Source organism: Corvus moneduloides, chromosome 11 (assembly GCF_009650955.1).
Source record: "Corvus moneduloides isolate bCorMon1 chromosome 11, bCorMon1.pri, whole genome shotgun sequence".
NCBI lineage: Eukaryota > Metazoa > Chordata > Aves > Passeriformes > Corvidae > Corvus > Corvus moneduloides.
The window spans coordinates 1,531,934-1,820,291 of NC_045486.1; the positions used below are offsets into that span (position 1 = coordinate 1,531,934).

The following is a 288,358-nucleotide window of genomic DNA, read 5'->3' on the forward strand; positions in this document are numbered from 1 at the left end:
AGATCGTGACACTAATTCTCTGTTTAATAATTTGTGCTGGAATTTCTTAAAGCTTTCTCTGGTTTATGTTTTCCTCAGGCTCAGGAGGGGCTGAGCCCTGTGCCAGCCGGGCAGCTCCTGGGCAATGGCTCTGCTCTTGGGTGCAGTTCTTTCATGGCCACTGGAAAAAAAAGGAATTAAATCCTTTAATGAATGTGTAACTTCTACCTAAACACAGACTTCAGAGAGGACAGAACAAATGAAAAAAATATGGGATTTTAGATTCTGCCGTTTCCTGCTGTTGCAGCTGACTGTGTGGGCCAACCTCCACCAAGGCCTGAGCCAGGAACTTGGGCTGTTGGAGCCAAGCACTGTGACAATCCATGCAAATCTAAGCTCTAATCCTTTTATATTGATGGAAATTAAACTTTTATTCTTGCCATGGATATGGGAGTCTGAAATTCACTTTGGGAAAAAATTCAGGGTTTTATTTTTGGCTCCACTTTCACAATTACTCAGCCCAGGGTGTTTTTATGCTGCAGCTCCATTATGTGAAAATCGTGAGTAACATTTTTCTCTCCAGGACTCTACATTTACTCTCCGAATGTTTCACTGAGAATATGACATGATTTAGACTGCAGTGCTTTTAAAAAAACTACCCAATTTCTTGGACCAAATTGTACCTGTGAAAGTGGCTGCAGGGAGTCAGCACTGTCGTGGTGGGATGGAGCCAAGAGATGGCTGGAACTCGTTAAAGCTCTCTGCAAATTATCTCATTAAGTGCTTTCAGATTGGGAAGTGTCTCACCACTGCAGTGGTGAGGAATGGATCTCTTCAAAAAGGGGATTTATAATTATTTGGGGAACAGAATTCCCAATGTAACCACTGGCACCCTGACCTGCAGCAGGTTTAAGGTCTCGGACACCTCAGGGCACCCCAGGATGGAGCAGGTGGCTCCGAGTGCTGGCAGGGGAAGTACCAGGTTCTTGTGCACTAAGCTTTTCAGATTTTAGGGACAGATAACCCAAATCAGGTCTCAAAGCCAATGGTGTTTGTTCTGGAGGGTGTTTGGGATGGTTGCAGTGAATGGCTGGGGCAGGGACAGGATTGAGGCTGAATAAGAAGTAAAATTCATTTATTCTGTGATTTCCCAGTTCTGCTGTGTCCGTGTGCTCGGCTCCCACCCGCTCCTCCTCCACAGCCCTCTTTTCTCTCAGGTAGGTCAGGCCCTCGGCACCACGGCCCTGCTCCTCCCCACACACATTTCTCACCCCACAGTGAGGAAGGACTGTGCTGAATAATTTAGTACATTGGAAATCTTTGTTCTGCGCCTCCAGACTGAAGTAGAAATTTGTCTTGAACTGGCAGCTATCTGAAATCAATAATATCATCAACTTCACCTGCATTTACAAAGATAATATTTCCTTAATATTGCCTGGATTCAAAGGAAGAAGAAAGGCTGTGCAGGAGGAAAAGGCATAAAAAGCATTGCAGTGAAGCAGCACTAAATTTTAGAAAACTTTTCCAAGGTCATTAATTGAACTTCGTTACAAGATTTAAATGAGATATTGAAAATCAAACACGGCGGCCCAGTTTTAATTGCCTGCTCTGCGGTGGAGCCCAATCTTAGAGATGTAACTTCTGTTTTGTATCTATAAAGAAAGATCCAGCAGCCCTGGAGGAGCGGGGTCACTGGAGCTGGACACGGCATTCACAGGTATTTATCTCGTGGACGCTGCTTTCAGCCAATGGCCCGTGTCCAGCACACGTCAAGGAGCAAATTAAATCCTGTTCATGGTGCTGCTAAAGCAAGTCTTAACGTAAATATCATTATGAGAGTCTCAAAACTATTGCACTGCCCGTCCCTGGAGTGTGCAAGGCCAGGCTGGACAGGGCTTGGAGCAGCCTGGTCTCATGGAAGGTGTCCCTGGCTGTTCTGCAGGAATGGAGAGAAGGAGGTGGATCTCTGCTGTTACTCACTGTCTCCAAGGGAATCTTTAGGGCAGGAGGATATGGATGTTCCAAGTGCTTGGGTTGAGCTGGCAGTTCAGCCTGGATTTATGGTGATTTAAGTTCATTTTGATGAGAGCTGGTGGCTGGCAAGAGGTGGGGGAAGCAATCTCAAGTGCCTCTGAGCCAGGCTGTGCGTGCCTGGGCTGCCACATGGCAGTGACAGGAGCTGCTTGTCCCGGCTCCCCAGATGCTGCTGGGCCCACAGGGAGCTGCTCATCCCAGCACTCTGGCTGCTGGGCACAGAGCAGAATTCAGACCTTGCCTTTTAATACTGCATTTAAGAGTATTCCTTCATTTTTCCACTTTAAAGTTTCACAAACTGCAGAATATTTGATGGAAACAAAGCCCATCCTTGCTGTGCTTCCTGCTCATGTCAGCAAACAGCTTTGGGGTCTCGTGGTTTCCTTTCAGGTCAGCATTTAGTGTGTATTTGAAAATAAATCCACTTAATAATATTTTAAGCATTGTGGACGACACACCTGACACTGGGAACATGTAGTTCATGTGGAGAAGTTTTAGTGCTACTTGGTAAAAAGGAAATTTTGGAGCAGCATCAGCCCAATAATGACCATAATGTCTCACCTAATGCATAAATAAGCAGCTCTGGGGAAATTAAAATAATCCAGTCTGTTAATGCTGCAGGTTGGGCAGTAAACGGGACACCTAGTCATGGAAAAGAGGACAATTTAGACCCAAGGGGAGTTAACTCTGTCCTTTCCAGGAGCCGGCAGCACCAGCACAGTGAAGGAGCCCTGGTGCCAGTGTGGGGAGCAGGAGCCATTCCCAGCCAATTGCTGTTCCCAGAGGAAGCAGCAGCTGCTCATCCTTTTTCCCAGAGCCAGTTCCTCCCCATGGCAGCGCTCAAACAGCCCCGTTACTGCAGAGGAAATGCAGCACACCTGGGGAGGCTCAGCTCTGCTTTATAGGGCAAGTGCAGGGGGCTTCCTATTGCCTGCTCCCAGTGTGGTGGCTCTGAGTCCCATCCTCTCACCACTGGGGACTTCTGACCCAAACTCCAACGGGGCTGAGGGGCCCCAAGCAGAAGAGAGCAATGAATTGGATTGCTAAGTGCTGTGTGTGCTGGGAATGGCAGAGGCACAGATGGCAGGAGAGGCAAAACGGGAATAAATCTGACAGGTTGGAGAACTGGGATTTTTACAGCTGGTGAATGCCTGAAGAGGGTGGCTGTGCTGATTCGTTGGTGTTCCCAACTGCTGATCCCTTGGCTTTGCTTCTTGGTTGGTTTGGTTTTGGTTTTTTGGGGATTTTTGTGTGCGGGTTTTTTATATTTGTGTGTTTGGCTGTCTTTGTTTTGGGGTTTTTTTGTTTGGGGTTTTTTTGAGAATGAATTTACATTGAAGATTAAAATGCCCAAGAAGCTGCCTGAGCCATCCAAGTTCCTTGTGGGATCTGCAGTGCTTTGTAGACATAAAGTGATTGAAAACATTTATCTTCCCCCATGATTAATAATAAATCAGGCGTCTTATGATTCCTCCTTTAGGTTTTAATTTTTAGCAAGCTGTTGAAATACAATGTCTAAGCAAAAAAAGGTTCAGAACAGGCTTTGTTTGGATTGAAAACAGAAGTTTTGTACTGTTTTGGACATAAAAATACAACTATATAAAAATTCAGCCTCCTGTGATAACATATGGCTGCAAGCTGGGTTTGCTGAATGAGGACGATTTATGTCTGCAGTCACACCATAAATCTGAACAATTGTGTGAGATGAAAAACGTGCTGATGTAGATGAGGAGTGTCCCAGGCAGTGCTGCATGGATCAGCTCCAGGAATTCCGATGGGAGAGCTTGGCCAAGCGTGTGCTGGGATGAAGAATGTAAATGAATGTGTGTCCACAATGAAACTTTATTGCCACTAACTGAGGGACCCCAGGATGGCTTAAAAAGGTGAAGGAAGTGTCTTGGTGTGGTTTGACTGCCCCAAAAATTCCGGTTCTGAATTTCCTGGAGGAACTCGGGGCTCAGGCTGGGTTCCTCTGGCCCCAGGGCTTCATTCCCAGGGCCTTCTTCAAAGATTTCAGCCTGAGGGGAAATATTCTACTCTTCCTCCCAGGACTAGCTTTGCTGTTGGATGTGATTTCTTTGCTATGAAATGTGAGTAGGATCCTGAGATCAAACAATTTCCAATGGAAATGGAGAGCCCTACGTGGATATATCAGTGTGTGTTTCAGCCATTCATTACTTTTCTCTGAACAGTTCCGTGTTACTCAGCAGTTTATTCATAAAGAGAAAAAAAGGCGCAGCAGCAGAAATAATGGCACTAACAGGGGATGGGAGGAAAATTGAAAACTGTGCCTTTTGCCAAGTGGGTGAGTGAGCAGAACATCAGCTCACCCAAACCAGCCCTGGCAGAGGGGCAGCTTTGGGTGTGAATGGAACAATATTTCACTTCCTGGGGGAAAAAAAAACCCAACAGGCTATTGGTCAAGATGTTTCTATGGTAACTGATATAATTTCATTTTAGTGATGGATTACACAGGAAAACTCCAGGGAGGTTGGAGATGATGGAGTTTCATCTGACAGAGCCTGGCAGACTCTTTCTCTGGAGTTATTAGGCAGTTCTGGTTATGTTCTATATTTTATATAACCATTTATAACCATATATGCTTATTATTTTATATAACCATTTTACATACAGGAGTTGTGTGGGAAGGCTGAGCACAGAGTCTTGGGAAAGCCACTGGTGTGGCTGTTCTGCTCCAGCAAGGAGGGACACTGGGGTTTGTTCAGCCCCAGGGATGGGGAGGGGGCTGTCAGCAGTGGAGTTCCCCCATAAATTGTGTATTTGCCCATTTCTGAACTTGGAGCCAAGCAGCACTGAATCAAGTGACAAAATTTGAGATCTCTGTTTTTAAAAGGTGTTTCTGCTGCAGGTATAAAACACAGGTACAGGTACAGCAGGCAGAAGAAAGCTAATTTTATTTCTTTGGAGGGGATCAATATTCCACAGTAGAGAAAGTTATGTATTCCCAGCTATACTTTTATAAACAGCATTTCATTATGCCCATTATCATAACAGGCCTCTTTATCTCCTCTGTCAATATTTGGCTCTATCAGGCACTGTCTTATCTTTAAAGTGAAAAATCCATCATTGTGACAGAAGGGAAAAAGTACATTAACACCCACCTGCTAATTTATATTTGAGGCTGGAGGCCCAGAAGTGTTTTAAAGAGCTCCTGCAGGTTGGCATTAATTGTGCATTTGAGCTGTTCTGGTGAATTCCCACATGCTTTCCCCACGGGGTTCAGTAGAAGGCTGTGGGGAGGAGGAGCAGCACTCACCACATGCAGGTGACAAAGTGTCCTGGGGACCAGCAGCTCCTGGAGCATCCCTTGGGAAAAGGGAAAGAGGGGGAGCTGGGGCTGCTGGTGGGAGAGGCAGCCTGCCCCTAGCCAGGGGGCTGCCCTTTAATCCCAAAGGCCTCTGGAATTTCAGCTGCTCACTCACAGCAAGGTTGCCAATGCTCTTGCCTTCGTTAGGGTCCAAAATCCCTTTTGTTGCTCTCAGGGATCATTTTGGTCCAGCCAACAGCTGCCCTTGCTCCAGAGGGGAGGTGCTGCCCTTGGCTCCGTTCCTGCCGTGGGGTTGGAGGTCCCGTGGGCCTGTGCAGCACCCAAAATGTGAAAAATGAAATGTATTGAGAGTCTCTTCATGATGAAACCAGTGATGGAATTATAATAACATTTCTGCCTGGAAAGATGCCTGTGGAGCCCCAGGGGCGCCCCGGCAGAGCCCCTTGGCTCCTCCTCATGCAGGTGATGGAGGACAGGTCTGTACACAGCTAACCCCTCCTTCTGAGGCTTTCTCAGCCTGTAAACACCAGTCAGTGCCTTGGTCAGATGCTGCACTGCTGCTGTGAAATCAGAACCTTTATAAAAACATCCTCTATCTGCCTAGTGAGGGGGGAAAGCTTTACTGTTAATTCAACCATTTCTGTTGGGAAAAACAGCCAAGGTATTTCAGGTACACATCTTTTCATCTTGGAAAAAATAGGTGGTGTGCTTTTATTCCATCCTGACATTGTGCAGGGATACGTACTGCAGGCTGCAGTGGGAACCAAGCCTCCAAAATTGCATATAATGGGTGTAATACCTGCTGTTAGAGGAGAAATAATTGCAGTGCTTAAACTCTGTGGCAGGTGGCAGGAATAGAAATGTGACTTCTGCCTCATTTCAGTAGAGAGGGGACAGTCTGCAAGGAGCAGTGGGAGCTCAGCCTGGCCTCCAGATGCCTTTATTTGACAGAAAAGAGTCTCAGCACCAATTCCTGACAGTGCAGGGCTGGGGCACACACCAATTAACGTTCCACCCTTTAATGGAATTATAAAGGGAAGGTAGAATAAGTTCATAGAATACACTGAGTTGGAAGGGACCCATCGTGATGCCAAGGAAGGCAGACTTTGCAGATTTTGCAGACTTCAGACAATAAACTTAAATCCTTCTGGGGCCACCTGTTGGGCTGCTGGGATTTCCTGGCTGCCCTGGCCTCAGATCACCCATGGCCCTGCCCTCAGATTCCTGCCTCCATCACAGCAGTGGGGCTGGAAAGGGATCATGTACACCTGAAGGGAATGAGAAAAGGGGAAGGAAAAAATGGATTGAAATGGAGAAAATTACTTTTGAACAATTCATACATGTTTGTGCATCACCCATCAAAGGCAGCATTTTAAAAAGGTTAACACCTTAACAGAACTAATTGCTGTTCTTCCTCTTAAATTCCAGTGTAATTTCTGATTTCTTCCTCTGTTGTTGATCTTTCAGCTAAGTAGATTTTAAATAAAACAAATATTTATGCCAGTAAAGGTTCAGTGTTTAAGTAAAGCAAAGCAAATGAAACTTCCTCATGTAAATATTGAAGGAAAGCAAAGCAAACAAACCCAGAAACCCACATGGCTGAAGGAAACTGCCTTAAAAACCTGAGGAAGACAACTTCATTCCCAGAAATTGTATGGTAATCACTTAGTCACCAGGTTGAGGGATTTTGTGTTTTAAATGCTTTTCCTCAGCAGTTGGGTTCCCAGTCCTTGCACTTTGCTGTCGCCTGCATCCGTATTTGCACGGACAGAGGATCCTGAAAGGCTTGAGGCTCCCTGGGGAGTGGAACCAGTTCAGGGCTGTGAGAGGCGCTGGGGGTCTGACAGAGCTGCTCCAGGAGCCAGCAGGATGGCAACAGGTGAGTGCTGCTCATTCGCAGCTGCTGGTGCTGTCCTCCTCCAGCAGCTGCAGCAGCACCTGGGCTTGCCAGGCCGGCAATGTCAGGTTAGATCCAGGCTGTGACAGAGCAGGGCTAACCAGGGCCAGCAGGGCAGGTGCTGTGCTGAGCAGGGAAACTGCAGGGCACAAACCAAGCTCAGTGCAGCTGGTGCTCCCGGGGACAGCCCCTAATGCCAAGGGACACCCCAGGGATTTACAGCTTCCAGTGCTCTGGGCTGTGCAGAGGAAGCTGGGAATATGCAGGGATGTGCTCCTTGGCCATGAATACACACCTCCTCCCATACAATTATTTTATTTTTTTACTTATTTTATTTTATTCCATATTCTTTTGCTGGGCAGAACGGAGAAGGCAAGCTCCAGCTCTTTGAAGAATCATACTTGGAGACAAATTATCTGTCTTTTCAAGTTGCCTCCCTTCTCCATGAGCCTTGACAGCCTTTAAAGTGCAGGACTTCAGGTGTTTCCTCGTGGCGCATCTTCCTCCAGGCACATTTTGCCCTGTGAAGGAAAGTTGCAGTTTTTCACTGTAAATAAACACGGCTCTGCAGAGTTGGGAATGCAAGGACTTTGAAGTGGTAATTGTGCTAAGCAGGGAGAGGTGGTGGAGACACTGTCGATTGGGGTGAGGACAAACACCCGAGTGGCTGCTCCTGCAGCTGGAGGGATTCTCAGGAAAACAGCAAAAATCAGTGTGGGAACGGAGAGGAGACTGTGTGGAGCTACTGCTCCGACCAGAGAAGAAACAACGAGAATCTTCTGTACTCAAGAGACAAAATGATGGCACAGGTAGAGATCAAAGCTGAGGATGGGATGGAGGGAGGGTGGCAGGGTGGAGTGGGACTGCAGCCAGGGATGGGGTCCCTGAGTGTCACTGGAGGGGACAGACTGAAGGCTCAGTGCGCAGGGTGTTCCTCCTTGTCCCATTGCTGTGCCAGACCCCAGGAAAGGTCCTTGCCCTCTGGTGTCTGCAGTTTGTGCATCAGCCTGAGGCTGAGCAAACATGTTTGGCGGGTGTGTGCAAGGAAACAACAGTTCTGGTAATTTCATTCTCGGTGTCCTGCTTGTTTCCAGAGGAGAAGATAAGGCCCAGCAATGGTGCAGTGATGGAAAAGAAAAGAACACCTGGCTGTGGGTAATTCTGGCTGCTCACCCTTGTGCTGATGGGAGCCCAAACCAGAGCACGGAAGCACCAACCAGAGGACATGCAGAGCCAGAAATCCTCTTCTCTCCTGTCATGCTCTGCTGCCTGGCCTTGAATGTCCAGCAATCTCTCGAGTCCCTGACCCTCCTTTCTAGGCACTAGGAAATGCACTTGCACTATGATTTGTCTGCTCCAAAGGGACATGTGAGAGAACAGATACAGGATTACACCAACTGAAAAGTTAAGAGCAAGGTTCACTTATCTTATGATTAAATATAGTGGGAGACAGTCATTTTTATAAGTTAAAGAGCACTAGATTGAGATACATTCATCACAGATTAGCTGAGGTTCTGCCTTGAAGGGGCTCATTGAAATGTATGTGATGTTCATGTTGTGTGAGATGCTGTTTAAAACTTTTAACAACAAGATAAAAGCTTGTGACTGGGAGAAAGAACTGCTGTCATTGCTGGATTTAATAAATCTTCTGCAGGGACAATAAGCCCGCGATAAACCCAGACAAAGCCTCTTGCTTGGAAGTTATTTTGGCAGGTGGAAAGGAAGGACATTCTGTCATTGTGGTTTGGGACTGTGCACGTCAGCGGGCTGCTGGAACCTTCCCTGGAGTCAGAGCAGAGGCTTTGTCACTCCCTGGGCACAGCCAGGGACTGGCTGGGGGTCTGCCCAGTGCCACCCTGTGGCACCAGTGTGTGTTCAAAGGCACTTCATGGCTTGATCGTGACTCTTACACATCTGAGAGTCCCAAGCCAAACACAGCCACAATCCCGTGAGTTTAATGGCACAAAGAGCACAGGAATTCTTCCCTTTTTTCCTGCTTTGTCCCTGAGATTAAGGAAGACTTTTGCCAACTTTGGAGGACAACAGGAGCATCAGGGAAGATGAAAGGAAAGCAAACTCTCTGCTTCAAACACCCTTGATGCATCTGTCAGTGGGGATCAGACCTGGAACAGTCAACACCTGCCCAAAATCTACTCAAGATTTGGTCCAAACCAAGAGATATAAAATAAATAACGAACAGAAGCTGACAAGAGCCCACAGAAGTCGTTTAACATGGATCACCTCTTAAACTGGGATTTTTATCTTGGTCCTGATGAACAGAAGAGGAACAAGGCACTGATGTGTGCTGCTCATCAGCTTTCTGCTGAGCATTCTGAGTGAGGGGGTGGGAAGGGAAGGCTGATCCTGTCCCCTGCAGGTCCATTTTCTGCACAGGGTCTGGTTTGGGGTTTGTACATTATACACAGCCAAGTGTACTACAGGCATCAAAAAACTGGAGAAAAAATAAAGTTGAGATCATTCTTAAGGGAAAAAAGAAAAAGGAGTATTCTTCTGGGGTGGTATAAAATAACAGCAGTTGTTAAAATTAAATATACTGAAAAGAAATGCGTGGCACAAGTAGAACTGAATCACAGATTCTTTAAGGTTGGAAAAGACCTCCAAGATCAAGTACAACTGTCAACCACCCTGTCCATCAACCACATTGCAAAATGCCACATCTCATTGTTTGAACACTTCCGGAGATGGGGATGCCAGCACTTCCCTGATCCAGTGCTTGACCAATCTTTCAGAGAAGAAAGCTTCATTAAAGCAAAAGAATTGTTTAGATTAAATATTAATTTAATTTTATCATTTAATTATAAAATTAAATTGTTAACATTAAATCACTTTAAATTATTAATAATAAATAATTGTGGCTGCATCAAGGCCAGCAAACAGGCAAATTCTGGAAAATCAATGCACTCCTGTGTCAGGTTGTTAAGGCAGTGAAGGCCTTAACCCTGTCCCACCCAGGGGGCCTGGATTTCCTGAGCATGACAGGGAGTTGGGGGGTACCAGCTCTCCAGACCCGTGTGAAGGCTGAAGGCCAATGTTCACCAGCACATAGCAAGGAGGGTGGCCCAAGCACCCCTGCCCTGGCTCTGCCACTCCTCTGGGCAGACACTGCCAGGGAGATGCCAGAGAGTCAGCCCTGCTCCCCCTGCACTCCCAGGAGACAGCAATAACCCTGCAGGTGCAGCTGTGCCCCCACCTCCCCCCGTAACCCTCCTTTCTTCTCTCCTCAGTACATATTAAATAAAGCTCTGATGATTGGCAAGCTCACAGTGGAACAGGGAATTGAAGTTGGCAGCCCCAGATGGGGGAGGTGGAAGTTCAAATCCATTTGCTCCCAAGTGTGGGCTGAGGGTGAGTAATGAACAGAAGCCCAGAGGGCACAGCCCAGATCTCCTGGGACTCCAGGTTTGTAACCTGCATTCAGCCACCCTCAACACACTCCAAATTTGCCTTTTTGAAGTGGTTTTGGGAAAGGCCTGGGACGCTGAGGGCTGGTGATGGAATTCTGACTTCATGGGAGCCAGAGGCAAAGCAGCGCCAAGCTGGATGGAAGCAGCATTTCACCCCTCAGCTCTTATTAATCTATTAGAAATAATATTAATTATGCCACTAGCACAAAAAGCAATTATCAAAATATTTTGCTAAACATCTTAAAAAAATGTTATTTACCAAAAACCACTCAACTGTGTCAAAGCCTTGACAAAAAGCTCTCTTAGAAATTAATAAGTATGTTTGATTAGCACTTTCATGGGTGCACAGATTCTGCATATGGGAGCATTATAGTGCATTTAATTATATATAAAGGCAATTAATGTCACAAGACTAAACTCTGACTCAGGCTGAATAATTGTCATTATCTATCATATAACATGCCCAGAAAGCTTAACTCTGCAATGATTTTTATGAACAATAAACTTGGCATTTACATACCAAAACAATTTGGTGTAATTCAGTCTCAATAATAAATGGCAACAAAAAAAATCACTCCCATTCTTCGGGAATTTTTTCCTTTCACGATCACATGGGCGTTATTCACAGCATGTTCATCACGATGAGGAGGGGAACATTTCCTGTCTGCAGCCTGTGCTGTGGGTCCCAGAGCAGAGCCCGAGGGGAGGGGATGCTCCAGCTCATCCCCTGCTCTGCCCGGCTGAGGGCTCCCTGCTGCAGCCTGGGCTTTGCAGCACCTACCAACACACGGCATGGGCTTTTTTGGGAAAATCCTCCAGCTTTCTTTGTCCAAAGTGGAAACAGCCCAGCACTGACGGTGGCCATTTACAGGACATAAAATGTGCAGCCTTAAGGCAAAGGCCCTTTGCACCTGCTCAGGTCCCAGGTGTAAAAACACCCCAGAGAGGGACCAAACCAGTGCAGCGACACCAGAGCGTACTCAGCGGGGAACGAGATGAAGCTGATATGGAAACAATGGTAACACTGCACTGATGTTAAGTGCAGCCAATTGTAAAATAAAAGACTCTAAATGGAGTTAAAGGCTCATGGTTTTGTGTTTGAAAGGAGCTGTGTGGGTGTAATAGTGTGGTGTACTTTGTGAAATAGAAAATAAACATTGATCCACAGTGCAGAGTGCAACATCTTCACCTCGTGTCAGCTCTTAAACCAGAGCCTTGCTGGGCTCAGGGACTTGCTTCAGAGTCTAATGCATAGAAATAGGGGGTGGAAGTGATTTAAAAAATTACTAATGCATTCATATTATTAAATATTTAGAAAATAAATATTTTTTAAATACAACCAGCACGATTATGTGGTGATTATCAGTTCTGTGTATGTTGTAGCAGGATGCTCTGCCTGGAATGGGGTAAAACAACTCCAGAAAGGCCCAGTTTGCAAAGCTGTCAGTGCTGGATGAAGGGGGCTCACGCTGCTTTTGGGGTGAATAATGCTGAAACCAGCCTGACTAATCCATCCCGAAGTTAAATATCCCGAGGCAGAGTGAAGATGTGTCAGAGCTGCGAAGTACCCAATTAAGGCACAAACAAGTGCCACTACTGATCCAAAGCTGCTGAGCTGACGCAGCCTGGACACATCTGACAGTGCAGCCTTAGTCCTGCAACAGCCCAGCCCCACTTCTTAATGGCAGGGACTCCTAAGGTACCCTCTGGAATGTGTGTGGAGATTCCTCCCTGGAGCAGGGATGCTCCTCGAGGTCCCCCCTCGAGGCTGAGCTGGAGATTTGCCCACAATTCCTTCGTCTGGGTGAGTAACATCGACCTCTGCTCAATAATTTGGTTTGTCTTAATATTGCTTAAAAAGAGTGCACTTTGCTGCAGTAGTGCTTTGAGTAGTAAAGAACTCTGATTAAGATCTCTTTGTCTAATTATTATCCTAATAAACAATTTGGTTGTATATAAATATATGTGGTTTGCCACCCTTAATCCTGCAGGAAAGGGTTGTGTTAGAGTCAGTAACACCTGTACAGTCTGTTAGACACAAAGGGCTGGCAAAGTTTGGGGCTGAGGTTGGATCCAGCCGCACCCCGACTCCTCTCTGAGGACTTTAGGAAGCTGGGGGGCCCTTTCTGCCCCTCGTGATTGAACAGGAGGGCTTCCCTAAAACTGGGGACGACTTTTCCTGGGGCTCCCAATCTGCTAGGTGACACAGAGTGGTCATATGCGTGTGTGTGTGTGTACATATATACACACAGATATATTTATGTACATATGTAGGTACAGCTAAAGAGAGCCATTAATGCACCCAGGGTCACAGCAGGGGAACAGCCACCACCTGCCTTTGCCTGTGCCGGCCCCACCAGTGATTGCACTGGGATGGCACCAGTGAGGACACAAATCACAGCCAGCAGATTCCACGTGGCACTTTGATACATGGAAATATTCCCAGGCTTTTCCTGCCACCTCGATTTACTGATGTTTTCAGGCTGTGATCAGACTAGAAAGACATTCAGGATGGATAAATCCTGTAAGGCTGCCTTGGGTCAATCTGGAGCAAACCAGGGGGGAACAGGGATGTTGAGGCTGTGCATGATCAAAGGAAATTTGGCCCTGACTGCAGCCAGAAGGGGAAAACATCAGTGGCCAACCTTTAGCAAACAGTGCAGCTCATGAACCAGAACCCACTTCATGTGGGTGTTGTGGTTCACATGCGACCCCTATAAAAATAAAATAAGCAGGAAAATGAAAGGCTCAGGGTTTCTTCTCTGTGGGCTCTGATGCAACATGAGCTGGGAGAAGAAATTAAAAAACCCTAATTCCCCATCACTCCCTCTCAGCAGCACCATTCACTCTTTGCACCTCAGTCCCCCTTCACCAAAATAAAGTGGAAACCAAACGAACAAACCATTTTTTCCCATTCAGAAAAACAACAACAAAAAAAGAGAGTCTTTGAGCAAGAAACATTTGTTTGATAGCAACATACTTATTTAGCCCAATGCTGCCTCTGTCCCTGTGTTTACGGGAAAAGGAAAATGCTGCAGCACCTCTGCCTTCATTATTAGCTGAGCTGGTGATCAGTTTCTTGCTACCAAAGCCTTGACCTGGGTGGAGTTTAATCTATTGTCTGCTGCAGGTCATTCTTAGGTGCAGGAACGTCCCCCCAGCCACGGCCGTGCAGAGTCAAGCAGGCTGTGTGTGACACGCAGCTCTTCATCTCTATGTGCCGTGGCCCTGCTGCAGCTGTCACAGCTTCTTTTGATGCTGATTAACCTCATCAGTATAATTGATCAAGTTGTCTGGAGAAAATGGGAGGCTAAATACCTTCCCGGGGATCCGTCAGAGCAGCCGAGCCGAGGTTGCTATGCGGAAGGTGCTGTGCTGCAAAGGGAATGAGTTTCCTCTTGCCTAAACTTCTCCCTTTTCCTGCCCCAGCTCACCCAGCCCGTGCCTGGCAGATTGACTCTGATTAATTGCTCGCTTAATTACCTTCTGGTGTGCTGTTGAACGTAATGTCCTTCAAAGGCATCAGAAGTCTCAGCAGTTGACAGCAGCTTTGGAGATATCGAACACAGACAGGAGGTTGGCACTGTGGGACTCCAACTTGGCTTTTGGGGTTGTTACAGATCTTTAAAAGTGCCTTTCAAGCACTTTTTCCCCCTGCAATCAGCTGCCAGCTCCTCCAGGACTTTCTCCAGACCTGCTCCTTGTGCACAAGCCCCTCTGTGCTGGGTTTTTGGATGTCTGACAATGTCATGAAATAAATGTTAAGTCACAAGGGGGAAGGGGGAGGGAACAACTGAAAAAATATATTTATTGGAGTAAATAAAAAAAAGTTAACCAAAATCCTTTATTGATACATTCTTGGATAATACCACAGGATTGAGAGAATGGAAAGGGAGGGAGGAGGTTGCGGCAAAGATTGGTTTCACTAAATTGGCACATAAGCAGCAAGATTAACGAAATTACTTATTACAAACAGTATAAAACATACATGCTTCTGTAAGTCCTTATCACACTGGTCAATCATGGTGGGGCATCAACAAAGAAAAACCTCAAGACATGTAAAAGCCATATTCTTTCCTCCAAATATCATAAGAATCATTGAAATTATTGCAAAATAGTCATATACCTTAAAGAAAAGAACAAAATAGAACACAAATACAAATATCAAACATAAATTATTAACATGTACCATAAAATACATTACTGGCATGCATTCCAAAGATCAAGACCTCTACTAAAACTCAGCAAAAATCCTTCCTGCTTCCTCTGCAGCCCATCGGAGGTGTGAAGGGGGGGGGGACAAACTTCGCCAGCACAGTTTTTGGTCTTTAAACTCTTTTTTTTTGTTTGTTTGTTTGTTTAGTTAAAAAAAATAAGGTGTATGGATTGCAGTGATACAAGAGTAATAATACAAGTCATGTACACAGGTCTCAGATCCTCAGTTGTCAGTTGGTTTGAGAAGTGCCGAGAGCACAGGGCCTCAATGAAACCGTGCATCCAAAAAACAAACAGTGACCTTGGAACAACATGGATGGCAATATGCAAAAATCCTCACAAACTGTACAGAGAGTTCAAAAACTTGCCGTCTGGAAGTACATAGACAGAATTAGCCCCTTAGAGTCCAGAGCAGCCGAGTGCAGCCGGCCCGGGGAGCCGCTCCTGTGGCGCGGCCATGGCGGCCCCAAGGCCGGAGCGGCTCCGAGGCCACGGCCAGGCCAGCACCGTCCGGAGCTGGGAGCGATGGAGGAGATCCCAGGAGCAGCCTGGAGCACGGGGCTCCTCTCGCCTCCCGTGGCCCCGCCGTGCCCCGGTCCCCCCGGGAGGGCCCCCCGTGTGGGGAGCTCAGCGAGGCGGGCGGGCTCCGGGCCTGGCCCGCGCCCCACGGCGGCTGGGCCTAGATCACCAGGTTGTTGTAGCTCACGTACTTCTTTTTTGCAGCAGGGCCTGCAAGAGAAGCGGACAGAGGTCAGAGCCTGCGGGCCGAGCCCTTCCGTGGGGCTGCTCCGGAGGCACCGGGAATGGGGACACGCAGGTGGCTCCCGGCCCCGAGCTCCTGCCCGCAGGACTCCGGGCAGGCGGCTCCCAGGCCAGCCCAAGCTCCAGCTCCGGCTCTGACTATCAACAAAATTAGCACAGATTGATTTTGTCAGGCTCCCGCAGTCTGGGTGACTGCATTGCCGAGGCACCACAACCAGATCCTATTAAGATTTCTTTTTTTATAAAAACAGTGACACTTCCTCCAACTTCTTAAATCTCCCGGGCTAAACTTGGCTTTTCTCATGGATAAAGTGATCCTTATTCAAGTTTTGTGACTTCTGAGAATTTTTCAATATGGGGATGAAGGTACCAGCTTTCCTAATTATGACCTTCAAATCCAATCTGTTTGCAAACAGAAGGAAATCAAACCAGTCAGAACTTTATGAGTGCTGCTACACATGCCCATCAGGAAAAACTGCAAATATTTGCAGCTGAACACAGAGCAAAATGTTCTGCAGTACTTCGGCAACACTGACAGATCCAGGACACAGAATCATGGAATATCCTGAGCTAGAAGGGACCCACAGGGATCATTGATCCAGCTCCTGGCCCTGCACAGACACCCCAACAATCCCACCCTGGGCATCCCTGGGAGTGGTATCCAAACACTCCTGGAGCTCTGGCAGCCTCAGGCCGTGGCCATTCCCCGGGGAGACTGGGCAGTGCTCCACAGAGACCAAAAAAAAGAGCCTGGATTTACAGTTTGCTAAAGCACTGAAATCTAAATCTCACAGTCTCTGAGAGAATTTGGCATAACTTAAGCAGTTTGCTGAATATTTCCAGCCTGCTAAGCTGGGGCAGACACCACTCACACTTTGGATGATGTTTTTAACGTGGTGTGTTTCATTTTGAAACTTTCTCAGGAAGATTTAAGAGACACTACAGAGGGAGAGGCAAGACCAACAATTGGATTTGTTCTGCAAATCTGCTTTTCAAACTTCATTGGGTTTGGGCATCCCAGGGCTCCTCTCAGTCCCTCTGCAGAACCAGACCCAGACAGGACATGGAGCTCTACCCGCCCCCGGAGCATCCCTCCCAGAGCTCTGTGTCCCCCAAGCATCCCCCGGATCTCTGCCAGCCCCTGAACATCCCCCTGGATCTCTGCCAGTCCTGTAATCATCCTCACCTCAGAGACTACACACAGCTCCCTCTGCTCCCCACCCAGGCTGTGGTGTCCCCCTGGGGGTGTCCCCCGGCCAGCACTGTCACCAGCACTGTCACTGAGATCACTGCTGGTTTTTCAGAAACACTTGCTCTGCCCTCCCTCAGCAATTCAGACTATTCAGAGTACAGCCACAGAGTGCAGCCCAGTATCAATATTTCCCATGGTGTTCACTGTGTCACTGACAAAGAAAGGATTTTAGTCCCAGGTATATCCAAGATGGGCATGTAAGGACCCCGTGCATAACTGCAGCCCTTTGCAGTATTATCCTGAAACCCTCATTCAGCTGTTTCCTCATGCCCCAGACAGGAGTCAGTGCTGTCTGTTCAATCAAGGACTGATCCCACAAAGTGCTGATCATCTTCAGTTCCCATTAACTTCTCTTGGACACGAAGGTGTCCAGCATCTGCCAGGATAAAATTCATTATCTTTCAAGGCTACACTACAAATATCCAATAAACTGGGGAATGCTATTAACCGCTGAAGAAGGGTAAAATGAGCCTGGAAAAAAAAATGTCATCATGGAACAGGTTGCAAAGTAATTCCATGTATTATTCTGTGATGTACTTCAGATTTGCCCATTACATGCTCCAATTTCAAAGAGCAGCAGCGTTCCTATGACAGAGATTTAGATGCTCCCACTGTGGGTTCAGATCATGTCATCCCTCCAGTGCCTCCCAGGTACCACTGGGGCTCTCAGCAAAACCAGTCATTTTGCTGATGAGTTTTCTCACCAGTTCAGCCACAGTATTCCTTTCTCATTTCCAACAGGACAAGGACCCACTGGTGACGTATGGATTGAGCCAAGGAATGCTGTGGATAAGGTGTACCTGGATGGGCTCTGAGACAGTGACACAATCCTTGGCAAGGCTCTGCCTCACCAGGATAATGTAGTTGACAAAAGCATCATCCATAATTCAGATAAAATGATCAATAAAACCCTGTGGTTATTTTTGGAGAGGAAAGACAGCCTTCCTTGTTTAAAGGCTGTTAGGCCAGGGGGGATCATGTCCCCTGATGGTTGCTGGCGCTCTTCCCCACTCTGCTCCTGCACTAACTCCAGCATCTGCAGCCCAGCCTCTGTGCAACTTCGAGACACATTCCAGTCTTGGAGAGTTCAGGAGAGACACAGTCTACCTCGATAATGAATCTCTCCTGAGTCACAGCTCATCATTATCATTGGCAATTAGCACCAGGTATGGATTTGATTTTCCTCAAAGAAATTAATTTACATGAAAATGGGGGACGCTAATGAAACATCAGCGTTACCAGGCTTTGCCACGCTTTAATCCATGAGACACGAGCATTCCCTGCTCTTTACACGGGAAGCAGATACAGATCTCACACTCTCTGCTGCTGTTCTGCTAAAGGGTGACGGCTCCCCGACAGTGAACACAGATTGGCCTCTTGCAAACCACATATACATGTTAATTAATATACATCATGTTAATTAATATACATATAATTATGTCAGCCTCAGCTGGCCACTGATTTAGATGTGCTGGCAGCGAGCCAAGAGCAGCATCTGCAGTGCCGGGCCATTGCCTGTGCCCAGGGGGACACGGACCTGCTGCATCTGCGCCCCTTCCTCAGCTCCGGGTGAAGCACCACGCCAAGGGGCCGCGGGAGGAACGGGCTCTCGGTTTTGGGTACCAAATTCGGTGTGGAAAGGAAGCATCCCGGCCCCAGCCTGCCCGTTTGCAAGTAAAGGTGCTCCGGAGGCATTTGCACCGTGTAACTTGCTCAGAAAAAAAGGGGACTTATCAAAAGAGCCTTAAGCACCTTAAAAAGAGGTTCCTATCGCAGTGAGAGACAAGCGTCCTTTTCTGCTAATTTTCCGCTAATTAGTGGTGAAGAGTGACAATGCCAACAGGAGATGAGTACGAGGGACACCTGAGGAATACAGACCGTTGACACAGGCAGGACCTCTGCACGGTCTCCAGTTCAGTCCAGGCACAATAATTCATTCCTTTCCAGCAGCGGGGGGAAGTGAGAGCCTACACCCGTCCCCTTCCAGAAGTGAGTAACAGGATGGGAAACAGCTGCACCTCTGTGCCAACAACACATTAAAAACAAATACACAGAAGCAAAAATCCTCTTTGGATTTATAAGTTTCATCACTTGACTGGTTTTCATTATCTTGAGCACAGGTCACAAAGAAAGGAGCTCCCACAGCACCCCAGAGCAAGGCAGAGCTGTCAATACTGACTCAGAGCGAGATGTAATCACTTGCACTTCAATTTTATGCACATTTGTAACCTCTTCCATGCTTAAAGAGAAAAGATGTACAGTGCAAGAAATGAATTTTATTGCAGCCCCCAGGCATCTCAAGCTATCAAATGTATGAAACATCATCTCAGTATTCCCAGCTCCGAGCAGGGATGGACATGGGCATGGCTCTGATTCCCTCTGCAGTCACTGTGGCAGATAATTCTTAGCTCCTCTCTTTCATTTCTTTAATTCTGGCTTAGCAACCCATATCATTTGTGCCAGGCAGAGCAGAGGCTGATTATTAAATCCTACTTCTAGTCCATCTAAAATCAAAATGGAGCTTTGTGGCTTCTCCTCCATCTCTGCCAGAAAGACAGAGCTATCCTCATGCTCTGCTGCCTTTAAATTGGGGAATTTAGATGAGAGTGAGATGAAAGCAACAGGCCTAAATGATTCTACATGCTTGCCCAAACCCCAACAAATGGAATGAAGCTTGCAGAAAATAATTTTAAATTTGGTATCTAAATGTAAATGGATTGTTCTTTCACATTTTGACATCTCTCTGTTGTGCTACCACAGTGTTCTGGCACCTTATCAGGTCTCTCAGTGCCTGCATTGTACAAAGCCACTTCACTGCCCACGCTGGTGGGTGCCTCCAGCCTGGACCCCGTGGCTTTGATGCAGATGAGCAATGGAATGTCCTCTTTTAATAACAGAATGTGAATATATGAAATAACAAATATAACATTAGGAAAAGTGTGTTCCTCCCTAATTGCTTTGCAGCCTTCTCTCCTCATAAATTATGTCATCTTCAGCTGTCACTCTTGGTGCAGCAGCACAGCCAGTGCCTGGGCACTGGGGACAGCTGGGAATAGCGGTGGCATTCCGGGTGTGGGAGATGCCTCAGCAGATCCCAGAGAGCACCAGGGCGGGGCAAGGTGCTAAAAACATTTCTGCTCTTTCCTGATTTCAGATTTTCTAGGACACAACTGGTCAGGTGGCAGCTGGTGACGAGCTGGACAGGCTCTGGATGTGCCAGCCACAGGACATGCTCAGGTGACACAGTGCTCAGGTGACACCATCATAGAATCACTGAACTTGGAAAAGTCCTCCAACATCATCGAGTCTACCCCTTCCCCCAGCCCTGCCAAGGCCACCACTCCCCCATGTCCCCAAGTGCCACATCCACACGGCTTTTAAATCCTTCCAGGGATGGGGACTCCACCCCTGCCCTGGGCAGCTGTGCCAGGGCTGGACAGCCCTTGCCACGGAGAAATTTTCTCTAAGATCCAACCTAAAGCTTCCCTCGTGCAAGTCAAGGCTGTTTCCTCTTGTCCTGTGACAAACCGTCTCTGGCCATCCCTACATCCCTTCTGATGGACACGGCCCTTTAGGTTCTCCAGCAGGATAACTGGATGGATTGTCCTTAGGAATCACTGAAAATCCCAAAGGTGGCTGACACCTCAGGTGGGGCCATGTGGGCACATTTTGACCTGGCATAGGCACATAATACACACAATGCACATAATGAATACACACAACACAGTGCTTGCTGTTGGAAATCCACTGAGCTGCCACAAAAATGTCAAATGCTGCAAAAGATGAAACCAAAGCAGCCTCCCCCACATGCCCAGACACGGATTTGAGGGGACAAGGCCAGGTTTTCTGTCGACTCAGCTCAGCTGATGTGAGCAGGGTGCCAGGAGGAGATGTCCAGCCAGGCTGTCCAGTCCCACCCCAACACCACTCCGGTGCCTCTGCTCCCCATCTGCAGAGCACTGGTAACATCTGTGAGCTCCTGCTCCAGAGGGGCCCAGGAGGTGACACCAGCACCCAGAGCTCACCAGTGAGTGATGAATGTCAGGAGAGCACCAGAACAGAGAGCTAGAGCATCCTGCTCTGTACACCCTGGATAGCCTGGACAGGCCTGGCTCACCTCAGGAGCTCAGAATGCAATTAAATAATGAAACTGTTACTTCAGCTCATTAGAATAATGATGTTTATGCATATGCATGCAAATACTGTGCTCAGAGCAGGGCTGGGCAGATGCTGCAGGTGTATTTTCATCCAAAGAGCCCTCTCCTCTCTGTCACTTCACACAGCTTCCACTCCTAAATTCCTCATATTCTATCCAGGGCTCCATTTTACCTTCAGAGCTCCCTTATTATTATTATCCCTTTTAGACACGGCTGTTTCCCCTGCCTGTCACACGGCCCCTGAGCACACCCAGCCTGCAGAGCACAGCAAGTGAGTGGCAGCACCCTCGAAGTGAGCCCTGAACTCAGGGTGCTGCCAGAACCCCGCACAGAGCAGCACCGGGCCAAGGAGCAATTACAAATATTCAATACCCTGGGTTCCTTTAATGAGCACTGCTTTGAAGTTCCCAGAAGGATTTAATGGGAAGGAAGAGTCCGACCTCGCCGGTTCCCCAGAGCATGTGGGGGTTTGAAGCCAATTTTTCTTTCAAAAGTCTGTTTTAGCTTTAAAAGCTTTCAAGCAGTAGCAGCTATCGGGGTGTGTGTTTTTAATTCCTCAGGTTTGGTTATGATGCTCTTTCTGTGAGAACTGGGAATGTATCCGAGAGGAAGAGTAATAAAAGCAGTTCTTGGATAAGATAATGGCATAATAATAGCATCAATTCAGGTCAAAGTGGCAATGATCTGACCCTCTTAGAGCTTAAGACAGCGTGGGAGGGTTTGAGTACATAGAGTAAGTGTTTGCTTTGGTGTCCTGCAAATGTGTTGGACTGAGCCCAAGCTGCTGGTGAACTTCTCTCTCCAGAGAAGGAACCCAGAGCTCAGACAACACAGGGACAGCAATTCTATCAGACACACGCCTGCACTGCAGCACAGAGCCAGACAACTCTGACTTTGTTTCCAGTAGATTAATTCCCATTCATTCTGGTGAAGCAGCCTTTCCCCCAGTGAATCCCAGAAAGGATGGAATCATCATCTCCGTCACCCCAGAAGCCACAGAATGATGTCAAGGTTATTCTGTGCAGTCCCTGTGCATGAGGCACCTCTTTGGAAAGAGGAAAGAAGAAGGAATGGACTGTTGGAAAGCTGGGCATGTTTTCCTCTTGTGTACAGATAAATAATGGACTTGGGCTCACACACAGAGCTCTGGCAGGGGGGGACAGAGAGAGCTGCTGTGCTGGAAAGCTTTTCCTCATGGCACAGGGTAACCATTACACTTCCCTAACACTGCTCCGTGGACAGCAAATTTAAGCTGTCTACAAAGACAAGTAAGAAAAAATCCTATGGAACACAGCACAAAACATGCACTTCCTATTTTCAGGAGAGAGCAATGGTGAACTGCCAGTTAACTCCAGCTCTCCAGCCTGGAGAGGGATTGCAACCCACTGAAATGCCACTGAACTCCTGCTCGAGACAAGGGCACCTGGGGATTTCTGCTCTGCCAGCCCTGAAAATTTACAGAAAACCATAAACCAGAAAGTTAATGACTTCTTATGATGCTTCTATAACGATTTCCCTCGTGGATACAGGGAGCACTTTGGGTTTGTCATGGTTTTCCATCACTGGGCAGTAAGCTCAGACCCTGGGGGCAGCTGCCCTTCCCGGGCAAAACACATCCCTGAGGAATGTTAGCAAACTCCAATGGCCTCTAGCAGGAGACATCCCCGTGGCAAGGGCAAAAGGCAGTGCTGGAGGCAATCTGCTCCTTCGAAACATAGACGTGTACCTGCATGAATTGTCACGAGCTGTAACCAGGGATGGGGGACATGCTGGGATATCCCTAAAAGCTGGGCTGTGGGAGTGCTCCCTGGAGAGAGGTGGCACTCAGCACATGTGCTCCACTTACAGAGGCCAGTGACAGCTCTGTGTACACAAACACTGCACATCATTTATCTCCTGCCTCCGAGCTGCTCGCGCCAATACCTCTGTCAGCCTCAATAAGCTCCTCCTGATAAGCTGCAGAGATGATCCAAAGTGCCTGTGGTGACAGACTCTGCTCCCAGCTCCCCAGGGCTGGGCTGAGGGATCAGCTCCACCAGCCACCCCTCGGCTTTGAGGAGTTATTGGAGTGGGACCTCCAAAGACCAATCCAGAGATGAACCTCCCCACTTGAACCACTAAAATAAATGCGACTTTCAGTCATAGAACAGAGCCAGGCTGTTTGCAGCCTGAAAGATCATCAGGGTTTTGCCAGAAAGAGAACTGTGGGATTGAGATTTTGAGTCAGGAAATAAGACTGTAATAGGGAAGGATTAGTTGTACCCTTCCATATAAAAGCTAAAATCAGCAAAGTATGGCACTGCTGAAGAACATCAATCTCAAGCACGTTTGGCTGCATCCTTTTCCTATCTCCATCTCCTCCTTGTCTGCTTTGCAGATAAAAACTTCTGCGTCAGGTGAAGCTTGAGAGTATCTGCCCCACCAGGATCAGAGGATGCACAGCAGGAAAGCTTATCAACACCTCCAGCAGTGAAGGATTGCAGAGGGGCACAGGCAGAGCTGTGTTTGTGCTCTGGCAGTGGGACGTGGTCAGGGAGTGGGGGACAGAAGTCCTGCTCCGAGTGGAGGAGGATGTGAGGATGGAACCAGTTCTCAGGGGACAAGGGAGTCACTGTACAACCCTCACACCCATCCATCCCCAGAGTGTCACCTGCACCAGCTTCACATGGAGCTGGAGAAATGCACAGGATCTTAGGAAATGTGTTTCCAAATGTTTATGAGATTATGGCAGGGAAGAAACAAACCCAACTCATATTCCTTAATTGGAGCTGGCGGTACAGAAAACCTGCTAATTCCAACTCCATTTCTACTACTTCTGTGTGAATGCCATGGGCTGGAAAGATAACAAATGGGGGCAAATTATTTTCACCTGCTTAAAACAAAGTAATTAACAGCACTTTGGTTATCTTACCTGGAAAGCCAGGCTCTGCAGAGAGCTGTTAGAGCCAAGCGTGAAAACAGTTTGCATGAAACATAATTAAAATTATGACCTGAGTGATGGCTTCAACATCCCCAAGGAGGTCTGGAGTCAGAGCTGTTGGAAAACAATTCACCTCTGCCTCCTGACTGTGTTGCTGAACTGGTTCCAGAATGTCCCCAGTGCCTTGTCCCCAGCCCCTGGGCCCGGCGGGGGCTCCGTGGCTGCCCTGCCCTCCCAGCCCTGCTGTGACCTGTTCCAGCACATCTCTCCAGCCTTTATTTCTCCTGCCTTCCTGGGAGGTGTTGCAGGCCTCACAGGGAAGAATTCCTTGTCAATATCCCACCTAACCCTGCCCTCTGGCAGTGGGAAGCTATTCCCCATTCCCCTTGTCCTGTCCCTCCAGCCCCTGGAAATATTCTCTCTCCACCTTTCTTGTCAGCCCCTTCAGGCACCAGGAGGCCACAGTTATGTCTCCCTGAAGCTTCTCTTCAGCACTCCCAATTCTCCAAGCCTTTCCATGGTTATACAGCAATCACACAAGCAATATTTTCTTACTCACACCCAGGAACTCCTCTCCCTTCCTGCCAGCTGGCTTGCTCCAACTCCTTGGCAAAGACTTGCAAGTAACAAACATCTTAACAGGAAAATCAAGCATGTTCATGAGGTGCAAAGAGACTCAATTCACTGGAAAATGTATTCCTGGTGTACAACTCTGTTACACAGTGTCTGACAAAATTACACTCTGAGCTGCACTGTTAAACAGCCCAATTTTGCTGCAATCAACATTTAATTTTTTAGCAGAAAGTCTTGATTTCAAATAGCCTGGAAATGTTTAACAGCTGATATTAATAAGACCCCAGATTTATTGCAGGGCTCTTTATCCCAGGGACATGATAAGCATTGTGACAAGTGGTGTGACTATGGCAACTCTTATCTTTTTTATTTCTTTTTCCCCTGAACAGCAAGAACAGGCACCTCACTGGATGCAGTGCCAGACTGCTCCCAGGTGAGAGCCAGAGCTCTGGGTCACTGAGGGGAAACTCAGCCGAACCTCAGATCCCAGCACCAGGCTGCCTTTCTTGCCTCTTATGTGTCTCCACAGTGTGTTTCGTGGGCATTTACATGTATTTGACCTAATTGCCTTCCTTGTTTTTTCATTTTTCTCTATGGGTAGAAAACAACCCCCTGCCTTTGCTCCCTGCTGTCAGACAGAGTCCAAGCCAAACAATCTCAGCCTGAAGTCGAAACACCTCTTTTCAAGACCAAAAGGATGCTCTCCTCTAATGAATCCCATACCGCACTGGGAGACCCCACATTTCCTTCCCTGAAGGCAGTAAAGAGAAACGAACCCCCTGTGATGTTTTCCAGAGGTCCTGGGTGTGACAGCAGTGCCTGTCAGAGAGGAGCACCCAGAAAGCCCAATTTCTGATGGGCCATTGCTTTGATTTGCTGCTGCTTCCTGGGCCTCAAAAGCCAAACAAACCCAGGTCCCTGCACAAATATATTCTCTGTTTGCTCTCTGTGACAACACAGACCAACATCTCCCTCATTTCCAATGTGATTTTCTGCCAGTGACAGAGTAGAGCTGTGCTCCCACCCTCCCCAGCCCATCAGCACCTCATTTCCCAGAGCTGCTGGGATTTTCTATGGTTTGTTTCCCACAAGGTGACAAAAAACATCAAGGTTTGGACAGCATCACCAAAGACACACAATCAGGCTGGAACGGAGATTTTTTTGCTGTTCTTACAAAATCTGAGCAGTTTTCTCCATCCTTGCAATCATGTCCACCAAAAACTGCCTGGATTCGTGTCTTTGAGAAATTAATTTTGCTGCAATATTGCTTGGGTTTTGTTCTCCTGGCCTTTTCACTCCATCATTACTACAATTTCCTTTTTGAACTCACTTGCCAAATTTTCAACAGATTTGTGAACAAAAAGGGTGCTTCCAGCCCCCGGTTCTGCTGCTGCTGGGAACTCTGCAGCTGTGAGCTGTTCCCTAAAGACTGAATTCCAGCGATTTCAGGGACTTCAGGGGAATGAAGGGGAGGATGTGAAGTTTGATTTCCTACAGCTCCTTCCCTGAGTCATGTCCCCAACGGGGAGAAGGATGTGAGTGAGTGCTGTAAGAGCCCCCAGCAGGGAGCTGAGAACAGCATGGGGTGAGCACTGATATTTGCCCTGCCTGGGAGAAAGGGAGCCATTACAAATATATGGAAGATAAGAGAGCCAAAAGCCGTGTCTTTTCCCTGATACTACAATTTATAACTTTGACAGAATCTCCCGGAAAGGATGTAAGGAGTGATAAATTAGTCAAAGGGAGAACTCAGAGCTACTGAGAGTTTGCTTAGCAAAAAAGTGAGAGGGACTGGTCCATGAGGTGTAACTGTATCTGCTCACTCCTCGTCCAAATTTCCCAGGAAAAAAGATCACATAAGAAGACAGAAAAAATGTAATGAACGATCAATACTTACACACTAATTAATCCTAATTTGTGCTCACAGACACCCATCTACTACCCAGCTTTTAATAGCCAGGGCACTTCTAGCTGTGTGTTTTTATTCACACATCAAACTCGAAGGCGATGGTTTAAGTGCCCTCAGAATTTCAATTTTTAAAAAAGGAAAGAGTCTGACACTTCCCTGCATATTTACAAGTCTTGTATTGTGTAAGTCATGGAAGGTGTGAGACAGTCTGCAAATAATTAATATGGGAGCAGGCAATTATATGAATGTACCATCAAAAGTAATTACTTTTAGATGTAAAAAAGAAAGTAACACAACCCCCAAGTGTTCAGACAGGAGGGAAGGTTCTCTCCGAGGGCTGGAGCCTCTCTGCTCTGGAGCCAGGCTGGGAGAGCTGGGGGTGCTCACCTGGAGAGGAGAAGGCTCCAGGGCCTAAAGGGGCTCCAGGAGAGCTGGAGAGGGACTGGGGACAAAGGCTGGAAGGACAGGACACAAGGAATGGCTTCCCAGTGCCAGAGGGCAGGGCTGGATCGGATATTGGGAAGGAATTTCTGGATGGGAGGGTGGTGAGGCCCTGGCACAGGGTGCCCAGAGAAGCTGTGGCTGCCCCTGGATCCCTGGAAGTGTCCAGGGCCAGGATGCACCACCGTGCAATACTTTTAAAATAAGCACATCACCATTAGAAGGAATTTGGGATGTTTAGTTTTCCAGTCAGCCATTCCAGAATCAAAACAGATGCAGTGAAGCGCTGTCAAAGTCTTTCCATTATCATTCTCATTTCTTAGCAGCCTTCATTGAACAGAAAATCCCTCAAGTGAGGTTAAACACAGAGCATTTTCTCAGGATGAAACTGGCCAGATTTAAAACAAAAATGACACTTCAATCTAGCAAATAATTATTCCTTAGCACACACTGGAGGCGTGATGAGCTACAGAGCATCTCACAACTCAGACCCAGAGCCTTCAAAGAGCTGCCTGTCCCCAGGGCCACCGGGCTGCTCATGGCCTGGGGCACCCTGGGCTCCCAGGGCTGTGAGCAGGAGGAGAACAGGCACGGAAAATCCTTGGTATTAGGGGGTACCTGAACTATTTCCCTCTTCCAACACCAGCCCCAGATCAGTTTGAAACCATGTCATGACTCCTATCACAACAGCTTCATTACGGAGTAATTATGTAATTGCATTTATATTCCAGGGAAGCTGTGCCCAAGGCAGGCAGTGACTCCACACGTGGTACTGCACATGCTGCAGACTGTGCCAGCCCCTGGCAATCACCTGGAGTTCCCCTGCATGCAGATCGAGCCAGGAGTGCCTCATGGAGCCACGCAGCCCCTCTGGGAGCAGCACCCTGTGCCCAGCCAGGGAGGGAGCTCCTGCCTCGGGCTGGCTCCCAATGCCACTGGAATCAGCACTCCCGGGGTGTCCATGTCCAGCCAGCCTCCCCAAACCCTGCAGCCAGCCACTGGCCCATCCAAATCCATCCAGGAAGCACTGGAGATGCACTCTCTGCCCAAAGCAGCGCCCCAGGCCAGCTTCGGGACACCCAACGCAGAGGAATGCAGAGGCCAAGCCAAGGCCAGGACAGGGAGCTGCTCCTCCGTGTGCCCTCAGCCCTGGCAGCCACAGCCCAGCCCAGGTGGGGAGGTGCAAAGTGCTGCAGACCTTCCTGCAGTGCCAGCTGTGACCCTGCAGCTCTGCAGAAGCCTCAGATGTTCCTTTGCCTTGCTCTCTGATGGACAATTTCTTCCACAAAGAGTTTTTCAAGCCTTGTATTTTCATCAGCCTCAGGAGCAGAGAAGCCCTATTTGTCACTCGCAGGAAACAATTTAAAGCATTACAAACACATTTCTCTGTGCATCACAAGCAGAAATTGATACAGTCAAGTCAGGGCTCAGCTCTGTGTTCATTCCTACTACAAACACCTTACCAGCAAAACAAGTGTCAATTTACAGCCGGGCTGATGTTTTCCTGCTATCCCTGCTTTGTTTTAATAAACTGCATTGTTTCATGCTGCTTTTTGTTTTGTATTCCTGGGAGAACAAATCAAAACAGCAACCAGGGCTCCAGGAGCCAGGGCTCCAGCAGCCAGCCCAGATAGAGCAGGAACACTGGGGCAGAGATGGAAAACAACCTGGAGCAGAGGAGCACTGGCAGGACCAGGAAAAGCCCATCCCTGGCTGTAGCATTTTCACAGCTTTTCTGGGCCAAATTTTAAAATCTGCTTAAAGAATCTGAGTGGCCAATTGCTTTTTATAGGACTTAGATGACATTTGTGTGCCTTTGCGGACAGCAATTCCTTGTATTATTTCCATTATTACACAGAAAAAAAATATTCCAGAATCGGTGTGAGCTCCCAATTATTTTAAATTTTTAGTTTTATTAAAAGAAATATTTCTCCTGAGATTTAAGTGTCTTCCATCTCTCTCTTTCTCATTTCCTTCCTTTAAAAATTTCATCTTCACACAACTGCCCTTTCCTGTCTCCTTTTTCATTTGCAGTAATACTTTGAGTGGCCCCTTCTCCTCGCCTGCTTTGTTCTATTTCCCTGCAGCCCAGCCCTTCCCGCCTCCAGCTCTTGGGTGCTCCGGGTCATCCCGGGGTTCATGGAGAGCTTCATGCCTTCAATCGGCCTTTCTGCCTGAGCTGGGAGTTGGCATAATGGCCCTGATTCAAATACAATAAAAACCAATTTGAGCACTCAGCGAGGACTGAACTGATGCTGGAGCTGGGGCAATTTGCACCAGCCAGAGATATCTGTAATTTTTTTCCCTGTGACTCAGAGACTCAATTCAAGCAACATTCCTACCTTTGCTGATAGAAGTTCTTGCCTATTAAGGACCAGCTAAACATTCTGAAGGCTGAATACAGTGATTTTTCCAGCCCCCAGTGCAGAGCACCACAGGAACCAGGTCAGGTACAACCTTTTGTACCTGGGCAAAGTCCCCTGAGCACACACGGAATTGTGAGAAATACTTATTAATGGTTGGTAATCACTTCTCTCCGGTATCAAAGGCTTCCTCCCTCTCATTGCCCTAGGAAAGCAGGAATTCCTGGCTGATGCAGTCACGAATACCAAAGGAGCTCACCCATCACCAGATCACCACGAGGCAGCCACGACACCCAGGAAAAGCCAGCCCACAAAATTGTTCACTCGTGGTTCCACGGAGTCAGTGGGCACTGGGCTGCCCATGGGGAGAAGAAGCTTTTCCAAACTCTTTGGAGCCATTTATAGTTTTGGAGTAGGGAGGGTTGATCACATTTTGGCAAACGTTATCTCTTTGCTGCCAGGCAAACCTCTGGGTAGAGGTGCTGGGGATGACTCAGAAAACACTTTGTTAGTTGTCGGATGTGGTGGCCAGAATTAACTTTTGATCATTTGTTTGTTCTTTTTTAAGCAAATATCTCCATCCTCAAAGGCTTTATCGGGATCCACCTCCAGTGGTGGGAAGCAGGAGAGCCCTCAGAGCTGGTGCTCGGGGATTCCAGCACAGGCACTGGAACCACCCATGTCAGGGGTCTCCCCTTTCCCAGGCAAACCCTCCCATGGCAGCCTTTGGCAATGGGTTTGTGACCGATTTTTAAGTTAGATATTTGTTTTAGCACAGCTGCACTAATGAACATTCCTCATATAGTTATGTATATAATAGTAAATCATAATAATCACCGTCATCATAATCATAATTTGAGAATAAAATAATAAAAGCTCGATTTTCCTTACCTTTTTGGAAAGCAGGCAAAAGCTACACAGTAGGTGGAAGAGTGTACCAAGTAACAGACTTTTGAACACTCTTTCTTACTGGTGGTATGGAGTCTACAGGGAAAGTAAATACATTGTATGTAGGATAGGTCTGGGCACCAGAACACTCACAGCCTGCCCTGCCGTGAGGCCCTGCCGTTCATCTGACTCAGAGTGGGGCACTGCAAAGCTGAGAGGCACCAGCACAGGAAATCAGCTCTGGTCAGCACCAAATGAACCAGGTCACAGAGCTCAGGTACCTCCAACCACGGGAGCAGCAGCTCACAGAAGAGCAGGGCTGGCTGAGCAGACTTTTCCTTCCTCTCGGGGATATTTTGGGGATATTTTGGCTGTAGTTTCAGACCCCCCATCCCTGCTCAGCCACAGAGTCACTCACAGGTTCCTTGGCATCATCAGCAGCCATTTTAGTACTTTGGATGGAGATATTCTTTCCTCAGGAAGGTGGAAGAAGCCCCATGAGCTCAGTGACATTGGGGGAGAAGAGGGAGGATGAGGAGGGATGGACATACAGACACAGCACGGGAGGATGAGGAAGGATGGACACAGCTCGGGAGGATGAGGAGGGATGGACACACAGACACAGCACAGGAGGATGAGGAGGGCTGGACACAGCATGGGAGGATGAGGAGGGATGGACACACAGACACAGCACGGGAGGATGAGGAGGGATGGACACACAGACACAGCACGGGAGCAGTTGCAGTCTGAGGCAGGAGATGTTTGTGATCCACCACCCAGATCCCCGTGGGAACCACGCAGTCAGTGCCCACTCTCGTGGCTGGAAGGAAGTGAGGATGGACATGCAGTGCCCTGGCTGCCGTTGGCATGGAGAAGGGCTGGCAGCACACGGGAAAGCACCACAGGGAGCACAGGGAACATGGACACAGTGCCTGGGGTGTTCCCTAGGAAAACTCAAGCAGCTGCCAGGGAAGTTCCACTTCCTTGCTAAAAGGGGAAGTGTCCAAGGCCGGGTCGGATGGGGCTTGGAGCAACCTGGGCTAGTGGAAGGTCAAAGGTCCCTCCCAGCCCAACCATTCTGTGGCTCCATGAAAGCAAACACTGAGAGCACCCAGCCCTCAGGAGGCATCACCTCCTCATCACCACACAACCACACTGCTGATTGCCTGATTTCCTGTCACTCTGTTGGGGAGAGCCAAGAATTAAAACAAGCTGATGGGGAAAAGGAGTAATTACATGTAAATCTCAATATAAGTTAAGTATGGGTTGGAGGTTCCAACATTCCTCTCCCAGTCTGACACTGCTCTTGCAGCAGAAACTCGAGCAGACAGCCCAGCAGGGCACTCACTGCCTGCTTCACCTCAGGCTCCATGAGAAACATCTTCCCAGCCAGTGTGAAATTCACCCAAAGACACACAAGAGCACAACAAACTGATCCCAGGGATGTGAGCTGCTGTGCACCAAATCCTGCTGATCCCAACCGTGCACTAGCAGGGAAAGCCGTGCAGTGAGTGACAGCAGGCACATGCCAGATGGCAAACAGGAGTGATTAAGAGAGTTTTCCTAAATAGAATGGAAAGCTTGGCCTTAATATATCCCATTCAGCATGAAAGCCCTCCCACGGTGTGGCTGGGGAGCTCAGCTCCTCGTGAAACTTCTGATTTCCCAGAGATCCCAAGGAAATGTGTAACACAGTGAGTCCCTGCTCCCCTGAGGGGTGGGAGATGAGGTCACTGCATTTCAAGTGATTCTCCTCTCATGTTAATCAGTGTCCTCTTTTAGACTCACCCCAAACCGCCAGTGTTTGAGCCCAGCTCTCCCAAGTGCTCTGCACATTTTCTTCTGAGCCTAAATTCCAGCAGATTGCCCCAGAGCTGTGTGCAGTGGCTCCACAGGATGAGGATCACCTGCTCCTGGGAAGCTGCTCACAGAGTTCACAGACTTCCAGCCTGACATGCACATCCTCAGTTCATTACCACAGAAGGGTTTGGGTGGGAAGGAATTCAAGCCCATCCAGTGCCACCCCTGCCAGGGGCAGGGACACCTCCCACTGTCCCAGGCTGCTCCAAGCCCCAGTGTCCAGCCTGGCCTTGGGCACTGCCAGGGATCCAGGGGCAGCCCCAGCTGCTCTGTTCTTTTAAAGCTCTACTAAAGCATGGAGATTCTTTCAAGGCTATTTCTCTGTAAAAGCACCCACATTCTGCTTTTGGTTTGACTGTGGCCTGTGAGTAGGACAGGCCATAAATCTGGGCTCAGTCCCCAAACTTCCAGTGTTTGGAGGTACATGGATCCTGTGCTGGTGCTCCCTGGGTCTCGGGAGATATGAAACACTCATGGCTTTCCAACAGAAATGGCAACTCCAGCATCCAGAAGCTGAGCAAGCAACAGCAGCAGCCCTGTGAGACACAGTAGAAAATCAAACTGGAAACCCCAACTGTACTTGCACACCCTGAGAGCTGAGCCAGCACCTGAATTCGCTCTGTGCTGTGCTGATTTTGATCCTCCCCAGGAATTTCCCCTGCTCCTGCCTCCCTGAGCTCCACAGGAGCCTGGCATGGATCCAACAACCAAACCCTGTGCCCTGGTCAGAGCCCAGGGGGGACCAGGCACCCCCTGCCTCACAGCCAGAGGCCACCAGGGCGCATCAGAGGGGAGCAAAGCCAATTTTGCAAAGAAATACTGAAAACACATTCTTTGGTTTTCTTTTGAAAGAAGATATTTGAAATTTTTAAAAAATTGTTCCAAGATGCGTCCAGGGTGATTTGTAATTCACATTTCCTATTTTCTGATTGGTAAAACTCTGGAAAATTCCCTATTCACAATATAAAATATTTTTAAAGTGAAATTGCTATAAAAACTTCAAACCCATTTTTATATATGGACACCATACTCAAAATTTTACTGAAAACTATGTTTGAGGACTTTTGCTTGGATGTTGAGACTTTTTTTTTAAGCTCACTAGTTCAATTTTCATTTTTTTCCACCTAAAAATGGAACTGTAAAAAACTTCTATTCAACAGAATATTCAAACTTTAAAAAAAGAAACTCAGTTCAGGTGTTCAAGGAATTACTTTTATACACATTCATGAACGATGCCTTATCAAGGGGTTGATCAATAACCTAATCAATGCTACAGGACAGTAACTGCAGCACTTACACTGGGACTAATGTACCCAAAACCTTTTAAGTACAGCAGAAGTTTATTTCATTTGATTTTCTAATAATTTTTATGAACACACAGACCTGGGGAGTGAACGAGCAGTGCTAGGTGCAGCTGAGACTATGAACAGATGGAACTCTATATAAACAGTGCAAATGTTTTTAAAAATCGGTATTTCACAAACCATAAAAGAAAAGGTAAAAGCCCAGTACTTGGTTTATAAACCAGAAACTCAGAGATTGCACATTTCCTAACAAATACATTTATGTGCTCTAAAATCCCACTCAGTGAAGGCTCAAGGCAAAAGTGGCACATCCGGGCAAGCCAGGGGCCTCTGCCCCTTGTGCCTCTTAAAAACATATTCTGGTCTATAGCCCTGGACTAAAAATGGGGTGTTTGACCAGAAACATGGGGGCTAGGTGGGCAGTATTTATTTTTAGCAAAAATATTTCCTTCCCAAAGAAAAATCTGGCTGTTCTTTGGTGGGAGGGGAAAACATTCTCAGAAGCCTGAAACCAGCAATAAGAGGCAGCACAGGAGAATGAGACCAGGAGGGGACCCAGGGGAGGGAAGGCCCCAGGCTGGGCTTCCCACAGGGAACACTGCAGCATCACAGCTTGGGTGGTTTTCCCTTTGTTCAAATCTTGGGATGAGATTTTTAGATTTTGGATTTTGTGGGGGAGAAACTAATTTCGGCTTAGTCTATCCCAACAGTGATTAGTGAAGTCCACCAGCAACACATTCCCCTGCCCTGGCCCAGCTGGCTTTCAAATTCTCTTTTCCTTCCTTCCCTTCCTGAAATTTGCCGTGGCAGAGGGCCCTGAGTGTCAGTGGGCAACACCCCAGTGCAGGAATTCCATTTGTGTCCTCCTGCACTCAGGCTCTGTCCAATACCGCTGGAAGAGGCCTAATACAGTCCTTCATTTGTGAGAACCATTCCCTCCCTGTCTCATGTCAGAATCCCAGTCCAGCTTCCAAAGACAAATTTAGTTTTTCCAGTTGCAATGTATTTTGTACACCTGCATGATCAGACATCAGAGAAAAATCCTGCAGGGGTGAGCAGGGGAGGGAAAGTGCTGTGTCAGGGATTTGCTGCCTGTTCCCACTCTGACAGCAGAGCTGCTGCTCTGAAGCAGAAATTCCAGCAGCAGTGAACAGACAAGAAGTGGCAGGGATTCCAGCAGCAAAGGGGTGAGCGGAGCACGGGCAGGGAAAGGGCATTTCTCCGCATTCAGATCTGGTTTCTCACAAAAACTGCAGACATGCCCAAACCTTTGCAGAGTGCTGCGAGTTGTGCAGCTGTCTCCTTCCTCAGCTCCTTCCAGATTCAAATGCAAATCAAATTTGATGGCCTCAGTCTGTAATTTCGTGCTGTGCTATCCTCTGCTATGCACATTAAGGAAACTAGAAGTGTCTTTGCCATCTATTTTCCTTTTAAATCGGTGGCAAGATTTGCATTAAGACCAGATAAAATCCCTAAATGGGAATCTTCAGGGATTGTGAGATTTTTGCAAATCAACTTTGCAAGAATCAGGATGAAAACTCGGGTTAGCAGAGTTTTTGGTGCTTGTCTGAGAACCTGTCCCTGCCAGGGCCAGCTGGACACGGGCTGCAGGGTTCTGTGCCCAGGGATGTGCTGATCCCTCACCCACAGAGAGAAAGCAGGGGGAGCACGAGTTACTCACAGCTCCCAAACACTTCATGAGGCGCTGCTGCCAAACGGCACAGCTCAAAAATTGGAGATAAAAATAGAGACTTTAAAAACACACGAGAGCTGAAAACCCTGTGATGGAGCAGAGCAAGCAGGGTGGAGGCCCGGGCCGGTGGGTGCTGCAGAGCCCCAGTACTCACTGTTGGGGTCCACGTTCTCGCAGAGCTCGGTCTTGGCCTCGCCGTTGGGGCGGTCGCTGGGCTTGTGGGACAGCCGCGAGGACATCGTGGCCGCCGTCACCACGGCCTTGAAGCTGCGCTTGCGCTTCTGCACGTTGAGCTCGGGGTGGAAGATGATGATGTAAACCTTGGGCATGTAGAGCATCCCCAGCGCCACCGACGCGCTCAGGTTCATGGAGATGGTGAGCGTGGTGGTTTGGATGTAGAGCTACGGGACAACAGAGACAGGTTACACACCAGGGGCCAGGGAGGCTGCAGCGCTTCAAACATAAACACCCACTGTGAAGTGATTTTGAACCACTTTGCATGTGTTGCACACCACAGGCCTGGCTGGGCTGCAGCACTTCACACACAAACACCCATTTTACACTGATTTTTAACCAGTTTGCAGTGAAGATGTGCGAGCTGAGACCTTTGCACTGCAGCCACCGTGATGTTCCACACCAATCCCCTGCCTGATCCACCAACAGCCTCAGTGCTGGAGACTTTCGGTGGCCTTAACACAATTCCCACAGCAAGTTATGGCACAGCTTTTGTTCATTTATTTAAAGAGTGCAGATCAGATCTGGATTGAAATAATTCTGATATAAATTAAGGTTTAGCTGAGCTGTAAGTTATAGAAGAGAAACTATAATAACACAGGTTAGTAGAAATTTCTGACTTAAAAACATTGAGGAAGGTGGGATTTTCTTGTTTTTACTGCACTTTAATTCTCTACAATTCACTGAAATCACTTTGCAGAGGGTACACAATGATTTCTGTGCTCGTGACATTCAGCTGCGCTCAGTATTGCGAAAAAATATTTTCAAGTCAGAGAACAGGTACTGAGATGAGTGTTCAAAGAAACCACAGGGATTAAAAAATGTACTCTGCAAATATACAGGGGTAGAAAAGCCTTTTTTACCCCTTTTTTTTTTAACTGTCTTTTCAGAGGACACATGTAACAGATAAACCAGAACAATTGTCACGACTTAAGAGGATTCAGCACAATTAAAAGGCACAGAGACAGCACAATACATGTGTGAGGGAGCTGAAGAGGCAGCAGCATCTCTGCAGATCCTCTTCAGAAATTAAATATACAGGAAATCCAGAGAGATGGGAAAATCATCACGCACTGAGGCTGGTTGCTTCAGAACACTACTTCCTCTTCTCCTCCCATTCAGCGCTCATCAGTCTGAACTTCTGATGGAAGAACCCTGAGAACAACACAAATGTCTCCAGGCTTGCCCTCATGGCGTCCTAAAGCCACCTCTGGGGGAGCTTTCAGAGCCTCCGCAGCAAACCCCTGCCAACCAAACCCCTGCCATCGTCCCCAGAGCACTCGGAGTGCCCTGCCCCTGTGCTGCTGTCCCTGCAGGTGGCCCAGCGAGGTGGCCCCAGACCTCTGTTACTGCCGCTTATGCATTTAATGAGGGGCGTTCTGCACCAGCGCCAGAGCCTCCCCAGGCACCGCTGCAGCCAGAGGTGCTCCATGGGCTGCCCCAGTGGGAGCTCCTGCCTTGCTGGGAGCTGCCTCACCCTGGGCATCCTTTGATCCAACGCTTTCCCCTTAATCCTGGCCTGCTGCAAAGGCTGCACCCAGCAGCCCAGCGGTGCCTCAGGTATTCATTTTAATTTTTCCTGCTCGGAAGGGGTTGAAGGTGAAATGATTATTTAATCAAAGGGGTCTTTGCAGCACCTCCCCAGCCGAGTTCCCACCTTGCAAACGCTGATGGGAGATAAAAGGCAAGGGAGAAAAGAGCGTTTGTAGAACAAGGAGGGATGAGTGACACACAAAGCTTCTCATGACAAATGGGAGCAGTGTAAAGATAAGGGAAACTAATAGATATGCTTATTATGCAGAGTCTCAGTTTTATGTGTTTTATCTCTGCTTTGTGGTTTTACCAGCCAGACATAAAAATGCAGTTTACGTGAAACTATTTCATTTCTTATTTCACTTCTTCTGATAAATTCTCTGGAAGACTTTAGATGAATGCAAATGGATGACTTAAAGTACAAAGGATCAGATTTAACTGACAATGGGACTCTAATAACTCATGCGTGCCTTTTACAGCTGGCTGCTGAACCTGGCAGCTCCCAAACCTGAGATCAAATTAAGAAATTAAGATGCAGATTTAGTGAGAGATGCTCGAAATTGACATGAATGAGAACTGGGATGGAGCTTGTTCAGCCTGGAGGGGAGAAGGCTCTGGGATGACACAATTGTGGCCTTCCAGTGCCTGAAAGAGCTACAAGAAACACAAAGAGAGAGCGTTTACAAGGGCCTGGAGGGACAGGGGAAGGGGGAATGGCTTCAAACTGCCAGAGGGCAGGGTTAGATGGGATATTGGGAAGGAATTGTTCCCTGGGAGGGTGGGCAGGCCCTGGCACAGGGTGCCCAGAGCAACTGGGGCTGCCCCTGGATCCCTGGCAGTGCCCAAGGCCGGGCTGGACATTGGGGCTTGGAGCAGCCTGGGACAGTGGGAGGTGTCCCTGCCCATGGCAGGGGTGGCACTGGATGGGCTTTGAGGTCCTTCCAACCCAACCCATTCCATGATTGGAACTGTTGCCAGTGGAAATCAAGGCTTTCTAAAACCAAGTGGTGTTGGTCTCCCAGGGCCACTCCCCTGGAGGGCTTGAAGCCACATCTGCTATGACAGAAGGACAAAGTCACTCTGAAGGGTCACCCTCACTCCAATCTCCTTCTCTCTCAAGCAGACTGAATTTTGACAAATTTTAACTTCACACACTGCTTTGCAAATGCACCGACTTTGAAGCAGGCACTGGAGAAAACCCAACCCGGAGGACATCATTCACATGCAAAAGCACCTAGATTTTATCACTTCTTTTACATAAGTGATTTCCATTTGAATTTTAGATTTTAATGTTTTCCAGATTCTTGCTTTATTCATGCAAATTGCAAAAATTACCTTCAAAACCTTGAGAGAAAATTGGACTGGTCTGGAATACACACATCTAATAACTGGCAATTTTTATAGAACAAAATACATCAATGGCTGATTCTGCATGAACAGTGATTTCTCTGGGAAGGAGAGCACTGCAGGATCAGGCCTCTGTCTCTGCCAACCCAGGAGAGATTTCCAGCTGCTGGGCCAGAAGAACTGAACTTACAGTTTATATAACAACTTCACTCAGAGCTGCAGGGCTTTGAAAAGTCCCTTTAGGAGTCAGAAATCCTTTTTGTAGGCTAAAGCTTTGTCTTCAGTTTAATCAGGAGCAACTGCTCCTCTTTTCTAATTCAGCTTTCTAATTGTGCACTGAATTGTGTTACGTTGCAATATGGAAATAAAGTGGTAACTTGAGATATTTTTGGACTTGTGCTATTACAAGCCAATTTATCTCAATTTTATATGGGAATTAAAACAAATGTCCTTACAGATGAAGCAGACAGTTTATAAATCTCCCAGAAGGCTTTTCCAGGTCATCTGAAGATTCTATCTCATTCTCTACATTATGTTGTGCAAATACAAGAATGAAAAACACTTTTAAATAAAAATTAAAATTAGCTTCCCCTGCGTTATGTGTTTGTAACAACATGGGAAGTGAAAGGACCTGAATGCAAACATGTCCTCAGACATTTTGGTGTCCAGTGGGTGGGGGAGGGCACTCCACCCTTCCTTCAGGAGCACTGTACCCTCACTGAAAACCCCAAACCCATCTGTACGTGCAAACACTGGTCCCGTTCCCTCAGCCAAGGTGATTTATGGAGGCTCAGGCAGGGCAGCTTTGCCCAGACAGCCGTGTCCTTCCAGAGGACTGCACAGGGAAATAGGAACAGCAGTGGGGAGGAGCCCTGCCAGCTCCCGGCCCAGCCCGGCTCGGCAGCCAGGGCTCGGAACAAGGGGATCCTTGAGGCCCTTCCCAAGCCAACCTGTTCCCTGATGTGGATGCCTTTTCCTGGTCTTAAAATCAAGAGTCAAACACGGTTAGAAGGGGAAAAGGGATTTTACCTTGGTATTTATTGTAAGGATCCCTAGGTGCACACGTCCAGGTCAAATGCACCGAAATGCAGCCCGCCAAAAGCCCACCCCAAAAGATCGGGTATGTCATTATAGGTGTTACTAATTAGCAGATCTATCAAAGATTCCCCAATGAGAGGCTCAAGTGAGCCCCCCTCCCCAAGGAGCCTTCTCCTGGATGGTTCTATCTTAGTTTCCAGGATGTGTTCTGGAGAGGACCTTGGGGTCTGGGGCACACTGATCCCTAACTACAAAGCTTCTAAAATGTTTAATCTCTTAGCTTGACAGACAAGTGCAAGAATGCAGGCAAAAAGCACTGAGAATACAGAAGTTGCAAAAAAGGTATAACAGGGGTATGAAAGAAAAGGCAAAAAATTGTCATGGCATCAGTGATGATGACGATGATGATGATTTTAACATCAAGATATTCACGATCTTTGCCCTCCTGTGCCCCTCAGTGTGGACTTTTCCCATGGAACACAACCACATCCCTGTGCTGAGGTGCTGGCAATCCCTCAGAAACCAACCCAGAGCCAGCTGGGAGAGCAGCCCTGAGGAAGGGGGATGCTCAGGACGTTTGATAAGTGACAAGGGAAGCTGCCCAAGGGACGCTGGATAAACAAATCACAGCAGTTGTGCTGGTCACAGTTATTACAGCAGGAATAGCAGGGCAGGCAAAGAGCCCTTGTGGGATGGCTGTGGGATGCCAGGAAATCAGTCACACCATTTAATTACAAATCCTGTGCTTGGCAATCATATGAAAGGTGACACTGAAGGAAAGGATGGGATTTTAGCATCAGAAGATGTCCCTTCAGTGTCTGGTTGTTGGGCAGCCTGGCAGTGCTTGGGTGCCCAAAGAACCCCACTGCTCCTGGCCAGGCTCAGGGAATGGGCTGCACATCACAGAATCCCAGCCTGGTTTGGGATGGGAGGGACCTTAAAGCCCATCCAGTGCCACCCCTGCCATGGACAGGGACACCTTCCACTGTCCCAGGCTGCTCCAAGCCCCAATGTCCAGCCTGGCCTTGGGCACTGCCAGGGATCCAGGGGCAGCCCCAGCTGCTCTGGGCACCCTGTGCCAGGGCCTGCCCACCCTCCCAGGGAACAATTCCTTCCCAATATCCAGTTTATACCAACAAAATGAGAATTCCTCAAATAGAAGCATCTAAAAGACCGACTTGCTGAGGGCAAGATCATGTCCCAGCCCCGTGGCAGCATTGCACATCCCGGGATGCAGGAGTGCTGTCATGGATCCTGTCCCAGCATGTTCCTTGGAGCAGAAGGCTCAGCCATCAAAAGGAAAATTCAGACATATTCCCAGAGATTCCCACCTGCAGAGGCCACGTGCAAGGCAGCCAGCATGGAGTAAACAGGACTAAAAGGACAAACTCCCAATTCCCTGTGCCTGCACGGTGGAACTGTTCCTCCTGATGTCACCTTGTCAGAGCCACTGTTCATTTTCACGTCCCAAGAGCACCCAGCACATCGAGTTTTTCAGCCTGTGGTTCAGGCAAACGTGTGGAGGAGAGTTGAAGTGAATGTCTGTATTTTAAATATCTTGGTTATTCCAGCTAAATATCTTACACAGCTTGTTCTCTTATATTAGGAACTTCCTTATGCAAGAAATTTGCATGCACCAAAAATAAACGTTTATGGGTTATATCTATAACTTGTGTGATAATTCAAAATAGCAAACGCTGAAGCACTTGCTCTGAGAGTTCTGATGCAGATGCAGAAGAGAAGGAATTTTGTCCCTCCAGCCTGTGAGAGAAACTCTAACAGCTTATCTGGAAGGAAATTAAATTAGGCAGATAATTGGACAAAGCAGTGATGGAATAGCAAGTGCTGCTTTCAAACAGCGTCTGATGGCTGACAGAGAAACTGAAGCAGCATCAGAGGCAATCCCACCAGTCAGACAGTTTGTACAGACAATATTCAGCTGATTCCTCACCTGCTGCAAGAAGAGCTGCCTTGGCTTTCTGGAGCAGGTACAGAGACAGCAAAGGTGCCCAAAAACTGCTTGGAATCGCTCGGGAGTTGCTCAGCCAAGAAAAGGACAGCACTGGCCCTGGCTCAAGCCAACAAAGGATTAAAGATGTTTGGAGTTGGTGCCTCCCTGGAACTGGCTGCTGGATTTCCCTGTCCTTGAATGGAAACTGGACACAGTTAAGGGTGTGCCAGGAAGAAGCCATCCTGCAAGGACAGGAGGCTTTGGAGTGAGGTGTGTGCATCCCCACCATGAACAGGATAAGTTCTCTCTCCCTTTGGGTTCATCTGCTCTTTTCTGTGCCCCTGCACACTGAGCACAGCTCGGCACTCTGCTGCCCCTGGATGGGGATCCTGCGTCCCACTGCGGATCCAGGGGTGGGCAGCCAGAGGCAGGGGCTGGGCTGTGATCCCTGTCTGCTCAGGGAGAGAATGAGCCCTCCCTGCCCTGTGCCTGCTAACACAGGTGGTGACAACAGAGGGACACAAAACAGCTGCACATCCCTCTCCTGATTTTTCTTCCCTGCTAATTCCATGTCCACAGGTGATGGACAGAATGTGAAATGGATGAAGTTTCCTCACAGGATCCCAGCCATGGGCTGGTACCCAGAGCAGGTCTGCCCACACCAGGAGCGTCCTGAGACCTCCACCTCCCTGCTGCCGGCTCACCAAAGGTGATCAGAAATTTCAGCCACAGCAGGGCTTGGTGGTATTTCAGGCACAGCCAGAGGGAAGAGCTCCAGAAATCCCATTATCAATCCTCAGAACCATCTAACATCTCTTGCTTGGCATTGCTGTTTGTGATCATAGCTCTAAAATAAGTTACACATCACTAAAAGAGACAAACACAAAGTGCAGCAGAAGTGATGTACATCCTCAACTTCTACTATTAAAATAATGGCTTTTCCCTCTCTCACAGGCTGAGCACTTGGCTTTTTTGAGCTAGAAATAATTCTTCATCTGTCACTTCTTCCAAAAAACAAAAAAAAAAAAAAAAAGGAAAGGAAAAAAGAGAAAGCCTTCATTTCATCGCTCCCCCTTGCCACTGCACTGCTAAATTGACTGACACACAATCTTGGCATTTTCAGGTATTCAGAGCCAGACTCTGGCTGCTGTTGTAAATCATATTTCTCCACACTTATTGCATTTTATTCATTTTATACATGACCAGAGATTAGAGTTCAAATGAAACAGATTTTGCTATCCTTCTTATATTCGAAACGTCACCAGTCTAGAAATCTTTAATTTTACTCACTTCAACTATTGAATAATTCAATGTAAAAGGAGAAAAAACCCAACCTTGCAACCCTCAGTTTGAGATTTTGAGGAAAATAAAGTGAGAGTCCAGGGCTGTGTCTCTGCAGGATGGGGGGCACTACACAATGCTGGGACTGTGGCACTGGGACAGCTCCTGGGGCACCAGAGCAGGGTCCTCCAAGCCCTGCAATCACCAACATCTGCAAATACCAAAATCCCCATCCTCAGTTTTAAGAGAGAAGCTGTGGAAGCTTCTAGAGCATTCCATCAGACCAACCATGGCCATCCAGCACAGCAGAAACTCCTGACTGGGCCCTGAACTTCCCAGAAACACTCCCAGGATCAAATATTGCTCGTAAGGACGGAGCCCAGGCAGCCTCCCCACACACATCCCCCTTCCTGACCCAAGCAGCTGCTCACTGAACACCAGGCAAAGCTCTCCTGCCATTTTTCTTAAATTATTAAAGCATCCCAGGACAGAAAATAAACTCAGGTCAAATGGTTTTAAGACAATTCCATTTACCTGAGATGGAGGAATGAGCACGAGGAATATCAGTGGAAGGTATTGATTATAAAGAGACAAAGTGCAAGTGGATGTGTAAGTAAACACACAGATGGGCAAGGAAATGGGCAAATAAAGATGTGATGGCCTTCAGAAATGGTTGTGCATAATGAATCAGTTCTGAAGAATCTGGCACGCTAAGGAACACCCGGTGTTCTAGAATTCCACTTTGCAGCCATCCAGGACACATGGAGCTAAGAAATAGTCAGAAAATCCCAAAGAATAGAAAGGTATTGTTTAAAAAGTAACTTTAGATGCTTAACCTCATGCTGATCATGTGTTCAGGTAAATCTCTCTGGTCACCAGGTTAAGGAATTAAATGTTCTTCCCAGAAGTCTCCATCAGAACAAAAGAGGTGCTGGCATTTAGTACTCAAGACAGGAGAACCTGGAGTGATGTTTAGGTTTCCTTGGAGAACCTGGAGTGGTGTTTAGGTTTCCTCAGAAAACCTGCAGTAACACTTCGGCTTCTCTGTCTTCCCACACTGGAGGTGCCTTTCCCTGGAGTGAAAACCCCCAAAGTTTGGGGAAGAACTTGTAGTGCCAGGACAAGGGGGAATGGCTTCCCACTGCAGAGGGCAGGGTTAGGGGGCACATGGGAAGGAATTGACTCTGATATTCCAAACTCATCACCATAACTTACAGGGACACACGTCAGGAGGATCAAACATTCCTCTGCCATCCTCTGCATGGAGCCTTTTGGAAGCTGCACAAGAAAGGCAAGGCAGGAAGCATCTCAAAACTAAGGAACCATCCTCTAAGGAACAGCAAGATGGAAACCCAGCAGCAGCAGCTCTGAAAGCCCCTTTGGCTCTCAGGTTGGCTCTGCACCCCCAGGACACTCCATCAGTGGGGGCAGGTGAGGTGACAGGGTGGGTGTGGCACAAGGGGCTCCTGGGCCACGGTCCAGGTCACATCCAGGCCGGGCTCAGAGCCAGAGCAGCTCCTGGAGCAGCTCCTGGATGTGCCCGAGGTTGTCATGGCAATGGGAACTCTGCGAGTGCAGCCCCTGGGAGCTGCAGCTTTGCCTTGACAGCGCTGAAAAATGCTGCCAAAATTATTCATAGCCTGGAAAGGAGAGGCACAAATGCCCTGATGGTTCTCTCTCCTCTCGGGCTCTTTAACCAGTCTGGGGGTTGCAGTTTTGTTTTACTGCCCAGTAAATCACTCAGCCACACGTTATGACGGCAAGCAGCCCTCTCACTTAGGATATTCAGGTCCTGCAAAATTAAATCCACAATGCAGAATAAATACAAGCATTGTTAGAGTTCCCCAATCACACACAGTACGCTAGCACTGAGAAAACACAGCAAAAGGAACAAGTCAAGCCTTAAGCCAGCCTTACAAGAGGGGTTGATCCAGGCCAGCAGTGCAGGACAGCCCCAGGCCAGGGTTTCTCCTGCTCGACTGGGGTTCAAATCGAGCTGTAATCGAGTGCCCATCACACTCAGGCTCTCCTGAGCTGTCCATTTGCAGTCCTGCCAGGATGAAACCCCAGGCCATGCCCCCAACAAAGAGCAGAGATCCCCACAGAAGGCTGATCTTACAGAGCAAGCTTCAACACCTTTTTTCCATCCTTTCACTCCAATTCTGCTTCCCCTGAGCCAGCCACATGAATGTTTGATTTATACCCAGCCAGCCTGGCCCACTCAGAAGGCTTTGCCTGAGATCAAACTGCTCTTTTTCTGAGACACTCCAGTTAATAAATTGCCTCCATGTGCTTCAGCAACTGAACATCCTCCATATCCCAACACGCTGGGCTTACAAAAACTCACCCCAAACCTTCCCCCATCCAAAATGAAATCCTCTGGCCTTCCCAGAAGAACAGAACTTATTCCCCTGCACAGCTGGATGCAGTATCTTCAATGACCACACCATTCTGACCACGCACCTTGGCTGCACTCTGGGTTTGTGCAGCTGATCCCTATGGGGCTGCACCCTGACACTGCAGTGAGGAGCTGCCCAGCCACAGAGCTCGGCAGTCACCAGCTGGGGACGTTGTCTGGAGGATCCATGCAATTTCCTCCTGGTTTGGCCACTCCAGGGTGTTAATTTCTGGGAGCATGTACTTCATTGACACACTCCTGCCCCTCCTTTAGGGTTCCCTCTGAGCAGACTCCACCAGGCTGACGGGGAAGGAGTCTCCACCCAGCCCTTCCCTGGGGGCCCTTCAGTCACAGAATCACTGAGGTTGGAAAAGACCTCCAAGAGCATCGAGTCTGGCCTTTGGCTGTTCCCCACCTTGTCAGCCAGACCAGAGCCCTGAGTGCCACGGCCAGGAAGGGTGACTCCACCACTGCCCTTTATACTGAGGCAACCCAGTACTCCCAGTATTTCTTCCCAGTATATTCCCAGCTCAACCAGTGTGCAGAACCTCAAACCAATCCCACAAAAAATTCCTTGCCCATCGAATGCCCAAGAAGTGACTGATGGCCCCAGCCCTGCCCGTGCCCAGCACTGACTGTGGTCACCTCACTTCCCCCATCACTACAAATTGCAAAAAGTCATCTGGAATCTTTCAATGTCAGTGAAGTTTGACCCAGGCCCATATTGAGAATATATTCCATATATTTGCATACAAAGTAAAATCTAATTTTGCTTGGAGACCTGCAGGGGAATTTGAAGTGCAAGCCAGTGTCAGTGCAGGAGGGGGAGAAGGAAAGGATAATCCTACACTTATAATTTCTCTTTAAAGACCTTTGGAGTAGAACACTGACAATAAAAAGCACTGACAAATATACATACATGAAGCAAGCCAGTTTTTCACTGACTTTTGAAATGATAATGGAATTATTACTTAAACCAGAGCATTTACATATTGCTTTGGCTACTTAGAAACAAACTTGTTCTGGCTGGACATGTTCTTTGCCACCACAGTGCTGGGTACAGAGTGTGGAGTGTGCCTGGGGAACTAAAGGCTGCAGTCAAGTACCCAGAGCAGTTGGCAATTCATTTACTCTTATAACTGGGTTATTTATTCATTTATTTATTTTTTAGCATGCCCAGAGCAGCTGTGGCTGCCCCTGGACCCCTGGAAGTGTCCAAGGTCAGGTTGGATGGGGCTTGGAGCAGCCTTGGACAGTGGGAGGTGTTCCTGCCCATGGCAGGGGGTGGCACTGGATGGGCTTTAAGGTCCTTCCAACCAAAACCATTCTGTGAAAATGATTTAATTTTCCGAAGGATGAAGGTGAACAGGGAGCATGGCAGAGCTGCCTGAAAGAATGGGAGATTCCTGGACAGGGCAGCAAAGCCTTTGTTTCTGACCAGCCACCATGAGGAGTTTAAACCCTGGCACGAGGAAAATAACTCCTTGTATTAAAGAAAAGCAATTTAAACCTCAAAGCAATCAATAAAAAGGGTCAGACATGGGGTGTGGGCAGCAGCCCCAGCCCCACACAGGCTGGACCCACACACGGCTGCTGACAACAGCTCAGGTGTCCCTGCAAGAACGATGAACGCCAGCAGTTCACCTCTGCCGGCAAACAGCAGCATCTCCTCGGTGCAGGCGCCCTTTCCGAGGCTCGTGTGAGCACAGCCGGGTTTGTGCCAGCCCCTCTCCCTGCCCATCGCGGGGGTTCCTGTCACCAACATCCAGCACCGCCCGGCTCCAAAGGGGCTCCCCTGACCCCTCCACACCTCGGCCAGCGCCTCCTCATCCCTCACCCCACGGGAGAACGCAGCAGGCGGGCGGCACAGCAGGAGCGCGGAAAGGGCTGGGATTATCCCGTGCCGCACACGGGGGCACTGGGAGGTGTTAATCTTCTCTATTATTCCTTCAGAGCGGTGCGAGTTTGCATTTAATTAACTCGGTGACTTGAGCCAGCCAATTCTTGTTGCTGCTAATGTATCACAATTAGAACACACCGTTGCCATGGCAACTGCCCAGTGCATCATAATCCCAACCCCGGCGCTGCTTTGCGCAATCCTTGGGCTCTGTGACACGCAGACGAGCGGTTATTGTTATGCTAAACTGGGAATGGGTAATCCCACAATACAAGATCATTTAGGTGCTCATTTAAACGAGATTTAATTACAAAAAGTCTGTCATTTTAGGACCTGCCAAATTCCAGTCGTTCCACGATCCCCCGTATCTTTGGGAGGTAGCCGTGTGCATCAACGATAATCCAGAGCATCAGGGAAGAGCTTCTCTCTTAATTATCTAACACTGCCTTTTTATTGTAGGAATAAACCAAATTTCCATCTCAAATTAGACGCCGCGGTGACAAATTACAGCAATATCCGGACCATTCTCCAGCGCGGTCTGACGGAGCGATGCCCTGTCCTGCACCATCCCACCGCAGCTCCCATTCCTCATTGCCAGCTCCAAGTTAACTCCGAAATTGCCTCCCACACGTCAGTCATACCTCAGAGATAACACCGCAATTCACTCTGAATTATTCACAGCTCCCTATCAGCACCTTCATTTGGGGTACTCAAACTGAAAGCAATCTGGAATACTACAGGGGGAGAAAACCCCGGGTTTTAAGCCCAAATCAGCTCACATGTGTAACTCATCCACGGCCTGACAGAAGTTAGCGACCCGCAGACACTGATGTGACTCTGTAACTTATTAAACACCTTTAAACAGGATAAACCCCCGAGCCTGGTTATTGCTGCCTTCAGAGCCGCGCCGTGGAGCTTCACCGAGAGCGATCCGCTGCCGCTACTGCACGGCAAGGGAGAGACGTGCAGCAGCTCGCAGCTGCCTTATCTCTGCGTGAGGGAGCCGCGAGGAAGCCCATGAACACAAACTGAATTTGTGACAAACTCTGTCTCCCGTCAGCGCCGGGACAGCGAGCATCCGAGCAGGGATTCATTCTGCTGGCATCGCGGTCCGCCCGCGCCGCGCCGCTCCCGCAGGGCGCTGACTCCGGTGGGTGCTGCTCTGGGCATCGCTCCCCGAGCCCGGGGCCACGGGCTGGGCTCCGAGCAGCCCCCGAGCCCCGCACACGCGGCCGGAGCAGGCGCTGGGCTGCGCCCAAGGCACGCCTCGCTCGGGGCCAAAGCGGAGCCAGGGCCCGGCGCCGCTCCGCGCACGCTGCCAGCACCAACGGGGACATCACAGGCCCTGACCTCCCCTTCTTATCTTCAGTCATTATCAGATTTCATCTTCCAGTCAATAAAAGCTGCTAAAACAACATTGATTTTGAAGTTCTGGAGAATCAAATCACTTGACTCTCTTGGTCCTCCAATTAAGGCACCAGAATAAATCTTAACTACTCCCTAATACCAATTTTCACAAGACTTTCTTCAGCTGTAATCACGTTTAAGCACCTTGGCTAAACTAATTGATTTCCACTGCTTTTCCTTCCCACCACCTAAGAGAGTCTGTGCTGAGCTTTCCAGTGCATCTCCTCTCCAGCTTACTGGTGAATTACTGCTGCGAGCTCTGTTGTTAAGCAGGATCTGTTCCACTACTAAAAAGAGCTATCTTGTCTCCAAATGATATTTAATTATCTCCATTAAACATTACAGGCTGCTCTGATGCTCGAGATGTAAATCAGAGGGAACAAGAGGAAGATGAGACTATATTGTTCATCACATGTTTTGTCCTCCTACTCCCTCTGCACTCTCTTAAATAAGTGTCTCTAGAGGTAAGGCCAAGGCAGATCTTGTGAACGCTCGAGTTAATCAATTTACAATACACACATTATTTTCCACCAGTGAAACCATGAGGCTTGGGCAGGGTTAAACCTCAGCTTTCCGTGCTGTGGCACAGGCAGTTAAGGGCTGAATGGATGGTGTTTAATGAGCAATTAACAGTGCAAGAATAGCTGTTATTGCTGAGTGAGCAACCCCTCGTTTCACCTCGTTCCCCCACTTGCGTTTTGTCACCACAGACACTCCAGCCGTTCAAAGCCAAGTGCCACCGCAGACGGAATAACCCTTGGTGAAACTCTGACTACTGGCCCTGCTAAACCTGAAAAGCCCTTCAGGAGGGCCTGACAATTACCAGGTCACGGGCTGCCCCATCACCAGGGCCATGGCTGGGAAACGTCCAGGTGAGGAGCCTGTGCTGTAAAACACCCTGTGGGTTCATGTCCAGGTGCTGCCCACCCCCTCCCAGCCCCACTGCCCACTCTGGGAAAGAAAATGTCCAGATCTTTGGTTTCTGCTGCTGAGACAGCACAGAGCGGGCACGTCACCAACAGCAACGCTGGAAATGCTGTCAAACCACCAAAGTGCTGAAGGAAAAAGTCTGCCTTGGTTTTTTTCACACCACCCACGGCAAGGGCAGCACTGCCCCACTGAGACCCTTCTTTAACAGGGAAAACCAGGACAAACACAATCTCTGGCCTCTTCCCCAGCTTCCCTGTTCTCTTCCACTCTGTCTCCTCACCCCTTTATCCTCTCATGGGCTAAACTCCTACCTTTTGAGAACCTTTCCATTTGTCATTGGCATCAATCCCCTGACAGCAGTTGCCAGCTTCTTTCTGCTCTATAAACACCACTCTGGGTCTCTGAAGCTGCCGGGGACACAGGGACCTGCTGCCACCCCGGGACCGGCACCTGGGGACAGGGACCCGCCTCCCAACACAGCCAGGCCAAACAGCATCGGGGTGACCTGGTCAGGGCCCCCGGCCGTGTCTCTGGTGGCTGTGGCCCCTCCCCAGCACTGACCCCCGCCAGACCTTACACCCCCAGCTCTGCTGCGGGAGGGAAGGATCCCCACTGGCTGCTTCTGCCCCATTCTCCTGGATGAAACAAGCAGAGAGTTTAAAAAGCTGTTATTTCAAAATGCAGAAATATGAACATGCCCCAAATCACTTTTGACATGGTACAGTTGGGACACAAATTTTTTGCTTCAGTCTACAAGAATTCATTGTTGTTTCTCTTTAACCTTCTGCTAAGCTTATGCCTCAAAGACAAAACACGAGGCAATTTCTATGACTGAGTATGATGGTTTCTACTTTTATTATTATTACATGCCTGCTTAAACCGTTTAAAACAACAAATAAATCCTTCAAGTCAATATTTTTGGGTCCATCTTTTATGTACAGAGAATCCTACTTTTGCTCTGCATTACACTGCCCTTGCTAGACTGAAAATGCTCTTGGCAGAGCAGCTCTTCTCTGCCCCTGCAAACTCAGCTGTGCTTAGCTCTGGTGGGCACAGACGAGCTGATGTTTGGTGTCAGAGGATCTCTCCCAAACAAACTGCAGCCATCTCCATGATCCACACAGGCCTGGCTTTGTGGAGGGGAGATTCCCTTATCACTGCCTGCAACTTGGGATCTTTCACTGATTTTGGAGGAAAATTTTGGTTTAAGGAGGGTAATTTAGATTAGATATCAGGAAGAAATTGTTCTTCCTGGGTGGGGAGGCCCTGGCACAGGGTGCCCAGAGCAGCTGGGGCTGCCCCTGGATCCCTGGCAGTGTCCAAGGCCAGGTTGGGCATTGGGGCTTGGAGCAGCCTGGGACGGTGGGAGGTGTCCCTGCCCGTGGCAGGGGTGGCACTGGATGGGCTTTAAGGTCCTTTCCAACCCAACCCATTCCATGATTCCATGAACAGCTGACTCCAAAGCTGAATGTTCTCTTCATTCCACGCTGGTTTGGAGCAGCATGATGCCCTGGCCCTGCCCGTGGGAAGTCACTCTCTGTGACACCCATCCCATGACAGGGCTTTGCAAGGCTGAGATTTTCCCAGTGCTGCCTCAGGAACACAGCAAAGTGGAAACGCCCCCCAGCCCCGCCCAGCAGCGGCGTGGTCGATGCAAGAGCTCTGCTGGGGAAATTATGTTGTCAGCCCAAGCGAGTTTGACATTCAGAGATACCACAATGCAAGCAAAGAGAAAAGTTTCATCAACACAGTAATTACTGCTCTGGACTCAACGGAGCCGCAATTATTTCCCGGTGAGGGGCTGTCAGTTTGTGCTGCAGATAAAAACTGTTGATAGGGCTGCCAGGGGCCGTGCAGAGATGGCTTTTCAGATGTAAAACCCTCCTGGCAATTCTACCTTTTCTAAAAAAAAAAAGAGGAACAAAAAAAGTACATGTCAACACTATGCATTAAACACCTACATGTTTTTTCCTTTAAAAATTGTGTTGCTTTTTAGCCAGAGGCAGTTAAGTATGCACCAGAAATTCCAGGGGAAAAAGAGACTTTCGTTGCCCACTTGTCCTTTTTTTGACATCAAGTGTGTGCACAGGACAGGGGCAGCTGTGGCCTGCCCAGAGGTGGTGATGCTGAGAGCCATGGGCAAGTGCCTCTGCCACAGCTGGGCTCACAGGTGGAAAAGCACCACAAATACTCCCAAATCTGCTGCTCCAGTCAAACAGAGATTGTCCAGACTTGGGGCTTTTGGTGAATTGGTCAAAATAGAGATACAGAAGGCTGAGGAGGAGCTGGGTCCAGCTCCCAGTGCTGCACCAGTGCCATGGAGGGAGGCTCAGGCTGAGAGCAGGGAAAGGTTCTTCCCCCAGAGGGTGCTGGGCACTGCCCAGGCTCCCCAGGGAATGGGCACGGCCCCGAGGCTGCCAGAGCTCCAGGAGCATTGGGACAGCGCTGCCAGGGATGCCCAGGGTGGGGTTGTTGGGGGGTCTGTGCAGGGCCAGGGGCTGCACTGGGTGATCCTGTGGGTCCCTTCCAGCCCAGGATAGTCTGTAATGCTGTGATTTTCACTGCTGTAGTGCCCTCTCCTTTCTGGGTTCCATTTATTTTCCCATCTTCCAAACAATTTTTTTTCTGTCTCCTCAGCACAGCTGGGAATGAAAAAGGCTGGAATTATCACAGCAAAGAGATCCCTCACTGCCAACATCAGACATCAAAGCAGCCACTCAGAGGCTTCAAAGGGTCCCTGGGTGACGCAGCACCACCGTGGGGACAGGAACCAAGTCACTTCTGCTTACATGAACCCATCTCCCCTGTGAGACAGCACACAAACCCAAACGTGGTATAACTGCTCCGTGACAGAGATACCTGCCCCAATAATTGCAAATTTCACTGAATGAACTGATTGTTAATTATCCTCCCGCTCTGCCCTCTCCCTGGCTGTCAGGGATGCTGCCTGAGCGGAGCACAGTGCCTGCTCTACCTGGCTCTGCTGGTGGCACCGCTCGCTGGGGGAGCCCCCCTCCCCAGGTAATTATGTGGAACACGATTGTGGCCTTGGGCTCTGCCTGCTCAGTGTTTGCAATTAGATTTTACTACAAACGTACATATTAACATTAAAGGAGCATTACAATGCAGCAAATGTGATAAACCAGAGCGACGTTACGTGTACCTTCTGCTTCTGTTCTTTCAAGAATCATAATCACCATTAATTTATGGTCTTCTGAGGAGGATCTAATTACTCCAATCAGCCCTTATTTCACTGAGAGTGTGTACGTGTGCTGTCCCCTGCCTTTAAATACCTGCACTGACAATAGAGACAGCATAGACCTGCATTTTCAGGGGTCCTGCAGCCTCCCACTGCCTGGCTGAGCATGGGTCTGAACACAGGCAGCTGCTTGGGTGGGAGATCCCCCAGACAGGACCAAGCAAAGGTAGGAATCCCTTTCCCAGGAGAGCCCTGACTTGGGAGTACAATGCAGTGCTGTGGGTAATTATTTATTACCAAAATGTGTTTGCTTCTTTCAAGACACCACCTTGAAGAGCAGCAGTGTCACCTCCCCCAGCCTGGCCAGATCCTGGGTGAATAATTCTGCCCACTTTGGTTTGCCAAATCTTCCCCTCAGGCAGGTCCTGCACAGCCACAAGCTAAACCAGCTCCAAGGGTTCTTCAAAGCCACAACCCTGAAGTACACCTGTGTTCCCTCTCGCCTCTCCTGATCCCAGTGACAGCCCCACTGGTGCTCCATGGGAGCAGGGACAGCCCATGTCACAGCCACCTCTGTGTCCCCAGGGCCAGCAGCCAACCCTCAGCCAGCCCCCGGCAGGAGCCAGGGCAGAGCAGGGCCCTGCAGCATCAATCTCAGCCCTTTTTCCACACTCACCCATCCCACGAGTTCTCTACCCAAGCTCTGGTTTGCCTTTCCCCCACCACGAGTCCCAACCATCCCTGTCCTGTCACAGGAGGCCATTCCCTCCTTCCCAGCCATCCCTGTCCTGTCACTGAGGCCATTCCCTCCTTCCCAGCCATCCCTGTCACATCAAACACAAGTGACAAATCCCCCCCTTCTCTCTGCTGCACCCGAGTGTGAGGCTGTGGACACCCACAAATCCCAGGTGCCCAAGTTTAGGCACCAAGTTTTCCTTGCTATTTTTCTTTCTCTTTTCCAGCCTCCATGGCAGAGGGAGCTGTGGCAGAGCTCCTGCTGAGCCCTGACTCCCTGAGGCGCTCAGCAAACACCAGGAACCAACCCAGTCAGTAATTTCCCCTATTTCCTGGGGTGTTCTCTCCTCCAGGAGCCTCAGAGGCCATAACCCAACTCTAGCCAGGGGGTGGTGGGTCTGTGAGTGTCTCTTCAGGAACAAACCTCCCCCCAGAGCAGCAGGGAGAGGAAAACAGGCATGTGGCCAAAGATCAACAACTCCAGAACCCGGGACTCCTGCAGCACTCACCAGTTCAACGACACAGATGGAAATGCTGAGCTCCTGTTTAGGGTTACACCTTTAGCAGCAGTGACACCTTAAAAGCCTTCTAATTTGGCTGTGGTTTGACTGGTCACAGCCTCCCTTCCCACTGGGAAGGCCAAATGAATGCAGAGGGTAATAAAGTAAATCTTACTGAGAACTTGACCCAGAAGCTGTGCTTAAAATTTTTGATTAGTTCTACAGAAACTAGAATTGAAGCTCTATAGGCACTCAAAGGTTTTCACAAGGGTTTTTATGCACTTTTCAGCAGTGTTGTTATATAACCTGATAAAAACCTAGGCCAGGATCACTTTTGTAGTGAAGGTTATCAGCCTTCCAAAAATTCCACTGATTATTTCACTTCTAGATTTCAAAGAACACCTAATTTCTCCTCAATTAAAATGCAGAACTCCAGTACTCCACAAAAGTGGATTTTATTGAATACCCCGTGCTTGGAGGATCTCCAGACCTCGTGGCTCCAGCCTGGAGGGTCTGAACTGCAATGAGGTGAAGCTGCTCTTCAATTCAGGCTTGACTCATGACAACTCTAATGTCAGATCCTTAAATTCCGGGGTGTTCTCAGGAATACAGTCGAGGCTGGATAAAATTAGCAACTTCAGCACCTGAACATGCAGATAATGCAGTGATGGGTGAAGTGAAAGTGCATCAATGAGAGGAATTCCTGTTATCAGAATCCTCCTTTAAATGAAAGCTGCAATCCACCCCTGTCCCTGTGTGAGCCCCAAATCTGGGCAGATTCAGTCACATTCCCTGGAGCCTTGAAGCCTGATTTTCTCCACGATACAACAGTGTAAAATTCCAACAAATGTTGCATTAAATTCCTCATAACTCCCAAATCCATATATGTAGAGTTGCTATAGCAACTGTCAGCTCAAGCCTTCCCAAGGGAGAAAATAAAAGTGTGTCCTACCTGGCTAATTGGTATTTGTGTTACAGAGAATTGAAGGGTAACTTAGTTTCACCAAAAAATAGAACATAGACTGAAGTGCTCCTGTGCTAATGTGACATTATTTAATCTGAACAAGGACCCATTTTGCATGTGCCTTCAAATTACAGTATTTATGGAACACTTAACACGATAAGTAAAAGCGTTGCTGCCAAATATGCCTGACTTGTTCTGCTTATTGACTTCAATAAAAGGGACATTGAAAAACAAAATAGAGAAAGAAGGAAGAAGGTGGAAGAGCTGATGGAATTAGGGACTTCAAATTGCATAGTAGTTGTATTACAAAAACCTACAAAACGCCCCAAAACCCCCAACAATTTACAACCAAAAATTCATGCAGAAATAAGCTGATGGAAGGTCACAACTCTTTTCCCTATTTCAACTTTTCCCTACTTCTCATCATTGCAGGAAGAACAAAGCATCCCAGGCAGGATGGCCACACTGGCTGAACAGCAGTCACCCCTCACTCAGAGGCATGATTAGAACTTTTTTAACTTGCAAAAAGCCCTGAAAATCATTCAAGAAAAAATCCCACTGGCAGGATATATTGAGGAGCACGCTGACAGTTCTCACTGGCTTGTAAAGACATCCAGAAATGTATTATTTTAATCTTGGCACAATTACTGAATAAAAGCAATCACAGCTCTGAGGCAGCAGAACCTGTATGAAACATGAAAATATAATGATGACATCTCTCTCTCTATCAGCCCAGTGACATAACCTGAGAAAATGAGATTTTAGGGGAATATTCAGTTTCTCTGGGCACCCTGTGCCAGGGCCTCCTCACCCTCAGAGGGTGGAATTCCTTCCATATATCCAGCCTAAATCTCCCCTCCTTTGGCTAAAAGCCATTAAGTGGCTTTCTATCAAATACACGCTGAAGGAAGGATCTTCACGAGCAGAGCCAGCACAATTCCTGCCCCCAGAACTGTCCTGCTCCCCCAAAGGTTACACAGCATTTTTAGGAGATCCACCAGATACAGGAGAACACAATCCCCAAAGCTGCACAGTGCCCAGGCATGGAGCTCTGAGAGCTCTGTGTCCCAGCCAAGGGAACTCCGGGAGTGCTGGAACGTGGGAAGGACGAGCACATTCCACATCCACGGGATCCATGTGCTGCATTACCAAACCAAGCCCATGGACCACAGCTGACCCATAAAGCACAACCAACCACGTGTTCTCTCCACTTTTGATGGTGGACAAAGACCAGGTTGAGTAAACTCAAGCTGTAAAAAGATCTGAAATCTGCTTTTACCACCTCCCATACACCCCATGGTTCATCTGCATCCTGGAGAAACTCTGGGTTCTGGCCTTCCTCACACTGCCCTGCCTCCCTCCACTTGCTGCAACAGCTCCTGCTTGAATTATTCACCTTTTATGAATTACCTGCAGCACATTGCCAGGGTTTTTTTGTTGTTATTGGAGGTGTTATTCTCTACCCTGAACAAGGCAGGTGTTTTCAATATGCCTTCTACCAAACAACATTATACTTGTATTTATTGATAAAATAAAATAAATCCATATACTGAAACCCACAGTGTTGTATATAACCCCATTCCTCAGTTTAAAAGATTGTGCTGCATGAGATTTTTCAGCAGGTACAATTTCCATTCCAGCACAGACATGCGTGGCTAAGCTAAGGCACAATATTTTCCAGAGGAAATATCTGACAGGAAATCAGTAGCAAGCACAAAAAAGCACAATCCCTGCACCCCCACCCAAAAGGAGTGACAGAAGAGAAAGAAAAGCAGCAAAGCTCCTGCAGCTGCAGTTCTGTGCAGGGCAGGAGGGGGAAAGCCCCAGGAGCAGGGCCAGCACTGGGGTTCGGCACCGTGTACTGGTCCCACAGCCCAGGACCTGCCCAGGCCTGCAGGGACACAGGGACTGGACCTGGGGCCATCCACGCATGGCCACTGCACAGGGAGGGTCACACTGGGGGCTTTGCTGGACTGGACAGAGCAGCTTTCAGCCCGAGGAATGGGGATGAGCCCCAGCAGCACAGAGCAGCCACTGCTGTCCCCATCCCCAGCGTCCCCTATGCCCCCAGGCTGGGGCACAGCACAGTGAGGGGCTGCTTCTCCTGCCCTGTACCCTCCACTGTGCCCTGAGTGAGATCAAGTTCATCATCATCTCTTCTGCTGTCCTACAAGGGCTGTATGAGAATCCAATGCTTCCAGAGTCCAGGTTTAATTCAGCCCCAGGAGTACTCAGACACCTCAAGCTTTTGCTGCTGAACAATTCTGAGTGCTGGCAGCAGCCTCTGGAATTCTTTGTGGTTTAATATCACTTGGTTAAATCTTTGCAGACAACAATTCCAAGCACTTCAGCTCAGTCTCCTGCAGGCCCCACTCCCGCGCAGGGAGCCTGAGAGCTGCCGAGCACCTCCCGTGTCAGAGCCAGGTACAGACAGACCCCACTGCAGCCAGAGCTGCTTCTGCTGCTCCTTATCTCACCCTCAACAGGGAGAGCAGAGGCATTTGAAGTGTTCATAAGCCTTGGCAGGTTTCCCTTCCAGTTGAAATTAATTCCCTTTAGGGATGCAATGGCTCTGGAAAGCCCAGTGCAGAGGTGAGAGGATCCATGGAAACTTCTCCATAACCCCTGCTCCTACCTGGCTGTCCTGGGTGGTCCCTTCTTCCCCTGAGGGCCAAAGCAACTGTGGATCTCTACAACCTCCTGAGCTGCAGAGAGCAAAGCTCTGTGCAGCCCCTTCCCAGGGAAGAGCCCTGGAGCCACAGCAGGACCTGCCCCAGTGACCCCGTTGTGTTCCTGCAGCTTCAGCGCAGCAGCCCCCGGGTTTAACCACGGCCTCTTTGAGAGTGATAGCCCTGCTCAAGGTGAGACCTGCCAGCTGGCATGAGAAACTGGCTCACCCATTAAGAAGACACAATAATTCCATCCACAGCACTGAGCCTGCCCCAGTTCCGTGTTCGAGAACAAATGGAAAATGAAAATAGAGGTGAAAAAAGGACCAAGAAGCCAAAGCTCTTTCCTGCACAGGAAAGCGTGGGTTCAGGATCTGGGGAGAACAGCATGCTACCACATCCATGCAAGGGCTGGGGGGAGCATCTGAGGCAGGTGAGTGGTGCCTGGATTCAGGAGCACACCACAGGTAAGGATGTGGTGTTTCCTCCAGGCTGGGGTGGGGTGGAGGGGTAAAACAGACTGACAGAAGCTCAGGACAGCCCAGTATCACCATTGCTCTCTAAATACTGGGCTTGGAGGTATTTGCCAAATCCCTCTGAAATGACAGCTCTTCTCCAGAGAGAAGTAAAAGTGAATCTGCATCATGGAGCATCAGCTGGAGCCACTGGGCTCAGCCACAGGAGCTCAGGACAGGCCCTTTACACCATGGTGTAAATGTGTCCTGGGGCTGCTCTGTGAGCAGAGCACTCCTCAGACTCCACACTGCCCTCAGGGCTCAGGTCCAGAGGCACAGGAGTCTGTTTGAGTATTCTTTGACAGTTTTCTTGCTTACATCTTGTATTCAAAATGATTGAGTTAGGAGATGCCTCTTTGTGGATAATATGACAGCTAATTCCCACTTATCCTACTGAAAAGAAACAATTGAAATAGATGCAACAATGAAACTAACAGCTAATGTGATTGCTATTGATCATTTGCCAGTTTATCAAACGAATGGCCCACGAGCTAGACGGGGAAGGTAAACAGTGCCATAGATTGCCCGTGAGTCAGGAATGAGCTGACTGGAGAGCTCAGCTGGAAATCCACGGAAAGCTGACACCAGCACGTCGTTACAACCACAGTGAATCCTGAGGTACCTGTGCACTCTCACCTACCTTTTCGGCTGACTGGGCCGTGCCAAAAAATATTGGAATGAAGGCAAGCCATACTATACAGGTAGTGTACATAGTGAATCCAATGGGTTTGGCTTCATTAAAATTCTCTGGGACCCCCCGAGTCTTGATGGCATACACAGTGCACGTCACCATGAGCAGAATGCTATAACCCAAGGAACAAATGATTTGTAGATCCGTAATGTCACATTTGAGAACTCCTCTGGCCTGATCGGGGTTCATAGTTTTCTGCTCATCATAATCTATGATGATGTTGGGTGGGTCAACTGCAAACCAAATAAAGACCCCCAGCAGCTGGACCGATATCAAGCTGGAGGTGATGGCCAGCTGCGAGGTGGGGCTGATCAGCCTGGGCGCAGTCACCGACTTCTTGCCCTGCTCGAAGATGCGGTAGATGCGGTTGGTCTTGGTCAGCAGGGCCGCGTAGCTGATGCACATGCCCAGGCCCAGGAAGATCCTGCGGAAGGAGCACACGGCCACGTCGGGCTTGGCGATCATCAGGAAGGTGATGATGTAGCACAGGAAGATGCCGGTCAGCAGCACGTAGCTGAGCTCCCGGCCCGAGGCCCGCACGATCGGCGTGTCGTTGTAGCGGATGAACGTGGCCATGACGAAGATGGTGGCGATGATCCCCAGCATGGCCAAGAAGACGGGGATGACGGCCCAGGGCGAGTGCCACTCCAGCTTGATGATGGGGATGGAGCGGCAGCCGGTGCGGTTCTCGTTGGGCCGCTCGTTGTAGGAGCAGAGCAGGCAGGTGACCTCGTCGGCCTGGTACTGGTACCCGTCGCACAGCTCGCAGTGCCAGCAGCATGGCATCCCCTTCACCATCTTCTTCCTCTCGCCCGGCCGGCACGGCTGGCTGCACACCGAGGGGGGCACGGAGCGCACGCCCCCGCCCCACTGCATCTCCTCGATCTGTGGGACAGGGACACAAAGAGGCTCAGGGTTAGGGCTGGCTTAGGGCTGGCTGCACACCGAGGGGGGCACAGCACGCACACCTCCTCCCCACTGCATCTCTTCTGTGGGACAGCCACACAAAGAGACTCTGGGTTAGGGCTGGCAGCCACAGACACGAGCTGGGAATGAAGAGGGGGGACCCAGGGGAACCCCAACACGCAAAACCCAACTGGATGAACGTCTCCTCTGGCAGACTCCTGGAACCACACACCGGTGCCTCTGTGTGGGGCTCCGGTGCCGAACTGTGTTTATTGCCTCCATTTTTTGTTTCTATTTGTAGATAAGTAGACGTGTGTAAGTCTGATGGAATGACACACAAGCCCAGATAAAGCAGGAGAGTGAAAACCTGTTGTTTCATGAAAATTAATAGGAACATTGCAATCCTTGAGGGAAGGCAGGACTTACATTTGCAAGGCCACTTTCCAAAAACCTTGGGGCTTCTTACAGAGACAGAACAGAGATCTTCCTTCCTGGAACTGCTACTGACCAGGGGAAGATTTGGAATGAGGAGGAAATGTGTTTTCTATAGGGCATGGGATCAGTGAGAATGGGGAAGGTCTGCTCTACAAGCCAGGTAAGAAATATGAAGGACAAAGAAAATGGTCATCACTGAAAAACGCAATAATTAGATAATATTTCATTTCAAAGTCACATTCAGCTTTTGAAATACCACATGTGCTTCTGGGAATGCAAATGATAAATGATTATGTTCAATATATGGAAAGTCTCACTTGCTCCACAGTCTGGAGAATCCTGAACTCCAAGGTATGTGACAAAGGCTCGCAAGTACTGTGGAGAACTAGACTCACAAATCATTTCAAACTATGCCCGACTAAAGCCACTCACCAGCTTCCAAGAACAAGGAAGGATTAGCATTGGAGCCCCAGGGAAACAGTCCAGACTGGAAGCCTGGGAAGGTCCTGGCATTCCCAGCACACCTCAGTGGCTCCAGCAGCTGCTGTGTGTGTGTGTGTCTGTTCCAAACATAAAACCTGATCCCCTGGGATAGATGTGAATAAGTGTTATTAAAAGCAACATTTCAGCTATTTTTCTGCAGGTCCCTTAAATGCTGACAAGCTCCACGATTTCCCCTACAAGTTAAAATTCTAAGATGAGTTTCTTGAATCGGCTGCCTTAATTATCCATGTAGACAGGAAGACTTGGGTGGGCAAATCTTACACTGAAGGATTAAGTTGCATTTTCCTAATTTAAATCAAAATAGATCCTGTATCATCTTCATTTTGTGTATGTGAAAACACCAAACCCTGAAGTCACACTCTGCTCAAACACTGAAGTACCAAGAGTCTCTCTGTGAATGCTGTAAAAATAATCCCTCAGTAAGAGATATTCTAGAGGTCTGCCACTGCCTGGGAAACTTCATTAACCTTCAGTATTCTGGGGAAGAGAAAAGATCCATGAACTCCTCTCTCCTACTCCGCTGAGCTGAAGGTGTGCAGCTTGCAGGAGGCAAAGGAGTGCTAATGATAAAGGGAAATACAAAGACTCATTTAATTGCACTGGAAAATGGTGCTTTGGTCTCACTGGCAGTGCAAGGAGCCAGGAAATGCATTTCCATGCCTGACTCCATCCCTGCTCCAGCACGGGCTAACGAGGAGCTGAGTTCCAGGGCTGTGAGAGCGAGGAGGGGCTGAGGAACCCGGACGTGTCCCTGTGACTCCCTCACTGCAGGGGCACAGAGGGCGGAGAGAGCCAGGGAAAGGGGCACAGAGGGCGATGCCAGCAGAGAGAGCCAGGGAAAGGGGCACAGAGGGGAACCAGGGCTGAGACTGCTGAACCACAAAACGTGGGAAAATGTCATGGCAATTCCTTGGGAAAGCAGCTGACTGACACTGCTGCTTCTTTTACTCTTCTGAATCCCTGATTTGTGTCCCTTTTCCAGGGCAGCTGTGACTTACATGAGTTTTTACACCTGAGAGCGAGGCCTCCATCCAGTGCAGAGCCTGCATTTCCTATCCTCATTGTTATCCACAGCCACTCCCTGATGCCTTTTTGCAGCAGGCACCAGTATAAAATGAGATCACCCCAACCACATGGATTTTGACCCAGTCTGCATCAGTGAAATATTTTCACCAATTTCCCACATGTGAGTATCTTCAGAACCACAGACTGATTAACGTGTTATCACAGCCCTGCTTCCCTCATGGCTACACAAGAATGAATTTCCATATTCTCAAACATATTCCATGGCATTGCTGGTACCTTAGGGACAGCCTAAAGGTACTTCATTCTGCACAGATACTCTGTGGAAGGAGATCAGGCAGAATTAAGGGAGGTCCTTTTCCTGGCCTCCTGGGATGACAACAGCTCTAGCACTGGCCTTGGACAGATTTGCAGAGTTCTGCTGTTTCTGGAGAAAATTCAGGATGCAAAGTGCCTGGGAGGGAGCGCTGGGCACCTGCAGCAGGGGGTGAGAACCCGAGTCAAACTACAGACACTTTCCCCTCTCAGAAAAGTGTATTTTTGAAAGAAAATTTGTCCCATGTCTACACATCTTTTAAATACCTCCAAGGATTAGCTGAAAATGCCTATCACGGCCTACAAAGCAGGAAGCAAAAAACTTTGTACATTGTGAGAAAGTGCTCTTGCAATTAGTAGAAAAATCTGGGGTTTTTTTTGTAGAACCTTCAATTTCAGCCCAGGGATAAGGGAATTTACTCTTCCCAAACCAACAGCACTGCCAGAGGCAGCCAGACATTGTACCCACATCGAGCCAACAATGCCACACCTTGAACTTCACACTTGGCCAAGTCAGTGCCCAGGGACACAAGGAGCCTCCCCTGTGCTGCAGTTCTGGCAGATTTGGGAAGGATTTTCTCCCTGCTTCCACACATCCCCCAGTTCCTGAATGCCTCGAGCAAGAGGGATTGGATCCACTCACAATATATATTCTCATTATGTTCACTATAGAACAAACATTAACAAGAAATGCTTAGTCTGTCTCATAAGGCCTAATGTAATTGCTCATTTTAATGAATAAAGTAACTCAGTATCTGTGTGTAATTCAAACATTGCTGCTTTGCTTCCCTCTGCCACAAACATTTCCATAACAAGCCATTTGTTCTGAACTTAATTGTTTAGTGCAATGTTTGATTAAAATAAAAATCAGTACAAAAATAATTACATTAGTGGTAATTAACCTACTCAGGGAAGAAAACAGCCACGTTCCCTGATACCACTTTCATAATGACGGTGCCATTAATTTCATGGACACACAGAAGCCAGCAGCGAGGACTGGGCTCAGATTTATTGCCACCTCCAGACTGCAGCTCCTAACTCAGCAGTTCAAACATTTGTATATATTCCACTTTGCAGACAGCAATATTTGCATGACTTAGCTCTTTAGGCTCAGCTATTAATGTCTTGTAATTAGTTTTTAAATCCAGGGATTTACCATGATAATGGTTTTAAGCTAAGAGTATGTCAATAACACATCCTCAGCAGAGTCTTCTGCAAAATATCAACTGAAATCCCTTCAAGAGATAACAGTGATGATAAGCCAGAGTGCCAGAGAGGATGCAGAGCTGCTCCAGTGCCTGGCCCAGACACGGTGTTTCCCCTCACAGGGTAACTCCCTTTCACTTCCCTGGCTGCAGGGGTTGACAGGGAGCCCTAGGGCAGCACCTTGCCTGCAAGGTGGTGGAGCCACAAACTCCACCAGTTCTGCCTTGTGCCCAAGAAACCCCTGCACTGAGCAGAGCAGCCTTAACACCTCTGCAGGGTAACAGAGAATTCCCAGAGACGCCAAACCCTCCCTTCAAACAGAAGGATTGTTTCTGCAGCAGCAGCACATGAGCTTCGGGAAGCGGCTGTGTCCCTGCCCCTGCTGTGGGAGCTGGCACTGCTCCCAGCCCACCCCAGCCCCTCCGTGGGGACCAGTGCCACGGTGCCAGCCCAGCCCCTCCACCGGTGAGATGGAGCATCAGCCCCGTGCTGCCTCCTGATCCCACACGAGGCCTCTCAGGCTGGTGAGTGGTTTGGGGTTCTGAGGACAGAAAGCTGCTTCAGAGGAAAAGCAAAACCTCTGAGAATCTTCCTGCTCTGCTGCATTAGCTATCTTAAATCCCTCCAATGTATCTTCCATATAAACAGAAGTTAAATGTCATCACATATATTCTGCCCTGGTTTCTCCTTCTGCTGCCTGTCCAGTTTCTGCCCTCCTGGCACAGCAGCCACTGAGTCTTGTCCTCAAACACACACTGATCAGGCAAATCACAACTGCCGACTTGAAAATGATAGAAACTCATCACTTCTCAAAGGCTTCCAGCCAAAAAATACCTGCAATTTTCATTGTCAGCACAAATCCCAAATGTCAGAAGATGGTGACGACATTCCCATAACGCCAGACCCTCATCTTCCCACCCGCTGATTCAGATCCTGATTAATGAGGAAAATGCCCCCAGGATCAGTCTCAGCCAGGGACTGCTCAGCTCCAATTTCTGGCTCTCATTAGTGCTGTGACAGCTCCTGGGAAGCCCTGGCGTGGGCAGGGAGCCCACGGTGCCAAGAGCTGCAGGAACTTGTGCAGAAAAGAACGCTCCTTGCGGCTGCTGGAGGACATGGGACCAGCTCCCACAGCTGCTCCCGAGTGAGCAGGACAGGGAGAGCCTGGGGATCCCAGGAATGCCGCCAGGCCTGCCCCAGGCGGCACCCCAGTGCCCTCGGGCTGGGACACCAGTGCTGCACTGGGGACTGGGGAGGCTTGGGCTGTGGTAGTGGGGTCAGACCTCCAGCTGGGTGTTTGAGTGAGAAAATCACATTTCACTTTCAGCCCTTCCCTCCCTGCAGGGAGTGGGGCGAGGCCCCTGCTGTCCCACTCCTGTCCCACACAGGGTTCAGCTGAGCAGGATCCCGCAGTCACAGACCCACTGATGCTGGGCCCTGGAGTCCAGCCCTGCCCACGCCACCCCTGGGTCACTCCTCACAGCACTGACCCTCCAGCCCTTCCTTCCCCAGCTCCCTTCCCTTCTCTGGACATGCCCCAGCCCCTCCACGTTTTCCTTGCAGGGAGAGGGCCCAGAACTGGACCCAGCACTGGAAGTGCCCCCAGCAGTCCCCGTCACACCGTGTCACATCCTATTTAACACATTCAATTAATTATGGTTGAGAGCTTCCAACTAATCCCAGCACCTTGCTCCCACACTGCAGCTCCTCTTTGGGGCTCTCACAAGAAGCAATTCTTAACCTTCATTTATTTCCCTCTTTCATTTCTACTCTTCCTTTCTCTTTCACTTAATGTTTGACTCTGGTTTTTAGCAGCCCTACCTGCTCTACCCCAGCAGCACTGAGAGTTCCTCTGAGCTCTCAGAACACCATCTTTAATGAGATCCAAGGGCCATTTGTTCCACATTAAAGCAAGGACATTTCCAGCACACCACTGATGTAGAGAAAAATGCTTAATCCACAATTTTTGCAAAAATGCTTATTATTATACACTTCTGTTGACACACAATAAAATGGAAAATTAATTATTTTAATGCTTCTATATCTGCCTACAGCTTTGTGTTGTCTTCTCACTAATGGAAGGGGGTGGACCATGCATCTTCAGTATTCATCCTGCAGTGCCTGCACAGTATTTTTTTAATTAAAAAAAGAGCATGTGCTTCCAAATGTGCATTTATAACACAGTTCTTGTCTCTTTAAATGGATACGTTAGGACAAAACTATCTTCTGACAGCAGAGCTAATCCAAGGCAACTTTTTATCCTGAAGTGGCTCAGAATGAGGGAAAATCTGAATCATCACAGAATCCCAGACTGGTTTGGACATTCAACTCCATCCAGTGCCACCCCTGCCATGGGCAGGGACACCTCCCACTGTCCCAGGCTGCTCCAAGCCCCAATGTCCAGCCTGGCTTTGGGCACTGCCAGGGATCCAGGGGCAGCCACAGCTGCTCAGGACAACAGAGTTTTTTATTGTTCAGGATGACGGGAAAGCCCCAAACCCATGAACACAGCCCATAACCCCAGCTCAGCACGAGGGCAGAGCAGTTTGGCAGCTGAAATCCAACACTTGTTTCTAACACACTCACAATGCTCCACACTGGCAAGTTCAAGTCCTCAAGAACAAGCCTGGATGACAATGGCACATCAAGAAGCAAATCAAGGAATTCTGTTTTTTCTCCTGGAAACTCCTTTTCAGAGCTATTTTTCATGGCACAGCCACGAGTCAACCTTACCTAAGGTTTGAGGAAAGGATTAGCCCTTTATCTTTGTTTATCTCTCTGATGGGCTACTAACTTCTTATTTTTTCTGCTATTTGTGACTGTGAAAAAGTTCTGCTTCTGCCAAACCCAACACACAACTCCCAGTTCAGAAAGGGGAGTAAGGAGAGGGAACCAAGCATGCGTGTGTAATTCGGAGAGCATTTCTCTTTGAGTGCCTGCCAACTCAGAAATGCCTGCATTTTTTTATCCTCCTAATTCCCCAGCTGATTCAAAGACCAGCATTTTCCAGTCAAATTATTTGGTGCTGATTTTCCCTTTCTGAAGCCTCAGCATCAATGGGGCAGCAATTTCCTCATCACATCTCATGTGCAAGGCGTAACAACACAGGGCAGGGAAGGAAGATGAAAGAAATACAGAATTCTGAGGGAAATTCAGTACCCAGCTCATTTAGGCCCTAATTAAATTGCTGCAGTGATATTAATAATACTAATAATATTAAATTATCCTGCTCAGGTTATGCTCAGTCAGCTGGGCCCTAAAAGAACTGCAGATGTACACAGAAAATCAGGAGTGGCCGATGGCAAGACACACTCTCAGGGGAGCAACTGCCTCCCAGGGCAGGGAGTTTTGTCCCCACACACAGGGTAAGGCCTTCAGTGCAATCTCTCTCCAAGGAAACCTGGCAGTGGCAGATGGGATTCACCCCAGGTGAGGGGGTCCAGGAGCTCCCTGGCTGGACTGAGCTCAAGCCTCACAGTACACAGGTGAGGAAAAAAGCCTGTACCACCTCTTCCAGCTGCATTTTTGGGAGGAAAAGGGCAAGATTAGTCTCGCACAGGGAGGCTGATGTCTGTGCAACCCTTCCCCAGTCAGTCAAAGTGCAGGCACTGCTAAAGCAGAACGAAATACCTGATTCCAGTTAGCACTGGGAACCAGCTGCTTGGATGCTGCTGTTCAGAGTCAATCCCAGATCCCCTTGCCAGTTAAAGGTGGGATTAACAAGTAAACAAAGTTGTTTCATGGGAATCATTTAGGCAGCGTTTTCATAAAATGTACATTTTCAGTTTAGTGGAAGAAAAAGCAAATAAAACAGGAAAACAAAGCAAATAAAGGCTTCCCCTCAAGTTGTTTTAGAGCAGACTAAAGACCCTTTGCAGCTGTTTATTCGGGGCCATTATTGTCCATCATGTGAACAATTAGCTGGAGACACATTAAATTCCACATTATACATCTGATATTACAGTCCTGCCAGCAGCCAGAGCGATTTCCTTCAGAAATCAGTATTCAGGGGCATTTAAATTGCGATTATTTCTGACCCACTCAATACATGTGGCCTGTCAGGAACCTTTATGCTTTGCTTAAATGCTGGAAAATCTGAGGGCTCGTGTGATGTGAGCAGAGCTTTCAATCACCCTTTGTGGGATTTCTTTCTCCTCCCTAAAGCAAACAGGCACAGTATGATACATCTGTCATCATTTCTACTCTACCACCCTTGGCACTGGTATCTGTATGGGACCAAAATTTCATTTTGCAAAACACAGCTGGGTTATGTTTGGGATCTACAGAAGCAGCTCTAAGCCGAGAGTTCCCATAGCTGTTAATACAGTTTATTAAAGGAGTTTACATGCAAATCTGATCAACAAAAATGGAGCCAAGGCAGCAAGTTTTGGCTGCTGTAAACTGTCACAAGACTCTCAGCATGACTGGAAGGTGCCAGCCCCTGATCTGCCACTAAAACCTCGGGCAGGTGAAGTCCCAAAGCTGTAACCCTGCTGACTGCCCCACACCTGGAGGGAATGCCAGGCAGTCACCATGCCCAGGACAGGGATATTCAGCAAACACCTTCTCCCACAGCAGACAAACACAAAGAGGTGAGAAAGGAGACACCAGAGAAGGGAACAGCACGGGTGCCTCAGGGGTGCCCTGGCCTCACCGCACACAAACCCCCACGCAGCTGACCACTCCTCCCAGAGAGAAATCACACTTACCTTGCAAGGGAAAAGGCAAAAGTGTCTTTGATCTAGAGGCAGAAATCCAATCCTTATTTTGCTGATACTCCTTGGACTCTCCCTGTTCTGCAGAGCCTTGCCCCTGCCTGCAGCACTACCCACACGTCTCACAGACCTTCGGTGGGGAGCTCACGGACAAACAGAATGTCTTCCACTCAACCTCCTTTGCCAGGGCAAGGATGAGACACAAATGTAAACCCAGGTTTTGCTGCCATCTCCACACCCCTGGAGATGATCCAGAGGGAGCAGCCTCCACTGGTGACAGAGGTGCCACAGGGCTGCCCAAGGCTGAGGCTGGGCAGGAGTTATGGGGGCCCTTGCTGGGCTGAAACGAGGGGCAAGAGGGACGGAAACACTTGGCAGAACTCAGCTAAAGATCCCAGTGGGTCTGACTGGGACCCTGAGTTCCCTGCTGGGTTAGCTGGGAGGTGTTTGGGAAGGGCCCAGTGCTCCCGTGCTGGTGAGGTTGCTGTACCCCACATTCCCCTGGGAGCACGAGGAGCTGGGGCAGCAGGACAGCTCGGGTGCACAGCTGAAGTGCTTTCTCTCCATAGCTGGGTGAACTTCTCCAAACACAACAAAGCACATCTGTCACTGAAGAGCCTCTTCCTGTTTTCAGATATTAAATAAAGAATATTGCACCCTCAATAACACACAAACTGACATTGTTACTCCTGCCAAAAGCAACCAAACATGTTCATTAGCCATAAAATATCCCAGCAAAGCATTTGCTCTTGAATATATTTGCTGACAAAACCACATTAGCCTCGCAAAAAGGCTTTACAGAGGGATGTGTAGGCGCAGAACCAGCACCTATTTTGAAGACTGGGTGATTTATTTTTTAACTCCTATTTCTTACATAACTCATTCTCAGAGTGTGTCTGCCCGCAGGCTCACAGGCATGGAAGAGAACAACACAAGACAAAGCAAAATCTCAAGTCAAGTCTTCTGCTACATCGTTTTTTTGCCATTATAGCTTTTATGAGCTCCTTATGCTCCAGTTTCCTCCTGTCTTTAACCACATACGTGATTCATCTCAGACTCTCAGCCTGCTTTCCCTGAGCATTTATATCCCCACCAACACTTTCCCCCGTGACATTCCCAGACCTGCAGCAGAATTACAGAGATGTTCTGCCTTGCCAGAGCTGATGGAGCTGAGATCCCTCGGCCGCTGCACTTGCGGTGTTGTCACTGCCTGGGCCAAGCGGGTCAGTAACAGAGAGGAGATGACATTTCATGTCTTCAGTTCGGAGCCTGAGCTGCTTTGCAGAGAGAGGGGTAAGATTTAACTATTGCCTTGCTACTGTGATACAGCACCAATCTGCATGGACAGCCTGACTTGGCTGAGCGAGTGCTGCAGCTCCTGCCCACGGCACAGAAGCCACCCTGCCTGGCCCACGTGGTTCCCATCAGGGGTACCGGGGCTGTGCCCTTCTCTGATAAATCCACTTCCAGCAGCCAAACCCATGTGCTGTCTCACAAGCCCCTGGTTCCATTCCGAGGCACTCCCCAAGTCCAGCTGCAGTCACAGCTTGTGCAGGACCTGCATGATTTCGGCCTGCTGCCTGCTCCACCATCCCTTGTGGAGGAGGGAAGAATTAGCATATGGCCATTCAGCGGGCCAGTGGTTTGAAAAATTCCCTTCCACTTGGCTGCAAGTTAATTCTGCAAGTTAAGATAATTAAAGGTGTTTGTGCCGGTCACGGCTGGCACGAGCAGTGAAAGATTGCAGAGTGTAATGAGGGAACAAAATAAACAACATCCATTATTGCAGCACACACCAGGGCTGCTGCCACGGTGGCCACGGTGGCAGAACCTGTCACGGGGAGGTGTTTTAGGAACCCACGCACGGAGTTACCTTTCAGTTCCTCACTGGGCCACAGTTTGGCTGATGGGGTAACAGGGGCAGAGCTCAGAAAGGCCCAGCCATGCCAGGGGCTGTGCAAACAGGCTGCAGAACCTTCTGGAAGGGCTCTGCATTGAGCAGCATTAATGCTGGGAAATAATTCCCATAAATCCAGACACTGCATCCCTGTGAGTGGGACTGTCACCACCTGTCACCCAGTGACTGATGTGACACTTGCAGGGACAGGACCACGGCAGCAGAAGATGCAGAGTGTCCCTAACAGTGCCAAGAAAAGAAACTCCATCTACTTTGAACACATTCTGCTCCAAAGAAAAAACCCCAAACCCAGCAACAAACCCAAGAAAACAATGAACAGAAATCAATTTGAACATGTTATTTTAGAAAAATACCATCTGTTGGCAGAATATTCCTGAGCAACAAACATCGCTGAAGAGGGGCTTGAATCCAATTCCAATTTGAGTATTTTATCAAAAAAAGGCAGGTACAGCCAGGTCTCTTGCCAGCAGGTTAGACAGTTAATTACTCTCTTCACCAGCTCACTATTCATAACATTTATTTCCAAATTCCCTAACAGAGATGTTTATGGCATGTAAATTGATTAGTCTGAGCCCAAGCAGATTCAGGAGCTGTTGAAGTGAGCAGGTTCTGCATGAATTGCACAGAGGATTACAGAGTTACTCAATGTACTTCTATTTGTGGGGAAAAAAGAATTGCAGTGTGGAAGTGCCACCCTCTCCGTGTCAGTGACCATGGTGTCCCTGTCCCTGCTGCTGTCCTGCCAGCAAAGGCTCCTCCTGCTCCAGGGCAATACTGACCCCCAGCTTGCCCCAATCCGCAAACCCTGAGCTACAGGGATGTTACTCATTTCAAGCAAGACTGTATTTCACACTCTGCTAAAATGCAGGCCTGACCCTACCCAAGGAAACCAGCAGCTCCCGGCTCCTTGCCCAGGGAGCAGGAAATTATTAACGAGCCCACGCCACGGCCTTGGGGCCATACAGCACGAACCGGGCTTGATAAGAGAAGCTGCAGCCATGAACAGCCGTGTTCATGGAACCATCCTGATGATTATCAGTACCATTCATCTCCCAGGCACTTGTCTGGCAGGGCTGCAGGCACAGATCACTTTTTGCTGGGAGACATCCATAAAAGGGAGGGATCGGCAGCAGCCCCAGCAGGGCGTGCGAGGGCTCCGTGGAACCCTGTGTCAAACCCTGCTCTGCTCCACACCACTGAGCCACCTCCAGTCCCAGGGCACACCCAGAGAACAATGCAGATCTTCTTGTTTATCCCTACATGCAGCTCGTTTAGGCATCTTTAATACGTATTTGGTTCTGTTTGCAAACAAATTAATTAGAGGAATGGTTTTGTTTTATCTGGCACTCACAGTCGGCCCTGCTTGGTGCTTTGGAACTGAGGCACGTCTGGAGCACGAGCTGCCTGAAATCTCCGTGGTGTGACAAGAGACAGGACATGGTGTTTTCCATCCCCAGTCAGGGATTCACCTTCTGCAGCCACGCTGAACATGTGCTGCAGGCCCCAGTGCCCAGTGGCACTGTTATGAGCCAGAGCTCCGCGCTGGAAGAGAGCGTCTGACACGGTGGAGACGCCGATGCAATTAAGACACAACATGAAGCACCCTATGCAGACACTAATGGCCTTATTACAGCATTAATTAGACAATCAGACTGAAAAACAACCCCACAACAGCTTGCTCCAGGAAGATCTCCCTCTCCAATGGCAAATAACCAGGTTTCATGGAAGCATCTCACTCTTCCAAGCTGAGGGTGAAGGAAGAGGGCGTTGTCCTGCCCGTGGGGGGGCTGTGGAGGGATGGCCAAGGTGACCCCACACGGAACAGGGGCAGGATTCCTTCCCCAGGGAGAGCTTCCCTCTGGTGTCCAGCCAGCACCTCCAGCCCTTGAGGCAGGATCCCAACACCCCACACCTTGCTGTCACTGGATGCCAGGGAGCAGCTCGTGTCCATAGGCAGGAGCCCGGACAGGTCTCTCCAACCTCAGCACAAGGCAAACACCTGGAAAAAGCAGGTTCAACAATTTCACAGGGATTGTTTTCTTTCCTTGTTGATTTTGACAGTTCTGGGATACTTGCACAGGGAATGGGATGGGAAAACATAATAAACCTGAGACCTGCTGAGTTAAGTGTACCTCGAGAAAGAGAAGCAATATCACCAAATTTCCCAGGAGAACCTGTGCTTCCTCTAGGAGCAATCCATTTCTTCCCCCTGAAGGGACATCAGTTCCTCCAGCAGAGATGTGTTCGTATTTGTGTCAGACACCTCAAAGCATGAGAAGCTGCATTTTTAGGAGCCAGTCACGTATGGGAGCTGCTCAGCCAGCTCCTCGCATTCCTACCACGCCTCTTATCCAGCAGCCCCAGAGGCTGCACAGGGCCTTACAAACAGCAAGGAGACATCCAGAGCTGGATCCATGGGAGATGGGGGCAGAGCAGGGCATGGAGGGGTTAATTCCTTGTCTAGGATCCAAAGAGAAGCACAAGGCATAGAGGCAGGACCTGTCTCCTGGCCACGCTGCCTTCAGCCATCCTCATGATTTCCTGCTTGAACCATGCTAGCCTTAGATATAAAGGAAAAACCCAACCAAACAACAAACTGAAATGACCCACTGGAAACGCAAACCAACCCAAAACCAGCTGCTGCACAACACTCCTCCTCCTCCCCATGGCAGATTGGCTCCTTTTCACGGGCACACTTCTGGCTTTTGAAACACATCAAAGCTAAAGCCAGCCCAAGCAGCTCTGGTAACGATGGAGCTGCCCTGCAGCACAGAGTGCACCCTCACCCAGCTCCAGTCCTGGGCTCAAATGCAGCTGTCCCTGTGGCCAGAGGATTTCTATCCTAATTGCATTAGGTGTATCTCTGCCTTTCAGCAGGCGCTGGGATCACGGTGCTGCATTTCAACAGGGATGCAGCTGGCCAAGTTTCTGATCCTAAAATCCAGGGCAGAGCATTTCAAATGCAGGAGGATGTGGACTATAAATACTGCATCCCAAATCTGCGTGCTGGGGGCAAGGAGGGGCTGACAGAGCTCGGCAGAATCCTCACCAAGGAGAGGGGTGGGACTCGACCTTCCCTGGCCTCCTGTGGGAAATGGGTGGACACCTCATCATCACACTCTCGCTGCAGGGAGAACGAAGCACTGCCATGCCTTTTCATGGAATACTGGCCAAGCCCTTTAAAATTAGACATCTGCTCATTTTATCCTTGCATAGACACCTGAAATGCAGCCAAAACTGTTACTAAACCATGCACTGGGTGCTGGGCAAAGCTGTGCCCAGCTGTTTGCTACCAAGCAGGCAAAAGAAAACAGGGCGATTGTACTGCCCTCACCTTAATAAATTGTTATGTCCCAAGTTTGCTGCAGTGAAAAGTCACTAAATATTTTCTTATCTGACCTGAGATACAGAAATGTCAGCGCAGGTGAGTGAACAGCAGCGAGAGGAGCCTCCTCACACACGGATGTGCCGGGGAGCAGAGCCGGGCTCGGAGCGCAGGGAGCGGCGCTGCCTCGGCCCAGCAGTTCTGCCACCACCAGCAGCAAAAGGGATGCCAAGGTGGGGAGAAGCCATCGGGACTGAGGAGAACAGACAGTTTAATTCCTGGGTTTATCAACCCAGGAAAACAATAAGAAAACAAACAGAGCAGATTTGAAGAGTTGCAGGTAAGTTGTTAAAGCTCTCCTCAATCTGTCTACTCACACAAACAAGAGAGAGAAAACTGCAGCAGAAGTTACTCTGCAATCTTACGTGAAAAACCTGGTTCAGCTCTCCAGATTAATCCAGCCTGTGCCCACCATACTCCAAAAAGTACCAGGAATGGGAAGATGACCATTGTAGAAGACAACCACAACAGACTGAACGGCAGCACCCCTGCCAGAGGAATAAAACACCAAAACATTCCTGTTCCTTTTTGGAATGAGGACGATGATAAAGAAAATATTTACTCACCTATGCTGTTCTCCTGCAGTTATTTCCCTCCTGCCTCTGGGATCCCTCTGGGATCTGGAGTGTCCTTACCTTTAAGGCCTGTGTGAACAGCTTTTCCCATTCATAACCCAGGCAATGCAGACTCACAGAACTGACCGAGACTGCCCAGAGTGACAAAGCTCTTGGGAAACAAAGCCCCACTTGCAGCAGCTGCCAAATTCAAATCAGCACTTGCACCAAACATCCTTTGCTTTCCCCTCTTGTGTTGTATGTAGAAATAAGAACTGGGGAAACATCCCCTGAAGAGTTACTGCCACAATAATTACTGAAGACAAAGTCGTATCCTCCGGTAGTTTTCCCTGGGATGTATTTAATAGTATTTATTTTGGTTATTTCCAGGAATCCTTGACTTCTCTAAACCCCACAATTCTCTTTATTATTGTAAGAAATAATACAATAATAGAAAAGGGACTATCTTGTATACATTTGTGTGAGAAACTAGGACACTTGAGTGATTAGAAGGGAAGTTAGTGAGAGAATCTCAGCTACTGATATGACCCTGTGGCCATGAGGATATGAGGGTGAGGAAAGAGGTCTTTTTATGGAAACATTTAACACAACAACAGGAATACAAATCAAGCTCCAATAATTTTGCTTTAAATTTTAATGAATCAGTATGTGTAGTTTACAAAAAGAAGGATTTGCTTAATAAAATATTAATATTTTTTGCTAAAAGAACTGTAAATTGCAAGTAAATATAGGTTTCCTTATATAGGACATCAAAAGTTGAAAAATCCTGAAAGAGCAAATCAAACACAGAAAATAAAAATGAGCCAAAATTCAAGGAGAGCAAAATATTGTTTGTGATCAGCCTCCAAGACTGGACCCTCGGTGACCCACATTATTTACTTGATTTAACAAAAACCATGAAAGCATTAAAAATAGAAAGTGTCCTGCCTTTGGTTCTGCCCCAGGTGATGGTTGTGACCCCTGTGGGCAGCCTGTGGTTTGTGTCCCCAGAGGGCTGGGGGAGCTCAGATGTCCCCACAGGTCACGGGGCCATCCCCAAGTGCAGCGAGTGATGCCAGCTGCACAGAGAGCCCCAGGCTGGGAGCACCCCCTGTGCCACCCCCTGTGCCACCCACAGAGTGTCCTGGCCACCTCTGGAGGGGTGTCAGGGCTGGGCCATGGCACACAGCCTGTCCTCTCACCCTGCACCCTGCTTCCAAAGGAGATCTGGCAGCAGAGGCAGAGAAGGAGCCACAACGCACCCAGAATCCCTGATGTTCCTGGGGTGGGAAAGCTGACTGAGAGAGGAAACCTTTTTTCTACAAATACCCATTTTCTTTCAGGAGTACCTTGATCTTCCTCAGGCTGTGGGGCTGAAGAGCCAAACCGAACTGAAATCACTGTCTTTGGGTGTTAATAACACTCTGCAGGGAGCCACCCTGAGGCAAAACTGGCGCCACTTCTGCAGGAACTCGAGGCTGAAGCAAAGTGCCCAAAGCCAAGCAGAGATCCTCACCCAGCGAGGTCACAGGCTGGCACGGGTGAGGCTGACACAGTCTCCAGCTTTCCCACCCACCAGTCCCGGGGTTTTTTTTCTGGGAAACATCAAAGTGTATTTGCGCACCTGCTCCTACGTGCTTGTTTTCCTTTAGGCATCATCCCAGAAAGGCCACCTCATCCACACGGATTGAAAGTACCACCAGAAAAGTGACTCACTCCAAAAACATTTCGTTTCAGCTTTCCAAAGACAAGAAAAACTGAAAAGCATCTGCAAATGAAAGCCCAGTGGCTTCAAACTACAACAGATCACAGCTTCATTTTCCAAGCTGGCAACTCGGGACTGCAGACACGCAGAAGTAATAAAATTTGCATTTCACCTCATGTCTCTGTTAGTCTGAGCAGCTTTGGTTCTCTGGGTACAGGGAGAAGGTTGCAGGACAGAGGAGAAGGAGATAATGTGCAAAAACCCCACTACGGAGCTGTGAGGAAATAGCAAAGGTCCCTGCTAAGTTTTGAAGCACTGAGTGCCCATAGCCAACAAAAAGGAGCCAGGAAAGACTCACATTGAGCTGGAGGTCATCTGTCCACTGGCCCACGAGGCGGTACCCGGGTGTGCTGGTGTTGCTGCTGTGGTACTGGAAGATGTCGTAGCGTCCCGGTGCGTCCCCGTTCTTGTTGAACATCACTGGAGTGCCAGCACTGCCTGGGGGAAGGAAACAAGACAAAATCCAACCAACCAACACCAAACCTTTACCAAATCTCTTTTATTTGGTCATGGGTGAGAGCTTTCACACTGGGAGCACATTCCAGGCCAAGGCCATCCAGCCCCCCAGCCATCCAAACCAGGCACTTCAGGACACTGCCCTCACCCGGCCCTCTCCACAGATCCATTATCTCTGCCTGACCCTACTGCCTGAAAATAAACACAGCAATCCTAGACCAGCCTTACCTCACCCTGCTCCGCCCAACACGAGAAATATCAGAAGGCTTTTCTTCCTACCCTCCAGCCTCCCTCCCATCTCCTGTTCCTCAGGGAGTTCTCCAGTGAAAATCACTCCTGTGAATGGAGCCTCTAAATGCTGCTCCCCCCCACCCCCCCCCGAAAACGTTCCATCTGCGTCTGAGAGATGCTGCTGTCAGAAGTCAGCCCAGGTCTAGTGAGTCTTGACTAGCATCCAGAAATAGCTTCCTCCTCCACAACATGTTCCATTCCTGTAATCGCCGTGCGCTGGGGTGGGAAAGAACAGAGGCAGCTTTGGGAAGAGCATTCCTTGTGTCCTCCTTATCTGGGCTCTGTGGCACCACCACTGGATTGCTTCTATTTACCCTGTGCTGAAGTGACAAACATGGGGCAGTGCAGGGCTAGAGAACCCCCGACCTTTCCTGGAGCTGCCCAGAGCCCCAGCCTCAAGTGTGCTCCCAGCAGGACATCTGCATTTTAAATACCACAGCACTGGACGGGAACCTTCCTGAGAGGAGAATTCAAAGCGGTGCCTCATTTCCTCAGAGCTCCAGGAGCAACCTTCCAGGGTGACATTTATTTCCAGACATATTAAAATAGGTTTCGGTAGGGTAGAGTAATATTGTGTCAAGATTGAAGATTATGACAATCCTCCAGCATATCTATATTCAAAGCTTCCTCCTCCTGCGTAACTTTTTTTCCCTAAAGCAATGAAAAATCTCTCCTGTTGTAGCACTGAACTTTAAGATTATCGTTTTCTTCATGATTCTCATTCTTCATTGAATTCCAGGGAGTGAAAAAAAGATTTGAAGGAGTGAATTAGCATAGTCTCCACTCTAGCCCTGGTAAATTGTTTCCTGTCTCTCCTACAATCCTCTGAGATCAGATACAAATTCAGTTCAAAGGCTGGTACAGAAAATCTGCCACTGAAATCTCTCCTCGCTGGTTCCTTGTGAGCACCAGGCAGATATTTAATTGTCATTACAGATTCATGGAGCCAGAGTACATTTGAGTGGGAACACTCAGAGTGAATCAGAAGCAATGGCTGTAATTCCTCGGCTCCTCGGGAAAGGCAGCACAAGTGCTAAATGGGATTTGGCTAATTACGACTCTTAGGGCTGCTTAGGGTGAGTTAAGCTTGGGTTTGTCAGAGCTGACAAGAAAGGGACACCTGAAATGGCAGGAGCTCCAGTGAGGCTCCCAAAATTCAAGAGACACATCTGAGGATTGCCCACGTCACAACACAGCTCCAGAACACAGAGGGAGGTCCAGGTCTGCTCGTCAGGAGGCAGATGGAGGATGGACACCACTGTTACGGCCACCCCAAAGTCAGTGCTGGGACAAACGCTGGGGGACGCAGCCAAGAACACACCTACGGCCACCATCACGGGAACAGCACCCCAAATCCCCCAGCAAAGCCATTTAAAGCAACAAAGGATCCCTTGGATCCAGCAGGGCTGCACAGCACCGTGGGATGGGTCACTGCAGAGGCCCCAAAGGCACATCCCTGGGACCTCACACACGGGTCTGGACACGGTGTGGGCAGAAGTGAACACTGTTTCCAGGCCCATCACTGCTTCTGTGCTAAAATGACACAGACAGGCTGGGAGAAGCCCGTGCTCCATCGGGAGGACGAGCAGCTGTGGAAATGGGAAGCACTGCTAACCTCGGGGCACGGGTCAGGCACACGTGTCCCCTCTCCTGACTCTGAAGTGGCAGTAATTGGGCTCCAGCCAAGGCTCTGCTCAGCAGGGGCAAGCCCTCCTTAACCTCTGCGTGGGCCAGGTGAGGCTCTGGAGCCCTTTCTGTGCCACCTGTCTGCAAGGTCTGTCAGTCCTGATTTACATCACCGCAGCATTCCAGCCCCAGCTCAGGCTCCTTTGATAAAATAATGGAATTAATAAAAAGTGATGTATGAAAACCTTATCACAGAGAGGAAACAGCGGTTTCAAAAATAACCCTTGATCTTCCAATCATTAAAACATGTCATTATTTCACTGGTTTTTGATCATTTAGGATTTATTTTCTTTCTATTACAATTTAGCAGATTTTGCTGAGCCCAGTAAGCAGTTCAGAACCTGTGTCAGTCTCCAGGCTGCAGCTTCTTGCTCATGCAGAGCCGTGACAATTTAATTCAGTTCCCAACAAAGGAGCTGCCTTCGCCCCACACAGACACAGGGCACTTGACACCTGCAGGAAACCCTCAAACCCAGACACAATCTGACTTGAATTTGTAGGATCTCGATCTCTTAATCACTAAAAGATGAGAAATGAATTATTAAGAGGAGGACAGGAGTTACACAGGTGTCACCAGCCAAGGCGTTTGTTACTCAGGGCACGTTCACGGCAGTTTGAGCACCCAAGGGGCTCCTGTGAACAGCATCTTCAGCTTTTCACTGGCAAAAATACAATTGCACTTCAAAACTTTCAGAATCTCACTGCGTGAGCACTCGAGGTTTAAAGTTTTCCATATTTTGGGCCTTTTGTTCTCCAGGCAACAATGATCACAAAATGCACACTGAGCTCCTCGCTCAGATCCAGCCTCTCTTCATCACCGCCCTGGCTGCATCGATGGCAGCACCTCTGCACGGAGGATACGGCCCCAAAGCAGGGCCAGCAGGAGGATCCCAGGGGCCGAGGAGAGCTGCCCCACACTGAGAGGATGCCAGGCTCCGGGGCTCGGGACACTCGAGAACAGGAGGAGAGCAGGCGGCGCTTCTCTCACACAGAGCTGGACAAAGCTCCCACTGCTCCGCCCTCGGAACCCAGGACAAGTCCCCTGGAACGCCAGGGAACAGGGACCTACACACAGACCAAACTGCCTTCCCAAGCCCCAGCTTCGTGATGGGGGGGCAGTAGGGGATGGGGGGGTGAGTAGGGGATGGGAGGGTCAGTAGGTGACTGAGGGGGGTCAGCAGGTGACTGAGGGGGGTCAGTAGGTGACAGGGAGGTCAGTAGGTGACAGGGAGGTCAGTAGGTGACTGAGGGGGATCAGTAGGTGATTGAGGGGTCAGTAGGTAACTGAGGGGGTCAGTAGGTGACTGAGGGGGGTCAGTAGGTGACAGGGAGGTCAGTAGGTGACAGGGAGGTCAGTAGGTGATTGAGGGGTGTCAGTAGGTGATTGAGGGGTCAGTAGGTGACTGAGGGAGGTCAGTAGGTGACAGGGAGGTCAGTAGGTGACAGGGAGGTCAGTAGGTGACTGAGGGGGGTCAGTAGGTGACAGGGAGGTCAGTAGGTGACTGAGGGGGGTCAGTAGGTGACAGGGAGGTCAGTAGGTGACTGAGGGGGGTCAGTAGGTGACAGGGAGGTCAGTAGGTGATTGAGGGGGGTCAGTAGGTGGCGGGGGAGTGAGTAGGTCACAGGGGGGTCAGTAGGTGACAGGGAGGTCAGTAGGTGACAGGGGGGTCAGTAGGTGACAGGGAGGTCAGTAGGTGACTGAGGGGGGTCAGTAGGTGACTGAGGGGGGTCAGTAGGTGACAGGGAGGTCAGTAGGTGACTGAGGGGGGTCAGTAGGTGACTGAGGGGGGTCAGTAGGTAACAGGGAGGTCATAGGTGATTGAGGGGTCAGTAGGTGACTGAGGGGGTCAGTAGGTGACAGGGAGGTCAGTAGGTGACAGGGAGGTCAGTAGGTGACAGTGAGGTCAGTAGGTGACAGGGAGGTCAGTAGGTGACTGAGGGGGTCAGTAGGTGACAGAGAGGTCAGTAGGTGACTGAGGGGGTCAGTAGGTGACTGAGGGGGGTCAGTAGGTGACTGAGGGGGGTCAGCAGGTCACAGGGGGGTCTCTGTCTCACCGTTGAAGTTGACGCTGCGGATGTACTTGAGCAGCCGCTTGCCCCCCGCGTGCTCCATCTCGGGGCACAGCCCGGCGCTGTCGGCGCACAGGTCGCGGTTCATGTGGTGCAGGGCGTGGGCCATGGCGTACACGGCGTCGATCACAAACTGCACCTTCCCCTCCTGCTCGTAGTGCGAGTCCTTCCCGATGCGCTCCTGCCCTGCAGGGCACACAGGGACAGTCAGGGACGGGGGGGCAGCGCTCTCCTGGCACCAAACACCAGCGGATCCTCTCCGAGCACGCTGACGGAACTGCGCCATTAATCAGTACCATAAAACATTCCGAGCTGGAACGTTATTAATTAAAACACAACCAAACCTCTGTCACTGCTACCAGAATCAGACACTTCTTGCAAGTTTCTCTCCATAATCCAGAGAAACAAATCCTGCCCTGATCACCAACGTGAATCCCGAACCCACAGGGACCACCTTAGAGAGACAACTCCAGTCTCCGTATGCTCCCAAAGCTTGGCTTTGAAGCAGGAAAGCATTTAAAGTAAGGCACAGCTGGTATTTAAAGCCTGGTGTTTTGTACTGCTGCAAATCCCAGGATCTAATTGAAAGTCAAAGCTAGATCAAGGGAAGAAAGAGTCACTTCGGAGATGCCACCAAAGGGGCACTCCAGAGAACTGAGGAACTCGCTGGCAATTAACGGCACCTCGGGAAGCTCCTGCCACTGTCACCCCTGCTCCCCAGCCTGCAGAGCCTCAAATGTCCTGCAGAATCCCCCCAATGCAGATCTCTAATTATCCACACTTTCCTTCTTCTTTGGTTCCCCCTGTGTTCACCAAATGCAGCACTGATGCCTGATCTGCTCAACCCAGCTGAGAGCTGCAGAGGGACTTCTCACAGGGGCCTGGGATGACAGGACAAGGGGGAATGGCTGTAAACTGACAGGATAAATTGGATATTGGGAAGAAATTCCTCCCTGGGAGGGTGGGCAGGCCCTGGCACAGGGTGCCCAGAGCTGTGGCTGCCCCTGGATCCCTGGCAGTGCCCAAGGCCAGGCTGGACATTGGGGCTTGGAGCAGCCTGGGACAGTGGGAGGTGTCCCTGCCCATGGCAGGGGTGGCACTGGATGGGCTTTAAGATCCCTCCCAACCCAACCCTTTCCATGATTCCATGATGGTTGAGACACCCTCTACCAAAACCCCTCAGTTTTAAATCTCAGCTCCTCTGGAAGCACTGAAATCCTGCAATGAACTGAGCAGAAAAAGTGAGTTTCCAGCTGGTGAAGTTCCAGGCAGGATCCTTTTCATTATTTCACTCCCTCTCATTGATTACAGAACTTATCAGGATTTCAAGCCCTGACAAGGAAAATGCTTTTAAGTGGTTTCAGCTCAGCTCTGTAACCAAATGAGCAATGCAGCAGGAATGGGTGCCAAGGGAGGGGATCTGGGATTGAAATGCTGCACACAAACAACACTGATAAGCCACAGCAAGTTCCAGAAGCATGGCTGGGCACACGCACAGCAGGACAAAAACCTTCAGCAGTGAAGAGATCTGTGAGAGGAACCCAAGCAAAACCCACCTGAAAAAACCCAAGAGCAATGTCAGAGTGTCCGAAGATGAAAATAATAAATGTTTTAAAGTCTTAATAGAATTTCCAAGAACAGGGATGCTTCCCTGAGCTGAAACAGCCACTTGGTTGGGTATTAAACATCAAGAACTGTGCACAATAAATCCAGATGTGGAGACAAATGTAACTGCTCACCCAAAACATGTGAATTTATACAGTTGGGAGTGTGCTGTCCTTCACCACAACACAGGCTGTTACCTTCTAAAGAGATTCTATTGCAATTGGAAGTTTAATCCAAATCTGAAGCAGCAGAGAACCTGCAAAGCAAATGTTATGATTTACATGGGTCGAATTTCTTCAGACTTCAAAAAAAAGCAAATATCCAAATTAATAGGCCTGGCTGAACAGTGCTCCCTCCAGTTTGTGTCATCCTCCTGCTGGAGTAACCAGTAAGCAGCAAATCAGGCCCAAAGTCCATTTTCAGGCAGGAATAAAACAAAAGTGATGGGCACAATTTTAATTCCAACTTCAGCATTATCATGGGAAATATTTCCCCCTCTGAGGCTAGGCTGAAGAAGTCAGGCAGAACGTTCTACTACAGGCTTCAGGAATAGCTCCTGTATAATGGGAGTATAGAAATTCAATTATTAATTACTCTGGAAGAGAAGGAAGCTCCCAAAAGACATTAAGTTCCTGCAGATGAAAGCAGCAGGAGCAGCGCTGTGGGTGCCTCTGGCCAAGGGGCAGGAGAGAACCCCAGCACAGAGGTGTCAGGACATCCTGGGTGTGCCACGGAGGGAAGCTTGGAGAGCCAACCTAAAATTCACATGTTGGGTGCAGCGAGAAACCACGAACCCCTGTGCTGTCAGACTGAAACCATGGAAAGGAGGAACAAACCCCATCTGCACAATTTCTGCTTGTCTTTGAGAAGAAGTTGCTTTTTTGTTGGCTTTTTTTTTAACTTGGAGATCTGCAGGAGCCACACAACAACATTATCTGCTTCAGCACTGAAGCAGCTGACACCTGGGACACTCGAACACAATGTGATTTCAGGAGAACACACTTCTGTCCCATGGGTTTGAGATGAGTACCTTGGGATGTCAGGAGAAGGATGAAACACAAAAGCAATGTATTGACATGAGCATTTTTTTGCTTCCAAAGGATCTATTTGAAGGTGATGACAAACAATTTAAACACCCCTTCCTTCTCGAGCCTCAAGTGCTCATCATCCTGATTCCTGAGAGACGGAGCAGCCAGGGCCTGCTTCAGGCACATCCTCACAGGAGAAAAATGCTGCAACAAAGACAGGAAAAAGAGCTCCAAACCCAGAGTGGTGAGAATACAGAGAAAGAATCCCACTTGTTCCATCTCCTTCAGATGACAGAAGTGAAATGCAGGTTTGAGAACTCCTGGTCACACTTCTTCATCTCCACAGAGGCAGCGTTAACGCGTCCCTGAGCAGAGAGGAGCAGACGGCGCAACTCCACATATCCTGTGTTCTCAGTGCCTCTCCTTCAGCTGATTCCTCTGCACTCATTGTTATCATCACACAACAGAGGGGATGTGTTAGGATGAATAAATAGTATCTCTAGGACAATTTTTATGGCATATAATTCACACAGACAGACGTCAAAATCCCACTCCATCGGTGCTCGCATGAGATGAATTCAGACTCTGCTTCAGTTCCTGAAGGATTAAACACATTTTCAAAGGGTCTCACACAATAGTGCTGCTGAGAACCTGGAGATAGTCATCATTAACAAGAGATTTAATTTAAAGATTGTGGAATGCTCACAGTATCAAACAGGCAGCTCTTATTTGCACAGGGTGGAATTCAGCAGTGGAGGAAGTGCCGGCAGAAAAATATCCACTGTTCATCCACCCCCAGCACCATCACACACCCCCTGCCTGGGGGCACAGGGATATCCACTGCCCCAGCTCCACGGATCCACCCTCCACAGACAAGTCCCTGCACCCAGGGCTCTGCAGATATCATCCCTGGATACTCAGTCACGGTACAGACACTGCACACACAGCAGGTGTGAAGTCTGAAGGCTTCTCCACATAAGCTCTTTATGTGAAAGTAGCTGAGAACCAGGGCTCAAGAGCCACCAGCGACATGCCAGGGTAAATATTGTGATTTCAGGGAGCAGAGGATGACAGTGAGGCCTCTGTGCAGTGTAATCCCTGGACTGTCACCTGACAAAGCCCTCCAGGATCCAATAACAGCTCTGCAGTGACAGAATCCCCCCAGCCCAGCCTCAGCCATGAGATCTCATTAGAGACAAAAGCCTTTATTCAACAGAATCCATCAATCCCCATGGAATTTCTTGGGGAAAGCAGATGAGCTTTTAAATTTCTCCTGCTCACCACACAAGGCATCGGATAACGCTTCAACCCAAACTCCCTGCACTCTCCTTTGATTGGGGATCTGTGGCTGGGAGCACTGAGCTGCTCCCTGGCACCCATGGACATTCCAGGTGGGAGCTCCTCCCACACCTCCCAGAGCCTGGGAGCACTGCTGCTCTCAGGGACCCAGGGCCTGCAGCCTCCTACCTTCCTATGCTATGAATTACCAACCCCCTTTAAAAGGATGCTGCTGATCAGTCACAACATTATCCCATCAGAGGCCACTCCGGCTCTCACGCTGGAGATCACTCATGGTAATGCTTTAGAGATCATCCTGGAAAGGCTTCAGCAATTTTTGGTCAAATCCCAGCCTTTTGGGGAGACCCCCAATGCCAATTTTAACAGCAGTGCATTCCCAGTGGAATCTGTGCTGTTCCTGTGCACAGCATTCCCACTGCCCCCAGGAACTGGGACCAACAGCGGAGGAGATGAAGTCTGGGAAGTTTCCATCAATTTTCAATCAAAGTAAAATAAATCCTCCCTTTGATCACAATTCAAGGCAATTATCCAACATAACAGGTTTCAGCTGCTGGGAAAATCTAAAGGGGTTGGGGGGGCAAGGCCAGGGGTGGCCAGGGCGGGGTGGCCATTAGGTGACAGCACTGGCCGTGGCTTCCATGTCACAGAGGCACATTCTGCCCAACGCCTCTCCAGGGTGTTCTAGTCATGGAATCATGGAATCATGGAATCCCAGAATGGTTTAGGTGGCAATGGGCCTTAAAGCCCATCCAGTGCCACACCTTTCACTGTCCCAGGCTGTCCAAGCCCCAATGTCCAACCTGGCCTTGGGCACTGCCAGGGATCCAGGTGCAGCCCCAGCTGCTCTGGGCACCCTGTGCCAGGGCCTCCCCACCCTCACAGGGGAGGAATTCCTTCCTAAATTGTTGTGAAACATCCTCCATCTAAAATAAACGAACAAAACACCCTCCAGCTGTCCTTCACTCCAATAAAACCATTCCTGGGTCCCATGGCAAACATTCCCACAGCACGAGGAGGGGGAAGGATGACTCAGTTACCTGTGCATTTACGGTCCGTGTCCTCCTTCTTGGAGCCAGTGATGGTCAGCTTGCAGTTGAAGTTCTCCTCCCAGTACTCTGCAAACCACACGTTCCTCCTGTTGTTCTCCAGCGTGCGGGAGGTGAAATAGGTGTCGAACCCTGCGGGGGGAGAGGGCACAGCTGAGGCCTGGCTGTTCTGCCCCGGGGAGCTGCAGCCTGGACACAAACAGTGCTCTTGTGCCCCCCTCAGTACCCAGCACACATCTCTGTCCACGTGAGGTCACCGTGGGAAGAGAGAAAATACACATTTTCTCATCAGCTGCATCCTGCAGGAAAATTATTCTGTTTCTAACTACCAGGTATAAAACTGGGCAAGGCAAATGTGAAACAGATCAATATAAAAGAAGTTAAAAGGAAAAAGCATGGATTAGAGATGTACCAATAAGGAATGGAAATAAATGACATGGTGCAGCAGATATTGGGCCGAGCTCAAGAAAACTAATGTAGTTATATGCCTGCCCAGACCTCCAGAGGAGGCAGCTCCACCTCACCAGGCTGTTACCAGCACCCCTGTGCATACAAATTTCCACTGGGACCATCAGCCAGCACCACCCTCCCACAGCATTCATATCCTATTACCATCCCTGCAAACAAGATTTGCATGAGCACAAAAAAGTCAGTGCATGTCTGTGCGCTCACACACAAAGTCTTTTGTCATTTCTCGTGTCTTTTTTCCCTGTGTAGCTGGCAGGAGCTCTATCCGCTCATGTGCTCAGAAGGAACAGTGCTTGGAGTGGCACAGCCAAGTGCTCTTGGCACACAGCAAGGGGAGGTTTGTTGCCTGTGCTCCAGAGGTGTCGGATATAGGCAATGCTGTTCCACCCCTGCAGCCCCATCACAGGCTCCTGGCACCCCAAACCCTGCTGATTTTCAACCTTTTCAAACCCAGCTGTCTCTTCCCAAACCTCGCCATCCCTCTGGAGTCTGGGGGCTGTGCCTGTTCCCTGCAGGGAGCTGTGCCAGTCCCACAAGGAGCAGATCAGTTCCAGCACTGGAACCCTCACCTGTGTTAGTGCTGCTGGGGTCACCTGGCTGTAGCTGCAGTGAGCAACAGCAGAGCTCTGCCTACACCTAAAGATGCTGTTCCTCAGGGAACCTTCCACAACTGCAACCCCACTTCAAGTCCAGGTACAAAAGGAGTTTTTCCTTTTACTAAGAAAGTTGTGGAGGAATTCAAACTACCCAAATCTGAAACCTGGATAAAGCAGACCAGTGGTAAAGAGGACTTGAGAATGCTGGTTGCACTCAGAGGAGCTCAGAGGTGAATTATCTGCCATCCTACAAGTGCACACCCACTGGAGATGGGAATCTCAGAGGATGTTTTCCCACTCCTGGGCGCTACAGCTGCCCTAGCACTGCAGAAGAGGGTGCAAGGACAGAAGCAATGAGCTCATACAGCCCAAACCACCCCTGCTATTGCACCAGCGCCCTAGCACTGCAGAACAGGGTGAAAGGACAGAAACAATGCGCTCATACAGCCCAAACCACCCCTGCTATTGCACCATCACAGGGGCCTGTCGGGTCTGCAGTCAGAAATGGCTGCAGATGCACATTCCATTGAAAGGGGGAATGTTCCTGGCACTGCAGCCAATGATTTCCCTCCTGCAATAGGTGGGTACAGTGGCACAGGCTGGCACAGCACGGAGCAGAGTCTGAGGAAAACCATCTGGCATGGTTAAATTAGCACAACAACCCTTCCACCGGGGATAAGATAGACAGCACAAACCCAGCTGTTTTAAAATTGCAAAGGAGAGTGGGACTGGGGTCAATCCCTCTTCTCCTCTCTGCTCTGTGTGCCAGTGACCCAGCTCTAATGTGTGCTTTCCTAGGGCTGAGTCTGCTGTTCACAGCTCACATCCCAAGCCCAGAAGGCACAGCCCACGTCATCTCCAAAAACCAACCAGGAAAATCAGCACTGAGGCCTTTCAGGAACAGGTGGAAAGCTAATTAAAATTTTACCTGCAGCCTCACCAGCAAATGATGCAGTTTATTAGAATCAAAAGTAGGTCCCTCCTATGACAGAGGAGGGTGCCAAGCCCAGAGGCCCAGCCCCACCGAGGGGATGCCCTGCTGCACAGGCAGCAGCCAGAGCCTGAAGGACAGCAAGCAACCCATGGGAAAATGCAAGTAAAGCACCAAAGCGGGCTGGGAGAAGCCCTCAGTGCTGGACTGCAGTTTTACTGAGTACTTGGGTGCACTCTGTAAGTTCCACATGATTTTCCAGCCCTTCACGTGGGGACTGCAGCTGGAAGTTGAACCTTCCCAGAATAAAATGGATCGAGCTGCAGGAAAAGAGACATCCTGGGATGGCAGAGACCCCCATCTCTCCCTGCTCTATTTATCCTGAGACAGGGACTTCACCTGGGCCTCCCACACCCTAAATGTATAATTTGTTGAAACTAAAGTAAACAATTGCTTAGAACTCCTGGGACACCTGCTGTAGTTAATTAATAATAAATTAGTGATTTAGGAATGTTTCTGTGCAGTCTCTAGAAGGGCCAGCACTATTCCTCTACCCAAACCATTCTGTGATTCTATGATTGCCACTGACAGGATTAAATTTCCTAAGGAAAAGATTCTCATGGATGGGTCAGAAGAATATTCAGAAAACAGTCAAGTTTTAGGGACACACAACCTAAACTTTTTCCTGTAAACCTGTGTATATTGGTTTTCCTCCTAATTAAAAGAGCATTTCAAATGGGATATTCTAGATCTACAATGTCCATATGGCTCGGAAAGAGCACCAATAAACCTTCCCCACGTGCCAAACTCACTGACCTCTGGGGAAAGTGCTCTATAACTTAATAACGTAAAATCAATGAGTCCTGATAAAACTGTAATAGAATTCCATATGAATTACTCTAAACCTTTCCAGATTTAATAACAAATAATAACATTCCCATTGATTTGTTTAATGATTCCCCTGCATTCGCAGGCTGGAATATGGATCCCTATTAAAAAGGGAACATTTTTTACCATTCTTTTCTATTGATCAGGACAAGCAGGAGAGTGACAGTGGGATGGGGTGCAGAGATGCACAAGTTCCTGGTAATTCCCAGGGATCAGTCCTGTGCAGCCACCCCTCCCGCAGTGCAGACCCTGGGAATGCTGCTCCCACACAGCCAAGGTCCTGGAGAACCCCTCCCAGAGGCACCACATGGCAACTGCCCTCCTTCCCAACCTGGGAACAAGAATCCTGGAATGCTTTGGGCTGGAAGGGACCCTAAAGCCCATCCAGTGCCACCCCTGCCATGGGCAGGGACACCTTCCACTGTCCCAGGCTGCTCCAAGCCCCCGTCCAGCCTGGCCCTGGACACTTCCAGGGATTATTTTCCCAGGCAGGACTGTTCCTACACTTCCCACAGTGCTGTCCTGCACACACCTGGCAGTGGCAGGTCCCTCTGTGCCAGTGGGAATCTCAAATGCTTCTCTAATTTTAGACACTTTTTTGGACTGAACCTGACTCAAACACTCAGGGTGAACAAGGCAAACACTCTCTGCACCAACGACAGACCTCAGCCTGTGCTCCATCTTTCTGACCTGATACATGAAAGCAACTCACATGCACAGGGCTGAACTTAAGAGTTTTGGGTTCAGAAGCTCTGGGAATTAGATGACCCAACAAAAACCACTGGATGCTTAAATGCAAAAGCAGGAATAATCACTTCTCACCCCTGTTTGTGACCAAGCATTGCACTGGTGTGACAAGATTTAGTGATCCCCCAATGTTCTCCATATTTCATACTTTAGCAAATTACTTTTTCAGCAAATACCTCCAAGAGATATAAATATTTCTTTTATGAGATTTTCCAAATTACAATGAATCTCTTATTACTTCAAATCACTGTGATTTGATTAAATCGTTATTTTTACACATAGAAAGATGATACTACCTCAAGGCTTCATTTATTTTCCACCACAGGATAAATATGTACACGAACTACATAGTGATGAGACAGAGGGAATAAAGGGGAGCATGGAGGCGGGAGTGGGGGAAAGGGACCTGATCCCAAACCCTATGGAAAGGCCAGGAAAATCTAGGCAAGGGACAGGGGTTCCTTGGCTCTGTGGCCATCAAAATCTGAGCACTCCAGGTTGTTTTCCTGCCACTCTTAGGGTGCCCCTTGGATCAGGCCAGGAGTTATCAGCAGTGTTAAGTGACTGAAATCAGAAATTCCTGGGGGAGATGGGAATGACTCCTCCCCAGCTGGCTGGAGTCAGGTTTGATCCAGGTGTTCTGTTCCACATTCACAGGCAGCTGTCTGGACTTGGAGCGTCTGCATGGATCCAGGCCTGCCCAGGGAACACTCACTCCCAGCCCCCCACACTCAGAACCCTCTCCCAGCTCCTCCCAGCCAGGGCTGTCCCAGCAGGAAGGATGCTACAGCACCACCGGGAGCCTCTTGATTATTCACCAGGAAATAAGCCCTGCTAACCCGGGGCTGTATTTACCCCACTCCAAAAACCCCAAATGATTGATTTCTAACATTAATCTTGCATCTCTGCCTCCCTGGGCTGCCCATTTTCTGGCTGGAAGCACAGGGCTCGGCTCCCTGGCAGTGCTGGCAATTGCAGGTGCTCGAGAGGCCAAACCAGGCTCCAGCTCTGCCACGGGCACCTCAGGGACAGAGGGAGCCTGGCAGCAGGGGTTTGTCACCGGGAAAGAGTCAGGAACACACCCAGGGGGACGGGACAGGGACAGAGGGAGCCTGGCAGCAGGGGTTTGTCACCGGGAAAGAGTCAGGAACACACCCAGGGGGACGGGACAGGGACAGAGGGAGCCTGGCAGCAGGGGCTTGTCACCGGGAAAGAGTCAGGAACACACCCAGGGGGACGGGACAGGGACAGAGGGAGCCTGGCAGCAGGGGCTTGTCACCGGGAAAGAGTCAGGAGCACACCCAAAGGGAAGGGATCGGCTGCAGGAGACAGACTGGGGGCACCCAGGAAAAGCAACACCCTGTGGGAATAAAGATGAAATCAGGGGATCCAGTGCTGGGCTGGCACCAGTGACACCAGCAGCAGCCAAGGGAAGCTCGCAGCACCTCCAGCAAGAACAGCAGGGGTGGCTTGTGAAGCCAAGGTGCCATCAGCATGAGCACAGCAGGAGTTTAGAGGCACTTGTGTCACCTCTGGTTTGCCATGTCACCGGCACGCGCTGCAAACCATCCCCTCGTGTCACCAGGGACTTCAGAGGCTCAGGGGTTATTTAATAAGGAAAATCATTAAGCCTAATTAAACCACAAAATTATTGACCCACTGCATTTCCCAGGTGCCTCAAGTACTTTCATTCTCAGCCCAGGCGAGAGCAAATCCAACATATTGACCCAATTTCACTCGAGCAGTGATTTGATCAGTTTATGATATTTTTATTCTTCTATTTAGTCCCAAGGATGTCCCCAGTACTGACAGCCAGTTATTTCCCCACGTAGTAAATCATCACCTGCTATAATTATTGAGGCCAAATGAGTTGAAAGCAGCTACTCAAACACTTTTCCAATTTCCCTAGCATTTAACCCAAAGCAGTTTCATTTACTGGCATTAAATCTGCGATAAAGGCATTAGGTGTGGAATGACAAGATCAATTTTAGGGCAGCAAGTGTCTCTGCAGATTTCATGATGTTGCCCAACCACACACTATGGGCTGTTATTAAGACCATCTACAGATATTTTTTTGACCTTCTTGCTTGGTAAAAAAGCCATAATAGAAATTATTTTATTAACTTCCATCATGCCATAAAAGTGCTTTGCAGTTGTTTTCTTTTTTAATAATTGCTGATTATAACTGTGCAAAAGGGTATTTCAGGTGGTGTCACATCTGACTTTTATATCCGTGACACAAATCACATACAGAGGAAATTCCACTTTGGGCAAATCTGGGATTTTAGGCTGTAAAGGTTCTATTAGGGAAACAGCTAGCTATTGGCTAAGCATCCTTGTTATAGCTTCATAAAATGACACAGCTGCCAGGGCAGTGAGATCATGACCCAGGCGGTGTCTGAGGCAGCCCTGTCAGGGAAAGGTTAATGTACAACTGCCTTATTATTCATTATTCTACATTTCACAGCCCTCAGGCACCTCTCACTCCCCGAGAGCTCCCATGTGTATCAACGTCAGCAGCACAACCCCCTGAATTTGTCCCTCTATTTCCATTTTCAGTGGCACCCCCTCAGCTGTTGCAGCAGGTGCTGGGCACGCCCAGGAGCTCAGCCCCATCCCCGGACTCTCCTGCTGCCTTGGGCTTCTGGATGGCCCCAGGATCCTCCCCCAGCTGGAGCAGGGGAAGCCTCCCTTTGTTAATGAACAATAAAAGGACCAAATCCAGGCCTCAGAGCTGCCACAGATGCTCTGGAGAGGCCCAGGCCCCAAAAACCACCGAGATTGTGCATTTTCAGCCCCAGAGAGACTTCCCAGGATGGCACAGGTAGAAAGTCACCTGGGCTGGTTACACAGCTCAGATCCAGTGCTCTGAGCTCAGCTGAACACTGCACTTCTCCCTCAAAGGGCTCCTGCTGTGGGAATGAATAATTCCCTATGAATTGCAGCGAGCAGAGTGCCAGCCAAGGGATGAACACTGCTCACCAACCCACCCCTGCGAGCAGGGAGCGGAGCCTGCTGGAACCAGCATCACCAGAGCCAGGCCAGACAGATAAAAATACCTCCTGGAGCAGAATGCCTCTGCCAGGAAATCATCCTTTCCTGCTGCCCAGTTATTGGAAATGGGCAATTTGTTTTGCCAGGACCTTTCTCCATGAAAAACTCCTTTTCCTCACACCTGAAGATGAACTAAAAGCTTTTATAAAAGCTGTTCACCAAATAACAGAGCACTGTGGATCCCTGGCAGTGTCCAAGGCCAGGCTGGACACTGGGGCTTGGAGCAGCCTGGGACAGTGGGAGGTGTCCCTGCCCGTGGATGGGCTTTAGGGTCCCTTCCAACCGACTGGATGTGTCTTCCCACCAGTTTCCTAAGTTCCTGCTTCCCACTCTTCTTACCAGAAGCTGCTCCACAGATGGCCTGTTCCCTTTTAATAATGCAGAGCAGCAAAACCCGAGATCCAGAAGGTCTAAATGCAGAAAATGAGAGTGCTTTTGCTCCCTGCACAGCAGCCACCAACAAAACGCTCTGAGCAGCTCCTTGAAGGCAGTTAAACTCCAGTCACCCACTTGCATAATTTAAATGAGGGTGAAAATACAGAAATCCCTCTCTGTTGGGATGCAGCAACTGCAGCAACTCCTGGAGACACTCAACAGGTTAAAATTAGAATAAAGAATGATAATGCAATGAAAACCCAAGGGGCTGCTCTGCCCAGCCCGGCTGCAGCACTCACACATCGAGTCCTTCACCCCCAGAGTTCATTTGCCCCGTCCCTTGCTGCAGTGTTTCCATGTCAGCAGCAGGAACTGCAGTGAGTGTCCCCAGAGCTGTGCAGCCTGGAATGTGTGTGCCAGAGCCCCCAAAGCACACCCAGCCCCACTGCTGGCACGGGGACACTGCTGGGGACAGCCACAGCTCTGTCCAGTGCTGCTCCAGGTGGTGCCTGTGTCCTGCAGAGCCAGAGCTGGGCCCAGGCAGCCAGGCTGGCACAGGAGCCAGGGCTCAGCTCAGACCACTGCAGACACTGCCAGCCTCACTGCACATTCCCCTCGAGACAGACATGCCCAAGAAAATTGGGGGGGACCTGAAAGCCCATTCAGTGCCACCCCTGCCATGGGGGCACCTCCCACTGTCCCAGGCTGCTCCAAGCCCCAGTGTCCAGCCTGGCCTTGGGCACTGCCAGGGATCCAGGGGCAGCCACAGCTGCTCTGGGCACCCTGTGCCAGGGTCTGCCCCTCCCTCACAGGGAATTTCTCCCCGACATCTCATTTAACCTCCCCTCCTCCCTCACAGGCTGTTCCCCCTTGTCCAGTCACCCCATGCCCCTGTGAAAAATCCCTTCCCAGCCTTCTTGCAACCCCCTTCAGATAAAGGAAGGGGCTCCAAGATCTCCCCAGAGCTTCCTCTTCTCTCTGAGCAACCTCAACTCACTCAAAATAGAACCCAGCCCCCTCATCACATCCTCCCCTTTTTCCTTAGGTCCTTTTACAAAATACAAATTCCTTGCTATTTGACAGCTGATTTCTTGACTCTCAGGCAGCTTGAACAATGCCAGAGTGTGCAGGGAGGTGAGCAGAGGGAGATAATTACTGTTCCCTCCCTCCTTCCCACTCCCTGCTCAGCTGAGGCTGCTCACCCCAACCCAGCTCCCTCTGTGCACAGCAATCACATCAAACACCAGCTCAGACCGGGACAGGCACAGCAGAGAAAACAGAGGGGATTTCTGGGGCTGGCAGGCCTGGAACCCTCCCTCAGGCTGCCCCCAAGGCCATGGGGTCCTGCACAGGGACACCCACAGCACCCCCAGGGCTCCTCCTGGGAACTCCTGCATCTCCAGGGAAAGCAAAATCCATCTCCAATTTGATGTAAGTATTTCAGGAGCAGAGCATCCTCTAAGCACCCATCCCTCATTCTCCACCACTATTTTTTTCTGCAGGGGTATCCCACCCCCAGCATTCCCTTTGGGATCCTGGCTGGCCTTGGAGACCACCAGGCAAGTCCTGTGGCTACTTCCTAGCTCAGAGCTCCCCTCATGTCACCCATCCAGCTGCAACCACAGCACCCAGAGACCCTTGAGTCCACCCCAAGGAGCAGAACACAGAATTCCAAGAGGATCAATATCCAACAGCCCCTCCCTGGCTGCTGAGGGGAGACTGAACCCGGAGTGCCCTGGCAGAGCCACCCCAGGCCTGGCTGTGTCAGAGATGCTGGGGAGATGCCTGAGGCTGCCTAAATATAAGGAAACTTTTAAATGGCTCTCAAGTTGCAAGATAATTTGTATTCCACTCTCTTCATACCAACACATTAACCAAATACATTATTTCCATAATGAGGAGATGAACATCTGTGTGGCTTCCCAAAATTTCAAGTGGCAATACTCGAGACAAGTATTCCCTCTTTGGGGACTGACACATCAGCATTTCAAATAACTGCCATAACTAAAAATATCATTTAAATTCTAAGGAGGTCAAAGACAGTTCAGGTGTGGTTTAGATTTCAGGTTTTTTAGATAAAGCAAACCAATTTGATTCCACAAAATTAAGTCGCTGCAGTATTGTATTAAATCATTTGTGCTTGGCCCTGTGTAAAAGAAGTGCTCAATGCAAACTTTACCTGAAATGGGGAAGACAAATACCTGAAGCAGTGTTACATCACTGAAAATTGCTGTGAGAGAGCTGAAGAGCTCTGGGTCAGGCACCCCATGGCAGCAGAGCAGCCCCAGCTAATGTGGCCTCACCTCTTCCCAGCTTTGGTACAATAAACCTGCCCAAAGCCACCAAAAAAACCAACTCATCCCATCAGATCTGGAATATCTTTCTTTGGAAATTTATGCTATGGGAAGCAGTAATTAAACAGAGAAACAAAAAGCCAAGCTTGAAAACAAAGATTAGAAGGATTTCTTTGTCACATATAGGACTCGATCCTTGCAGGTCCCTTCCAGCTCAGGGTATTCTGTGACTGACAAGGGGGCCTGAGGGCTACTCCGCACAGGTGAACCACTGCGAGCACCCCAGGGAAGAAATCTGAGAGAGAAATAGCAGTGAAAGCCTGGTTCCCCTTCAGGGATCCCTGGGGGAGCTCAGGGAAGCGTCACTGTGGGGAGAAGCCGAGTCTCATCCCCCTGCTCAGACACACAGAGGTGCTGGGGCTGTACCTGCCCGGCCACTGCAGGTGCTGGCGCCCAGTGTGGCAGCACAACACCGGCTCTAATTAGGCCTCATCGTTATTCACAAGCAATTACACCATCCTTCTTTCAGCAGCAATAATCAGCTCGATTACTGGCCCCTCTCTGGCTTCACACTTCTTTCTCACCAGCTCTAACACAATCACCTTTGGAAGGTGGGACGCACCAGGAGCAGCCACTGCTGAGCCCCACCGAGCTGGGAGAGCCCTCTGGCAGGGGTTTCTGGAACCCTTTTTCTATGGTTTTTATGTTTCTAGGCTGCCTCGGTTTGCCCGGCCCTTCTCTCTGAGATAGCCGGCCCGGTGAATCACCTCAGCAACTGTGTGCTAACGGGGGAACCCCGCAGCTGCGAAAGCTGTGGCTGGGTGTGCACGGGAGGGCTCAGAGCCAAGCTGGAGTGAGAGGTTCCACCAGGGCTGTGTTAGCAGGAACAAGGGAATTCCTTTCAGATGGACAACGCCATGGAAACAAAGCCCAAGCTCCCCTTCCCAGGCCTTTCCCTTCAGCTGCACAGAGCAGCATCTTCCCTGGCCGACTCCCAGCTCGTCACCACCCGGCCCCTACGGCTGAGAGGCTAAAGGGTTGTGTTTATCCAGCCTCAGCAGGGCATCCAGGCCATCGATCTTGACTCCTGCTTCCCTTTCCAAGGAGCCAGCACAGGGGGCTACAAGGAGGAGCTTTTCCTAAATCCTTTCCCATCCCTTTGTTGTCATGCAGTCAAGTAAACAGAATGAAAACACGCTCCTGAAACAGATCTGCAAATCCAGCAGGAGTGAAGTGGGCACTTCTGCACTCATTGTATCATCTTTAAGGAAATTATGTGTATTAGTATGTGCATTCTTTCCTAAACTATTACTTTCAAAAGCCTATAATCAGTGAAGCATTAACAATACAGACTAGAAGAAAAAAGCACAGGGAAACAAACAAGACAAGCCTTTCAAACCTCTGCTCACTTCCTAAAATTAGCACATTTCCCTTTGTGCCTGAGCCTGCCTCACCCAGAGATGTCAGTAATACACTCCTGGTGTGTCTGGGGGTGTGAAGCCCCAGCAGAGAGGGGCTGGAGCCTGTAGGGAACTTTCCTGGAATGCTCTGGGTGCCATGGTGAGAGCCAGGATGTGAACCAGCAGCTGCTCAGGCAGCACACAGCCACGATAAACATGTGACACGGGCCCAGTGAAAGCACTTTTGGTGTGTGATGCAGACATTTGCTCCTTGCAAACTCTGCCTCAGCACAGGCACCCATCAGAGCCCCCTGCAGAACAGGCCTGGGGGTCCCCCGGAGCTGCCACGCACAAACAGCAGCTTCCTAAAAATACAGTCCTTCCTCCTTTCTGGCTGGAAATACTCTGCCCAAACACATCCAGCTGACAGCTCCCGTGTCACATCATCGAGAGGAAAATTGGTCTTGAGAAGACGCAATTCAGGGTATCTCAAAAGTGATGATCCATCTGAAGGGTGATCAATAGCTGTGTGTTCCTCTGGGGATGATCTCTTCCTACAGCACCAGCCCTCCCTGTGTGTCTCCATGTGCTCACCTCCCTCTCTCAGAACACCCACACCATCTCCAGTGTCCTGGAATCACAGCTGAATGGGAACAGCAAAGGGAAAATGCCAGCAAAGCTCGGGGAGCAGCACCCACACCACAGACCTAGAGACACAAACCCCACATGATGAGCAGCAGCTGGATCCCAGCAGAGATCCTGGATTCTGGCAGTGCCAGATCTGCTGGGGGTTGGGTGAGCAGCTCATTTCATTTCAAGGAGCCCCAGAGAAAGCTCCTAAATCTCTATTTTACAGCAGTTCTGTATGGTCCAATTAGAGCTTCCCACCTCATTTATGTGCTGGAAGCAGCAGCAGCGTTTGGTTCAAGCCCCGTTTGGGACAGGATTTCTTGTTAATGCTGTGCTGGTTATGGGCAGTGCCTTGCACTGAGCAGTGGCAGAAAATTCTCTTTAATACTCTGAAACCACCACCCCTTCAAACTGTCTCACAAGCCCCGAGTGAACTGCAGTGCCTGAGCCCCACACAGCGGCCAGGGGGACACTCCAGCAGAACCCCAGGATGTGTGAGCTGGGAGGGAAGGAGTCCTCGTGAGACCCCACCTGCAGTGCTGCCTCCAGCCTCTGCTGCAGCCCTGTGAAGCTCAGCACTGCAATTCCACAGGGAATGGGCAATTCTCCTGGCAGGAACAGGCCCTGTTTGCCCCAGTCTCCAGACAGATCCTCTCAGGACACTGGGCACCACCACACACACGTATTTAAGCCAATATTTACCTGCACAACACTGACATGGCCCCACTGGTCCCAGCCAGCCTGGAGGGGCCAAGGAAGGAAGGACAGATCCCAGAGCTGGAGCCCTTCAGCTGAGTGGAAAGGAAAGCAGCTCATGGGGGGAAGGCCAGGGGATGGGAGGGAATTCAGGGCAGGTAATGGGGAGAGTAAGCAAATCTGGGAGTGATGGTCCAAGGGACTGACAGTCCAAGCTGCACCTCTTATGCCTTTTCCCTCGGGACTGGGGTCCCCTCTGGTTTTTGGTGTTCCTGGGCTCTGCTCCAGCCAGGCTGCAGCCCCACAGTCCTGGAGGAACAGACCCCTGCAGCCACATCTTTCCATCCCAGTTCCTCTCTCAAAAGCACATGGCTCATGCCCCAGGGACACAGAAAAAGCTGGAGAACAACAGAGAACTGGAAAAGACCCTGCACCAGGCTGTAAACAAACAAAAAATACCCAAAGTGAAGTGTTTACAAGTATGATTATGCAATTTACGCTGGCCCGCTGCTCTCCTGAGGGAGAGGCAGGAAGGGCTGTGGGCAGCACCTCATTCCCAGGGAACATCCCGGGGGAATGCAGGGCAGGGTGACCCTGTCTGTAACACTGCACACAACCCAACACTGTCTCTAAGAGAGCAGAATGAACCCCGAGCTCCTTTCCTTTGCCACACTGGGGCTGGGAAGGTAAAACACTTCAGAGGCACTAAACAGGGACAGAGAATTTCATTCTCAATTTTGCTTAAATCACCACTCTTTCATTGGTTTTTCCTCAGTTCATACCGCCCAAACAAAAAAGGAGCAGACCAGCTCTTGTTGGAAACAAAAACAAAACAGGGTTCACCATCTCTCTGGGTGACAACTGAAAATTCCAGGGACAGTTCTGTTGGTTTGCAGCATTTGCAGTTTTTATTTTTTAAAATATCTGAGCACATCCCTGTACTGGATTTGAGCCATCCCTCAACCTTCAAGCCCAGAGCTTCACAAACTCCAGCCTCAGCCCCATCTACAGCCTCTGGAATTGAATCATTAATCTGAAATCTACTTGAATCCTACTGTTCAGTTGCATCAATTCTGAGCTCAGACAGTAAAGACTGTTTTTTTCCACATCAGCAAAGCTTTTGCCAGACTTCCTAAATAATTAAGACCAAATCTATGCATTATCCTCCGTATTTCTCTTACAGCTGCTCCCCTCCTTGGTTCCATCTCCCCGGGAGCTGGTGTCCATGAGGACAGAGCACACACAATTGAGAAAGGCAAGGAAGACTCTTTCAAAAGAAAAGCACTGGAGGAAAACCCCGAGCTCTGGAAGTGCTCAGTGAGTAACACTGACTGTAACAACTGTTCCCAGTACCACAGACGGGGAACCACAGGGAACTGCCCACTCTGATAAATATTGCACAGGAAAAGGTGTGGGAACAAGAGAAAGGAAGAGGTGAGGAGATCGTTGTTCACCCTCCTCACAGCTGAGGTTAAGAGGAAAACAACTTCTGGGGCTCAGAACAGGGCTTGTTTCTCACGTGAGGAGGGCCCAGCACAGCTCTGCTTTGGAAGAGCTCAGAGCACCAAGAACCAGGATACAACATCCTGCTGCCACGTTGCTCTATAAGTAAATAAGTAAGTAAGTAAATAAATAAATAAAATCTGCTTTTTTCCTCTGAAAGCCTCTTCAAGCCTTTCAAGTTCCCTGTACCTGGCTGAGCTGCCAGTGGAGTGTGTTCCCAACTTCCCAAGGAGTGATTCCTCTTTCATGTGCACTTCTCTGGCTCACTGTCTACTGCAATTATGCAAATAATATGCAACTTTATCCTTTCAGCATAATTACATCAAACACAATCAGGCTATATTAAGACTGACTTAAGATGAATGAATTCAGTTCATCTAATGATTTCCTAAATCCCCCCCATGGGACTGTGGCAAAGAAAATTCTGTCCCAAGAGTGACATCAAGTACCAAGACAGATATCAAGTACCAAGACAAATAACTCTGGATCTGGGGCCTGATCCTACAAAAAGCCAAACACTTTAGGCCCCCTCTGGAGTCAGAGGCTGCTGGGATATTCCCACTGTCAGAAAAACAGGACCATCAGCTGGTACCTATGGACACAGGTGTAAAACCACAGCACACCCGCACTTCTCACCTGTGTTTTGAACTGAAATCACGCCTGGGGGTGAAGAATGACTAGAAAAATGATTTTTTCTCTGTACAATGAGTGTTTCAGTTTGTGACTTGTGTGACCAACAGCTCTACAGACAAAGCCCTGCTAATCCAAAGTGTGCCATGCACCCTGAATTCGCAGGCACATCCTCATTCAGTGCAGCTGAGCATTCCCTGGCTGATTAGCCAAACATTATTCCCTTTGCTGTGGGAAGAGGCAGTGTCAACATTCAGGTCAAGGCACGGGAGCTGCAGTGATCTCTCTGCTTCCAGCAAGGTTTCTTAGGAATGTTTTTCCAACATATTCCAAATACTACTTAAGACAGCGATAAAAGGAAAGGAAAAAAAAGAAGAGATGCTTTTGAGGAGTAAAATAAGGGCAACCCCCTCATTCATGACTTAACACAGATTTTCACTAAATCCAGTGGGAATTGAGCTGGCACTTCACTGTGGCCCTGACCTGGAGCCTGGGAGCCCCAGGATGCTGCATGGAAGGGGCCTGGGCTGGGATCTGCTCAAGGCAATGGGCTCCAGTCTGCTTATGCAGTTTGCTTCCTTCCATTTGCAGGGAAAATCAAGGTGCCTTATTTCTTTTATTTTATGCCCTCATCGAAAGAAATGTGTTGCTGAATTTTAGGAAGCAAATGTTCCATTTCTGGACGATGAAAGAATGACATTAAAATGTCTAATTCCTTTCTTTGTGTCTCGTGGCCAAATGAAAATGAAACAACAGAAAGGAAAACAGAACAACCTCCAGCAGCCTGAGCACGGGGAAGGCAGCAATCCAGAGGGATTAGGGCCTCCCTGAGCCTGGAAACACCAGTGCCTGAGGATTCCTGACACATTCACTGGCTGTTCTCTTGGTGAATGACACAGAAATGGGACCAGTCCAAAAGGAGAAATGGGGGATCTGGAGAACTGCTCCAGTAGCACCAGGATCTGTTCCCTTAACCACCCCTCTGCCCCTGTGACAGCAGGAGCAGATGGCACATCCAGATGGCAATTAGGGACGGCTGGATGGGACTGGGGAGGGTAGGAACCAGCCCGAGCCTTTGGAGTGGCCAGGGAGCAGCCAGGAACCCTGTGCTCTGCACAAGGACGCCTTGCTCTGCCTCCCTCCCCCAGGCACAGCACCCACTCCTGCCCGAGGCTTTTCCTTCCCAGAAAGTCTCATGGAACACACAGACCCCAGAATGTGTGTCTGCTGCTAAAGGATACCTCAGTCAGAGAGATTTGTAGGCAAAATGCAATTCAGGCACCACAGTAATGCCCCAGGCTATGTGGCCACGAGTGCAAAACGCACCCAGCCAACCTCAGGCAGTTCTCCAGCAGAGTCACTGAATAAGGAGATATTTGCAGGCTCAATAAACACAATTTTTTTGCAGCTACATTAAACACACTGATGTTTACAACTCTTATTTAACTGACTTTCTATACCTGAACTCTTCCACTCTACCATCCTCACTCATTGTGTCCAAAACCCCCTCATGCTTCCCATGACAGGTTTAATGTGTAACGTAAAAAGAAAATACTTTAAAACAAACAAACGTGGAAAGTTTTTGTTTCTGTGTACTGTTGACAGAATTTTCGTTTCTGCGTCAGAAACCCTCAGGGATGAATACAGACAGTGTGAAAAGCTTATTAAAATATCCTGCTTTTCAGAAACAAACCACTTCATTGTCTGTCAACTTTCTGTATTTACAGAGAAATAACATCCAAGAGTGCCTCGGGGGGTTAAAAATGTAAAAGAATGAAGCAGATGATCTACCTGAGAGGAATAACTGATGAGCAGGGAGCGCAGGCACAGGGAAAATGCAAATATTTGGTTTTGCAGGCAGTGAAGACACTAGAACCCCTTTTAATATGGGCGATGTGCTCGAGGACTGCCCGCAGACCCTGCCCCGCCAGGGCCAGCAGAGGAGTTGGGTTTCCCTACTCAGTGCCTGCCCTGGAAACAACTTTCCCTCCATATTCCAGAGAACACAGACTCTGATCAACCTCTCTGCTGTCCAGAGGAAGCCATGTGGATGCTGAAGCATCTTTACACATAACAGGATTAACAGACTGAGGCGAGATCAGACAACAGACACTTCAGAGCACAATGGAAAGCTGAGAAACAAAGGGATTAAATAGAACAAGTTTCCCAAAATTGGGCATATACATGCACTCGTACAAGTGTGGATATTTCTGAAGCACACAAGCAATATGGATAAACACAGTGCCTGATCTGAAATGAAAGTTAAGCTGAGTTTAAATGGAAACCACTGATAGAAAAACAGTTTTACTCCTTCAGTAGAAAACTTCTCTGCTTCAGAGAGGAGACATAAATTGCCCAAGATTCTCCCTCCCCTGTATGCACATGACAGGCTCAGATCAGTTGGGTTTCTCTTTCCAGTGATAAAGCCTTGTCACATCCCCCCAGCCTAATGCAAGCTCTGAAATCAGGCCCCTGAGAACCAGCTGCTGGCAGCTCCCCAGCTGGGGAAACAGCCTCGAGTTTCCACCTGAGGAACAGGGACATTCAGGGGAAAATCAGGAGCTGGAGCCGTATTCCATGGGCTTGACCCTGTGTGTGTGCACGCGTTGATCCACATACTCAGCAGGAGCAGGAGGAGGGGCAGGACAGGCTCTTACCCTCGATGGTGGCTCTCTTGGGCAGGATGGTGATGGCTCCCTCGGCCACGTCCTCCTGCTGCAGCAGCGGGCTCACCTTGGAGCCCCACGTGTCCGAGCCCACCCACAGGAAATGCCCCACCTGATCCGCCCTCTTGGCAGCCGCCAGGATTTGCCTGTGGAAAGGAACATTTGGTTTGCAACATGATTTTATTTAAATGTGGAGTTGCTTCAGAAAATGGTATGTGGCAATGGCACAGAAGGGCTGGGCTCGATGAGCTCAGAGGTCTTTTCCAAGCTGACTGACTCTGTGATGAACAGGAACAGCACATTCCTGAACCCAGCAGAGCTCACGGGCTTGGGACACTCTGCATCACCAGGGCTCTGGGCAGCCTGGGCCAGGGAAGGATGGAACTGGATGATCTTCAAAGGTCCTTCCAAGCCCAAACCACCCCATGATCCATGCAGCACCAACGGGACTTCTCTTTAAATTCACCCTATACCCCATGACTGAGTTTCTGATTCCACTAAAACTTAAGAGTTTTTCCACTGACTTTACTGAAACTTTTTCCTAAATTCTTTTTGTCTCATTTTGTGGGACCAAGCCTCTCAGCAACTGATGATTCCATCACAATTTTAAGCTAATTTCAAATTCTGGACCCAGAATACACAAGTGAGTAATGAAATAGAAAATATTCTTTGTGTTATTTTATAAGCCCATTCCATGTGGTTTAACCTTGAGCATCCAAGTCACTTTATCACCATTAACTTTCATTTGCCATAAAACAGACTCTGAATTAATGAATTACACAAAGCAGAATGAGCCTGGAGAGGGGAGTGTGTTCTTAATTCCTCTGAGAGGAAGGGTCAGCTCTGCCATCCAACACGAGCAACCCCATGACAGGAAAAGCTCCCAGATCCTGGTCCCCATTCCTGTTCCTCCAGCATGGTCTGGGCACGCCATGAGCCAGAGCAGCAGCAGCCTCGTGCCTGGTGCTTCCCCCACATTCCCAACTCCACATCCCCCCATGGCTCCCACCAACAGACCTGTCCCTCCCTCCCTCCCCCCGAGCTCTGTTTGCTCTCCCTCTCCTGCAGAGCCCCAGGGGATGGGTGCCCCAGCCACCCTTACTTGATGTCCTCGTCATTGGCGAAGATGACGATGGCCCTGGCGTTGGGGGTCTCCAGCAGCTGCCGGATGATTTTATCGAAGTCGATGCTCTTGTCCTTGCGGTCCTGGGGGATCTTCAGGGACTGGGCGATGCAGAGCCCACCTGTGCCAGAGAAAAGGACAAAGGGACCTTCAGAGGAGGAAAGGAAGCTTCAGGGGAGAGCACGGGACAGGCAGTGGGGAGTGCACAGCCCACAGGGGAGCCTGGCAGGGGAGGAACTCTCCCGTGGGATCACTGCCCTTCCAGGCACTCCATGGCCAGCTTCCAGAGGGATCCACGCAATTCCTTCTCTGATACCTACAGCCTGCATGGCTGGGGAGGGTCAGGGATTACACAGGCTGTGCCCAACCCACGGGAGAAAAGCAAAATAAGCGAAGACATGGGCAGTGGAAGGATGAAAATGAGAGGAATTAAAAAAGGAAACAACAGCAACCTGAACAAGCTTAAACTGATGAATAAACCCCCAAAACAACAGGCTGAGAGGCAAAAGGTGCTGACAGTGTATTGGGCAGGTTTTATCTCAGTGAAGGGCTGAGATTCTTTTTGATTTTGCAACTTGAGGGCTCCTGGGGGGAAATGCTTTCACTGGAATGACTCATCTGGAATAGGAACAGCCAAAGTTGAGATACTGGCAAAACCCACATTGTGCAAGAAAATCCTTACTCATTCAAGTGCCCACCACCAAATAGGATGGAGAGACCCAAATACTGAAGCCTCAAGATAAAGTAGGTGTGTGAATGGGACTTCTCAGAAACACCCAGGGAACACAGCAAAGAGCATCAGCATAGCCCCAGATACCTATGGCCAGACCAACAAATGCCCACTTTTAGCACAGTTCCCATACTACAGTTGTTTAGTTTGTTTTAGAAAAAATAAAATAAAAAAAAATCCCATCTCCACTGACATTCTGGTTGTTGCTGGCAGATGAAAACACAACTTTTGCCTTAATTATTTTGTTTCTCAGTAGTAAACACTTTCATCTTTTGCAGCATCTTTGATACCAACCTCCTCACCATAGTGCACAGTGTGTTAATTAACAACATATCAGAGCTCTTAATAAAAACCAGCAGTGGGGATGAGTTAATTAAAAGGCAGAGATTCACAGATAGGCTTTAAAACCCAGATTTAAAAGTCCTGGTAATTGAAGCACCTGAGGAGGTGTTGGTGGGTGAAGAACCTGGAGGAGGAGGCGGCTCAACTCTGGAGCATCCTCCCCATCCCAGGGCAAAGCAGCCACGGCAGCACCGACAGAGAACCACGGGACAGCCAGGAAAACCAAACTCCTGCTTGGAAATGGGGAAATCCAGCTCTTGTGCACATCCCTGAGCTCCTCACAAGGCACATCAGGCTCGTTTTCCCTGATTTTTGTCAGGGACAAGCTGAGCTGCAGTGGCTGCCTGAAGGCAAGGGAGCTCTGCTGGACCGGCTGCTCCAAACACTCAGAGGGAAAACGATTGTTTCAGTGGGAAGAAATAAAACAGTGAAAAGGAAAGGCTGGGAAAGAATAAAGGAGAATAATAACCCCCAAGTTTTTCTCTGACTCACATAAAACATTCATTTTGGTTCTCAATTATCACAACCTGGGCTTTCTGCAGCCTTTTTTTTTCCTTTAAAAGCAAACATTACCGAGTTTTTAAAATAAACTTCATTTTAAATGAAGATCAAAAGTCTCACTGCCAGTGAATTCAAAAACCTGAACAGTTTAAAATGCTCTTTCTATTTTCCCCAGTCAAAATTATATGGAATGAACCCAAACCCGCAAGCAGTGCTCTCCAGCTTTCCCAAAGCATCTCACTTGGCAGGAATTCCAGCTGGTTAAAAGCACAACCCCCAGCCAGCCCTGGTCCTGAGCATCCTGAGCGTTGTCCCTGCCCACGGCAGGGGTGGCACTGGATGGGTCCCTCCCAACCCAACCCAACCCAACCCCTTCTATCAGCCTGTGATTCTGATGAACAACCAGCCCCGGTGTACAGAGAGGCAGAAACAACAGGGTCTCTCACCCACACCCAGGACAGTGATATCTCTGCAGATAAGAGTCCACCTACATTAAAGAATCTGTGAATCCAGAGGGGAAAAGAACAACCCTCCCAACCAGGTGACATGCTGTTGTTGCAAAACTATAATTAAAAAAAAAATAAATTATTTCATATTAAGTAAATGTGACCAACATGAAGAAAGTGCTTGGAAAAGGGGCTGGAATGGCTGGAAGGCTGCTGGCTCTGCAGCCACCCTGCAGCAATGACATCCATTGTGTGGGTCACTCACCCACGGCCTGCATGGAGAAGCCAAAGCTCCCATTGTTGTGGATAATGGTCACAGCTGAACAGAGCAGCCTTGGACAGAGCCACAGCTGTGGCCAGGCTTCCACAGCCAGCAAAAACCCTCTAATGCAGCATATGCTGCCAAAGCTGCGATTTCCAGGAGCTTTTGAAAGGAAAGAGGAGCCAGGGTGGGGAAAGGAAACAGTCTGGAATTTGAGAGGGCTGTCTCAGACCCTGTTTGTGACAGTTTTCCACTCCCTTTGGGAGGTCAGCTCCTGCTTTCCCTGCTGTCCAGTGGGGAGGGCGAAAACCGGAGCTCTGTTTTAAGCTGCCCACCTGGGAAGGGTGGCCTGGGCAGACACCATGGGCTCAGCCCCTCAGGATGGGGAGCTGCTGTCAATCCAGGGAGTGGGAGAGCTTTCCCAAAGGGAGCAGATGACCTGGTACCCTGCTAGCCTTGGCGCTGCCTCTGGTCAAAGGAATTATGGATAAATGGATAGGAGGAATGGATATTACTATGGATAAATGGCAAATATCAGAGAACACTTTGTCACCCCTCGGCAAGCAGAGTGCCCAGGGAACTGGGTGTTTGTTTTCCAAAAGGCACAATGGAGTAAGTTCAGCTTTCATAGCCTCACCCCACATCCCATTACAACAGGAAACATATGCACAGTTATTGAAACTGTCAGGTTAATTCACAGCACTTCCGAGGGAAAAACCTCCAAGGGAATTAAGTGGTAAAAACATGAAAGCTGCAAATTCGGGATCCTGTCATAGGATTCCTGCAGTAATTCATTACCCCTGGTGGCCTGGAGAAGTGACAAATGCTCTGAGCAGCACAAAGTGCCATGGCCGTGGATGACATGTCCGGAGAAGCTGGGGCTGCCCCTGGATCCCTGTCAGTGTCCAAGGCCAGGCTGGACAGGGCTCGGAGAAGCCTGGGACAGTGGGAGGTGTCCCTGCCATGGCAGGAAGCGTGGAACAAGAAGATCCTTAAGGCACCTCCCAACCCAAACCATCATAGGATTTTATGATCCCATGAATTTGCGGATCCCACACCATGAAATAACCAACATGCTCACGTTGCTGGGATGAAGGGTCGACACACAGAGCCCATCCACCCACTGTGGAGTGAGATCCAACAGCACAAGCCCTCTGAAGGATGAGCACGAGAGGGTTTTTGCCCTGGGGATCCCAGTCCTGTGTCAGAGCCGTGGATGGAGGTCAGGCCCCATCGCAGGATGCTCCAGCACCCGCAGCGGGGGGCAGGCAGGGACTGAGCCAGCGGGGTGGGGAGCACACGGGAGCTGGGGACACAACAGAGCCTGAACAATCCCCTGGCTGCTCCTGTCACCCCTGGCAGCCCCTGAGCCATGCCTGTGACAGGCAGAGCCCTGGGGAATTCTCACAGCTGGAGCAGCCACCGTTAAATTGGCCGGGGCACTGAACACCCAACGCCGGTGTTCAAGGTGATGCACGGATCTGGGAATCAAAGTGCTGCTCCAGTAGCCATGGATACCCCTGATTATGTGCTATTTGGATTCTGCTACAACACTAAGTACATTATTCTGCTTCCCTGAAATTCTCCAGGAGCTATTTTTCTTATCACCACTTAATTGGATTATCAGGTAGCGAAAGAGACAATTTAACACTTTTTCAGCTGATTTATCTGCAGAGATCCTCTTTTGGGGGGAATCACTTTTAGCAACACTGAAAACATCATGTCACGAAGTTATGTTGGTGCTGATGATTATTAAGAGGAACTCTCAATTAATTTGATTAACACGTTCCTTTAAAATTAGCAGCTGCCAAGAGCTGCCTCCTGGATGTTTATCAGAGTTATGGGAACAACAGACAAAGCCCCTGGCACAGCTCAGCTGCTCCTCCATTGGCAGCGATTCCAAGAGCTTCCTCCCTGCACACCAGTACAAAAAACACCCCAAAATGAAGATTTTAAGGATGGTTTGTTGGGAAGGGTGAGAAAAGCTCAGGTTAAGTACGGATGGTACCTAGACTTTGTAATGCAAACAATAAAAATAAAAAGTCTCCAAGTGCAGGAGAGCTCTGATCCCTCAGGAAGAACTGCTGTGGCCCCATGATGCTCCAACAAGCAGGATCCCCCATCACACAAGGGGAAATAAATCAGTCAAACACTTTAACTGAAGTTTGGGGGAGCCAAAGGAGAGGAATTAACTGGGGAAGAAACCAAATAGACCTCAATGGCACACAGTAGGTTTTTTCATTTCATTGCACATTTTCCACATCACTGCTGGGTTCTGGCATTTCCTGCCATACCCTGCATATACAATTTACCAGCTGCACTGGATCTGGCTGGTGCACCTCCTGTATTCTGAACAAGAAAAGACAAGAAACCAGTGGCAGTATCACTGAAGACTGAGTTTAAAGAAGTCAGGATTCCCCCCATGTGAAAACCTAGATAGCACAACTGAGGAGATTTCCCTGATAAAGCAGAATCACATCCTGAAGAACCAGAATGACAAAAGATCATCTTATGGTCCTCAAATACAGCTGGGGCTGCCAGCTTGCACCAAACTCCTCAGCAGGGACAGAGTTGTTCAAACAACTGACACAAACCCACCAAATCCTCAAAGCCCAGAGGCTGGAAATCGATCTGTGATTCCCACATGGCTCTGCAGCAGCAGCCACATCCCAGGGAGGAGTTTAGGCCCAAGCTTTGGTTTATGTTTAACTAAAAACCCTCAATGTCCATGTTCTTGTGTGTTTCTCCACAAGAAACAATCAGATTTTCAGCAAGTTAATCAAGTGCAGGAAGATTTCCAGCCCCATTCCCAAAATTTCCAGTCCCATTCACAGTAAAACAAGTGAGCAAAGCAAATCCTGACCTGGAAGTCCAATTTTCCCTGTGCCATCATGGGACAAGGTGCCACCAGCGTGGAAGTTCACCAGGCGCTGGTCTGAGCCCACCAGAACACTCCCAACACAAGACCCCAGGGATTTATCCAAGAACTCCAGTCCATCTCTCTGGAAAGGCTGGGATGCAGAGCCTGGAGATGCCCAGGGTGATCTGTCCCAGCACCAGCTCTGCCCAAGGCACTCCAAAGGAATTCAGTCTATGGAAATGAGCTGATGGATAGAAAAGCTCCTGCCATCCCATGCAGCAGAAATGGAAATAAATTGATTTATTCTGCCCCCCCAGTTAAACCAGATCAAGGCATATTCAGAGAGAGCTGGGTGGGTTTCATTCTGCTGCACTCTACCCACCACACACAGGTCTGGGAAATGGAACACCCTGGGCATGGAGCTATCATACTGCAAGGGAAAAAATCAATGGAGAGGCCAAATCAGCACAGAATGTGCAGAATCCTCAAGAAAAAGGAACTTTGAGTTAAAAAAACCAGCCTGTAGTGAGATCCAGAAATGCCGGCTGGGCCCTTCTGTCCTAAATCAAAGTCCTAATGAGGCTCTGGATTGGATGGTTGTTCCTTTACTAGAACAGTTAATATCCTACTCCCTAGGAATCCTCACTCCCCTGTTTGCCAAGAGCTACAAAGTCCTTGCTTATGGCAGTAAAAGAAGTTTACAACTGCCCTGATCTGCAGATGGGCTCGAATTTAAATTACATCTCCACAGTATGGTAATTCAATTGTAAAAATGGAAAGTGCACCAATAATAAAATTACATTAAAACTTGGAATGACAACAATTTATCCAAGGAAAAGGATCCCTGTGGATACTCAACAGCTTTAACTTAGAAACTTTCTACACATGAAGAAGCTACTGAATCACTTCGAAATTTTATTTTCACTAATCTTGTTTATTGTTTCATTTTTTCACATTAGCCCTCATCATAACCCAACAGCAGAACACCTAAACTAATATGGAAGACTAATATTTCTAGTATGTTATTCATTAATGCTTAATTCCACTGTGTCAGACCTTTGCTGCATATTTAATGATATTCCCGGTGTGTTTTACCACCTCAAAATTGTCCTTTATTATGGCAGTTAAACTCCAGTAACATACAAAAAATTAAGACTCTCCTTGGGAACACTAAATTAAATTATAAGAATGGTGTAAGACCATTTTGAAAGATGTAGGAAAGCTCTGTTTGTGAGACAGAATAGAAAGAAAATGAGGATGTGCTGTAGGACCAAGAGCTGCCTGTGCCTGGGAATGATGAGTGAGAACAGGTTCAGCCCAGGCTTGGCTGGAGATGGGACTGGGAGTTACTGGCTTCCTAAAATCTGCTACAAAATGTGCATTGGGGCCACACAGTGCAACCATGTAGAAAAAAGCAATATAAAATAGAACTTCTGCTTCTGCTTCAAACATTTAAATGACTTTTGTTGTTACAGCTCCATGCCAAGAGCGCTGCCATGACCTGGCCGGGAGCAGAGCCCTGCAAAGGGGAAACCCCTGCTCAGAAGGGCTCTGAGATCCACCTAACAATGAAATGTTACCCCCTGGAAAGGAGATTGGATTGCAGGGAATAGAGAAGAAAACCCCTAAATTGATAAACCATTCCCTGTTTTCTTTGAAAGACCCAGAACAGGAAGCTCCTCAGCTGAAGGACCTTATTCATGCTTTGAATCTCGTCATTCAGCTGTTCCTAACAACAAAGAGAAAGGAGAGATGCCAGATTCAGACATCTGGATTAAGGTGAAGGGTGGAACTGGACACCTGTGGGATTCTGTGAGATCCCGATCCTGGGGGCACCTGCTGAGCCATGGGATGCACCACCCCAGGGGGTAAAATGTTTCCTCTGATCTCAAACAGCACAAATCCCCAAATAATGCAATGATAAAACAGAATCACACAGTTGGCAAGGTTGGAGCAGACCTCCAAGACCCAGCTGGGAACCCAGCACCACCCCCGTGCGCCCCACTAAGCCTCAGCCCTGTCCTTGCAGAGCCGGCCCTGAGCCTGAGCGCAGCTCTACAGCATCCTGAGCAAAAATAGCCCAGGCAGAGTCCTCCCAAGCAGTGTCAGAACACTCCCTGAGACACATTTGCTTCGGAACAGCCGTGGGCGGTGCGAGCTCCGGCTGGGGGAGAGACAGAAACAAAGCACCCAAAATACCCTGGTTACAGCAAACCTCCCGCCCAGCCGTGGCACCAGCAGGACTGGGCTCCAACACAACACCAGCTGAGCGAGCCAGGCCCCTAGCTGCTGCAGAAATCCTCAAAGGTGGCAATAAACTGGAATTCTGGAGGAGAAGCACGGGAGGCAGCCCCTGCTGATGCCCTTGGAACACCCAGGAGGAGCCCCTGCCCAGCCTGGCACCGAGGTGACAAACGCTTCCTGGAGCACCACCAGTGGCACCCGACGTCCCAACCCCAGGAGTGAGAACCCCGCAGAGGCTGGTCCTGAAATGACATGGGATCAATGTGAAACAGGTTGGATTCCAGGGAATCAACAAAGAAAGAGACAAACTGGGAAAACATTCCCTGTTTTTCTGTAAATAAGTGCTATGATTAAGGCAGAATCACAGAATTGTTGGAAAATATCTTTAAAGTCATCGAGTCCAACCATTCGCCAGCCCTGCCAAGGCCACCACTGCCCCATGTCCCCAAGTGCCACATTCACACAGCTTTTAAAGCCCTCCAGGGATGGGGACTCCACCCCTGCCCTGGGCAGCTGTGCCAGGGCTGGGCAGCCCTTGCCACGGAGAAATTCCTCCTGATGTTCCACCTGACCCACTCTGGCCCAGCCTGAGGCCGTTCCCTCTCCTCCTGTCCCTGTTCCCTTCGAGCAGAGCCCGACCCCCCCGGCTGCCCCCTCCTGTCAGGGACTTGTGCAGAGCCACAAGGTCCCCCCTGAGCCTCCTTTGCTCCAGGCTGAGCCCCTTTCCCAGCTCCCTCAGCCGCTCCTGGGGCTCCAGCCCCTTCCCAGCTCCGTTCCCTGCCCTGGACTCGCTCCAGGCACCCTCAGTCCGTGCTGAGTCTCTCCAGCTGTGGCTCAAAGCAGCCCCGTCCCCTCCATGGAGCTCTGCCGCTCACTACGTGTCACCTCCCAGCACTGCACCCCTGGCGGGCAAGGGCAGCCAGGCTCACCCCTCAGCTCCAGTCCTTGCCTCCCCAAGTGCCAGGCTGCTCCAGACAAGCCCTGGAGCTGCTCTGGCTCCTTGCAGGAAGCAATTTCCTGCCTCCCCCGCACACGGACCCAGAGCCGGCTCTGTTGGTGGCAGCTGCCTCCTGGAGCTCCACTCTGTAATTTAGGGAGCTGCTCCGTGCTGGGCTGTTCCTGCAGGGGTATTTCCCCCCCCCCAGCAATAACGATGCCACCTCTGGATAATGAATCATTATAAACTGCAAGCACGAAATGATCTCTAATGATGAAGCTTTTCTAACTCGGGTTTGGAGTGTTCCCATGTTCCCAATCCGTTTTTTCTCGGAGCAGTAACACGGCATTTCAGCCTGCTCCCAGATAATGGCATTGCTCTGGCTGTTATGTGTCTGTTAGGGCAAGCAAAGACTTGTCACTTCTTCAAAGAGTGACAAATCCAGAGAGCAGCAAGGACACCATGAGACATCCCAGTGGGAAGGGAGGGAGGAGAAGCAATCTTTGATATATAATTTTGGAAGGAAACATGTTTCCTGGTTTTTCCACCCAAGAAGACACCAGCATTTACAGCATGATAAAATTCTTTCATGAGCCCAGTGCCAGGCTTACAAAAGCTCTGCAACAGATCAGGGACCTGGAACAGAGCCCACAAAGTAAGGGTCAAAATAGGGTTGAAGAGCTGAACCCCAGAATAAACTTCTATAACCAGACACACACCGGTCCCCATCCCTCCGAGTGGTCCCTGGGTCAGATCTGCAGGTGCCAGCTGGGATGACTGAGATACCAAACCAGTTTGTTAGGTACCACCTGGGTCTCAGATCAGTCCTCCCTTGCTGCAGCACATTTTCCCTCCAGATTCACACCCAAGGTCATTGCTGGGAGCTCATACAGTGACCACTGTTCTTCTGGGACTCAAAATGGGCACATTCAGCAAAGCTGGGAATTACAGGAATAGGTTCTGTCCCCAGCCCTTGGACAGTAAAACGGAAAATAGAAACAGAACTCTATAATTCCTTGGTCTTTTCTTGTCGTTCTTATAATCCCCATCTCCTTCACACTGGAGTAATGTTCTTAATGTACTCGACTGAGCCTTAATGACCCTCTCTCAGATGAGTACTAAAAATGCAATATAGTTCAATAAAACCACTCCTGCAGCCTGGCAAAGCCCACCCCCTGCACTGCCTGGGCATGAGCCACTCGATTTAATGGAGCTCTGCCACAGGCGGCTGTAAAAGGCACAGGAGTTGGGAGCAAGCCCTGGGAAGGCAGTCCAGGATTCACCCCAGCAGTGCCTTATCTCATGGAAAGTGACCACGGTAGAGCCCAGTCAGACACCAACACTCAGCTGGGGACTCTGGAGACAGGGACTGAGAGAAGGACCTCAGCCAGGGGACACTCAGTCACACCCCAGGCCAGGCTGGACAGGGCTTGGAGCAGCCTGGGCCAGTGCAAGCGTCCTTGGCCAGAGCAGGAGTGGAACTGGACGGGCCTTAAGGTCTCTTCCAGCCCCACTCCCTGGCCACGTGTGTTCACCTCTCCCAGGAACCCCAGAAAAGAGATGGAATATGGATATCCCTGGGTGATCTCGGCACAAAGCTCTTCACTGACTGCTTTCCAAAGAGCCTTTTCAATGAACAGCCCATTAAAGACAGAGTGATTCTCTTCATTTGATGCTGAACTTGAGAGACCTATGAAGTATTTGCCAATATTCAGGGTGCCCAAAGTGTTTCACTGAATGGAGACTGCTGCAGGAGTCATCCCTCCAGGAAAGCCCACACTGCCCTAAAAGCTTCCAAAAACATCCTCAACCTTTAAAGCCTCCATTTTCCCTGATGCTGCAGTCCTGAGTTTATGAACTGGCAGTGACAGTGTAGGAGAAGCTGCACTGTGCTACACCAAGAATAAACCCAAGGAAATTCACTTTACAGCAAGAACTTTGGAGAGTCAAAATATTAATGCATCAGAAATGAGGTCACAGCCTCCAATCAATCAATCAATCAATCAATATTTAAACAATTTTTATGCCATGAAGAAGTTTTATCACTACGTTTTTGCAGAATCTTGACAGGGAAAGGCAGCACCAGGAAATCTGGGATTCAGAAGACCAAAGAGAGATGCCAAAAAAAGGATAAGGAAGAATTAGTATGCCGGATGTGCCCCTTTCCCTTACTGTGGGGCACTCCTCATCTTAGTCTACGCTTAATTAAAATTCCTTGTATTATTTACAGATCAAATTTCACACTGTCCCCCCTCCACCCCCTGACACGCACCTGCAGCTGCCCCGATGTGCAGCCATCATCCCACAGCATTCCTCATATCCCATGGGAACTGAGGAGACAAGGAACTCCACTCCAGAGCTGCCAACCTCCATGTGTGACTGATGAAAATGCAGAGGAATTTCTGCCTGCTCTGTAAATCCCTGGGCTGCAGGATGGGGCTCCCCCACTGAAATCTCCCTGCCAGAGCTGCTCCGAGGGCCTCATCCCATCAGGACTGGCCTTGGAAGCTGCAGCTCTTTCAATCTGGAATGAGTGATAAGGGTCAACACATTTTCTCTTAAAAAGAGTCTGACTTGTATGGAGGAATTTAAATGATGTTCTGAGTATTACATAAATGAAAAGTAATTAAATCAATGTAACTTCTAAGAAAACAGATGTTAACTGTTATTTCACATAAGACATCCACTTCCTTTATCTTTAATTCATTTTGTGTTCGGAAAAGATGACCAAAGTTATCTTTACTTTGCAAAAACTAGGGCAATGTGAGTGGGGGAAATTAACACTTTGATTAACACTTTTAATATTTGAAATTAATTTCAAAGCTTGGTCTCAGTTCCCAAGGTTTGTATTAATCATTTCTTCCAATATTACGGCATATTGAAAGAACTTGATTAGGTTGATTCCAAAACAGTGAGTGAAGAGACAGCTCAACCACCACTGATTAAATTCCTCTCTGGCATTCCACGTCTACCTACTCAGGGAACTTGCACTGCGGAGGAGCTGCTTTGTTACCACCTCTATTTTAACAGAAAATGTGGATTTTTCAATGTAAAATTCTCTTTCTCAGAGCTCACACACAGAGCAGTTCATTTCAGGGCTCGGATCTGGGGTTGTGACACCCACAGAGCTCTGGCAAACCACGGCTGGTTGGGAACTCTGTCAACTCACAGAATCATGGAATGGTTTAGGCTGGAAAAGCCCTCTAAGATCAGAATCCAACAATTCCCCCAGCACTGCCAAGGCCACCACTGTCCCGTGTCCCCAAGTGCCACATTCACATGGCTTTTAAAGCCCTCCAGGGATGGGGACTTCACTGCCACCCCCTCCAGTTCCTGACCACCCTTTCCACACAGAAATTGTTCCCAATATCCACCCTGAGCCTGCCCTGGCCCAGCCTGAGGCCGTTCCCTCTCCTCCTGTCCCTGTTCCCTGGGAGCAGAGCCCGACCCCCCCGGCTGCCCCCTCCTGTCAGGGACTTGTGCAGAACCACAAGGTCCCCCCTGAGCCGCCTTTGCTCCAGCCTGAGCCCCTTCCCCAGCTCCCTCAGCCGCTCCTGGGGATCCAGCCCCTTCCCAGCTCCGTTCCCTGCCCTGAACAGGTCCCTGTTCCACCCCACAGAGCCGTGTCCAGCACACTCCAGGCATGGAACAGACCCTGCATCCACAGGGGAACTCTCCTGAAAAACCACCTCTATTTACAAGTCATGAAGTTGACTTTTGCCCTTCCGGATGCCTCTCTCAGAGCAAAGCAATGTTCCCTGCATAAAAATAAAGGGTAAAAGAAGAATATCCACAAAATTCCAGCGAGTCTTGTTTAATCCAGTTGCTTTCATTTGTTCTGCAAACTTCGTATTTTGGGGAAATAAATGTTTTTAATTACGTTGACTGCACAGCTGCTGAGGCAAGAGCTGACTGTCAAAGCCTTGGAGCAGGCCCTGCACATCCACCCCGATAGCTTCACTTTGTGGTGATAGAACAATTTGTTGAGTCATGCTCTTCTCCCTCTATCCCATCTTGATTCCCCAGACAGTGTCAGTTCTCCATTTGTTAATCCATATTTAATTTTTAAATCACAAAACATCGTGGCTTTAAAGATAAGCTTTTAAAGCGCCCTCCTACACAGTCTCTCTTGCCATCTTCTGGGATATTGCTGATAACAAGCAAGAATCAGACGCTTCAAATATTAATGAAAGAGCTGCTACTGGAATCTGGGAAGTTCGAGGCCAGGTGATGATTGTGTGGAGATGGGATGTGAAGTGAAACCGGGGGAGAAACAAGGCTGAGGATAAAAGAGCACTGAAGGAAGGCAGCAGTAGGCCAGTGTCAGATCAGGATCCGGGAAAATGCCGCTTCCCAAAGGCAGGGAGCAGGGAAGGAGCTCTCCCAGGTGGGGGAGAGAACCCCACGGCACAGGGGAAGGAAGGTCTCCAAATTCCTCCATTCTGGGAACACAGAAAATGCAAAAAAAACCCCGCCAAGCTGTTGGTTTCTCTCTCCTGGAGAGTCCTTGGGACACACAATGGACAACACAAAACCTTCCAGCAGCAGCTGCTCCACCGAAACCCAGGCATTTATTAAAATCCCTGGAAAACACCACAGAGCCACTGAGCTGCTTGTTTGCAGTGCAGTGCCGCTGGGAGGGGAATTCCCAACCACCCCGAATCCAGGCTGGAAGCTGCTGTCCCCTGGAGCCCCAGGGCTGTCCCGAACCCCAGCAGGGGATGTGTGGGGGAGGCACTGGGTGGCACTGGGGCCGTCCCACACCTGCACTGGTGCAGCACCGTTTTCAGCACCCCTGCAATTCCCAAAGGACAACACAGTCCACCATGCAGGGAGAATCCTGGTTTTCTGTGCTTTCAAAGATACAAAGCCATGGAGGAGCCCCGCTCCCTCCGAGAGCCTCAGTAAAGATTTTAGATGTAAACTTGATTCCTGTTACACTGGGAAAAGAGTCCTATTAAATCTAAAGTTACCTTGAAGATAAATTTTAATTAGTACTATCTACAAAATGCTAAAATAATCTGACGGAGGAGGCGAATTCCAGCTGAAACAGCAGAACATGTAAATCCTCTGCCTGATTTACAGATCTTGGAAGCAAATTGGAGCAGTTCCCTCAGCCTTCCATGCAATATTTTTTATTTTTGTCTAGAAAAGTTACACTGCCAAGGAGACATCTCTTTTTTTGGTAGATCCTTGTTAATTACTAGCATGGAACATTCCTACTAATTGAGCAGCCAGCCAACACACCAACTTAAGAGATGCACAGTTTGCTGCAATCTGAGTTACAGTGTGTGAAAACGAAGGGCTTCTTCTTTAAAAAGAAATAAAAGCATTTCACCAATGGTTGAAAGAGAAATGGAAACACTTTTTACCTAGCAAAGTATGGAGTTCACTGTTCTGTGTTCCCCCTGCCACAGCTGAAGGCGTCACTAACACCTAAAACAGAGCAGAGAGCTGCACTTGCACATTAAATGTCTAAAGGCAGGTGCAGAGATAGTGCAGGTCACATCATCTCCTCACAGAACGCATTCCAGAGCAAGCACAGAACTCCAGCCCAAGGAAAATCTCCTTTCCACACCAAATAAACAACCGTGGGGCAAACATTTACTGGGGAGACGGGGAACAGAACCCTCGGGGCAGCTGGGGATGGGGTGCTCAGAGCTGAGTCCTCACAGATGTCAGGGACTATTTTGGCACAAGCCCAAAGAGAAGATGCAGGAACAAAACCAAGGATGAATTCAGAAGTGGGAGGAACAGAACGAGAACATCTGTTCTAGCACAGCCCCAAACCCCACTGCCTGCAGGTCCCCAGGCAGCAGCAGCCACTGCTGAAATGTGCCTGGCCACACCTGCCCTGAGCAAACCCCTCACACTGCTCTGCAGGCTCAACAAATTCCCTAAATCAGCTCTGCCTCCAGAATGGATCTGAGATTCACTCATATAACCAGAGTTCCAAAGCAGGGGATGCAGTGTCTGCTTCAAAACAGCAGATTGATTCACTGATGCATTGGTTTTTCAAGCAGACACTCAGAACAGCTTGAAATTTCTACTAAAACTGGGTAGGGGAAAAAACTAAATTCGAGAGGAAAAACTAAACCACAGAGGAAAAAATAACTAGAGAAAAAATCTAAACCAGAGAGGAAAAATGAAACTAGATAGGAAAAACTAAACTAAGAGAGGAAAAAAGACAAACTGAGGGAGAGAGCGACGTCCAGGGGTACAAATGCACAAGCAAGGCTTGCCTGAGGCTGTAACTCTGCTCTGAAGTTGGCCAGGCAAAACCACACCCTGATCAATACTTTTTGAGACAGATTGTATCTCATTAGGATCTCCTGCTTCATTTGCTGCTTTTTATACCATTCCTCCCAACAGCTCCCAAGTCCTCAGCAAACAAGAGCTGCCTTCCCTGAGAGTAATGCCCAAAGAATTCTCCCAGGATCAAGCTGGATGCAGTGGTGTGCTGCTGCAGACTGCAGCAGAACGTGGCTCTCTCCATCCCCTTTGTGCTTTAAGGAGTCCTGGGCTCCCTGGGGCTGCCCAGGGCCCGGCTCTGCCCAGGGAGCAGCGACTGGGAAATGAAATTCCCAAACACCACCACCCAGAGCCATCCCCCTGTGCTCCCCTCACTGAGCTGCACCTGCACACAAAGGAGCCCTCGCACAGAGCTCTCTGCTGCCTGCCCATTCTAAACAGCTCCAGAAAGCAGTTCCTGAGCTCCCTGTGATGGATGCCCAACAAAACCACCCCTGAATCCCAGAAATCTTCGGGAGGAGCCGCATGGAACCCTGGCCACCATTCTCCGTGCTCTCTGCTCTAACCCAGGAGGAGCTTCTGGAAGTGCTTCCAGGAACCACCTGCAGCTGGCTGCTGGGTGAAAGCAAAGCTGGGTGCACAAGGGAGAGCTCAGTGCTCACAAAATCACTCCTGTTCCTGGGGAAATGCAAGGAAGGAAGGCTAGCTCATCCTTCCAGGGGTTGCTCCCTGTTGTCAAGTCAGAACTCGCTGCTACACAGTGTTTGCCACATTCCTGCACCCAGCAGAAATAATTTCCTTGGAAAAAAAATGTAAAAGCTTCTTCAAAAAATGATAAATTCATTAGAATAAGTAAAGAGTAAAATCCCCACCTACTGCAGCGCTCAGGCTCCAGACCAGCTCAGTGCCTGAGCAGGCCTGAATCACTTTCAGTTTATCATGAGATTGTCAAAGGTGAAAAGGTTGAGCTCAGTGGCAGTAACTTCCAAATTCTAGTGGCTGTATCTGGATTTTTGCCTGCCAGCTGGAATAGGAGCTAAAGTGAAATTACCCTCCTGCTAACAGCTGGAAACGACTCCCAGGAGTCAGCCCCATGCTCCTGGAATGCTCTGATGGGTTAGATTCCTAAAGATTTTACTGCGGATGGCCACTTGTGCCTCCTCATTTCATGGGAGGATTTCATCTTGGCTGCAGTGTATTTTCTGCAGACAAATTTCCTCTCTGGCTTTTTCCTCCTTTATTTGACAGAAACAAAACTCAGACCTAAATAGCAAAATACCCATAATTTTGTACTGAGGTTCTCCAATCATCTTAAAAGTGGTGGTTGATGCAGCCAGTTCAAACTCTGTCTGGACAGAAGATATGCTGGAAATATAATTCAGGGATCTCCTGTTTCCATGGTAAATTGGGATGAACAACATGAAATCAGGAGAGAGAAATCTGGAAAGAAACCCCATTATGGAGAAAGGAACAAGAAGTGCCCAGAATTAGGCTCATTAAGCTGTGGATGTGTGTAACAATAATTAAATCTCTGCAGTGGGGCAGGGGGAGGGGGGCTGGATGGTCCCATCCCTCTGTGGCACCTGGAGCTGGTGCTGACCCAGAGCAGAGGCTCCTGCTCCCTGGAGAGCTCAGGACACCAACTGTGCTCCTCATTATCTCCTTATAAATCACTGGATTACAGCTCAAAACTTCCTGATTCCTCAAACTCATCCTCAAGCCCAGCACTGGGGCCATCGCCTCGGGGTGGGAACTGAGATCACCGAGCAGCACCACATGGGAGATCATCTGCAATATGGCTTGGTGGCATGGCAGTGCTCGGTCTGAGGCTGGACTTGATGATCTTGAAGGTCTTCTCCCACCTTACTGATTCTGTGGTTCCATACAAGCTCAATTTTCAAGAAGACACCTTCACATCAGCCAGCTCGTGGAGAAGTCCGTCAGACACGGAGAACATGAGAAGAAAACGTTCCTAATCAAGGCCATGATCAATCCCTTCGTCCCTTCACTTTTTCAGACAATTGTTGAGTTGCCTTGACGGAAAGTGTCGCCACTAGAGATAATTTGGGGAAGATTTCAGAGATTACAGGAATGCAGCTCTGGTCAGTGTTTGGAGCTGTGGTCAGTGGAGGCAGGTGAGGGTCACAGGCTGCTCCCTGAGGGGACGGTGCCAGGAGCACCTCCCAGCCCACAGAGGCTCTGTCACACACATCACCCTGCTCAGAGCATTTCCAGCTGGAAACTGCCAACATTCAGGCAGTCACTACATTCATTATAAATGTTATAATTACCAGTCACCCTACAAAGTCAGTTAGTTGGGGTTTGCATCCTGGGTGCCCTCCAGGAGTCACCTCGTGCCCTCAGCACCCGCAGGACTCCAGGACCACCCCCGGCTCACAGAGCAGCACTGTCAGCACTTGAGCTTTACAGCCCCAGCAGGCACATAAAAGGCTTACACCAATAAAAGGCTTACACCAATAAAAGGCTTACACAACTCCACAGGAACCTGGGGCTCGTTAGGAACCTCTCTCCAAAGTCCTGCTGCACAGTGATGACACAGGGTAAAACTTTTAAAAGTTCAAAATTAGGAGCCTGTAAATGAATGGTGTAGTCCTTGAGAGAGAGTTTCCGAGCTCTGCAGGCAGCAAGGACAACCAGGCCTGAAAAGGTAACACAGAGCCACACTTATGGCACACAGAACAGATGGCATTTCACAACCTGCCACTTGATGGAAGTTTTCATCCACTCCAAGAACTGTTTTTCCAAAATCCAAATAAAATGTAAGACACAATAATCAGGACAAAGGATGATGAGGCCACAGGCAGCTTTCAAATGTGGTAAATCCAAAGGGATTTAACCTGTTCATTAACACAAAAGCTGTTTATTGGGAATTTACTGTAATTGTCCCAACACCACATTTCCCAAAAGGAAAAGAATCTGATCATGCCCCACAGAAATCAGGGTTTTCTGTTGCTTCATTAAAGATCTACATTCCTGCCTTCTGGAAGTGGTGCCTGATTGCAGCTGGAGCACCTGTCACATTGGAAAAAACCCCAAACAACAGCAAATCATCCAGAAGTGGTCTGAAAAGACAAATATCAAGGAGGCTCTGGCTGTGACTTTCCAGAAGCCCAGACCTGGTGTTAGCAGGGAATGGGAACCAACAGAAGCAGTTTGCTCCCCAGAAGGGCAGAGCTTTCCCTGACCGTGTTAAATACCCTTGGTATTTGCATTTGAAATTCAGTTCCAGACATGCATTATTCCTGTCTCCAAATCCACCTGAGGCAGCACCAGCTGAGAGCTCCCCAAAGCCCAAACCCCAGCATTCCAAGGACAGGAGGGAGCGGAGTTTTCCTCTCCAGGAGCAGGCTCTGCAGGAAGCCCAGGGGCAGTGCGGGATGCCAGCACTCACGGGGTCCAGAACATGCCACAGTGAAATCTCCAGGAATTTCCGACAATTCTGTTACTGTTTCAATCACATTCTTAGGTACTTTTCCTTCAAAGCAACTCCTCTCACCAGCGAGTGCCCCATATGGAGATGAGCTGCTCCGTCCTTGCCTGGTGGAGCTGCCCTGCCCTCACCCCATCTCCTGGGACTGCGGATCCCAGCCTGACCCTGTGAGGGGACCAGGGCCTCTCAGAGCTCAATCATGTCTCCAGTGTCTTGATTGGTTTCAGAAAAGGCAGAACATTTTCCAAAGGCTGCAGAGGTCTTCCAAGCCCAACAGTTGAGGAAAATGAAAGATAATTTACAAAAATCGCACTGAATTTCCCGTAAATTACCAGCATTATGGCAGTTATCCATTTTTAGGCTACTTCTACACATCTGTTTGTTTCAGGGGAACGGCAGTTGGGATTTTTACCACCATCATTTGGTAGACAGCCTGGAGGAGAGGTGAGGAAAGCACAGTGCTGAGCAGTGCCTCAGGAATCCTTTGGGATGAAACACCAAGTGGGTACCTGTGACATTCTTACTCAAAGCTTCTTGTGTTTTCTGTTGGTTTTTCTTTGGCAGTGTCACTTTTAATACCAGGTCCAGAACCAGGCTGACCTACACAATCCCTCTAGTACAACAGCGCACACTGCCTTCCACTATTTTTGGAGAACATAAATGGAAATGTCTGTGGTTTGCTTGGTTATCATGTCCCTCCAGAGCTATGAAAATCAAATTGGAACAAATGTCCCAGACTTGTCCAATTCGCCAGGCAAACTCACAGATGCGTTCTTTTTCCAACAGAAGGGCCCAGCAACGCAAAAGAGTCTGATTATTTCATATCAAGGCATAAATCTCCCTGCTCCATGCTCAGATGGCACCGGGGAACTTCAATCTCCAGGGTCAGCCAGCACTGGCCCCCGGGAGGATGAGATGGAGCTTCTCCCTCTCTCCATGTCAATGTTCATCAATTCAGCAGAAGAACCCAACATGGGGAGACAGGATGGCAGATGCATCAAAGTAATTTCAAGCCTTTTTCCTGTTATTCTGTTACCCTTTAATTGTCCTGAATTAACCCCGCCACATGACAGACCTCTTGTTTTCCTTTCTGGCTGTCTCACTTTCCCTTCCCTGGGATTCAGCAGCAGCCTCACCTGCACACAGCCACTGCTTCCAGGCCCAGGCCTAGTCAGCAGGTCATAAAGAAAACCCCCTTGGGTTATTTGGCTGAATCACATCTGATCTAAAAAGGTACAAAAGCTGCACACGCAGCCCCGCTGGCAGTCCCAGAGCAGTTTTTGCCAGTCAGGCATTTCCAGAGCTGCATTTTGCAGCATCCTCCCCCAGCCCCATTCCCTCCGCGCCACAGGGCGAGCGTCCGTCCTGCTGGAAGGACACGGCCGGGGCGAGGCTGTGGCCGGAGCAGTCCCTGCAGAGCTGGCCCTGCAAAGGCCAGGCAGGTGGGATCCTGCAGCCCTGCAGGAAGCAGAGCACTGCTGGGAGATGGTTCCAGCTGCAGGTGTGGGGCCAGCCCGGCACCGAGCCCTCCCGTGCAGCTCCTGGCCCACGCACGTTCCCCAGACCCATTGCAGCCACCCCACTGTGCCCCACAGCAGCATCCCCCAGAGCAGCATCCCCCAGAGCAGCTCAGCACAGCCTTGTCTGAACAAACCAAACCCTGCCCCCCTGCAGGTGGCAAGGGGAGCCCAGCTCCTGTGCCAGCCTCAGGAAATCTCTGTTCCAGGATGGAGGAAAGCGGAGCTGCGCAGGACCACGGCAGAGCCCAGTGTGGCCCCAGGGCCCTCCTGCAGAGCAGGAGCTGCTGGGAACAACAAGACCCATCAAAAAGAAGGTCACGTCCCCAGGGATGAGCCGTGGGGTGTCCCCCAAAGCCTGCTCCAGGCGTCTGTCCCTTTCACTGTCCACACTGTCCCAGAGCAGGGCAGAGATGAAAATGTCACAGGAGACAAACCTTGGAGTCACAAACACAAGATGGCAATGACGACCCAGGAGCTCCCTCCTGGCTCCCAGCACTCTGCTCTGTGCCAGTTACTGACACTCAGCTCCTGAGTCCATGGACATTTTGAAGCTAATGTTTATGTAGGCATTAAGGAAGAGGATATTCTCGAGCAAACCAAACCCTAAAAACTGGCCATGCAACTGGAGATGTAAAACACAACAGCAAAATGAATCTTAATAAAGAAATTACTGAAGAGCTTAAAACCTGCTATTCTGCATCCATCCTGACCTGTTGCAAATCCTGAGGCTGTATAAATAAATGCATTTCATCACTGGGGGAGCAAAAATGGCACCAGACTCCAAACCACAGAGTCAGAGAATGGGGAGAACAGGAGAAAAGTGTCACCTGCCATGACCCAGCGCTGCTGCCTGGGAGGAGAGCAGCCAAAGGGGATAAAACCATCCAGAAACAAACAGGGCAAAAGGCCCTGCTTGCCAAAGAAATGTGTACCCCATCACTGTGCTGCAAATTTAATCCATCCCTGTTCATCTCCATTCCCTCACCTTGGCACTCCCCACCCTTCCTTTTAATACAACAGAGAAAACATCTCCCCCGCCAGTAATCTTGTTTATTCTAATAAAGAATCACTGACTAAAACAAAATCCTGAGAATTGACTGTTGACTCACAACTGAAGAGAAATTCCCATAGGCAAATCTTTTTAGCATTCCAAAAGCATGACTAATTCAATTAACACCAGCCAGAAGAAGATTATGTAAAGCTATGAAGTTATACATCTATATATGTATAGAATACATAACAATTGCATGTTAAGGAACACAGGTAAGAGCTGAATTGTTTGCATTTTGTATTTCAAATACTGGTATAAAAATCTGTGCCCAGAGGTCTTTTCCTAGCACATCAAATTTCCCTGAACCCCCAGCCATACACACTCCTCAGGTACATCTGTACCTAAAAAATGCCAATGTTTTTTCCCCAAATGCAGGTGCCAGCTCAAGCAGCTGTTTCCAGCAGCAGTGTGGCCCCAGGGCAGTGCTGAGGGCAGGAGGGTGCAGCAGGGAGCGGAGGCTTTTGCCCCTGATTTGGAGGAAAAAAGGCCCTTGTGATGGGCAACGTTACGGGAGCTCAAGATGATGATGAAGGTAATTACACCCTAATTTGTGTATTTGATCTGTTTGCATGAAAAACACCACAGCCAGCAAGCACAGAGCATGTCCTGCCTGGGGCTCGGCTCTGGGAACAGAGCCCACCCTGACTGCTCCTGGGGACAGGGGGCACCTTACAGAGGGAGGTGTCAGTAACAACCACCCCAAACCCTGCCTGTGCCACTGAGCAGGCCAGAGGCCCCCACAGTTAATGGCACTGCTCCGTGCTGAAATGCTTGATAGGTTTGGGTTAACGAGTTCTATGTCTCACAGGAGCACGCCTCAGATTTCCCTGCACTGCCATGTTTATTGCCAGTTTGGCTGCAGGAGATGTTTACAAATTTTCAGACATATGTGAAAATAAAGTTTTAGAATCGTGTGGTTTTAATTACCTTTTCTTTATTCAAATCATAACTGGATGTTGTTATGGCAGAGCTGTCTTTGTCCATCAGTGACTGTACCTGTGCCAAGCCACCTTCCACCCTTCTTTTTCCTCTACTAATTCAAAATCTTCATAAATCTCACGAAAAGTAAAAACCAGAAAAGCAAGGAACTGGAAAGGAGCTTGTCTTGTGGATCACTCATGCAAGGAGAGAATTCAGGACTGCCCTTGAAAGGCTTTTCTGAAGACTTCACAAACCCAGAGCACAATTAAACTATGAGTCTGAAAGTTCTTGTGCCAGAAAACAACTTACTGTATTTTCCTTTGACTCAAAAACTGGAAGTTAATAAACCCAACCAACAATGAAATGAATGTGAATTCTGGGCTCAGCCAGTGCAGCTGATCTGGCTGGCTCTGCTCCAGAGCCAGAGCCCATCGTGACAAACTGGGCACCAGAGGTGACGTGACTTTCCCTGACTGCATCAGTCTAAGAACATGAAAGGTTTTCAGAACAAGTCCCACCTTTTCTTTCCTGTAAAAAGCCTATAAATCTCCTGCCTTGAGTTTTCCATCGGGCTCATTTAAAATTCCAGATCAGCCAGAGCAAAGTTGAACTTTTCCCATCAATACACACTGAGATAAGATGAAGCTCCACATTCACGTCATTTTTGCCTGAAAAATAAAACTTAGGTGGAAAATGATGTACTTTTTATAAAGGTGTGAATTAGGGCTAGCTGAAACTTAAATCCCAAAATAAACTGTTAGTTAAGCAGCCATCTGGGTGGATGCTAGGATGCAAGGCCAGGAGCAGCACATCTGACAGGGCAGGGCCGTGCACAGCGCGGCTGGAGCTGAGCACAGCTCGTGTGCAGTGTCCAGGTAACAACCAGACCTCGCCTGCTCTGCAGCTTCTGCCAGCACATCTCAGGGCTGCTACCTGAAAACATTCAGAAGCCTAAACCGGCAGCAAATGTACCTCACTCTCACATTGTCCTCAAGGAGGTTCAAACACTGGGGTAAAAACTTCACTGACAGCTTCTGACCCCATTCAGCCCCAGAATATTGCACAGAACCCACGGCCAAAGCCCTGGGCTGAACCAAACCCCACCACAGCTGGTGTCCCTGCCCAGCCTGGTGTCCCTGCCCAGCCTGAGCAAGCCCAGGGACATTCTGCACACCATCCACCTCGTCATTTTACATAGAACAAAGTAGAAGTTGGGGGAGTTGCCTTTTTTAAAAAAAACATTTAAAATTATTATTTAAAACATGAGGGTAAGATCTGTTCCCAGCAGCATGCCAGGCCCAGGCTCAGCCAGCGGGGTGGGCAGCACACGAGAGGGGCCAAGGCCGTCATCCGGACACAGCCACGGCACATTCCTGCTGTCACACACATCCTGACTCAGCAGCTCCTTCCTAAGGATTTCCGAATCCCAACAAATGGGTTATGGCAGCACAACAACACGCAGCTCCTCCCTGGGCTGCCCAGGGCAGGCGGAGTCCCCTTCCCTGCATGGATTTAACATCCACGGGGGATGTGGCACTCGGGGACAAGGGTTAATTGCCGGATGGGCTTTTCCAACTTCAGTGATCCTGATTATTCCCACAGAAAAGCATTGTGTTTGGGGTGTTTACAAATGCAGGTGCAGGATCACAACAGCAACCACTCCTCTCCTCTGCCATCCTCCTTCCAAAGGGCAAATATGACACGGGCCAGACGTGGCACAGGATTGCACAGCCCGTGCCTGTCCCTCCCTGCCAGCCCCTGCCACCTGCAGGGACAATAACCCCAGTCCTTGCATCCCTGCTGGGGCAGAAACTGGGCACAGTAATGCCATTAATCCATGAGGTTTAGGGAGTGTCGATGAGCAGGGATCAAGCTGAAGATCACTGAGTGGTTTGGGGTTGGAAGAGACCTCAATATCACCCAGTCCCACCCCCTGCCGTGGGCAGGGACACCTCCACCAGGGCAGGCTGTTCAGGTGCTGGTGCTTAGGATCCATCATATGCTATAAATATATACACACCAATATAAATAAATCTATACAGACAGAGAGCTCTGCCCTCCTGAGAGCACCCAGGACACTGAGGCACAGCTGGGGCAGGGCTGTGTCACTGCTGCCTTTGTACCCCAGCCCATCCAGGGGCTCCTCTGGTGGGCTCAGCCACAGCAAAGGTGAGCTGCCAGAGCTTTTTTTAATCTCATCCTTGAGGGAATCATGCCTACACCAACCTGCAGAGGGGAACAGCAATCTGTACAGCTAACGTAAGTGTTAGAGCACCTTATGTAACAGGCAGCAAGAAAAGCTCACAGGAAAATAACGCTTGCTGTTCTCTGAGAAACTTTCTTGCACAACGTCAACACGAGGATTCACAGGCACAGGCTCCCTGTCAAAGCCGGAGGTGCTGCAGGGAGAGCTGGGGCTGTGCTGGCAGGCCTGGGCTTTGTCTGGCTCCCTTTCATCTGCAGCTGCATGCCCACCGTGCCCTTTGTCTTCCCAATGCCTTTTTGATTTGGTTTAGAGTAAATCATTGAGGGTAGATTTAATTTCTTGGAGCTGATAACGAGTGTAGCTAGATACGGATCCTTTCACTTAAAAGTCTGCTTTGCAATTTAATCAGCCTCCATACCAGCCTGAAAGTAATGTTGGGTGGTTGTAATGGTGAATGAAGAATAGAAAAATTAGACAAAAATGAGATTAATGATTTTATCAGAAATTCTGAGCTGCTGTCTGTAATCAAGTTTCACTGCAATGTGCTCTCTCAACACACTGATGTCCCTGGGGAGGATTACACATCTCCAGAAGCAGCCTTGGGCTTTGTCCATTGCTGAGTAATTCCATCCCACCTCACAGCACAGCTCCTCTCCATACAAAGGAAAGCAGGAGAGAAGCACCACTATTTGCAGCAATTTTCCAATTCCTCATCTTCTTAAGAAACATTTTTATGAATGGTGTGACAAGACGTTCAGAGCCACCCTGACACCCCCAGGCAGCCCGGCAGGACTCACTCCCATCTCCACCACCAGGGTCCTGTTTGGGTAATTTGGGTTTATCCCCAGTGCCCCTGCAATGGTCAAACCAGGACTGATCACATAGCAAAGGAAAAAGTCATTGAGTAGCAGGAAGAATCCCACCTTCAGGTTATTTCCCATGTTGGAATCCTCCCCCCAGTGAGGGGGGGACACAGATGGACACAGAATCGTCACAGAACCAGGGAAGGGGTTGGGTTGGAAGGGACCTTAAAGCTCATCCAGTTCCAGCCCTCCACCATGGGCAGGGACACCTTGCACTGTCCCAGGCTGCTCCAAGCCCCGTCCAAGATCAAGACTTGGATCAATGGACGGAGAAGATTCAGTTACAGAACAGGAGAGGCTCCCCACTGAGGCTTTGGGGGAACACCAAAGGGAACACGAACAACCCCAGTTTCACACTTTGGTCTTGCTCCTGTTCCTGTGTCCTCCTGACCAAGTTCCATTTTGCTGCCAGTGCATTTCCTTGTTTTGTCTTCGGAGAAAACAGGAATCCTCAAATGCTTGCATCAGTGCAAAGGAGAATGGAACAATATCTGAACACTATGGAAATGAGCAATGAATAATACCTGAACTGATGACCTTTAAACAAGTTGGATTTGGGGCTGGAAGCTGAGAGCACGAATGGATAGAATCCAATGGCTTCTCTCAGTGCAAGTGTGTCATTTTTAGAGGATAATTAATTTTCCAAGGAAAACATCAGCTGCCAAAGCAATGAGACATTTACACTTGATAAGGATGTTTAACGACTCACCAAGAAAACTTTCCCCATTCTCCTACAACAGGATTAGAAACCTCTCACACGGCTCCAAGAGCTGGAGCAGTGCCCTGAACAGGAGAGGAAATGCCCCAGACCTCATGGAGGAGGAACTGGGTTGGATTTCCACGCCAGGTTTGTAAGAGCCATTTCCAAGTAACTCCCCAGGAGCCCCCAGGACTCAGAGCCCAGAGGGGCATCTCCTAAGGGACACCCAGACCTGAGCCTGGACACAAACACCCGGCCTGGCAGTGCCACAGGGAGCAGAATTCCCACTCCCCCCGCCCCGAACATCCCCCCCTGCACTGCCCACCTTCCCTGCCTGCTGTCAGTGCTGCAAGTTCCAATAAACCCCCTGATTTCAGAGAGCCAGGGCACCCTTCACTCACAGATGTGTCTTTATGCAATCAGAGGTTATTCCCAGGCCTGGGGGCTGTCACAGACCCTCTGACAGCTGCACCCTGCCCCCTGTGCCACAGTGCCACTGACCACAGCCAGCAGCTCTTTCTGCCAAGTACTCTCCAGGCTTTTCCCCTAATTAATTTAGCCTGGAAATCTTTCCATGGCCAGCCCCAGCGTCCAGCACTTCCAGTAAGTCATACTGATGGAATGACAGGGCTGATCTTCGTTCTGAAACCATTTTCAAGTCCATACACTGACTGAATCATGAAGAGCAGAAATTGAGAGGGTAATTCATTTTTCTCAGGCAGACTCAGCTCCCCAGAAAACGTTCTCCCAGGCTGTTCTAAATCTGGCTCTTAGTTAAAATAATGTGACTCTTTGTCTCATTGTGTCATTGTCATACACTTTGCCTTGAATATTTCAAATTTTGCACTTTTCTGATCCTGTCTGCAAATCTTTGGTTTTCCTGATATGACTTTTTTTTGCATATTTGGAGCTGTCACTCACTTTTGCTCGACTGATTCCCCAGCACTGCTCTTCCATGTAACCCAGCACACAAGGAAACTGCACCATGGCAAGCACACCTCCAGACAGCTCATACATGTTTACCTTGATGCTTCACTAACAAACATTCCTATGAAAAAGCAGGATATTTTCCTTTTTCCACACCCAGACTGAGAACTGCATGATGTGTGAACCTCAGCTGTCCCACACAAACACCCTTCAGGGTCTCCTGCAGGAGCACTGAGCCACATCCACCACAAATCACACACCGGAGATGCTCCTGGAGCATGGGATAACGTCACTGCTTCCCACAGGTGGCATTCTTACTGGGGCAGAGAGGCCTCAAACCTGGATAATTGCCTGCTTCCTGCTTAAAACAGAGATTGGACACAAATCCCTTAAAGAGACTCTGAAGCTCATGGCCAATACCACTAAGCCAGTCCCTGACCTTCTGGGGCAGCAGGAGGGGAGAGCAGGGATTTAAACCTGGTGGTGCCCAGGCAGCCCCAAATCTGTGTGGGGGGCCCCAGAGAGCCCCAAATCCACATTGGGGGCCCCCAGGTAGCCTCCAAATCTGTGTGGAGGGACCCCAGGCAGCCCAAAATTGGTTTTGAGGGACCCCAGGCAGCCCCAAATCTGTGCTGGGGCCCCCTAGGCAGCCCCCTGGCCTCGGACAGTTCAGTCCCCAGCGTGCAGCCCCTGGACTCAGCCCACTGTTGACACTGGAATTGAGAGCTGAGCTGGGAAGGATTTTTCACACATGGATTTGCCATCACAAGCAACACGATATCCATGGATTGGATGGTTAGAGCAGAGAAAGAGAGAGCTCCTCGTGGCTGAGATCGATTCCTGACACAACTGCTCCGATGAGCAGAGGACAGATCTGCACATCAGCTCTCAGTACCAGATAATTCCACCCATTTGTTGATACAGACAAAATCGTGCATTCATAGCCAGCTGCTAATACACCTGTGCACATTCACCTACTGAAGAGAAAAGCAGCTTAAGCACTAATGACATCCAAATTATATCTTTGCTATCTTTGATGTTTATGATTCTTGGCTCCTTTGTAAGTAAGAGATGTCGTTAGAGTTTAATCAATAGCATTCTGCTCAGAGAAAGGCCTTCTGAAGCTGACAAAACTGCACAGGTTTTGCTTTGAGAACCTGCTTGAATCTGAAGAACGATAAAAAGAAAGTGCTTTACTTTTCATGCTGGGGAGGTTGTTGAGATTTCTGAGGAAATCAAACAGCAACTGCAAACACGATGTTATCTCACTGCTGATGTGCAACACGGCTGAAATCAGGGAAATGCTGGCTATGTGACTGTGGATGCAGCTCTGCACTCACTGCAGAGCCTGGGAACACTCAGAAATCAGAGATTAATAAAATATAATCAAATACATTCCACCAAGCATCGGGAAGATGATAATCTCTGGATTCAGTCATTGCATTTCTCAGAGACATGCTCTGCTCCTGGTCACCAACACAGAATCTCCTTCAGCATCCAGGGCTGCCCCCTCAGCAGCAATAAAGTGGCAAATCCAGGTCTGAGGCTCTGGAGAGAGGTGTCAGTGCCACCCTGCCAGGCCATGCTGGCCTTTGTCCCCGTGCAGGAGGTGGCAATTGCTGCCCACAGGTTCCCTGTGCCAGCCATAAATATTCCTGCAAGCAACTGGGTTTTGTTTTATTGAGGTTTTTGTGGTATTTTTCTAAGTCCTGGAGTGCCAGTGATTTTCGCTGTTTCCCAGTGAAATCCCAGAATGGTTTGGGTTGGGAGGGACCTCAAAGCCCATCCAGTGCCACCCTTGCCATGGGCAGGGACACCTCCCACTGTCCCAGGCTGCTCCAAGCCCCAATGTCCAACCTGGCCTTGGGCACTGCCAGGGATCCAGGGGCACCTGGGAAATCTGAGGGAATTATTAAGATGGCCCAGGTGTGTCTGTTCTCAAGTTAAATGAAGGGGTTCCTTGGACAGCACAGCTCCTGCTGCCCTTCCCTCAGGATCTCAGAGGCAGTAACACCGGGGAAGGAAGGGGAGGGAAGCAGGGAGAGAACACAATGAGGCTTTAAAAAGAGATGGTGCTTTTAATGAGTTGGGAAATTCTCAGGAAGCAGGGCTGTAATTTGCTGGATTGACTGCACTGAAACCCCAACTCTTGCATTTGTTCTTGGAAAAGTCTGAGGGAAAACACTGCATCAAAGAACCCCGTGCACAGCAGCATTACCGGCCAGAGCCTCCAGAGGCACGAGACTAAGAACATTTTGCAAATCCCTCAAAAGTGCTAATTGCTTTTTTAGTGCATCCTACAGAGCAGGGGCACTGCAGGGCAGCTGTGTGTGAAGGAACTGGAGAGGGGCTGGGCTTCCTCAGAACTCCTGCAGAGGTTTCTCCAAAGGAAATGTTTGTTCCAAGGAACAGTTTGGGCCCTACAGACTTTGGCTCTGATTTGGTGAGGCTGCCTCCCTGCCTTCCCTCCTGATGCTAATAAATAAAAGTTCTTTGATTACAGCAGCTGGAGGTCTGAGGTCAGTTCTGGCTGTACTGAAGGAGCTGGGCTTTCCTGAGAACAAACATCATCAGGAATGGACTGGCAGAGGGATTATTAAGAGGCAAAAATTCCAGGATGAGAATATCCATACTCAAATTCATCCTGGCTCGGGGTAAGCAGGACACTGTTCTTATCACACAGTTTGAGCAGGCCCTGGCACAGGGTGCCCAGAGCAGCTGGGGCTGCCCCTGGATCCCTGGCAGTGTCCAAGGCCAGGCTGGACACTGGGGCTTGGAGCAGCCTGGGACAGTGGAAGGTGTCCCTGGATGGGCTTTAAGGTCCCTTCCAGCCCAAACCTTTCTGACGAGCTGCAAATAGAACCACTTTTGACACCCAAGTGTCCAAAGCCACTTGCCTCACCCCAAACTCCAAATAAATGCTGGGTTTGGATAACCCATCCGGCCCAGGCCATGCACGAGCTCCCCACACAGCAAAGAGCATCACCCTGGGAGCCCCTCCTGGGGCTCTGCCTCTGACCACACACAGCCCCAGGTCACTGCAGGACGGCACCAGAGCTGCTGGCCCAGGGCCACCCCCTCCCACCTCCCACAGATGCTGAGGCCACAGCACTGAGACACAGCTCTGTAAGGCTGGATTGATTTCTGTGCACAGAGCAGCTGCAGCTCCAATCAACTTGAACAGAAGCCACAAATGCTCGGTACTCTGGAAAAAAATCAAGGTGCTCCAGTTCCTTTATCCAGGCTCAGATGTCCAAACATGAGACTTCAAGAGGCATTTGCTTTTGACATTGAAACAGATATGAAAAAAGCCCTCCCAAGGAATAACAGGAAACTTGGCAAAAGGCACCTGCTGCAAGAAATAAAGGCCATTCCTTAGGCAGAGTCCGTGCTATCCAGCAGTGATATACCAGCAGTATAATCTTAATTAGCCAATAAAAGTTTTTAGACAATCTGTCTAGACTTGCTTTTGCCTGGGTATAAAATTGGCTTTAAAAGAAATATATAAACAGCAATGAAACGTCAATGAAGAGCTGTCAAAAAAAGCTCCCTGCTGCTCTACATCTGCACCCTGCTCTTCTTAAAACATGAGCATTTATGTGAAATCCCTCAGATTTTAAGCAGAAAAGCTGCTATATTTGGGCTCAGTGCACTGCAAGTTCCATCAGCTCAAGGCCCTGAGCTGCTGCTACCAAAGTCAACAGGAGCACAGCTCTCCTGGAAAGCTCTGACCAGCACAGCTCAACAGGGCCTTTGTCTGGAGGAAGCCAAGTCTTTATAAATAATGAAAACTGAGAACAGCCATGTCTGGAGAACAACTGGGTTTGTCCCTGCCTGCTCCAAGCAAGCAGGACAGGTGTGGGACCAAAGGACAGCACAGGGGACACTTGTGAGGAAACAGAAGGGACACAGAACCAAGTCATCTGAGGAAAAAGCATTAGGCTGGAAAAGGAACAAAATACAGATACAAACTGAGGGACAAGGAAAGGGCTGATTAGACATTGTGGATTAGTGAATTAAGGGGAGCAACAAAATACACCCAGGGAATTAAATTACAGGGTATCTTTAATCAATGCTTAAAGAGAATTTCTGTGATCACAGCCTGAGATAGCCCGTCGCAGACTGAGAAAGCCCTTTCCACGATGAATCTTCCATTGTAAGGCAGCTCTCTAAAACATTTCTGCTTTGTTTTTCCTGGGAAGCCAGTTTCCCCTGTCCCAGAGCAGGGTCACCTGCAGGATGCGCTGGTGCCCAGAGCCCCAGGTCACCCAGCAGCAGCAGCACCAGGACACGCTGGGGCACCGGAGCCCAAATGCCTGAGCTGCATTTCCATTGCCCAAAATCCACCTGTTCCATCTTTGTGTTCACACAATGAAACACATGCAAAGACTCTTTCTGATCATAACCAAATAATTTGCTTTTTTACCCGCTTTTTGGTATTAACAGCCAGAAATGCTCTGAATATGGACTCCTGACAGCCCCATGATTCCCCATCACCCTACACAAGGTCCCTGCCTGAGGAGAGGGAGGGCTCTGCCAGCACCCCTCAGGTTTGGTTTCAAACAAGGGACATTGGGTACATGTTAAAATAATGCTGAAATTCTCCACCACAAGATTCCTTTGAGACTGAAAATACGTAAATCTTGGAACACTGAAGCCCAGCCTGCAATCCTGTAAATCTTCCCAACATCCTGGCTCTGGGAATAAACCACTTAAAATGCCATAGTGCAGCTCGTGTTTCCAGCTCAGGTATCTCCTCGGATAGAGCCCAGCAAATAGAATTTCAAACACCACCTTGACAGATAACTTCCCTCAGAACATGTAGGGAAGGCTAAAAACTCCACTGATCCACATTCCCTACCCACCAGGACTCTGCACAGTGGGAACAGACGGGATTTTCTCCTCACACTGAACCTTCCTCCCTACCCAAGGAAGGCTCAGACACCTTTGGGGACACACCGGGGAGTGCTTCTGGCTGCCCAGAAGATCACTAGGAGTGCATGAAAACCATCTTCCAAGAGCAAGGAAGTGGAGGGTTCAGGGTGTTTGTCATCCTCAGCTGTCTGAGGAAGGGTGAGGAATGAAGGAGGCAGGGGAGGATGTGATGGAAGAGGCTTCTCCAAATTATTTATGTGCTGCTACTCCCCCGTGGCTGGGAGAGCAGTTCCCTGCTTCAGCACAAAGGGAAGAGCCACTGTGAAGTATGGAGGGTACAAGCTGAGGCAATACTTTGTGTTTCCTCCTGGGACACAGGGTTTCAGTGACAGAAACTGGAATAACTTACTGCATCCCATTATCTATTCCCCTTCAGATGCACAGGCACATTTAGAGCTGGTCCCAAGCGAAGTCCCAACAAATTCATCCTGCTTTGCACAACAGACACATCCCATGGGAAGACCTCAGCGTAATCACAATATTTCTGTTTTCTGAGGGGAAAGTCAAAGTGACAGCAGGGGCTTCCTCTGCAGCAGGTTCTTAGGAAATCCATTGGATTCCTCCAGGAAAGCTGGCAAGCTGCTCTGCAGCGTGCACGGGGGGACAGGCGCCGGAGGCGAGCTGGGAGCCAGGATTCTCAGGATTCACAGGCTCCACGTGTCCCTCCAGGCAGGCTGGGAGGCAGGGAAGAGCCAGCTGAAGAGCAAAGGCACCCAGAGACAAACCTCTAGGAAGGCTGGTTTCCCTGCCCTCAGCACAAAAGAGAGACTTTGGGAAGAATTCCTGTCTCATCTTCCAGAAGTTTTAGGTTTTCACACAATCAAAGTCAATTCTGCCCCTGAAATCAGGTTTTTTTGGATGAAACAAATGTGATTTTCCAGCCCGCTCTCTATGGCAAATCTTCTTTACTCATGGATATTCTTTCCCTGCCATGGCTCAGTCTTTGCAACCCCAGCCACTTCTATCCACCTTTGTTCTATAGCTTTCCATCCCTCCCTCTCCTCAGCCTCATTCTTCCCTTGCTCTTTCCACAGACTCGTTCCTTTTATTGTTCTCTAACCCCAAACTCTCTCCTTTCCCCCCTCTCTTCCCCAACACAGCAGTCTCTGCACTTCACAGGGATCTTCTCCTCAAGCTTCCTAATGCACAGTAACAATCTTTGTGTCCATTTCCTCAATATCTCCAGCTTTTTCCCCCAATTTCCATCCTCCTCAGCAGCACTTGGCTGCAGAACAAACACCACTGCTCCCATCCTTACCAGGAGGAACCATTACCCTTGAGGTGCAGAAATGCTGCCAAAGAACAAATGGAAACACCTGGATGGGAATGAAGAACCTCCTGAGCCCGCAGCAAACCAACACCCTCCCTTCTGCACCCCGCAGGGTGTGCGTGGCCAAAAGCAGGAGCGCTCCTGGGGGTGTCCAGCTTTACTGGGGGAAACCAAGGGCCAACCTGGTATTAAGAAGGACTTAACAGATCCCCTCTCTGCAGCTGATCCACACAACACTCACACAGCCACGCCAGCGATGTTCTATTAAAGCCAGTGTAACGTTCTGAAAGGACGCTGGCAGTTATTTGTTCAGCAGCAGGAATTGCCTGTTTCAATTTTATTCTGTCCTTGAGATGCAATCTCCGCATGGTCAATAAGCGCCATAAAAAGGCAGATATTTATCATTAAAGTGCCTGATGGTCTGAGGGAACAGCAGCCTGTTACAGCTCTCCAGTAACTCCCCAAGAAGCAGCTGGGTGAGCTCATTCCGGAGGACATTCCGATTTCTGCGCAGATTGGGATGAACTGCTCTCACATTCCACAGAACAGCCACAAAGGCAATCATCCCATCAGATCCGTACCTGCTTTCCTTCTCCACAGCTCTGTTTGATTGATTTTTCATGAGTGTGTTGGAGAAGGAGGGATTGCTGAGGTTCCCTCACAGAATGACAACACGGGCAGAGGCCCCAGCAGGGGCACATCCAGCCCCTCATTGCCAGTGCCCATCAGCCTCCCTGCTCACCTGAGCAGGATCACAAGGACCCTGTAAATCCACAGCAGGTACTTATCTCCCAGTGATGGCAAGAGATAAGAAAATACATCTATCACTAGATACCAATGATTGGATTTTTTTTTAATTCAAGCTCTTTAATGATGTGCTTATATTTGGTGCCAACACTGCCTGTGTAGTCAAGAGAGAAATGGATGCTTCCAAAGGGCAGCTGAGAGCTCATCACTCCTCTTTACTGAGCAGGGAACAGCGCCAGCCAGCTCAGGACATCTGTTATGGCTTAGGTGGGAGAGGCCTCGCTGAAGAGGTGAAGATTGCAGCCACAATGTTTTTGTGATCTAAAAACACAGGCTGGTGCCTCGGGGGGGTTGCAACACCTCAGCCAGGCACAAAAGGGGTTTTAAAGTCCAAGTTAGCACCTTAAGGACCTCACCCATCCCCTCTGCACAGCATCACTGCTCACAAGCTACCAAAAGAGCCACAGCCGCACTGACCACTCACAGGGACAGATTTTTTTTCCCACTCTCAGAAGTACCTCAACTCTCAATGCAACCCCAACCACCCGGATAAAGGCCAGGGCATCTTCTCCCAGCTAAGCTACAATTAATAGGAAATCTCATTAACCCTGCCAGACTGCAGCACATCACACAAGTCAGTGCTACCTCAGACAGCAATTCTTCCTGTTTGTTTTTTCTGAAATGACAGAACATTTCTTATTCGACAATAGGAAGGAGAACAATAGATTTCATAATGTTGTTATTTAACATCACTGCACACTGAAAGGACACATGCCTGAGTACTTGGGAAAAGTGGAAAGAGAAATGGAAAACACTTGAAGTGCTTGGATATAAACTCCTTGATTTTATGAGTGGTTTATACATTTGTTTTTGCTGTATTTGATCCAGAAAACAGGCTCCAAAGAGTGTTGAATAAAGGCTATGCCCATCAAAGCAGAATCTCTGAACACAGCCAAAGACAGAGGGACAGCCCTGCCCTGCAGCCCCTCCTGCCAGCACTGAGCCCCCCAGGAGGGGTCTGCAGGGCCAGGAATTCCCTGGGAAACCTGCCCCATCCTCTACACTCTCAAACTCCATGAATGCCCCAGAGCCCAGACATGCTGCCCCCCATGCCCACAGGTCTGGTTTTCCTAGGCTGCACTTCAAACCCGAGTTTACAGGCAGATTTGTGTGCTTGCTCTGCCTGAAGGGCTGCAGAGGCTTCTGCCCCCGCGGTGTGCAGAGGGAGATGCACTGAGCTCAGCCTGCAAACGCTGCTCCCTCGGGCTGGGCAGCACAAACACCTCACCCCATCCTCTCCCAGACACTGACTCATCCAGGGATGGCTGAGCAGGAGCTGCTCCCAGCTGGGCTCTGTTTGCTGCCACGGGGAGCAGAGATCAGCCAGCACGGACCTGGGGCAGCCTTGGATGATGGGCAGCACCCATCCTGAGCAAAGCTTCACTGAACAAACTCTGGGGTTTATGATGACAGCTGGAGCAGTCTCTGCCCACCACTTCTGTCACCTTCCCTTCTCATTTTTAACCTTGGGGCGTGCAGTAAAGTGCCTGCTCCTTGTAATGAGTGCTCTAAACCCATTCAGCAGGGCTTTAATGGATCCAGAAGAAAACAGAGATGTTTCATTAGCATCAGAACGTAGGACAAAAAGGAAATAAATCAGGATTTTCTACTTGGCACTAGGAATCAGCACTGCATTTGAGATGCGCAGACAGAGCAGTCTCCTCTCAACCCCAGACAGTTGTACAACTCCCTCCTAGCAGTGATTTCACTCTCTCATGTTATCCAGCACTAATTTGTGCTAATGGAATTCCCAACAGACAGCATAAAAATTAAGTTCTATTACAAAAATGCAGATTCAGGATCAGAGCAGGCAGCTGAACAGACCTACAGGAGCCTACAAAAGTGCTGTGTGAATCACTGAGGGATGACAGCAGCTCTGCGCTTTTATCAGTGTCAGCTTCCATCAGCAAGGGCTGAGTGAGATCAGGGTACTCTGATACCACTGAGGGTGTCAGGGAGCCTCAGGACATGACTCAGATCCCCAAAACCAACCCCTAGAAAAAGATTCAGATCTTGTGAGAAACACAAGTCAGTGGAGAAAACAAGTATAAGGCTCTAGGAAAAGTTGTTGCATTTACAGTTTTCGGTGGGTAAAAGGGTTTAAAACAGTCTCCTACAGATAACAAATCCACAGAAAATAGCTTGTGCAGTGAGTACTCAATTGCATGCCATTAATTTGTAAAGAAACCAGTGGATTTGGAGAGGGTGACATTGAATGCACAGATGGTGATGCGGTGCAAAGCAGTGGTTCATAGTTCCAGTGGAGTGACCCAGAATCACAGAATGTCCCGAGCTGGAAGGCACCCAGAGGAATAAAAATCCAGCTCCTGGCCCTGCCCAGACCCCCCAACAACCCCACCCTGGGCATCCCTGGCAGCGCTGTCCAAATGCTCCTGGAGCTCTGGCAGCCTCGGGGCCGTGCCCATTCCCTGGGGAGCCTGGGCAGTGCCCAGCACCCTCTGGGGGAAGAACCTTTCCCTCATGTCCATCCCAACCCCCCCCAGCACAGTTTCACTTGACAGACACAAGGACAATGTGTCTCACACAGGTTTGTGCCTGTGTGAATACACAGGGGCTTTGTAGCAAATACAAAGCTAAAGGGAAAAACAAGATAAAGAAATTCAAGTTTATATTGAGAAATGCTGTTCAGGAACACCGCTGGGAAAAAATTCAGCTTAAGAGGGCAGAAGAATTGAAAATCAGAGTGGTTTGGGTTGAAAGGGACCTTAAACAATCTTGTTCCACCTGCTGTGGGCAGGGAGCCATGTGAAGGGTCCCCTCTCTGGGGGCTGGAGTTTCTGTTTCTGAGCAAGTCCAGCTCCCGCCCTGCTGCACAGAGATGTTCCCACTTTACGTAAGAGGTGTCTGTGGGATCACGGAGACTGAGGAATTACAGAGAGCAGGATCTACAAAAAGCCTGCAGTGAAGGCAGGAGGAAAGAAGATCAGGAGGCTGCTGCAAGGGTTGTGCTTTCCATGTAAAAGGGGCTTAGAGGTGATTCTGTGTCAGGGTGTGGTGGTTTTTGACAACCACACCACTGCCACTCAAACCCCCAGCAGGAACTGGAGTCCTTCACACCAGCACACTGATACAGGACTGGAACCCCTTTGCCACGTCTGTAGCACACAGGGAAGGGTGCAAGTTTCCCCAGAACCCCTCTCCAGCCCTCCCAATGGCTGAGAACATCATCAGCTGCACTTTGGCCATGAAGATTCTCCCTTCTGGCCACCCTGCTCTGCACACAGCCACAGCTCTGCCCTGTGCAGACACAGAACCCGGCTCTGAACCGGCCCTGCTGAGCTCCTGGGCTCAGTGCTGGGATCAGGATGGGGAGCTGGGAAAGGCAGAGGAGGGAGGTGAAGGAGGGACACACATCCTGCAGCTCCAGCCCCCTCCTCACCCCCGTGAGCTGCAGCCCAGGAGTCAGAGAGCATCAAAACCCCACCAGCAACGCAGCCAGCAAACTCAGCTGTGAAAATGGGCCATTTGGGGAGAGCAGAACATTAATAAATGCACTCCAGATCTTTCATTTATCTGTTAGGAGGCATTCAAGTGGTCTTTTGCTAACGACTTCAATATATATATTTCTTACAGATAGCAATTAACCTTCTGGTACAGATTAATCTTTTAAAAAAAATCAAAGATGAATTAATCTTTGAAATTCAAGTATCCAGTAGTTTCATTAATAATCTGAAATTGTCCTTTAGATTTCCCATAATTAGACCATTCCCCTAATTTATTAATCCCACAGAGTGCAGAGCATGTTTCAAACCTTCATCTCCTGCCACAATGACATATTCAAACTCGCTTGAAGTGCTCATAATAAAAGTCACTTTGTGAAGAATTATTAACTCAGAGGATCAAGCAAAGTCTTTATATGCCAAAGCATATTTGAAAACTAAGCAGGGGTAGCACGTTCTACCGATCCTCAGATCTCCTAAGATCCTGGCTGATCAGAAACAAGTTTGGATAAAACATTCACTTTAGGATAATTAGCTTGCTACAGACTCGAGGCCAAAGCCAGGAAATGTGTTGGTACCTATGGACTAAACCTTCCTTTCTGCCAAAGGAAAGTGATTGTGAGACGCCAGACAGTTCTCTGGGAGCTGACAACCACTGCTCCCTGCTGGGACATCTCAGATTTGGGCTGAATTCCCTCCACCCCGGCGCTGCTCCGGCTCTGGCAGATCTGCCTGGTCCTATGGGGTCACACAGGGAGAGCCAACACAGGGACTCTGCTCCCACACCTCTCCCAGCTCTGCTCCTCAAGTGCCACTGCCAAACCTTTTCTGAGCCCTTCCAGGGCTGGTGACTCCACACTGCCCTGAGCAGCCCCTGACAGGGCTTTCTGGACGGAGTTTTCCCTAATATCCAACCTGACCCTCCCCTGGGGCACCTTGGGGCCGTTTCCTCTCATCCTGTTCCTGTTCCCTGTGCAGAGCCTGACCCCCCCCCCCCCGGCTCCAGACTTCTGCCAGGGAGTTTTAGGAGCAATGGCACAGCTCCTCCCAATGAACACCACAGGCTTTAGCCCGCTGGGAGATGAGCTCACAACCCAAAGTTGGGGGACAAGGTGCCACTCCCCCATAGGGAAGATCAGGACCTGCATCTCCAGGCAGCACTGCTCCATTAAACCTCCAGACAACAGGATCTTCTTGCACCTCCCAGGGTTTTAAACCCCCGGAGAACTTGCTGACAGGTGTTAAATCCCATCAGAACTTCACCTGAGCTTTATCTGAGTGACACAAGAAGCTGAGCACAGCCCTAAGCAGCAGCAGCACCTGGGATCGGATTATTCCCGTCTCGGGGTCTGTGGAAGAAGTTTAGGCACTATCCCTGTTAGTGCCTTAATCCCCCAGGCAGAACCTTCATCACCCTGCATGCAGAGCTGCTGGGAGCAGGGCACTGCTTTGGGTTTGTGCTTTGCTTTTTCTGAAGGATGTTGAGTTATATGTTGACTACATGAACAGCTCATAGAATAAACCTAATTCTGCACAAGGTCTATAAAACGGGATCCTGTTCTTCAGCCAGAGCCTGTCCTTGACACGGGGAGCACATTTCAGGTATGATTTTGCAACAGTGGATATTTGCAGATAAAGTCAGTTTTAAATTCTAATGAACACTGGCACTTGTCACTTCCTGCTGTATTAAATCCAAACCCTTTTGCTTTAATACCACATAAATATGCATTCGTAGGAACAGACAAATTTATGCAAATGTGGGTTTCTTCTGTGACACCAACAGAAGGAAGCAATTCCGGATCCCCCTCTCCAGAGCCCCTTCCTTTAAGTCCAGGCACTTTCCCTGCTTGCTCCCTGGAAGATGCTGCCAGGAGGGATCCATCAGCCCCTGGGGCAGTGTGGGACCCAGCTGGGGCCTCTCCCTGCAGACAGAGCTGATGCTGTGGGATGAGCCCTGCACCAGCCATGGCTGTGGGAACCCCTGAGGCTGCTCCAGAGCAGCTTCTGCTCCCGTCCTGCACTACCCTGGCTGGGATTCACGCGGTTCTGTGAGCTGGGGATTGTGCTGGTTTTATTTAAGGCAATGCCAGGCAGGTACCGGGTGGGAGATCTGTGAGTTCCACTTGGGGAACACAGCAGAGCTTGTCCTTGCCCCATGACAATGGGTTCTACCACCAAAGCCTCCTGGAGACAGCCCTCACATTCACCACCAATAATGAATTCCATCAGCTGCTTCTTTTTCCTTCCCAGCACAGGAATCAACTTCAAACATTTCAGTTTCCAAACCCTTACGAATCTGGATTGCAGAGCAGCTTGCCAAGGACTCACACCCAAGGTCTGGCGTGTCTCATCCCACACCACCAGGCTTGCTGGCTCCACATCCCACACCAGCAACCCCTGAGTCTCCAAGGGAAAGGTTCTGAATTCCCTCCACTGAACTGGGCAGAGAAATGCCAAAGCAAAGCAACACAAACCAGGCCGGACTCGAAAGCTGAGTGCCAACAGTGACACAAGTCAGTGTCTGTAACCAGCAGTCACAGCAGAATTCCAGGCTGTGGAGACAGAAAAGCTCAGACTTTCCAAATCTGGCTCCTCCCCATGCCAACACAAGGAAACCTGAGCCAGAGCAACAGGAGGAGCTCGGTACGACTCGAGGGTTTTGATTTTCCCCAGAAATGACTAAAAACCACTGAGGGTTCCCACTCTCTGAAGCTCCATGAGCAAATTAGGAATGACAGTATCCCGGAGCCATTGCAGAGCATTGCAAAGAACTGGAGCAACTTTAGAATCAAATATCAGCTCTAGAAAAACACGATCACATTTGGTACAACACGACATTCATTACTTCCGCAGCGCTTTCTGGAGGGAGGATGGGCGTTGCCTACCTGCCTCTCTGGAAATTTGCATGAAGGACTCGACTCCTTTTTCTCCATAATTCCCTTCAGATGCCAAAGTGGATACATAATTCCATCCCAAAGCTTTCACAATGTCCACCATTGCTTGTGCTTGGAAGGAATCTGGAGGAACCACCCGTGAGAAGAAATCATAGCGCCTGTCATCGCTCAACTCTGGTGCAGTTGAGGCATAACTGATTTGTGGGATCTGTAGAAAAAAACAATTTCTGATAAATACACACATTCACATACTCATGGCACTTCTTGCAGCAGCAGCCAAAGCACTTGGCTTCAGCTGAGCTTTGGCTTCGCTGTATCCAGCTGCATTTCTCCACCACGTTCCTTTACAACGTCCAAGCCAAAGGAACAATCCTTTCATTGGCTTCGAGTTACCCAAATAAAAATTGTGAATCAATTGAAGACAACTCTGTATGTGCCCATCCATCATTCTTTCCTTCAAGGCAATCAAATACAGCACACAAATCATTTTAATCACTGCCCTTGTCCTGGTGTTCTGGTTTTACCAGGATTTGGGATCCTGCGTAAAGTGAGGTTAACTCTAAACCTGCCACCGCTGGCTGAAAGCCAGGAAGACCCTGCCTCAGCCTTTGGAGGATGGAGGCTCCAGACTTAAGGAAAAGTAGGCTTGTTTTTTACTCTTTCTGATGAAGAACAGTGTGGAGGTTGCTGAGCATGGACCTCTCTGTCCCACAGACACAGCCTGGGCATGATTCAGCTCTGTCCCCAAAAAGCAGCCCCTGCTTTTCCTCCTCTCAGCAGAGTGTGAAGGAGTCTGACAGTGACTTTTGCAACAGAGAGCACAACAGTGTTCAGGGCTGTTCTCCCCCGGTTACCAAGGGCCCTGGGCAGTTACTGAGCTGACAGGATGTTAATCCCCAAGCCCATTATGCAATTGTTTCAGTAACAGTCTGGGACTGCTCCTTAGATTAAGGAACCTGCCATAATTCTCACTTGAGATGCCACAGAGGGGAAAGAAGAGATTTGCAATCCACACAAACATGATTGTATATAACGATCTGAGCCGTGCAGCCTGAGCAAAGGGCAGCCCTCTGTGCCTCAGCACCAGCATCTTCTGCACTCTCACATTTGGTCTCTGCACAGCATTCTATGAGTATTTATTATTCTACAAGTATTTATCAGCTCTCCTGCCTCCTCAGAAAAATAAACACTGTATTTCCCCAGGATCAACACTGCAAAGGGCTCAGTACCTTTGGTTCCAGAGAGCAGGGGCAGGGGAGAGCAAATTTCCCCAGAATTAACATTATATCTACACAGGCATTTACAACCCCCAGAGCAGAGGAAAAGCAGACACTGAAAGCCAAATTGCTGCTGGAGAGCCAGAAGAGTGAACGGAGAAGTGAACTTTGCATGGAAAAATTTTTAACTACCCCAACAGCTGTAATTCAACCTAAACAAACACAAACTTCCACAGAACCCTAAAATCCCTGGAGCTGGAAGGGATCCCCAAGGATCATCAGTGCCACCCCCGGCCCTGCACACACCCCAACAATCCCACCCTGAGCCTGATCTGGAGCTCCCTCCCCGGGTGCTGATCCCTCACACCAGCTGCTGCAGAGCACAGAAACTGCTGGGCATCCTGGCCAGCAAAATGAGGAAAATTCTAATTTGTCCCTGCTCCAGCTGCTGCTGTAGCCAGTGCCTGGTGACCTTTCTGTGGACACTTGACCAGTCACCCACCACTACACAGAAAGCACCCAGCACTCACCCCCAGCCCCACACAGAGCAGTGCTGACACAGCCAAGTGCTGCTTTTTGCAATTATAATAAAAGTCAGGCTGAAATATCCATTTTTATCTGCGGCAACTCTTTGTATTCCAACTTGCCAACAACTGCTTTTTCAACTAAAAATCAAAAGGAGCCCATTCTGCACTTTTACAACAACCAAAGCTTCTACAGAGTTTGCTGCATTGCTTATATTCCTTAGGAGACTTTTTGGACTTTAAATCTTTTTCCACTGTTCATAAAATATTCACTACTGCTGGCTGCTTCGATAACTTGGAGTATAAAAAGCAGATATTAGGGGTTTTACCAACGTTTCTTACAGGGCATCTAAAAGCAACATAAAGCCATATATGTGCCAAGTAGAATTTTCCTCACGTTTTGTGTGAATACAGGGAGGAGAGTCCTTCAGTGGGTGTGCCAGGGACTGCAGCCACCACAGTTCCACCCTGCCCTGGGAGTCAGAGCACGCTGCAGACACCTACAAACAACACTTTCTCCTCCTGCCCAGCTTCCCATGCACACCAGCAGCGTCCCACACCAGATGTCCAAACTGGGCACCCACGTGCACCAGCTAAAATCTAACTGCTGCTCACCAGGGAGCTCCACACAGGCACCTCCAGCTCCCGCCAGCACTGAAGTGCACTTGAAAATGAAACCAGATTGCCCCAGGTCAGCAAGACCCAGCCCAGGCTGGGCAATGTCCCTGTTCTCTGTCCCCAGTGATGCTGCAGGTGGTGTCACTGTGCAAGGAGGATGAGCAGGGCCAAGGGAGAAGCAGAGAGTTTTAAATCAGGTTGCTCTGTTGAGGGTTTTTTGATTATCCAGATCAATATTTTCTGCCTCTTCACTGACTTATTTTTCTTTCATTTGGGTAAAAATCTGTTCTTTATCATCAATTCAAAACTGGAGTTGAAAGAAGCAAGATTTCTCTTCCATCACATTCTTCCTATTTTCTGTTCTGAGACACCAGGAAGCTCCAGAGAATCACAGTGTGCTCTCCAAAAGGTTCCAACACCTTGGCAGAAGGGCTGGGATCCATAAAGCCCCAGGGACCCCAATCTCCTGGCCCTGCCCCAGCACACACTCCCAGCTGCCTCTGCCTCCAGCAGCACAGCAAGAGCTGAGCTGGAGCTTTCTGCAGGACACTGCGGTGCTGGCAGGCCAGGGAGCATCTCATGGACGTGGGAAGCAGATTTGCCTCAAGTTGCTGTGTTTGCAGGACCATGGCAAACACCACACTCAGGAGTTTCACATGTGGATTGCCTGGCTGATGTTCTGATTACAGCAAGAGGCAATGATTAATACTGGGAACGCTGTCTTAGTCAGTGATTAATTAATGTTAATTCATTTTTAACATTGACCATTATTCTTCATTTATTTCATTTTCTTTGGCTAATGAAGAGCTGTCTCTGGGTCCCACTTGTTGTCTTGCTTGCAAAGCAGCTCCTGTTTGAGAGCAGCTGTACCAAGAGCAGCAGCACAAACACACCAAAGAGCAAGGAGCCTCCTCAGCCTCTCCTTCCAACATCCAACATCCTCCAACAGCACATTTGGAACAGTTCATTTCAGAGCAAAACCCCACTGAACTACAAACTTGCTGTTCCAATTTCTCATTTCAAACTCATTTTGCATTATTATCCGATCCCATATCCTCCTCCTCTCCCTGTTCAACACACCGTTTTTCCAAGAAAAATGACAGAATGTGGCGAGTTCCTCACCAAAGCCAAGTGTCTCGGCCTGGAACACACAAGCCCCAGTTCCAGAGCACAAACCAACCCTCCCCGAGGCTGCAGGAGCTGCCAAACCCTGGCCTGCCTGCCCACCCCTGACCTCTACCCAAGATTCACCCCCAGGCCAAGCAAAGCACCCAAACCACAAACAATTATTGCTGCTGTGCTGCCTCCAGTGGGATTGAGCTCAGCTCCACCTCCCCAGTCACTTATTAAAAGATTAAGGAAATGGTGCACCTGAACCCACCTCACCAAGTGACAGCAGCCAGGAAACTTCAGAAAAGGCAATTTCCCTGAGGACCTGGTGCAATTATGATAATGCAGGAGTGCACCTATTGAGATATTAATGAGCTTCTACCAAGGCAATATTAAGTTCACAGTTTGCTGCATTTTTACTTTCAATTTCCTATTAAGTTTTATTGATATGGTTTCCTGACAATAGGAAAACCTCACCCTGCTCTGGCAGAGCCTCTAGAACCCATCACATCTGGCAGGGCAGTGTCAGGCTACAAAAACTGCAAATCCCTCCCAACAACCCAACTTCACAAAAATGAGGTGCCTGAAGACTGCACTCGGCTGCAAAACTCTTTGGAGTGAACTGATGGATGAGTAACAGCCTGGGATTCATTCAGGGCTTGGGTTTTATTCATGTAGGAATTTATCCCGTCAGGATTTAATCATCAGTTAGCACAGCTCCTCTTTGTTCCCCATCCACTTCTCAAATTGCAGAACAAACAGCTCCAGCACCCTGAGCTGCAGAGAATTGGTTCCATCGTCTCGAACTCAAGTTGTCTGAAGTTTCTCCCTGGCTGTTTTCTCTGAGCAAAACTCCTCCAGACTCTTCTGATTCTCACTTTGCCTTCCGAATGGGAAGGAAATCTGGCAGGAAGTTTTAGAAATCCAGACATCCAGGGAAAGGTGTCCCTGCCCTTGGCAGGGGGTTGAACAGACCTTTAAGGTCCCTTGGAACCCAAACCATGCTGCGATTCCATGGAAATTTTAGCCAACATACCAAATAAGACCAGAGCATGGCTAAAAGCTTGCAGAGCTGACAGGAATGACTCTTCCTGCTGTTTTCCAGTGCCTGGAACTCGAGTTCCCCATTTCCTCGGGAGCTGCCAGCCCTGGGGTGGTGCCCACAGTCCCCAGCCACAGGGGCACAGCACAGAGAATATCTCGGCCTCCTGCTCCCCTCCTGCCCAGCCCTGCCAGCAACCAAACCCTGGGAGGATTCTCCCAAGGTGTCCATCAAGCAGCAGTGCCCTCTCGCTGCCCTGGAAGGTCCCTATGGAAACCACCATTACTGCAAGTTTTGCTCCAGGGCTCTTAAAAGACCTGGGAATAGCATTCCCAGTAGCCCTGGGTAATGATGAGAACAAAGCCTTCTCTAAAGCACTTGGATGATCCCTCCTTACCACGTTTTAGGATGAAGCACTTTGAGGTGGTTTTCACACTCAAGAATCAAATGTTGCCAATGAGAAAATGAGGAAGAACAATTAAGGAAGTTTTCATGTAAATCCATTTTAGGAGCAACAGAAAATATTTCTGTGCAGCTGTGCTGAAGGTGTTCAGAGATGACAAACCTGTTGCTGCGTACAGAAGTCACACCACGAGCAAAGTCTGAGCAGTGAACAGAAGCAGCACACCCAGAGAAGGACATTTTCACACCATTCACTCATGTACAGTTCCCCTCAGTTTCTCTCTGTTTACCAATCACTAAAGCCCCCAGTGTTGGCCCTGTTTGCCCCCATCACCCCCTCTCCCCTGCCACCCCACAGGGAATTCCTGATGATGCCTTAGGGAGCAGCACAACCGCCTGGCAGGGAACTGGCTCGGTGTTTCACAGGGCACAGGGACACAGACATGAACAACACCAAGTGCAAAGGAGAAGCTGAGTCTGGGGGAGACAAAGTGCATTTAATTAACCAGAAATGTCTTCAAGAGCAACGAAAGGAACACTGAGAAAATAAACCCAGAGATGGTTCATGTACATGAACTTCGCTTATACCTACACTGGCTCTTTCCAGCAATCCTCCCAGGCTGGGTGAGCTCCATCTCCTCTCCTTGACCAGCATTAGGATTAAGCAGCCACGGTGCTGCTCAGCAACACCCTTTAAAATTCCCAACTCCTCATAACCATTATTATAAAGGATGGAGTCCATTACTGAAACAAACACTTCAAAGCTACTTTGGGTTTCTCAAACAACTGCCTTTCTAACTGAACACATTTCTTTTTAATTAATTTCAAACCTGGAAAGAGCCCATTTCCAGGCACATAAATCAATCCTCATCCCCACCACAACTGTCATGGCACTAAGGTGGAGAGACATCCTGAGTGATATTGGCAAGCTGGGAGTCTTTTCCATAACTACAAGGTCTCTCCTGCTTCCTTTATTCTAGAGTGAGAAAGCACTCCTGAAAAAATAATTGTAGCAATTAAGGGAACAATAATTACAGCAATTAGTATTGTCCACATGGCTCATGGGAGCACTTTACCAGCTCAGAAAGCAGGAAAAAAAAAATCATAAACACCCAGTAAAATGAGATGTGTCCATAAATATGAGTTATCCTGTATTTCATTTGATGACCTGTGCCTGGACCAAGGTCTGCTTGTGACAGTGATGAGCTTATGGCATAGATTGCTATTTTATAGAAAAACAGGGGGTGATTTCTTAGCTTTTAAATGCTGAAAGAACCTTGGACACACGACTTGAAACCAGGACCCAAAATTGTAATGAAAATTAGTCACAGCACAAAAATAAGCATCTTACCCCCTTCTAAAACTGTGGATAAAACTGTCTTTGAGTAAACAAGGACATAACCCCTGTCTCAACAAGTTCACATATTGGGGGTTAGGACTTGGCCATTTATACTTTCTTAGGAGTACATTATTTACTGGAATGCTTTACTTTCCATCCCTGGCAGTGCCCAAGGCCAGGCTGGACAGGGCTTGGAGCAGCCTGGGACAGTGGAAGGTGTCCCTGCCCATGGCAGGGGTGGCACTGGGTGGGCTTTGAGGTCCCCTCCAACCCAAACCAGTCTGGGATTCTGTGATTCTTTTCCACTGGCAAAAAGCATTCTTTAGAGTCCAGCTCCTTTGAGCTGGGCTGGTGAACCAGTTCAAAGCATTCCTGATACTTTAAAATCATTCGCTGAAAGCTGTGGACCAGGCTGTGCCAGGCAGCAGAGCTCCCAGGGCACTGCTGAGACAGAAATAGAGCACCTGGGAGGAGGTAGGGCAGGCTCCAAGCCCCCTGTCCAGGCACACACGGGCTCAGAAATAGGTGAGGCCCATGAGGAATTCAGCTGCTCTCTCCCTGCCCTCAGAGAATGATGAAATCAAGCTCCCCACCAGTGCTGCAGCTCGGACACAGAGCTCCCTGCATATGGAACACTGCTTTAGGAGATGAAAATCTGTTCTCTGAGCACCAAAGCCAGCGTGTTCCTCACCATTCCCTCCCTGCTGTGTTCCAGCACACCCACAGCACTGCAAAAATAGGCTCCTCTTGTGTGCAGGTATTATTTGTGTTTGCAAGCCCAGCCCTCACCATCTGAATTGCTAATTGCTCCAGTAAATTGCCATACCCTGGGACTTACTCTGTTTAAAAAAACCTCCTCGAAAAGTATGTCCAGAAAGCAGTATTTGAATTTCTAGTGACATGGAAAAAGAGTTTTAGATACACACTTGCCTAATCTGTGTGTGCAAATTCCTCTTTGCTGTGTTTATGTAATCACCAAGATCCTGAGTGAGCACATCTCAGAAGTAAAATTAACTGGTATTTATATTGCTCCCATTTTAATTTATCTTGGTTTATCTGCATTGTGATTCAGTAATATTGGAGCAAAAATCTAATCTATAATTGTTAATTACTATTTCTAAGCCCTTGATCAATAATCACCCTTCTTGGAGGGGAGGCTCCTTGAAGTCACCACCTCCCCCAGCCCTTGGCAGGGCAGAGGTGCCCTTGTTCAGCCCCGAGCAGGCAGGACAAGGCACCAACACTGTGACACACATGCAGGAGCCACAATGTTCCCTGCATGCCACAACAAACACAGCCAGGCACAGAGAACCTCTCCCATCCCCAAAGAGGGATGTTTATCTCCTGCACCAGAGGGATTATTGATACTGAAGGCAAAGGCACAGGTACAGGTATGACACTTCCCTATTTAATATTTTAAAGTGAAATATTCAGATTGTTAAGAATTTTAGCTGGCTTGCCCATAAAGCAGCATGGCAATAAAGCCTTCCTGGTTTGCAGATCCTGAGGATGAGCTATGGCCAGCACAGCACTTGGGATTTTACAGCACTGAGTAGAATACTCCTCCTAGGATGCATCAGTTAAAACATCAGTGCTGATGGCCCATCCACTGCAATGCAAGAATGCACAGCTCTTCGTATTTTAGCTCCAGCCCTGATAGACTGAGAGCTGGAGAGTGATATTAAACTAATAGATGGTACTTTGCTAGAGGCAAATTGAAATCTTAACAAAGCTTCAAAGGATCTTGGCTATTAGGAGCCAATTCTCGAAGCCAATTTTGAGCTGAACTCGTGTAAGGTGATGAGAGCACGGGGACCCTGCAGCCCTTTAATGGGCCTGCTTTTGGGATCAGATGCTGCACCCAGGCTGCTTATGCAGCAAGGCTCTGCTCAGCCTCCTGCTTGGACTCAGATCCAGCCTACGAATAACACACAGGGATATTCTGTCACTCTGATCCCATGACACAGCACAAGGTCACAGAATCACAGAGATATTGTATGGAGGAGAGAAGGAACAAGAGAGACACGTTCTGTGTTCTCGGAGTTTGTGCTGAGCCCAAATCTACCTCTGGGGCTGTTGCCTCCTACCACAACCTGAGGAAGCACAGGCACCACCTCCAGCAGACAGAACAGACAGTGGGATTTAGAAGGGAACAAACCAAGGTCTGGCCACCCAATGCTACAGAAAACCAAAGAACTTGTGCCAAAAATGCAAAAATGAAGCTGTATTTGCAGCCCACTGCTAAGACCAAGATTAATGGTTGCCCAGCACCCTCAGGGCTTGGGAATGGAAAGGATGTTGTGGTCCCATTTTAGAAGGGCTGACATCAGGATTTTCACATATGGACAGTCTCGTCCTTGTGTTGCTCCCTCCATCCCCATGTCCTTGACAGGACAAGAAGAGCTTTAAGCTGAGAGGTGGCAGATTTAGATGGTGAGGCCCTGGCACAGGGTGCCCAGAGCAGCTGGGGCTGCCCCTGGATCCCTGGCAGTGCCCAAGGCCAGGCTGGACATTGGGGCTTGGAGCAGCCTGGGACAGTGGGAGGTGTCCCTGCCCATGGCAGGGGTGGCACTGGATGGGCTTTAAGGTCCTTCCAACCCAAACCAGTCTGGGATTCTGTGACCATTCTACGCACAATGGAGGGACGTGAAGGGCACATCTGCCTCTCCCACGGCCTGAACACACCCTGCAATGTCTTCTGGATGCCAAAAAATATTCCCATTCTCTGGTGTTCAGAGTTACACCAATCAGGGCATTCTCAGCAGGGTCCTGTCACCTTCCAAAGTGCTGAACACAGAATCAGGGTCCACACACTCAGTTACGGGACTGGTAGCACTGGGTAGATTTGTTTTCATCTCCTTCCACGTGCACCATTCCCATATCCCTGCCTGCATTCCCAAAACCTGAGAAGCTACTCTCTGTGAGGAGGCAGAGAAGCAATGTATGGACACCAAACACACACAGAAGCACAAATGTTCTTGCAGCAATTGGAGCTTCCACATCCAAATATGGACTCACCAATTCTAATTCTTCTGAAAATAAATCAGAAGCAGAATATAAACAGAGTGAAGCAGCTTTTATGTTTTATTTATGTGTACACATTGCTCCATTCATCCCAAACAGATAATTGAACCTTATATTGTCTATGCATATTTTAAAAGGTTTTTAATCTGCAAGTATAAATCTCATGGATTTTGAAAGTAGCCTGATAAAGACAACACCAGTAACGACTTATTCAGCAGCCAGGCTGAGACAGAAAATGTTCTCGGTGGCAGAACACAGTTTTGTGAAAGTAATCCACAGACACGCAAACCCAGCAGAAACAAATTGCAGTGTGGTACAAGGGGAAACAATCATCCCTCTGAGCCGAGTTATTGGGCTAAATGAGAGCTGTCAAGCTCGGGTTTGAGCATATCTCATAATTGCATTTCTAGGAGGGCATCCATGTTTATGTTGTGGAAAATAAGGCTGTGATTTGAATATTTATTCCTAAATTTTTAATATAGCCAAGAGTCTGACAGCCAAGGAGAATAAAGCCTCTGGCCATCCTGCCCTGACAGAGTAACACATTCAAAATCTGGAAATACAGATTTAGCTACATGAAGCGGTTATTTCTAATTTCAGTGTAAAGTTAAACTTTGGGCAAGCAGCTCAATACCACAAGGAGCAAAACTGAGTTCCTGTGAGCGACTTCCACTGAACAGATATTGCAAAAGTAGTCTGTTCTCATTAAAATGTCCCAAGAGGTCTCACGTTAAGGGAGAGGCTCAGATAATGTGATCTCCTCCAGCTCCCCTCCCTGGATCGTCTAACACCCCCAAGAGTACCAGCTGCATTTCAAGCAGTAAATGATGTTTTAAACAGGGTTTCTGGAGCTCATTTCCCTCCGTGCAATATTGGAAGTATTTCTGACTTTAAAAATGTGTCAAATAATAAAAACCCCTGGGTTTTTAATGTGCTCACACACTGTGGTTGACTGAACGGTTCTGCTTGAGCTCAAACTGTCTTGATTCGGATTGGCACTTTATTAAAAGCTTGAGGCAAGGGGAAAGCTGTGAATTATAAAGAATATGTGTAAGCTGCTGTCTGACCTCCCTGCAGCCCTGGTCACTCACACCTACAAGCCTCAACAGGTTGTCCCACCTCTTCCTTCCACCCTGAGGTCTTTCTGCATCCGGCGGCTGAAGCTCAGGGTGAGACGTGGTCACGTAACTCCAGCTGGAGATGACGAACCAGGAGCTATAAAATTAATCCAAATTTATGAGCAGAGCCACAAACCTCCTCAGCCTGCCCTTACGGGAACAGCATCACTGCTGCCAGCATCCCAGTGACGTCAAGGAGATAAATTCCCCCTGAGCCCGAGGCCTCCTGATGGGCCCGTGACGCTGCACACGCTGGCAGGGAGGGTGGGACCTGCAGAGAGCCACGTGTGGGAACGAGGGGGGCCAGAAACCTGTCACAGCTATAGATTAACAGCTTGAACATCATCCAGGTGTGTGATACTGTCATCAGTCCGGGTGGGACAATGCACAGAGCTGATTATCCTGGGTCTGCGTAGACAGGCGAGTTTGACTTCCTGGTGTAAACTGATTCCAGAGACGTGGCACAGCCTAAATGAACTCAAGGATAAAATCTACATCATGCATTCTTATTTTCCTTTTTCTACCAACACAAATCATCTTCTTTTACATGATGAAATGCAGAACAGCATTTCAGAGCATCTGTGCTGCACTGAGGCAGCACATCCAGCACAGAGCTCTGTCCTACAGCGAGGGAAAACCACTGTGTGGACAAGGGCCCATGTGGGTGTTTTTACCTCATAATCACCACAACTCATGTGCTCAACAGCAAGTTCCTATATGGAATTTGAGCAAACACACGACACAATCGTGTTCTCAGATAAAAAACTATTTGCTTCAGGTAAGAACAGCCTTTAGTTGAGGTGTTCATTGCTGCTGCAGCCACACGCCAGAATATTGGAGTTCACTTCTTCAACTACACCCCTGGCATGTTGTCTGTCTCTCTCTAGTCAAAGTTACCACCTGCTGCAACAAGGATGACTCCACCAGAGAAACACCACTGGGGCTGGAAAAACACTCTAAGACCAAGCCCAACCCTTCCCCAGCCCTGCCAAGGCCATCACTGCCCCATGTCCCCAAGTGCCACATCCACACAGCTTTTAAAGCCCTCCAGGGATGGGGACTCCACCCCTGCCCTGGGCAGCTGTGCCAGGGCTGGGCAGCCCTTGCCACGGAGAAATTCCTCCTGATGTTCCACCTGACCCACTCTGGCCCAGCCTGAGGCCGTTCCCTCTCCTCCTGTCCCTGTTCCCTTCGAGCAGAGCCCGACCCCCCCGGCTGCCCCCTCCTGTCAGGGACTTGTGCAGGGCCACAAGGTCCCCCCTGAGCCTCCTTTGCTCCAGACTCAGCCCCTTCCCCAGCTCCCTCAGGAATTCTCCAGCCCCTCCCCAGCTCCATTCCCTTCCCTGGACACGCTCCAGCCCCTCCAGGTCTCCCTTGCACCGAGGGAGAAGCAGCGACTGCCAGGAGGGGCTCAGAGAAGACAAATTGTTCCACTTCCCCTTCATCATCTGCAAGGTCAAAAATTTCCTCCTTTGGATCCCAGGCATTTAATATTCCTTCAGAACATGTGGGAGGCACAGCTGACCCGGGCGTGGGGATGGTTTCACCAGGGACACTGAGGGATTATATTTAGACTGCCTTTGATTTCATATTTCTTTAATCCAAAATAAACATTATCACAAGTAAAAAGGCCTGTTGTGTCCTCTGAGCATCAGAAACAGAACAAGGTCCTTCAGGACACAGACTCTGGGTATAAAGGAGAGTGAGAAAATGCAGTGAGGAGAGATGTGAGGGAGAATGGATTGTAATTATGGGAGAAATCTGCATTTGACATTTCTTCCACTACATATCCAAAAGTTATAGGGTATAATGAAGTTCCAGTGAATATCTATACCTTTTATTTCCTTATATTTCATCTCTGGCCTTTTACAAAGTGCATTATCACCATGTAATTCTACAGATATCTAAATATTTCTGCATTATTACAGGAAAAAACACAAGGCAATCACACTTTTACCTTCCTGGTTTTCTTCACCTCAACATTAAGCTTGCCAGCTAAATAATTACATTTCTTCTTATCTAACTTGTGGGAAAACAAATTTAATAACAGAAATACAGCCAGAAAGATGAATACTTAGGGGAGAATAATTTTCAGACTTAAACTTCACAAGCTCAATAGATTATTCTGGACACTGGATAATTACTCTGCATGTCTTTATCACAAAAGTGCCCAGACATTCTAATTAATCCAAATTACTTTCTAAGGGCCATGTTATTAGACTCATGCAGGAACAGCCAGATATAGAAATATTTTTATTTTTTTAAAGGTCTCTAACAGCTCAATTCTTCAGCACCCTGATGAATACCACACCAGAGCAGCTCCTTCCCTTGCCTGGGGCCAGCCCAGAGCCAGGAGAGGAGCCCCATGAATCCTGACCAACAGGAAACCTGCAGGAAAAGCTGCCCAGCCTGATCAGGGTCTTCCTTAAAAGAGAAAAGTGTCGAGTGCTGATTTCACCAACAGCACCGACCCCAGCCCACAGCCCATGTCCATGATAAAACTGATCCTAAGCCACACCAACAGCCACTTCCACTGACTGAACCAACCTTTCCCATCCTCACCTGCCTTGCTCTTACTTTTGCAATGTTATTTCATCATTAGCTCAATTTTCAGTCACTAAAAAAGGCTCACAATTCTCCATCAAGTGTCCTTTGGAAGTTCCATGTGTCAAACGTGGTGTAAATTGCTGTCAGTGTTCAGTAAATGGGATGTTCAACTGTTCATCAAAGAAAACATCTGGGCTTGGTGCACACCTAAAGTAAACCAGGTGTGTGTTGTTTTCTCTCCTGAGAGCAGAACTGTTACTGCAGACCTAACCTGTCATACCTGCCATGGTGCACAGAGCTGGCCTCATTTATCGCTTGAAGTGAAAAGAGTAGAAAATAAAGAGCAAATGAAGCCACTCGCACTCAGGTTCCAAAACACATTCAAACCAAGCTTGATGGTTTCTCCCTGCAATTCCTTTAGCAGAAAAAAAAAATCCAGGTGCTCTGGAAATGTGAATGGCAGCTGGAGGAGCCTCCCATCAAAATCTAGAACAGCTTTGTCCTCAACAGCCTGAGGACCTGGGCTCTGTGGCTCTCTCGGCAGCACCTACAAGCTGGCTTCCAGCTCCAAGAGATCAAACTAAAGGGTTCCCTGGCAGCCCTGCTTCCCTAACCTTCCTTCCCATGTCTGACTCAGTGCCCTGTGCTTCCCTGACCTTCCTTCCCATGTCTGGCTCCCAGTGCCGAGGATTTTGCTGGCAGCTCTGTCTGGAGCTCCATCAGGTTCTCCAGCTGGTCCATGCACAGGGCAGATGAAAGCAATTGCTCTGACCCTGGAAAGCCCTGAAGATAAAAGGTACAGGACCCATTTCTGGAAAGCACTAAATATTTCAAGATCCCTGCTCTGTGTAAAGGCTGCTAATGCTGGGAGTGCTTGGAACTGCTGAGGGATTGATCCTGCAAGGGGCTTGTGCACGGAGCCAGCAGAGCAGAACAACCTGTTTACCTTCAGGAGCCACATGAAGCGAGGCAGCGATGGAGGCAGAGCCCAGCAGCAGCTGCAGGCAAGAAGGGATGATGTGAGATCGTGTGCTTTCCTTTCATGAAAGAAAACTGTACGTGGAGCATCACATCCTCAGCTGGTGCCAACTGCCATGGGCCTCAATGGAGCTCCACAACATCCCACAGCTGGAAGAGCTGATGCACAAAATTAACACGGCAATGAATGGCTCTGCAAACACTCCTGCATCTGTATTTATCACATTAGAATGAGCACCATGGCTCTGGAGATCACCTCATGTTTATGCATGCGCAGTTTAGACCCTAAATCACCGCTTTTTTTTTTTTTTTTTTTTTACTTCTCACTGAATAGCTATTTCTGAAAGGAAGTTTATGCAGAATGTCGGGTGTGGGATCATTTTGAACAACTGACTCTAACAGGTCCTCGTCAGCTCTCCCTGAACAAATGGAGCCGTGCCGGAAGGGCCGTGGGAAGGGAGCTCGTTGGGATGCGGTGATGGGATGGGATGTCCCCCATCAGTCCCTGACCAGCAGGGCCATCCCAGCACAGCAGCCTCGCTGACGGGAATCAGCCAAGCCCCACGACCCGGCTTACAGGAGCCTGGAGCCACCGCAGGGCTGCAGCTCCCTGCAAGAACAGATTGGCCATTCGGCCCCGTTCCACAAACCCGGGAGAGGGGGGAGAGGAGAGGACGGGGAGAAGGGGGAGTGAGAAGGGGTCTTTACTCTCCACTTAAAAATATTTTGAGAATTTGAAAGAAAGCAGCACCTCCAGGAACGCTAAATGCTAGTGTGCGCTTTCCCAGGCAAGCCGGGGCTGTCTCATCTCGCTGTGACAGCCAGAATCAAACCCAAGTGACAAATGAAACCCCAGACATTGCTCCAAACGCTCGGCACACGTTTTGCACCTCCCGCTCCCCCTCCGTGGCACAACAGCATTTTATGGGCATGCTGGAGGCTTTTGAAATGCCACCCCCTTACCCTCAGATCTCACGAGTGTCTGTCAGAGCCCTCGCTGCCAGCTTTAGAAACGAGCACACGGAGTTTCTTTCCTTCTCCTTCATTACATCTTTTTTCAACTCCCTTCCCTCCAGTTATTTATTCCTCTGGAGGGCAAAAGCACGGCGCAGAGGAACGAGCCCCCTGTGCATTCTTCATCAAGATCTGCAGGCTCGCTGCTAATTACTGCAGTGGCAGCTCTGCCCTGCCTCGGCTCGGAGGATGGAGCTCGGCAGGTTGTGCTAACCCTGCAGTTTGCCCAGGCTCTGCAGCATGCCGGCTCTGGAGCCCAGGAGCACAGGAATGGTTTTTTGAAACGCTGTGTTCTGGTATCACAAGCAACCAACAGGAAAATTAGCATTGTAAAATGGCAACCTCATTTAGATAAGCACCATGTGAATCCATCTAATTTGTATACAGAGTCATTATATGGTCACAGCCGAGTGACTCAAGCCTCTTTCTCTTCCGCCCCCCCGCTCCTAAACACCAGAGCTCCGGGAGTGCCCTGAGTTAGCTGAGCCTTGCTGCCAGCACTAAAGAGCAGGAGCATCACTGTCGCTGGCCGGGGAGTGGCAGTGGCAGTGTGGGGGCAGCAGCTCTGCCCCGTGCCCCAGCAGCCATTCCCCCATTGCCCAGGGTGCTGCCACCTCCCTGGGCTCCAAACCTTCACCGATCCCCCCACATCCCTCACCCAGCTGCTCACGGGGCTTTTCTGGAGCTGCAGAACGGGTGTGAGCCCCTCTCCACTATCACAGCACCTACCCAGACACTCCCCGGGCAGTAGGTGACACCTGTGGGCACAGGCAGGACCTCCCCGGAGTGGCACAGGTGCCACACACCCTCGCCTGCACAGCTGGCAGCTGGTGGGGTCCCTGCCCCACTCCCCATGCTCCCCACTCGGCCCTTGGGAACAAACGTGGAGCCACATCATTTGTGGGGTTTGTCTTCCTGCAGACTTTTCCATAGGCAGAAATGCCAGAAGATTTTAACATCCATTCTGACAGCTTAGAAATCACCATGTTTAATAACAGAAAGCTGACAGGGAAACTCGATAAACAGAAATCCTTTCCACTTCCATACTGTCCTGGTCCATCTGCATTATCCCAGACATGCAGGAGATTTGTATCTATCCCGGTGCTTACACCAATTCTATCACCATGGCATCCCAGAGCTCTCAACTCTTTAAAAATAGAACTAATAGCATTTTCTCCTTATTTCTTCCTTCCAGGCTTTCAAGAAGCATGCTGGAATCCTTTATGGCTTTATTTTATTTATTCCTTTGTTTGTGAAAGAGGCTGAGCGAAGCACATCACTTCCCTTTCTGCCAAGGAAAGGGAAAGAAAAACGAGGGGCAGTGGAAAGGCATTTAAAAGGATTGTCTGTGTTGCTGTAGGGTCCCAGCACCTGTGGGTGCTCACACATCCCTGGGGGCTGGTTCCTCACCCCACTCCAGCTCCAGACTGCGGCACCATGTGCCAGGTGGGACGGGAGACACGGAGACAGAAGGGAAGGAGCACTGTGTAATTGAGAGCAATCCTATGGAGAGCCTGGATTAATTAGTGCAGACATCCAGGCTCGGGGAAGAGTCACTGCAATGCTGCTGCGTTTTTCTAATCACCTGCACACCGGAGAGCGAGGCTGGCACAGCCCCCAGGCCAGGGGAGAGGGGCCCTGCTGGCCCAGGGATCCCAGCCACAGGGAAATGGCAAATCCCTCCATCACCCCAAGAAAGGTGCCTGGCACAGCACAGCACTAAAGAGACAAATGGTCTTTAGATTCCCTTCCTTCCCCACTCCACCACCTTCTGTTTCCCCAGTTAGAGAAACAGATCAGGGTATTATGGGAATTATCTGTGTTTGCTCTTTTACCATCCCTCTCAACAAGTTTTTTGTTTAATGAGACAGCAAGAGCTGTGCAGATCTCTTGACAAGTTCCTCTCCATCCCTCCAGCATCCTGAAGGTGTCCCTGACACAACCCCAGCCCTCAGGAACGCGGAGGCGATCAGTGGAGCACATGTGCCACGGGGACAGTGGGACTGGCCCGTTCCCAGGGGAAAAACCCAGCCAGGGGGCTCAGTGAGACACTGGTGCATGGCTGCCTCCAGGGGGGACCCTCTGAACCCCACAGCCTTGGTGTACAAACAAGATGCCCCCAAATCCTCTGTGTCAGAGCTCCACAGCTACAGATCCATTACAAACCCAGCAGGACACAGCAACAACATCCTGAGGGAGGGAGGGACAACTGTCCTCTCTCTGCTGTCCCCACACTGAAGGCACCAACCTCACCATGCTCATTTTACAGCTCTCAATGAGAAGAGAAAAAAATATCCCAGCAAAGCTCATTAAATAGGCAGGATTGTCCCACTGGTACCCTGCAGGGCTATGGAAATGAGAGATGGAGAAAACTCTCTCCGACCACCTCTCCCAGATCTAGGCCAGCGCGGAGGAGTATTCCCGGCAGATCCCGGCCGCTCTCCCGCTTCCTGCGGAATAATTACAGCCAACAACGTGAATCCTGTTTCCCCCTGAGCAAACCTGCCAGCCTTCCCAGCCCCATGGGCTCTGGGGCTCCACAGAATCGCACTGGGATGGGATGCCCCAGGCCTGCTCCTTCCAGGAATGACGCGTCCCCAGCATCCTGCAGCTCACACTTGTGGCCACTGAGCACCAGTTAACCCCAGAGATTTATCCCATCCCATTCTGCCACCGTAATCGAGCAGGAAGAGACACTAATTAGCAGGGAGCTGTTGCAGGGATGCATGAATATTAATGCCACCGTCCAAACTAATTTCCCCAATTACTGCTGTTACAGCAGCTCCATTACAATCCATAAACCCGGGACTGATATGAAGATCTCCCTAATAAGGGAGTGAGAACAACTGCTGGAGAGCTCTACCATGCCTTGGCTGACACTAACAAGGTTAATTTTTCCCCTGTAGAAAATAATAGAAATCTGCAAATATTTTAAAATACAATAAGCCTTTCCCTCCTGGTATAAATCTTCTGCTATAAAATCTGCACGGAGCTTCCTCCACCACAGCTCGAGCTCAGGGAAGTTTGTGATCTCCTGAACTCCCAAGCATGGAGCATTGAACACTGAGAGAGACAGAAAGAGCCATTAAACCAATGAGCTGGCTCCTGGTTTGGATCTTTATTCCAGATTCCACACTGATACTCCCCTTTGAAGTGTCTGAGCTCAGGAATTCATCAGGCTGTGACATGGCTGAATGATTATATCTCATGTTAGAGCTTAAATGCACTTTTATTATGCATAAAGCATTACACTTTTGTATTTATCTCCTTTTGCAATGCTTTTTTACCCCTCTGCAAACACTGCCAATACTTGGAAACGATAAAGCTAAAAACTGCAATGACAAAGAAATTAAACCTTTTCCTGAGGAAAAGGAACCATGATATACATTTAGATACATGATTGAGTGATACTGATTCAGAACAAGGGTAAAACGTCCCTTCTGCTCCTGAAGATGATCAATGCTTGATGTCCACCATGATTTAATTAAGCAGTGCCTACAGGTACACAGAACTGATCCCATTCACAGCCCTGCGAGACATCACCAAGTGTCTCAGCCCAGTCAGAGCAGCAAGAGTTGAACTCTCAGCAAAGAAAACAAACACATGGATGGTTATGGAGATGAACTCCCAGTTCTGACTGGCCATGACCACAACCCAAAGGCCACCTCAGGCCCAGTGACCACAACCTCTGCAAGCCTTCACACCACACCCTCACACCGAGGCAAACACTCATCTTTCTTAATTCAAAGGGAAAGATTAAGGTTAAAGGGAGCAGTGAGCAGGACAAGGCAACCTCACTTTCCAGTAGACAAACCACAGAATTCCAGAATATTTGGGGTTGGAAGGGACCTCTGGAGACCACCCAGTCCAACCCCCTGCCAGGCAGGGTCACCTGGAGCAGGTGACACAGGGATGTGTCCAGGTGGGTTTGGGATGTCTCCAGAGAGGGAGACTCCATGGTTCCCTGGGCAGATGCTCCAGGGCTCTGCCCCATCATGGAAAGAAGTTCTTCCTCATGCTGACGTGGAACTTGTTGTGTTTTAGTTTATAGTCAAGTGCCTACTAAAAACCAGCTTTCAGTGATACCCCTGGCTCCTGAAACAACCAAACCTGGCCTCGATCCTGCCACCTTGTTCTACCCCTAGACCTGACTGAACACTGAGCACCTGCAATAACCCTGGGCCTCATGCTTCTCAAAGATCTTTTATGCTCCAGGGAAACAGCACAACATAATAAACAACAACACAAACACAGGGGCTTAGCACAAATTTGCTTTCCTGGTGCTTACGATGTACAGAAGTAGGGAAAAACTAAACGAAGCAAAAAGCCCTCTGGTGATGATCAATGACAGAGGAAGATTTAAAAATCACGTTCAAAACCACACCCACGAGGCTGTGCTGGAGCGGGTGCAAAGCTCAGGAAATGCTACAGGATTTGCCACGGGCTGCAGTGTTAAACACCAGCTTCTCTAGGAGCAGCGTGCACACACGGGAGCCTTTGAGAGGTTTTTTTTCTCTGCTTCCACCTGCTGGTCAGACCACCCTCAATTCACCCGGGATCGGCACTGCGGGCGAGTTAAACCTGTGCCCGTGGCCAAAGCCCAGGGGCTGCACTGGAGCTCTGGGACATTCCCAGAGCAGCACAGTGCGACACGGAGCAGCTCTTGACTTTCTGTAAACGCAGCCCCAGTGTCATGGTTTACAATTATTGTCTGAATAATGACACATTTACTCCGTTGGTGGTGGTGTTGACAAATCCCCGTGCAAATGCTGGACACATGATAGAAACAGAAAGTAAAACTGAAATGCAGCCTCGTGGAATGCAGCACCATCATTACTGTGGTAATGCCAACAAAGAAGAATTTAACAAATAACGATTTTGGGGGTGAAAAGCGGTCTCACTATGTTTCAGAAGATTTATTTTTCCAGAAGAGACACTGACTGAAAATTGGAAGAGGCTCATGGAAGCTGTTCCTTGAGATAATTGCTATTAATGACTTTCCTTCAGGATGAACATCGCATTAGAAGCCGGTTCTGTTGTGATGTGCACTCAAGTGCCTAAATCAGATGTGCACCCACAGGTCCAATTTATCATCACTCACATAAAGGTCAGGGATGGTTTTCACAGAAACTGGAATTCTCCTGTCATCCAACAACACGAGATCCTTCACACCTTCTCCCAAGGAATTCTATCCAAAGACCAGGTTTCCAACAGACACAGCTGAGCAGGGGCAGCAGCAGGTGAAACCCTGGATGGTGCTCCCTAAACTGTCTGATCAATGGGACAATGGGAAACAGCCTCCAGCTGTGCCAGGGGATGTTCAGATTGGACATTAGGAAAAATTTCTTCACAAAAAGTTTGTCGAGCCCTGGCACAGCTGCCCAGGGAAGTGGTGGAATTACCATCCCTGGAAGCGTTCAAAAATCATGTGGATGTGGCACCTGGGGACATGGTTAGTGGTGGGGTGATGGCTGGACTCTGTCTTAGAGGGCTTTTCCAGCCAAAAGGATTCCATGATTTGGCACAAGCAAGGAGGAGCAGGAAGAGGAAAGGATGAGAAGCGGAGCTTCCCAGGCCAGGGCTGAGGCAGAAAAGTGGATTTGTTTCTCCCTCTTCTTGATTATCAAAGCTGCAGCAGGGCTAATAGGCTAAAATTGAACAAAAGTGTTCAAGAACAATAAACCAGCCACATCCAGACCAAAACCAGCACTGAAATTGTTCTGACCTGCCTTGCAGCTGCCTGCATCCTTTGTCATGGCTCCTTTCATGTCCCTCTTTCCCACCAAGGACCAGGACTTTGGTTCCTGCCCCTCAAGGCCTGCTAAGCTTTTCTTTTCCTGGCTCTCTTCAAAGACACTGCCTGTGTTTCCAAGCCTTTCATACTTCTCTTTTACATATCCCTGCTCCATCTGGCACTTGCAACACCTTCCAATTTAGATTTATCTGGAATGAATCCAGCAACAGCTTCAGAAATACTGAAGCAGATGCTTTAAACAATGTCTCTTCCACCTTCTGCACTGATGGGGAAGGAGGGAGCTGCCAGACCCTCCTGCCCTCTTCACCAAGGAGCGTTCCCAGCTCTGCTGGAGGATGGAGCACTCGGACTGGGGCTGTCACAGCTCTTTGGGAGGCTCTAGGCACAGCCACCAAGGGCTCCTGGGCAGTTCCCGTCTTCCTCATTCCCAATCCGTGGCACATCCTCCCTCCCCTACAAACAAAATCCCATCTGCTCTCCCATCCTCTGCTGCCACCGTCTCTCTCTGTCTCTGTTGTTTTCTCCTTCACCACATCCACTGCCAGAAGGCCCAGGTGCCACCCAGCAGGTGGGTCCCCCATCCCTGACACAGCTCCTGTGGGTGTCACAGGGACCCTCCCCTATTTTTAGCATCAAAGTGCACATCCTCAAGTGCAGGGCTGAGGCAGTGGCTCCCCTCGAGCTGTCCCTGGTGCTGCCAGGAGGAGCAGGAGCTCAAGGCACCGCCAGGATGGGGTGTCACCTCCTCTGGGGACGCTCAGCCCAAGCCTCAGCCCCTCCTGCCTGCCTCCAACCTTCCTGGACTCTTCCCAGGGATGCTGAGGAGCTCTTGGACTTACACCTCCGAAGCTGCTGGCACGACACTTACGCACAAACACCCAAGAATATTTAATTATCAATGGCAACACTCACAGAGATCCAAGAATATTTAATTATCAGAGGCATCAGTCACAAACTTCAGCTCCACGCTCACCACTGCCTACTCAGCAGATCCAGCTTGGATTTACTGAGCTACGTCTGTTCTCTCTCTGTTTTCTTTTCATCTCCCCGATTATTGCCGATCATTCCTGGGAAGCTCCATCAGTAATTCAAGCCAGACTCCCAGCCTGGCTCCTGGGCATAGCGAGGGTGTGCTGCAGCATTGATCTGCCTTCCTGTGTGCTGCAATAAATATCAATCAAACTCCTCATCCTTCCCACTTTTAAATGCAAACCTCTTACCAAAGAGCCAACCTGAGCCTACGGTGCTTCAAGTGCTGCTGATTTTTCAACTCCTCATAAAAAACAATTCCGTAACTGGAACAGAGGCTGAGTTAATCTGCAGATGGTTTCAGGCTGCACCTCGGATGCTGAGGAGGATGGAGTGCTCCACCTTCACAGGAGCATCCTCAAGGGCTTTGATTCCGAGTGGGTTGGTGCCAGCTGGGATACCCAGGCTGAGCAGGAGCCCAGCAGGGTGAGATTTCCCAGGCAATCAGGACCCTGCAGGTTTCCCCAGAACTGTGCCCCTCTGGGATGGTCCTGCAGCACCGAGCCCTCGTGGGAGCTCTGCCAGAACACAGCTATGGATGCACCCTCGTCACACAGCCGAGGGGTTTCAGTGGCTGGGAGCCTTAAAGAGCATTTGCTCTCTTTTAAAGGACCACAGAGAGAGTAAAGTCAGAGGGAAAATGAGCAGCATTCAAAGGATGCAGGGAGATTCCCCTGCTCACACCCACGCCCAGTCCCTCTGCTGCCAGGATGGATTCAGGAGCTGCAGCTCCCAGAGGAATGTTCTGGAGCACCAGGAGGTCAGACCCTCATTCCCTCCAGCATCCACCCACACCTGCCCACCCTCACAGCTGGGGACAAGCCCTTTACAGCCACTGGAGCAATTCTCATTAAGTCAATCAGTATTTATCCCAGGCTTGGAGTGGCCACAGGACCCCGGGGCAGCAGCTGTGGAGCCAGCCCAGCCCAGCCCACCCTGGGCTCCCACACTGGCACTGACCCCTTGTCCTCAGAAGTGCCCTGTGACAACTGGCAAGTGGCACTGGGCAGATGCCAGTCCCTCACCCCTGGCAGGAGCCTGGGGGTGAGCCCCCCTTCCAGGACAGAGCAAAACCTCCTGGCCAAGAACACGCTGGGAATTTATTCAGCCTCCTGCTCATCTTCCAGAGCCACCCATTTGCCATCTGTCCTAGCCAGGAACAGGAGTTTGATCAGCAAACAAAGGGAAATGTGGCACCTGGAATGAGCCTGGCAGTGCCCAGAGTGGACAGGGCCATGGGCACAGTGGGACCCAGCAGTGCCAGCAGAGCACAGCGAATGGGAAGCCCTGTCCCTCCCGGAGCAGCCCTCACGCCCCAGGCACACGGAGACTGATCCTATCAAATCCCATAAAAGCTGCATCTGCAGGCAGCAGGTAATTGTGCAGGAGTGAGAACGAGCCCTCGTGCATTTAAATGCTGAATTAAGCTTTGAGAAGAGAAAATCACAATTCGGGTAGAGCCCAAGCCAAAGCTGCTGTAAAACCCCTCCTTCACAGAAGTTCTGTCGCAAAGTGCCTCACGTGTAATTAAATGATACGGATAATAAAAACCAGGAATCAAAGGGAAGGCAAAATAGAGGTTTGAAGGTAAAAGATGTTTTCAGATCTGATTTCAAAATGATGGTGCATAAATGGAAAAGCAAATTTAACAATATTACTGTACTCTATCATTAGGAGAAAATGAGAGCGATTTACTTATCGCTAAACTGCATTTTTTAAACAAAACCACCACTTAAAACAAAACATGTCTTTGATAGAAAGACCATCAAAGCTGGGTTATTCACAGCCAGCCAGACTGAAGGGAGGTTTCAGGCAGGCTGTCCCATTCTGCAGGCTGCAGTCCAGGCTCTCTGTGTCCCAAAAAAGGACAGGTGCCCCACTGGCATGGGGCCATGGGCACAGGGAGCACGGGGGGAAAGGGAAGGGGAGGCTGCACCTCTGAACCCAGCAAAGGGCACCCTCAGGGGGCACCGAGGGCAGGTTTGATCCACCACAAACCCCTTTGGCAAAAGGTGTGAGATGTTCCCACTGCAGGCCCAGGGAAAGCCCAGCCACAGGGGCTGAGACACCCCAGAGCAGGCTCAGGGCTCCCTGGAATGTGCCAGGCTCAGGAAGTGGCACTGGAAGCGCTGGGCTGACGCTCATCATGAAGGTTTATGGGTTCAATATAAAGAAAATGCAAGTCAGCTTTTGCTGCCCACAAACACCATGACTTTGTTCCACATCGTGCCCCTGATCTGCAGCTTCCCACCACGTCGTGGCTCACGGGAAATACACAAACTGCCCAGGTTAAGCAGCGTTTTTCTCCTCATCCCACAGCAGCTCAGGACTCTCTGTCCCCTAAACTCTCCCTGCAGGGTAAGAAATCTACTGCATTTGCAAACACATCACTTGCTCCTGTGCAAACAAAGGAACACACAAAGTTTGCAAGGTGACTTGCCAAAAATCTCTGTTTGGTACCGATTCTCCCCGCTCCATAAGTTTCATAAGCCAATAAACCTCTTTTATTGCAGCCTCACACCACAGTCTGCCTCCAAACCCAGCCAGGTGTGAGTTCCCCATAAGCTGCACCAGGCACCAGCTCCACATTCAGTCACTGCCAGCCCAGGTTTAGATTAAGCAGAAATCTTAAAATAATTCCAATACATAAAAATTATGTTATCAAATTTATTCTGTCCATATGGTGGCTGAATTGTTCCTTCAAAATTCCCTGCTGTCACTGAAGGACCAGAAACACAACTAATGCCCAGAGTCCTTCTGCACCTGAAGCACCTTGAGGAACCAGGGCTGGCCCACAAAAATCCCACTGAAGGCCATGTTCAGGAGAAGATGTTCCTGCCATGGAACAAGGTGATCTCTGAGGTCCCTTTCAACCCAAACCACTCTGGGAGTCTGTGACACAGATCACCCCAAATTAAATGTGCTCAGCTACCTGACTGACCCAAACCCACAGCCACAAATATCAGGGATCTGGTTACTGTGCCCCAGGTGTGCTATAGAAAACCAGCAGCTACCTCAGTCTATGGTGGCTGGGGGAAAGCTGAGCAGGAGTAGAAATACAATTTTCAAAGTTAACAGCACGCACAGCCCAGGGTGCCACTGTCCTGCTACTCCTGGGGGAAAATCAGACACCAGTGAGCAATAAAACCATGGAATTAGTAAGGATGAAAAAGATCTCCAAGATCCCTGTCAAGCCAGCAGCACTGCTGTGTGTACCACTAAACCATGACAAGCAAGTGCCACATCCACAGGTTTTGAACACTTCCAGGGATGGCGACTCTGCCACCTGGGCAGCTGTGCCAGGGCTGGACAGCCCTTTCCAGGAAGAAACTGTTCCTAATATTCAACTTAAACCTCCCTAGCACAACCTGAGGCCGTTCCCTCTCCTCCTGTCCCTGTTCCCTGGCAGCAGAGCCCGACCCCCCCCCGGCTGCCCCCTCCTGTCAGGGACTTGTGCAGAGCCACAAGGTGCCCCCTGAGCTCCTTTGCTCCAGCCTGAGCCTGGCACAGATGCCCAGGAGCAGGGCTGTGCTGGTCCCACTGCAGTCCCCATCCCTCCCCAGGGGTGCAGGGCTGATGCTCACGGAGCCCCCGGGCTCCTGCTGCTGCAGAACACCCAGCACGGGACACGCAGAGTGCTGAACTGCTTCCCAAAGCCAGGGCTGAATCCAGCAGCCTCCAGGGAAAGCAGGAATGCTTGAGCACACCAGCTCTGAGAGATGTCAGAGTACCAAGAGGCTTTTGATATATATTTAATTGCTAAACTCAAAGAAAGCCCAAAAGCAACCCGAGGAAGAACGGAGATGAGAGATTCAGCTCGGAGAACTCTGAGAAATGCCAAGGACTGCACATCTTCCCCCACCTGAGTCCTTCAGACAGCACTTCAAACATGGAACTGAAATCTTGAAGTGGAAGGAGCTCTGACTGAGCTAGGCAAGGTGTGCAGCCTGGGAAGCTCAGAGCCTTCACAGCTGGGGAAGAGGCAGGATCAGCGGGGATGTTTTCAAAGCACACCAGGATGAAAAGATAAAAAAGAAAAAAAAGAGAAGCAGAACAGAGCCACAGGGAGGTAATGCTTGTCCCAGGTTTGGTTGTGGGAACTCAGGCTGGGCATCAGGAGAAATTTCTTCCCTGAACGAGTGGCCCAGCACTGGCACAGGCTGCCCAGGGAGGGGGTGGAGGCACCAGCCCTGGAAGCTTCAAGCAATGAGCAGACACTCTGTGATCTGGTCCAGTGGACACAGCAGTATCGGTCAAAGGTTGGACTTGATGTTCTTAGAGGTGTTTTCCAACCCCAATTATTCCAATTAAACCCTAATTATGATGCCCCCTCCATCCCCTCCTCACTGCTCTGCAGCACATACACCCAGAAAGAAAAGCTCCTCTGAATTGCTGAGATCTTTTTCTAGACAAATTTTACAGTAAAAATTGAACTGCATCAATTCTTGTTGTCCATTTTTTTTTCACTAATGAAGCTTTTCCTCTGAAACTCGGACAGTAAAATAATTCTGCTGTTGAGCAACACTCCTCATTTACAGTTCTCAAAGCACTGATGGAATTCATCAGAGTATTTTCCAACATCAAATAAGTGTTTTGAACCAACTCCCACAAACCCCAAACAAGCAGGGTCAAACAGAAGCAGCAATCCAGGCAGGAGAGCCAACAAAGCAGGACAAATGAACAGCTTTGAGGGGACCCTTCCCTCCCTCCCTTCCTCCCTCTGCCCAGACGGGTGCCAAGGTCTGATCCTGGTCAAGGCCAGGCTGGGTGGGGCTTGGAACAAGCTGGGATAGTGGGAGGTGTGCACTGAGGCCAGGAGCAAAGGGAAGGAGTTTCCCTGGTGCTGTAGAGATGGGAAAAATTCCAGGAGAAAGAAGACGATGTATTATATTAAAATATATTTCCCTGGAAGCTCAGGACCTCTTGTTGAGAATATCAATAGCAGAAACCATTCTTCTGAGAACACCACAGTGCTGGGGTGGAGAGGGAAGCTGGGATCACAGAAATCCTGACAGATCTGTCCCCACTCTGCTCCTTCCCCCCCTCCCAGAGCTGGGGGACAAACAAACAGGGGATGCCACCTTTGTTTAAGGGAGAAGCAGCTTTATGGTGCCTTCAGGAAATACATATTAAAATTTAATACTCATAAATATGTTTTACAGCTTGCAGCACTAATTACATTGAATTCATTTAGTTCTGAGACCGTTAAATAAAGTTTCTCATTGATTTACAGATTACAGGTTGATATATCACAGCAAAGCTCCTTCCTGGTTTATTACGCCCCTAGAAGCCTTTTTAAAAATATTATTCAGTCCAAAATCAATAGTTACACTTGCAAAGGGAAAAAACAGTGATGTGGAAATGTTCCCAAAGGGAAGCTTTAACCCCGGGGTGAATCTTACCCAGAGCACCAAGAAAACATCCCAGTCGTGAAAAATGGGACATATGGATATGGAAATACTGACCAAAACATCTGCAATTTGCACCCTCTCCTCGTTTCATTCCCCACAGTAACTTTTTTTCCATAAAGAAGATGATAAATCGCTCCAAGGCTTTTGCATTTCCAAACCAGAACACAGCCCAGGTTTTTGGTCGTTGGATTTGTCCCCATTCTGATGGGGTTTTAAACAGTTCTCAACTAAGAGTGGATTAGTCTGCAGAAGCATGACATTTCCCAGAGAAAGGGGGAAATCTCTCCAACATGATAATTATGTGGGAAAGAATGCATCTCCCAAATCAGGCCTCAACAAGAGCAGCTCTGTTTGACAGCTCAGAGCAGTGCAGGAGCTGGTGAGTCATCATTCGGCTTGGAGATGCTCAAGAATGACTAATTTGAATTTTAAAAGTGAAAATAAAAGGTTACATGCTTGGGGATGCAGGCCACAGGCAGCTCCGAGGAGATCTGGCAGATGAGAGGGAAGGAAGGAAACAATTCCTGCTGGAGATTACGGGGAGGGCATTTTTCCTTGCTAGGGAAGGTCCCTGGGCTGTGCATCCCTGAGCGCCAGGCTCATCCATGGATACTCTAATCCTGCTGCAATCCCCCAGCAATCAATAACCACGGATGAGAAAATCAGAGCATTTTGCTTTGATGCTTTTATGGATTCATCCCTGAAGAGGGGCAGTGGCTGCAGATGGAGGGACAGGACAGGGGGAACAGCTTCCCAGGGCTAGATGGGATATTGGGATGCAATTATTCCCTGTGAGGCATCTCCCCCAAGCCTTCCTCTGCTGTGCATCCTCAGGCCTTTCTCAGTCCTTCAGCTTCCAAACAATAACGCAGATATTCTTCAGAGCTTTAAAAATGTGATTAAGAAAAGGTAACTCACAAACACTGAAGTTTCAGAGTGTATAACTTTCCTGCCACGAGAGTATTTAAATTGCATTTTGCTGCCTATGATGGATCTGTCACCCCAGGAGCAGCAGAGCTCCTGAGCTGGGCTCTGGGAATATTAAAGAAGCTCTGCCACAGGTTCATATATTTCAATCTCTTGTGTCTTGCTGGGCAGGCATTGCCAGGGCTGGCAGCTAAGTGGGTAAAAAATTAGCTATTTATTTATTCACTCCCCCTGCATGCTCCCAGTAGGACTATCACAGTCACAGTGACTGGGACTGAATCTAATAGCAGCTCCTCTGATTGTGTTAACTGACTTTTCCTGGGAGAAAAGTGGAAGGTTCTGAACTGACACTTTTATTTGTTAACCCCTGCTCGTGTCATCACCTCCTCCTGGTGCCCTCAGATTCCAGCACCCCCTGAGGGCTGTGGGATGCACCTGCCATGGCTGGAGAGAGCTGGTGCCCAGCTGAGCCCTGTTCAAGGAATCCCAGACTGGTTTGGGATGGCAAGGACATGAAAGCCCATCCAGTGCCACCCCTGCCATGGGCAGGGACACCTCCCACTGTCCCAGGCTGCTCCAAGCCCCAATGTCCAGCCCGGCCTTGAGCACTGCCAGGGATCCAGGGGCAGCCCCAGCTGCTCTGGGCACCCTGTGCCAGGGCCTGCCCACCCTCCCAGGGAACAATTCCTTCCCAATCTCCCATCTATCCCTGCCCTCTGGCACTGGGAAGCCATTCCCTGTGTCCATCCCTTGTCCCCTCACAAGTCCCTCTCCAGCTCTCCTGTTTACCAGCCCAGAGCAGGGCAGATGATGCTGTTCCTTCCTTTCTTCTTGCACCAGCACAAAGGTTGGACTTTATCTTGGAGGTCTTTTCCAACCTTAATGATTCTGTGATTCCACAAAAACCAGGTCAGTGCGTTCTCAATAATGAGCTCATTTGGGCTCACTGACCCCTCACTGCACTTTGCAGCTTGAACATAAAATGTTACTATAAATAAGAATGTAACTGATTTTCCCTACCCAGGGATGAGCGTTCCCACCTCGCAGGATTATTATTCACTGCAGCTCGGCCCAGCCTGAAGAGGAAATGTTATTACAACTCGCATGATAATGAAGGTTTTTCTGTACCTGAACCCACTTCAGAAAGAACAGTATCAAAAATGGCACTTTTCATCTCAGCTGTGTTTTGCTAGAAAATGTGTACTCCAAACCCCTATAAAAACAGCTCACTCGAAATTAAATCAGTTGCTTCCTACTGTACTCTGTGCCCAAGGCATTAATTTGCTTTAAAGATGACAGCACATGATGGCCCTGCCCTGGTCCCACGGCCACAGCAGCTCACCAGGGCTGCACTCACAGCATTCCTTGTAAAAATTCCTGGGTGCATCCAGATACTGATCCCACCTGGAGAGCTGGGACTCCAGGGTTTGGCCAGGTGAAGACCCAGCTCCTCCACTCCAGGCTGGAGAGGGAGAGGGCACAGCCTGAATGGAGAACCAGCAGCTTGTCACTGTCACCACAGGGCCCCTGTGCAGCCCCTGGGTCACAGCTCCCCACAGGCAGCAAGAATCAGTCCCTGGAGAGGGCCTTCGTCAGCTGAGGCTTCCCAAGCTCTATGAACAACCACATTTAAGTTATTTCTGTTTGCTTTTGTGGACGATTTAACCCTCCTGAAGCAGCAGCTCCCTGGTGGGCAGAAGTGGAGCTGCCCCATTGCATTGCAGAGTGTTGGATCCTGGCTCTGGCTGTTCTCTCTACCACTGGTAAACACATTTTAGGAGACAAATCAAGCCTGGTTCCTCATTCACATGCACTGTTGGTGGATCACAGGGATCACCAGTGTTGGGAAAGACCTCCAAGATCATCAAGTGCCACCTCATACTGGCCACTAAACCCCATCCCAAAGCTCCCTGTACCTGTTCTGTGAACACTCCCGGGGATGACCTGAGATGAAAGGCAGTGCAGGAATGTGTGGGCTTAGAAATCATCTCCAGCATTCTGAAATATGCAACATGAATATGTGATGCATGAGGAACAGCAGATAGATCCCAGATCAGCTCACTGCCCACATCTATCACTGAAAATATCGGTGTGGATGCAAACCTCATGTGTAACCACACACAGCCACAGTGCACAACAGAAGTGATCAGGGCTGGCAGCTCAGCAGCATCCTCGAGGGAAGGGGTTTATAACTTCACCATCTACCAGAGACTTTGAAACTTCCTCCTGAGTCATCTCCCTCTGAAGTTTCCTCTCCCTGTCACTGTGGTGAACATTTCAAAGCAGACGTTACGCTTTCATTTCAATTATTCTCTTCTTTTCCCCTCTGTTTTTCAGGGAATGTCAGTTTTCGCCTCAGAACAGTTTATTTTATGGTTTCAGATAAGCTTTTAGGGATATTATAGGGCTGCTAGTCTGGAGCAGGCTCATCACACCCTCCCCAGTGTTTGATGCTGCCCTACTTTGAGGCTGTCTTACACAGACTATATTAAGCACACACATGCAAAAATGTTCTCTGTAATGTCTGGGTGCCTTGGAACGAAACAAGTGGTGAAACAATTCCAAACAGGGCACACGTTTCAGACTGACAAAATTATCCCCATCAGCTGGGGCAAGAAACCTCAAATTATCTCATTGATTAAAATCACATCCTTCCTCCTGCTGATCAAACGGATAATGCACCTTATTTATTTGAAAACAACCAACTCTGCTAAGTAGTACCTGCTGGAATTGAGCTCTCAAGATGAAATTAAAGCCATTTGCTGTTTGAAACAGGAAAAGGTGCATGTGAAATACCTGTCTGGGGATGCAGAAGGAACATTTAACTTGGAATTCATGAACCCTTCCCTGACACCAGCAAGCTCACCAGAAAGCTCTTGGTAAATTCCTTTAAATTTAAATCTTAAGTGCTTTAAAAATACAAAGCAAAACTTCAGTGGTCTTCAGCTACCAAAGAGGCAGCTCGATAACTAAATACCACAGCAAGGCTGTGGCTGCCCCTGCATCCCTGGAATCGTCCAAGGCCAGGCTGGACAGGATTTGGAGCACCCTGGGATAGTGGAAAGTGTCCCTGTCCATGGCAGGGGTGGGACAGGTGATCTTTGAGGTCCCTCCCAACCCAAACCATCCAGGGATTCCAAGATTCCATGATTCTTCCCTTGATAGAGCAGCCCAGAGGATGGAAACCAACTTTACCCTCAGAAGAACCAAGAGTTCCCCAGCCTTGGCTACTCAGGATTTGAGCCCCCTCTCCAGCTCAAGAGTAACAACAGAGATTTTGCCATTCTAAAAGTCAAGAACACTGAAAGTTTCTGACAGCAGCAATTCAGTCTTTCAGCTTAATGAAGGAAATGGTGGAAAAAAAGCACAACCAAGGACTGGTAGCTATGAAATTCTGTAGAGCAAATGTCAAAGAGTAATTAAAAAGAATGGAGGATTTCTGTGAACCTGAATGAATAATGAGGAAGGGAGCTACTGTTGAAGTGACACTGCTTAATAATCTCATTGTAAAAACAGAGAAAAGTTGTGTTCAGGGGAATTATTTTTTAATTATTTTGAATTGGTAGTTGGAAAATGAAAGGAAAATGGGTGCTTGTGCTGTTAAACCGCACTAATGTACAAGGCTCCTGAACAAAAAGGCTTCTCATTTAAAATACTTGCAATACAGTGCCATTACTTATCAGCTGAAATGCATTTTTGTGCTGCCATTCTCTTTGGGAACACCATTGTTCATGAATTGGGAAATTAAGAGCCAGGTCCATGAATTGCTGGGCTCTCTCCTCCTACAGGACCAGGTCCCAGGGCTTCCCTGGGCTTTGTGTAATGCTCCAAAGAGCTGCGTTTTTCATCTGGACCATCACATGCATCCTCTGCCCCACCAATATGAGCTGGAAGGAATGAACTGGTGGTGGGAAATGGAAGAATTTTGTTCTTTTTATAACATGTTGTTTCCAGAGCAGGAGTCAAGCACAACAGTGGGCCTCAGAGAGGAGGAAAGTCAGAAAGGCCAGAGAGGCTTTTCCTCCAGTACTCTGAAATCAAATCCTACCTTAAGTAAGGGCTGCCCTTCCTGACAGTCCCTGGGAGAGGTGGCGAGGCTGTGTCCTGGGGACAGGAAGGTAGCAGCATGTGCTGGCACTGCCACCTCTCTGGAGAAAGCCAATGGCTTTTCACACCTGGAGCAGCTGCCAGGAGACGCAGGAGCGAGACGGGGGCTGGGACGGGCTCAGTGGTGTTAAATTTATCTGGTGCAGACACCTGCCCTGAGGGACCTTCCCTGGAGCTGGGGACAGGGGATCCAGAGCCATCCTCCCACCAGAGCGGGGGAACATCATCCTTCCAAAGCCACGAAAAGCACACGGAGGGAGAAGTCCTTGCTCTCTTCCTGCTGCTTGGCTTGGTGAGCCCAGCCCACCCAGCACCCCAGGGACCCCCAGCAGTGGGAGCCTGGGCCTCAAGGCACCCACGAGAGAGATAAGCAGGGTCTGCCTGCTGGTAATGGTGGGATTGTGCACAGTAAGAGGCACCTTCACACACCCCTCATTCAGAGCCACGATTAATTCGGTTCATGCAGGCCGTGCCCAGATTAAGCACTGGGGTCAAGCAGCTCTGAGTGGGCTTCCCCTGATCCAGCACCTCAGTGCACATCCCATCCAAACACACTTGATTTTATTAATGTCACAGGGCAAAAGGTGGATGCAACTCCAGGAGCAGCCAGGAAAACAACTCGGAGCCAGTGACTGCAGCACGGAGCTGCTCCCTCCCACCCCCGCTCCCAAATTTGCTCTTTTCTCAGCAAATTGAACATCTGAAACCCAAAGCTGAGCCTCTCCTCCCTGTCAGATGCACTTCTTCCCCCTGCACTAAATTACAGATGTTAGACAATTCTGAGATAGGAGTGTTAATTATTAATAGGAATTACCTGAATTGATTTGCAATTACTGAATATTATTTTCTATTACATTGCAATAAGACTGCGGGAATTCCATTAAATCCAAAATGAGGATCATCAATTCCCATTAAGACACATGTAAACTGAACACATTATATCTCTGTTGAAGCCAATGATTTCCATTAATTCCCATTTGGAATGGGCTGGAGTGACTTGATGGCCTGTCCCCATTCTGGGCTCTGCTGTGGCAGGGCCAGACCCCAGCTGCCATCACCTGCTCCACCTAAAAACCTTCTATTGACCAGCACAATTCCCTGCAGAGCAGCTCCCATGACCTCTGTCCCCATATGGGATCCCTCTCCCAAAACCTGGCCCGTAAAATTTGACACACTGGATTCCTTCCTCCAGATTAGCAAAAAAAGAGAGGAAAAAATGTCCCTCCAGTGCCTTCCCAAATGCTTTTCTCATCAGAGACACTCCAACAAGTGCTCAGCACAACTCAGTCATTCCCTGCGTGGATATTTCTGCTTTGCAACTATAACAGAGCATGTTACTCGATACTAAAACAGTCATTTATTTCTAAACTTTCTGCAGGAAAGTAAACATTGGATGTCAACAGGTTTTTTCCATCATCTTGAAGTGGGAAAAGACAACAAACGGCCTTTTTCTACTGAGCAGGCCACATAAATCACACACAGGTGGTAGAGCAGAAATATCCAGATGGTTATTCTTTTCTGGTAATATTCCTTTTTTTTCCCTACTGCTTGTGATTCTCATTTTTAAGCATTATTTTAATTTTTGAAGGGCTCTTTCAACATAAATTGGATGGAATACACAGGCCAGCACCCCAAAGACAAAGTTAATAGATTAAAGCCCAAATAACGTGAAAATCCTCCCTGAAAATGCAGTGGCAGAAATCTCCAGTCTGGCTACAGCAGGCAGCTTTTCAATAAATAAACATTATTATTGCTGATAAAAATGTGATGGTATCTCCAGCTCAGCCAGTGCCTGTGACATCAGAGACTCTGAGAGCATCAGTAAAAGCCACAGCTCCTGTCAGGGTGAGTCCTTGTCCTCAGAGAGGATCCCAGTGGATCCAGGGGAGAACTTCTCCCTCCAGGTGCTGCATCCATGGCTGGGACAGCCCCAGAGGCACCACCCTGCCCCAGAACCCTTTCCCTGCTCACATTCAGCTTCTCCTCCTTCCATCAGCCCTTGATCAATTTTTTCCCTCTCCCTGTGTAGGAGGAAGAGTTTTATAATATCCTCAAGCAGATGGGTGGGATCAGCACGTCCTGTTCCAGCTCCCTGGGATGTGTCTGTGCAGGGAAAAGGGGTGGATACAGGACAAGGATTTGTGCTGACCTGGGATTATTCCCTCATCCTCATTGCTGCCTCTCTCTCCTCTGGCACCCCCTTGTCTCTCAGGTCCGAGCCATTCCCTGTGAACACCTGTAAATCCCTGATTTTTACATTTTTTGTGACTTTGGATAGTTACCAGTCATTTGGGATAATGGTTTGATGAACTTGAAGATCTTGGCTTGCATCTCCTTCAATCTGACGAAGCCTGGCCCAATCCAGGAAAAATGGAGGGGACACTCAAACCTGGGGCAGTGGAGGAAAAGGGAAAGTGAAAGGAGCTACACTGAGAAGCACCTTGAAGGCAAACAGCCAAAGGAAAGGTGATAAATAAATACATAAATAAATAAATGTTTTTGCACTGCTCTGAGCAGGGGACAGACAGTCAGGGTTGTTGGAGCAGCTGTTTCTGAATGCAGGATTCCTGTTCTGTTAAGCCTGGCAGGTTGTTCATGGAAAGGAAGATTGAATCCACACGGAGAGGGGTCAAGGCTGAACACACCAAGTCCAGACTCCTCCCCAAGGAGAAGTGACTGACACTAAACTGAATTGAATTCCAATGATAGGGGGAAGCAACAAAGCAGCAGTGACCCAGGGACAAGGGCTCAGTGGCAGATGCAGAGCCTGGGAGGGCATGAGGAAGGCCCATGAGGAGGGACGCAGAATTAAGTGCAAAACCTCGAAAATTTAAAGAGATGTAGTCAAGAAACAGAAACCCCCTGAACCTATTCTGTGTGTTACCCTAAAAACCTACAGATCTGGAGTTCCTGGGAGAGCAGGCACTACACACAAGGTGGGAGATTCATTTACAGATTTGAGATCTCTATTCTACAGAAATCCAACATCTTTTTCCAAAATGCACTAAACACAGTAACTTTTCAAATCCCTTAGAAAATCACTTTCTGCTACAGAAAGTTTCAGTCAAGTCAGGCCTTAGTGATCATCTAACCTTGAGAAATTGCATCTTTTTTTTGGATGGATTGTAATAACTTCTGAGTGACATATCTGATCCACTCAGAAATGTCTGGGAATTAAGCAGGCATCAGGAGGCACAGTCCAATTGATTTTGGAGAAAGCCAGGAAAGAGCAGAGTAAATGAGGCACATATTACTCTCTTTATCTGGTTAGCAGATTAATTTCCTCCAGCATCTCTGTAATCATTTATAAATAGCTGATAGCAGCTTTAGAAAATAAAAAGAAAAGAAAAATCAGTTCAAATTGACATCTCAAAGCCTCACTGTCCATGGAGAGAAACTTAATGGGATCACAGCACGGGCTGAGGGGAGCCAGGCTGGGGCTGCTCTCACAGAATCATTTCAGTGGGAAAAGATCTCCAAGATCATCCAGTCCAACCCTGAGGGTTGATCCACCAGTTCCTTTGGGGGAACTGGGCTCACTGGGGCATCCAGTGAGAATCCAGGGGCACCTCCCTGGGAGCCCAGCATTGTTGTACCAGAGCAGCAGCACAGAGAGCCCAGGCCCACCCTGGGATCCTTAAATTGCTCTTTGAGAGAGCTGTGAGTACAGTCCACAAGAAATAGGCAGTGTCTGCTTCTGTTTTCTCATATAATCAGCATTGCCCAGTAGAATTTTAGAGTTTCCCTTTCCCTTCTCTGACAGAGACCTTTTCTGGGCACTTTTATTCCTCGGCAAAAAGAAACAACTCTGAAATCCTCTCTGTCTGCCTGACATGAATTAACCCTTAAGATGAAGCATCTGTTTATACAACAGTGAAGTTACACCACACATAAAATTCTTCCTGCAGGGGGTGATTAAGCACAAGGAGCCTTCCCCTCCACACTGTTGAGAAACATCCAGCATTCAGTGCTGGTATCATTCATGTTGACTGCAAGATGGTTTCCTGTCAGAGGAGTGTGTTATTCCAAAGGGGCACCAACTTGCATGGAAATTCAACAGAGATCCAGCACCACACCAGTAAAATGAGTTCCACTTTTTGAGATTCTTGGTCAGACCTGCATCTTCACAGAGCTCCCTTCCCACCTAACACTGATCATTAACACATTATTTATTTCTTATTTACCATTTGCCCTCATGAATCCACGTTCTCTGGGCAACCTTGAGCTCATCTCACTGGCTTTACTGGCAGAAGGCTCTCCCCCAGAACCCAGATGTCTGTTAAATACTAAGAATGATCTACTAATGGCTTTATGGGGTTAATTAACTGTTTCTTTTTCGAGATAACAGAATTTGCAATGAGGAACATTATCTTTAGTGCTACCTCTGCAAATGGAGAATACAGGATAATTGGTACTGCCTTGTATTGCCCATTATGCACAAAATTAAAGCACGGAATTTACACACAGTGATTACCATTGGTGTTTTATTACCTCCCATTCTCATAATGGATTGCAATTCCCACCATGGATGTACAAGAAAACTGCTTTCTGTCTTTTCCAAAACTGAGGATTCTGCTACAATGCCCCATCTTTATCCCTCGAGGGTTTGTTTGCTGATAAGGAGCCCTCATCTCTCCCAAACCTGGTGAAAGCATTAAGTGCCCTCTGCATCATCCTAAAGCCTCAAGGAACATTCAATAGGATATAAAGTGATGCTCTATCAATTCGGGAGAGTCCAAAGGTTATGAAATGCCTTACACTCCATTTAAGCTAAAACCCTTGGAAGGGCCTGTAACACTGCGGGCCAGAGATGCTGACGAGCAAAGCAGGTCACAAAAACCAAACAACTGCCAGGAAACCAGCAATGAACTTGTTTTGTTGCTAAGTGCAGTAGGAAGTGCATGAGCACCTGGGTTTTGTGGGAGGCAGTAACTTGGTGCTGTTGTTGGAAAGCATACCAGTTTAGAAATTTTTTATTTACAACTTTAGCCAGGGTCGTTCACCGTTGCTCCGGGGGAAGGGAACTGAAGCTTCTTTCCAGGGCATTGTTTCTCTAGGTGAGGCCTGATGGGCTCAGCACTTCCACAGACTGGGAGCAGCCCCAGCGAGATGAGGGCAGGACGGAACATCAACAGAACATCAGCGGCCATCTGTGCACATCTACCCCAGACTCTGCCTCCGCCAGAGTCGGGAACATCTCCTCCGGAAAAGACTGGTAAGGAAATCAAGGAATGAAGATCTAATTAACATCAGAAGCAAAGAAATCCGGATCCAATAGGAGACCAATTACTAAGAACTACACAACTTGAGACCAATGAACACTGACCCAATTCATTTCTATGACTCTTGACTGTATAAAAGATCTGAAAATTCTAGTAAAGGTCATGTGTCATGGAATGATTCTCTCTGCACACCCAGGCTATGTGTGGATGAGATGATTTCTGTGGTACATCCTGGCCAGAGAATAAAGTAATGCCTTGACTCGCTAACATTAATAATGTTGTTGGAGGGTTTTTGTTGTTCTCCCAGTTTTGGTGACACTGTGGGTGCAGCTTCTGGTGTCCCTCTGACCCTGAGCCTGCTGTTGTGGAATCCCACACTGGTTTGGGTTTGAAGGGACACTAAAGTTCATCCCATCCCACCCCTGCCATGGGCAGGGACACCTTCCACTGTCCCAGGCTGCTCCAAGCCCCAATGTCCAACCTGGGCACTGCCAGGGATCCAGGGGCAGCCACAGCTTCTGCAGAAATCTGAGTTTTCTTACAAAACCCCCAAGCTGAGCTATTGCTCAGCAAATCCTGAAAACACAAACTAACACTAAAAGGAAAAAGAACCCACCACGGCACTATTGTGAGGAAAGGCAGCGTGCAGCTTCAGGAAGGACTGCTGCAGGTTCGTGACAGGATGAGTCACACAGGCAGAGCCCTCCATACTCTCCAGGAAGGAAACCACGGTGACACTCACGGTGACACTCACGGTGACACTCACGGTCAGCTGGAATCATCCCTGTGCAGAGCCCTCCCTGCCCCTGCTCAGCATTCCGTGTCACAAACCCAGGGCTCTCTGGGATGCTCCGTGCTCCCAGCCATGCCCCTGCCCCAAGGATGGCTGTGATGTCCCCTGGGCTGTGCCAGTGGGGCTGTGGCCCAGGGCTCAGCTGGGCACTGCAGGGATGTGGCTTTGTCTGCTCAGGACTCAGCTCCTCTCCCGGTACCAAACCAAATCCAAAGGAGGCAGCGTAAAGATGCTGCTTGCTCCAGGAATACATCTACATTTATGGACTTCTTTTTCCATAAAAAGCAATAACATGAAGCTTGAATGGGATGCTTCCTCCTGCAGAAAGATAAGTGTTCACACTCGGTCTAATTCAGCAGAATTTTCCATCAATATCCATCCCGCAGGGAGCCCTGCCACAGCTCTGGAATCTGCAGCCATAACTCCTGGAGCAGCAACAGGTCCTGCCCAGTTAGCAGTGCCTCAGAGTTTGCACTGCCAGTCTGAGTGCCACACAGGACCAGTTCAGAGGCTGGCCTGGCCCGAGGATCTGCCTGTACATCTTGCTTTGGGTAACGAGTGACACAAAGAGCAGAGCCCAGCCCAGAGCACCTGTGCAGGCCTGTGCCAGACGGGGATGCACCCTGCTCCTGCTCTGCTTTAGCCAAAGAAACTCCTTCCCCCACCTCCAAATCCTCTGTGGGTGCCAGATCTGATCATTCCAGAGCTGCCAAACCCCGCTGTAGTTTGGAAAAGCTTTTCTTTACAACCCAAGCGGCTGCAGCTTCTCAGGGATGACCCAGGTGCCTTCTCTGCTCCTCACTCCTTTCAGTTAAGTGTGAACACACTTAGAGCCTGTGCCAGGGCCTCCCCCACCTCTCAGGGAAGAAGTCATTCCCTCTATCCAACCTAAATTTTCCCTGTATTTAAATGTTCCCTGTATTTATTCCTCTGAGTTCAAACCCCAAGCAGATGTCACCACCTCCTCCCTTTATCCTCACAAAGTGTGTGTGAGACACAGCAAATTCTGTTCAGGATATTGCCCCATCCTGGAAAATTATGAGAATTTCTAAGCAAAACTGAGTCAGGTATGTGCCATTTGTTGTCCTCCCCCCCTCACTGAAAGCTTTCTGCATTCTCCTCATCTTTGTCCCCTGATGACAAAGATGGCAATGAAGCTACAAAAAAAGCTGAGTGCATTGTAACTAAAGCTAAAGGGTCCCAAATTAAATATGAGCAGTGTACAATTTAATCTGTTTTCCTTTTTCCTACAACTCATAAAAAATCTTAAATTGTGCTTCTGCAGTTTAAGACATCAGCAAATTCTCTAATTGCTTTCCAGAACCATTGTTATTTTATGAAGAGACTCTCCATCCTCCACGTTCTACAGCTGGAGAATTAAATTACCCTTTATAGGCAATGTGCACAGGAATCACAGCCACATTTCTGAAGAGCCATCGGGATACTGGGATGGAATTCCTGGCTGGGGAGGCCCTGGCACAGGGTGCCCAGAGCAGCTGGGGCTGCCCCTGGATCCCTGGCAGTGCCCAAGGCCAGGCTGGACACTGGGGCTTGGAGCAGCCTGGGACAGTGGAAGGTGTCCCTGCCCATGGCAGGGGTGGGATGGGATTTATGGTCCCTTCCAAACCCAAACAGTTCCAGGACTGGGTATGTCTGCATATCCAAGTGTGTGTGGATGCTTTCCCCAATCCCATTCCAGCAGCAGATCCCTTCCAGCAGGGAACCTCCCTCAATCCATTGCAAAGGTTTTCAGGCCCCCCTTGGCCTTGGCCCAGACAAGCCCAGGCAGAACAAGGCTCCAGGGAAGCTGCTGGGACTGTTGGGGCCATTCCCTTCCCAGCAAACCCAGGTCATCTGCACACAGATAAACTCATCCAACATTTTGCCTTTTCAAACCAATAATTCATGGCCATTTTCTCTTTTCTCTCACTGCAGCTGGTCACTTTTACAGGGCTGCTCCATGCCTTCTGCCCCAGCAAGGCTGTTCCTGCTCAGCCTCCATCCATCCACCATTCACTCCCCTCACCATCTCTTTTCCACCTCTGGTTGTTTCTCAGCCACTCTGGGGACAGGCAGCACATCAAGTCTGTGGAGCCCCCTGGGGCAATCTGGTTTTGCTCCCCTCTGTGTTTTGATCATTGTTTCTTTCCCTTCTTAGACACGTGCTAATTTCCCCAAACTCCTTCATGTTTTTAATCATAAATCAAAGCCTGCCTTGATGATCCCTCATCCTTGGAAGATGTTCTCCCTCTGCCATGGTGCATAATTAACTCATGGTGACAACTCCCTCTTCCACAAACTTCTGTCTCCTCTTTGAGTCTGCCCAACAAACAGCAACAGTTAAAGCTGGCCTTAATTAATACATTGGTCTCATTAATTTACTCAAAGGCGTTGCACCATTCTCAGTATCAGTATTTCCACACCCTTCCCATGAATATAACAACTGTCAATACATTTATATCAGCATTATTTTAAACAGAAGTTTAGGGAAATAGGCACAAACTCAAGTGCGTCACTGCAAATCTTGGCAGAAAATTCCTTGATCAGATCCTCATAAATCCTCATCTGTGCTGCCATAGATTCATTTGGGGTTTGTGCTAATTCACTGCAGAGTCCTGTAATCCCTTGTCATAAATATGAAGGATTTCACCCAGCCTACTAACCTGCAGAATTACAGATTGCCAGGGAGTAAATCATCCCCCTTTTCCAGTCACACCAACAAAAGGTTGAGAAAAATTACTCATTCATTTTTATAATCCTTTAATTCTTGTAGATGTTCCTCTGGAAATTGATTTAAATTGATGAGTCATAGGGCACGATTGGTGTAAGTTTTTCAAGCTGAAGACATTGCCTTCGATGGAGTGATCTCAGCACCCAGCCCTGTGCCTACCACAGCTCATCCCTTTGCCAGGCCTGACACACTGAGAACTCGGGATTCGGCTCCTGAGGCTGATGGAGCACATGGGATTTAATTAGATGAAGCTGGACCTGTCCTGACACTTATTTTTCTATTGCTCAGATGGATGAGAAGGGCAAGACAGAGGCAGAAAGTCCCCTTCTGCCGGTGTCAGTGGCTCTGTGCTGGCTTCAGTGACACTCTGTGCCTGTCACATATTCCAGGGACAACGTGCAGCCATGGGATCCCACAAAATTCCCCCGTGGGGAAGCCCCAGGACCCCAGGTCACCACACACAGCATCTCATCCAGCTCCAGGCTGACCCCACAAGTGAGCACCTGAAAGGACTCTGCATTAGCCACAGAAGGAAAGCACTTCCCAACTCTTCATTTTCTCTACTCTGTTAAAATAACCCCAAGAGATTTTATCCTACTGTGGGTTATTGCTGGTCAGCTGCTTCCCAAGAGAGATTTGCCAGATATAATTCACACAAGGATAAACAAAACTAACCCCCTGACTTGATCATAATTACTTGTTTCCTTGTTTTGTGACTAGAGAGTATCTAAAATTCAGAAAAGATGATGAAAAGCTACCAGCTAAGCCTGAAAAATCTCTCTCACTGAACCAAAAGACTGTTAAAAATAATTTAGTTGTCAGTACTGCATGAAGTTACCACCCTCTGCTGCTGGGAGTGGACTTACAACCCATGCAGCAGTGCCAACACACAAATACCCACACTCAGCTATAAAAATGGCTTAAAAGTGCCTCACATCTCATCTGGACACCTTTTACATTCAGTTTGGTTCTATCCATTTAGCACAAGTAGAGCACATGAGCTCCATGTGCCGGCCAGGATGTCCCTGTGCCCCCGGGGACAGCAGCTAGCAGGAAAAGGAGGTAAATGCAGTCCCCACAAGCTGTGAGACCATCAGGTCATTTCTAACAGAGACATGCTGGCACTGCCATGCAGGGGCATTTATAACTCACATTAGTATGACCAGGTTCTATTCCAGATGCTGCCGGAATATTCAACCCCTGGCATTCAGTGTTTGCACACCACAGCTGCCTGTGCCCAGGGGTCACAGGGTGTCACCTGTCCTCAGCAGGGATTGCCACATCTGCATCTGCTCCAGAGCCAACTCAGAGCCCTTCTTCACCACCCTCCCGGCTGAGAGCGGGGCAGCTGCTCCTCCCAAAGCCCAGAACATTCCCCTGCCCTCCCACAGTGTCTGGTGGGACACAGAGTCACCCTCCCAGCCCCTCCTGGGGCACAGTGCCACCCTCCCCCAATACCTCCAGGTACTGACCACGATTTTCTGGCTAAAACCTCAGGAGCCTTTAAGTCCAAAAATTACCTCAGGGCTCTTTCCCTGCGTGTGCAAAACACCTCTCTCAACCTGTGAACTTCCCAACACAGCCCCAGCTCCCATTAGCTGGATATACAGCCTGTAATTACCCCCAGCAATAACTGCCTTCTGCAAGAGAATCTCTTCTAGTTTTAGTTTTTCCCTGTGCTGAACCAATTCATTATCAGGTGGACAGGAGCAGTGAAATTCCAATTAAATATGCAATAAATTTCATTTTATTCTTTCAGCACAACTTTAGCACAAGGAGCTGCCACAAGTCCTGAGAACCAGAGCAAGATGAGCTTCAAGGCAGGAGGTTTCTACCAGACCTGGAAATGACATCAGTAAATCAAATATATGTGAGCAGACCAGGTCTGCTCTGCTCTCACTGAAGCCAATAAACAGGTGAAATCCCAGTCTTCAAGGGGGCACCTCAAAGTCCTGCTCCAGCCCTGTCAGGCCCTGGTCACCCAGGGTGAACATGGGTTTTGCCATCCCAAAAGACAGTCACAGGGTCATTTCATCTGGAAAAGCCCTCCAAGGCCATGGAGTCCCACCTTGTCCCCAGCCCAGAGCACTGAGTGCCATGTCCAGCCCTTCCTTGGACACCTCCAGGGATGGGCACTCCAAACCTCCCTGGGCAGTTCCAAAGCCTGACCAGCCTCCAGCAGAGAGCTCCTTACAGTCTGGGGCAGTGCAGGGCTCGTGGTGATGAGGAGTTTACTGTGAGACAAGGCACACACAAAAATATAGAACAGCAACCCAGCTGGAACATGAGAGGGGCTGACGTGAAAGCCACTGACAGCCTCAGCAGGAGGAGGTTGTACTGACTATCCCAGAAGATATTCTTCCCCCCTTTCACGCAGCTTGGAGTAATTCCTGCAGTTTCACAGGAGGGTTTTGCCCACAGCCCTGCCTCGTGCCCCTGGGCTCGCCCATGGGTGCTGCCCATGTCCCCAGCAGTGCCTGGGGACACTTTCAGCTGCAGCCACTGGTGGCCCAGGCTTCCAGAGGAACCAACACAGCTGGGCACGACCGAGCAGCAGCAGCATTAGAACAGGAGCCAGGAGGGGCTGAGGGAGCACCTGGGGCAGCTTTGCAGCCCTGCCCCACACTGCCATGGGTGAAACCTGCCAGGAACACATGTGTTTGTCAGCAATCCTGCCCAAATGCAGCCTGCTCCAGGCCACCTGTGCTCCCACAAACACCTGGCTGCACACACTGAAATCTTGGAGGAAGCAAAGCAGACATTCCCAAGCCCAGGTCCAACAAAGAGCCAAGGCTCCCACCCAGGAGTTCAGAGGAGGAATATTTCAGGCAACCCAAAGCCCTGTGCATATTAATTCACAGTGGAAGCCAGGAGGCCTGAGAATAAGCGGAGCTGACACATGGACTTGTGACACAGCAGAGCTCAGGATGTGTTACACAACAGCTCCTGTCAGCTCTGCTGGACCATCACTGCCCTGTCCTGCACAGCTCCCACACAGCTCTGCCTTCACAGCATGCTCTGACAGCCAGGGGAGCAGCAAGCCAAGCAAACACCAGCCCTTCCTGCTCCTCAGGAAACCAGCCAGCCCTCCCAAATCTCCTAATTGGCAAGGACTAAATGTGGCCTAATATTTGCACAGATCCTGGCCAGCGTCTGGGGGAAATAGCCAGAGCATGCTCCCTGACACTCCTGATTTCCCAGTCTCTGATTCCATGGGGAAAGAAGAGATTACAGAGTATCCAATGCTGGAGTCAGTTAGAGTGTAAGTCACTCTGGAAAGAGACAAGTCACTTTTCCGTAACATTATGCAAAATCAATAAGGTTCTTCTCCAAAATTATCTTTCCAAAGCGGATAGTCTGAATGATGTCTGCTCTGAAACCTGATGAATGCAATACACGAGTACTTTGTGCACCTGATACCATGACTCCCAGATGTAACTCCAGCACAATATGGAAATTATAAACTTCCTGACTGAAATTAAAATGGTTTGCCTTAAATCCTGCTCACAAAATCCTGAGAGCATCACAGTGAACTTGCTCCACGCGGTAAAGCTGTTCCCAGGATCCAAACCCAGCTGGCAGGACCCAACTACCAGTCCCTGGCTGCCCACCCTGAGCAGAGACAATAATTCCCCTTTGGAAGAATCAGATTTATCCAGTGAGGCTGATTGGAGACACAGCAAGCAGGCAAAAGGCAGAAAGAGGAGGGACAGGAAGAGAGACTCCAGTGCTGGACAGAGCTCCTTAATTTGGTTTATCATCAGCAACAACTGAACCTTTCCTCAGAGCTGCCCCACAGCACAGGACACCCAGTCAGCCTCCTGTCACCAGGGAATTGCTTTTCCAGGCAGCACAGCCCCATTTAGCACTCAGCCTGCAGGAAGGATAATGCAAACAGACTTCATTGCTACAACTGACTGACTGGGAGGACACAATTCTCAATAAATCTAATATTTCCAAGTGCTCTTCCTGCCAAAGCAGCACTTTGGATTTGTGTCGGTTACAGAAGTGAGCAATAATGCATTTTAGATCTAATAGTCTCTTCAGCAGAGGCACCTCAGAGTGCTTTGCCAACACTAAAGAACTACAATGCAGGAGAGGAGACACTCATGGACAGATTGCTTCCCCCAAACCGAGACAGTGCAGCTCCCCTCAGACTGAGAGAACAACTTCCAACGCCCAGCTTCCACACACACATCAAACAGGATTCACAGAGAAACTTGGTGCAGAGAGCTGAGACTCCAGTAAATACATCTGCTCCTCAGAGAGCAGCCAAGGAGCCTTGAATGACTCCCGGGATCGTATGAGAGATTACAGCATAAGCCTGGCCTTTAAAAGCCTCTCTGTCTGTGCTGGTTTGCCATGGAGATGTGCAGTCACCAGCACTACAGCTGTGAACATTTCCCTGCTCCATCCAAAGCAGTCGGGCTAAACAGGGCCGACAAAACCAACAAAAGCTGCCTGGCTTCAGAGCCGCCCTCTCTTTGGGCAGGGAGGGAGGATGGCAGTGGATGTGCAGAGCTGAAGTGAGCAGCATCAGCTGGGGATGGGCACAGGCAGACACCTCTCACACATAAAATACAGCACTGTTTGCTCTGTACTGGTTTCAAGTGCAGGGCAAGGCAGCTGCTGAGCTGCCTGGCTGGCAAAACACAGCAGCCCTGGGGTCTGACAGTGACTGGGATGAGAATCCCGTCCCCAGGGAAGGAGGGTGGGAAGGGGCTGTGCAGCCTCCCACCTGCTGGCTTCCAGATCTGCTTTCCAGATCCCAAAGAATGATAGATGGGATGAATCTATGGCTGTTGCCTCAAGCGCTCGACAGCAGGGAGAGTTATGTGACACTTTATCATCAGTATGGATTTCACAGAGCAAGAAACTCGGGATGGCCAAAAAATAATCTCCCATTCATCAGCCAGCGCTTCAGGAGCCACAGCAGCCGGGAAGAGCACAATGATTTTTGATGTTCATTGACTCTCATGCAGCTCCTCAGTTCAAAGGGAGAATGGCTTCTTATTCTTTCTTATTCCTGGATCACAAACACCCTTCCTCACAAACTCTGCCTGCAGGAGCTGCAGTTCTGCTTCGTCCCCTGCTCCACCTGACTTCCCCCTCATTTTTAAGTATAACGGATTTTTTTTCTCCATCTATAAACATAATATTGGCAGAAACACTTGACCAGAGCTCTTGGCTGCTTTTCCTCATAGAAATTGCTGTCACTCGAGGGTGCTTATGCTCCTGCCAGAGCTGAGTCCCAGCAGCTCTTGGGCTGCAGGACCAACACCTCAAACACTGATGGCAAACACTGTCACATCTTTATTTTTGGCACATCAGAGATCGTATTTCTATTGCTGTCTCCAAAACTTTCAGGGGCTTTATATTCAACAGAACAATGATAACCTACATGGATGAACAGTGTCCTCTTAATGAAAGACATTCCAAGATTTATCCATAAAAGATGCAAAAATAAGTGCGCTCACACCACAGGAGTTTTGATAACTGCATTTATTTCTTTTCCTCTACACTTAACCTTGGGAATGTACTACTACAACTAATGACTGCAAAAGAGAAGGAAACAGTTTAAATCTGAATGATTATGCTCCCTCTATAGCCTGAAGAAATGGATTTAAGAAGTTTACGGGATTGTTTGTTTTGGCTCCATGCCCGAGGCGTGCTGGGAGCCACACTGGCCCCTCCTTGCTGTGTTAGGGATGCCACCACAGCTGTTGTAGCTGCATTAAATGGCAGGGAAAACCTTCCTGGAGCACTGGCTTTGTGGGACAAGACAAGCACCTCTCTACAATTTCAAGTTTAACTGATGGGGGGCATTAAAACTTCACAATTAAAGGCTGTATCCTGCTTTTTTGTTTTTTTTCATTCCATAGAAATACAAAATACAGGGGAAACTGTGCCTGGTGCCAGAGGAGCTTGGTAAATACAGGCCTGAAAGAGTGGTAGTGCTTTGATCACTGCTTCCCTTATCAGCCTCCGTCTGGCATTACAGCCTAAGCTCCTTACCGGGAGCTTTTCACTGCCCTGCATTCTGCAAGAGCTGCCTCGGGTCTTAGAGAAAGGTTTAATCTTCAGATCACTGAGAAAGGCAATGCCACTCTCCCTCTGCCTTGCTTCAGAAGGTGGAGTCCTGGTGAATAAAATAACTGCTCTTTGCTGAGCTGCCCAGGCACGATCCTGGCTCATGGGGCAAAGAGCCTCCCTTGGGAGTGCTGCAAGGCATTTACACCCACTGCTACTGCCCTGACAGCAGCAGGGCCCATTATTAATTAACCCAGCTGCACTAATTAGTCTCCGAACTGTGCACACTCCTCCTCTCCGAAGTTCAGCAGTGGCATCAGAGCCTTTCCCACTCTCCAGGGCGGTGGCACTGCTGACGGAGCTCAGCCCCAGTCAGGGCTGTGCTGCACATCCCAAACGGAGCCTGAGTCACTCCCAGCCTGCCAGTCCTGCTATATTTATATTAAATAACTCCACTGCTGAGATAAGAGCTGAGGGGAGGCTCGTTTGAGAGCCGTGCAGCTGAGACAGGGAAGTTTGCAGCCAGTTCCACTAATTAGATAATACATTACAATGAGGGCACTATTTCACTCCTGACACTTTATTTTCCCTCTCCACAGCCACATTTCCCTCAGCACCCAGCATCACTCACCACGGTGAAGGGCAATTTGATGCCAAGGAAATCAGGAGTGAGAGAGAGGCACATAAAGCATGAAGAGGCACATTAGGAGCAGGGAGAGCCTATTTCTTAATATTTCCTTCCTTCTTATCTTACCAATGACATTAGATTGGGCAGGCAGAGGGCTCCATAAAACATATAATAAACAATTAGGAGCACCACAGCCTCTCTTAGCCATTTGTCTGCAGTTCTGTGCTAGGTGGCTCCAGCAATGTGTGGAATGTGTCTGCGGAACTGTCCCAGGCTGCTCCAAGCCCCGTCCAACCTGGCCTTGGACACTTCCAGGGATCCAGGGGCAGCCACAGCTTCTCTGGGCACCCAGTGCCAGGGCCTGCCCGTCCCTACTCAGGAATTTGTTCCCAATATCTAAATTAAACCTGACTTAGAAAACCTACGTTAGGAGCTGACCAGTCATCTCCATCCACTTATTTAACTGGATTCTTCAGGGTCCATGTACACAGGACTCACTTGAATGAACAATTACATAAAGAAAATAAATCCAGCCATAAACTGCCCACACATGGTAAAGAAACTCTTGAAATTACATGGGAAGAGCCTTAATTACAACAGTACTACAAAAATGCTTTTAAAGACAAAATTATATCTAAAATTAGTATTTTCCATCACTGCCAGGGTCCCATGCTGGGGTTTGTGAACAGATAAGAGAAGCACCTCAACACAAGGGATGGACACCACAGTGAGGTGTAGCTGAGCAGCCCAGGTGATGTTCACATCCTCAGCACATCCTGACCCAGGCAATCTCCATCCCTGGTGAAAACATAACAGCACCACAACGGCAGAGCCATGTGACACAGCACCAAACCCTGCAGCAAGGATGCTGACACGAGCTTGAAGAAAGGGCAAAACAATTGCACCCTCAGAATTTAATTGCACTGTGAGAGGGCTCAGTGTATTCCCAAGGCTGGGAGTTTGATTAAGTTTGTGTTATGTGTAGGAATGGCTGGGTCAGACTTGTGTCATTCTCTTGGTGGGGATGGCACTCAGAGGGGGCACAGCGCTCTGACAAACCCCACTCGAAACAGGGGGAGGAGACACATCCCCAGCTGCCACAACAAGGGGACAACAGGGAACCAAACATCCCTGCAAAGTAGGATTTATACCCATACACCACCATGAATCCCATCCAGCTTCCATTTGTTCCCCTGATAACTGCTCCAAGTGTTGGCCCCACAAACCCCCCAGCCCCACACACGAGCTGCTCCCTTCGTGTGAGCCAGCGGTGACTTTCTGACTTTCTGCAGGGTATCTCAATGACTGAGTACACAAAAGCAGCTGAAATCCAATTATGATCCCCTTGGATCCCTGCCAACCTGCAGATGAAGTTGCCAAATTACTTTCCATTAACTTTTATGTTTCCCACAGCCATCCAGCGTCCCCCCCAGTTAAGCCCTTTGCCAGTAAGTGTTTAATTGCCAGCCTGCCTTTCCCAGCCCTCTCAGGGTGGGCTGGTGGCCCTGCACCCCTTCTGTCCCCTGGGTGCTGGCACACAGTCAGGCACAGCAAAGAAACTGCCTAATGCAAAGGGCTTGATTCAAAAAATCCACCTCTGTCTAAAAATAGCCCTTCCCTCAGCTCTCACAGTCCCAAAGGGAGCAGCTTCATACCACAGTGTGCCCCAGAAATGCTGGCTGGGTGTAAATTCATGGGCAAAGCTATAGAGACATTAAGGAAAACCTTTTCAGACACCATCCTTGGAAGTTTTTGGGACTGAAACAGATAAATCCCTGAGCAATCTGGTCTGGCCTCTGGAACAGAGACCTCCAGACCTTCCCACCCGAGTTACTCAGTGATTACAGCTACTTCTACTCACATCTCCTCTCTCTTCCTGCATTCCCCACCCTTCCCCCCCCCACGTCATTTAGGAAGCACCAGCGCATATCTTCTCTTATGTGCTGTCCAGCTTGGTGCACTTCTATTCACTGCAGTGGGATTCAGTATCGGTCTTGTTGAGGGGGAAAAAAAAAGCGAGAAAGATGCAGCAGAGTGGTGAAAAATGTGAGAGGTTTTCAGCCCAGCCACTAAGGAAATTTAAGTGGTCTGATGGCAAATCATCACCATTTCCGTAAGCAGGAAGCTGTCAGCTGATGGATGAGGATGCATGAGCATCTCTATTCCGCAGGCAGGAGAGGGACTAAGGCTAAAATATCACCGTGCTTGGTGTGACAGTCTCACTTAAAGTCACCAGGTTTGGCAGCGTTTTCCTTTGGAGGCCTGTGCCACAGAAATTCACTTATTCAGCCCAGGAAATTGCCTTTCAGTCATTCTGCTGGGCTGATTAATTAGGCTTCTTTAGTGAAAAGATCTGAGAAACAAAGATCTAACACCTGATTTATTCTATCTGGGTAGAGTGACCCACCCCTGTGCTGGCACTTGTGCTTCAGTTAAGAGCTCTCCACACGAGGAAGAGGAGGGCAGGGCCCTGAACACTGAAATGGGGAAATCCCGCAGCTGGGCACTGCAGAAATGCGGCAAGAAAAAGGTTTCACAGTGTAATTTCTGTCCCATTAAAATCAGCTTTTTCTCCCTGGGGGTCACTTCAATCCCAGCATTAGTTGCACATTTCCAACATACAGAGAGGCCTATTGAAAACCCACACTTCCATTAGCAAATCCTCATTTACCTGGGAATTTTCTGCCTGGTACTTTTCCTGCTGGCAGTGGCAGAGGCTCACGGTGCGAGCGGGGCGCAGACGACACGTTTGCTCAGATAATACTTGGAATCTATAAATACCACTTTGAAATCTCCTCTTTGATAACATCGGGCCAGATTTCAGAAGTTATTTACTCTGAACAGCAGCTAACTCTACAAATAATCCTGCCAACTGCTCCAGGATTTCTCCCACCGTGAACGCCAGCAATGATGGGTGGCAGAGCCGGGCCTGGGGAGGTCAGTGGCACCCCACAACTGACCTGGTCCACCACGGGTTTGTCACCAACCCTTGTGCCCGTTGGCACACACAGCCTGGGGGGTTTGAGTTCTGCCTCCCCATCAGGAGGTAGCCAGTGCTCCCCCAGTAATTACACAAGAACTGGGCTATTCAGAAACGACCTCAGGCATCAAACCCAGAGGCTGCTAAATCCCTTTCCCTGCTTCCTTATCAAGGAGGGCCAGGGCTGTGGGGGAGGCAGATGTCCTCTTAGCACCCAGCTCACCCTCACCTGAGCTCGAGACACCCTCCTGGTACACCTGGGCCAAAGACATCTCTCATTCCAGCTTCACAGAGTCATGGAATCTTTGAGGTTGGAAAAGCCCTTCAAGATCACCACGTACAATTATTACCCCAGCACTGCCAAAGCCACCATTAACCCATGTCCCCAAGTGCCACATCCACACGGCTTTTCAATCCCTCCAGGCATGGGGACTTCACCATTGCCCTGGGGATCTGCTACTCAATACTCCAGACTGCACCCCAAACACCACGCTGAGAACCCAGAAGGCACCCCCTGATGTAGCACACAGCAGTCAAAAAGCGTCCATGGCAAATAAAACCCCACCCCACCCCTGGAGAGTGCAGTAACCCAGATTCCGACACTCGGGAGCTCTGTAATTTGCAGCATTCCCCTGGATTTCATTTTCAGCCCTGCCCAAAATAACAGCTCTTGCCCTTTGTCGGTCAGGGAGGATGCTCCAGGTCAGGTACAGCGGGGCCCATCAAGGAAGGGAAGGACTAATCCTTGCTCCAAATCCATCCCTTTCCTACTCAAACTCAGGACTCATCAGTTTAGGAACACAGCAACCCCTTCAGGGAGGTACCACAGACACACAAACCTCAGCGGGCCCCTGCTCCCAAATCCAAACTCCTCCAGGAGCACAACTCCCCCCAGCCACGACACTGCCGGTAATTGCGGTGACATTTTCTCCTCTGCTTTGATGTTGCTTTTCTTGTAAAAAGAGCAGAGGGTGGAGTTGGGTTTCTGTTGTTTGTGCTTGAGAAAGACTCATTATAATGTGCTTTGGGATGTAGATGGTTTAAGGGTCTTTTCAAGTTTTTTTCCTTATTTTTTCAGATTAATTTACTTGAAGGATCATCAGGGGACCAACTCACATGTGCATTTCATGCTGTATCGTTTGGTTTTGAACCAAAAGCAAGATCTTAAACAAAACTGAGTGGGTTTTTTGTGCTGAGCCACATTAGCAGATGCAGCAGGCACGGCTGGATCCCAAGTCAACCACAGATCTGCAAGGCAAAGCCTGCACCAATTACTCTTGGAATCATGGAATATCCTGAGTGGGAAGGCACCCACAGGGATCACCCAGTCCAACCCCTGGCCCTGCCCAGACCCCCCAACAACCCCACCCTGGGCATCCCTGGCAGCGCTGTCCAAACGCTCCTGGAGCTCTGGCAGCCTCGGGGCCGTGCCCATTCCCTGGGGAGCCTGGGCAGTGCCCAGCACCCTCTGGGAGAAGAACCTTCCCTGATCTCCATCCCAAACTCTCCTGGAACAGCTCCAGCCATTCCTTGGGTCCCGTCCCTGTCCCAGAGATCAGAGCTGCAGCCCCTGATGAGTCTCCCCTCAGTCTCCTCTCTCCAGCCAGGTGCCCTCAGCCGCTCCTCATTTGGCCCCCCCGACCCTTCCCCATCTCCATGGCTTCCTGTGGCCACTCTCCAATGGCTCCAGGTCTTTTTTATATTGTGGTGTCCAAACCGCCCCCAGGACTGGGGGTGAGGCCACCCCAGTGCAGAGCAGAGTCCCCTCCCTGGATGCTGTTCCTAATCCCCCCAGGACAGGGATGTCCCCCTGGCTGCCAGGGCACTGCTGGCTCCTGTTCCACTTGCCAGCAGCCAGGACCGCCAGGTCCTTTTCCTGCACACGCCGAGGGATGACGAAATCCTTTTATCAGAGAGCCAGCCTGGCCTGGGCTGTTCTCTGAGACTCAGTGGCAGGGAAAGCAGAGCTGAAGTGGAGCCACGTGCACGTCCCTGAGCACAGGAGCGTGGGGTGGCTGCTGGCTGCTCACAGGACAGGGCCCCTCCTTCGCAAGCAGGGCCAGGGGCTGCTCCGCTGCTGCCAGACTGAGCACAGCTGCACAGAGGGACCGCTGGGTGTGTTCTGCGAGCTGGGGAGGCCTTTCAGGACGTTCTGGGTAAATAAGCACTGCATGAAGGACAATGCTGACCTATATTCCATCCTCATGGAGCTGCTCCGGCGCCTTTCCAACTGCCCGAGCAGAGGGAAAAGCAGCGTGCAGAGCCAGCCCTCCAAGGTGGAGAGCACGAGGAGCTACTGCAGGCTCAGGAGCTGATTTGCAAGAATTCACAGGAAGGTTTAACAGCTCTTTTATCTTTGGCTCCCTTCTGGTGTTATTTCAACGTTGATTTGCATAGTCAATATAAAACTCTTTACATCTAAACTGCCTGCAAGGATGACACCATCAATCCTTGGCTCTATTCACAAAATTTATTATTTGTTTCAATTTAAGAGAGATCATTGCCGGATTACACAGTTGCTGATGAGGATTTATATTTACATTTACAGCAAGCAAAATACATGTCCTCGTTTTTTTTTTTTTTCTTAAGTCATCTCCAGCACTGTGAAAGAGAGAACCAAAATAAAATCAGTGTGTACACTCTCCTGAATGCCTGCAGATCCTGTTCTGCCTCATCTTTCCTTCAGACAATATTGCAAATTAGTCAGCATCTGTATCACAGCAGAGCATGAGCTCAATCATAAGGCAGAATTAAAGGGTATTACTGAGACGGCCTTAATCTTACGTGGCTGTGAAATCGAATACTCAGATGTGATAGGAAACTGGGATGCAAAAGGCCCCCAGTTGTGCCTCCGTGACATCGCATCAGACACCAGAAATCCACCCCACACACAAAGCAAGTGCAGCAACACCAGTGATGGATTCACCCCCACACAAATGTCAGGGCATGGAAAACACGACTGGAGAGATTGAGGGGGGAAGGAACCGAGTTTCAGGAGATATTGCACTTATCCGGCCTGACCTGTTGAGCAGCATCAAGCCTGTGATGCAGCAGATTTCACCAAATAAGTCTTTTAACACAAATCTCATGGGATTTGGAAAAAAAATAAACCACAAAATAACAGGGATGCATCACCAAGCCAGCTGAACTCTGGTTTCCCACCTGAGGAAAGAAAATAACTGAGCTGTGATAATATTCTACATCACCCACAGAAGTTCATAAAAGTTACAGCTTCTCTGAAATAAAAGGAGTTTGCGTGTGAAATGACCTGAACAGAAGCTGAGTGCTGAGTTCTGCCTTGGAAAAATAAAGCAAAATTGTTTTCCAGGACAACAGCAGGAGAAATGCTCCATCCCCAGTGCTCCCCGTGGGCAGGTGGAGCTCCTTGGAGCACTGGTGTGATCACACCAGGAATCTCCTGCCTGCCTGGACCTGCCAACACCTGCACTGCCCACCTTGCACAGCAGGAACCAGCAGAAACATCCATCCCAAAAGCACCCGAGTGAGAACTGACGTTATTTGAACCAATGTGCAAAGCACAAAATGTGCAAACACACAACCAAGATCCCTAAAGCTGCACAGCAAGCTGCTCCCAAAACTCCCAGCTCCAGCCTGGATCCACCTGAGCCTGACACAGGAACAGTGGGGAGCAAGGGTTCAGTTCACTTTTCTGAATTATCACCTCCAGAAAATAACAGATCCTGGAATGACTGGTCCGTGACCTAACCAACCACTACATGATTAATAGAGATGAAAGCAGCTCTCTCTCATCGAACCTGCTCAAAGCAGGATGAGCCCTGGCCTCTGACCAAAGGTCTTCGAGAAGTGAATCATGCTCCAATGTGTCCTCGTTCACCTGGTTTGTCTTTTTTTCCCCTGTATTTTCTTTTTCAGTCCCCTGCAATTATTAGAAGTGTCTTATAATGGAACAGCACTGGCACAGATTCCCAGAGAAGCTGTGGCTGCCCCTGGATCCCTGGCAGTGCCCAAGGCCAGGTTGGACATTGGGGCTTGGAGCAGCCTGGGACAGTGGGAGGTGTCCCTGCCCATGGCAGGGGTAGCACTGGCTGGGCTTTAATTCCAATCCAAACCCTCCTGTCCCTGCTCTGTTACTGGAACAGACAGGGAGGGAACGAGCCCAAGCCCAGGAGAGGAGTCTGACATTTCCTGGTTTCACCTGCATTTACATCAGACCTTCAGATATCAACTCACTGACTTCAGGCAAGGAGAAACCCAACCCTACAAACATCTCCCCTCTTGGTACCTGTTCCAGGGTTGCTCAGATCCCAGGCAGTGATACAGATCCAAACTGAGGAACATCTGACCTCTTACTCACTCCCAGACAGATTTGCCCGAGGCAACCTTGTTGCAGAGTCACAGTAAGCTACTAATGCAAAGATAAAGACCATAATACTCAGTCAAGCAGAGGAAAATTCCAGCCACGGAGGTCCAGTCCCCTCCTTTTTGCAATTTGAAGTCTGAGTCTACATCCTGCTCAGTGCCAAGTCTGTGCTACTGTCACTGGAGCCACCTGAACATCCCAGCCACGTCCTCTGAAAAGCACAGGCTGCTGCATTATTAATGCATGGACAATAAAAACAGTGTGTGCCTTCCTTGTATTTATTAATTTGCTGTTGTTCTGTAATCACTGACTAACATTTGTCTCAGGAGTGCCTTTTAGCTGAGGTACCCCAGTAGCTGCAGAGGCTCCTGGCAGGCTGTGAGCAGCAGCATGTCCCTCTCATGGCCTGCTCCTGTCCCAGCCCAGCCGTGTTTATACGGACTGCAAGGGGCTCACAATCCCTTCACGCTGGCACCAATTACTCAGGGATGAGTCACACAGAAGAACAGTGCCCAGTGGGGTCAGTCAGCCTTTGTGCAGCCCAGCCTGCTCAGAACCCATGGACACGCCTGGCTGAGCAGCAGCCAAGGGGGCAGATGTGGCTGAGGCTCCCCCAGCACTGCAGCTGCGTGTGGTGATTGTTATCAGAGCACAAAGCACCCCAAAAAGGCACAGACTGTGTCAGCAGGGCCTCGGCTGCCAGCCCAGCGCTGTACCAGGAGCCCATGGCACAGTCAGGGCATTCCAAATTCCCTGAGCAGACACTGATACAGAGGGCAGGGATGGATGGGATATTGGGAAGGAATTGTTCCCTGGGAGGGTGGGCAGGCCCTGGCACAGGGTGCCCAGAGCAGCTGGGGCTGCCCCTGGATCCCTGGCAGTGTCCAAGGCCAGGCTGGACATTGGGGCTTGGAGCAGCCTGGGCCAGTGGGAGGTGTCCCTGCCATGGCAGGGGTGGCACTGGATGGGCTTTAAGGTTCCATCCAACCCAACCCATTCTGGGGTTCCATGACTGGCAATAAATTTTGACAAGATTATGATCCAGCTGTCCCCTAGTCTCTACCACCCCCCCAATAGGATGTGCCTGGGGGTTCCAGCACAGCTGCTTCCCCTTGAGCTTCCCAAGCCTCCAGCGGCTGCCCTGGGCTCCCGTGGGTCACACACGTGGAAAAGGAGCAGCCCAGCAAAGCTGGGATGTGTGCCCAGCCCTGCTTCATGGAGAGCAGCATCCCTGCTTTGCATATCTGTAAAACCAGATTAAATACTGCTTAGTCATTTCCAGCAGCCATGGGAGAAGTGACCCAGAAATTAGCTGGAAAACATGACATGTATTCATCGTTGCTTCTGCTGCCAGACATGGGTGAAACAGCTACCAGTGAAGAAAAAAGAAAACAAAAAGATTAATTTCTCCCTCCATTGCTCTCCTTCACTTTCTAACATGAGTTTCTTTCACATCTTAAGACAGTAGAAGTTGTTTTGCAGAATTAAACACACACATGCAACAGCAACTCTTCTGTTGTGGTCCTGGAATCCCCAAAACCATCCAGGACTTGCTCACATGGCAAAATTTCAAATCCTAATTCTGTCAATTATGAAATGAAACTACCTCAATTCAGCCTCTTATATAAACACTCACTCAGAACAAGGCTGGATCAGGCTTAATCCACTTCCAGAGTGAACTTAACCAAACCTCAGTCAGCTCTCCCACACAAAGAGCCAATGTGGTTTAATTATCTGACCCAGGATTCATTATTACCTGTAAATTGTGTTTTAGTCTGAGCCCATCCCCTGGAACAGGCAACAGTGAGGGGTTATTTTATTTTAATGCAAACAGTCCCAAATTCAGCCAAGACCCAAAAAAACCCCCTTGGAGCATCCAAGTCAGTTCATTTTAACATTTCTTCACTCAGTTATATTTCCAGACAGAAAGACCCAGTAGGAGCATATTTAATCTGAGCAGCATCTTGCGATGATTTATGTTAATTGATATTTAATGGGGTAATTTTAGCCTGGTGCCATTAGCTTTGAAACCTGAGAGATTAGAAAGATCTTACAGTGGAGCTTCTCCGTGCAGAGAAAATTGTGAAGGCAGAAATGCTGAAGTCTCTAGAAAACATTCAGCCAGATCCTCTGCAAAGTGGATGAACAGAGATCCTTAAGAGGCAACATCTTGAGAATTCCTCCTCCTTGCCCTGGACTGGTGGGGAGATGGGGTGGGGGGAGAGCAGCACAAACATGGGAAAGGGAGGGAGCATCTCTGAGCACAGAAATAGAAACCCAAGGGGTGTAGGGAATGAGCTCATCACATCCCAGCATGGCAACTGTCAGAGGAGTCACAGAATCACAGAAACCTGAGAAATAAACCAATCTGGGAACACTGAAATTGCATTTTTAACTTTCTTCTCCCTCAGAGCAAAAGGAGTCAGTAAATCAGATGCTACAGGTCCTTGCAGCCTGGGAGACCTTCACAGCAGAACAACCCCTGGACAGCAATTCACTTTAAGAATCCCCTGTTACTTTGATAATTATTCCACCTTACACCATTTAAAACCTAGCTGAGATGGGTAACCACATCTTTCAGTACCAACTCAAAGGCACATTTTCCTGCTGTGCAGGTGCTCTGGGGCTGGAGCAGCCATCCAAAGGGTTTGCTCCTTCCTTTAGGAAAGGAGAGGTCACTGGAATCTCTTCTTCCTTGTTTTCCCCTTCCCTGTGTCAGGATCATCCTGATCTTTTGTATTTCATAATGACAAACCCTTCCCTCTTCTTTCCCTAACAAGGCTGGTTATTTCAAACACTTTTAAGTATATTCCTTTGATTTGTAAATTAATATTCTCCAGGCAGGGAAAAAAAATAGGACAAAAATAGGACCTGCTGTAATGCAGGCTGATCTTGTTGTTTACTGCTCATTATTTGCACCCGGGGTGCCTATGTAGGGCACAGAGGTCCCGTCCCTTTGGGTGCACCTGTCCCAGCCCAGGGAGCTGGCAGGGCCACCAGGGCTCTCCCAACAGGAGCGAGGCCGACGCATTTCCCAAATTCGGGTTTCACAGCCAACATCTCGTAATCTCCTTAGAGCTGCACACCTGATCCTGCCAGAATCACCTGGGTGCTCCCAATGCCAGCCCCCAGCCCCTCAGACGATGGCAGGGGGCACAGAGCAGGAGCGGGGAGCAGGCCCTGGCAGCACCAGCTCCGCCTGGAGCTCTGCCCTTGCAGGGTGGAACGGAGCCGCAGCGATGCTTGGCTGGCTCACTGCTGAAGGCAACGGAGCTGAAGCGCTGCTTAGGGCAGCCAAAAGCCTGGCTGGCAGAGGAGCTCGGCAGCCAGGGCACCCCGCAGGCCCTGGCACTGGGGGAGCTGCTGAGGCCCTGCCAACCCAGCTGGCACAGCCCGCGCCCTGCACACCTTGCTCGGAAAGGAACGTACTCTGGGCAGCAGCAAGGCAACACCACTGCTCAAGCAAACACAAGTGGTTTTCAACAAAATCTGCCCCCAACTCGCTTTGAGGACAGAAGGGCCCAAAGGAGGCACATCTCTGCCTTCCCCTGCTGCTGCTGGGCTATGCTTGAGCATGAACCCATCCATCCATCCATCCCATTTCCCAGCCTGGACAAGCAGCTGAGCTGAGGATCCAGCCCAGCACCTTCCCCTGGAGAGGTGGGAGCAGCACAGCAGCAGCCCAGCGTCCTCACTGGGGGCATCAACCCAAATCCTCAGGAGGGCTGAAAGGGAAAAAAGGACAAGAGCATCCCTGATGTTCCTCTCCAGGACCACCTCAGCTCATTTTTAGCCCCCTTGGAAAGATTCGTGACCTGCCCAGCACACCCCAAACAGCCCCTTTTCCACCTGGGAGGAGTCACCAGCTGGCCCTCAGCCCCACTGACCTCTTCCCTCAGAACAAAACCTCTCTCTGTGTCACAACAATTCATTCCTATTTTTTCTCAACCAGCACAGATTTATCTGAATTATCACTTCACTCACGGAAAACAAAGATACTGTCATGAAATGCAGATTTGAAGGAGAAAGGCATTCTGTGGATGAGGGAGGAATCCATGACCTGACAGAAGTCCCAACTCAATGCCCTCCTTGTAGGGAAACACCCAATGCCTCATTTCTGATCAATTGTACTTTCAAGTCACTTTCTTATTTATGGGTGACTGAGAAAACACTTGAGCTGGCAAAATAATTCACATTTGTTCGCGCAGACAAAACCAAATTTAATAATGCAGCCCTTTTTTAAAATAAACAAAGTCATGCATTACAAGAAGTGCATTTAGAGTCATTCTCTGTAGAAAATTCACAGCATGAACTCCAAAGTGCTGCTTTCCCTCCTCTGAAGTGAAAACCTTTTCCAATGTGTATGCAATACACTTCATACTCCACTAATAAAATAAGCAGCACCTGGATTTCTGTTGCTTCTACAAATTTAAATTCATTAATGGCAAAAGTTCTACTCAGCTGCCGAGACCCAGAGCAAGGTCCTGGCAAAGCCTCACATCAGTGAGCAGGAGATGACTAAAAATTCCTTCTTCCAATCCAAGGGGCTGTTAACAGATTTGTGGGGTCTGAGGATCTGGAGGGCAAAGATGGTAATTACTGGGGACAAAGTCAGGCCTCAGACACTTCACAGCAGGAGAGAAACATTCCTTGGGAACTTTGAACCATGTAAAAGCACTGGCAGTACCCCTGGAGAGGAAAGCTAAAGGGTTTTTTTCTTGAAATAACATGCTGAGATTCAATTCAAAGAACAAATTCCAAAAGCACAGACATTACAACAGCTGAAAAACCCATCTTGCACCAGCAACAACCACCCCAGACCAGCTGGACTCATTCTTTCCTGCACCAAGGACATTCCTTCCCCTAAACTGCTCTTCCCCTCTCACCACTTCCCCCACCCCTCTCCTCTCTCATTTATCCCCTCCCTCATTAGCCCCCTAATTGAGCCCACCCCTGTCATGACTGCCCCACTCAGCTCCATTCCCCAGCTGCCTTTCTGTGCTCCCTCCCTGGACACGCTGGATGGCTGCCTGGGGACATTGCTATGTCTCCCTTCCCTTCCCTTCCCTTCTCTTATTTCCTCCTATACTGGTATTTTGAACCTTTCAGTTTGAAGCCCAGTTTTGTCAGTAAACAGCAACAGGTGATCAAGAAGTCCCATTACTCGTTATCCCAACACAGGGACCTGGCACCAGGCATCCCAACATGCTGGGAAAACAAGCAGGAGCTGCTGTCACAACCCACTGCTCCTCCAAGGAGAAAACTTCTGCTCCAGAGATGCTGGGAGCCTGCCAAGGAGAACAGGGCAAGGATATCAAGCCTTGGTAACAAGGAAGGAGGAAAAGAAAGCGTCCCCACATCCAGCTGGGGAAGGATGTTGTGCGGCTCTCCCAGGGATTCCCACTCTGGAAGTTCCCTCCCAGCTTGTCTGAGCCGCAGGAGGCGATTCCCTTAATCTGCTCTCCTCTCCGAGTTCCATCTGCAGGAGGCAGATAACGCATCTTGCCCAATCCCTTTGTTTTTCCTTCTTACCCGGGAATCCTTCAGCGCAGGGACGGGCCCATTGTGTCCCTAAAGCCCCGAACAATGGGGTTGGGTTCCAGTCAAACGAAACCCCCCAAACCACCGCCCACAAACCCCAACCCAGCTGGCACCAAACCAGAAGGGTGCCTGTTCCCCTCAGAACAAACTCTCAGATGCTGCTGTTTACCTTCCCTGTGCTCCAGGAAAATGCCTCAAGATTTATTTTTGTGCTTCCTTATGAATTTCAGACCCCAAACCTGGTAATGTTGCAATCACATACAATCATTCATTTATATATATATATTTATTTTCTAATATATTTTATGTGTGCCCTGAATTTAATTTTGTCCCAAAATGCCCTTATGGGATTTGCACTGTTATTTTAATAGTCCTAATTTTAAATTCATTTAAATGCATTTATGCACCTTTAGACTGAACTCATTCAGGCATTTACACCACAGTAATGAATTGTAGGACAGCAGTGTAGGCACAGAAATTCTCTCCTTCTGTAGAGTTTGTATTTCTAAATTCAATCGTGGAGTTCACTGGCATGCAAAGAGTCCAGGGACCTTTGTTAAGCGACGACATTTAACAATAAATGTTTGAGTAGATGCACATTGAGAAAGTATCTCCTATTTGAATGTCAGAAAATTAGAAATATTCTAATGAATTCCATTTTTCACATCTCTCATCAAAGCCTTTGTAAAAAAGGTCACTATCTTCACTTGTTATTTTAAAAAGCCTCCTCCAATTTGCATTCCTGCCATAATTAGACGGAAAGTTCCCACAGCACCGCACCACAACAATCCGGGGGGACTCCTCTTCCTCCTGATTGTCAACCAATTTCAGCATCCAAAGGCAAAAATGATGAATTTCAGAGACATAATGAGGCTGATGGTCACAGTCAACATTATATAAAATATTTACATTTCATGCTTTCTCTGAACTGGGAGCTCCCTGAAGTCTAGCAGCCTGAATATGCTGAGATGAATTATTATTTTATTGACATTTTCAAACTACTCCTCTTCTTTATTTTTCTCCTTTAGACAAAACTCCTTCAAGCCCCTTTGCTGGATCTGACCCACATTTCAAAGAGGTTCCACTCTGCTGCTCTTGCTGTGGTGACTCCCAGCTGCAGGAGCTCACTCACAGCCATGTTTTTCATCTCCTTATTGCTCATTCAGGTTTCATCCCAGCCCCAAGAATCCGGGAGCTGTTGGATCCCAGGGATCTTTGATGGCTCTGGTAACGCTGCCTTAATGCAGAATAACAATCAGGGCAGGGCTGTCCCCAGCCCGGCAGCTCCAGGGGTGCAGAGCCTGCCCTGGGGGTGCTGCTCTCTGGGAACACGGGATGCAGGTGAGGATGCAGATGGAGCAGCCAGGTAGAGCCAGAGGAAGGAGCCCACAGTTACCTGGGTCAAACCATGGAGTTCTGGGAATGAGCAGTGCCAGTGCCATGGGCTCAGCCTGTCCTTGCTGAGGGATGGGATACGGGCACATGCCCAGCCTGCTCCTGCTGGGAGCACCTCAGTCCCACCCACATGGGAGCATTTGGTGCTTACTACAAACAAAATCCGCCTCCAGCCCTGTTTGAAGCAGCCCAGAGCAGCTGGGGCTGCCCCTGGCAGTGTCCAAGGTCAGGCTGGACATTGGGGCTTGGAGCAGCCTGGGACAGGGGGAGGTGCCCCTGCCCATGGCAGGGGTGGCACTGGATGGGATTTATGGTCCCTCCCAACCCAAACCATCCCATGGCTCTGAGATCTCTTGCCCTGTAACTTCCAAAAGGCTCCACCCCTGCTGGCCTCCTGTAGCAGCCCTGCAAGGCCTCATGGAGGGTTTCTTGTGATTACCAAGAAATCAAGCCCTGAAAAATAACTCCCAGACATTCCATCTGCATTTAAAAGTCAAGTTCAATCTTCCCTTATTACAGCTGCAAAACCCCTCTCTACCTAATGCAGATAAAGTAACAAAGCTGCACTTCCAGTGATTGGAACTAAATGCAGTTAACCTTAAAAAGTCACTTTTACAAACAGAGCAGATTTATCTGGATTTAAATTTTAGTTCTTGTGCAAAGGCTTAAGAACGGGTTCCTCCCCATTATTCAATTTAACAATAATAATAAAAACCTCCATGACAACTATAACAAAAAGACTCTGATAAAGCCTGAAACCTTTTTGATAATGAAACATCCAATTTCCCTGGTTGAAGTACAATCCCCTGGGAACATTTTAAAAAAGATATAGAAGAACTGTTGTCTCCCAATTGTTAATGTAAAGAACCACGTGTGAGAACAGCACATGGGAAAAAAATCAACTTTGAGAAAAGCTAAAGAAAAAATCATGGGTGGGAGAGACGAGACAACTGAACTGCAGTGTCTCATGAGGGCAATTCCAGAGGCAATAACATGGGAGAGCTGGGAAGGGTTCCCAGGCTGGGCTCAGGTTGGGTTTCCCCCCGAGGGGGAGATGCGGTGCCACCTGGGCTGTGCTGGGGTGCAGATCCCTCTCCAGACCTGGCACTGCTGCTCTGCTCCTGCTGCATCCCAGAGCCTCCCAGCACCTCCCTGCGTTCTAAACAAGTCCATAATCACCTATCCCTAACCTAATGTCCCTTTAAGGACGTTCATTAAGAGCAGATGAACTGACGAACAAGGACCAGCAACACACATTAACTGAGGCTGCTCCTCCCCTCGCTCAGCTCCAGCCCTAATCTCCTAAATGTTCACATCAATACCTTATCACCACAATGCCAGGGAGGAATTAATGCACGGAGAGGATGGCAAACTCTGGGAAGAGGATCAAGCACTTGGGATGCCAAAATAACCAGCCAAGAGGCTGGATTAGGGAATAAACACAAGAGAGGGTTGGGAAGTGCCAAACCACCCACGGGATGGGGGCACAGGCCCCAGCTGAGATCGGGCATGGTCTCCAGCACAGGGAATTATCTTTCCATGCTTTACTTCATGCAGCACACAAGTATCACTTTTTACCACTTAAGGTTTTATTCATCAGCTTTTTGTATCAATGAGTATTTTTACATCAGAGAGCAGGAAACCTCTTTACTTTTAACGTGTCTCCCTTCACTTCTCAAAGCACCAAAATGAATGGATATTTTAAAATTGCCTATAAAATATATGGTTCACAAGCTTAGGTTCTTTCCTTGACTGGAGAAAGGCATGGGAAATGTCCTGAGCATCTCAGAGCACATTTTACTGCTGTAGTATTTGTGTGACTTTAAATGTCCCAGCTCCTGTAGCCAGGAGTTACCATGAGAACCTCCACTCTTATTAAAATAACTGTTCAACCACGGGTTTGTGTTTTGGGGTTTGAGGCAGGTCTATGTCTGCAAGGTTTTAAGAAGTTTGTATTTTAAAGAATTTTTTTCTATCAGGGTAGGGGGCTTTTTAACAAAAAATGCCAGTTCTCGAAGTCCAAAAAGTGGGATCACCTCTGAAATCAAGCACATGGTCCCACTCCTCCCTTTTCCTGGATCTCTCTATTTGTGGCTTTTGGCTGCTGTCTCCCAGGACCTCAGAGGTGCTGCTGGTCACAGTCACCAGCCAGGCTGTGATCTCCAATCCCCAGAATTATGTTCCTGTCAGCAAGGTGTGAATTTGAAATCCCATTTGAAGAGACAGAATGATAAAGTGCAAAGTGGGAGGGGGAAATCAACTCATTAACCTGAGAAATTCATTCTAACACAAAGAAAACCCAATAATACTGGGATATATTTGTCTGCTCTCGGGATCCATCCCACCAATGCCCAAAATCCTGCTGGGCTGGGTTTTGGCTCAGCAGTTCAAATTGACATCAGTGAGCTAGGCCTAAGAGGCTCCAGCACAAGGTTCTGTGAAGCTGCTCGAGCAGGACTTTCCTGCTGCCACGGCGGGATCAGGTTTGTCAGGCAGACATTAAAGATCTCATTGATCCCCTTTGTACTGCCAGGGAAAGGCTCTAATCCTCGGCCAGGTGTGGGATTCTCTCAGCTCTGCTCAGCCTCTTTTGGCTCCTGTCCAGGGCCAGGCCCAGCACAGAGATTCTGTTCTGACAGAGCACAAACCAGATTTCACCTCAAGTATTCCCGGATCCTGTTCCCTTGATGCTGTTGGCAACACCAGCACATCCACCTGACCAAACCCAACAACATTTCATTGCCAAAATACTGGGCACATTCTCCCCATCCCCTGGGACTCCCCAGCCAGGGGATGGGACTGGAAACTCAGCAATGCTGGCAGCCAGAGATAATGCCTGTGAAAAGCGGGCAGGGTTCTCTTGTGCAGGAGGAGACACTTTATTAACACTGCCAGAAGTCTAACAGAATTTCTCTTTCCAAAGCTCTGGATGAAAATGTGGGGCTGGTTATTTCCAGGTAGACTTTGTGTTTGTCTCTGAAAGAATACAAGAGAAACCTCGAGGTAATGGCCCTGCCATTGTGCTGACAAATCCATGCCAGGCAAAACCCAGCTCTTTATGCACTGTCACTACAATAATTTGTATATTTTTACTGTTATATTGGCAGGTAGAAGCCCTGGTTGAGGTCAAACCCTTCCTGATCATCTTTCCCAACACAAATCCTTAGCATAGTCCTCATGGTGAAGGATTTATACATGGCACCCGAATTCTGCTGAGTTACACCCATTTCTATGGCAGGATGTATTTTATGGATCAAAAAACCCCAAACAATGTCTTCCAAATATATCTCTTGTATCTGTGATGCCCGAAATGAGGATGAGCAGCATGGCTTTAAAATAAAACGGGAAGGGCTCTGTGGGTTTGGCATCTGCCAAAGGATTCAGGTTCAATAGCACAGACACCACTTTGCCAACTGTTAAGGAAAACAGATTCCAGTTGTACCACATTTTGCTTGATTTATGTGAGCACTGGGAGAAGGATGAGGGGGAAAAAATAACCTGGAAAGCAAAAAAAATTTTTTTTTACCTTGTTTTGCTGTTCTGCTCATGAACCTGCCAAGTCTGAGAGGCTGCAGGAGCTCTCCCATGGCTGAGCACTGGCACAGCCAGACCCTGCTCCTGGGGATCTGCTGCACATCCCTGGGCCAGCACCCACGGAGGATCCCTGGGCACTGAGAAGCCACTGGGCTGTCCCTGGGTACCAGCAGGGTCTGTGGGGATGCTGGGATTCATTTGGGAAGCTCATGGGACTGAGAGCAAGGAGTAGGATAAAAATCAGATAAAAATCACCTCTCTGCATCCCTGGGCTTACACCAAGCAGTCACCTGCTGCAGGCAGGAGTCAGGTCAGATATTGCTTTTGGAAATCCAGGATTATCTAATCCAGGCCTGACAGATTTCCTAGGATACGAGATTTTGCAATATAAGGCAGGTTCTAGAGCAGCCCTGGGTTTGCAGTTGGTTCCCCAGCACCCCCAGGAGAAGCAGCAGCCGGCCGGGCACCAGCAGCCCCTCGTGGTACCCAGACAAGTCTGAGAAGTTCTCTGTCCAAATTAAGAATCAAAATAACTTTGCAAAGGGGGCCAGGAGGGAGCAGTCCCTGTGCTCCCACCTGCAGCTCGCAGCCCTCCATTCCCAGCACAGCCTGAGCCCATTAGGGCCAGTTCCATCTCTGCAAGTGCTGCCTCTCCCTGCCAGGCCATTTGCTCCCTGCTTTCTATTTTTAAAATCGCTGTAGCTCCTGAGAGTGTTTTGTTCTGTGCAGTGACAGGCTGTCACTTCCCCAAACCTGCCCCTTCCCTGTGCTCAGCATCCCAGGGAATCACCCAGCACTTGGACACTTCCCTTCCAGGCTCCCTGCAAGGCAAGAGGGAGCTCTGCAGTGCAGCCACTGGGTCCTGGAATTGTTTGGGTTGGGAAGGAATTAAAGCCCATCCAGTGCCGCCCCTGCCATGGGCAGGGACACCTTCCACTGTCCCAGGCTGCTCCAAGCCCCAATGTCCAGCCTGGCCTTGGACACTGCCAGGGATCCAGGGGCAGCCACAGCTGCTCTGGGAAGAGGGAGAAGCACACACAGCACACACGTTCATTGCTAAAAAATTCATCGTGAGAAAGCAGCAAAGGGCAGAACAAAGCAATATTTATCAGTAAAGCATAGCCTGCAGTCTGCCCCATCATCTGCTGCACAGAGGTCCCACAAATCAGCGACTCTGCCCCAAGGAACTGTTGGTATTTGTAATAAACTGCTGCAACTTCTTCCTAGTTTAGAAACATCTCAGCTCCTCCTGCAGCCTGTCCTTGCTGACACACAAAGTGCCCTGTTCGGGGTCAGAGGAACCCCAGATCCACCCCAAAGGCTGCACTTGATCCTGGAGGTCTTTTCCAACCTCAGTGATTCCATGATTCCAAGGAACGGCCCCACCCCAGTTCTGCACGTGGTGTTGAGCAGAGTTTGGAGCCAGGCTCAGCTCCTGGGTTCTGATACTCAGGAAGGAGCCATTACACATTTAAATCTGAACTTCAGGGCTCCAGCAGAGGTGCACACCCAGGAACACCCCGGGCTGTGCTTCCATGCCCACATTTCTCCGAGCAGAGCCATGGGAGGCACAGCTGAGGAAGCACCAGCAGCGTTTCACTGCCAGATGGAGCAGCACAAGCTTGGCTGGGCTCAAGCAGGACATTTCACAGACGAGTTCTCAGCCCCATTCCTCGATGCTTTTGTGCTCAGAGTTATTTCATTCTCTTCTGAAATGCAAGGAGGTTCTTCCTGAGAAAATAAGCATGGGGGGGGAGGCTTTTTTTAACAACAGCTCAGTTCCCCAGCAAAATAAACTTTTCACAGGTGGGAAAATCTGTATTTGGGATTTATTTCATTTCTTCATGGATTGAATGCTCTTCACAGTTTACCATGTCACTAAAATATTCCTGAAGAAGGAAAGTGGCTTTCCCAGGGACTCCAGTACCTCTGCTCTGCTCCTGTCTCACACTGAGGCTGTTGGGGATCCTGGTGTGTTACAGGACTTGTGCAGCTGCCCTGGGCCTCCTCCCTAGGGCTGGAAAAACCCAGGCCATTCCTCATTTGCAGTTTAGCCAAACAAGAGCAAACGAGCTGTCACTCCCTCAGGGCTGTGCCACCCTGGGCGCTGCAGGCAGATGGAAAATGCATCTTTTTGTGTCAGCTTCCAAAATCCTGTGAAGTGCAAAATCCCTTCACTGGGACGCCAACGTTCTGCTGCAGGAGATGTTGTCAAGCACTGGAACAGGCAATGAGCTCCCAGTTCACAGAATCCCAGGATCACTGAGGCTGGAAAAGCCCTCCCAGCCCATGGAATCCAAGCTGTGCCCGATGCCCACCTTGTCCCCAGCCCAGAGCACTGAGTGCCACCTCCAGCCCTCCTTGGGCACATCCAGGGATGGGCACTCCAAACCTCCCTGGGCAGCCCCTGCCAATTGTCCATTCCAGTTGTCCAAGGCTTGCTGGGCAATCAAAACACCGTTTCCTCGTTTGAAAATCCTCCACTATAGCTGTAGCAGACACATCTCCAAAAGATAATTTCCTTTGCATCACCATCCATAGAAGGGAGTGGGTTGGAAGGGACCTTAAGGATCATCCAGTTACTCAGAGGTTCTCTGCACTGCTGTCAGATAGAAAAACTACAAACCCACAAAAAGTCATTTAATTAATTTTTATTGTCAATATAATTTCTGTGCATTCAAGCCCTGCCACAAAATTACCTGCTTTAAAAATCACTAACCCATCTCTATTAGTGCTGGATTTTATTCCTGCAAAAATAACAACTTCCTGCCAAATCTGAGCTGACAGTTTGTCTTTATTTTTGTAGTTATTCCTGCCATTTTTTATTAAATGGAATTTGGCCTTGATCCTATCCATTAGGACTTGGTTTTGATGGGATCAACATGGGGAACAACTCCAGGCACTCAGTCCTGTCTCTGCCTGGGGAGATACTGTCTGGGCTCTTAGGAGCTGTCATTAAATCCCAGTGGTAAATTGCAGCCATCCATTAGATTTACCTGGATCTTATTATTTCAGCACCAAGCTGGGGGTAGTATCAAGAGCTGTTTCTAAACCAGCAAATGCTGTCCCAGGACACCAGGCCACATCCATGGGGAAAAAGGACTCTGCTCTGACACCTGGAGTCAGTCAAGCCAAGCTTTCCTTGCCCATGAACTTACATTAACTAACCTGGGTTTCTCTCAAGATAGCCAAAATAAATGTGCATTTAGAAAGTTCTGATGGACCACAACACATATTTATAAATTTCTTTTGGAAGTAGATTGGTGCCATGTTGATGGCCCCATAAACAGGGGGTGCCATGGGGTGCAGAGAGGGGTCCCAGAGCCCCCCAGTGCTGCACCCCCCACCTGCATCTGATCTGAGATCTCACACCAGGAACCCCAGGGGTGGTTGTGACAGCAAACAGAACCTGCTGCATTCCTGAGGCTCAAATCCTGCACTCACAGAGAGGAAGAACTCCTGGTGTCCCACTGCTCCATCCCTGAGCCTCCTGAGGCCAATCCTGCAAAGGGGCAGATTCCTCCTGTGTCACCAGGGCTGTACAAGGCACTGGCACTCAGCCTGTTCTGGGTGCAGAAATACCACATGCATGGAATTATGAGGCTGAGTTTAATGACATGAAACAAATCTCCATTCTGCTGAATGCATAATTAACAGTATTAAAATATTTATGAAATAAGAAATTTATTAGGACATCTGTGGTGTATGGGCTTGCTGTGCTCTACACAAATCCTAAAATGGCAGGAGAGAAAACAAACTTGCAAGGCATCAAACCTGGGCATTTTCACCTGAGACAGCGTAGGGACATAGATCCCTCTGTCCTTGTCATCAAAGATACTGCAGAGAGAGAACTGGAATTTTATTATTTTCTTAATTTGGAAAACCTTTGGTTCTTTAAAGAAGGGCTATTGTGGGAGCAAACTTCTTGTGGGACTTTTGTTGGATTGGTTTTGAACACAAGTAGTCCAGACTGGAAATGCACCACTGTGATGAGATAGAATTTAAAATAACCACGGGTACCCACAGCACTGGAAATGTGGGCTGACACCTTGAGCCTGGCTCACGCAGAGGTGGAGTTCCACAAGTACCACCTCAGTGCACCTTCACCTCCAAACCTCTGCTTTTTGGATCTATCTTCGAGTATCAAGGGGAGAGCAAAAGTAGGAACATCTCTACTGCATTTGGTGTTGCACTCAAGCCTCAAAGCCTGCTGTGAAAATAGAGCCAGAACAAACCAGGAAAACTTCTAGCAAAGAGGATAAAAGCTGAGTGTTAAGAGGAAAAAAAGGTCTTTTTTGAAGGCTGTAGAACATTCCCCAGAAAGTTTACAGGAGAGCTTAGGCATCTGCTAGGACCAGCCTGGCTCCACGGGTGCCATCCAACGGGAAGGAATTGTTCCCTGTGAGGGTGGGGAGGCCCAGGCACAGGTTCCCACAGAAGCTGTGGCTGCCCCTGGATGCCTGGAAGGAGGCTGAGGGGATGGTACCCAGCCTAAAGATGCCTGAAACTGTCCCAGGGAATGAGCCAGCTCCCTGTCCAGCTTGCTGCCTTCCCACCAACCCCAGCCACTGTTGCAGCATCCAAAGGAAACGCTGGAGAACTGTGCTCAGACAGGTGTGTGTTTCCATCCTGTACCACCTTTACATTTCCTGTCCTGTTTCCATGTGGACATTCATCCAGGGAAAGCTGGGACTGGGGCCTTTGTGCAGGACAGGAATAACTGGCTGCTATAAAGCCACCTGCAGAGACCAACAGCCGCTGTCACAGCAGCCCTGCTGGAACTGGAACTGGGGCTGGGACAGAAGGACGGCTGGTGCAGCTGGCCCTGATAGCCCCTACTGCCACATTATCATCACCTGTCCCACATTCCCAGGGCCAGGGAGTCTTAGAGGTCCTGGAGGGCCGCAGCACCCCTGGACTCCGTGGCCAGACCCCACGGCTCTGGAGCAGTGCTGGGCTGTTGGTGCATCCCTGTGGCAGCCACGGGAATGGGACAGCTCTGACAGAGGGAGCTGAGAGCCAGGTTTGTGTCAGCCACCTGAGGGGAGCCTGGACCTGAGTCATTCTCAGCACAGCTCCAGCCCAGTTCTGGCTTTGTCAGCAGTTGTTTTACCTGCGAGTGAAGAGCTACAACAGCTGTAACAGTGCGAGAGCAGGATCTGAGGGAGAGCTGCGGCAGCAGGGGAGCTCCAGGATCACACCGAGCTGGGTCCAGCTTATCCAGCCTGTGAACTGGCAGCAGCACAGAGCTGCAGCAGGGCACTGCCCCTGGGCCACAGCAGCGTGCCAGCTGCCTGGGCTGTGCCCTCCCTGGGACTTCTGTCACCCCCGGCCCTGCCGGCACCGACCCAGCTCTGGCTGCACAGCGACCACGGCCATGGCTGCGCAGTGACCAGTGCTGTCCCTGCACAGTGACCACCATCGTCCCTGCACAGTGACCACCACCGTCCCTGCACAGTGACCACGGCCATGGCTGCACAGTGACCAGTGCTGTCCCTGCACAGTGACCACGGCCGTCCCTGCACAGTGACCACCGCCGTCCCTGCACAGTGACCAGTGCCGTCCCTGCACAGTGACCACGGCCATGGCTGCGCAGTGACCAGTGCCGTCCCTGCACAGTGACCACGGCCGTCCCTGCACAGTGACCACGGCCATGGCTGCACAGTGACCAGTGCTGTCCCTGCACAGTGACCATGGCCGTCCCTGCACAGTGACCACTGCCGTCCCTGCACAGTGACCAGTGCCGTCCCTGCACAGTGACCACGGCCATGGCTGCACAGTGACCACAGCCATGGCTGCGCAGTGACCAGTGCTGTCCCTGCACAGTGACCACGGCCGTCCCTGCACAGTGACCACTGCCGTCCCTGCACAGTGACCACCGCCGTCCCTGCACAGTGACCAGTGCCGTCCCTGCACAGTGACCACGGCCATGGCTGCACAGTGACCACAGCCATGGCTGCGCAGTGACCAGTGCCGTCCCTGCACAGTGACCATGGCCGTCCCTGCACAGTGACCACAGCCATGGCTGCACAGTGACCAGTGCTGTCCCTGCATAGTGACCACGGCCGTCCCTGCACAGTGACCACGGCCGTCCCTGCACAGTGACCATGGCCGTCCCTGCACAGTGACCACGGCCATGGCTGCACAGTGACCAGTGCTGTCCCTGCACAGTGACCACGGCCATCCCTGCACAGTGACCACTGCCATCCCTGCACAGTGACCACCGCCGTCCCTGCACAGCGACCATGGCCATGGCTGCACAGTGACCAGTGTTGTCCCTGCACAGTGACCACGGCCATCCCTGCACAGTGACCAGTGCTGTCCCTGCACAGTGACCACTCTCAGCTCCGTGCCCTTGCCCCTGCCTTTGATCCATGAGCAGCCTCTGGGCACAGACCAAGGTGGCCGGAGCATGGCCAGGAGCTGCCCCAAAGGGAGGAGCCACCACAGCCCATCCCCTGTGCCCACGCTGGGCTCCAGCTGCTGTCAGGGGGTGACCTGAGGCTCTGCTGGTGTGACAGAGGAGAGCTGTTCCCACAGAGCATCCTCCTGCCAGCATCCTCTCACCCTGCACAGCCACACACCAACCTCTCCATGCTCTGCCCTGTTTTCCATCAGTTTCGGCCTCTCCTCCCTTCTCTCACTCCCCACACAGGAGCAGCCAAGCACAAACACAACCTGTTGCTGGTGCTGCTAAAGCCTCTGAGGTGGCTCAGTATTCCTATACCACATCTTTTCTCTATGTATCACCCATGATTGATTGTTCTGAGCCCTAACATCATCCTAATGTGAGACAGGCAGGATCCAAAAGCCAAACAGGCAGGTGACAGGGCTGTCACACAGGGACACAGAGGTGCTCCATCCTCTCCTCACCCAGCACAGCCCCACACTGGAGCCTGCTCTCCCCTTCCCAGCCCAATCCCTGAGCAAGACCTTAAAGAAACAGCTCACATTTACAACATAAGCATATACCGACAGTAATATTTTTGTGTATCTATTTATATATAAAAACACCCACATACACAACCATGCTCAGAGGCATTGAGCAGAACCATTATCAGGATGAAATCTTGTGACCTATGACTGCTCCAAACCCTACCCTCCACCCCTACAGCTCAGGCAATCCTTTTCCCAAAAACCCAGACCAAAATAGAGCTGTTGGATGTGCCCTGAATGTCAAATCATTGGACCTGCACCACCCAGGCAGTGCAGGGCCTTGGGAAGGAGAGGTCTCCAAGCTTCCTCCTCTTCCCAGTGTCAGTCAGAGGCCAGGGAGCCCAAGTGCTTCACCAATCCCAAGGCACAGAGAGCTGATCTCCAGTCAGGAGCACGTCCCAGGGCTTTGGGAACACTTGCCAAGCTCATTTAGAAGGACTGGGAAGGGAGGCACCGACCGGCGGCACCGTCAGCCAAGGGATAAGAGAATGCCCAGCACTCACACAGCATCTTAATGCTCTCCAGATCCCAAATGACACAGCAAAAGTGTCCTCAGCACCACGGCCTCAGCCAAGGGACCTTGGGCAGCACTGCTGGGCTCTGTCAGCCAGGGGCGCTTTGTCCCCACAGAGGGAGCGAGATCCCTGTGGGAGGGTCTGGTGTGCTCGGGGTGCCCCATCCTGCACCTCACACTGGCTCTGCTGCAAAAGGCTTTGCTCCAAAACACAGCCCATGGAGCTGGACACCCCCTGCACCCGACCCAGCATGCCCTGAACTGCCAAAATACTGGTCACACACACCCCATGGTGGCCCTGGGGACACGGGGACGTCAAAAAGCTCCAGCCCACCCCGACACCAATTGCTGTCAGAGTCTCTGCTCCTGGTGCAGCCCCCGGGGCTGGAGAGCTCTGCAAGCTCTGAGGGCTGGGCTCACTCCAGCCGGGGGAAGCACGAGGGGACTGCCCAGGAGGGACCTGTGGCCTCACGTGGGGCAGGGCCACCACCTTTTCCTGGTCCAGAATAGGACCAGGCTTTATTCCCATTAAATTGGTGGTGGTTCAGAACAACTGCACTGCCTTCAGCAGAAGGGCCTGGTAGGACCTCGTGAATCATCAGTAACAAGCAAAGCTTTGGAAATCCTTGTTCTCCTTTAGATTTCTCTCTGCCTGGGTACCCTCTCCACCACACTAATGACCTGACTATATTGGATTCCATGCTCTCCAAACAGCCTTAATTACATGCTTCATATCTCCCAACATTATGATAAAATTCATCATAGTCCAACGTCTGGGACAGTCAGCATTGTCACTCATTGAGATTAATTTGAATATGACTATAAATAGAAATAACAACATCTGATCTTATGAAACAGAGTATTGTGCTGGATGGTTTTAATGCCTCCAAGCAAAACTCATTTAATAGAATAAAATATGGAATAGAGTACATGTAGTTTTGTAATATTACTGTTATGAGATTCCAAAGCAGATCAATAATTCTTTCATAAAAATTAATGCCTTGAAATGATCCCTCCATTTGTCATTCCAGAGAGGTCACCTTATTTTGTTTCAAAGAGTAAATTGGGAATCACACAAGTGAACTTGCTGAATATCTGCTCTCCCCATTCCTGCACCCCTTGTGCCAGCCCCAGTTATCCCTGAATCCTCTGCCCAGCATTCTTCCCTGTCCCTCTCCATGGATGAGCATCCCTCTCCTGGCAGAACCAGTCTCCTTCCAAATGACCCTTTGCAGTCCCTTCTGCCTCAAGAGAGACACTTGAAAACAGATTAAGAGCCAAGATTATTGCTGAAATTGAATTTTGCCTTGTCAAGAAAATGAATTTTACCTCCAAAACACAGCATTCCAGAAAAATACATTCACAGCACCTCCAGCCTCTCATTAGTGACTCCCCATGTGGAATTCTTGAAGTGAGGCTTTTCCTGGCCTTTTATTTATACAGGGAAAATGGGATTCCACATCTCTTCGGTGCAGCCTCACAGCTGAGGCACAGCACATCAGACCTGCGTGGCTCAGGGTGCTCACACTCATTAGGGCCTCACTAACAACAAGTATTGAGAGGCTGCTGAAATGAAAGCTCGTTAAGGAACACAAAACCCCCTTTTTTTTTTTAAGAGGAGGCAAAGAATTAAAGTTTGCTGTTTCCTATATTCAGCTTTTTGTTCCATTCTCTATGGGAAAAACTGAAAAATGTGGAGTTCTCCTGAAATGTCTTCTCTGAAATGAATCATTACTCCATTGCCTAAAAACTGTTGTCTTGTTTAAAGTGAGGAGAAGAAGATGCAGGAATCATGTCAGGAGTTCACAACAAATTAGCATCCAGAGAAAAATACTGCTGAAGTGTGGCAGTTTTCTTCCCAACCTCTGTGAGAGCCCAGGTATGTTCCACCAATTAAACTTCCTCATGGGGGCAAAGTCAGCAGGAGGGGCTCAACACGAGTCTTTGGAATGAAAATTCTATCCCATGGGATGGGCCTATATCCCACATTCCTTCAGGAAACTTGAACTAAGAGAGGAACAACCAGTTTGCAGACATTTTCCTGGGAATTAAAGGAGTTTCTAGAAACTGGTCAGATCAACAGCATGAAATTCACTAGAAACCAAACACTCCCAAAGGATCTGTTGGAACCATGGGATCACACATGGTTCTGTACAGCCATTCTCCCACAGCCCTGCCCTTCTTCCCTGTGCCCGAGGGGTATTCCCAGCAGGAGCAGCCTCCAGTGCTCCCCTCCTTCCCTGGAGCAGCTGAGCCCCATCCCCATCCCATCCCCATCCCCAGCAGTCCCAGCCCAACAACCTCCCCCGGAGAGCCTGGGAAAAGCGTGTGCATTTTCCAAGAAAAGAGCAGCATCCAACTCAGAGCTGCACTTTTAAGCTCCCTTCCTTTCCAAATAATCTCATTTTTGTGATTACTGTGTCTGGAGCAGAAGGCAGGACTGCAACTGTCATCGGCCTCCTTCGGCAGGAAGGAAAGGCAGCCAACACCCCCAGGGAGATCAGGGATGTTCCAATTTACACTCCCAGTCTCACTGACTCCTTTAGCCCACTTTGCTGCAAAGTTCCCTGGAGGGGCTCAGGAACAGCCTCCTCTGGGCCACAAGAGCCACCCCTGATAAAATCTCACAGGGATTTAGACAAGAACAAAACTATTGCTGATTGATTCTTTCAAATTGCATCCACAGAGGACACGAGCCTGAAGCAGTAATTTGTTTATTATTAAAGCTTGTCATGAGAAGTCTGCAGTTCTAAGGGAGCACAAAAATCAGATTTCCAGCACTAAAAAAGAAATCAGGGTGCTGATATTCCCCATATGGCATGGGTCTACTCCCAGAAAATATGAAACAACCTGGCAATGGTTTTGTCATGGAGTTCCATTTGTAAGGAAAGCTACGACCCTGCAAAGGAACAGCATTTCTTCCAAAGCAAAACCAGCAGCCTAAAAACATCCTGCCTGAAGTCCCCGGTGCATTTGGAAGCAGCTTTCCAAATTATTTCGGTGTTATTTTTAGGAGAGATATTTAATTTATGACCTGCTATTTACTGGTGTGCACTGATAGAATTGTGTTTTGAAGAAGTCCCTGTCTTGGGCACACTTGAATATTGGTGCAGGGCCATCTCCACACTCCACCACCCGAGGCTGATCCCTCCTGTAACCCGAGTGCTGCAGCACAGACAGGCCCCAGGGCTGGGCACACACCTGCCCTCCTCCCCAGATTCCTGCCTGAGCAGCCCTTCCCAGCTGGATGGGGATGGGACACAGCCCCGAGGGATGCAGACACAGAGGGCTGTGTCAGTGTAACTCCTGCCAGGGCACTCATCCTGCTGGATGGGATGAAGGTAAAGAACAGAGATGGAAAATACAGAATCCAGCCCGAGGCACCTCCCGCCTCCACCCCTTCCGAGGGAAGCCATGGCCAAGCTGGAGAAGCTCCTGTGCACTCAGACATCCAGCCCTGCTCCACCCTGCCCAGGGTGGGCTCTGCCCTGCTCCTGACCAGGCACTGTTGATGCTCCTCACTCATCAGTTTAACCCAGAAGGTCCCACGAAGTCCCTGGCAGTGGCAGACACTGAACCCGGGGGTGCAGCCTCCCCTCCCTCAGAGCCTGCACTTGCCCAGGGCACATCCATCCCTCCTCAGTTCATTCTGGAACCCTCCTGCCCAGGGCCTGATGAGGCATCTGTCCCCACCAGCAATTCCTGTGCCCACCATCCCCGTGTCCACACGTCCTGTGTGACCCAGCAGGAGCAGCGACCACCCCGAAGTCTCAGCTAGGCTCCATCAGCACAAACCCTTCAGCTGGAGAAAGGGAGAGGCAGGGTTACAGCTTCCCTGGGCTCTAGCAGGACTCCATGCCTTCCCCACGCTCCTGGAGGAACCCTCCCACCCCAACTATTCCCATCCCATCCTCTTTTATCGAAGAAGCAACTCAGGGAAAAGTGAGGAGAGAGGTACAAAGCCAGGGGAGGCACTCCGATCACACAGCGAAAACCCCAAGTGTCATGAAGATCCCTCCCACCATTTTTTTCACCCCAGGAAAGCTCCTACAAGACTTTCAGCAGTAATTACATGGATGAACCCCAGCCAGAGGACCCCAGCACTGCCTCTCCCTGCTGATCCACCTGTTGGCTTTAGCTGAGGATGTTCCCAGCCCTCTGTGCTGCATTGGGGATGGGTGAGCTGCACGCAGAGATAACAGAACCTCCCATGCAGAGCGGAAGATGAACAGCCTGGATCGTGCCCCTCCTGGGGAGGAAGTGCCTGAAGCACCAGGAGCTGGCTGAGGAAGCCCTGCTGTGCTCTGGATGGGATATATATATATCTATAAATATACATACACACAGATTTTCTCCCTACATTAAGGCACAGCACAAATACTTCTCTTCCAAGATATTGTCAGAGAAGCAGAGGCTCCAGTAAGATCTCTTTGCAGGGGCTTCCACAGATGGAGAGAGTTTTATATCTACCAGACATGAAGGAAAAGCCAGTTTGGGCATGCAAATAAGCGTTCAAGAGCCATCCTCCCACCCCTCACCCCAGGCAGTAAAACCCACAGCGAGCCCTGAGAAAGAAGCTGGCTGCCACACTCAGGAATTTCAGAGAGTACTGAGGTTAACAAGATTTTTTGTGATTGGTACTTGGTTTTCTTCCTTCCACTAACTTAGAGCTTCTCATCCACCCACACACAATGGCACTTAGTTGTTGAACAGGTCCACTTCTCCTCCTAAAATAGTTCCTTTCTATTTCTCTTTGGCTGAACATGTTCTGAACTGTGTTTTGAAGGAGGAGAGGACAGTAGGGAACAGCTTTATGGCATGGAAGATCTGCTTCAAGGCGGCTCATCCAAGCTGCAAAATATATATTCAGTAAAATCCCTCAGTACAGGCCAGTTCCTGCTTTCTGGATGATTTGGCTAAATTGCAGTTTTGAACAGATGCTTAGTCACAATACATTAAAATATTTAATTTATATAAATATATCTACATGGACAAACTGCCCAAATATCTTATTTTCTGCCAACTCCATTACGTAACGGATCACCAAAGACCTTGCAGGTATTGTGGCATTATCCAAAGCGCTCCTGATGCCTCAGTTTCCCTTCTGAACTGGATCTGGGTAGGGAGTGCCCAGGACTTGCTTTGGGATGAGAACTGGAGAGGAAGAGCTGCCTCATCCCACCCTGCTGGCTGCTGGAGCCCCGAGCAGCTGCTGAACCAGTACTTGAGCACAACTTCAGCACCGCTCACGTCCCTCCGAGCTGCTGGGCTCATGCAGAACATGAGCTCATCTGGTTTGCAGCCCGGGGAGCTGGAGCAGGAGGGCGCCGGGCACGAGCGGGGCTGGCGCTGCCACACGAGGAGCTGCACGATGGAGCCACAGAAACTGTGGGAGATTCGGCACAGCCCTGAATCCGGTAGCGATGCGTTTGAATCTGCCAAGAGGGGAGGCGAGCAAGGAAAAGAAGCGGCTCCTTGGTGTTCTTTCGGGTAAATGGCCAGGGCAGAGCCCGGCCGGGCAGAGCAAAGGGCAGCGAGGAGCGAGGGCGGCATCGCCCCGCTCGCCTCGGATGCAGCGGCCGGAGATGGCACCAGCAGCCAGATGGGAATGAGGAGGCTCGGCGGCTGCTGACAGCACCGAGTGGATCTGCCGTGAAAACCTCACAAGTTTCCAGCTGGGAAAAGCGGGGGATCTCTCCGCCCGCTGCACAGAAATAAAAAAATCCCTCCACCACCTTCCGCATGCGAAGGCGTAGGACAGGGAGCGAGGAACTCCGCTGCTCACGATGCATCTGGTGGCGCTTCTGTCACTGTCACCGCACCCGCGATCGCAGCCGAGGGGCACCCGGCGCTCGCTGCGGGGCCCGGCGGCTGCAGCAGCGCCCCGGGGAGACATCCCGCCCCCGGGGGGACACCCCCACGCCCCGGGGCATCCAACGCTGCTCAGAGCCGGACAGATGCCCTCGCACGGACCGGGGGCAGGAGGACGCAACGCGGGTGCCAAGTCTCCGTGCCCCGACACCCACCGAGGTTCGGCGCCGGGGGCGAGAGGGGCGCGATCGCAGCGCAAACGGGGGAGAGGCGAGGAGGGCGAGAACGGGCAGGCGCTGCAGCGCATCTCCCCCGCACACACACACACGCTTCTTTAATCCTCCGGCTCTGCTCATCCTTCGGCTCCTCCCGGAGCCGCCGGAGCCTGGGGCGGCGCGGAGCGGCTCTCCCGGGCTGCAGCCGCCCCCGGTCTCCCCCGTTCCGGCCGGCCGGGCTCGGGAGGGAGCCGGGACCCGACCCGGGCAGGCGCTGTGTGCTGGGGCTGCCCCGTACAGCCCCGACTCCGCCGGAGAAAGCCCCTCCTGACCCCCCGCGACCCCCGGGCCGGGGCGGCCGCGGCCCCGCCAGCTCTGCCCGCACCGCCGGGATTCCGTGCGCGGAGCCGTCCCAGCCGTGCCCCGCTGGGATGCCGTGTGCCCGCATCCATCCCCGCCGAGCCATGGCTCTCTCTAACGCAAACCCAGCGCAACCAGCGCCTCTCCTCTTCCTTTTTTTTTTTTTTTTTTTTTCCTCCTTTCCCTCAGGCATTGCTTCGTGCAAATGGGGCGATAAATCCAGAAAGCGCCACGCACCGTGGAGAAGGGAGACGGGGAGGGCGGCGGGGAGGGGAAGCAGCTGCTCCGGAGGGAGGCGGATGGAGCACCTGGAGAGGCACGAGGGGAGCCGGAGCGGCGGAGCCCCGCGGCACGGCCCTACCTGGAACAGCCGGAGGATGTTGGCCACCATAATGGACACGGAACTTCCCGACGCCCCGATCACTCCAACTACTTTCTCCGGCTTGACGAAGACGGGCGGCTCGCCGTTGGTGCACCTCACGTCGGAGGTGTCCTTTTGGATGAGCGCCTGGACGAAGGTGAGGGACTGCTCCAGCGCGTAGGTGTCCCGGGAGCAGGTGTCCAGGATGCGGGCGCCCAGCGTGACGTTGGGCAGCAGCTCCGGGTCGCTGTTGATCTGGTCCAGGGCGTAGAGCATCGCCTCCAGCCTGTGGATGCCGTTCTCCTTCTTGATGTCCCCGCAGGGGGAGCCCGGGGGGCCCTTGGCGTGCACGGGGAAGAGGCCGCCCAGGGTGATGTCCCCCTCCAGCCGGATGGAGTGGGGCGCGTACATCTCCTGCCCGCGGGCCGCCTCCCCGAGCAGCAGCTCCAGCAGGCAGCAGGGCAGCTCCAGCAGCGCCAACAGCCGCAGCACCCTGCCCGGCCGGCCCATGGTGATGCCGCCGCCGCCCCCGGGCGCTGCCCCGCGCTCCCCGGGGGCCGGGCCGGCCGGGATGGCCGGGGGAGGGCTGCGGGTTCGGCCGCTGCCGCCCGCCCTGCCCTGCCGTGCCCGCTGCGCTCCCGGCACCGGCACTGGGGAGCGCGGCGCTGCCGCTGCCGCTTTAAACGGCCGGGGCCGCCCGCCCCCCGCCCCGCCCCGCCCCGCCCCGCCCGCCGCCGCTGCGCAGCGCCCGGCGCACCGCCCCGGGCCGGCTCCGGTGGGCACGGGCACGGGGGTGGGCACGGGCACGGGGATGGGGATGGGGACCGGAACCGGGATGGGGATGGAGATGGAACCGGGTGGTCCCGGCCCCTGCGCCCGCCCCGCCGGGGTCGGGGTTTACAGGTGCAGCCGGACCCGCCGGCGCTGGGGACGCGGGGCTCGGGGCGGCGCGGCTCGGGAGCGCCCGCCAAAGGCGCTGCGTGGGGGATGCTCGCTCAGCCCCACTGGAGAAGCAGCAGCAGCAGCAGCAGCAGCATCTTCCTCCGCCTCGCTCTCCCGGCGGGGAGCGGAGCGCCGCGGGCTCCCCCGCTCGCGGAGCCCGGCAGTGCCACCGCGGGGCTCGGGGACAGCCGGGGACAGCGGGAGCATCCAGCCAGCCCAGGGCATCCAAAGCAGCAATCTGGATTGTGACATGGGAACGAGAACCTCCGCCCGCCGAGGTGGGTGCCAGTGGAACCGGTGGGGAGGAGGAGGAGTTTGGATGTTGGGTGTAACCCCGTACTCCCAAACCCGAATTAATGCAGCTGATCTCGTTCTATTTTAAGATCTCCAGACCCATTTTTCTTCTGCACAACCAGATCTCGACGATGCTGGAACATCCTGGTTTTGTGCCCTTCACCCCGAAACTGTAGCACCCAAAGGGACACCACCTGTTGCCATTCCCTTCTGACTGGCCAATCCATACCCTGCCACATTCCCAATTCCAGACTAATGCAGGATGCATCTCTCAGATGCTCCCATCAGACCAAGCACATTTTTTGGAGACAACCTTCAACTCCTCCTTCATAAATACCAGACCAGATGTAGCTGCAGTTCATCATTTGGCCCCTAACACACTCTGGGCCAGCAGCACCCCATGTGTTATAACAGCCCAGTCACAGAATCACAGAGTGGTTTGCATTGGAAGGGACCTTAATGATTGTCTCATTCCACCCCCTGCCGTGGGCAGGGACACCTCCCACTGTCCCAGGCTGCTCCAAGCCCTGTCCAGCCTGGCCTTGGGCACTGCCAGGGATCCAGGGGCAGCCACAGCCTCTCTGGGAATCTGTGCCAGGGCCTGCCCACCCTCAAATCACCCACACATCTTAAAAAGGTGATTCCCTTTACATTGGCAGCCACAGAATGGGTTGGGCTGGAAGGGACCCTAAGGACCACCCAGTTCCTCGGAGATTTTCCATCGTGCTCTCAGACTCCCACTCCTCTCCCAGCCAGCAGGGTTCAGCCCAGCTGAAGCAGCACCCATCCCCATGCCTTGCACACACATCCCAACTCCTCACATCACTTCATCTGCTGCACAGTAGGATTTCCTTCCCAGTTCTTCCTTGTTACACCAGCTCCATCCTCTTTTCCATCTCAATGTGCACACTCAGGGAGAGCTCTTTATGCTTATTTACCTCTTGCACACTTAAAGGTCCTCAATCAGAATCTTACCTCTGTTTGTTATTATTAAAGTTTCTGACTCTGGAGCCTCAAGTTTGCCTTAAGTGCTCCAGTTCAGAAAGGATGTGGAGATAAATCACTTCTTCTAATAAATCTCACTGTTTTGCAGAAAGTCGCCCCATGATTTTGAAAGCTTCCTGGTTTGTGCTGGTTTTTTTCCCTTTGGGCAAATCTGCAGTTACTCATATATAATCACATAAACTTCTGTCCTCCCAAAGCCACAGAAAACCCATCTGCTCTCTACTTCATCCTGCTCTTCCTCACACCTTGGTTTACCCAAAGAACCAGTCTCCAGATTCCCTAAGGAGCACAGGGACTGCCACAGCTGATCAAGGCAGACCCAGGGTCCAGCCCAGCCCAGCAGCTTGTCTTGGATTAGGAGCAGAGGTATCAGAAGAAAAGGACAAAGTTTTGCAGTATGCAGATATCTTTAATCTCTTCCTGGTTTTATCTCTTTAAACCCTGAAGCATTGAAGATTATTCTAATTACATTACAAAAATTGATACGGTAATCATTACTCTGGTTACTCCTGATATCCATAAAAGTGCCCAGTCCCTCTCCCACTCTTGCTGAGGACTTGGCTGCTGTGCTAACAAGGACCACTGGGCATCTCCTGGAAAATCCTGTTTATCAGTTTTCAATTTCCTACCTTTTAAGTTGAACTCTTCAAATTGGCAATACTCTTCCTCTCATTGTACCTGAGCTCCATCCACTCTGTGCTCTGAGCTACCTACACCCAATCTGGCCCTCTCCAACAGGAAGTTAAATATAATAACAGCCTGTGCATCTCTCACTGCTGTTTTCCTTGAGAGAGGTATCAGACTGCATGATCTGAAAGGCCTTTTCCAACCAAAATGATTCTGTCATTCTGCGATTTAATTGGGATTGCTGAATACCTGGGGTGAGGCAGCACTGACTAAACCCAGCAGTGAGTGTGTCACACCTGTGCTGAGCCACATCCCCTGTCCCACTGCAGCTAAAGAATTCCTCCCCTCCCCCCCAGCCCAGCCCAGCAGCCACACTCAGAGCATTCAACCAGCAGTTCCTGAGGAAAACTGAGTCATGTCCACTCCAGCCTGAGCCCTGCCACTCTCAGAGCCAGCAGTGTTTCCACGTATGACATGCTCCCAGGAAAGCTGCAGCCGTGATCCTGAACAGCTCAGGAGGGGATGCTGTGCAGTAAAGCAGCATTTTATGTCTTTAATGAGAATATTGACAGAAGCATATGGAAATGGGGAACGTCATTGCAGTGTGACGTTTGTGTTTCACTTCACTGTGAGTCACTCGTGTGCCAGACCCAGCTCCAGCACAGGAGACTGAACACATTCCTCACCTTCAGCCTTGGGAGCTCTGTCCTCACACCTGCATGGGCTGGAGACCTCCTGGCACACGAGTGAAGCAATTCTGCTTTTCTCACCCAAAGAACGACGCTGCAGGGAGCTCAGCGCTGGGCTTTGATGCACTGCTACCACTCCAGGTAGGCCCAGGCACCCAGAACCAAAGTCCCACCTGTGTCTCTCCACCCGCAGCACCCTCCCATTGCCTGAGGCTTTGCAATGCTGGGGACACACTCCATGTCCCCTGTGGAGATTTCCTTCACCAAAAAAACCCTAAAAACCACAGAACAAACCAAAAATTCACCAGAAAAATAAACCAAACCCAACAAACAAACCCAACCCAAGCCTATTCTTTTTAGCAAGAGAATTTGTTTAGAAGTAAATGTTGGTTAAACACATCCAAGAGAATATTCACAACCATTTCTTAACTTGCCTGTCAAATAAGATCATGGATTCAGCCAAATTGCTACTGGATAAGCAGACTTTGCCAGGAAGGAAGCAGCCTTGTCGCTGGCATCCTTCGGGGTGTGGCGTGATCTCCATCGCAGGAGGATCTCCTGTCAGAGCTGCTGTATAATTAAACATTGCTTTTATCTGGGCAGCTGGCAGAGCAAACACAAAATCCTGTTACGGCCGACCAGTGGAAGCAGCCCAAAGAGTGATGGAGCAGCAGGAAGGAGGAATAAAACAATCTTTCAAATATTGGAGATGTGGCGGAGGCTGCCGCGCAGGCAGAGGTCAGCTTGGACAACTGTAATGGACGTGGTACAAGCAATTAATTTGTTGGGTGAAGTCAGGCTCGGGAAAGCAGCCAGAGCTCCTGCTTATCTGGTGTTCAGAAAATAATGGATTTTTGCAGCAGAGGCCAGCAAAAAGCTCAGATCCTTAACTTGGGGCTTTGTTGTTGCTGTTTACAAAGAGAAGGTGTCAGTGAGGCTCTGGTTTCCAGGGAGGACAGGGGACAGCAAATTCCCTTCAAGGATATGGTCGCTTAGATACCTTGCTAGATCCTTATTTATGTAAGAGAAACATTATTTTTGTATTTGTAGCTTATAGAATTATAAAATATTAAAATATTAAAGTATATTAAAATTATAAATAGATTGTAATTTATAAAATATATGAAGCTATTAAACCTACAAGACGTTATGGATTGTTTCCAAGAAAAAACTGCAATGAACACGTTGTGCTAAATGAAGTCTCCGGGCCTAATTCTCTGTTGCAACACTGGTGTGACCCTGTGGAAGACCAAAGCAGCTCTGAGAGCCAACCTCAGCTATCCCATGGAGAGAAACATTTCCCTTCATTTGATGCTCTCAAAGGCCCACAACATCACACACAGAGTTGTTTTCCATTTCCAGGCACCTCCCGACTGCTGCTTTCTGTGCCCTGGCTGCTGCTGCTTTGGGAAGCAAAAGGCTCTGGGAAGAGGAGGAGCAGCCCTTGGCCGTGAGCTGAGGCCAGGCTGGTGGCACTGGGACCAGACCAAGCTGGTGACGATGGGACCAGGCCAAGCTGCCAAGGGATGAACCTTCCAAGAGCTGTCTGTCCATGGGAGCAGGCTCTGTGCTAAAGGAGCAGCTGGGGCAGAAGGTGCCACTGCTCTGATCTTTACTGTAAATTATTCTCTGTTCTGTCGTATCCTGTGCATGAGGAGCTCGGCACCCTGGAAAAGGAATTTTTGATAATAATAAAAGAACCCCACACTCTAAGCTTTTGCAAGTGCAGAGATGGTGAATTTTGTAATTTCAATGCAGGTTATTTATGTAAAATACCACCAGACCTACACAGAACCTGCAGCATAACCAGGGGAGAACATTGTCAACAAGTCCTGGGTTCTTCATTAATTTGTTTTGGTTTTCAAACCGTAACTGTCTCCATCAACAAGACCATTTCAGAAATGACCAAAAACAAATCCAGAATCAAATCAAAAATTTCGTAAATATCAGTTTTAAAGCCAAAAACATGTTTTGGAAACCAAAACATCCAATCTGGGCTTGGCAGCCAGGTTTACCATTGGATTGATGATCTGAACCTAGATCTCAATGATTTTGTGGCTCTGTGTTAGAGAAAAGAGTCCCAGTGCAGGGGTCAGGTACCACCAGGGGAAGATCCAAATGGCAGGGGAGGAAGGCCCTTGCTCTTCCCAAGAGGAAGTTTTGGGTGAGCTCTCAGCAATTGCCCCTTTCTGGACAGGAGCTCAGGTCACTCTGGTCACCTCTGCCTCGGGGACAGGAGACTCGCGGCGTTTCCCCCCAGCCCACAGAGAGCTCCCACCCCCTGCAGCCCCATCAATCCCTGTCCCGGGCTCTGAAAGCCATCCAAGCATTTGAGAGGAATGGATCAATCAATTGCACAGGAGACACTTTCAAACCATTCCTTGGAGATCACAAATCTTTCAAGCAGGCAGCTCTATTAGATGGGCACTCCAGCCAAATCATTAAGCTCGCTGCCACTCACAGGGAACAATAACTTCTTCTTTCCAAACACTTATTATTCTCTCAGCTACTTATTTACTAAGAATATTTTGGTTCGCTTGATGCTTGGAACATCTTCCTCCAATGCTGAATTGGAAATGATGGAATTGCACATTCAGGATAATTAAATAAGACAGCTTTCTCCAAATAATAATAGTGTTGTAATGTCAGACAATAAACGGGCCCAGCCAGCACAGGCAGGTTTCCTCCTCCCCTTCTGGCTGTGCTGCCTGGACTTTTCTAAGGGACAAAGTGGCATTAAAGCTGGTGGAATCACTCAGGATGCTCTTGAGAGGCTTTTCCCTCCCAGCCATGAGCGCCCCTTTTCTGTCCTTCACAGCTTTGCCAGATTTTAAGCAAAACACTTTGAAAATATTTGACAGATTTTTTTCCCCCAAAGAAGTCAGACAGAAAATGCTTTCTATATTCCTGAAAAATGCCTTTAACTGGTGACATCTGGCCCAGCCTCTTCAGAGGAGATGGACACACAACACACCCTTGTGAAGCTTCAGGCATCCTCCTCCTGCCAGCCTCTGGATGGGATTCCCCTGAAATAGCCCCAGTGCCTCCTTGGAAAGGACCATCCCTCCTGCAGAGCCCAGCACGGACAGCACCAAGCTGGAATTGTTCCTGGGCCAGTTCTGCTCCCCCACATCCCGTGCTGCAGCCTGGACACTGCCAAAGAGGATCCCGTTGGGATGGGCAGAGCTGCAGTCACTGCAGTGCCAATGGACCCCCCTGGCTCACATCCCTGTAAAGGAGTCCTTGATATTTTGCCATTGCTGCCCAGAAATTAATTACTCTTAATTACTCTTTTTTTAATAGCATGGTGTGCACAACAGCACAGGGATTCTCTGAGGGATGACTTTGCTTGTACCAAATACAGGTCAGAAAGGTTTGGTTTGGAAACTACTTCCAGAGTTTATGAGCCCACTGCTCATTTCATATCAGCATTAAAAGCTTGGACACGAAGTCACAGAACCATGGAATCCCAGACTGGTTTGGGATGGAAGGGACTCTAAAGCCCATCCAATTCCAAACCCTCTGCCATGGCAGGGACACCTTCCACAGGACACCTTCCATAACCACACATTTCCACACTCACACCTTCCTGACTTTCAGACTGTATCCTTTTGGGAATTTAATGATTTTTGTTGAACTGAAGAGAGGTTGCTTTTACCAGAGAAATAAAATCATCCTGGGAACTTCACAGATTTTGTTGTTTGCTGTAATGGAGTTACAGAAAACTCCAGTTCCTGCTAAGGAGGAACTTAGGCACTGAAGACATTCCCCTTTGGACCAGCCCAGCCCAGTTAGCCCCAAAGCACTGAACTCTGGCTGCTATTCCCTAATTCTCCAGGAGCAGCGATGCTGGTGGAGTCCCCACCCAGGAAGGTGCCGTGGTAGCCAATCCTATCACAGCTGGCACTCTGCTTAATTAATCCTGACAAACCTTGATAATGAATCATTGGGAATATGAGTTAAGCATGAAATAAAGCAAACAGCAAGGATCTTATGTAATTCTTCCTACTTCAATGGCTGCAGGAATTGAGTCATGAGATTGTTTTGGAACATTTTATGACAGAAGTCAGGAGAGCTCTTTGTAAATGAAGTTTTCACTTTTTTTTCTTTAAGGACTCGTCATGGTTGTGCACATTTTGTACCAGTGCAGATCTTCTCCTCATGTCTTTTGTTTATTCCCTCGATGTCCTTCCTCATTCATTTTGTAGCAAGCCTGGTCCGTACAAGGTTTTACCCCTGTGTACAACAACAGCAAACTCAGGCAAAATACATCGACAGCCCCGTCTCCCCAGGTAATGCTAACAGCTCCTTTCTGTTGATGTGGGCTTAGGGTACAGATTTTTACCTTTATTCACTTGCTTTGATAAATTGAATATCAGACAATCATGACTTTTGCCCATTTTCTGGTACTTAAGCATGGCTTTCTTCCATGCCCATGCCCATTATACTCCATGAAATGAATTTTTCCCTGGCTTCACCTCTCTCAGTGCTCACCTTGTGGGCCTCTAGATCCTGGTGCTCATCTCTGGGGAAGGCAGCACTGGATCATGCTGTGCCATGCTGCATCACCCCCAGGTTGCTGGGGCACAGGACAGCTGGGTCCTTGATGGCTCTTGTTCCATCCAACCACACCGTGTGGGGCCATGGAAAAGCCTCTCCAAGGTGTGGGTGGGAACGTGGTGTGGGAGCACAGGGTTGAGCTCAGGGTCTACCCAGCAATGTTTGACTCTCCAAGACTCACTGTGTTTTCCACAGAAAGAAAAAGCAATGTACAGGGACTGGGAACATCTCCATCGCCTATGAGCTGCTCGAATAATGTTGTTCTGTTTGAGATGCCTCCTCATTGTAATGACTGAAATCAGATTTTTCAAGCCCCATTTAGGGCTTTGGGAAATGCAGGTGTTGAATTTCCTCTCTCAGGAAATTCTGGGCTAATAAGAGCTTTCTAGACTGGTTGCTTGAGCTAAAGGAGTAGAGAAAGGAACTCAAAATAACCTGGAGTTACTGCAGGACAAAATCAAAACTGTCATTATTTAACCCTCTTTGTCGGGAGCAGCAGGGCACTGATGGAGGCTTTAATGAGCTCCAAAGGACTGGGCTTCAGAGGAGGCGCTCCCAGGTGCAGGAATTGTCTGAAAGTAGGTGAACTACTTTTAGTGAAGCACCGGCGGGGTGGGCTGCCAGTCTCAAAGCTGATCCACTTCCACTGAGGTCGATGAAAACTCATTAATTTCAAAGATTGGAGCCTTAATTCGAAATCTGTTGGCAGAGCAGGGGGAGCCAGTGTGGAGAATTAAAGAACACGAGGACAGAGGACATCCTGGCTGTCTCCTCACACGGATCCTGGCGCTGGGGACAAGCGGAACCAGGTCAAATTCCTTACACAGGAGATTAAGTGGGCCACAAGGGTTACAAACAGGCTCTGTGTGTGTGTATCAATATTTTTACACCCAGAGAAAATGGATTTTATCCTCAATTAGTCCAAATCGAGGACTGCCCTTAGCAGGGCGTTCTGATGGCTCAGGATTCGCCGCGGTACAAATCGCAATGCCTGAGGGTTAAAGAGTGGAACTGCCTCAATACCCTCCCAAAAATTCCATCCAAACCACAGCCATGCTCATGACTCCCTTTGGGAGGCAATTATTGTTAACCACAAACCTGGTGGAAGAGGCACAAAGAGTTAGAAAAAGGCTTTTATGAAATACAGCATGGACAGAGGTGGCTATGTCTGCACAGAGCTCTCATTCTCCAATTTGTTGGCACTTGGCTTCTTTTAGGTCCTTCAGGGGAGCCAAAACACTTTGTCTGACCCAAACCAAACATATTTGAATGAATATTTTAAATTTCCAATTAAATGGAAACAAGTATTATAATTTCTTGGAATTACTACTTAGCATTTTGTTGAAAACCAGTGTCAGAATGTTGCTCTTTTCTGTGCAAGCTGTAATGCAGCCCCTGGCCCTCCTGGAGCTGTCCCCAAGGGCTGTGGCCGTGTCACCAAGCAGGGGCTGAGCTGCAGAGTGAAGGGCCTGGCTCAGGACCCAGCATCCAGCTGGACACAGCCCTAAGGTTTGCTCTAGGCTGGCTCTGCTCCGGACTGGATGATGGATCATGTTAGGGATGCTGCCAGACCCATCTCCCGTCTCAGTTATCTGAAATAAATCCATTTTCCTTGCTTCAAAATGAGCCCCCAGTGAAAAGCAGAGCACGGGAAAGGGGGATTTGGGGGGATTTGTGCAGGAAATGCTCCCCGAGCTCCTGGTGCTGCTGCAGGCCCTGGTCTGGCTCCATCTCTGCCCTACCCTGAAGCCAGAGCTGGGCTCACCCTGAGAACACAGCAAGAGGGGCCTCCTGCAGCCATTCCTCGTTTATAACCACAATTAAATACTGAGGCAATAGTGTCAAACAGGCAATTTCAGCCTGCCCCTTTCCCAGCTTTCCCCAGATGTGAAAGGAGCTGCTTTGTGCCGAGCACCTTCAGCAAGGATTGTTTTATTGTGATATGCAGAGCTGAAACCCAAATCTGATACAGATATTGGATCAAACCTTGTACTCCGTGGCAATCTAATTTTATCCTGACATGTTGATTGCTTGCTCTTCATCTGTGGCTGCTGTCCCAAAGGGGGCTAAGTGAGAGGAGCTGCTTTTTTTTTTCCTTTCCTGTAAGAAGATGACATGAAATAAATTCAGAAGAACACACACAAGAACAATGTGGGGTTTGTTATTCACAAGACAGCTCTGAGAAGGGAAGAAATTGGAGCTGAGATTTGTGAAGGATGGTACAAAATATGATGGAATTTCTGACTAATAAATCACACAGAACCATTCCAAACCAAGGGAACTGGTCCATGTAGGGGCTTTTGAGAATCACTCTGAATTGTTCTCCCTGCTTTCCATCAGGTGGGAAACATGGAATTTCTTGGAAAAGCCAGGCCTGTGACTCATGCCATCTGTGGACATGGTAATGGGGAATTTACAGCTCACAGACCAACCAAATCCAACCCTCAAATTTAGGTGCAGTGTTTCCTCTGGGTTATGGAATTTTGAAGTAAGGAATGTCCCTCAGAGGCACATGCAACACCTTTAGGAAGGGATGCTGAGCTTTGCCACAGTGGAGAATTAATTACTTATCATTTAAATAAGGGCTTGCAAAAATTGGAAGGATTTCCACATATTTCCATGGATATCAAATTCCAAATATAAAGCCGAGCAATGCCAGCAAGGGGCACAGCACCAGGCTTGAACAGCAAAAGCAACAGGAGCCCTTGAGAGCACCAAAGCAGAGGCAGACAGGAGGAGAAACAAGACCCATGTCAGCCAGAAAGCCACAGTCAGGAGCTCCGTGGGTGAAACACACATTCTGCCTCAAACACTGGTGTATTTTAATAGAAAAGGTCCCCAATTCAATAATTTCCCCCCGTTAGCTCTGTTAAGAGCACCCAGTGCAGAGCTCCCACTCTCCCCAGTTTGAACCCTCGCTGCAGTGGAAGATGCCTGGCCCTTCTCTCTGTGAATTCCCCTGGGGGTCACAGGTTCAGTTCAGCAAATATTGGTCCTGCTAATGAAAGAGGAAAACCCGATGTCCATATTTGCAGAACCAAGGTGCTGCCCTTAATTTTCTTGCAAATATTTAAGAAAAAAGTCCAACACAAACTCACCAGCCCATCAGGAAAACCTCATTTGCACCACTGACAATCCAGAATTTCTCACTGAACCTCTCTTACTTCTAATAACCCCAAACTTAGAAGTGTTTCTTAATTTTAGCTACTTTTTTTTTTCTCTTGACCCAGATACAAAGAAGCTTTTACTACTGGGAAATGCAATGTTCATGAAGCAGTGCTAAACCCATCGTTTATTTTTGTATTAAACTTGGAGAGTTTCTCTCCTTCCTCTTTAATTACCCACCTTGATGGTGCTCTGCATTATCTCTAAGTTTAGAAGTTGTCTTCTATTCCCACTCTGGTTCCTCCATTAGCTCAGGGCCCAACTCTGCCTAAATCAAACTGAATATTTAAGACACACCAATGGTGGCTCAGGGTTGGCGTGAGTAGACAAGAATAAATTTGCTTTTTATAAGGTTTTTATTAAAAGCAATTCAGTTTGGGGAACCAGAAGATGCATTAAAAGAGTGATGCTGGACTGTGTGTTAATTGCAGACAGTTAATTTAATTAGAGAGATGGCTGATAAGTGCAGGGCAGTGCTGGCTGGAGACTCCGTGTGGGCTCCAGCTCTGCCACAACCACGGAGAAAAACCCATGTCCTCAACACATCCCTTAACTTTTCTGGTGGTTGGACTCATTAGCAATTTTCCTTTTCATGTTCTTTGAGGGGGGAAAAAAGAGAAAAAAATGGAATTTTGGAGAAGGAGGAACAAGTAAAAGACAGGCAAACCCGTGAGAGCACTTACGGAGGAAAAAAATCTCTTGTGTTTCTTGTGTTTCCTCTGCAACTTTTCCATTTACACTCGGTAACTCCAGCAGCAGGGGTTACATAAGGCAGCCCCAGGCCACCAGAGGCAGCTCCCAGCTCCCTGCACTTCCAGAGGGCAGAGCCTGCCCAGCCTTGGCTCTGGGGAACCACAGGAGTTTGCAGGAGGTTTTAGTGCTTCTAACCAAGACATTAATTCTAAACAGGAGCTCTAATTCAATCCCATAAATCACCAGCTTCCCATCAAAGCAATGCTCTAGAGTGGGCAGGATTAAGATGCCCTGAGTTGACATTTGAAATCAAAGTAACCACTGACAATCCTTTTCAAACACAGCAAATTTCCTTTATCCTCACTGCCAGGAAGCAGAATTTCCCCCTTCAAAATGGGAATTTTTACCATCACTTTATGTCCCTTTCTGTTTTTATGAAGCAAAAGTTATGAAGGCGTTTCAAACATGAATTACTTGAAACTTCTCCTGCTTAATTCCCACCCGAACTCGGCTGGAATTCTCTAGATCAGAGTGTTTTGGAGTCCATTTTCCATTTCTATACCAATAAAATTGTGGCATCGTTCATATCTCAGGAACATTTAAGGTTGGACTTGATGATCTTGGAGGTCTTTTTCAACTTTGATCATTCTATGAACACAGTCTTAAAAATCAGGAGATGGGAAAAATGACCATTAGTACATTCCCTGTGGGAAGCAGACCTGTTCCAGCTCCACCACTGTCCTTGGTGCTCAAGGGCTCCACGTTGGCTCTCAAGTCCTTCTTTAGTCAGTGCCTTTCCCTGGTCATTTTGCTGTGTGTTGAGAGTGCTCCAGACCACAAATGCAGTGGGAGTGTGGGACTGGGGTCTGGAGAAGATGGAAATGGGCTGGATTCCATGTGTTTACAAAGAGAGGAAGAATCTGCACCTCTCTTGTAGAGGCCTCCAGAGAACGTGGATGTGAACAGGATGGTGAAGAAGCAAAGATTACCCAGCAAACACCGGCCAGCCAAGAGCCAAACCAGGCAAGTTAAACAGCTGCATTATTTAAAACTATTTAGCTGACAATGAGTGTGTAATCTAAGGCTGCAATATAAGCAAAAGCCCACTTGAGCTGAATTGCTGTGACACAATTGTTTGATGATTAATCCCCAAAGTACACTTTAAAGGACACAGACAAAGACTTCAGGACAATGGTCTTATTTTTACTGTGCCACATCATATTTTTCATTTACGAGTGCAGTTACTGTTAAAGAACTGTAATTTCATATTTGGTTCACCCTGCAAGAAGTCTTTGCCTTGTCCCAAAATACTCACTCAGAAAAGCTTTCACCGAAAGCTTGCAACCAACAGTAAAAACAATCACCCTGAAACCACCCTCAATTTGGGGCATTTCCATCAATCCAGCTCCTGCTGATGCTCCCGTTGGAGCTCTGGCTGTTAAATGATTTCTCACTTTCATCCTCGCTCTGAAACTGCACAAAATTCTCACATTCGGGCACCGCTGAAGGCAAAAACAGGAAAGCTGCAAAGCTCCTGGGTCTCCATGCGAGGCAGGGAGGATTTGCCCTAAATGTCCCCATTTCCATCACATCCTTCATGTTAATTGAGTTTTAAACCTCGAGCTTCCTGTTGGCAGCTCCTGGCCCACCACGCCATACGTTTTGGGGCCATTCAGTGTCTCCTGGGATCTGGGTTCAGCTCCAGGTTTTCCACACTTTTCCTGTGTAGGACTCCAGGGAACGATCTCATTTCTTGCTGCTGCAGTTCCCCTCCCTCTCAGCAATAACAAACCCACTAATTCACATCGCTCCAAGACATGAGAACCATAGCAATAAAACTTGCAAACAGAGGAGAGAGGGAAAAGCATGTAAATATGATTCAAACCCAAGCTGAAGTTACTAAAATCCAATTGAATTCAAATTTCTTTTCCTTTTTCCCCTGGCTGATGTTTCCCCAAAGCTACTCCCTTGAATTACACGTGCACAGTCACCCTTCATTTCCATCAGTTGCATTCCCACGTTGGAAAAGCCCCACCATCTTGTGTTGCTTATGGAGAAAATAATTTTAATGATGAAGATTTTGTCCTTCTGTGAGTTCTGAGTGCATGGAATGACTGAACAGCCAGGGATGACCTCTGATACCAGGAGAGCTTTGCAGGAATGAAACCAAGCAAATGTCTGACCCCCATTTCAAAAGGATCAGAGCATTTATAGAAGCACAACAAAGAGTTTGAGCAGTGGTACCAACCAAAGAAAGGGTATAAATTGGGTTTGAACAAGCGTGGGAAGTGTCTCACCATCATCAGCCCAAACCTTCCTGCTGGAGCACCAAAGGCATGGGCAGGTGACCAAAGGGTGACATCTGTAAAGTGGCCGTGCTGGGGTGACACCGATGCTGCTGGATTTGGTGAGAGATTGGTTGTTTCCAGGATTTCAGCCCTAGGGAACAAGAAGGATGTTGGTTAGACTCAGCTGGCAGCACCACTGTTTGCTTCTTATTGTCCAGGAAATGTGGATTTATGGAATACACAGTGTCTCAATGTAATGGGTTTTTTGGTGGGATTAGAGGACTGACCATAAAGGTGGTGTTGAGCACAGACCTTCCAGAATCCAACTGCAAAATAACTTCACATAACCCAGAAACTGCTCTGATCCACAAAGCTCAGCCACTGTGAGGGTGGGGAGGCCCTGGAATGGATTTCCCAGAGCAGCTGTGGCTGCCCCTGGATCCCTGGCTGTGTCCCAGGCCAGGCTGGACATTGGGGCTTGGAGCAGCCTGGGCCAGTGGGAGGTGTCCCTGCCCATGGCAGCCTTCAAGGTCCCTCCCAACCCAACCCATTCCATCACTCTGTGATTCCTCCTACAGAGCACACACAATAAATATTTGTTTTTGAAGCACCCCCATCTTCCTGGGGTCACTACCAGGGTCCCCTCCCGGGGCAGTGCTTTGGGTGGCAGTGGCTGCAGACACAGGGGGGTCACCCGGGGGTGGCTCCAACCCCAGGAGTGACCACAGGATCAGCCCTGAGCTCGAGCTGAAGTGTGAAACCTCCTCTGTGCTACATCAGCCTGTGTGGAGGCCTCTTGCAAAAGCAGCCCTAATATTCAAAATTTAGCAACACCATCTGTTAGAGACTTTGTTAAATAAAAACAACTCATTACCGAACTTAGGTCTTGGAGAAGGAGCACCTTCTTTCACATACAACTGATTTTCTTCAGAAAAACACAAATAGTTGTTTCCCAGTATTTGTTTCCCAGTATTTCTGAACCATTGCCAAAGGTTTCTGACAGCAGCCACGTTCCTAACTTGTAGCCAAAGAAATAACTGTAGTACTAATCTGGAACTGGCAGTAACTCCTGACATTTGAATTATGTTGCTGAAAGGTGTCTTTTTACCAGCTGGTAAATAACGATCCCCTAATTACAGATATAAATCTGGTGAAGTATGAATGCACAGTTGAAAGTGATGAAAATGTTTAATAAAATATGGCCCAGAAATGGAGAATGGGATTAGATTCAGCATCTTGACCACAGGGGTTTTTTGGATCTGCTGATAGAGCCACAGCCCCTGAGGATGGCAACACATCCCTGTCCTAGTGATAAACGTAAGGGGAAAACACTGGTGATTGTAATTGTCCCAAAAAATCCGAGCAACCAGTGTGGCATGAAACCCCTTTTTAACTATCCAAGTTCTTATGGCTGCTGCAGGGAAGAGCATTTATTATGTGCTTTGCTGATAATCAGCAGACCTTTAATAATTTCGTTTCTCCAGCGAAGTTTGATGAAGATATGGTTTCCTTTTGGGGCCTGGATTTGTCACCTCTGTGATTCAGACTTATATCAGAGATCTCTAATGACAGAAATTGGAAAGAGCTCAAAACTGTAGTTTATTTTTTTAGTAATTTTTCTTTTTAAATCACTTTTTAAAATTCTATCCCAAGTCAACTATTTTTAAAAAGCTGTGGCAGCTTGATCTGAAATGGCTTTTTCTTGGTGCTTCACTTTCAGTTTTTTTGAGTATTACATTTATTTATTAAATTTCTTTGTTATTTTTTGGCTGTGAATAAAGACAAATTCTTTTACTTAAGATTGATTTTTCTAATTGTAGCCCCACCAAAAATCCCCAGCACAACTCCTCCAGTGACTTCCACAAGTCACTGACCCCAGTAGAAAGCCTGAGACAAAGCTCACAGGTTGGGGAATGGTGAAGGACCTTTCTGACCGCTCAGCACAGCTCAGTCCAGGTTGGATTTCATAGCTCATCATTGTAATTATCAGCCACAACTGCAAGTGCAGCCCAGATCTCCATCCCACTTCTGCAGCTTCCTGTCAGCTGAGCCTGGAAGGAAAACCAATGGGCTCAGCCTCCCTGCCCTGCTTCAGGGAATGAGCAGGGAAGTTCATTCCCAAGCTGCCAGTGCAGCTCCTTTCTCCAGCACTACATTCATTAACTCTGCAGCACAATACCCAAATTACTCCTTTTTAGCTTCTGCGAGGATTTTCATGTCACGCTCGGGGTGGTTCCATCTCATTACTGCTGCGTCTTTACTGTTCCACTGTTGCTGCACAGGCACTGCCCATACAAGGATTAATTAATGTCACGTTCTTAAATCCACGTGTTCCCCTGAAAGGAAGGGATCTCTGACATAACATCTGCCTGTGTTCAAATTACAAATTACAAAAATGAAACTCTGCTTCTGCTCATCCCATCCCACACCTTCCACTGTCCCAGGCTGCTCCAAGCCCCAGTGTCCAACCTGGCCTTGGACACTGCCAGGGACAGCCACAGCTGCTCTGGGCACCCTGTGCCAGGGCCTCTCCACCCTCAAATCCCAAGAATCTTCTTAATTCAGACCTTACTGAGGCCATCTCTGATGTGGTGATGAAGAACACACCAGGGGATCATGGTGTATTTTATGGTGACCAACACCAACCTATCTCAGAACTCTGCTCAAAACCACCCCCCCCACCAGCCAGTATTGAAACCCAAACCCAACCCAGACCCTGCCATTTCAACACCAGTTCTCTGGGCTGGGCACCACTGAAGGTTAAACCAATGAAAAGGGTTTTAGGAGGAAACTTGTATAGGAGAGGAAGAACTGGGCTGCAGAAGCTGGAGCTGGCGTGCAAGGCTGAATTAATAGCTTAATGCAATTCAGTTCTTACTGGTTGCCTGGAAACTAACTTCGAAAAAAAAAAAAAAAAAAGGAAAAGCTCAAACCATAATGGGTGTAGAGGGCTTAATAGGGAATTATTGATGCCACCAGACTGTCTGACAGTCTGATGGATTTCTAACTAAATCACTCAAAATGCTCCTTTATTATTACATGTTCTCCTGAGTAACAAGGTCCAAGGCCAAAGGAGAGGCAATATTCCGTGGTGCTGGTGCTGAATGCCGGCAGCGGAGCCTGGTGCTGCCAGCCCAGCAGGGCCAGCCCGGCTGCTCCCGCTCCCCTCCGTGTTTAACACGGCACTACCGATGTTCTCCAGCAGCAAACACGAGGAGCGCTCGAGAATTCCTGCCGGAGTCAGCTGCTCGGATTAACCCTGCAGGCCTGCTCAGGGGGAGCTGCTTCAGCCCAGCCTAAGCCGAGCTGCTCGGGAAGCCAAGGCGCGGCTCTCGGACAAGCGCTGGCCGGGGGAGAGCCGTAGTGAATGCCCATCGCTGGGAAACCCACGCCCTGCAAAGTTCCCTGCCATCCCAAAGGCTGTGCAGTTCCCTGGGTTGGGGAATCTCACCAGAGCCTGGAGGAGATGAGGGATCACGGGCAGGAAAAGGGGAGAAGCGAGAGCTGAAGCAGACACTGGAGTGATGGAAAGGCTCCTGTTCACCCCAGTAAGGACCCTGTTCATCCCAGTAAGGACCTGCCTAGTCTGGGAAGGCACAAAGTCAAATGTTAATGGTGCATATTTTAATTAACCAAGGAAGCAGCTCAACGGTTCTGGCATCACAAAGCAAATCCTGACCCTCCACCAGCCTTCCCAGGTCACAGGAGCAGCACCTGGAGCAGCCCCAACATCCAGACCCTGGTGCCCAGTTTTCCATCTTGGAATAGTGCAGGTTTTATCCTGATTATTTTTGACAGGAATTAGGTCAGTTCAATTACCCTAAAATTCAGATGAGCATCCACCTCTCTCCTGGCTACTTTTGGATATATAAATAATGCACTGACAACACCAAACCAGAAAACACCGCAAACCCCAGCACCTTCAGCCTGCTGGAGACCCCCTCACACACAGATGTCCAACTCTGTGCCTCAGAGACAAATCCTGGCTGGTTTTCAGGGGTAAGGATGACCATACGTTAGAAAGAGCTTTGGGAACAGACCCCGTCTCTGCTGCCATCTCTGAGGTGCGTTGTACAAGGGCTGGATAATGTAACTGTAATACAGAACATACTGTAATATAGAACAGTGCAGGGCTAATTTTGAGTCTGCTCCTGATTTATCTGTGATGTCAAGATATTCAATAGATACCTCGAGAGCATTTTAAATAGTCTCTAAATAAAGCAAGTCATTATTTCTTGCTAAAAATGGGGTTTAAAATGAGCTAGTTACTGAAAAAAACCCAACAAACTGTAATTTGTTTTCCAATTTCATAGGTCTCTTTCCCATTTCCAAGTGATCTGTGGTAATAAAGTATCAACATGGAGATCAAGTGCCCCAACAAAACTGTTTAATGACTTCTAGAATGTACATTAAATCCCTACAGCCTAAGCTAAGACAAACAATCACACACCCTTTTTATTACAATTCTTTAGAAACTCTGGCTATAAATAGAATTTAGCGCACCAGTTCACTTATTTTTCATTATTATCCCATTACCCACAAGTTCTGTTTTCCATGTATCCCTTTTGAGGGGTTCCTGAACCAACAAACCTGGCAGGTGGAGCTGTTTGAGCCCTCAGTCATGAGAGGAATTTCTGGATTTTCCAGAAGGAATGGAAGGGAGGACATGGGTTTTGGGCTGAAGAGCTCCTTTATTATTACATGTTCTCCTGAGTACCAAGGTCCGAGGCCAAAGGAGAGGAAATATTCCATGGTGCTGCTGGTGAATGCTGGCAGGAGAGCCTGGTGCTCTGAAGCACTGTGGATTTCCAGGAATGTCCCCTTCCTGTGGGAGCATTTGTGCCACGTGTGGACCCCACAGCCACAGTGTGAGGAGCCAATGAACCAGCACAGCCCCACCTTGGAAGGACCCGGGGGCACCTCATTTCTGTGGGCTGGCTCTGGGAACAAATGCATCTTCTCCCATAGGAATTTCCATGGAAACAAACTGTTTTAATGGGAAACCATTGGGTGAGAACAACAGCCCCACCTCCTCACACTTCCCCACCAAATCCCACAGGTACCAGGATGGCCACGGCTGCCCAACAGCTGGATTGATGATCAACAGTTGGACTTGATCTCAGAGGCCTTTTCCAGCCTTAGCAAGTCCATGATTCCATGAGAAACGAGCACTGAGCTTACAGAACTCTGTCCCAGTGGGATTCTGCAGAAGGTGAAGCACTCCCAGCCCTTGGGCTCTAACCCAGCCCTGTGTCCGGAATTATTAACACCCAGCTTACCTGGAGTGGGTTTCCCTGGGAAAAGCAGGTGTGGAGCACCTGGCTATCCCCCAGAACCTTTGGAGCAGGGCTGAGTGTGCCAGCCAGGCTTCCCAGGCACAGCACAGGGAGGGCAGCCAGCCCCGAGTGTCAGGGGGGCTCTTCTGCTCCACAGCATCCCTTACAGAAGCAGAAAGGGATGTGAGAGGCAGAAATAATTGGACTTGACATCCTGATCTGCAGAGAGACTGGCAGTCACCAGGCTCCCATGTGACCTTGCTGACCAGAATGTCTGGGAAGTCCTTGAGCTGGGCCATGGAGAGCAGACCTGGGAGTCAGCTGCTATTTCTGGCCCTTCCCTTCCCTGCCCAGAACCACAGCACGGCTCCTGGAGGTGTGTGATTAGCCTGGAGCCATTATGCCAGCCAGCCCCAGCTCCAGACAGCTCTCATCAGGACCTTTTAATGTAAATTGCTGTCTCCTCTTTGCCATCTGTGGAATTAAAGTGATTTATTTTAGCTCAGGAGCTGTCTCCGAGTTGGTAAACTTTTGCTGGTGGACATAATGAAAAGCAACCCTGAGCCTTTTCTTCTGGGAAGGGGGAGATGTCCTCCTGAAGTTCAAAAATGTCAAAGTCCTATTTCTTCATAGTTGCTGGAACAAGTCATTCCGAGGTTGTTACTCTGCAAAATAATTCATAGATTCCAAATACTGATATTTATAGCTGAAGCAGAACTCCTAAAATCTCATGGTTTTAATGGGAATGTTGGCAGGTCCTTTATTATGTCACAGCGAGCAGTGGTGTTAAAAGTTCTGGAATCAAACTATCAATGCATGATAAATGGGGGGTGAGCTGCTCGTGTCACACCACTTATTAAGTTGGTACCATAAATTATTGCACTGTAAAAATCAATGTTTACCTCAGACTTCCCTCCCATATTTTCATTGCTATTTTCTAGAATTCATTTAAAAACTACAAGAAACAAACAAACAAACAAAAAAAGAGACACAAAACCACGTGAAACAGGAAAATTAATTTTCTTCAGGCTGAATTATTCTCTATTGCCTAAACAGAACAACAGCTGAGGATGTTGCAATTAATAAAACCATCTAGACAAGAAAGGATGAATCAGAGATAGATCAGACCATGGAGCTCAGATATCAACCAAAAATTCCAAGAGCTGAATCAAGAAAAGTATGATTTTTCTTTTTTTTGAGAATGCATCACTATTTATCAGCCAATTTATACTTTTTATTCCCAAATGAGACCTCCAGGAACGCAGTTAGTGTAGACTGAGCGTCCCTTCAATGTCAGGCACGACGTTCTCACCTTAATTCTCCCGGATTTTGCACAAGGAGAAACATCCACCGCTGGGGCAGAACACCCTGTCACGTTCCCCCACTGTGAGGGGATGCTGAGAGCTGCCAAAAACAGCCTGGGTGGCAAGAAGTGAGGAAAACTCTTCACTTACTTGTCCTGAGCTATCTCAGACTGCTGGGATGCCCGGCCCTTCCATCCCTCCCTGAAAGACTTCCACCACATTGAGGATCTCAATCCCTGTAGCTTCAGGGACGTTGCACAGTTGTTAAATGCTGCTGGGAAAAGCTCAGGAACAGCAAAAGCCGGAGAGATTTGTGTGGGAGGAAATCTTGTGGCCCTGTTTGCACTGCACAACCAAACGTGAGCTCGGGATCACACCTCGCCCATGGCTGGAAAAGTGTCACATGCGTTTAGGAGCAGCCTGGCAGGTCCCATGAACAGGAAACAGCAAGAAAAACAGATTTTCTAGGTTTTTACACCCAAAGAGTGGAGCTTTTTTGAAAAAAAATTAATCCCTGGTGTTTCTGCCAGTTTGGTTTCAGCTTATACTTGGCAGGAGCTGCATGCCAGCAGCGCGTTCCCTGCTTTGTTGTGATAGACTCTGTCTCCCAAAATCCGAGTTTTTGGTGATTCCTCTCCTCAAGCTCAGCACCCAACCACTTCCAGAGCATTCCTGCATTTCCCAAAGCCGAGGGCAGCATTTATCAAGTGCCACCTACAATGTACAGGCTGGCAAAAGTCTCCGTTCCTCCAGGCCAGCCACAGCCCCGGAATTTATTGCTAATAAGGCAGAGATTTCGCAAACACCAGCATCAAAGAGCACATTAGCTCTACCTCTGAGTGAGCACATCCCATCTCCGGCGAGGTTTTATGATAGATGATTCAAAGGAGAAAAATTAAGGGGCCTCAGAAGCTTTTATGGCTTTCCTTACCTCATCTGTATTTGCAAAACATCTGAAGCGGGGCCCGGCGTGCCGGCGTTTGTGTGTTTGGCTTTCCAGCAGAGTGCTCCGCTTGCCATAAATTATGGGGCTGCAAACAGCCAGGTATCAATAAGGCCTACGTGGAGAAAGGTGAGAAGGAGAATTTCCCACCTCACAGGGAACAGGGAGAGGCTCCCAGCCACAGGAGGAGCCGGGGGCTGGGCAGGGGCACTCGGGGGATTTGGGATTTAATCAGAACACTGCCTTGGTTTGCTTGATGGCCACCCATGCTCTGGGATTCTGGGATTCCCCTGCCATAAAAAGGAAAGTCTGAATTTTGCAAGATACCTGTAAGTTTAAATATTAAAGTTCACCTACCTTCTAAAGAAGAGACTGAGGAAGGATGTATGGCTGCCTGAATTGAACAGCTTCAGCAAGGGTTCTGTGCAGAGTGGAGAAGGGAAAAGGCTGTCACAGGCCTCCCAGGAAAGTCTCTCAGATCTCAGGCCAAAATTCCCCCAGCCTACAAATAAGCATTTTTAACCCTCTCGTTAAAAATGCTACAACCTAATAGGGGGTCCTAAAGGTCAAGTACCTGTGCTTTTCATTGCCTGAGCTTTTAGCAGCTCTCCCAGGCAGAATTTTGCAGCTGCACAAACTCATTAATCCTGCAGGTTCAGGGTGCATCTGCAATCTTCTTGCATCCCACATTCCTACCTATTACTTCCAATTTAGATCATCTGCCTTGTTTTCCACCTGAAGCCGTCTGCAGAGGGGATCTGAGCCAGCACAGCTCCTTGCTATGGAGACTTGCTCCTCAGTGACGTGAGCACAGAGTTTTGCATTAAAATCAAAAGAACAATCTCTGAGGAGTCTCTCCTCAGCACTCAGACTGTCCTGAGAGCACGGCATGGCACAAAATGAAAAATCACATATCTCCCTCTCTCTACAGCTGGAGAGGTGTAACTAATTAAACCAATTATTAAACCTATTTAAAATTTAAATTTAAAATTATTAAACCCATAACAATGTGAAATTAAAGAGGGGGGGGATGCTTAAAAACAATAGAGAGAGGCAATTGGAGCTAATCTTGTGGGTCAGCCTGCAGGAAGGATGTATTGCAGAGCTGCTCTGGGGCAGATGTTTAATGACTGGCTGAATAAACACCATGTGCATCAGCTGGGTCTGTCCTGCACATCCCATCTACTCTTCACAGGTTTGGTGTGATTTATTGCCATCCCTTGATGCTTGTGTACCTGATAGACAAAGACTTCCCAGAATCCCAGAACGGTTTGGGTGGGAGGGACCTCAAAGCCCATCCAGTGCCACCTCTGCCATGGCAGGGACACCTTCCAGGCTGCTCCAAGCCCCAATGTCCAGCCTGGCCTTGGGCACTGCCAGGGATCCAGGGGCAGCCCCAGCTGCTCTGGGCACCCTGTGCCAGGGCCTGCCCACCCTCCCAGGGAAGGATTTCTTCCCAATCTCCAATCTAAATCTCCCCTCGAGTGTTTTTGCCACACTCTGAGGAGGAGGGGAGTTCTACTGAGTTTTGTGGTTTCCAGGCTCTGCAGCCAGGGGCAGGATCCTCCCTCTAACCACAGCTCTGGCTGCTGCCTCTGGCTGCATTTCGCTGCCAGAGGATTCATTCCTGTGCTCTGGAGGGATGGAGGCAGCACAGCCCCACAGCTGGAGCCTCTCCCCATCCCAAAGAAAAGCTGTACTGGTCCCCACTGCCAGCTCAGGGCTTCTGCCCTTGTCATGAAAAACATGGAGCAAGTTTTGCTTTGGTTTGTAGGCAAAGATGGATGGGCTAAAGCTAAATCAGGGCCAGGCTCCAGGCCTTTGCCATCCAATTTTTGCTCAGTGAGCTGTGGAAGTGTAGAGGGACGTGAGGATCTTTAAGGTCCCTTCCCACACAAACCGTCCTGGCACTCTGTGCTATTTACATCTCAGAGTTACTAATTTACTTGTTGCATATTATACATATTATGTTCAATCTTAAAATATTACTTTATATTATTTTTAATTCCATGCCAAATTTCTGGGGTTTTTTTGTTGTTGTCCTGACCTTTCCAGAGCACCGAGCTTTGCCAGCAAACCCAATCATTTGCCCATGCTGCACAAAGGCAAAGCTAACTGCAAAATAATATTGGTGCCATCTATTTATAGCAGATATAAAATCCCCACAGGAAGCTGGTAAATCCCCTTCTCTGTGCTCAGGTATGAGGGGCCACAGCATTGCTTTTCCAGTAGGGCTTCATTATCCAATCCTGGTGATTGATGCCATTCCCGAGTAATCTTTCAGATAAATGAGCCCTCCCCATCTCATTTCCATAACTATTTTATCACCGTGTGAATTAGCTCCTCACACTTCTGCAGAGTTACCTCTCCAACAGGAATTTCTTTACAGAGCAATAGAAACATCCAGCAAATAAAAAACATCCCAGCAAGTGCTAAATATCTCCCAACAAACTTCCGATTCTTCTCTTTTGACAATTAAAATATTGACATTTTTTCATCAACTCCTTTCTCAACAGGTGAGAAAATCCAAACCAGGAAACAAGGACCAGGCAGAAGGCAGGGATGTTTTCTAGGAAAGATAGTGGTTATCCAATAAAATCCAATCTAGATGTAAAATCCAACTATGTGAAAAATCTTCCTTTGTCAATATCTGCAGGAGTTTCCTAAAACATCCCTTTTTTTTGGAAAACAGCTTCAAACTAAATTAAAAAACAGCTTTAGAAATTGGGTTTAAAGGACTTGGAGACAACAAAAGCCATTTGTTCTGAGGCAGTCTGGGTTGGCTTAGATTGGTTCCCTTGATTCTGAGCTGAGAAAGGTGTGAAAATAGGCAAAGAGGAGAAAAAGATTTGACTGCTCTGGATGAAAGGATCAATTCCTGATGAGTTTCTGTTTGTGCTCACTATAAACCCATTTTTTCAGGGGTGTCACATAAATCCAAGTGTACTCTCACACTGAATGAAGATGGAACTGAAACCAGGGTGGGATTTGGGGGTGTGGGTGGTCAAATTCAGCCACAGAGGTCTCACACCTCACCACTGGGACGTATTTAAGATGCTCTCTTCATCAAAACCCCTTATATTTAAAAAGAAAATAAAATGTGTTAAACGCTTTTCTAAGGACAGGGTGTGAGATCAAAGGAAAAACCAGGTGTGGAAAACTATGACCATTATTCAACTGCTCAAACATTTCAATATTTTCAATTTAAAAGTCATTCTTGCTAAAAAAGCTGTCACATCCACAAGCTGACCAATGCCATATATAAAAAATTGTCCTTCAGAATTATTTGAATCACAAAAAATGCTCCCAAACCAGGTTTTAAAGGACTACCTAATGGTAGTGTTTATCTAGGAGAGTTCAGCAGCAGAGTGTGGAGAAAAGAGCTTTGAGGTGCAAAGCCCAGCACTCCCAAGGGATGGAATTGCCAGTTAATTCTCCATTTCCGGGGATTTCCAGGCAGGCCCACCCAGATCAGCCCAGGGATGGGTCAGGTTTTCCTCTGTGGCAGCCAGGACTCGTCCCAGTGACACCCCCTCCACCCCCAGCAGCTCCTGCAATTCCCAGTTCCTGACCTCCACGCCAGCCGGGATGGTGAGGGGTGCCCGGGGCGGCTGGGGCACAGCTGGGCACAGCTGCAGGAGGATCCAAGGAGGAACCTCCGAACAGGAGCACCCAGCATTAACAATCCCGGGTTTCAGGTGGTTTTGAACGTTTGGTGATGGCCAGAAGGGTGGTGGGAGCTCGCGGCTGGTCCCAGATGAGCAGCAGTCCCCTCCGCGCGTTCGGTACCTCTCCTCTCTGGTGAGCAGAGCCCTGCCATCAACTCCCCTCCAAAGCTCTGCTGCCAGCAGTGTCCTTTCCGTGGCGGGGAGCGCTGGCACCCAGCCCAGTTCCCAGCTGAGGCCATCCCAGTGAGCAGCACATCCCAGCACAAAGTGAGGGCTGGGATGTTCGGATGCAGTTGATCCCCGGCGTTCCCGGCCTCGTTGCCATGACAGCGGAGCACCAGGGCTGCCTCCTCTCCTCTCTGGAAACGCAGCTCTGCTGCTCCAGCGCTCCCAGCTCCCGCCTCACCCAGCAGGGAATGCTGGCAGCGCTGGCACGGCTGGGCAGGACAGACCCGCACTGCTCCTGCTCCCAGCACGCACGCTGCTGGCACCTCGGGGCCTTGGCAGAGTTCGTACTGCTCCTACAGGGTGTGCGTGAAGGCACAGCCCTCACTGGGATGGAGAAAACAGGGAACGCAGCCACAGAGTCGGCAGGTTCCCATCGAGAGGACTCCTGCAATTTACCGTTCCTGCAATAAAACCACAGAACTTCGTGTCACCACTCCAGGAGCTCAGGGGGACACGGAGCTCCTCCGGACTCCTCTTTGCTGGCAAACCAGGCTGTGCATTAATGATGGAATAATTTCTATTTCTGTCAAGCTGATGCCAAAATGTCCTAACTTTTAAAAAACTTGGTGACATTCGTATAAACTATAGGGGATTGCCACCTCTTCTAAATCCAGATTTCCTCCATAACCTGGGACATTATTCCTGTGTTCTGTGCTTGTTCTTCAGCCTGCGGATGAGCTGAGTTTCCACTGAGATGTCTTTCAAGCCTTTGCTCCCACATATTCTTAGATTTCCCTTCAATTTTTCTATTCACATAGAAAATATTTATGTTTCCATACAGCCTGGCTTTACCTATTGTGCAGCTGGAGCTCAGCCTTCCCGACTCCCTGGGGTTTGTCCCCTGCATGTCCCTGAGCAAGGACACCTCTGCACGTGGAAATGGGGAGAAGCACCCAGCAGCTTTCATCCTCTTCCACTTCTCCTTGAAGGATTTCCTTTCCTTTGGAATGTTCTCTCTGAAACTGTGCCAAAACGAACAGCATTCCTCAAATTCAATTTGTTATTGCTTGAACAACAGAAGAAAACATAATATTCTTGGGTATATAATATGCAAAATATGCTTGGGTTTATTATTTGAAAAACACAGACAGCTTCGCCTTTGGAGATTAGGGAGAGCAGAAATAACATTCCCTATGCAGAAATAAAGCTGTTTTTCTCAGCAACATCCACAAATGCTGTCCCAGGTGTTCCACTGTTTCTGTCCATGGCTGGACACAGCGCATTCCTTAACAGCCATGCAGAGACAGGGATGTGAGAAGCACATCCTAACCCATGGGAAGCTGTCCAAATTTCCCCTTGTTCCCTGCTCCCCATCCCCAGGGACCTGGGGCAGCTCTTTCCTGGAGCCCAGATGATCTGATTTACCCATTCCTTAAAAACCTGGCCTGGTGCCCCTGCCCGAGGCAGGGGGTGCAGTGAATTGGTCTCTAAGGTCCCTCCCAACCCCACCCATTCCAGGATTCCATGACACAGTGCCCATCCATCCCAGCCATCAGGACAGGATGGGAAATGCTCCATCCCAAAGGTCTGGGGCTGTGGAGGAGGAAGACAGAAGCACCAACAGAAGTTCTGCTGATTTAGCACCCAGTGCACCCAGTTTCTCTCTGCATTCAGGGCTTTGTTGGCAGCTCCAGGCTCCCTTCCCAGCTCCAGAGCAGCCCCTCAGGAGAACCCCTGCTCTGTGAGTGGATGCACAAGAAATGCCCAGACACAAATTCAGGCCACCCCTTCCTCTTCGAGCCATCAACACAAGGATGCAACAAAAACAGCAGCAGCACTCCACAGGCTGCTGGACTCCGCTCTCAGCCTTCTCACTCAGCCAAGAACTCCCACAGAAACGCTTTTATATCTCAAGACTACTTGAGAGGAACCTAAGTACTGCACTGTCACTGCCAAATTTAATTTTTTCGTGGAGCTCTCAGCTCACTGAAAAGCTTGCCAGCCTTTCTGAGGGCTGAGAGCTCCTCAGGGCACGGCCTGGCCTCTCCCCAAGAGGCACAACCTGCTCTGGAAGGCCAAGGAGCTCTGCACTCCCCACCTTGCTGGTCTGTCCCCTTCTCCTCCTGCGTTCAGAGAGCAATTCACCATCTCAAGCACATCTTCTGTAGTGGCTGCAGAGTCACCCTCCTGCAAGGGGAGCATGCAGGGACGCTCTGCAATCCCAGAATCGCTGAGGTTGGAAAAGCCCTCCAAGACGATCAAGTCCAAGCTGTGCCTGACCCCCACCTTGACCCCTGCCCAGAGCTCTGAGTGCCACCTCCAGCCCTTCCTTGGGCACCTCCAGGGATGGGCACTCCAAACCTCCCTGGGCAGGCCCTGCCAAGGCCTGAGCACCCTTTCCATGGAGAAATTCCTGCTGATGCCCACCCTGAGCCTCCCCTGGCCCAGCCTGAGGCCGTTCCCTCTCCTCCTGTCCCTGTTCCCTGGCAGCAGAGCCCGACCCCCCCCGGCTGCCCCCTCCTGTCAGGGACTTGTGCAGAGCCACAAGGTCCCCCCTGAGCCTCCTTTGCTCCAGCCTGAGCCCCTTTCCAGCTCCCTCAGCCGCTCCTCACATGGGTGGCTGTGCAGAGCCTTCCCCAGCCACACGTTTGGCACACGTGAAAGGGCGAGGGCAGATCCTCCTGGGTGGATTTTCACGGTTTGTCGTGATAAAAATCTTCCAAAGAACAGAGAGTGAGGACAGAAACAGAGATGGTGCAGTACCCAGAGTAAATTGGAGAAACAGAATTAGAAACAATCTGTGTTTCAAAAATGTGGTCAACAGAATGCATCACCATGACAATTCTTGCTAGAAGCAACAAGAGAGGCTTCCTGGCAGTGCTGAAGGAGGGCTGGTTCAGGAGTGAAGATTCATCAAAATGCAATTTACAGCACCAAAAAAATATATCTGTAGTGGCATTTCATTGACTTTTATTCTTAAAATGTGAGAACTAGACTGAGGAAGCATTACCTTACACTGAATTCTGTGAAAATCCTGATCCTGACAGAAAATCAGAGACATCTTTAGCATGTTCCTTAGTGGTTGCATTCCAGACAAAGCTAAAATAAGGATCAAAGATTTATATCACAGATATAAAATAAAATCAAATGAGAGTCTCGGATTAAGGCACACAGAGGTGGGCTTTAAATTATAAATACGGTTTTAAAAGGAAATGTAAAGAAAGGATTAAAATACCCAAGCACTGAAAAATAATTCCTTTTAAGGGTGTCACCATGTCCCAGCTCCCAGCCATGAGAGAAGCACAACTTGCTGCAATTTTAATGATGGCTCTTTCAAAACATCCCATTCAGGGGGTTGGACGTCCCTCCCCCCCAGCTGCCCTCCCTGGCACGCTGGGTGAGGATTCACAGCCACAGAAATGGATTGTTTTAATTTGGGGCATCTGAGAGGCGACGTCAGCGCTCTCCTGATGGATGAGGTCACACAAATGTGTTCATTTGCATCGTGGTGGGGAGAGGGCTCAGCTGAAAGGGGAGAAAAAAGGGTGTAAATCTACCTGGAGACAGAGCCAAGGAGCCCAGAGAAGCTGCCCCTGGATCCCTGGCAGTGTCCAAGGCCAGGCTGGACATTGGGGCTTGGAGCAGCCTGGGACAGTGGAAGGTGTCCCTGCCCACGGCAGGGGTGGCACGGGGTAGAATTTAAGATCTAAATCATTCTGGGATTCTGTGATCATAAAAAACCCCAAGGAAACACAGCAATGTTTTGATGACAAATGAAATAAAGAACAACTGTGGCTGGGGGTGGTGGTGGGATAGAAATCACGTCTCCACCTCTGGAGCTTCACCCAGCAGCTCTCCCTCAGGGGTTACTATTTACTACATTTTAGGGAGTGCAGGCACTGAGGATAAATTTCCTCTCTTAAGCCCATAAATCTCTGCAGGTCTGACTGAACGCTCAGCATGGTATATGTGTGTGGCTGGGCTGACCTTGAGCTGGGGAAAAGTTTGTTAAAAAACTTCTTTTGGAAAAAACTCCGTTGCAGGCTGACAAATCCTGCACAGCTGTCCATCAATTGCCACAAGTTGTCTTAATTTTTTAGTACTTAAGTAACTTTTCTTTCTCATCAAAATACTTCGTGTCAAATATTTCATTTTGAATGTTTTTCTGTGTTAAAAAATAGTAAATTACTTAGCAACTAAAATGAAATATCTAACAGGAGGTCAAATTGGTTACTTTGTTGATTCTGGGATGAAATAACAATTTTTTATCATTTTTGCTTTAAACAAAGCTTTTTTTTTCTTCCCCAGGCAATTTCGAATTGCCAGGGAATAAAATAAATATATTACTCCCAGGTAGGTACTGTATAAGTAATATATGGTAGAGTTATAATAGAACACTGAAAAACTCCATTACATTCCTGTTCCGTTGTCAGAGGCAGGACTAGCTGGAGCAGCACTTGTATATCTCAGTGATATCTAATTCCCAGGGAAAACCTACCAGCACTGAGAGCACAGCCAGCTGCAGGCAAATAGGATCGTCAAACACTGTCAGCGAACAGATTATTCACAGAAATGAAAAGAAAAAAAAGAAACAGGACAAGAGACAACGTCTATAATATTCATAATTCAAAATAAAATTATTTTATTTCATTAACGACAGTGTAACTCCTGGTGCAGTTTGAGGTGCAGCATGGAAATGGGGGCCAGGCCTCTCTGGCACTGGTGAGGAGCTCAGAAGGGCCAAGGAATGTCTCACCTTGGGCTTTTAGGGGAAATTCCCCCATGGCAGCAGCCTGGCCAAGTTCTCAGCTCTTTCCCACACTGGGACTTGGTATTGCACCTGTATCCCATGGAGAGTTTGTCCTGTGAGAGGAAAACCACAGCACCCATCACGGAGTCACTGAGGCTGGAAAGGCCCTCCCAGCCCATCGAGTCCAACCTGTGCCCCATCCCACCTTGTCCCCAGCCCAGAGCTCTGAGTGCCACCCCCAGCCCTTCCTTGGGCACCTCCAGCCCTTCCTTGGGCACCTCCAGGGATGGGCACTCCAAACCTCCCTGGGCAGCCCCTGCCAAGCCCTGACCACCGTTTCCATGGAAAATTCCTGCTGCTGTCCAATCTGAGGCTCCCCTGGCACAGCTGGAGGTTTTGTCCTCTCATCCTGTCACTTGTTTCCTGGGAGAACATGTTATGATGTATTGTACATTCCTACAACACCTTTACTATCAAATTACCCCAACCTGCTTTGTGTCCTCAATCCTCTGTGTCTGCAGCTCCTGGTGATGTGAAGGGAATGAGGTTTTCCAGAACCACACAAGGTGCAAATTCTCTGTTTGTCTCATAAACCACTTCTCTGGAGCACAGAAAGAAAATCCAGTTGTTCTCACAAGGACTTTAACAACAGGAATAATTGTGGGGATCTGGGAGGGAAGGAAACCAAGGCAGAGTTGTGAAGCCACCTCTGGAGCTGAGCTCCTGCAGCTCCCCAGGGCTGGTGACCTGCAGGGACAGGGGCTGGGACCCAGTTCAGCTATGCTGGGCCCAGTTCAGCTCTGCTGGGACCCAGTTCAGCTCTGCTGGGCCCAGTTCAGCTCTGCTGGGACACAGTTCAGCTCTGCTGGGCCCAGTTCAGCTCTGCTGGGCCCATTTCAGCTGTGCTGGGCCCATTTCAGCTGTGCTGGGACACAGTTCAGCTGTGCTGGGCCCAGTTCAGCTGTGCTGGGCCCATTTCAGCTGTGCTGGGACACAGTTCAGCTGTGCTGGGCCCAGTTCAGCTGTGCTGGGACACAGTTCAGCTGTGCTGGGACACAGTTCAGCTGTGCTGGGACACAGTTCAGCTGTGCTGGGCCCAGTTCAGCTGTGCTGGGCCCAGTTCAGCTGTGCTGGGACCCATTTCAGCTCTGCTGGGACACAGTTCAGCTGTGTTGGGCCCATTTCAGCTGTGCTGGGCCCATTTCAGCTCTGCTGAGCCCCAGTTCAGCTGTGCTGGGCCCAGTTCAGCTGTGCTGGGCCCAGTTCAGCTGTGCTGGGACCCACTTCAGCTGTGCTGGGACACACTTCAGCTGTGCTGGGACACAGTTCAGCTGTGCTGGGACACAGTTCAGCTGTGCTGGGCCCAGTTCAGCTGTGCTGGGCCCAGTTCAGCTCTGCTGGGACCCAGTTCAGCTCTGCTGGGACCCACTTCAGCTGTGCTGGGCCCACTTCAGCTGTGCTGGGACCCACTTCAGCTCTGCTGGGCCCAGTTCAGCTGTGCTGAGTGGCATCCATGCAGGGCTGGGGTGACCACTCGCGGCCACCTCTGGGTCCGCGTGGCCGCTCTTCCCCGGCGCCTGGCAGACAGGGCTGCATTCAGAAACACGCAATGTTGGAATATTTCCCAGAGCAGGGCTCTCTCTCCAGTGACGTCAGCCTTTCCTCCCAGTGGTCCCAGTTGCCGCCGTGGGCTGGGCTGCCCAACACCTCCCTCGTGGAGGGGAGCCTGGCCCTCGGTGACTCACGCTGTCACCGGCTGAAGTGACAAAGTGCTGCATTTCCTCCGCAGCCCGTGGCACGGTGCATCAGTCAGAGAGGGGGCACAGCTCCAGCCCCCCCGCTCTATTTATGGGTGCAGAGAGAGAAAAACATGCTCCTGCCACATTTTAAAATAAGATGTATGTGAGTTTTGTGAAAAACACCAGATGATTGCACACAAGGATGAGGGGATATTAATGCAGACAGTGACACCTCCAGTTTTTGTGCTGCCTGGAGAAGGCACCAGCAGAGCTGCCAGCCTGGCCTTTGGGCACCTGGTTCCTGCCCTGCCTTTAGCAGAGGGTGGGAAGGGCAGGGGACACACCAGGAAACACCAGGAGCATCTAAAAAACCACAGACAGGCCAAATTCTGGTCTAGCTTTGAAGCCAATCTGGCAAAGAGCACTGGGAGATAACAGGAACACCGAGAAATTTTGAAATATTTTCACTTTGCAGGAATTTATAAATCTATGAAAGGCTCATTGATGTATTTGAGACAGCTTTGGCTTTCTAGTGTTTATTTAGAGCAGTAATTATTCAGAGTATTTTACAGGATGTTCAGTCCTTCAAGTGAAGCTGTACAGCAGCAACTATAAAATGCAAAGGGCAACACTGCTCAAATGAGAGACCTCAGACACAGAGGGGTTTTAGCTTCTCTAAACCTCATTTGTAAGCAGGGATAAAATGGAAGAGTAAATGGAGGAACCTGATAGCTTCATGTCAGAAAAGACATGAACCGTGACACAGCAATGTCAGCCAAAGGAAAATGAGCTGTTAAAACACCTGGAGTGGAACAACACATGGTTTCTAAAGTGGCAGATTAAAAAAAAAAACTGATAATGGGTCACGAATGATGAAATTTATGCCTTGCTTCTGCCGTGCACTGGGACTTCCACTTTCAAATTTCCAGTCAGAACAGATTAGATTGCCTCCAAATGAAAGTGTCAAGGTAAAACCCAGCAAGTGTAGTTCAACAGCTTTGTAAAAACATTGGCAGCAAGGGAAACAAGAAAACAAACCTCATTCTGCTTCTCCATGCAGCCCCTGCACCTGGAGAACAAGACTTTAACAGAGGCAGCAGAAATGTGATAAAAACCCAGGGCCCGTAGCAATGGGGTGGAAGGAGGCCTTAAGCGCCTGTCAAAAGATGTTAAATAAGATTTTTTGGAACTAAACCATGATTCAGCTTTTCTAATATCACATAAAACTAAAAATTGGCAAAAAGGTGAGGGTTTTTTTATTGACCTTCAGGAGGAAAAACCTCTTGATGGCTGGTGGCCACGGTGGATGCAGAGAACAGGCAGCTCCAGCTCGGGTGATTACTGAGCAAACCACTCTCCCAACCATTTTTTTCCTCCTGCTTCAAGCAATGCCTCAGCACAATTTAACAGTTTCCAATTCAGTAACTAAAATAACTCAAAGGTCTTTATTTTTCTAGGGTGAGAAGGGCAAATGACAACTCAGAAGCGTTTCTGCTGTGAGGGCTCCACAACATTTGTCTGGCACAGGACGTGTCTCGTCACAGCCCGGGCGCTGGGGCGCCCACGGTGGCATTTCCACGGTGCTGGGCTGGAGGTGGAAAGCTGCACTGCCTGCAAATATCCCCAGTGACACACTGTGGGGAGGAGAAAAAATCATTTTCCTCCTGACCCTGAATGAGTTCCCACAAAAAAACCCCAGACTTGGGTTAATTATTTCTCCCAGCTCGGAGGAAGCGGCGGATGGATCGCACCACGCCTGACCCCGCAGCAACCTCCTCTTCCCTCAAAGTTTAATGCAGCTTTTTGGAACTCTTATCAATTGAAACAAGAGATCTTCCTCGGATCATAAGCGCTGAGGGGAATCAGTAAATCCTGCTATTTTATTGTGCTGACCTTTAGACCACCACCTGTCTTTTGGCTCTTCAGTTTATATATGAGAAAATACCACGAGGTATTGGAGCATCCAAGCTGCCCCTTCCACCACCGCACACAGACCTTAAACCCTTTATCACTGAGCTGGAAGTTACATTTTTATCAAGTGGCTGCTTGAAGCCATGGATAAGAAGGAGGAAAACCCTGCTCATTTATAACCACTTTTAGTTAATGCCAGTGAACAGGATTTTTTATTTGCTTACATCATCTACTGCTAAAGTCATATTTTCTCTGTTAAGTCTATGTTTTGAAAAGTCCTTGGCATTTTAATTGGCTCAATATTTCAATTCTCTGTCAAAAAAGAGACTTGCTGAAAAAACACCACCTGATTTCTCTGTGGATTCCTCTTTCTCAGAGCCCCCTAAGTGCTGCTCCCCCTGGGCAGAAATTTGCAGTGCACTGGCTGCAGTTCTTACCCAAACCTCTCCCTCTGAAACACTCTGGCAAATCCACTCATCTCCACAGCATCGATCAGGAGCACTCTACCCGCAGGCACCTGGCTCACCATTAGGGATTCCAGACCAAGCTTTGCATTTCTTCTCCTCCACCAAAGAGCGACAAAGAAAGAGCCAGGGAAAGAAAAAGCTACAAGTGGCTGGAGCCGTGGGCAGCGCTGGAAGGGAAGATTTCTTGTGGGAGCTGCAGCTAAGAATGTTACCTTTGGTCCCCAGTTCCTCCTTCCCTGCTGTCCTTCGCACAGCTCGGATCTGAATATTGGGATCATCCAATATCTGAATATTGGAACAGGGCACTGGAGAGCAGGGAGGAGACACAGCAGGAGGTTTAGGTTGGAAAAGCCCGTGGAGACATCGAGTCCAACCCTGCTCCAGCCCTGCCAAGGCCACCACTGCCCCCTGTCCCCAAGTGCCACATCCACTGGGCTTTTAAACCCTCCAGGGATGGGGACTGAACCCCTGCCCTGGGCAGGAGGGAGCCACAAGGACTGAGTCCAACTCCTGGCTCTGCACAGGGCAACCCCAAAACCCCACCCTGCCTGAAGGTGCTGCACACAATGTAAGCATCACATGCAGTGAGGAACTGCCCCACACAAGGGAAATGCTTGCAAGCAAAAATTATTTCCATTTAATTTAGTGGAAGTAATGACAACCCCGTTTTTAACCTGAGCACTGCCCAGAGCTGCCTCCAAACATTGTTACCTGAGGGCTGGGATGAGGCCAACAACCCTCCCCCAAAAAAGGCAGCACCCTGCAAGCAACACTCCTGTTTCCAGCTGCCAAGGATTTAGACAAGAGTCCAAATTTCTGCTGCATTTCAGCCATTTTGCATTATGCAACCCCCAGCATGCATTTTGATTTTCTCCCAGTATCCAGGGCAGGTTGGAACTATTAGGATCTGCCAAAGCTTACCCATTTTCAGATGTCTCAGGAGAAAATGAGGAAGGCCAGGGGTTTTTTTATACCAGCAAATAACAGTTTGCTGGCTGCTGTAAGTTAGAGGTTAATGGCTCTGCATGAAGAAACAAGGATAATGGCCAGTTCTGAGCAAGATTCAGTTTTGAGTTGCTTGAAAACTGAAAAGAAGGTCAGCACGCCCAGCCAGGTTCCTCTGTGCTTTTGTTTTATTCAGCTTTGCAAATCAGAGCTCTCTTCATTGCCTCAGTCTCTGGTGTGAGAGCAAAAAAAATATAGTTGCAAGGCTGAACTGTTATGTTATTATGTTCCCCATCCTATTATCTAAATTGCTGTGCCACGAGCGGATTCAGCCCAGAAGCCTCTCTTGATCTATAGCTCGGGGGCCAGGACTGCTGGGTTTTTCAAGCCCTGGTGCGTGTACACGGGGCTGGAATCATTTGGAAATCTGTTTAGAAGCTGTCCAGTGTAATTGAGAAGGATTTTTCTTGTGCCTTCGAGGTCACACACATCCAAAGGTGAAACTTGCTGCAGCAGCTGTTTTAAAGGGATCAGGGAGGAGAACAATTACTTGTGGACTGGGGATCAGGAAGGGGGAATCCCCAGAGAACTCTAAAGAACTTCGAAATAATGTAGATGATGCACCAAGAACAGGGTGAGTCAGGAGAGGAGAATCTGGGAAGAAAGTTAATGAAATTGGAACAAATTGCCTATTGAAAGAATTTCTGATCTCCACAACTTTGCTTTGCCTTCTCTCACCTATCGATCCCAACTGGGTGCGGGGTCAGGACCCTGCCACCCCTGCTCTGTCACGTGGGAGTCCTGACCCACGAGTGCCACTGGAGGGTGGGAACTGGTTCTGGGTTCTCCATGGATTTCCTGTGCAGGAATTTCAGGCACAGCCCGAGCTCCAGCATTTAAAGCCTTCAGCGAGTGTTTCCTCCCCAGAGCTGTGCAGCCACAGGGGCGGAGAGGTCAGGGACAAAGCGGGGGGGCAATTAACAGGAGATCATTCCATAAGTACATCAGTAATAAAGGAAAACTGAAAAAGGAGCGGGAAAGCCATTAACCAAGGAAGTTGAGTGTTTAATAAGCTTTCCTTGCTTCAATCTTCATGAAAAGGCTAACTGAGAGCAGATGGTCGGCACAATAATGCTGGAACAAAGAGGGAAGTTTATAATCTCCTCCAAAGGCAGCAGGGAGAGTGCCTGGCTAATTTAGATGTTTGCAAATTGGTTATGCTGATGAACTTTATCTTTGCATACTTAAAGGACTGTCTGAATCAATATCAGTGTTTTAACTGTTATTGGGGAAGGCCGGAGAGGGAAAGACGGGGAAAAAGGAACCACATCTGTAGAATCACCAATGGTTGGGGTTGGAAGGACCTTAAAGTTCATCTTGTTCCCCTGCCATGGGGAGGGACACCTCCCACTGTCCCAGGCTGCTCCAAGCCCCAATGTCCAACCTGACCTTGGACACTTCCAGGGATCCAGGGACAAGCCCAGCTGGGCACCCTGTGCCAGGGCCTCCCCACCCTCACAAGGAACAATTCCTTCCTGATCTCTAATCCAAACCTCCTTCTGTCACTGTGAAGCCATTGCCCCTTGTCCTGGCACTCATGCTCTTGTTAGTAGTCTCTCTCCAGGAAAGGAAAGGATATTGCTTTACATCCCAGCTCAAAAGGCATCCATTCCCAGAAAAACTAACTTTCCATAAAAGCAACAAGACACCAAAATTGTGGGCAGCTGCAAAGAGCACTGCTGGACTGCACCATCCCAACTGCACCTCCTCCCACAGGACACTACACATTCAGAGCTTGGCTTTAGCCTTCTGTACCACCCTGGCCTGTGGTGCCATCTCCACAGCTCACAGAGCCACTGGGAGACCATTCCTTTCCAGAAACAGCTCTGCTGAAAATGAAGAGATGAATCAAGTTGCTGAGAGACCTGCCTTGAGCTCAGCATTATTAATTCCTTCATTAATGACTTGCATGACAGAGGAGGGATGTGCTGGTTAAATTGGCTGCTGGCACTGCACAGGGAAGGACTGCGAGCACACGAGAGCACGGAATTAAAATCCAGAAAAGTCTTGCCATTGCAGAAATCACCTTTAAAGAATGCCTGTTGTTCAAGAGAGACAAAGCAGACCCCACACCTGGGCAGAAATAATCAATGGTGTCATTCCAGGGTGGGGAAGGGAGCTGAGGATGAGAGGCCATCGCTCTGGGACAGCAAACGGAATTGTGACCATCAAAATTCGGGAAATAATCCTTCTCCTGGGTTCAGCCCCACTAAGTCCTAACTGGAGAAATATAATCTGCTTTATACGCTCTGTGCTAGTGAACTTGTGGAGCAAGTGAAGGGAATCAAAGGAGGGCAAGGAAGGAGATCAGAGGTCTGGGAAACATCCCCAGTGGATGAAGCAAAGCTGGGGAACTGAGCCTTAAACCAGACACTGAGGAGAGAGCTTAGAAACTGAAAATAAAGTCAAGGTAACAGTAAAGACAAAACAATGAACTGTTCTCCCCATCGGGCATGACTTGAGGGAGGAAGATGAAGGATAAATCCCAGGGAGCCCCCCAGGCCGTGGGCAGAGCTGTGAGTGACCAGCACTGCTCCAGACACAGGGACCCCACCACCACTGCCCACTCTGCCCGGTCAGGAGCTGACACTGACCCCTCAACACCTGCAAACCACCTACCAACAAAAGCTTGGAATGTGGCATGAAAAATTCAGGAAGGTCAATTAAACTGTTCATGGCTATTTAATAATAGGGAAGATAAGAAAAATAACCAAATAAATTACTTGTTCTGAATTATCCCTCCATTTTACCTGCAGTTCATTACTGACTCAGATTAATGAACGTTGAAAAGATATTACTCTCGTCTGAATACTCAGACTTTGCTACCTGATCGCGATTTTTGAAATGAAAAATGCAGTATATCAATTCTGGATGAATTTTTTAATAGAGTCAAGTGCCAAATGCCCTCCAGGAGCAGACCTATCATTTAAAGTGATCACATTGCTATCTCAGGCTGTGAAGTTCCCAGATTCCCCAAGCTTCCTGCTGAAAACACAGGACTCACCAAACAATGGTTAACACAGGAATTACCTGGGGAATTGGGCTGGAGCAGGGAATCGCCTGCATTGCTCCAGACAGCTCAGCACACTTCAGCTGGGGCTGTTAAAAATAGTGAGAGCTGTGAAAAGACCCAACCCTCCCCTCAGGGTGTTGTGGGCTTATTTTATTCATTTTCACCTTCAGCAAAGGAGTGTTTGCCAGGGAAAATGCTTTTGTGCTTAGCAAAAAATAAAACCTGTGAATCACTAGGGAAGCTGAGAGGGAAAGGTCACCAACTGGCTTCTCCAGACATTCATTTCATCGTTGTAGGGCCTGGACTCCTTCATGTGATCACTCAGCTCTAGATTTTAATAGACAGGACTTGGTGAAGGTGAGAATCTGGTGTTTCTTCAGGAGAAGCAGAGGGGAGGTGACAAACAGCACAGTGCTCAGTGCCAGCTGATTTACTTCCCAGCTCCTGCTAAATGATTTATTCCAATTGCTCAGCTCGGGAAATGGACCAAGACAGAAATCCTGGGATGAGTAGCTGGGGAGCAATGAGCCCTGGGGACACTCATCAGCCCAGCACAGGAAAGGGGTTCAGCCCTCCCCAGGAGAGATCAGCCCCCTGCACAGAGGCTCAGGGTGGACATCAGCAGGAATTTCCCCATGGAAAGGGTGCTCAGGCCTTGGCAGGGGCTGCCCAGGGAGGTTTGGAGTGCCCATCCCTGGAGGTGCCCAAGGAAGGGCTGGACGTGGCAATTGGTGCTCTGGGCTGGGGATAAGGTGGGATTGGCACAGCTGGGACTCCATGGACTGGGAGGGCTTTTCCAACCTTCAGCCAGACCCTTCAGCTCCAGCACAGAGGAGCCCCTGGCTCAGGGAGCACCAAATGCCTCAAGCAGAGCAGGAGGAACCTGAGAAGGTCCTGGGGGATTTATTTTTCCCAGCAGACACAGCTCCTCCAGAATAGGAGCACAGGAAACTTCCCGCAGAACGTTCCCCCTTCAGGGGGGTGTTGTGGCACAATAAACCTCACCCGAGACTTACTCAGCTGTGGGAAGGGATATTTGCAAGGCTGCTGTTCATTTATGGGTGGGGATTGAGTGGCTGATTCCCTCAGTGCCTTTGGAAGCCCCTCTCTGCTCCATGGATCCAACGGGCACCGTCACAGCCCCGCCTTGTCCCCCGACCACGGGGAGGTTGCTGGGAACAACAGCTCTCAGAGGTACCTGAGAACAACATCCCCTCCTTCAGAGCTTTAAAATTAGGATAAAACCACTCACGTCCAAAGCCAGCCTTGTCCTCACGATGGTTTAAACTCTTGTGCTTCCCAGCTGCAATTGTGAGTGTGGCACAGCCACATCCTGCTGCATCAGGGATGCAAACTCCTGCCCAGAGCCTTGGGAACTCCAAGCTTTGGCCCACACGGTCTCAGCTTGCTTGGATGGACTGGTCCCGGATAAAGATTTCAAGGAGAAATTGCATTTACGGCTCCTGCTTTTCCCTCCAAGCCTTGGTCTGTCTGACTCCCACCAAGCCAGGTCGTGCTGCCCTCTCAGGCCTTTAACAGCTCCCACTTGTAGGAGAAAATGCTGAGTCCAGTGGCAAAGCTGTTAAGTCCAAAGGCATTTTAAACTTGTGACAGCCACCTCAGCCCCTTATCAGCCATTCTGGAGATACATCACAAACTCACAGGCAATCCATGTAGAAACAACCATCCCTCGTGTGGGTTCTGCACAAACCTCATCCACTGAGCAGTTCCATGACTGAACCACTGCAACAAATACATTGGGAATATCTTATTTAATTACTCTGCTGCACAAGGCAGCTGTTCACACAGGATTTGCCCCTACTTCCCTACCTTTTACATTAATCCTTCCCCTAATCAAGAGGAACTCCCTAGAGCCCATCTCATACAAGTTTGGCATCAGGACCAAATCCACAAAAATACCTTCATTTGCTATTTATATTCTCCAGCTTGTAGATTAATAATGAGGGACCAGGCTCCCTTGTTCTTATTTGATTTCATCCTTTCCTTTGCTCTGATTTTGTCTTTATTCTCATTTGACAATTTTTCACTCTTATTTTTTCCCTAATATTTTTCCTGCACAGCACTCAAGCTGTGGGAATTCAGGGGGCTGTGAAGAATCTTCCCAGCTGGCAGGAGCAGGGCAGCCCAACTCCTGTGCCAAGCTCATTCCTGCTGCCCTGCTCAGCCGAGATCGCAGCCGAGATCGCTTCAGTGGTTTTAATCACAGGTTTACAGGGTTTATGGCTTGGTGCAGACTGTTCTGTCCTACAGGTGAGGAGTCGACCTGCAGCTCTGCAGCTTCCAGACCCACTCAGCCCCTTTCCGTGTGTGCCAGCAGCTCCCTGTTCTGTTTATTGGGATGCTCCTGCTCACCTTTTCTCCCTCTCCCAGGCCGAGCCGTGGTGTCACAGCTGGGAGTCACATCCCCCACATCCCTGCAGGTGCAGCCATCCCAGGATTTCGCTGCTTTCCTTCCCCAGAAACCAGCATAACCTTCTGGCTCTTAGTCCCCTTCTTCAGACAGCAACACACCAAGCTCACTTCATTTGTGGCAGAATTCCCTCTTTTAGCAAGGAACGCTCTCCTATCACCCAGAAATCACCTGGTACCTCTCACCCACTCGCTTCTTTCTCCCTTGCTGAGGGGTTTCTGCCCAACTCCTCAGTCCATTCCTCTTCCTCCAGCACTCTCTGTATGGAATGGAGTCCAAACCACTTTTTTCCATAAGCCCCACAATTAACAACCCCCCCTCACACCAGCTGTGCTTATGATGTGCCTGATGCCCTGATTTCTCCCCCTGCTGCTTTCCTGGCCAGGTGCTGCTGCCAAACAGTTGCTGATGCCCACTTTCTCTCCTGCTTTGCTTTAGGACAGCCCTTTCCTTTAACCAATTCCATTTACTGAGAGTTTTAGTATTTCATTATCTCTGAGTTTTCTCTCCCTCTGTCAAATCTTCTTGATTTTACAGAGACCAAAATAGCTGCAGAATGCTCAGCATTTCTGTGGGTATCACACGAACCTCGCTTTCCTGAGGAAATAGCACAGAATGTGAGCTGGGGTGGGTGATTTGGAGGAGCAGAGGCACAGGGAACGGGAAGAGCGACGGGGTCGGATCCCTCATTAGGAAGTGGGAGTGGCTGCAGCAGATCTCACACCTCAGAGAGCCTGAAAAAGGAAATGGGGACGTCTCCCTTCACAACTCAGATTAGTCCACAGCCACACTGGGCCTGAGCAAGCACAGATTGCCAAAATGGGAAAATTAGATACAAGATCCTTAATGGCTGGGATGAGAAGGAGGCTCTGCCCATTTCTCCCCAGCCCTGCTCCACACACCCGGAATTATCCCTGATAAATGACTTGTTTTCCTCCCGCTGCTGTTCAGGTGTTGCTGGAGTAGGAGAGTGGAGAATTACAGCCCGTGCTGCTGCTGCTATTATTATTATTTGGCAGTAATTCCTCTAACTTTCTTCCCTGGAGGAAGACACAAGGAGCTGCTCTCCTGCTCCCAAGGTCATCCCACCAGGAAATATTAGCTATTTACTTCTATTAGTTTCAATTATCGAGCTGCAGAAAACCAAATAACAGCCAATTTACACTATTTCACAGCCTGCCTTAAATGCAGGACTGGAACACTTACCCCAAAGCATGAGCAACTACAGCAAAGTCTCCACAGATCCTGCTGGCTCCAGGGGGAGGATGGGGGTCCCTACTGTCCCTAGACAGCCTAGGGGAGGCTCCAGCCCTTCCATTTGCACATCTTGTGTTTAGAAAGAGGAATTTTGAGTAGCTACAAAACTACAGAGATGAGACTGGGTTTGGGGAGTGCCTGCCCGCCCTCCAACTAGCTCCCAATTGGCTTAACAGCTTTCCAGCACTGCCACAGCATTCCCACCGTTCCCACACTGCTCCTGCTGCCAGCATTGGGTGGTTTGCAACAGCAAAATTGAGTTTCAGCTGCTTCCACAACACATCACGGACTAGAACAGGTGAAATTTGCAATACACCATGAAAATCAGCGGGAGTTGGAAGGGAATTTAGGGAAAAAACCATTTAGATTTTAGTTCTAGGCAAAAAGAGTGACTAAATAACAAGATTGATTTGCCATCCCAAGAGGAAATGGAAAAGAGCCCAGACACTCAGCAAACTGAAAATGCAGTGACTGAGGGAGAGGGAAACTTCAGGGGGAATGACCCTGAGCAGGAGCTGATGAGCTTCAACTCATTTTATTTTTTTATACATTTCCAGCCTGGTCTATTCTTGCCTTAATGGCTCAATGGGAAAGTGCAATCCTGAAAGTGTTCCTAAAGTGATTTTCCCAAACCGTTACTCAAATTACCCACAGTCTAGGGCAAGCCATAGATATGAATTATAGCTCTTGGTATTAAACTACCAAAACAAATTATTAGCATATAAAAACTGATATGATCTATTCAGAGGCGTTGCTGTGAAATATGGCCCTTAGCACAGTGCACCTATCTGGGATCATAAAACTTGTCAAAGGTACCCAAAGTTTATTGCCTTGGAAGATTCATGCAGCAACCCTGCAACACTTGATTTAGGTCTGAGCAGCCGTTTGTAATTCTTGCAGGCATGCAAACAGTTCAGATTTATTTAAATAGAGAAAAAATAATTTAAGAAGACAAAGGAGCCTTTTCTCCTAATCAGATGAGATAGAAATTATTTCAAGGCACTCTAAGGAACAAATTTGTCATTTTTCTTGTCCTAATTGTAGACCACAATAAATCCTTCCATGTGAATTCATTTCTTAAACTTAACAGTTATTTATTAACACAACAAAGTGTGTTCTCACTGTGCTAATGTACAAGCCAGTGTGATCCAGCCCAGTGAAGTCATGGCAATTATTGCTCACTGTCTGGGCACTATGAAGCTGTTGAGGTGGACGATGCCCTCGTGGCCCCACGCTTTGCTGGCTGCTGCTGTCCCCAGGCCCCCAGCTCTCAGAAGAGTTGTTGCTTTCCCCACCCAGCTCCCCCAGAGCAGGCTCTGCGTGGGAGAGTCGGAAAAAACCCAATTTCTTTCACTGATGTAGATCTGGTTGAGTTTTTGTTGCATGAAGGAGAAAGAGGGAAATTTCTTAATACAATAAAGACATGAAACAGAGAGAAACAGCAGCAAACACAGCAGGCCATAATAATAAAATCTCTGAGAACACAATTTCTGTGCAGCTTGGGATGTAACCACTGCTTCCTCCCTGACAGCCTCAGCTGGAATCACCTCACGTTCCCAGAACTTTTAACCAAATCTCTGAGAAACCAAAATGGAAACTGCTGTTTTGAGAATGCATCTCCTCCAAATACACTGTTGCAGCTTTTCCTGGCTTCAGACACGCTCCCAGAGAAGAAAAGCCCTGTGTTTTGTGCAGGCTCTGTCCTGGAGTTCCTGCCCTCTCCTGCAGTGATTAAAAAGACTAACTTCAGCTACCAGGAGCTGTGGTGAAAAGCACTGAAGGCTCAACACTTAATTAACAAAGGGAAACATGAGAACGTGGCAATTAACCTTTATTCGTGCTCGCAGCAGAAAGGCAGGGTGCAGCCTGTTCTGTTTGTTCCCACAAAGCAAACCTTGGGTATCTCCGTGCCCTCTTCCCTGGGTGCTGCCCGTGCCCGAGGAAGGCGTTGGGATGCTGAGGATTCTGCTGCCAGATAAAGCAACACTCGCCAAACCAGCCAGTCAGTGTCTACAGAGAAAGCCCAGCCTTTAACATCTTAATAATCCCTTCATTTTATCTGTTGAAAGCACAGCAGAAGAGGAGCCAGGGCATCAGCCCCACCACGGTGAGGGCAGGGCACTGCGAGCACTGGGATGCTCCTGGAAGTCAGGGCAGAGCCAATCTCCACGTTTCAAAGCCCAGCTGTCTCGTGTGAAGCAGTGTTTGACACACATTGGTTTGTTCAGCTGCCCAGGAGAGGAAATCGCCTCTTTTCCTTGGAGGTGAGGGTAGAACCCATGAAATCACAGACTTATTTATGTTGGAAAAGACCTCAGGGATCCTCGGCTCCCAGGCAGGCAGGATAACTCCATCTGAACAGGAGGAGCTCACGTGGCAGGCCCTGGGCTCACTGCACTCCTGTTCTGCTGGGACCAAGAGTCTCCAGCACAGCCCCAGAGCAGAGCATCCCTCACTGCTGGCACTGCCAGCAGCCACAGATGATTTATTTTACTACTACCTGAAGTGCAAATAGAAATGTAAGGGACCTCCAGTGTATCCACGGATTGCTTGGGAGAGCATTACAAGGAAGCAGCTTCCAGGAAGGAATTCAATCTGTCAGCACTTACTTCAAGTCACCGGAGCCCAGTGGCTGCAGGAAGGCTGGCAGGGACAGCAGCCCTGGGCACCAGCTGTCAGCAGGCACTAAATCCAGGCTGGGGAGAAGCGCTGCACCAGGGTCTGACGCTAATTCAAAGCTTTCATGCACAGAAAGCGTAAGGCAGTAAAAACCTCTTCTTTTTTCCATAAACTGCATGGCTGCAAAGGTGTTTAACATTAGCGGGACTCCAAATTATGGTGCAAAATCATCTTGCAGTGTTATCTTAGAGCTGTAAAATGGGATATGCCAGCACAAAAGATGTAAATTTAATATTGTAATATATAAAATATAATATATTAAGGTCCTTTCAACCCAAACCATCCTGGGATTCTTTAGGGCCACAGGAGTGGGGCTCCCTAGAGCCACTGCTGGCTGGAGGAGCAGGGCCAAAGGGCTGGAGGAATCCCATGGTTGGACGAGACCCTCCACCAACCAACAGCCAGGAAATGAATGAACAAATATAAACTTCTCTCTGAAGGAGGCTAAAAGACCTAAATAAATCACAGCTTAAACCTATTTCTGTTCATGCAGCACCAGACCAGATTTCCCACTGAGAATAAGGTCAACTTTCACGCAAAGATTTAAGAAATGCAAACTAAAAGTCTGTTTATCAGCTGGTTGCACTCTGGAGGCTTTGTTTGACAACACAAGTTGTAGCCCAGGCACTCTGCCACGCACAGCCCCAGCCCTCAGCCCCTGGGTCCCCACGCTGTCCATCCTCGCAGGGAGAGCCTTGGGATTATTGATTGCAGGAATCCAATCCCGGGCACAGCCCCAGCCCTCAGCCCCTGGGTCCCCACGCTGTCCATCCTCGCAGGGAGAGCCTTGGGATTATTGACTGCAGGAATCCAATCCCAGGCACCGCGGCTGCCTCCGGGATGCCGGGTGGGACGGAGATAGATGGATCTGTCCCCAGCCTGCTCCTGGGGGACAGGAGCAACCAAGGAAATTGGTGAATGTTAAGTATTTTTCTAAATGGCTGTCAAGTCTCTTCCAGAGTGCAAGTAATGAAGTCACTTCTCTCTATTTGTTCTGTGTTCAGCCTAAACAGCGATGAACTTGAGCCTGGAATATGTAAAAGCCCCGAATTTGTGGGTGTGAGGCATTGTTTAAATTCCTACTAGAGTAGAACAAAACAAAACCTAACGGGGTGGGGGAGGGACAGGGGGTGTTTAACCTGGAGAAGAGAGGCTCGGGGGACCTCTCACTCTCACAAATCCCTGACAGAAGGGGGCAGCCAGGGGTCCATCTCTTCTTCCAGGGAACAAGAGACAAGAGGAAATGGCCTCAAGCTGTGCCAGGGGAGGTTTAGGTTGGATATTGGGAACATTTCTGCACCCAAAGGACTGTCCAGCCCTGGCACAGCTGCCCAGGGCCATGGAGGAGTCCCCAACCCTGGAGGGATGTAAAAGCTGTGTGGATGCAACGCTTGGGGACAGGGGTCAGTGGTGGCCTTGGCAGTGCTGGGGAATAATTGGAGTTGGTGACCTCGGAGGCCTTGTCCAACATCAGCAATTCTGTGGCCCTATGATTTGTCCCAGTAAAGCCAGTTCTGGAATATTTCCAGGAAGGTGAAGGACCCCCCCATTTCCCAAGGAGAGCAGAGGTCATCCCAGGCCATGGCTCTGACTCGGGGACAGATCCCTCCTGGAGCCGCGCTTTGATCCGGAGCAGCCGTGTTTGATGTAGCCCTGGCAGGGCCCAGAGCACATGGAATCATTGGCTCCTCTCATGGCTGCAGACTCCTCTCCCTTTTCTCAGCACAGGAGAAGGGCTCCCAGCAGGTGATCCCTCCTGCCTGGAGCACACACTGCCCCTTCCCAGCACCGCCGAGGCCACGAGGGCCGGGATGACCCTCTGTGAGCAGCAGGAACGACACACATGGCCCAGGAATCCTGAGGGAACACCCCCTGCGCACATTTCCTGGGGTTTCTGGAAAAACTGCGCCTCTCCTGAAACAGCCCAAAGGAATAACAAACCGAGCTGCTCCTCCCCCCCTCCCCGAGCTCTGCGGTGACCCTGAGGAGGTTCTGCTGCCTTGCTGCTGTCCCCATGGCCAGGAGCAGCAGCCTGGGTGGCACGAGGCACGGCGGTACCTGGCACAGGCTGGTGGCTCTCCGCGTGCCGCGCCAGCGCCGCGGGCAGCGGCTCCCCACGCGATGTGCTGTGACAGCTCCCACAAACCCTTACCTCGGGGAGCTGGGGAGAGCATGGCTGTCGCCTCCTGTACAGCACAGAACATGCTACCTGAGACGATGAATTCAGTCAGGCCGTGAAACGGGCAGCGTTTCAATAGGAAAAACAGATCTCCGGAGTTATTTTCTTCTTTTTTTTCACTCTTTTCTTTTTATAGCATCTCTTTTTGGTGCCTTCCCTTCACGCACTGGATACTCCCAAGGAAGAAACAAAGTCTCCAGTACCCCAAATAGTAAAGCTAAGAGGGTGAAGGCACAGATGTGAGGAGGGGGTTGTGCTGTGTTACAGAGGCAGAAATGCAGAGCAGCCACAGCAAACAGCGCAACTCAGGGAGAGAGCAAAGCTCAGGGAGTGCTCCTGCTGTCCGTGGTGAGGTTGGGATCACAGGTGTGTAATCAAATCCCAAAAACACTCTTCCACCTGCAAACAATGTTAATTACGTAGGAATGTTCACCTCGAGAGGAGAAAGCTCCAGGGAGAGCTCAGAGCCCCTTCCAGGGCCCAAAGGGCATCCAGGAGAGCTGGAGAGAGACCGGGGACAAGGGCTGGAGGGACAGGACACAGGGAATGGCTTCCCACTGCCAGAGGGCAGGGTTAGATGGGATATTGGGAAGGAATTGTTCCCTGGGAGGGTGGGCAGGCCCTGGCACAGGGTGCCCAGAGCAGCTGGGGCTGCCCCTGGATCCCTGGCAGTGTCCAAGGCCAGGCTGGACATTGGGGCTTGGAGCAGCCTGGGACAGTGGGAGGTGTCCCTGCCATGGCAGGGGTGGCACTGGATGGGCTTTGAGGTCCCTTCACCCCAAATCATGCAACAATCCAGTGATCCTCAGCAAACAGGAGGGGCTTAATGCACTCACCATGGAAAGAACTTTTCTGGGTGGTTTTGGGGTCTGCAGCCCTGGAAGGAGAGAGATCCCACATGGGCATCCTGGGACTCTGACTGAGCCATCCCCAGGTCGGTGTCTCTGCCTCAGGAAGAGGCTGCAGGCAGCAACTGCTCCACAAGCAGCAATATTCGTGTGCCACGCTCCAGTGGGCATTCCAGTGAGGATACAGGAGTTTTCTTTTCAATTCACTTATGAGACACAGTTGAGACTGCTACCAAGCACAAAATCTGTATAAAGGGTATTCCAAGGATTCTCAATGAAGGTACATTATCTCAAGTTAACATCCCTTTAAAAGCACATAATTCACTCTTAACCCTTCCAGTCTGAGATGCTCTAAGGAAAGACACAGCCTATTTTGTGTTATTTGAGAGTCAAATCAAGCCCCAGCACTCACTACACAACCTGTTTTCCAATCAATAGGGTTTGCCTGCCACACCAACACCCAGCAGGGTCCCAAAAAATAACTCTCATTTATTCTACCAGGGGAAAAAGAGTGCAGCCTGAAACTCACCCCAGCTCCACCACCATTACACACATCTAGCAAATGTCTCTGGGGCACTGTGGGAGTTCTGTGGTTCCTCCTGCTGAGGGATGTGCAGCCTCTCCCCACGGGTTCTCCAGTGCCAGGGCTCCCACTCCACAGGGCTGTGTCCCTAATTACCCCTCTGATGTCCCGATGGAAACCCTGCTACAGCATTTGGTGCTTCTCTAAAAGGGAAAGACAGGAGACACTTCATATCTCTGACATGAAATGTTGGTGCATGAGCTTGAAGAGGAGTGAGACCCCCTCAGCTGTGGACTTGCAAGGGGTTGTCAGAGCAAACTCAGGAGCTGCTGCTCTCCATCTCCTGGAGTTCATCAGCACCATCACCTCAAATGATGCACCCAAATGGCTACAGGAGCATCCTGCCCACAGATGTTCCAGTCTCTGGGTGATCACAGGGGCTGTGTTGGCTCTGGGGTGCTGGCCCAGCTGTCCCCCGTGGGGTCTGGGCAGTGCTGGAATTCAGCCCTGAGAGTACCACAGGCACAGCCAGGCCCCAGCAGCACAACAGCAGCTCCAGACATCCTCCCCACTGGGGAAACAGAACCCATCTTATTTCCTTGTTAAAGAAAATGAACAAACCCCAGCTCTCCATATTCCACAATATGTAGAGGGAGACATACACAGAATAAACAACGCCAGGAGTTCTGTGGCTCTTTTTCCGATCCATTCAAGAAGTATTAATTGACCCAGAATTTTGAAAATAATGTCAAAATGACCGGCAAAGTATTTACCATCCATCAGAACTAATTCCCTCTGGGGCAGCTGTTCCAGGGCTCCCAGAATTACTGGCCTCACCTGCAGCAGATGCAATCACAAGTGAAGGCTGAGCACACAGACCAACAGCTCATAATTTTCTTCTCATCTGACCCTCCAGCTTGGTAATTTTCTCTTTTAGAACATTTTATGAAGAGGAGGGAAGATGATGAGTAGGGTAAGGAAGAATAGGTAACAGGAGTTTAATAAAAAGAGTCAGGAAAGAGGTGATATATAATTTACCACAAACAGCAGCACAAGGACTTCAGGCATTACAGGGACAAAGCAGGAACAGAATCTACATCCTCAATATGGACATTTTCTTGCAGTGTGTGTCCTTTCTTTTCACTTATTTCAGAATATATTTTTTAAGGATCTATTTCAGCAAAAGAAAAATATCTTCCTTCCTGTAAGTACCTCGTGTTCCTCGGGTAAAGTGATATTGCCCGGCCATTTGGTGCAACAGCTCAGCAGCTCTGGCACTGCAGGAAGGGCACTGGGGGGAGGAATGACACAGAAATGAAAGTGCTCAACAAGACTCAGCTTGTCTTAATTTCGAGTTCTACATGCTCTGTTGTACTTTGACATGTGTATGAAATCATATCAGCAAAAGATGTTATTGTCAGTTCTTCTGGCATCACCTTCAAAGTCTGACATGTGATGGTGGGACTTTACTTGAAATTGGTTTGTATATTTGTTTTAAAAAGATTTTTAAAAATATATAATTTTGGTAAGAAAATAAATGCAGTGAAAAATATTTCATCTTTCTAATCACAACATGGAACAGAAATTCAATATAATCTTTTTGTCTTATACTTTGTCTTGTTCCCTAAACCTTCTTCCCTTACTGTTGCTATGAACATGTGGGTGAAGCTAATTGCTCTTAACTAATATAACTCTGATTACTGATGGATTTGTACAGCTGAAAACCACCTCAAAGCTGGATCAACCCTCTCCTTATCTTCAGGCAACCACATCCACTCCTCATCTCCCCTCGTGTGGTTCCCACACCCAAGGCATCCTCATTCCATGGCAGGAAGGAGCAGAGGATTTGCCCTCAGTGTTCCTAAAGGAGTTTTTGTCCTGGTTTTTGGCTGCCCTGACACAAACTGCTGGGAGCTGTGCGCTTGGGGGTCTTACCAAAAAACACCTGAAATGTGGATTCCCATCAGAAATGAAGCTCTTTAAACAAATCCTTTTTTAAAAAGCTGCACCAACAGAAAGGTTCTCCGACTAGCAGAGCAGGCATCTAAATAAACTTCTTGGAATGACTCTCCAGCAGATCCTCTCACTCTGAGCTACACAGGGAGCTTAGGGAGCCTCCTGGTCGGGGACATCGGGACCAGCAGCACCACTAAACCTGGAGGCCTTCAAAAAGCCCAGGGAAAAGGCTCTGTGAGGTGGAGGGAAGGAAATGTGAGGCTGAGGAAACCTCCAGCAACATTACCCACACAGAAGCTCGCTGAGAAGTGTAAATCAGTATGAATAGTGTGATTCCCACTGCCACACTCACTTCCAGTCTCCAAGGACACCTTGCAGGGCCGTTCCTTTCACTCTGAATAGATGATCAGCAAATTAAAATACTTTCATTAGGCTGCTTTTGTTTGAATGGGAACAATTGTGCCGAGCTCCCAAGGACTGCAGCTGAGGAACAATATCCCAGAGCCACCACACAGATCATTTCCAGCACTTGTGCAACAGGGCCCTTTCCAGCTTATCTGAATAGCTCTTCAATTTCCTGGCTCTCATACAAAGTAAATAAAACTCAGAGCATTTTGTTGGTAAATTCAGGTAAACTGACTGGGAAAGGAGAGGTAAGAGGAGGTGAGGAAAGGGGAGCCACAGGATATTCCTCAGGGATATCTGACAGGATCGTTTGAACAGGGGCAGCAGGACAGGGGGGTTCTGCCCCTCTGCCCCTGTGCTCAGGTGAGGCCCCATCTGCAGAGCTGCCCCAGCCCCGGGGCCCAGCACAGGGAGGACCTGGAGCTGCTGGAGAGAGCCCAGAGGAGGCTCCAGGGGGATCAGAGGGATGGAGAGGGAGGGAAGGCTGGGAGAGCTGGGATTGTTCAGCCTGGAGAGGAGAAGCTTTGGCGTGACCTCATTGTGGCCTTGCAGGACCTGAAGCGGGCGCAGGAAAGATGGAGAGAGACAGTTTACAAGGGATGGAGGGACAGGACAAGGGGGAATGGCTTCATAGTGACAGAAGTAGGTTTAGATGGGATCTTGGGGATAAATCCTTTTCTGTGAGGGTGGGCAGGCCCTGGCACAGGGTGCCCAGAGCAGCTGGGGCTGCCCCTGGATCCCTGGCAGTGCCCAAGGTCAGGTTGGACATTGGGGCTTGGAGCAGCCTGGGACAGTGGAAGGTGGAATGGGATGAACGTTAAGGTCCTTCCAAGCCAAACCATTCTCGGATTCTAAGAATTTTGCTGATCCCCCACTCCAACTTGCCAAAGGAACCAGGGAATTTCTGTGGCACAAAAACGAATGAGAGCCAAGCCATTCACCTGCAGTATTTTTTGTAGATATTTACAACAGACTTGCAGGGAGGTGCACTTCCAAAATCTGAATTCACACTGCCTGAAGTTTTTGTTTCAGCTGATACCCATGCAACTTTGAGCCTCATTAAATTATAAAATACGGTCCTTCAATGAACTCAGCTAATAAATGCAGAGATGCTTCTCTGTTCCCTTGGGAAAAAAAAAAGATTTTCCACGTGACTACAAGCTGGGGATGGAAAAAAAATCCCAACAAAGCATAAACCCAGACAGTTCCCAGAGAAAGCCAGCGTGCTCCTTTTTTAACACATGAAAAATTATCACAATCAAATTCCATTGTAAAATGCCCTTCCGAGTTTGTTTCCCCAGCTTTATTACCTACACAACTGGGATATTTTTATTTTTCCTGAAGTAGGAGCAAGTATCTAAATGAGAGGCAAATTGATGATATGCAGCTGGAAAATGGCTGTGAAAAATAAGGGCCCAAAATTTATCTCCATTGTTACACACAATGAAGCTCCTGTGTTATAAACAGATATTGGTACAGAATAAATCAGAATGGCACCAATGATCATAATCCTGATTCTTTGTGGTCCAGCCTAGAAATTAGGAGTCAGGATCCCACTTTTCTTGGCACTGTAAGGAATAGAGCAGAGGAGACAGGTGGTGAGCAAATAACCTGGGATGGTCAGGAGGGAAAAGTAGAGCATGGCAAAGGTTGGGAGACAGGACAGGGAACAGAGAGGGAACAGGAGCTGGAGCCTGTCATTTCCCTAAGGAGGGATGAGCTGCAGCCATCAGGGCACGCAGAGATTCCCAAAGGAATGCCAAGGGTGACAGAGCAGGTCACAAAAGTGACGGGCATTCTTTTGCCTGTGCACGAGGGAATAAAGGGAGCTGAGGGAGGCAGGCCCAGGGCTGAGGGGAAGCACTGGCAGAGCAGGACATGGGATGGAGAGAATGTTCTTCCAGCTTTTCCAGAGAAAATGGGGCTTTGGATCGACAGGGATGGATGGCTACTTCCAGTGACAGATTTACTGTGCTCGGAAGGGACGGAAACCCACATGGTCTGGATGAGGGCCAAAAAAAGCCCCTGTGGAGCAGAGCTCAGGGCCAGCAGCACGGGCAGTGAGGGAGGAGAAGGGGAATGCCAGGAAGGGACCTGGGGTGGCTGTGGGCAGGGACGACCTGGGCAGTGCAGCTGCAGGGGAGGCAGGGAAGGGATCGGGGATGCCGTGGAGGGGCCGGGCTGGAGCCGGGGCTGAACGCAAAGGAGCAGGGTCATATCGGCATTTCCAGGGGGAACAGGCTGTGCTGTAAATGCAGAGCTCTTCACGGGCCAGAGGAGCCAGCCGGGCAGGAGCGCTCCTCGCTGCGGCGCTGCGAGAGGATGGATGGGCTTTGTCCAAGAGCCGAGGCGAGGACAGCGCTGCCTCCCCCGCACGGCAGCGTCCCTCACCCACCGAGCAGGAAGGCACCGGGGAGCTGCCTCGCTGGAAGGCAGCACCAGCAATCCCCAAACGCAGGGCGGCTTGGAATGAATGACAGGGCCTTTATAGTGTTTCACAGATGTGTTTTTCAGGAGGAACCAGCACTGGTGGTGGCCAGCTTTATAAAATGTGTTACCTGCACAGCACCTGCCCAGTGCTTTCTCTGCCAGCAGCTTCACCCCAGGGACACCTTTGCTCCAGGGGCAGCTCATGGCCGGAGGAGGCAGAGGTGGGAGATGCAATGAGCCCTCCTTTAACATCCCTTCCAACCCAAGCTCTCTGGGATTCCACGATTCTCTGTGCTGCTCTCCTCTGCTCACCACACATCTGACCTCAGGGAAGAAGTGACTGTGAAAAACAGGCCTAGGAAGAGAGAACATTTATTTTCTGGCATAAATATAATAATAATAATACAGTAAAATCTGGCCCAGAAGCCGAGGGCTTATGTATTTCACATTATGTGTATTATATATTTAAATTCATGGAAATGTTTACTTAGATACTTATATTTCATGGGCTATAAAACAATAATAACCAACTCCAAATTAGTCATTTCCTTTCAGATAATAAAGTCACAATGAGAAAAAATTTGTAGCTTCCAGTTGTTCCAACCAGTGTTTGAAACAACATGAAAATCTCTTCAGCAGTCATTACAGCATAATTGCTTTGGAAGGCTGCAGGAGAATTACCACAGCTTTTTGTTGCTGTTTGCTTTGCTAAAGGAAAGTTGGTTTTATTCAAAATTATTAACTATTTCCATCTCCTTAGGCCTACAAAACAGAGAAGTGATTTGGGAATTTCTGTTCAGTATTATAGAATCATTACGGATGGAAAAGGCCTCCAAAATCTCCAAGTCCACCCTTGATTATCAAATTCTACCAAAACACTTTTCTACAAATTAAATCACACAGCTCATTTCTCTCGAAGCTTACAGAGAGCAGCTCAGACCTGCCAGGATGCGTTGCCTTAAGTTTGTTGCCAGTGTGTATTTTGTGGTCAACTAAATATCCACGTGCAGCTTTGTAATCCCAGTTTGGTGTGAGGCTCATGAATGATGCATTTCCTTCTGTAAACACCAAAGGAAATATAATTAGTAATAGTATTTTTACCAATAGATATTGGCATAATGATTTGGTATTTACAAACATCATTATGTTTTATCTAATTAAGAGACTGTATTTCATTTCTGTTATTTGGGGGATACTCAAAATTCCTGTCTAATGCTGAAGCACTTGGGATGCCAGGTGGGATTTTTCTGGCAGTTTTAAGAAGCTTTTTTAAAGAAAGCAAACGTGAAGTACTTGAGCTGGAAGACAAGAACCTGATGTTCAAGTACAAGTCTGAGGCTTGGGATGTCCTGTTCTTATCCCTGGCAGGAATTCCCTGTGGCATTTCAAACACAGGCAGGGCAGGCAGCATTCCCTGCTTCCCCAGCCTTGCCTGGCTTTGGGGCTCTTCCAAGGATGAGACGGTTGGTCCTGCCCTCCCCAAAAGCTGCAATCCCTGCTGGTCCTGCAGATCCTGAAACACTGGAAAGAAAATTCTTAGAATCCCAGAATGGTTTGGAAGGACCTCAAAGCCCATCCAGTGCCACCTCTGCCATGGGCAGGGACACCTCCCACTGTCCCAGGCTGCTCCAAGCCCCAATGTCCAGCCTGGCCTTGGGCACTGCCAGGGATCCAGGGGCAGCCCCAGCTGCTCTGGGCACCCTGTGCCAGGGCCTGCCCACCCTCACAGGGAAGATTTCTTCCTTATAAACCCTCTCTGGCTGAAGGTTGCAGACCCAAGCAGTCAAACCTGCTCCTTCCCATCCCACTGCACACCCAGTGAACCCAGATGTCAAATAAAAACCAAAATAACATCCCCATGCTCAGAATGCCTCAGTGGTACAAAGACCTCATAATAACAAAGAAAATATCCCTCTTTGGGTTTTTCATTTGGTCTTTGGACATCATTAGGAGCCTTAAACATCATGCAGCACCCTAAGAACTGCAAAGAGGTGATGTCCCTGTGCTGCTGCTTCTTCCACATGGAAAAACATCCCCCAACGTGAAGAATTTCAGAGAAATCTGTTCAGTATTTAGCCAACATCCTGGTTTCTCCAGGAGCTTGCAGCAGCAGCCAGCACCTAAGCCAGTATGATTCATTGGATCAATAATTCTAAGGTCTTGTACCTAAAAGGTTGAAAAATGTGATCTAACCTGGCAGAAGAGAAATGATTGTAATGTTCAGCAAAATGGTTAATGAGGCTTGGAAAGAGCAGACTTTGGGGTGAGAAAAATATGTCCAGGTTTAACCTTGCACAGAGCTCCAGCAGAACGTTCCCTCCTCAAGGTTAACTCTGCAGCCCCCACAGACACCTTTAGTTTATCAGTATTTCCACTCTTTTACTGGCTGGCCATTCCTTTCCCGATTTCCATGCTCTGGAGGACCTGGCCTCTTTTCCAGCTCCCAATATCCCTCATCACTTCTTACTGAATGCTTCATTTCAGTACCTCAGTTACATAAAGGCACAGAAATGAGGTTTTTTCCTTCTCCCCTAACTGTAAGTATTGTTTCTGATTCCTTCTTTTTTCTTCCATCCGTTACCATTCAACTCCAAATAAAAAAATCCTTTCCCAGATCCGTTTCTCACCCTTTGACTCCCCTCAGATAAGAAAATGCCATCTCATACTCCACTATTTGTGCTCAAAGCAAAACAAATAATAGTGACACTGAGAGCCAGGACTGGTGCTGTTATTTTAGCATTTCATTATTCTGAGGAAAACAGACACTGGTAACTACAATCTCCTGGTCCATAAAAGCACTTCCCACAAGCCAGCCCCATTTGGGATCTGTGTGTGGAATCTGCCCCTGTCCCTCACCTGGGGCTCATCATCGCACCAACAGTGTCAGACCAGCCTGGAGAAGGAAATGTCAGAGGAATGATTTAAACCTGTTTATCCACACAGGGGGACTTTTTAGAGGGCATGGAGTGTCAGGGCAACAGGGCATGGCTTCAAATGGGAAGAAAACAGGTTTGGGCTGGATATTAGGAAGAAATCCTTCCCTGGGAGGGTGGGCAGGCCCTGGCACAGGGTGCCCAGAGCAGCTGGGGCTGCCCCTGGATCCCTGGCAGTGTCCAAGGCCAGGCTGGACATTGGGGCTTGGAGCAGCCTGGGACAGTGGGAGGTGTCCCTGCCATGGCAGGGTGGGATGAGGTGACCCTTAAGGTCCCTTCCAAACCAAACCCTTCTGGGAATCTGTGACAGCCAAAGCCCCACTTTGCTCCTCCTCAGAGCACCCCCTGCGGCCTCACCAACACCTCTTTGTCTTTCAAATCCACGATTTCCCATTGATTCCTTCCCTCCCAGGGCCTGAGCCCAGGGACCGCGCTTCGAAAAGAGGGAAATGTCCCCGATTTGTCCCGTCTTTGCCAGGCTGCACTAGCCAGAGGTCCCTCCCCAGTCCCAGAGCCTCCACAACCCTGGAGCTGCACATCCTCCCCTCTGTAGAGCATCCTGCCCACGGTGGAGACAATTACATGTTTCTGATCTCATTTCTGTAATTCACTTCCCTATCTCATCAACAATTATCCCTAATGAACTTTCCACTGCTCATTCAAACTCAGCAGCTTCTCTTTCCTCGGGTGAGACAGAAGGGAGAGCCCGGTGACTCCTGGCATATAATGTTTTATGAAGTGATTTCTGAATAATCACACTTGAATTTTAAAGCTGTTTAACAGCCAGAGCAAATGACAGGCAAAGGAACTGAAGTGAGGAGTATGATCTATGAAAACGACGCAAATTCATTTGGAAAAATCCATTATTAGGGAAAGGTCTCCTCGTCACAGGTCTATAAATCACATTGGAAAAACGCAGCACGATTGGAGAAGCAAATAGTTGTACAATTCTGTATCCCTGCAGTCATCTGAGTGGGAATAATGGTGGAGGCAAAAAGAAATATTTGTGTCCTGGTTGAAGATGCGTGAAAAAGTGGAATAGGTTATGGATTATCCTGTTATTTGTGATCTCTGAGATAAATAACTCAGAGACTGCTTTGCATGGACACCTGGTTTAATCAATAGCCCAAATTCTAAGGTCAAGGTAATCCCACTGCTCCCAGGGACTCCAGGGGGAGTGGGAGCAGCTCCTGAGGAGTCCCTGCTGAGTAGGGCAGGAGGACAGGAGCAAACACTCCCAAGCCTTGGTGAATTTTCAGGCAAGCACCAGTTGCAATTATTTCATCTACAACAGGGGGTTTTTTTTAAGGAGAAAAAATTAAAATAAAAGCAGAGCTGAGTAATTTCAAAAGAATTTTGAGTTGTTTTGTTTTCCCAGGTACAATTCCCCTCCTGGAAACACACAATAAATGCCTTGTAATGGAATTACTGCCAATTGTAACACATCCAAAACATACTGCAAATATTAAAACATGGTGTAAGAACAGGGACAGAAGTGTAAACTACTCCTTATATGTATTTATTTTCCAACACATGAAGTCGCAGTCCTGGCCACGTCAGAGCAGCTCAGACCTGTGAATTATCTGATCAATAGCAAACAAGAATGGAAGTATTTTCAGTTCACTAGCAAAAGTCAAGGAACAGAGAAATAATAACAGCAGCAGTGATTCAATCAGAGGCAGCTGGAGTAGGTGGCACAAAAACGTAGGACAAATGTCAAGCACCCAGACAAATGGCCCTGCTGAAGGGGAAAACCAGGAGGTATCAGAGCGCCTTTGGGAGGGCTCCGGGGTCAGCCTCCTCCTTCTCCTCCTCCAGAGGAGCTCTTGGTGGAAGAAAAAAATTACTCATGGAAGCAAAATCATGTGAGGCTGCAGCATTTGTCAAATTCACAGGCCCAATTGTTAAGCCACGGTCACGGCGACCTTCCTGTCATTTTTACTCGAAAACAGAGAAAGGAAAAAACCACAGAGCTCTGGAGCAGGCAAGAGGAGCTGTTTGTAAATGCCCACGTTTGCAAATTCCTCTTTGCTTAGCAAAGAGATTTTTCTTCCTCTAAGTTTAAATTAATGAAAAGTCAAATATGTTCTAACTGGCAGGGGTGAGGCAACATCTCCTGTGACAGAAACAGTTCATTCTGTCTGAAGACAAAGCAGAACAGGCTCTGGGGTTTTTTTAGTGACAGAGATTTACTGTAACAGACTCTGTTCCCCATTGCTCAGTAGAGGTTAAACTGGGAGTGCAGCTGCACTGGCACCTCCCAGAGCAGCGCTGCTGCCCCTCAGCAGAGCTGACCCAGCGCTCTGTGCCTGCCTGCGAAGGGCTGGATGCTCCTTGCTGCAGTTTGAAGGATGTGCTTGTTGCCCATGGCCTCGGCCCAGCTGAGCTCAGCTCAGGGAAGAGCCCAGCTCAGCCTGCCCCAGCACCAGGAAGAGGGGGGAGATGGAGGGGGAAGAGACAAATTTCATTTGTCTGCAAGAGCCATGAGAAGTATCTTGGGGAGAACTGGCTGGAGGGTGAGGGACGGGGTAAAGGGCAGGCACAGGGACAAGGGCTCCAGGCTGAGGGCAGAGAGCACCAGAGTTAATCAGGCAATTGTACAAAGCTCCCCCAGACAGCCCTGCCTGGTGTGGGGACACCACCCCAGTGTGCCCCAGCCATCAGGGACCACAGAACCAGTCAGGCTGGAAACGACCTTTAAGACCATCAAGTCCAAATGTTCTATCTCCAGTGCCAAGGCCACCACTACCCCATGTCCCCACTGGGGCTTACAGCCCCCCCAGGGATGGGCACTCCACCACAAGGTAATGGTCAAACAGGGCTGAGCATCTGAACCCCAGAGCAAGCTCCTGTAAACAGATGACCGTGGGTGCCCTCCCAAACGCAAACCTGTGCCCCAGCCAGCAGCCCCAGCTGTGCACACACGGCTGTCGCTGTCCCTGGGGATCTGATCCCCAGGGGATCAGAGCAGCAGCACTGCACCAAAGGGGGACTCACCTGTCCCAAACTCCCCTCTGGTCCCGTGGCACCCACGCTGGCAGCTCGCAGGCTCCTCTGAACTGCACCCACCCTGGGGACTCCAAAAGGTTTGGAGAGCGACAGGGATGAGTCAGCTGAGTCAGGAGCCCACCGGGACCTTGTTGAACACAATTGTTTCAAGAATTGGGGTAGGAACCGTCGCTCACTCCCCATAGCACCTCCCTGAGCCTCTGCCAGGGCTGCACGGCGGTGTTGGCACAACCCGAGCCTGCCAAAGCTCCCCCCTGTGCCAGGAAGAGCCTGGGCTGAGGCAGCTGCTCCCACTCCTGGGGGGGCTCACAGCATCAGGAGCTGCCTTGGCTCATCCTCAGGCCCTTGGCAGGGGGCAGTGGGATCCACACATGGAGAAAATCCCGCTCACCTTGGCAGCTCTGCAGCAGATGGGCAGCTCTGCTCCCCAGGGCAAGGGTAAAACCGGGGTCAGGGCTTAAAATGGAGCTGGCTCCAATTCCCTGGGGAGGGGACAGCCTTACAGACACTTCTGGGATGGAATGAGCCCTGTTCTGGGCATGCAGGGTCCCCCTCCGAGCCCTCCCAGGATGCAGGACTCCTGATATTTCAGAAATTGTTATTATTTGATACCTGCCCAGGCTCTTCTGTTTGTTCCTTGAGGAGTTCAGGTACTTCCCTCTTCAGAAGTTATCACAGAGGATTTACTTAACCTACAGAAATCCCTGTGGACAAGAAATCCCAAATGCATCAGGCATCAGGATGTGGGAAGCTGTCACTCAGAGGTTTATTGGATGAACGCTTTTCAAGTGCTTTACAACCAGGTTCTCTCAAAGCATTTGGCTCTGACTACACAGTAGCAGAATAAATCCCATCCTCTTTTCCACCAGGTGTGTTTGTTTCTCCTTCACATTACAACTTTCTTAGTTGAATTAAGCAGTGCTGGTTGATTCGGTGCTTTCTTCACATTATGCATTGAAAGACACTCCGCAAAAAAACTACTGGAAAAGTGAAAACCTCCAGTGAAATGATCTTCCCAATCACTCATGGGGTGCTGCTCCCACATCTGCCTCTCCAGATCATTGCTGAGGGTAAATCCTGCTTTAATCACACCTATTCACAGGTGTGATAGACTCCCTGATCAAAACACCACATTCTCCAGAAATATTTCTCAGTGCATCCAGTAACAAGAAGGAAAAGATCTTTTCTTCCAGCACTGTGCTGGGCCCTGCAGGGGTTCTCTTCAGCCCTCTCCTAAATGATGAGAGGGGGAAAAGTTGGAATCCAGTCCTGGGAAGCGTTCCCAGTTGCAGGCAATGGGATTCTGCTTGAGTGAAGCCTGAAGAGTTCAGCTAATTGTCAGTAATTTTCCCCTTTCTCGTCCAGCGTGATGAAAATGCTGTGGAGGAGCAATCAGCCTGCTGGGAAATTACATGGTGAGGAGAAAATGGGAGATTTCCTTGTGGGTCGGGGCCGCTTTGAGGGGCAGCTCCAGCCTTGCACAGATTTAAAAGGGAACTTTTTAAAATTTCTGCTCACTTGCCAAGCTATCGTCAGCCAGCGCCTCCTTGATTTCTTCCCAGAGCCCTGGGACGTGGTGGCTCTCACACAGCCCCAAAATACCCTCACCTGCCTGATGCTCTCCTCAGGGACTCAGCCATGCCAGTGCTGGAAATGCATCACATCCCAAAAAACCCAAAAACTGATGCTTTTCCCTCCCCTTCCAGTGCCACAGTCCCTGGAGACACCTGGGGATTTTCTATTCACGTCTGTCTTGCCTGCTTTTCGATCCATGTGGAGAAAACAGACCACACCTCTCCTAAATACGAACATCTCTGCTGCTAACAAAGGGGACAGACAGGCAGGCAGAGCTGGAAGCCCCCAAAAGGGCACAGCAGACCTGGCACAGTCTGTTCCCACAGAATGGGGCTTCCAGGTCCTCATCCTCTGGGAATTTTGGTCTCCATTCCCCCAGGAGACATTTGTGCTTGTTACCATCCCTGCGGTTTTGGAGTCACTTCTGCTGTTCCATCCTGATTCATCTGCAGAAAAGAAATTGATCTCTGGAGAGTTTTCCTGGGGGTGTGGATTGCCCCTGGATCCCTGGCAGTGTCCAAGGCCAGGCTGGACACTGGGGCTTGGAGCAGCCCGGGACAGTGGGAGGTGTCCCTGCCATGGCAGGGGTGGCACTGGATGGGCTTTAAGGTCCCTCCCAACCCAAACCATCCTGGGATTCTTGTCCTGCTGGGCTGTTTTAACCAACTCCTTTTGGGATCCTGAGGAAAGCCAGGCTGTGATGCCGATGAGGAGAATAGAAAGGCTTTTTCCACACCTGTTCTGATTAACATTCACTTTGAACTGCTGTGCCCAGAGTGTTAAACCACATTTTCCATGCTGGGGTTGGCAGAGCTGCTCCGAGTTCTGGTTTATAAGGCAAGACCTACAAGGACATTAAAGTCCTTCTCTTCCTCTCTCATCTAAAACTGTAATTTTCCAGCTAGGACAGAATTTTGTCATTTTTAAGTTTCTAAGGACGTAATCTTGTCCTTTTTACTGTTATCCATCCTATTTTCATTACTACAGCCCTCCCAGTCAAATCCTTCCTCCCATCCACCAAACCTCCCCTGCACCAGCAATTCCTCACAGCTTCTGTGGCACTGCAGGTTCCATCAGCTCATTGCCAGCCTCCCAGCCCTTCCTAATGAGCTCTAATAACTCCAGCCCTACAGTGCAGCTCTGCTTTTAGCACAAACCACACCTAATTACACCGTGCCTGTCTCCCCCGTCTTCCAAAGAGGTGCTAAATATAAATGACTGAGGATAACGACTGAGGGCTTCTCTCTGTTTTGACCCTGCCTGGGTTCTGCAGCTCCTGGAGAAGGAATTAGCCTGGAGCTGCCCGTGCTGGAGGTGCTGGCAGGCTGCAGGGTGGCCCTGGCAGCTCTCACAGCTCCATCACCGTGTGGGCTCAGTTCCTGGAGTAACTCGGCCAATTAATTTTGTTGCACACCAGGACATTCCAGCTGATATGGGCCGATTAATTAACAACCCTTCGATGCTGCTCCTTTGTAAGCAAGCACATTGAGGATTAATTTGGGTGCCTTGTTATGTAGGCACACGCATAAAAGCACTCAGGGGTGACCTGGCACATTGGTGGCACTGCAAAGTGTCACTCACAGGTGGGAACAACACCCAGGGAGGGGCAGGCAAAGATCTGGGTGAGCCTTCAGTGGCACACGGTGCAGCAGCTTCAATTCACTCGTTCAAGGGCATGGAGGAAGGCCTGGAGGGACAGGACACAGGGAATGGCTTCCCACTGCCACAGGGCAAGGATGGATGGGATATTGGGAGGGAATTGTTCCCTGTGAGGGTGGGCAGGCCCTGGCACAGGGTGCCCAGAGCAGCTGGGGCTGCCCCTGGATCCCTGGCAGTGCCCAAGGCCAGGTTGGACACTGGGGCTTGGGGCAGCCTGGGACAGTGGAAGGTGTCCCTGCCCATGGCAGAGGGGGAATGAAATATCTTTAATATCCCTTCCAGCCCAACCCATTCTGAGATTGTGTGATAAATGCAGCTTTCCGTGTGCTTTCTCCATGACCTGCTCTTGCTCTTTCCTGCTGGTATCCACGCCACAAGATCTTGCGTAACTATTCAGCTGCAGAGTGCTGGGCCAGCATGAGGCTGCCTTTGCTGGGAGCAGAACGCAGCTCTGGGGTTTCTCACAGCCTCTCTCCATCTGCAGAGGTGCAGCCCTGCTCTGGAGCTGTGCTTCCCACGTGCATCGATGTTGATGCATTTATTGCTGCAAAAGCAGCAGTGAATGCTGCTCCCTCCCCGCACCACTGAGGCTCTCTCCGTGCTCCCTGTGGAGCGGCTCAGCCTCCCTCAAACACGAAGTTAGCAAAACATAAAAGATCCCAAAAGCTCCTCCTGTGGCTCAGGGCTGGGATTCCCCCACGGGCCGCGGTTTCCTCGGGAATGCTGCTCTTCCCGGGCGTGCTGTGCGGCACCGGAGGGCACATCAGACCCGCACACCTCCGCGCAGGGGACAGCAGAGAAAATACAAATAAAAACAAGCAGAAAGCGCTGGCAAACCTCAGCTACCAGCTCTGATGCATTGTGTTTTCCTGCAGCAGCCCTCGGCACATTCCAGGCTTAGTATGAAATCAGCTGCTCGTTATAATTCAGGATATAATACTTAATAATTCACTGAGTAAATCTCGGTGTTATCCTCTGGAAAATAATGCCTGTATTGAACATCCCCAGCCTCCAAGCCCTTTGCCCCCTCACCCCAGGAAGTCAGCTCCCCAAAGGAGCACCAGGCAGGCTGGAAATCCAATGTATCCCCTTCCCCATCCTGAAACGGTTTTGGTAGCACATAATTTTTCTTTTTGAAGGACTTCCTCTCTGCTGACAAGTAAATAAATGTGTAACTTTCCGCTCCTTTTAGTGCCCAAAAGCAAAGGAAGAAAGAGGAAGAAAGGGGAAAAGGACCTGCAACAGGTTTGCTGAATGCTTGCTATTCATTTTCTGAAGCACAACACGGACACTTTATAAACTAATGCAGCTTTACAGCGGCTGCAGCACTGCCTTCACTTCTGTGGCATTGCACAGTTTGTCAGTTCTGGCACTTTGGCAAGTAATCAAGTGAGGAACAACTACCAGAAGCAGAAGAAAATTATTGAATGTGGTTCTTCTTTCTCCTCCTTCTTGTACTCTAAACATAAGCTGATTTTAAACAAAACACTGTTGGCAGAAACAAAACAACCTTTAGGATTTATGAAAGACACAGCACTAAAATAAGATGCTTGTGTTTAAGGGGGGTTTGATTGTGCTTTCTCCTCCTCCTTTCTCCCCAGATAGATCACTTTCCATTAAATGCTTTGAGCTAAACATGGAAAATCTTTATCCCTGCTCAGGTAAAGCTTCACTTTGCATAACTGGTAGCTCAGAGGGAAAAGAACATCACAGTGACTCGGGCTCAGCTCTGACCACTGAGCACGGCCACAGCTGCAGCTGCTCGCAGGGAATTTTCCAGAACCTAAAATGAAAAGCACACTTAAACCCCATGTACCTGCCTTGTCTCACTCCAGTTCCACCGGCTGATGGGAAATGGGGAGACACTTCCAGTGCAGAGGGTGGAGGAGGAAGCTGATCCTGGTTTTGGCTGTCTGCTTCAGAGAATCCCATCCTCCAAAAAAGCCTGAAGTACTTCAGAGCATCCCCTGGGGCACAGAAAGCTGCTGCTGCACCTGAGGGTTAAAGGGATTCACAAACAGATCAGTATTTCTGCACATGCACCAGAGGGGAAAATAAACATTACTGTATGCAGCTCTTGTGCACTAATTGGGTAACACTTGCACTTTATTTGTGTTAGAAATTAAGCGGTCACTCGTGAGGTGTGACCCTTTTAAATGATGGTGAGAGATTAGGAGCTGGTTCCACAAGACCAAGAAACCACCAAACAACAAAAGCTTCTGCATCAGGGGCTGATTTCAGGCCTCAGGGCTCACCTGCAGCTCCCTGTGTCACCACCAACAAAGAAAACCGGAAAACCCAGAACACAGGTTTTGGGTATGGAATTCTCTTACTGCAGGTCCTCGGTGAAGGAAAGAAATCACCATCCCAAATGTATGGAATTGACAAAGAAACAGCTGTTTAAGTGTTCTAAGGTTTAATTTGCTGCTGAATCACCGTGTGCAGGCACCAGTCCTCAGTGATATCTGCCCCTGTAAGGCCGTCCCTGGCAGTGAGAAGCAGAGAGGGATGCTTGCAGTAATGGCTCTGAAACGATAACTTTAACTAAAGAGCGCAGCCATGTCTGTCATTGAGATAGAGCAGCTCATGTCTGGGATGGGAACAGGAGGCAGTAACTGCCAGGAGCACCCAGAAAGGGCTCCAGCTCTGATCAGTAAACTGCTGGATTTGTTTCACTTTGTTTTATAGATCTCAATGAAAACAGAGCAGAGCCCAGCTTTACTATCAAACACCTGCGGTAGTAGATGGAAATATCACTTCAATGTGGCAAAGATCTTTCAGGGCATTCAGCTGCTCCCATCACCCAGAGCCCCAAGCTGCCCTTGTGAGGAGCACTCTGCTGCCTGCGGGAGATGAATTCCTCACACCGTGGAGGAAAACCACGGGGAGCAGGAGGGGAAGCCAAGCTGGCACACATGTGATTATCTTATTAGTGGCTGTTTCTGGGAGGAGTCCATGAATCATTGTCCCACACCTGAATTACACCAGTCAAAGATAGCTTTTGAAAGCCCTGTGTAATTAATAAGACATCCAGCAAAGGAACTGTTCACACACTGACAGACAGTGAGTCCTGGTCCTCTCTGGCTCGTGCATTTGTGACATCTCTGCACTGGGAGAATAAAAAATGAACACATCTCACACGCCCCCCAGATTTCCCTCCATGCCCAGGACATGGGGAGTGACAACTTCATGAACAAGTTGAAGAAATTGAACAGAAAAAAAAGACTTTAAAAGCCAGACTCTGCAGACTGTGTTACCCTAAAAGCCACATGGATACGACATCTGAGGACATGGGTTAGTGCTGACCATGGTGCTGCTGGGTTGGACTTGGTGATCTCAGAGGTCTTTTCCTGCCTTAATGATTCCATCATTCTGCTCCTTTCCAGCACACCTCCCTGGGAAAGGCATTAATGGCCCCACAGGCAGCAGCCCAGGCATTAATGGAGGGAGCAGCAAGGGCAAGGAGAGAGGGAGATCCCTAATCTCCATCCCTGCATCCCCAGGGAGCTCCAGCACCGCTCGTGGGTACAGATTGCTCTGCTGGACTCTGCCCAGGCAATTCTGCCTTTTACTGTTCTCTTGCATGAAAATGATCCCACCTTTGCCACTAATTAAAATACATCTTTGTCTGACAGTCCATTTGAAAAATTAGATAATAGGTCTCACTTAAAGCACTTCTGAGAGGACCACCCGAAGTGTATAAACCAGCAACAGTTGTGTTCAACAACAGCTCTGCACGAACAGATGGCCCAGGGCTTGCTGGTCATTAAAAACTCCCAGCTGGGAGGCTCAGCCAAGGCCCCTGTAGCTGTGCTGGGCAGAGCAGCAGCCAATTCCACACCCAGATCCCAGACTTGGTCAGGGAATTATCTGCCACAGCCTGGCACCTGCGCCGGCCCAGCCAGCTCCACACGAGCAGTGCCCAAGAACATCAAGGTCGCCGCTGAGCCGTGGGGAAGCGAAAATGGAGTTGGATCATTGCTGGCAGGAATCTGACGCTGCTCTGACAATTCAGTAATGGAACTGTGCAGGGATGATGACACCATTTCTTGTTTTCCCAGGGTAGGGAAAGCGTGCTCTGGAAGGTGCAGCTACTGCAGCAAGGCAGAAATTGCCACTTCTTATCTAAACCTTCCAAAGAACATCTTCTAATCCCCTAGTTTGTTATAATTTCTTTTTTATTTATTTATTTTAGTTTGACTAGAATACTAAAAAACCCCAACCCCCAAATATCCTATCCAAATAATTTTCGTAGCCAGACAAGAGAGAAAAAACATTGCCTGAGTCTCTGTGACAAGTCTGAGCATCCACAATAAACAAACTGTCAAAATACAAGCAGAGCTCGCCAGTTTGGAGGGAACCAGGTTTTCCCAA

The 288,358-nt window shown here is 49.2% G+C and overlaps 1 protein-coding gene and 1 long non-coding RNA gene across 7 annotated transcripts; both read right to left on the minus strand.

Moving 5' to 3' along the window:
* Positions 1-14,418: 14,418 nt before the first annotated feature.
* Positions 14,419-222,138, minus strand: GRM7 (glutamate metabotropic receptor 7). Of its 5 annotated transcripts, XM_032120571.1 has the most exons (11): positions 221,594-222,138; positions 142,030-142,246; positions 102,438-102,579; positions 101,327-101,481; positions 84,449-84,589; positions 79,465-79,665; positions 75,275-75,414; positions 58,200-59,135; positions 35,116-35,362; positions 30,108-30,200; positions 14,419-15,568 (listed from the first exon to the last, which is right to left on the minus strand). In XM_032120571.1, the coding sequence occupies exons 1-10, from the start codon at positions 222,101-222,103 to the stop codon at positions 30,130-30,132; spliced, it is 2,760 nt and encodes a 919-aa protein (XP_031976462.1). In that variant the 5' UTR covers positions 222,104-222,138; the 3' UTR covers positions 14,419-15,568; positions 30,108-30,129. The 5 variants fall into 5 exon arrangements, with proteins under 5 accessions (XP_031976462.1, XP_031976465.1, XP_031976464.1 ...); XM_032120574.1 differs by lacking the exon at positions 58,200-59,135; XM_032120573.1 differs by lacking the exon at positions 30,108-30,200.
* A 25,935-nt stretch (positions 222,139-248,073) lies between these two features.
* LOC116449563 lies at positions 248,074-252,772 on the minus strand. Of its 2 annotated transcripts, XR_004242437.1 has the most exons (3): positions 252,454-252,772; positions 251,972-252,078; positions 248,074-248,237 (listed from the first exon to the last, which is right to left on the minus strand). It is a non-coding gene; the product is annotated as an uncharacterized LOC116449563 (long non-coding RNA). The 2 variants fall into 2 exon arrangements; XR_004242436.1 differs by lacking the exon at positions 248,074-248,237 and having other exon boundaries at positions 251,827-252,078; positions 252,454-252,767.
* Between the last annotated feature and the right edge of the window lie 35,586 nt (positions 252,773-288,358).

Excerpts from the sequence above, each read along its gene's own strand:
- GRM7 (XM_032120571.1), bottom strand. The coding sequence starts at position 222,103 with ATGGGCCGGCCGGGCAGGGTGCTGCGGCTGTTGGCGCTGCTGGAGCTG. Across the intron at positions 75,415-79,464 it reads CCGCAGCGTCAACTTCAACG|GCAGTGCTGGCACTCCAGTG; the intron begins GTGAGACAGAGA and ends TCCTTCCCCCAG. Across the intron at positions 59,136-75,274 it reads CAGATGACCTCCAGCTCAAT|ATCGAGGAGATGCAGTGGGG; the intron begins GTGAGTCTTTCC and ends CCTGTCCCACAG.